Source organism: Lethenteron reissneri, chromosome 41 (genome assembly GCF_015708825.2).
Source record: "Lethenteron reissneri isolate LAM-NWPU_2019-01 chromosome 41, ASM1570882v1, whole genome shotgun sequence".
NCBI classification, from domain to species: domain Eukaryota; kingdom Metazoa; phylum Chordata; class Hyperoartia; order Petromyzontiformes; family Petromyzontidae; genus Lethenteron; species Lethenteron reissneri.
In genome coordinates this window covers 3,431,151-3,719,508 of record NC_083819.1, presented here as the reverse complement: position 1 = coordinate 3,719,508, position 288,358 = coordinate 3,431,151, and the positions used below count along the sequence as shown (strand labels likewise).

Sequence of the window (288,358 nt, the reverse complement as noted above, 5' to 3'; positions counted from 1 at the left end):
GAGCAGGTTCCTGGAGTGCCTCGGCTAGCCCCACCTGTTGCCTTTGCCCCAGATACACCTGCCTCTCTGATTGGTTGTTACTTAACCGTGCCCGTACCCGTGATTCCCCGTCCAGGCCAGCAGGTGTCATCCTGTCACTACACATACATCACGTGTCACTACCGGAGCAAGCGAGCAGCCTCGACTTCGGGGTCACGGGGGGCGGGGAGACGATTACCCACAGAATTATTCAGCCCCCCCCCCCCCCCAACTTAAAATCCCGACGTGTTTTCGAGTCGTGCCCACGTGGTTGTTCAGCACGCAATGTCCGACGTTTCGCTCTACGGGCGTATTCAGCAACTGAAGCAAGCAGAGGTCAAATTTCTCCCTCGATTCCATCGTTGATGCTGCTTCTGCTCCTACCGCTGGCGGTGGGTTTTTTCCCGTTCGTCACGCCAATTGGCTCAGCTGTCTCTCTCTCTCTCTGACATAGGTCACGGGCAGATGTTCCTTCGCTCCGACTGGGAGGAAGAATGGCGCTAGCCGGAGAAAGATAATCACCGGGCATAACATGGGGAAAGATGCCACGGTGGATAGGAGATGTTAACTTCCTCGCCTGGTATGCAGGACCCTGACGCCTGCTGCTGTATATTTGGAATTTGCGTGTCTTTCTCACCCCCCGTGGTCCTTCGGTTTTTCCCTCCCACATTTAGAATCAACATCATGCGTTTTGGAGTATTTGACTGCTGTACATTTCCACATGATAAGCCACTTCATCTGTGGCCAGTTCGCTTCTAAAAAAGAAATACATAGCTCAGTGGGTCTTATCTGGTAAAATAAAAAACTAAAGATTTATAGCATAACCCCTATAAGTCCGCTCAAGATGACGAGTTCACGAACAGGCGTGCTGCACTGTACCGAGCCCTATCCCAGCCACGAACTCGTGGCTCAGCGGGGAATGGGATATTCGCGTGATCATCCCACCAACCCGAGGAATAACACTCACAGGTTGTAAATTTTTATTTAAAGCTTTCGTGACTGCAGCGATTCATCTTCTTGGTTCTTTCGGTAAAGCCACGTAGAAAAAAAATAATAAAATAATAAAAATAAAACATAATAAAACAATTCTCACAGCGTCTTCCCGACAGACCTGCTCTCCACCTGAGGACGGCTGCTTGCGTTGTGGCCGAAACGTCGTGAGAATTATTTTATTATGTTTTATTTTTTATTCTTTTATTATTTCCCTTCTACGTGACTTTACCGAAAGAACCAATAAGAGGTTGTAGATTGCTCAACGTTGCATACACGCGGCACAACTCAGGCTGGGATTGGAACCCCGTTGTCCCCAATGCGCTTTAAAACACCAAAGTCACCTCGCAACCTGTCCCGTGCACCACAGCGCCTCCACGCGGAATATTCTTGGTGGTTCCCCCTACTTATCATTGCGCACAAGAATCATTGCAGTTATCAACATCAGACCTCTGCCCATTACCACCCTCCTCCACCTATCCTCATCCATGGCCATTTCACAACTTCACGCGTGCCCCCTCAATACCCCGCCGCCTCTTATCCACGCAGCACCCATCCGACACTCGCACTCACCATCACACTCCACCTTATGCTGCCTCGCCTACCCCTGCAGCATCAGCTCCAATTGCCAGCCCCTATCCCCTCCATCCATTCCATCACCTTCCTCGCTGATTTCATCTTAAAGCGCCCTGAAAAATGCGCCATCTAAATTGCGAAATCGAATCGAGACACCGAGTGTCAAAACTGGGCTCCAGAATTTTTGCTGCTTGTGTTGAGCCGACGCTGCGGAAAGTCACTTACTCCGCCATAGGCGCATCGGTCTTCGTGCCCACCTTCATCACAGAGACCCCCAGCCCTGTCCTGCCCTGGCCGTGTCACCTTCACGGACTGCCGGGGCAAGGCGCTTTTGGCGAGCAGCACCCACGGAGGCCTGCGCGGCACACGACGGAGCGAGGCGTGTGGCCAGCTCCACGCCCGGCCGCCTTCGTCTCGAACCGGCGCCGATGCTTACACACCGCACCGGGTGCTGATTTGAGGCCGAGTCGACCTAGGGGGAGGCCTGGGACTGGTTCAGATCATCGTCACCGGTGTTGATTACCACCGCAGCAGCAGCAGCAGCCGCTATCACTGTCAGCAGTGTCAGCGGTCGGCGACGAAAATAACAAGAGAAGCCATTTGTTTCGGTTTCGATGACAATAATAAATGTTTACAGAGCCGCAATGCACCTACATGGTGGTCCTTAATTACAAAAAAACGACGTCACGAAGCAGTGATAATTTTTAACGTTCATAAACAACATCTGCGGAGCGCCTCCGATTAGCACGGTTGGCTACGTACGGTGCGAAAGAGGTTCATCAACATACGTACACACAGAGAGCTTTGGATCCGCAGGTTTCTGGTGCCCATTGTCATGTTAATTACAGCCCACATGAGATCGTGTTTCAGTAGCTTCCTCTCTCTCTCTCACCTGAAGACGGTCGCTTGTGTTGCGATCGAAACGTCGTGATCTATTAATGTTCCACCTACGTGAATTTACCGAAAGCACCAAAGAGTATGGATTCCTGCAGTCACGAAAGCTTAAAGTCAAGATTAATTACAGCAATTAACAGCGAATCAACATCACGTCGCCACACCACGCGATGCCCGTTCGCTCGGTCGTAGCGACCCTGCTGCGACCGAGCGCCCGTTTAGCTCCCTCGATCCGGCCGAACAAAAGCTGTTGAGGCATGCGGTGGCTGGGCATGCGGGCTACATGACCCACCCAACGCAGCCTTGCCTGCCGGAGGAGCTCACCGATGGGACTTTGCCCAGATCTTTCAAGAAATGTGAGCTCCTCACACAATCCAGCCTGGTTAAACCCAGGATGGATCGTAGGCAGGCCAGCCTAAATGTTTCTAACCGGCGAAGATGCTCCATTCGGGGGGTCCACGTTTCGCAAGCGTAGAGTTTCCAATCGGCCCGTCACATCGCGACACAACGCAGTGCGGTAATCGCATCGCCTTCTGTATTTATTCACGAAAACCCCCCCTCGCTAAAAGTGTCAAGGGCCGCTCTTTTTTGTTGTTGTTGCTGTTGTTCTGTTGTTTGTTGTTGTTGTTGCTGTCGCGGGCGACCCGCGCTGGGATGTTGGGCCAATACTTCCACGAACGGGGAAGTTGGTGATGGTTTGGGGATGGAAACTCGAAGAGATCCAGAGGAAGAGAGGAAAGGCCACAACCGACGCGTTGCGCTCAAGATTCTCCGCACAGACGGATTCGGAATATCCATCGCTGTACCGCAAATGTGTGGTCTCACATCACCCACCGCCTCTGCCCCGACCCAGATTTATAGACGCATTGTGTTCCCAGGCAGTCTCTCATTTCGAGGACGAACCGTGCCGCTCAGCCCTACTCAGCTTCCCAGATTCCTAGAGATCGGGCCGCATTCAGGGAGTGATTTGGTGTTATCTTCTCATCTTAATCCAACCGTGAGTTGGATTAACTGATGGTGTGAAATAGGTTCGATACAGCCCCTTCGTCAATCCACTGCTGCGTGAAGGCGTCGTCACGCCGTGATTGTGTGGGGGGGGGTCTGTTTGACCATACTTCACCACGCCGGTTCAGTGCGGGCTTAGTTGTGACCGAGAATCAAATTTAGGTTTCAATGCGCTAACCAGTGCGCCACCGCTCCTACCACGCAACACAAAGGCTGAAAAAAACTGCCATGCAGACCACTTTGCTTCCAAGATTAACGCGCTAAATTATATTCTTGGTTCTTTCGGTAAAGTCACGTAGAAGGGTTGGACTTTACCGAAAGAACCAAGAAGATGAATCCCTGCAGTCACGAACGCTTTAAATCGAAATCTAAATTATATTGTCAACGATTTGATTCACACGAGAATCAAGATACAGACAAGAATGGGCATCCGATTAGCGCATCGCGTGTGATGATGATGTTTACTCTTTGATAATGAAGGACTGGATAATGCGATTGGAAATTAAAGATCCCAGTTTTTCTCCGTTCAATGCCCAATTGAATAAATAATCTTCAGCCCCTTGTTAATCCACTGCTGGATGAAGGCCTCCTCATGCCGTGTCGGTAATGGGGAGGGGGTTGTTTGACCATACTTCACCTCGCTAGCTCAGTACGGGTTGATGAAGTGTGAGAACGGCCCAAGACCGCTTCAGACATCAGTCAGCACAGTCCAAGAATCGAACTGATTCAGGTCGCTGGTTTCATAGCGACGCCGCCTATCAAACAGTAAAACATCACCCGTCGTGCGCTGTCCAATGGGCCACCGCTCCATGAGACAAATCTCCTTCAATCGAATGTTACAATCGGTAGAACAGCAAGTAGGTTACGTTTTTTTATTGCATTTTTGTTTCACCCCACACAAGAAGACTTCTATACATCGCAATGTGTACGTACGTAGAAGATGGGGCATTACCCCGAAACGTCACCTATGATATACTTATTTTTTTGCCGATGTGAGGCTACTCGTTACAACGTTATTGACAAAATGAATGTGTTGAACTTGTTGTGATCATTATTACGTCTGCTGACTCATAGCGCCACAACCATCGCAAGAGTATCACCCAGGAGCGATTTAACCCCTCCGATAATTAAGACCGTTCAATCGGCTGCGACTATCATTCATGAAATACTCCGCGTGTGAGAAATTGTGCAAATCGCCGGAGCAAAACGAAACGAGTCGACGAGGGCGTGAGCAGAACAGCTGTTTTTAACGTTCTAGAGACGTCAGCCCGACTCCACGTGGTCTCCGTGCGTGCTCGAGTCTCGGGAGGATGACTCTGGGTAGATGGGATGGGGTGGGGGAGTCGGTGGTGGTGGTGGGGGGGGGCGGTAGATGGGGAACTGGGGGGAGGAGAGATTCACGTCAGCTGTGCCCGTCTGTCCGAGCAGCCTCCCACCCACAAAAGACAAAGATCCCCTGTGTAGCCTGAACAGGCTGTTGGGCCAAGTGCTGTTCGCGATGAACTACGAAGGCCGGCACGACAGACGGGGGTTTGGGTGGCCAACGCTACGCACGGCCGCCTTTGTCTCCCTAGTGGCGATGCTTTTAACACACCGCACCAGGTGCACATTTGAGGCTGGGTCGATCTAGGGGAGGCCCAGGACCGGTTCAGATAATCGTCACTGGGTGTTGGCCGTGAGCGGGAATTGAACTCTGGTCTCCTGGTTCATAGAACAGCGCGCTAACCGCTACACTACCGCTCCCCGCACTATAACTACCTCGACACACGCACACACACATACCGACCCGACCGCACACACGAACACTCCTACACACACACACACACAACAGACAAAGATCCCCCGTATAGTCTAAACAGACTGTTGGGGTAAGTGCTGTTAGCGTGCACCTACGAAGGCCGGCACACCACGCCCGGCCGCCTTTGTCTCCCCACGTGGCGATGTTTATCCACCGCACCAGGTATTGTTCAAGCAATGCTTGTCAGTTTAAAATAACTGGAGGGGGTGGGTTTTAAACATCGGACAACTAACATGTTAAACCATGTTCGAGAAGTGTCATCATCATCAGCATCATGCGCAAGCCTGTGTGGATCCACCGCTGGATGAAGACCTCCCCCACACGCTGCGGTTCGTGGAGGTTATTTGACCATACTTCACCACGCTGGTCAGGACGGGTTGGTGAGGAAGGTGGTCCCAGGAGCTGTTGTTCGAATTAAGTCGTCGTGAGGCCGTGGCGCAGGAGTCGAACTCGGGTTTTTGCCGGGTCTATTGGTGCAATGCCGCTAATCTCACTGGGCCACCGCAACCGCACCTCCGTAAATAAATAATCGTTGTTATTTTTGTTTAGCCCCCTTCCAAGAGATGGCATCCCTCGTAATGCCGGGAGCAGACGGCCAAAGCACGCGGCGTGTTTATACAACGCGCGCGCATCTTCCGGGCAGATACATCTTCTGCTCGACGGACACACAACAAAACAAAGGACCCCCCTCCCCCTACCCGGTAAAGCCTCGGCAGGCTGCTGGGACAAGCGCTGTTAGCGAACGTCTTTTAAAGCCAGCGCGGCTGCCTTTGAATCAGAGGTCGCAACCGGGTACCCGATACCCGTACCCTACCCGATACCCGTACCCGGGTACGGGTACCCGTTTGCGACCCTGGTGCGGCCGGGTACGGGTACGGGTAGACCGTGAGTCACTGGTGAGTAACTGTTTGTCACTCATTTCCCAACGTCTTGTCTCTTCTCACAATTCAAGTTCCTAGAATCAACCCACCCGCGCATGCAACATGACTTCATCCCAGAGGTCGCAATCAGGTACCCGATATCCGTACCCTACCCGTACCCGGCCGGGTACGGGTAGGGTACGGGTACGGGTAGGGTACCCGTTTGCGACCCTGGTGTGACCGGGTACGGGTACGGGTAAGGAATCAAAACCCGTTTGCGACCTCTGCTTTGACTGACTGACTGAGATGACTGGCTGATGCACCACCTGTGCCCTCTACTGTGCCAACTTGCTGTGCTTTAGACACCCGGCGCTCCGCTCGTTTTTGTGAGCGTCACACATCCCCCCTCCGTTGTTGTTGGAGGGCGACTGCCTCCAACTGCCCAGTAGCGTCCTTCACGAGCCTCCTCCACAGAGGCCGATCTTGACACCGCTGGTACCAGTCATCGGCAAGTCCACTCAGCTCCACGTGCTCCTGTACCACATCACTCCATCTCTTCTCTAGCCCGTGCCGCGCCCGTTTAGCCCCCTCGATCAGGCTGAACAAAATCTGTTTAGGCATGCGGTGGTTGGGCATGCGGGCTACATGACCCATCCAACACAGCCTTGCCTGCCGGAAGAGCTCACCGATGGGACTTTGCCCAGATCTTTCAAGGATTTGTGAGCTCCTCACACAATCCAGTCTGGTTAAACCCAGGATGGATCGTAGGCAGGCCAGCCTAAATGTTTCTAACCGGCGAAGATGCTCCATTCGGGGGGTCCACGTTTCGCAAGCGTGCGGAGCGACAGACCAGGTAGCATCCACACAGCGTTACGCAACCGATGAAAAGATAATGCCGCTCGACTGATTCGGAGTGAGACCTCTGCTGTTAAACCAGAGCCGGTCTTGAGCACACTGCCCAGGTATGAGAAATTCTCCACTCTCTCCACAACTGCCCCATCACCAATTTGGAGTTGTGGGGGTGCAGTGTCCGATGGTACAAAATACCCAGGCGGGTGCTTAGTTTTGATGGGGCTGATGGTAAGGCCCCATCTCTTAGTGACACACACAGCGCATACACACAGTGCATGTACACACAATGCATATACACACAGTGCATGTACACACACAGTGCATGTACACACAGTGCATACCCAGTGCATGTACACACAGTGCATGTATACACACAGTGCATACACACACAGTACATACACAGTGCATATACACACAGTGCATGTACACACACAGTGCATACACACAGTATACATACACAGTGCATATACACACAGTGCATGTACACACACAGTGCATGTACACACACAGTTGAATACACACAGTGCATACACAGTGCATGTACACACACAGTGCATGAACACACACAGTGCATGTATACACACACAGTACATACACACAAACAGTGCATACACACAGTACATACACACAGTATATACATACATACACACAAACAGTACGTACACACAGCTCCTCCACTCCCCAACAACTCACAACAGACTGAGTGTGACGTGAGGCTCTGCAGCCCTTCGTGGTCACTTTTGGCGCAGCTGTTTGGGTCGCTTCATATGTTTTTTTTGCGGCAGTAAGTAGCAGTAGTAGTGCCAATGAATCTAGATTACGAAGTTATTTCGTCAGAACTGCCTTCCTGTGTTGATGAGCGCGGTTGGCTACGTACGGCGCCAAAGAAGTTCAACGTGCATGCGTAAAGTCACGTAGAAGGGAAATAATAAAATAATAAAAATAAAACATAATAAAATACAATTCTCACGACGTTTCGGCCGCAACGCAAGCCGAAACGTCGTGAGGATTGTATTTTATTATGATTTAGTTTTATTATTTTATTATTTCCCTTCTACGTGACTTTACCGAAAGAACCAAGAAGATGAATCCCTGCAGTCACGAAAGCTTTAAATCGAAAAATGCATGCATGCGTACATAGCAGCAGCAGCAGCAATAGCAAACAGCTCCCTGCCATAGCATATAGCGCGGTTGTCCGTAACTCATTCACGGTGCTGGGCCTCCCCTAGGTCGACTCGGCCTCACATGAGTACCTGACGCGCGTGTCTAGTGCAGCTCATCGTGTCCATCCACTGCTGGATGAATGTCTTCCCCGCGCCCTATGCGGGTCATACACAGGTAGCACCACAGCCGATCGCTGCCCGCTGCTCCCACTGTGATTACTGTTCGTGATGTCCAAGCTGCTGCTATCAAATCCTCTTGCAAAGTGGAAGCAGCCTGGGCAACGTTTGCATCTCATTTGTTGTCCTCGTTCTCTTGTCGGACCCGGCCAATTTTAATGTAACGCCCATACGCGGCTTTTGCCGTTTTACATAACTGGGCCCTGGCAGTGGATGTCACATCTGTGAGTGGGCTGCTTCCTCTCTCGCTTGGCTAGTTCCGTACATTCCTGGTGCTTCTCTCCCTCTGAGATCTCTACGCATTGCAGCTCCCTCCCCTCCGGCCCACCACCACCGCCGCCGCCCATTCTCGTATCGTTGGCAAAATGTTTGTTCTCTGCCCGGATCTGGCAGCTACTTTTTCGATGTCCGCACCACTGCCACCGCCAACCAAGTCACCAAGTGACGGTGGGCCCCCATCGCCAAACTGACCCGTCTCGACCCTTTCGTCAAGATGCCTGTCTGTGGTCCGTTGCATGAATTAAGTAATATAGCTTCCTTCCCCACACCACACCTCCCCGCCCGCCCGCCCACCCAAGATGACAATGTAAATCATTGTGACACCAATGGGAAATTTCCCTTAAGATATTCAATGCGAGTATCCGCTGTTGGCGCGGAGCAATAACGTTGGGCAACGTAGCCTTCAGTCGCTTGCGGATGTTCACGCGCGGCGACTTCGTATTTTATCAATCCACTGCTGGATTGCCATGCGGATTCGCGGTGGGGGGGGGGGGGGCGGGGGTTACTTGACCATACTACACTAACGCTCATCAGTGCGAGGTAATGAAAGCAGCGCGCACAGACGTGGAAGATTTTTTTTTTTTATTCAGAATAATCGTCTTTATTCCGACTGGAAGGAGGAATCCGATGAGCTATAAAGCTCTTTTTGACAGATGTCCAATATGGGGAGGGAGGGGGATCAACGTTTATGTGTTCGCCCTCTTGCTGCCCACCACGCGGCAACGCTGCCCCCGATACCAACCGGTTTGTGCGTAGCGGCCACTCCAGCCAAACTCTGTTCAGGCTCGAAATCATGCTTCGCTTCGCGTGATCCGACGACGCTTTGGCCGCTTTCCTTTCGCCATCGTGTCCTTGCATTGGGTTTGCTGTTGTGACGTTCTGGGCATCCGTGAAAAGGAGCTTCATAGCTTATCGGATTCCTCCAGGATAAATACACATTCTGCTTCCGAGTTGTCGTTCCGCTGACATTCCTTCCTGCTCACCGAGCTGCATTGGCTTCCGGTTTGCCGAACAAATTCGCGAAAAGGTCGCGCTCGTTACACACAAAAAAGCGCTCAACACGAATGAACCACAATACCTTGCTGAGCTCTCACGCAAACTCCGTTCGTATCCTCGCTGCAGCGGAGTTTGGCTCGCCGTGGAACGAAGACGGACACCGCATCGCGCGCGTTCGGATGCGCGTCTGCAAATCGAATAACCAGGGCGGCCTGCCGGTTTCAACCGCGAACCCTCTGCAGTTATCATGATCATGACACTACCGTGATGATGATCATGGTGACATTGCCCAGCGATAGGGGGATTTGCCGCTTGTTGATGACGACGGTGATGTTGATGGTGATTACGTTGACAATAATGATGACGAGGCCGACGACGACGATGACGATCGTGACCATAAAAAAAAAATAAACTCTCCAATGTGCGACTGTGGACATCCAGAACAAACCGTAGAACAACGCCCGATCCACGCACACGAAGGAGACGTCACAGCGATGACACTCGGGGCTACTCCAGACGCGATTGTCCGGCTTGACCACCTGAAAGTTAAAATTTAAGTTTGTTGATCAGCATCTACATCAGCCGCACGAAAATAAAAAGAAAGAAGAGAAATAAGTCTTCTTGGTTCTTTTCGGTAAAGTCACGTAGAAGGGAAATAATAAAATAATACAAATAAAACATCATAAAATAAGAAGGGAAATAATAAAATAATAAAAATAAAACATCATAAAATAAAATCATGTTTTATTATGTTTTATTTTTATTATTTTATTATTTCCCTTCTACGTGACTTTACCGAAAGAACCAAGAAGATGAATCCCTGCAGTCACGAAAGCTTTAAATCGAAAGAGGAATAAGATCATCACGATGACGAACACGCACGTGCAGTTCTATGCTGGGAAGTGTTTGCCCCCCCACCCCCCACCCCCACACTCATTCCCTCGCTCTGTGCTTCCTGGAGGGAGTCGCCATCCTCTCAGCGATATTCCCCGTCCACGTACAGAGGTAATTGAAAGCGCATGTTTGCATATGAGATCATGCGCGCGCGAGGTAAGAGCGGATTTGGGATTTGCTCTGAGAGGGAGAAACTCCCTCGCTCCGCGGGGCGCCTCTAAGAGCCCAGAGCAACTTCCATGCCGACAAGAGCGCAACGCTAATGTTATTGTTCCCTGCATCGAAGTTGCGTGCACGTTGTGTGTGTGTGTGTGTTTCCGTGAGGAGGCCACGTGGGGAGCGGCGGTGCAGCGGTTAGCATCCTACGCTGCGAACACCGCGGCCCCAGTTCGATTCCCGCTCATGGCCAACACCCAGTGACGAATATCTAAACCGGTTCTGGCCCTCCCCTAGGTCAACTCAGTCTCAAATGAGTAGCTGGTGCGATGTGTAAAATATCGCTACGAGGGAGACAAAGGCGGCCGGGCGTGGTGCTGGCCACCCACCCCCTCGTGTGTCGTGCCGACCTTCACAGGTGCTCGCTAACAGCACTTGCCCCAACAGTCTTGTAGAGGCTATAAGGGGGATCTTTTGCTCTGTGTTTCTGTACGTGTGTGTTGTGTCAATTGTTGTACTGTACGTATATACGTTCTACGCATCCACGTCTAAGTCCACCAGCCTTGACCAATTCGCCTACTGTCCAGCGTGGTGAAGTATGGTCAAACAACGCCGACGAGTCGAGCGGCGTGGGGAGGCCTTTAATCCTGTGGTGGGGATGACAACAAAGACCATCGCCTTTAGGACTCCGACATCACTGGGTTCTCGTGCGAGAAGGCGAGATGTTAACTACCTCGCCTGGTATGCAGGTGGTCGTGGGTTCAATCTCGACGCTGACGCCTGCTGTATACTTGGAGTTTGCGTGTCTCTCTCTCTCTCTCTCCTCGTGGTCGCGTAGATTTTTTAAAATCCGGGTCCTCCGGGTTTTCTCTGCACATTTATAAACACGCATTTTGAGTATTTGGCGAGAAGCCACTTCGGTGAAGCTATAATTTGTGGCAGGGCCGTAACTATAATAAACATTGGGGGGACACATCCCCCCCAATATTCAAAGATGCTCAAAATGCCCCCCCACCCCCCACAATATATTGCTATAAAATAGATTTCTGTTCATATGATTGTGGTTATGGTTGTACTTTATTAATCCCGAATCTCTGCCATTACATACAATGAAACAAGAAATGGTAAAAAAAAGTAAAAAAAACAGAGCAATGTAATACAATAACACTATTAAACATTATTGTAAAAAAATAAATCAAAAGCCCATCCCATGTGTTAGTGAATGTTTTTCATATTTTAGGCAGGAAATGGCAGGAAATTCGTTTTTAAATTTAGATTTTTTTTTCTGGGGGAGGACCCCCAGACCACCTGAAAGATTTGGTCCCCCCAATGTTGATTCCATGACTACGGCCTTTATTTGTGGCCAGGCGCCTTCTGAAAAAGAGCCGGCCAGCTCAGAGGTTCTTACCTGGTACAATAACAACTATTTGATAGTAGTTTTATATCAATATAGTTTAACATTCCCTGAGTGAGTGAGCGAGTGGCTATGTGTGCCCGGAGAAAACTCACCACGCATACCGGCTGGTAACACGCCAACGTTCCCCACAGATAGATTCACGAATCCACGCACTGCACAGACATCTGCCTGTGCCCTCTGTGATCCGGCGTTGTCGGGCGCCTTCACGGTGCTTGCGACTGCGACCGGCACGGTTCGATCCCAGGCACGGGACCGACCCCGTCACCACGATGCTGACGTCACCCGGGCTCCCCCACGAATGCCCCTCCCCCCCAACCCCCCAAACCCCCCCAACCCCCCCACTTCTCTCCGGTGATGAATTCCGGGGCTCAAAATAGGCGAGGGTGCGAAGAGAGTAAGCGTTTTTATGCGTGTGTGTGTGTCGGTGTGTGTGTCTGTGTGTGTGTCTGTGTGTGTGTGTGTGTCAGTGTGTGTGTGTCAGTGTGTGTGTCTGTGTGTCAGTGTGTGTGTCAGTGTGTGTGTCAGTGTGTGTGTCTGTGTGTGTGTCTGTGCGTGTGTCTGTGTGTGTGTGTCAGTGTGTGTGTGTCAGTGTGTGTGTGTCAGTGTGTGTGTGTCAGTGTGTGTGTCAGTGTGTGTGTCAGTGTGTGTGTCGGTGTGTGTGTCAGTGTGTGTGTCTGTGTGTGTGTGTCAGTGTGTGTGTCGGTGTGTGTGTCAGTGTGTGTGTCTGTGTGTGTGTGTCAGTGTGTGTGTGTCAGTGTGTGTGTGTCAGTGTGAGTGTCTGTGTGAGTGTGTCAGTGTGTGTGTCGGTGTGTGTGTCGGTGTGTGTGTCAGTGTGTGTGTCAGTGTGTGTGTGTCAGTGTGAGTGTCTGTGTGTGTTGATGTGTGTGTTGTTGTGTGTGTTGGTGTGTGTGTTGGTGTGTGTGTCAGTGTGTGTGTCAGTGTGTGTGTCTGTGTTTGTGTCTGTGTGTGTTGGTGTGTGTGTCTGTGTGTGTGTCTGTGTGTGTGTCTGTGTGTGTGTGTCGGTGTGTGTGTCAGTGTGTGTGTCGGTATGTGTGTCAGTGTGTGTGTCAGTGTGTGTGTCAGTGTGTGTGTCGGTGTGTGTCTGTGTGTGTGTCGGTGTGTGTGTCTGTGTGTGTGTCGGTGTGTGTGTCTGTGTTGTGTGTCGGTGTGTGTGTCGGTGTGTGTGTCAGTGTGTGTGTCTGTGTGTGTGTCTGTGTGTGTTGGTCTGTGTGTTGGTGTGTGTGTTGGTGTGTGTGTGTTGGTGTGTGTGTCGGTGTGTGTGTGTTGGTGTGTGTGTCTGTGTGAGAGTATGTGTGTGTCTGTGTGAGAGTATGTATGTGTGTCTGTGTGAGCGTATGTGTGTGTGTCTGTGTCGGTTTGTTGGTGTGTGTGTCGGTGTGTGTGTGGATCTGTGTGTCGGTGTGTGTGTCGGTGTGTTTTTGGGTTGTGTGTCTATGTGTGTCGGTGTGTGTGTGTGTGTCTGTGTGTGTCTCTGTGTGTGTGTCCGTGTGTATGGGGAGCGGTGGTGTAGCGGTTAGCGCGCTGCGCTACGAACCTGAAGACCCGGGTTCGATTCTCGCTCACGGTCAACACCAGTGACGATTATTTCAACCGGTCCCGGGCCTCCCTTAGGTCGACTCAGCCTCAAATAAGTACCTGGTGCGGTGTGTAAACAACGCCACTAGGGAGACAAGCCAGCCGGGCGTGGTGCTGGCTACCCACCCCCTCGTGTGCCGTGCCGGCCTTCATAGGTGCTCGCGAACAGCACTTGCCCCTACAGTCTGTTAAGGCTATACGGGGGGGGAGGATCTTTGTCCGTGTATGTCTCCGTGTGTGTGTGGAGCGGTAGCATAGCGGTGAACGCACCGGTAATGAAGATTATCTGCACCGGTCCTGGGACCCTCCCCTAGGTCGACTCAGCCTCAAATCAATACCTCTGGAGTCAAAGGCGGTTGGGCGTGGTTCTGGCCACTCAAGCCACCCTCTCGTGTGCCGTGCCGGACTTAATAGGTGCTCGCTAACAACACTCTCCCCTTGCCTGTGTACGCACATGGCGTGCGTCCGTGTGTTTCGTTCGTGTCGCGTGTGTGTTGCGACCTCGTGCAGATCATGCTTTTCGTGTGATTCATGTATTCAGCAACGCCTCGCTAAGTTTGAATGTTTGTATTTATCAGGAGGATCCTGCTACGTTGAAATGTACAGCGAATTCGTGTTTTGTTGTTGTTGTGCGGGACGTGATGCCACGAATGGGATAGCTTCACGAACGAACCACCTTAGTCCAACACACACACACACACCTTGCTGCCTCTGCTCAGCCACTGTGGTTTACACAGACGGCGCTCACCGAGGGTGTAAACACGTTCGTTATTCAGCTGTCGTGCGTGACTCCCTCCGATTCATCGTCACATCGCGTGCCTTGGGATGCGGCCCAACGCTCTGATTAATACCTTGAAGCGGGTTTCTTTTTTGATCGTGCGATGCTTTCATGTGTGACAAATAAATAAAGGGCGCGCGCATTATCCTTGCACACACGGGGGCGTGGAGCGGTGGCGCAGTGGTTAGCGCGCCGCGCTATGATCCCACCGCGGTTAACATCGGTGGCGAATGATAACAGAACCGGTTACTGCATCAACCAGCCTTCGACAACCCCCGTGGTGAAGTATGTTCAACCCCTCCCCCCGCATCCCCCTCCCCTCCTCACCAGAACCTCCCCTATGGCACGGGTAGACAATCTTTCGGTAAAGTCACGTAGAAGGGAAGCAATAAAATAATAAAAATAAAACACAATAAAATAATTTCCACGACGTTTCGGCCACAACGCAAGCAGCCGTCCTCAGGTGAGGCGACAGACGATGTCGCCTCGACAGACCTGGTTTCACCTGAGGACGGCTGCTTGCGTTGTGGCCGAAACGTCGTGGGAATTATTTTATTGTGTTTTATTTTTATTATTTTATTGCTTCCCTTCTACGTGACTTTACCGAAAGAACCGGGAGGATGGTTGGAATGTATTAATTAATTTAAACCTGGCGCACACAAGGTGGCATTTAGGCGCACTCCTAAGGCCTCTGTGCTGTTGGTGCGTGTCCCGGGCCACTCTGGGTTCTAAAGCTATAATTAGTTTGCGAGTTCGCGCGAGACTGGCGCTTCTTCTTCGCCGCTTTCAAATCAGACAGGACGCTCGCTCTGCGTGTCCCAGGCGTGAGTTCCCTGCACCCACAGGGGCCGTCCATAAATGACGTCACGCGATTTTGTACGATTTTTGAGCCCCCCCCCCCCCCTCGTCACACGGCGTCACAAAAAGTCAGCCCCCCCCCTAAAATATGACGTCACTACGCTCTGCCCACCCCCCCCCACCCCAAAAATGAAACATGCTTCAAATCGCTTTAAACTATTGTCATTGTAGTGCGTATTTAATGTGCCGCTGCACTCTGATGTTGTAGGAGAAAATAATTATCAAAAAAACGTGTTGTCTACATTTATTAAAAGTTGCGCATTTTGATGTGACGTCACATTTATCAACCCCCCCCCCCCTTATTCACACATTGTCACAAATGTCTGACCCCCCCCAGGTACGTGACGTCATTTATGGACGGCCCAGTAGCGGTGTTGTCATCGATTATTTAAAAACACGCGTCGCGCGCCAATAACCATTTAAGTGTAACGCGTAGTAGCAGTGGTGGAGCTTTCGCGGCCAATATTGTCGAGTAATCGAATAGGGGCTTTTGGGTTCGGTCGCGTAAATATATGAATGTGTCGTTAAACCCGCCACCACCCGACACAGCCGATTAGTAAGGATTGTCACGCAAAAAAACATTCCAATAAGTTACTAGTTCAGCACACCACTGCGTGCTGTAGAGTAAATTGTAAATTATGTGAGATTAGCAGTGGCCGGGAATCGAACTCGAGCGGTGCAACGTTCTAACTAACCACCGCGCCAGAGATGAGTTTGAGTTTTGAAGTGACTTTCTGTTGCCATCTGCTGGCCAAATGTCGTCAGTTAGCTGTTTAAAAAGAAAAAATGTTCGTGTGAGAATATGATCGCGTTAATTCGCGACGAGCACGATCGCGCTGCTCTTAGGGGCCGTCCATAAATGACGTCACGCACCTGGGGGGGGGGGTGTCTGACATTTGTGACGATGTGTGACCAGGGGGGGAGGTTTGAGAAATGTGACGTCACATCAAAATGCGCAACTTTAAATAAATATAGACAACACGTTCTACTTAATTAAATAGACTTTTTATTAAATGTTTTCTCCTACAACATCAGAGTGCAGCGGCACATTAAATACGCACTACAATGACAATAGTTTAAAGCGATTTGAAACATGTTTTATTTTTTGGGGGGGAGGGGGGGACAGAACTTTGTGACGTCATATTTGAGTGGGGGTCTGACTTTTTGTGACGCCGTGTGACGAGTGGTGGGGGTGGTCAAAAATCGTCCAAAATCGCGTGACGTCATTTATGGACGGCCCCTTACGACAACTTTATACTCACTTTGCAATGACCGACCATGCGCTCACTCCGATGGCTCACGGGATGCAGTGCAGTGAGTTAATGCCTTCTGCATAGCACGCTTGGCAAAATTCACTGTGCCCACGTAGGCTCAACTCTCCACAGCTGCAGATGCTGAAGCGTGCCAAGCCAAGGGGAGGAGGTGCAACGCTAGACGGAGTCAATGTGAAGAAAGGATGAAGGGACCTGCCATGCAATTGGAATGGATAATCATACTCATAAGGCGTCGAGATCGAATAGATTAATTAAAAAAACATGATTAAAAAAATTACAAACCAAGTAAATATTTACTACGTCATGGAACTTTAATGAATCACTAACAGAATGTACGTGTACAAGTGTATACATGTGCTTATTTTCTATGTGTAGTGGGTCACTTCCCCCAACAGTCTGTTAAGGCAAGACGGGCGGTCGTGGTCGTAGTAGACGTCCGATGCACGTCCACTACTCCTCCTTCACCAAACTCTCCTGACTTGCGATGGCCTCCTCAACCTTGGGGGTGGACTTTGCGGTTGACTCTTGCTTGGTCGAACACTCTTCAATGGCTCCACCGATCGGTGTCAGCCTGGCCTCCACGCGTGAGCCGGGCACTTGAACTGTCTGCAGTTTAATTTCCTCAATTCTTCGTCGATATTGCAGATTGACCACGAGGTCCAAGAGGAGACCCAAATCATCCTGCAGTTCCTGCCTTTCCACCTTCAATTTGTCTATGTCATTTTGTAGCCGGGAGAGCTTTCGAACGTTCTTCTCCATTTGCCGTTTATTTTTTGCAAAGCGAGAAATGAGAAAGTAACCAATGGCAAGCAGCAGCACTGCTTGCAGCACTCGCTGAACCACGATCATTGACACCGCCATGTTCTGGATGAGATGCTGCGTTCACAAACACGTCCTCACTCGAGCAGTACGAGTGCGACACTGACTCGTTAGAGGCCAAACAACCTGTATATATACATGTGAAGGATGTGACGTCATTTCCGACGTCAGATCACGTGATGTCTTTGGTTACAGCGACGTGTCAGATAACCAATATGGGCGTTACCGTCACGTGTGACGTCACAGCGTCACTTGTGACGTCACAGCGTCACTTGTGACATCACAGACTCCCTTGTGACGTCACAGCAACGTCTCAGATTCAAAGACAAAGGGGTGAGGGTTCAGTAAGAGGGGATTTGTGATATTTTATTTTCTACGTTTAAACCCTTCAACGTTGAATGCTCTCATATTTAATAATTAGCAATTTTCTTTAATTTTGTATTAAATTTTTGACCATCCTGGAAAGTTTTGCATTTTTGTCACGTCTCCTCTAGGTCATCTGCGAGACACTTTTAGTCTGCACTGCTTTTGGTCTCAGCTGCGCCTCCCTTTTCTTTTTTATATATGACAGCATCTGTAACGATTTATAGCACCCTGATTTGTTCACAGGATGCAGCACATCTATACATATTACACCCCACTTTTTACATCTAACACAGCTCTTAAGAGTTCTCACAGCTGATGACAACCTACTCAGTGGTACATGGGGTGGAATGCTGTGAGTTAATAAATCACACAGCTCTTCATAGCATCCTTGGCAATTCCCAGCAAAGACATCTGTTCATAATAAGCACAGCTATGACTGACAAATGTAAATGCCAAACGTACTAAGTTATGGAGTGGAGGAACATTGTTAACCAGACTCAATCTATACAAAATAAAGTATGACGGGACTGTGAATGCAATTGAGATTGGATAGTAATCCTAAGAAAACAACGAGATCGAATAAGTTAAGAAAAAAAATGAAAAATTAACATGCCAATTAAAATATACAACATCATGGAAGTATATTGAATGACTATATGTATACATGTAGACGTGTTTATATGTGCGTATGCGTGTCTGTGTGCGTGTAGTGGGGAGCAGTTGTTGTGGTTGGGGTGTTGCAGTTGGCCCAATGGTGCTGGATCGATTCCTTCTGACAACCAATGATGGTGGTGAATATTTGCGCCTGGTTTGAGCCTCCTCTAGGACGACTCGGCCGTAAATGAGTAATTGGTGAAGTCTGAAAACGTCAGGACTGGGGAAACAAAGGCGGCCGGGCATAGTGTTGTCCACCCACCCACGTTTGCTATATACCGTTCTTTATAGCTGTTAACTAACCATACTGGTCCCCCCAATTTGTTAAGGCTAAGAAGAGTGTGTTTGAGCGAGTGTTTGTGCTTAATGGGACGTCTGTGTCTTGTTGTTGGTTGCATGTGAGGTCTTCTGTTTGAAGGACGCTCTGAAAAAATCGAAGCGCTTCCTTTTCTTGGCTCTCTTGTCGATAAGCTCCTCCACCAAACTCTCCTGACTTGCGTTGACTTCAGCATCCTGGAGGGTGGACTTTGTGGTTGACTCTAGCTTGGTGGTAGACTCCTCAATGACTCCAATGGTCTGCCGTGTAAAGAAAGACGCTCTGAAGAAAATGAAGCGCTTCCTTTTCTTGGGTCCCTTGCCAATTGGCTCCTCCACCAAACTCTCCTGACATGCGATGACCTCCTCAACCTTGGGGGTGGACTTTGTGTATGACTCTAGCTTAGTCGTACACTCTTCAATGGCTCCACCGATTGGTGTCAGCCTGGGCTACACGCGTGAGCTGGGCACTTGAGCTGTCTGCCGTTAAATTTCCTCAATTCTTTGTCGATATTGCATATTGACCACGACATCACAGAGGAGACCCAAATCCTCCTGCAGTTTCCGCCTTTCCACCTTCAATTTGTCTATGTCATTTTGTTGCCGGGAGAGCTTTCGACCGTTCGTCTCCATTTGCCGTTTATTTTTTGCCAAGTGAGAATTGAGGAAGTAACCAAGGGCAAGCAGTAGCACTGCTTGCAGCACTCGCTGAACCACGATCATTAACACCGCCATGTTCTTGATGAGATGCTGCGTTCACAAACACGTCCTCACTCGAGCAGTGCGAGTGCGACACTGACTCGTTAGAGGCCAAACAACGCGCGTGTAGATGTGAACAGGGGGCGGTTTCTTCATTTGGGCGATTGGGCGACGCACCACCAATGTCATTCAACCACAGAGTCACGCTAGCCGTCACTGTGCCTCTGGATATAGTCCAATCAGCGTCATGTCACTTTCTGTGGAGTACTGCCTCTTTTTGGGCGATTTCACTCCGGCTGAGAATCGCCCCGAGTGGCCCCATAGACTTACATTCAAAGATGTTTTTTTTCGACCGGGGGGCGCTGAAATGCATTCTCTATGGCTTCCGGGAGGGCTCGCCCTAACGTGCTTACGTCATCATACGTGCTTACGTCATCATATGTAAGCACGTTTCATCCAACAATATAATTTGTCGCCACCTAGTGGAATCTTTAATAAAAGAAACTTGAGTGGATTGTATTAATAGTGAGTATAGAAACAAACAAGATGTATTGTAAGAGTCACTTTATTTTTCATTAATATTAAAGAAGTGAAGTTGCCTTTACATGCTTAAGCTGTTAATTTATCCATTGCATCGGTGGACCTTATCCTTATCAATCATCCAGACATTTGCCCCCCCTGAGAGATTTTGCAGGAGCCGCCACTGGATGTGAAGGATGTGACGTCATTGATAACGTCACCTCCGTTTGTGACGTCGCGTCACGTGACGCCGTTGGTGACTTCGATGTCACCGATGACCAATGTATGTGTAGATGCCAACGCTGTGACGTCACTTGTGACTGACTCTAAGAGACCGAACAGATGGTCAACCTCTGTGTAGACACCAGCGTTTGTGAGGCCAGTACTGGGGAGACAAAGGCGGCGGGGCATGGCGTTGGCCACCCATTCACTCATAGGTATTAGCTAACAGCTCTTGTGCTGACAGTCGGTTAGGACTACAGAGGGTGTCTTTAGTCACGTGCCCTACAGGTCTCTTTCGAGAGACACTTTAAGTTGCCACTGCTCACTTAACCTTTGAATACAATCGCGCCCTGAGCTCTTCATAGCGCAGTCAGCTGTTCATAATATGCACAGCTATTCATAGCAGACGCAACTTATCAAAACTAACACCGTTACTATCACCTCTTACAAGCTGTTTACAGCCCACTTAGTGGTTCATAGCATGCACTGCTGTAAGCTCATAGCTCGCACAGTCGTTCAAAGCATGCTTAGCAATTCATACCACAAAAAGCTGTTCATAGTAAATACAGCTGTCAATAGCTTACTTAGCTATTCATAGCACACACATGTTTATAGCAAGGATATCTACGCAGGGTACCAACATATTCACATAAATCACAGCTATTCATAGCACACATCCATGTTCGTCAGACACAGACATTTATAGCAGGCACAGCTGTTCATAGCTCACTCAGCTGTTCATAGCAAGCACCACTATTCATAGCTCATTCAGCTGTCCATAGCTTATGCAGAACATCGATGCGTGATATCACATGTTTTTGGTGAACGGCAAATATAAATGTCTCTGTCCTAGTCTGGGAAGTTGTGTAAATCCACGGTTCTCGATGTAGTAAACTATTAAACAGTTATTGTTTTATCAGGCAAGGAGCACTGAGTTATACAGCTCTTGTTTTAAAAGCGACCTGACCACAAATGATAGCTCAACCAAGTGGCTTATCGTGTGGAAATGTATAGCCGCCAAACACTCTAAACGCGTGATGTTGATTCTAAATGTGGGGTAGGGGGGTAATCAGAGGACCCGGAGACAAAAACCCACTCGACCACGGAGAGAGAGACATGGAAACTCCAAATATGCAACAAGCATCAGGTTCGAGGGATCGAACCCACTACCTCCTGCGTGCCAGGCGAGGTAGTTAACATTTCGCCACCGCAATGCCCAAGTTACTAGTTGCGTAGCGTGGCCCTCGTGTGCCCAGAATGATCCACTTATCATTGCCCGTGTATTCACACTGGACTCGTTACGCTCTTGAGGGGGCAAGCAAGGGGTGGGAGTGGGTGGGAGGGTGGGTGGTCGGGGGGGGGGGAGCGGGGGAAGTGGTGGGAATCGGTGGAAAAGTTTAAGAGTGGCCGAGTTCAGGTAAAGAGCGTGAGGAATGTTAATTGGATAATTGCAGCCCGGCCAGGCTCACGGAGTTCCCACGTGCTCTCTGCTCCTGCGTGCGTCGGGTGTCAGGTGAGACGTTGTTGTGTGCGTGTGTGTTCTGGAGGAGGCTCCTGAAGGACGCTACTGGTCAGTTGGAGGCAGTCGCCCTCCAATAACAACGGAGGGCAGAGGAGCGACGCTCACAACAGCGGGCGGATTAAAATAAAGCAAATTGGAACAGTAGGGGGGCATGGGTGGTGCATCTGCCAGTCATCTCAGTCAGTCAACCCATGGCACTTGGGTCTGTCCCGTGACCTTCCTGTCAGCGAGCCTTCGACACTTCACGTGACCGCAAAGTGCACCTAGCCTGGCACAGGCGCCGTGGTGACGTCACCGCCACTCAGGAGCGAACGGCGGCTGTGTTGTTGTTGTGTGTGGTGTAGCGGTCTACCGCATTGCGCTAAGAACCCGGCGACCCGAGGTCGATTCCCGCTCGTAGCCACCAATACCACTGACGATTGTTTTAACCAGTCCTGGGCCTCCCCTAGGTCGACTCAGCCTCAAATGTGTACCTGGTACAGTGTGTAAAAACATCGCCACTTGGGAAACAAAGGTCGTGGTGCTGGACACCCATCCCCTTCGTGTGCCGTTCTGGCATTCATTGGTGCTCGCAAACAACACTTGCCCCAACAGTCTGTTTATGCTATACGGGAGATCTTTGTCTTTGTTTATAGAGCGGATTCGCGCATCAAAGCGCACGTCACCGTGCCCTCTGGGTCTCGATATCCTCTCTCCCTTCTCTCGCGCGGCTCCGGCTGGAGCACGCGTACCACACACACGTCGGTGATGTGCACGTATTCTTCGAACGCTGGGGAGCCGGAAAGGCCCTTTGCACCAGCGTGGACGGCACCCTCGTGTTCACTTTCTGAAATGCTCGCTCGTCACCATGGCGTGCGCGATGACACCACAACCACGTGACTTTTTTCTTTTGTGTTGTGTGCGGTGCTTTCAGCACCACAGCACGTAGATTTGTAACGATATGTAACGTTTGTTTTCTTTCGTTTGTTGGCGACTGTTTTTCATATTGGAATCGCCTCCGGTGATTTTGCTGCTGGCGGCAATAAAAGTTGTTTAAAAGTCAAAGTCTCTCTCTACTCCACTCTCTGTCCTCTCGACTCTCTCTCTCTTTCTCTCTATGTGTCCCTCTCCGCTCTCTACACATGAACAGCCTGGTATGCAGGAGGTCGTGGGTTCGATCGCGACTCTGACGTCTGGATTTTTTCCGGCTTCTCCGGTTTTCTTCCTCCTCCTGCTTGTTGTATCCTAACCCTTCTTCCATAATTGAGATTAATAATATTTGATGATTTTTATATATTATCTTTTTACTTGTTTTTTTTAATGAGTGAAACACACCAAAGCGCACCAAACTGCAAAACACCAGGTGTTGTTAAGTAATGAACGAGAGGAGGGCTAGGATGACAGAATTGCAACCTTGCTTCAAGGCAAAGGCAGTGAAAGGAAGCAGAGGGCCTTTGTCTAAGTCATAACCACAGAAAGCCAGGAATCATCACTGATTGTGTGTTAGGGATTCCGAGCTAATTAGAACACGTGCACACAGAAAGGGAGGTAGAAGCACGCCTTGTTCTCCTGCAGCTGAGGAAACAAAGATAAACCCAAGAAGGCCTTGAACAACGGCCAGCTGGACGGCAACAACAACGGCGAGCAGAGAGAGGGTGGGGCAAAGACTGCGGGGCTATGGAATGCAACTTCGTGTCAGTAAGCTCTGACAAACAAGTTAAGTTAAAGACATCACAATACATAATATCGCATATAACATCAATGTTAACGCTATTCACCGTAAACTATATTCCGCTTATATAACCATGCAGGCACCAAGGAATACGAATTCCTAGGATCAAGAAACTTACCCCTTAACCTAAGATATCGGAAATAAATTAATAGTAATAAGTATATGCATGAAAAGACAAAGTAGAACTTATGGAAAAGCCAGGATAACGGGATGAATCACCACCAGGTCGAATATGAATACATAATAAAAAAAACGATGTTAAACCCAGGGTCGGAGAGAAAGGGAGATCCCGGCCGTCTTTGTATCCCCGCAGCGCGGGATAGGAGTGTGTATACGCTCGGGGAAACACCCCCACTTGAGTCAAGCACCACGATGGGAAACGACAGACCTTAGGTTACATACAGAATCATAACTGTGAAATAGTAAGGGACAAATGTTAACTTAAAACTTTTAACCATTTCTTTGTGCGCCGGGTCGGAGAGAGCGTTGCCCCTCCCTCCAGGTGGTGCGAACAAAGACGCCTATGACATTTGTAACGTCTGTGTTTTGGGTTCATGAAGAAGGCCAGACAAGAGATAATATTGCACCCAGACAGAGAGACGACCTCGAGGCAATTTGTAACATCTGATTGTTTGCTCGTGGGTTCATGGAGGGAGTGGGACAACGGAATACCGTGAGTAATGCACACAAGGACATACGGACGTACGGACACACACATGGACACACCTGCCTACGGACAGATCCTGACACAGCAAAAATCGGAAAGAAGCCCCGCCTTGTGGGCGGGATCCAGGGGGATTTTTCGGCATAAAATAAAGGATCCTGAGCATTGGAAATCAGTGCGACGGGAGGGTCGACTCAGGAACGAGTGCGACCAGAGTGGGTCCACTCAGGAGTGCGACCAGCGGGTCCACTCAGGAGTGCGACCAGAGGGTCGACTCAGGAGCGAGGGCGACCAGCGGGTCGACCCAGGAGCGAGCTCGACCGGGAGGGTCGACTCAGGAGCGAGCTGCGACCAGCGGGTCGGCTCGACTCATCTTCAGCTCGTCAACCTCTGCCGAACCGGGGGTCTCTGCTGCCACCGGAGTGGTGAGCATCGCTGTTCGACGACAACCCAGAGCTGCACGCTGCGAGCGAGTTGTGGGCGCCACCTACCGACCGGGTTCCGAACTGCGACAGCGTATCAACAGCCATCCGAACCAGTTCGCCACGGTGACAGGGGATCGACTGATACGTATGACGCGCACCGCCCCCTCACCACACGACCACCAGGCGTCTGTTTGACCTAAAGAATCGACTCCGAACACTGACTATTCAAGACAACTCTTACCACTCAAAAACACTCGAACCCATAAGCCATCCGTGGCTGGAAAGCATCGCAACGAGACCGAGTGATGGCCCTCCGTCGTTTATAAGAGTATTCTTAATTTTTATCTTTAATATTTAGTGGGCTGTACTCTTAATCGCATAAATTCCCAACAGATCCATCAATACGAACTGATTCTTGGCACCTCCTTCCGCCGAGCCACGCTCACGTGGGGAGTGGTGGCCCACCGGATCCTTATCAGGTGATCTGGTCCCCAATTAGTAAACTTGGTATAAGATAACGAGCTTCGGAAAAGGAGCACCGTCGCAGGCCCTTACTCCGGGCCGTTCTGTTGTCAGATAACCTGCCGATGTATCTGTTGAGATTGGTGCCTTTAAGAATAATAACTGTTTTTGATTGTGTTTTTTTTTATCGCCGTATAATCTTTCAAGTATCTTTCAGTCATAATCGCCGCACGTACTCACATCCTCTACAGAATATTCAACTGTTCCGTGACCCAAGGTGCTAACAACGTGATAAGGGTTGCGTATGATCAATAAGGAGTGCGGTACTGCGTGAACAATATTGAGTATAATCATTCATTAACGTTAAGGTTTTCTTAGCATAGTATTTGCATGTTTTAACGACTCTCTCTCTCACTAACAACCATCGCGTTATGCGGGATCCATGTGCCGTTGTCAAAGTGAAATCAGACAATCGTTGATGATACTGTATTGATGCCGTATTGACGTTCAGGGATTGAGAGTTCGCATACTATATCATAGTTAAGGTTGAATTAGTAATAAATTGATCAATACAGAAGTGGTTGTGTGATTCTTTCCTGAAATCTATGCATAAGATCTGCTTCTGCGTTGAGATTTGAACTTGGTGACCTTAATAAACACACTAATACATACTCAGTAAATGTTAAAGCGATAACGGGGTGAACCGGGGTCTGGTTATCATAACGACTTGCGTTATCATAATTACACCCACTCGCATAATTAATACGATTACCTCTCGAATTGGCATAATTAAAATGTGCGTAATTCCATAAATTAACATATTTCCGGATAATTACACATTTGGCCAAATTTCATTTAATTATTATTATTTCCACTGAATATTCATAACCCACATATACAACATAATAATTTCACCCACGCACGCATACAACATAACAAATTTTCATACCCAACATATACAACATGCTGCACATTTAGAATCAACATCACGCGTGCAGAGTATTTGTGCTGCTGGACATTTCCACGTGCTGAGCCCCACTTCGTTGAGCTGTCATTTGTGAGAGCCAGGCCGCTTCTGAAAAAACGAGCTCTATGGCCCAAGTTTTCATTTAGTAAGTGTTGCACACTCGAAATGAAGGACGTGAGCAGGCGCTCCAAATCGAGGGAAAGCACATTTATTGTGGTTAATAGCAATCTTGGGAAGAACAGCACCGTCACCCTGTAAAATGCACCAGCACGTGTCACACACAGCAATTACTCCGAGTCGCCATTAACCATGTGGCTGGTGTATCCGCGCGGTCATTCAATCACAGTTTTCTCAACTCAGTCATCACATGCTGCTGTACACACGTGCATTGACGCACTGCACAGCACATCAGGACTTTCACAGAACCACACTTTACTCCCTTGCTGCTGCACAAGGATATAATTAAAAGAGTGATCCATTCCTAATGTGCCACGTAAAGAACTAGCAGAGCTACGAGACGTTGTGCAGATGGAGGCACGAGGTGCTGCGGAATTGCGATGTGCGGTGAGGAGTGACGTGACCCCGCGTGGGGGTAGAGGATGCTTTGCCCCCCACCCCCCTAGTGGCCAAAGCTACGAGTTGGGGCTGCCCCTTGACAACCACCAAACTACGGAGCTATCGTGACTGCATTTTGCGAAAAGCCGACAGCCCCCTACGCAGCGCTAAGTGTTCGAGACCGTGAGCATCGCGATGCGATTCAGCAAGAGCAGCGGCGATGAGTAATAGCCTGGGTGCGACCACGCGAGACAAATAAAATTGTTGGTCACCCCACCCTCACCTCTCCCCCCACACAGCTGACCGGTTGCCGCATCCCACCCCCCCCCCCCCCCCTGAGCTGACGATGTCGTGACTACGCCACTGGCTGGCGAAAGGGGATCGAGAGCTCGGGATATCGGTCGTGGTATGGGGGAGCCGCGGGGGGGGGGGTGTGGGAGATAAGGGGGGCGCACGAAAGCCCGTGCTGCTCTTTACGCCGCAACTCGCTGGGTCGTAGAGCCGTGACCGAGTCACCTTTCAGACGCGGGCACTCCGCGTGGCCGCCACGGGGGGGCGCGTATCGCGAACGCCCGCGCTGAGAGAATCCCATGAGCGACGACGCCGTCTTGATCCTCGTGGTGGCGAGCGTTCGCCACGGTGAGATGAATCGGATGGGAAGCGTCAGGCCATGCATGAGGAGTGTATTCACTGGTTCTGGTGGGAGTGTGGTGGGGTGGGGGGCATCCGATGGATCGGGCTGCAGATTCCTCACGGCAATCGTGCTCCGTGGAAGCGATGGGACAAACCCGCGTCAATTCAATTGAATAGGGGAGGGAGGGGGGACGCATTGACGCGGGGTAGAGAGGAGAGAGTGTGGGAGGCTGCGCTGGTGGTCGACTCAGCCTCAAATAAGTAGCTGGTGTGCTGTGGACAAACGTCGCCACTAGGGAGACAAAGGCGGCCGGGCGTGGTGTCTGACCACCCGCTTCCTCGCGTGCCGTGCCGGCCTTCATAGGCGCCACTCGCAAACAGCACTTGCCCCAACAGTCCGTGGGGGGAGGGGGTCTTTGCCTTTGTTATGGTTGTGGTAGTCGGGCATCTCAGCCAGTGAACCCCAGGGGACACCTGGGGCAGTTCCGTGACCTCCTGCCAGCAGCGGGGCCATCGACCCCTGCGCGTGGCCTCAGTGTGACACCACCGCCACTTAGTGGTGAAGGGCGGTGGGTGTTGTTATTGTTGTGGTTGGGGAAGAACGGGCAAGGTTTAGCCAAACGTCGTTCCTCGTGAAACGCCACGGTTCTGATGTTTTAGTAAATTTTTCTTCCTCTGAGTTTACCAAAAAAAAACATCGGCATCGTGGGTCTGCGATGTGACCACCGCCGAGTGGATAGAGGCCTCCACAAGCTCGCAGCTGTCCTCCCGTGGCCTCGCGAGTCAACGGTCTGTGTTCCTCATCCTCGACCAGATGTCGCAAACGGGTTTTGATTCCTTACCCGTACCCGGCCGCACCAGGGTCGCAAACGAGTACCCGGCCGTACCCGTACCCTACCCGTACCCGACCTCTGGGATGAAGCCATGTTGCAGGCGCGGGTGGGTTGATTCTAGGAACTTGAATTGTGAGAAGAGACAAGACGTTGGGAAATGAGTGACAAACGGTTACTCACCAGTGACTCACGGTCTACCCGTACCCGGCCGCACCAGGGTCGCAAACGGGTACCCGTACCCGGCCGGGTACGGCTAACTGGGTATCGGGTAGGGTACGGGTATCGGGTACCCGGTTGCGACCTCTGTGACCTCGACACACGCCGCTCTCACCCTCCCTATTCACGAGTCGCTCGATTAGAGACGTGAGCCCTGGCCGGGAATGGACCCCGCGTCGATCGTCGGGGTGCCCAGTGCAGTTGCCCCGAAGCATCGTGTCACCGTGACCTCCCAACACAAGTCGGGGCGAGGAGAGTTCGACTCGCATTCTGTTGGTGTGCTCGTTGTTGTGTGTTGAACACCGCGCGTAGCCAATTTTGTGCTAATCGGAGGTGCGGTGGAAGGACAACAGACCGAACAGAGTTCTTCACAAATAAGTTGCTTGCACTTATGATTAGCACGGTTGGCGACGTACGGTGCGAAAGAAGTTCTACACACATGTTATAGGAATTAGGCAATAGGACGGCAGTTGACACAGACAAGTGCGAATGGAGTTTCAAAGCATAACTTGATTTGAAGCTTTCGTGACTGCAGGAATCCATACTCTTTGGTTCTTTCGGTAAAGTCACGTGGGTAGAAAATAAAATAAATCACGACGTTTTGGGCGTCGTGATTTTTTTATTCTATACCTACGTGACTTTACCGAAATAACCAATAATAACACATTCCTGCGGAGGCAGCTGATAGGAATGTTGGGTTGCTCGGTCAGGGTCAACGGCGGCGTGGTGTATTCCTCAAATATGGCCGACTGTTAGGGCGGGCACAAGCCGGCGTGAGTAGGTTAAACGTTGAGTTTTATAAGGGCACCACGGGGTGACCAGCTCCTCCCCTCCACACCCAGCCCAGCCCCTCCCCACCCTCCCCACCCAGCCCCTCCCCAACCTCCCCTCCCCACCCAGCCCCTCCCCAACCTCCCCTCCCCACCCAGCCCCTCCCCACCCTCCCCTCTCTACCCAGCCCCACCCCTCCCATTTTTGGATGCACGACGGACGGACGGACGGACACAATAATCCCCTGTGGGCTGGTATAAAGCATAACTTCTTCAACGCTGCAACGACCACAATGCTACTTGTGTCCACTAGGTGGCGACTGACGGTCACATTTCTGTGGGTGGAAGCTCTTCACTGAATGCCCCCCGCATGCACAGCGCACGGCACTGCGAACCAGGCCCCCCCCCCCCCCGCATGAGTTTGATTCCTGGGCACGGCTAACAACATCGGCGGCGAGGAGGGTTGCCACCTTTATACTTAAGCCGAACACGTACACGCTGGCGGTCGGCCTCAAGGGGGCAGCCAAAGAGCCGCATTTTTGCCGTCTACTGCCCATAACGGAAGTACCCTTATCCAGTAGAGTAGAGGATTAACAAAGCATTGGGATTTTTTAAAATATCTATAATCACTCGAATAGCCAGATGTAGAGATGACCTTTATAAAGGAACGAGGGCATCGCGAGTCTCGTTTTCAATGGAGAGCTGCGGTTGAGCAAAATAAATATCCACGTATAATAATAATAACAATCACCTAAATGATGTATTAAAATTGGAAATCATTGAATATCTACAGCCCTTTGTCAACCCACCGAAGGACTAAAAACTCCGTGGCAGACATGGGTGTGTGTTTGACCATCCTTCACCATGCGGGTCAACGTGGGTTATTGAGGGTGGGGAGGGGGGATACGCAGAGAGTAACGTGAATTATTATTCTGAAGTAAATCACCGACACACAGAAGCTCTGCATGAGAACAAAGTGGAGACTCCCGAGGATGTCCTTTTGCGGGGAAGGTGAGACTCGAGGTTCACCGTTTGGTTACAGGGGTTGGGGTTCGGATTGGGGTTAGGGGTTGGAGTTTGGGGTTGGAGTTATGGTTGGGGTTAGGGGTTGGAGTTAGTGGTAAGGGGGTTGGGTTAGGGGTTAGGGGTTGGAGTTAGGGGTAAGAAGTTGGAGTTCAGGGTAGGGGTTATGGGTTTGAATTAGGAGTCAGGGATTAGAGTTTGGAGTTAGGGGTTGGAGTTGGGGCTTAGGGGTTGAGGTTAGGAGTTTGGGTTTTTGGTTGGGGTTGGGGTTGGTGTTAGGGTTGGGGTTATGTTTGGGGTTAGGGGTTGGGGTTAAGGTTAATGATTGGGGTTTGGGTTAGGGTTGGGGTGAGGGGTTGGGTTTAAGGATTGGGGTTTGGATTAGGATTGGGGTGAGGGGTTGGGGTTCGGGGTTGGGATCGCTTCCCAGTGTGCACCACACAGCGGCAGCACAACTGCGCTCCGAGATTCGGTGACCCGAATTAGATTCCCGCCCACGACCAACATGGAATGACGAATATTTTAACCGGTGCTGAGAGCCTCCCCGTAGGTCGACTCAGCCTTAAATGAGCACCGAATGCGTTGTGTAAACATCAGCACTGCGATGACAAAGGCGACCGGGCGTGTTGGCGATTGGTCACATCCCTTCGTCCGCTATGCCAGTCGTAATAGACGCTCGCTAACATCACTTGCCACAATCATCTCAGCAGGCTATCCGGGTGTGTGTCTTTGTATCTTTGTACACAGTACAGTATTTGTGAGCAATGCATACGGGCGAACGCGTGACGGCGGTGGCAGAGTGAATCGGGCGCTGTCCTAGGAACACAGCCACCTGGGGTTCAATTTCTTCCCGCAGCTAGCGATGATGTCGAGTAAGTATCCGAACCTATCCATTGACTTTCCCTAGGTTGACTCGGCCAAAAATGAACGTAGCTTAAGGGGATTGGGGTGGGGGGAACCGTTGTCTCTGTGTGTGTGTGTAGAGGGAGTTTGGGGGATGCGTGATCCATAACAATTAATAAAACGCTATTGTTTTGTGCATCTGTTGCCATGGCAACTTGGCAAGAGGCTGCCTGTGTACAGAACACCATGGACCAATGGGAGCTCGGGTTGCCATGGTGAACTCTTATCCACCGCAATTAAAATAAAACGCGATTTGTGTTTGCGCTCCGCGCGTGGAGAGAGCAATCAACATCTTGACGTGAGTGACATTTTCATCGCCAGGCCCAAAGAGTGTTTCAGTCTGTTTCGTATCGGACGGTTCGGGATTAGATTGCCGTTAATTTTGAGCGATTGATTTTCAACATCATCGCCGTTTCTCTGGCATTCTTAACATCAACAAAACTAACATGATGGCTGAGTGGTGCACGTCCACGGGATGACAGTGAGAGCAATGGATTCTTCAATCCATCCGTGCAGAGTTTTAGTTCGTAACCCTCTTGTTTGGGTGGGTTCGCCGATTTCCTCTCGCACGAAGCCAAACGTCCATGGCTTTGGCCAAAGATCCCCAAAAGCAGAATCTTCTTAATTGAAAAAAACAAGGCATGGGGTCATTATTTTCCTTATTTTAGGATAAAGGAAATTATTATAATTGTTAAAGTTAACGTCTGTGGGAATTTTTGTACTCCATATATCTTTTTTAATTTAAAAACCCCCTACCCTCTGTCTACTCCACAACACAAAAGGGTAGTCAATCAGTAGGTGGTGAGATGTTAACTCCCTCGCCTGGTATACATGGAGGCCGTGGGTTCGATCCCGACCCTTGACGCCTGCTGCTGTATATTTGTAGTTTGCATCTCTCTCTCTCTGCCCGTGGTCGCGTGGAATTTTCTCCGGGTCCTCAGGTTTTCCCTTCACATTTAAAATCAAAATTACGCGTTCGGAGCATTTGACTACCGCTCAAAATTTCCACGCGATAAGCCACTTCGTTGAGCTATCATTCGTGGCCAGGTTGCTTCTGAAAAAGAGCTACATAGCTCAGTGGGCCTTACCTGGTAGAAAAACAAGTTTTAGTTCAGGTTGCGAGTGGTGGGGTAAGGTGAAAGAGTAGGCCGACGTACCCTCGACACAGAGAGAGAGAGAGAGGTTTAGTGTAAGGCAGCAGCAGTGTCTTCAGTGAGAAACGCATGGCTTCGCCTTTGCCTATTTTTTTAAACGTGATCTCACAGCCGGTTAACACGCGCCGATTAAACACGTGGAGTCTTTGTGGCACATCAGGTGAAGGCGCTTTGATGGATCGTAACATTTGCGAGACCGTGACGCGACGGCTTGGAGATGCCTTCATCCAGCAGTGAACTGATCATGAACGACGACGACGATGATGATTGCCATGACAGTATTAATAATTCAGCTTCATCAATGGATGAGTCACATTTGTCTACCTTCATCAACCAATTTCATCATCAGTCGCGCCGTTCATGTAACCGCATAGGGCTTTTCAACATTAAACGCTCGCATTTGAACTTGCAACGAAAATCTAAATCTGCCTACCCCCCCCGCCCTGCATACCCCAACCCCCCAATTGATTTGATTGATTTCCACTTGCCACTCCCCCGCCTTCGAGGCCTGAATTGTCCAGCAAAGTTGAAAAGAACCTCAGGGTGGGCACGACCATTCGGAACGCGCAGACACTCACCAGCTCTCGCGAGCCGCTTCCCGTCCATCTGCGCGATACGCACCTTGAACTTCCCTAGCCGCCACACGTGGTACTAATCGCAGGTGCGGGGGAAGGACAACAAGACTAAATTCTAGATTTGAAGCTTTCGTGACTGCAAGGATTCATACTCTTAGGCTTTTTCGGTAAAATCACGCAGGTAAAAAATAAAAATAAAATTAATAAAAGTTAAAATAGAAATAAAATAATAAATCACGACGTTTCGGAGGCAACACAAGTCTCCGTCATCGGGTGGGACCGTCACAGCTAGAATTACTGCATCAAGTGAGGAAAAATTCCAAAAGACCAGCCCTTAAATACTTGATGCAGTAATTGTAGCTGTGACGGTCCCACCTGATGACGGAGACTTGTGTTGCCTCCGAAACGTCATGATTTATTATTTTATTTATATTATTACTTCATTTATTTTTATTTTTTACCTACGTGACTTTACCGAAAAAGCCTAACAACACTAAACACAAAAATGCAGTTCCACCAACGAGGGCGGGCTATAAGCCTTGCAGATTTGGTCCGATCTGAGCAGAGTTGTACGACAAAGTCGTGTTTGCTATTGTGACGTGACGAGACCGCTTTGCGGGTGGCAGGTTTGTGCCATGAGAGGCTCCACGTGGGTTAAGCAGCAGCAGCAATTGACATTGACTTCATCACTTGCTGTCAAATTGACTTGGTCACGTGGACTTGGTCACGTGCTGTCACGTTGAGCTGGACGTTGGCAAGGGTGCCTTCCGCAAGCCGAGGGGCGACGATTGTTATCAGCGCTGCTGAAAGTGCTCCCGGCAACGTGATAGCTCCATTTTATATTTTTTAAAAACAGTGCCGGCTCCTGGCTCCGGATGAAGGAGACTAACAGAGTCCGCCTTGGGTCTCCCAGTCTCAGGTGATAATGCGTGGAGGTGGAATTCATTTATAACTGGAACACAAATGCAATGGTGACGATGATGCTGCACCAACCAGACCAGTTCCCCTGGGAAGCTGTGCGGGCTACGAACGCCCTGTCTGCTGGAGGAAGTGCTCATGATGAAGTCACTGCCAGCGCGTTCCAGATTGTGGGTGTCTATGCGAGTCTATGGGTGTCTATGTGAGTGTATGGGTCCCTATGTAAGTCTATGGGTCTCTCTGTGAGAAACCGCTGATGATGAAGCCACTACCAGCGCATTCCAGACGGGATAAACTGAGCTGGACTTAGTTACCTACTGCACCTGGGCAATCAGCCACCGCTCTTAGTATTATTTTGTTTGTTATTAATACGTTTGTTTACTCAGAAAAGCCTCACCGAGTCTCAATACGTGTCCCTTTTTTCAGAGGGGTCCTACCAATTCTAGATTTGAAGCTTTCGTGACTGCAAGGATTCATATTCTTAGGTTTTTGTGACTTTACCGAAAAAACCTAAGAATATGGGTCCTACCAAGTTTTAACCGTATGGGGGCGATGTTGCCTTATGCATTGTGTGACAATGTTCGTGTGCAGGCGATGAGAGGACATCGGAGAACAGGGAGGAAACCCATGCGGAGCAGGTTGGAGAACATACAAACTCCACACGGAGGCGGCAGGAATCGAACCGAGGCTCTTCTTGCTGCGAGGGACGAGATGTCACCACTGCGCCACCCTGCAAACCCCATCGATGGCTCACTCGGAGTGCACGGTAATTGGACCTCATCGCATGGTTCAGGATGAGCACCGTTAATCGAATTCTCAACGTATGCAATGCGATTTGTATTGCTTCAGTTGATCAAATCCTGAACGATTGGGATTGTGTCACATTGTATAATGATGGTACAATAACAGACACGTGCGTTAAGCTACTTTTCCTTTTATAATTTGCACTGAAATGTAATGTTGTGGGTGCCACGGTGGCGAGATGTTAACCTTCTCGCCTGGTATACAGGAGGTCGTTGGTTCGATCTCAATCCTGACGCCTGCATATTCGGAGTATGATTGTCTCTCTCCCCGTAGTAGCGTGCATTGGGCTGCAATATATTTCCACGCGATAAGCCACTTTGTTGAGCTATCATTTGCGGCCAGGTCGTTTCTGCAAAAGACATACGTGGGCTTTACCTGTAAACAACAAAAATTAGTGAATTTGTTATTCGTGTACAGGGTGGTCCAAAAGTCAGGACATTTGCGGCCTTCTTTTGGCTCTGAGTAGTCGGGGAACCTCTCTGACCCTCTGACCTCATGGGACCCACACTGCAGTAGCACAACCTGGGCCAACCGGGCAGCGCGACCTTGTTAAAGTTTGAAGGGGGGGGGGGGGGGGTGATGGGTAGGGGAGGCATACAACAACTCGGGAGGGCACATGCCACAGTCAACGTTCAACAACCTTTAAACAAAAGTTTATGGCTAAACATGTGTGTGTGTTTGTGGTTAGGGGGTGTTGGCTGAACTGGCGTGCACACGACACTTCTTGAAATTTAAAAAAATTAACCTGTAAAAACAAAGTTTTTCACTATAAATCCTTTATATGCGTAGCGGCGAGAGTCCTCTCGTTCTCTGGCTTGAGATGGCTGCCACCTATGGGGCAGATGATTGCCTGCCACCATTAAGCAATTGGTAATTAAATATAATTTATTTTTTCCTAAAAAGTGTAAAATTTAGGAGAAAAAAATTCACGAAAATAAATTGTCACGCACAACGAGTCTGTGTGCAAAATGTCAGCTCGATTGGATCACGGGAAGTGGGTTAAACAACGACCGAAAGATTTGCACGGTCGTAAGCGCGCAAGCAAGCAAGTGAACTTAATATAAAGGATTTAAAAACAAAAACCCCGCCACTACTGTTGGAATATTTAACGAAGACATTTTTTTGTTTACTTGGCTATGAACATTTCTAAGTGGTGCTGAGCCTTAAGCAGGGGGGGGGAGGTGCTCAGCCTTCCCCCCCCCACCAGGGTTGCGATTTCCGCATGGAAAATGCGGAAGGAGGGTTCAAATTTTCCCGCATTTTTGCTAAAGTCAACCGCAAACGGTGGAAAGACTACTCCTATGACCGCGCGCTTTTAACAACACGTTAATGCGTTCTATTGGAAAGGATACATGCAAGGCCCAGCATCACGTAGGGCTTTGAGTTACTGATTGGAATGAATATATGATTTCCGCATTTCCGCACAAGAACCACATACTTTATTCAAATGCGGAGCCGTGATTACGAGCACATGTACATGATGTATCCTTTCCAATAGAACGCATTAACGTGTTGTTAAAAGCGCGCGGTCATAGGAGTAGTCTTTCCACCGTTTGCGGTTGACTTTAGCAAAAATGCGGGAAAATTTGAACCCTCCTTCCGCATTTTCCATGCGGAAATCGCAACCCTGCCCCCCACCCCTTACATCCTCCTCCCAAAACGACGATGTTGACCCGGGCACCTCAAGTTGTATAAGGTAGCACTCATCTTCTTGGTTCTTTCGGTAAAGTCACGTAGAAGAGAAATAATAAAATAATAAAAATAAACATAATAAAAAAATTCTCACGACGTTTCGGACACAATGCAAGCAGCCGACAGACCTGGTCTTCACCTGTAGACGGCTGCTTGCGTTGTGGCCGAAACGTCGTGAGAATTATTTTATTATGTTTTATTTTTATTATTTTATTACTTCCCTTCTACGTGACTTTACCGAAAAAACCAAGAAGACGAACCACCTGAACGTTTGATAGCCCACACGGGCTGGCTCGGTCCAGCCTGGCGAGGTGACCCTTGCGGGAACGAGGGCGCACTCTGGCTTCCCGCCCGGCGTTCCCGATGGCCACTCGCCGATTTCGCGATGGCAATTTCCCCGCACCCCCTCCTCCTCCTCCCTCCCTCCCTCCCCACACCATCAGTGGTTGTGGTTCGCCGGCCACGTGGTCGGCAACCTGTAGCTCCGGAGCTACGTAACGTCACTCATTTGAGGGCCACCGTCCTCGGATTCACGTTGCATTGCGGCTCTTTAACTATTTTTTGGTTTTACCGAATTTTAAAATTAAAAAAATGAGTTGATGGTGATCATGGTGGCGGCAGCGGTGGTGGTGGCCAACACCGGTGGCAATTATCTGAACCAGTCCCTGCGCCTCCCCTAGGTCGAAATGACATTAAAAAACAGCGTGTTTGTAGTGTTATTAGAATGGTGAGATGTTGATATTTATTCGTATCTGAGCTCCAGCTGGTACATTGTTTGATGCAGTGATGGGTCCTCCCCCCTCCTGAAATATACACCCCTTGTGCTACTTGGGGGCGATACGCTTTTGCTTACTTTTTTCATTGCCTTGCTGCCACCACTGAACGCAGCCGGTGTCGAGCTGCTGGCATCATCGACGGCGGCGTTGCACGTGAGCGGTGTTTAATTTTAGCCCATGCTCAGGACGGTTCTGGCCAATGAATGCCCCGTCTAGGTCAGCAGCTGGGGGGGGGGGGGGTGGGGGGCTTCGTAGCTTTGTGGGCGCACAGTGAAGGCACTGTTAGGCTCGTGAAAGTAATTCACCGAATTGCTTTAGAAGCTTACATCACAGTCATATCAATATAAATGTAAGCAGCTCGCTTCTCTTTCATTCACCCTTAACCCCCCTCGGCAGGTGTGGGAGGTGGGCACAGCTGTCCCTAGGGCACACGGTGGATCGGGGGGCGACTGCCCCGGTCCCCGCACTTTGGGGGGGGGCGCTTCGATGCCACGTTGTCAGATGTAATACGTCCGTTTTTAAAATGAAGATATGTGGGGGGGGGGGCACACGGACCCCCCCCCTCCCTCTGGACGGCCCTCTAAGTTGGGCTACGTTGTAGTACTGAAAAGCAAAATACATTGTTATTGTGTCCGTGTTGTTTTGTTATCCTGTACGTCCTGTACGTTTTGAGTATTTGGCTGCTATGCATTTGCACATAGCCACTTTGTTGAGCTATGATTTTTGGCCAAGGTCACTCCTGAAAAATAACAAATACAGTATAGCTCAGTGGGCCTTACCTGCTTTAAATTCAAAAAAAACTAGTTTAGTTTTCGTGTATAGTTCTCTGCTTCCACACCTACCTCATTGTTATAAGATATATATTGAGCCATATAGGTCAGAGATTAACTTCAGCCGTGTCTGTCTAGATTGGACAACTGGAAAATATTTCCATACCCGGTAGACCACATCGAGTATGGCTCTCGCGAAAGCAGTTGCGACATGCTCACATGTGACCCAATATGGTCTATCAGCGATCAGCGATCTGGAAATAATCCGTGAGAAATTAATATCCGGGTTCGTCTAGGTTCAAAAGCAATTACATTCCAATGAGATGTGTTTAGGGGCCATCCATTTAGTACGTCCGCAAAAAATCTGTCAAAACTTGACCCCTTCCCCCCTCCCTGTACGCACGCGGACTTTTTAGAACGGCCGATATTTAATCTACGAAGACACCACCAAGGATTAATAATATTAATGTGCTTAAGCAAACAGATAGTCCACCGCCGGACTATCTAACTCATTTGAAGGCCAATGTAGACGAATTATTATAGAGGCTTAACCCCCCCCCGCCCCCCGTTTCCTATGCGTAAGGACATTGTCAGTAGACCCCCCATATGCAAGCGTACGCATTTGGATTAAACCCCCCTCCATGCGTACTAAATGGATGGCCCCTAAAGCTGTGATTTAGAATATAGTTGAAAAGCAATTGCTATTGAGCAGAATAGGGTACAGAATAGTCCAAGACCACTTACATTCATGGTAGCCAAGTGACAAATCGACATTGCACATGAAAAAAAAAACTGACGGGGAAGGGTATTTGTAAACAGCAGAGAGATGCAATGTTACGAGACAGGTTTTATATGTCTCGGTTATGTCACCCAACCCACTGCTAGATGAATGTCACTCCATGCTATGTTCGTTCTGGGGGCTGTTTGACCATACTTCACCAGACTGGTTAGTACCGGTAGATGAAGGATGGGGAGGGGGGGTAGGGCTGGTTTCAGATATCACTCATCACGAATTTTAACCATGGAGGTCACGTGAACTTAGATAGTTCATAGCGCTGCATGCTTACCACCGTGCCACCACTCCCTCCGCCAGATGGATTCATATTAAAATTGTTTAAATATGGAATTACAACCCCGGATGTACTTTGTGGAAATGTCTTAGTTAATGCCTTAAAGGCATACTTACACCAGTGCATACCTCTTGCATTCATGCTAAACTAATTATTTTTAAGCAGTGGGTGACAGTTGCTAATATTTGTACGTGTACTACCTGAGCACACGAACTCAGGACCTTTAATCAATCAATCTTTATTTTGCGTGCCAATATCGCCCTCAATGCAGTAGGCATCAGTGCACAGTACAGCAGCAAGATTGATGAACAGAGACCCGTCACGACCTCAACGGCTCACGCTGACGGAGCAGAGTGAATTGCAACCGCGCGCAAAATAAAGCGCGAACATTATTATTCATTTCGATTTAAAGCTTTCGTGACTGCAAGGGATTCATCTTCTTGGTTCTTTCGGTAAAGTCGCGTAGAATGGAAATAATAAAATAATAAAAATAAAACATAATAAAACGTCGTGAGAATTATTTTATTATGTTTTATATTTTTATTATTTCCATTCCACGTGACTTTACCGAAAGAACCAAGAAGATTATTATTCATAGTAAACGTTTTTGGGTCAGATCGCGTTATTTATAAATGTGTCGTAACCCTCCACCACCCGACACGGCCAAACAGTAAAAAATGTGTCACGTGACAAAATGTGTCACGTGACACATTTTTTTCTATTTGGCCGTGTCGGGTGGTGGAGGGTTACGACACATTGATACCCACGCGATCTAACCCAAACGCCTTTATTTGTGAGCAGAAAAATGTGTCACGTGAAACATTTTGTCACGTGACACATTTTTTTCTACTTGGCCGTGTCGGGTGGTGGAGGGTTACGACACATTGATACCCACGCGATCTAACCCAAACGCCTTTATTTGTGAGCAGGCGTGTCTAGCACAGACCGCGGAATTGAGAGACACTCGGCCAGTTTCGGATGTCCGGTGGCAGGCAGTCGGGGTGAGTGAGTTCCAGATTTTTGGAGAGCTGTGCTCGAAAAATCTTCGCCCTCCCAGGGCCGGGTGAACAATCCCGGGCTGGATGACTTGCAGGCTCATTCATTTTACATTGAGAGACAGGAAGAGCAACACGTGGATGGGAGAAGGTGCGTCACAGACATTTAAAATGAAGATCGGAATCTTTAATATTGTGTGCTGGAGGAATCCGATGAGCTATAAAGCTCTTCGTCACAGATAGTCATTTGACATGACACATCACTCGCAAGGATGATGACAAGGAAGAACATAACGACAGAGTGACAGACTGGGAAAGGAACGCGTCTATGGACTGCTTCCGTAACGTGATTCACAATGCATTGCGGCTCTTTAAATATTGATTTACCGAATTCGAAACAAAAATCTATTCATGTTATTTCGGCTGCCGACCGCTGGTCTATGAGGACACGCACAGCAGAGACGCGATGATTAAATTAGTTTGTGTGCAGGAGGAAGCATGGATATAATTACAGCGTGACGAGGCACCTAGCAGTGTGATAGTTGATGGCTTCCTATGATGCTGACGATGAAGACGACCTGAGCGTTATCGTGAACTCCTACAAGTGCTAATAATCAACGTTTTTGGGTTTAGATCGCGTTATTTATAAATGTGTCGTAACCCTCCACCACCCGACACGGCCAATCAGTAAAAAAGTGTCACGTTGACAAAAGACAAATAGTTCACTGCTTTAGCCCACCGGTGTGTTGAAGCCACAATATTTACAATTTGAGTACGACATTTCGCTGGTAATTGCATCCAGCATCATCGGGCAATTCGCCAGCGAAACGTCGTACTCAAATTGTAAATGTTGTGGCTTCAACACACCGGTGGGCTAAAGCAGTGAACTATTTGTCTTTTGTCAACGTGACACTTTTTTACTGATTGGCCGTGTCGGGTGGTGGAGGGTTACGACACATTTATAAATAACGCGATCTAAACCCAAAAACGTTGATTATGAATAACATTGGTCGCGAAAGCCTACGTGTTAAATCCTACAACTGCTGTCGATAAAATAAATCATGGTAATGGACAGGCATGCAACCTCTTACTCTTGGTGGACGAATACATCGTGTGAATCGGAAAAAATAAATATAAAATCGATTGAGAGGGTTTCAGTGAAGGGGGGAAAAAGGTGTCTGATATGAGCAGTGTAATGGAGTACAATGATGTACTGTATAACACAGACAGAAATCCCCAGTATAGCCTCAACAGACTGTTGGAGCAAGTGCTGTTAGCGAGCACCTATGAAAGCCGGAACGGCACACGAGGAGGTAGGTAGCCAGTCCCACACCCGGCCGCCTTTGTCTCTCCAGTGACGATGTTTACACACCGCACCAGCTACTCATTTGATGCTAAGTCGAGTTGGGGGGGGGGGGTCAGAAAGTCAAAACAAATAATACAAAACACGACAGGAGTGCAGAGTAAGGGAAAGGAAAGGAAATTACGTGCTTTTTTTTTATCTCACCAGGTAAAGCCCACTGAGCTCTTAGCTTCATTTTCAGAAGCGACCTGGCCACAAATGATAGCTCAACGAATTGGCTCATCACGTGGGAATTTAGAGCAGCCAAAAATATATAAATAATCTGCTCCCAGTGGGCCACGGCAGGTGCAATCCCCCTACCTGCCCCCTCGCATGTGGACAATCACAGGTTCAGAATCAGAACATTAATTTATACTGGAGGAATCCGAAGAGCTATAAAGTGATTTTTCACAGACGTACAGTAGGGGCGGGTAAGAACGTTCCAGTTTCAGTTTAATTTATTAGGTGTAGCCCTGTGAGCCATTCTGCTCTTGAATCGGGTGCAACCGCAGCAAACAAAAACATGAACAAGAAAACATCTTAAAGTGACTGTGCGCAAACAGAAAAATCCAGGAAAAAACTGCAAAGTCTTTCATAAAAAAGCTCCGTACACCAACGCTGTGCAAAAATCCCAGTGGGATGCAAGTCAAACAACAATAACAACAAGACAACTTAGATTAAAGCCATCATTCTAACTCCGCACTACAACAAACAAACATGGCCAAACCAAAAAACTTTCGAAATCACCAAAATAAATCCATAAGCAATGTAACAGTGATCATAGGAGCTGTGACCGAAATTTCACAATAAACAACAAATTACAAGAAAGGTAAACACAGATTCACCCCAAATGCAACTGCATGTCCACTGCGAGCATTCTCCCACGACACGGGTGGCATTCACTCGCTGCGCTGTGGAAGCCAGCAGCTGGGTTTCCAACCTGGATACTACACCCGTCCACCGTACAATAGTCGCTTCACAAATCATATCCATACGAAAGAGAGGGATACGCATGGAGTGGAAATACTGTAACTTTAATGTCAGCATTGTGGCGATTGATAAAGTTACTCCGTCAAAATCATACTCATCATTGTTAGCTAGGATTTACTCTCTGCTGTTGTCATGATGGCAACAACAATCCATCCCACTTCTGCAATCGAACCGAGCACATTTTGCTCCCATCTCTCCGGAAGTCACCCTTCCCCCCCCCCAGGTGCTTTCGTTTCTTTGGCTGCCATTCGGTCCAACAATCATCATGCTTGCTAGCCGTGAGGTCTCCTGCCCACGTGCGCTTACATGCCTTCATGTCACATCTGATCCCCTGTTCCACGCGTGCCACACTCTGACTCTCGGTGTCACTCAGAATTTATTCATACTGGAGGATGCATCTACCTCTCGACGCGACTCTGTGCACTGCTCAGCTTCGTCGTCCGTGTTTCTGATCCATGCCAGAGGGAGGCACAATTGGATGCCGAGTTTTAGGACCAAATTTCAGGTTTTCTAACGGCAAAGGCACTATCTTGAGTTGAGGCTTTCGTGACTGCAGGAATCCATACTCTTTGGTTCTTTCGGTAAAGTCAACACAAGCGTCCGTCATCAGGTGGGAATTGGGAAAGCATGGTCTGCTGCTGATGCAGACTGTTTTAAAAGGTTTGAAATCGGTGTAGCCCAAGGGTCATAAAGAAGTGGCCGGGGCTAGTGATGTTAATGTAATAAATTAGCGTGTAACTGTAAGATAGGAGAGCGGCCTCCTAGACGAGGGTACGGAAGTGGCTTTGTTAATGTAAGAGATTAGCATGATGTTAATGTGAGAGATTAGCATGATGTTAATGTGAGAAATTAGCATGTAACCGTAAGATAGGCAAAGGCACTCTTTATTACTCTATTTCATGATTTTGATTCCGATCCGCCTTCAGTAATTAAGTGGTGGACAGGTGGCTTGACAGCACTGAGCCGAATGCGTGTACAGTACTATCCTGTGTAGTGTGAACCTAAATATATATGCATATATTAATAGGGCACGTACATCGATGAAACTTGAAGCGATCAAATGAGTTCATGTGCAGATGCTAGGATGGATCTTTGTATTGCAAGATCCGTGAGACATGGTGGTGGGGGGGGGGGCGAATTGGAGAGGCCTTCATCGATATGCAGTGGATCGATCACGTCTGATCATCATCATTGTTCGCTTTAACCCACGTGGACTTTCGTTTCCACGTGGAGACTCCATTCTTGAAATCCACGCGCGATCCGATACGAATCGTGCCCATCGATTCGACCAGCGACGGGGAATCGTCACAGGGCGATTACATCATCACAAAGGACTGATCACGTGGTACCGACGCGCGCGCCCCCCCCCCCCGCGCATCTCCCCCCCTCCTCCTCCCACCCGCGCGCGCGCACCGGAAGTGTAATACGCACTTCCGTCCGTTGACCGGAAACGGAAACCCTCGCTCGTTTCATACCCCCCCCCTCCCCCAAATAAAAAACTCGGTCGCGCGCCCGCGCCCCCCCTCCTCTCCCCCCACAAGCCCCGCCCCCCGCCCAACCCCCCCACCCTGCGTCAACCCCCTCCCCCTCAAGCCCCCCCCCCATCCCCCTCACACAGCCGCCCCGCCCCCCGCCTCGCGCCGAGCGCGCGCGCGCGCGACGTCTCCCCACATCATTAAACAACAACAACAACATCGCCGCCACCGACACCACCGCCGTGTGTGTGTGTAACATCGTCGGCGACATCGTCAACAACAACAACCACCCACCCACCCCACCTCCGCCGTCGCCGCCTCCTCCTCCTTCACCTCCACGGCGGTCCGCCTTCAAACCAGTCGCAGTTGTTACAGCGGGCGGGCAGGCAGGCAGCGCTTCGCCTCGTGTTATCGCGAAGTTTATGAATATTTTTTTAAAATATATATTTTTTATTTTAGCCTTCTCACCCCCCCCCCACACACCACCACCCCTTGGGCTCTCTCCCTCCCCCGCCGATGCTGCTTCAAGCAATGGCGAATGGGCTTCAACGTAAATATTAAGAGTCTTGAAGGCGGTACGTGACTCCACAGACATTATTTCATGTCGTCGTTTATGCTTTCGCCTTACTGCCCGTCGCTGCCGCTGCTGTTATCATTGCTGCTGCTGCTGTTGTTGTTGCCTCTTGCTGCTGCTGTGATTGTCGTGATTATAGCCGAGGGTGCTGCCTTGCTTTGCCCAACGCCCGATCTTGACAAGAGGTGCGTTTCGGAACGCCAAAGTGGCCTCGTTCCTGTGGTCATTACAAATCTCGATCGTTCCTGTTGTGGTGGTGGTGGTGTGCTCGCTTGCTCTTGCCATGCTATTGTGGAATTCCTGCCTCAAGTATGGACACTCGGTGTGTTGATGTGTGCTCATTTTGCTCTGCCTATAGCCACATCGGTAAGTTGAGCAGTGGTTTGTAATGTACTACTTGTGCCGTGGATGGACTTGCCTTGCCATAAGAATGTGCCGTTTCCACTGCTCGGCTGAGTTATTGTCAGGAGTGTGTTAAAGCTGTTCCTTTGCCCCTGCTGCTATTACCTCTGTTGACGGCAATGGTTGTGCTCTGGTTGTACTCTGGATTGATTTGGTTTTGGCATAACATTACGATGGTATTTCTATCACAGGCTCGGTTATTATTGTCACTAACCTCAAGGTGTTTTTGCAGACATGTGTTGGTGACTGCTAGTAGGTTAGCAGTGGTTTTACTGTTTTGTAAATGGACTCGGGGTTGTCATAAGAATGTGGAAATTTGCACCACGAGCTGAGTTATCACTGTCAATGTTAAGTGTTTTAGTGATTCCACATCGCCTGTATTACCAGTGATATTGACAAAGATAGGTTGACAGTGGTTCTGCTATACTTAGAATGTCGATTATTTGGCATTGTCACGTCCAGTGTATTAGCAGTGAGGTCACGTTCCCCCGTTTCTCAAAGGTAAGTCGGCAGTGGCTGTTGCTACAGGTGGACGCATGCTCATGTGATGTGAATGTGGAATTGACATTAATGGCTCCGTAGTTTAAGGGGCACCGTTATGACTTTTGACCCTTTGCTTTGATTGACGGCTCATTAAATCGATGTGTCTTGCAAAAAACAAATCCTGTGATGAATATAAAAGCCGTGGTGTAATTCTATTTTATTTTACAGTAATGCATTGTATTGTGGCATCTATTACAATATACTATCGCGGTCCTTTATGATGATTTATTTGCTATGGAAAGCGTTATATGCATGATATGCATGCTCTGGCTTTGCTGGAGAGAGGTGTAGCGGTGGCACAGTGGTTCGCATGCCGTGCCACAAACCCATGACAAACTTAACTGGTGGGTGATACCTGAACTGGTCCTGGGCCCTTTCTTCACCGACCTGCATTTACAGCGTACGTCAAACAACAGTCTCCGTGACCAACACCGCTTGGCAGGCTGTCATCCAGCAGTGGGTGGACGTTGTACATTGTTTTTTTAATGATACGTTTTTGCGAAAGTATATGTGACATGCAGAATACGTGAACGCAAAAGCCTCCGATAACAATGTCACTGATAATTATGTATTTCATAATCTCACGATGGCTCGTCTGAAGACTTTAATTTTAACCGGTGAAGATTGGAGTGGTGACGCAGCAGAGATAGCGCACTGTGTTGTGAACCCAGTGACCTGAGTCATGGCTAGCATCAGTGGCGACTGACATCTGACCAATATGGTGAAGTATGGTCAAAATAACCCCATGACCAACACCGCATGAGCAGGACGTCATCCAGCAGCAGATTGACAAACGGTTGTGAATTGTTGCTGTACAGCGGTCATTCTTTCATACACAGAATACCAATGGAAAAGTGAATGTTGTAAAAAAACACTAATAATACTCTACTATATAATAACCTGAGGTACCCTGCTAATTGCATAGGCGTTTCTTACAACTTGCAGTACGTTGTCACAAGATTGCAATTGTTATATTGTATTGTAAATATTAACTGGTTAAACTTTGCGTTAAAGGGTGGCTGTTAATGTTGACCTGAATCCCAACCATTTCCTGTCTCTTCCCCCACAAGGCGCCTGCAGTGGCCATTGACTTAATGCAGTTCGCCAGAGCCTCTTCAGTCGGCTTGTCGGGGGCCTTGCATTGAGAGGGCTGTGACGAGGAAGTGCAAGAGAAGGAGGAAGAGAGACGTGAGAGATCTCCTGCTGCCATGGTGCTCTTCAGCGGTTCACTGCGAGTGAGGGTACGGGAGGCGGCCGAGCTGAAACCCACGCCGTGGTCACTCCGGCACTCGGCGCTGGTGCCTGGCATGAAGGTGACGTCCCGCTCGCAGTCCAGCCAGCATCAGCAGCACAGCCAGCAGCAGCAACAGCTTCAGCAGCAGCAGCAACAGCAGCAGCAGCAGAGTCAGCAAAACCAACCACAGGGCCAGCCAAACCAGCAGCAACAGCAGCAATCGGGCCAACAAAATCAACAGAATCAACTGCAGCAGAATCAGAATCAGCAACAGAATCAGCAGCGCCCACTGCTGGATCCGTACGTTGCGCTCAACGTGGACGACTTGCACGTGGGGCAGACGCAGACGAGGCAGCGCACCAGCTGCCCGCGCTGGGATGAGGAGTTTGTGACGCAGGTGTGCGAGGGGCAGCGCATGGAACTTGCCGTCTTCCACGACACGACCATCGGCTACGACGACTTTGTCGCCAACTGCACCATCTCTTTCGAAGAGCTGCTGCAGAGCGAGAGCCTGCACTTCGAGAGCTGGGTGGGTGAGCCTGTTGGCACTGGGGTGGTGGCGACGGAGGCGGTGGTAGTGATGACGATGGCGCAAGTGGGAGAATTGGCATTTTGGAAATTTTTATGGGGGTTGGCCAGTGCACTGTAGACCGGTCGTTCGATTGCATCGATCTCGCAGCGTGGCAGTTAAAACAATGATCAAGTTTCTTAAATCCCCGATTCTGTGTCCATCAACAGTAAACACCTAGGTTGCGTGTCGTAGTGTAAGATATCTGGCCATCGTGAAAGAGTAGGCAAACTACCCTCTCGAGGGGCCGTCTAGAACTGCCTCTGGTGGAGGCCCTTCCTCCAGCTGTAGTGTGAGCAAGCTCTTGTAGGGCTGCACCCTTTTTGAAACTCAATAGCAGTTCCAGCTTGAAGTACTAACCTTTCATCATTTTGCTTTATCACTAGATGCACCATGAGTATATTGATAAGCTTTTCTCTCGTATCTCTTGACGCAGAGTAAGCTGCCTATGCACATAGAATATCTTATTGTAAGTTAGGGTACTGGCCAAGCGTACTCAGTGTTTTGTATTTCCTGCACTTTCATTATCGATTTTCTACCGTTTGTTTACGGAATATTGTATTGATTCCAAAGTCATGAAATCTATAATCTTCTACTTTTTTAGTGCTTGATCAAACTGCTTGGTGCATGGGACGCATTTTTACAGACGCATGAGGCAATGTCATTGTTCAGATCATTATGGATACAATATAATAAACGTACAGCACTTGGTCAAGCCACTGCTAGATGAATGCCTAACCACGCCATGTCAGTCATTGAGCTTGTATTTGGCCATACTTCACCACTCCGGTCATTGTGGGTGTGGTGAAGATTGGTAATGTTTTATTTTAATAGGTTTTTGTGCATGCAATTATCGTAAAACCTAAAAAAATTAAATGAACATCCCTAGCTAGGCATGTGTGCATGGTGGCAATGGCTGCCTGTGGCCATGTTTACGATTCAACTGGAGCCCCCCCCCCCCACTCCCAGCACACTTTCCAGTGATTCAATTGTGATTGATTTAGTCATGATTTCATTTTTTTTATTTCATTTTTACCATCTCATTTTTTATTTATCCAGTTATTTTTGTGTAACTTTACTTTATCATCAATGCAACATTGGTAAAATGCAAATTGAGTTTTAATTAGGCTTGGGCAAGACACGTCGTGATCAAAAGGGATAATAGCAAGTGGACAGAACTTGGGATGGAATGTCAGCCAAAGGAGAGACACGCCTGAGAGAATAACCACCACAGAGGATGAAGCAATGAGATCATCTCATGCGCAGGAGCTGGGTGGATCGCAGGATCATGAGGAATGGTGACAATATTGGGGAACCTTTTCTCCCAGCAGTGGATTGAGCATGGCTGATGATGATGATGAACATTGGCATGTAATGTACATGCATCGTAAATAATCAAATCTCACGTGCATTGTTTATTTGTCAGGAGCATAATCAATTTCGGTTGATGAATATATTTTACATGCCTACTCAACGCTTTGGGTAGTTGCTAGATTTGTGGGTAAGACACGAGGTTGGCATTTATTTAAATTTAAAAGATTCTGACATGATACATACATCGTGAGTGTGAAAAAGGATTATTGACAGTATTTGAATATTATTTAAATGATACGCCAAAATATCCTTTCGGGTGATGGCATGAAATAATTTGTACGAGACTAAAAGAATTACAAAGGAGACGAAAAATAATTGGTTCATGGATCAAATCACAACCCAAGTCGCTACGGTGGCAAATTGTTAAATTCCTGAGACGCCAAATTTTCGGTATGTGAGGTGGCCATTATTAGGCAGTATAGCAAGCAGGTTGCTGACTTATTTCCGCCAATTTTATGTGTTGTATTTATGGAATATCTCTTACTAAATTACCTGGAATGTGTTCATTCCCATCAGACCTTGGAAGCTAACCAGCGTTAAATAGTGTTTGGTTGGGTGACCACCGTTCACAACACAGGTGTTGTAGTAGGTATCGTAGGCGTTTAAAGGGCAGTGCAGAAAAATCCATTGTTCTATATTCCAATTCCCTTCACAAACTCGCACTGCCCAGCGTGGAGAGAAGTATGGTCATTGTGACCCTCATTGCCTCATTCAGCAGTGGATTGACATGTGATCTGTACATGTACTGTACGTGTGCCACAGCTTTCTCCCAAATGCTTCGCCCATTGGTGCCAACATCCCAAGCTGGATTCTCCAGTTGGTCATGAAACTCAGGCTTTCAAGGGTGAATTAAATAATTACGCAATTTTAATCATTACATTCGGAGAGCGCTAGCACAGTGAGTGGTTAGCTCGACGCACTATGAAAACGGCAACTTGAGTTCCATTCCCAGTCACAGCTAACATCGCTGGCGGATGTTGTACGAGCCGATTCTAGACTCCCCCACTTTAACAGTCCACACTGACGAACATCGTGTAGTGTGGCCAGACATCTCCCACAACTGACAACCACATGGCGAGAGGCCTTCATCCTGCAGTGGATAGACAAAAGGATATAAAGCTTTTACTAATACTGGTAGGAACCTCCTGGTTACACCAGCCCACAGGGGATTATTGTGTCCATCCGTCGTGCAGGGAGGGGCTGAGTGGGGAAGGAGGGGAGGGAGGGGCTGGGTGGGGAGGGGCTGGTCACCCCGTGGTGCCCTTATAAAACTCAACGTTTAACCTACTCGCGCCGGCTTGTGCCCGCCCTCACAGTCGGGCATATTTGCGGAATACACCACGCCGCCGTTGACCCTTGCCATTGACCGAGCAACCCAACGTTCTTACCAGTTCCCTCCGCAGGAATGTGTTTTATTCTGCGTAAGAATTACATTTTTACGTAATGAAGTATGGTTAAGCAACTCCCATGACTGATATGGTATAGCAAAGCCTTCATCCAGAAGTGGATCAGCAAATTTAAATAATTTATTGAAATGTAATCATCACATATGACATTGCACTTTTTGTTTGTGCATGGATTAATATTACACATGTAACACATGCTGTGCATGTAAAATGAAACATTTCAAGAGGTGATGTCGCAATATTTCGGCTTTTTACAAAGATCAACCAATTTCCTACTCTGGCAAATCCGGGCCCTTGATATGGCTGCAGGCCTATCCCTCTGTGTCGCGTAAAAAAAAAGATTTTTAAAAAATAATTTTTTTGTTTAAATGTTGGATCTCTACGAGATATGAGCTCGCGGTGTCATTAAGCGGTAGGGGCTTGGAATATGGATGTACACTATTAATATGAGTGGTGCTTGTCGCATAATTTCACGGTACAGCGGTTGTACGGACAGCATAGGTGGTGGGTGGGAGGGAAAGAACAAAGTGCTTGGACGAAATGTGCAATTAAAACATCCCGTAGCATTAACTTTGCCGCATGCCTTGTTTGTGCTGTTCACAGTGGAATAGCAGGAGATGTATACGAATACATCCATAAGGCTCTACTTGGGTTTACTTGCTGTGGCAGGGCGATATACAACCAAGGTGCTGTAGGGCTTTCGGTGAGAAGGCAAATGCCACGGCTAATGAGGCATTCCTCATCTCGGTGCTGCATTATTAGTTTTTTCCCGCAGAGAGCTCCTGCTATGATATATGTGTGTGTCACTATCTTCCTACTGCTACGCACGTGCCACCATTGTTAACACCCATGGGTATCGGCTGAGATGGTGTTATCGTGCTGTCTTATATTGTGCGCCAAGGATTGGCGTTTTCGAAATGTAGAGGTTGCGTGACAATGATATGATTATTGTTATGAAAACTGTATATAAGCAAACTCGGGATGAGTTTCGGCCATCTGGGTCTCATCAGAGAGGTTAAGCTTTTTCAACAAAATTAGTTATTGGGCAATTGGCTGAGAATGTGTTTTGGTAAGCGTATATTTGTTAGGTGTGTAATTAAGCATTTTAGATCTATCCTTATGCTTGTGATGCACGCTATAAATGCATCGAGTCGCGTTTGTGAAAATCATACATTTGCAATTTTCTGTGCGAGAATCAATTATTTACAGTTTATGAAATGCATTTTCCAGTGTTACCATTTGGGAGATTGAGCGGGGAACAAAAAAGATGCAAATTATATAAAAACAATGCAAAGGAGATGGTCAAAAAGAGGCTGAAATTAACTCTGTTCTTTAATGGAATTGTGATCCCGAATTGTGACAGTTCATCAAATTTCTGGACAAAAGGGTACAGTGTACACGCACAATTCACTTGTCATTTCACTGCCGAATGAGGGCGACTGCATAACGTGTGGGTCGTGGGGGGGGGGTTATCTGGCCATGCTTCACCATCTTGGTCAGTGTGGGTTAGGTGTGTAGGCGGTGGCGAAGATTTGCGGTAAAAAAAATGTGTTTTTCCCAAAATTGGGCTAGTACTGGTAAGCTTGAAGCGCAAACAGTGCGGTCATGGTAATTTTACACCGATACACCCACTTTTGTTTTGAATACAGTCGTGTTCCATTTAAATTAATTCTAACCAACGCGTTGTCTAACCGCCTCGGCAACCAATTTGGCCGGTCTGAATTGAGCCGATCACATCGCCGCAGCCGCTGGGAAATGCAATCAGCCAGTGCAGTTCCCTTGCCGCCTTCCCCTTCAAGGTCGACAGGTGGAAGGTGGTTCAGTGCTATCTTCATCGTGGTTTCGTTTTTTTTTACTGCACAGGCTATTTCTTCCAAACATAACATTCATCATCATTTCATGTTCTGTCCTTGGCTTTGTCGGAGCAGGGTCTTCCAAGTTGATTACTTTTGCACGTTGCACTGTCCAGCAGTGCATCTATTTATTTTGATTGAACAGCTTGAAAAGACTCTTGAGTGTAATCTCTGAGTCAATATTGGGTTAAGAAATATATTTTGACCCATATGCAACCACATATTTTTTGAGAACATTGGTGTGTATCCATAGCCACTGAAAATAATATAAATCCTGTTCAAAGCATGGCTTTCTGCACTTACCACGGTCACTAACGTTTTTTTTTCTCTTGGATTACTGTGCTGGGTACAGTAGCTGTAAAATATTCTTCACGAACTGTTGTACAACAGGTTTAATTAAAAAAATTGTTCATATATTTTAGTGGGGTGTAGGCGCAGTGTTATGAACGAAGCCAGAAAATGCAGTCGGAATAAAATTATATCAATTATAAATCGTAGGTAAAAGTATCGGTTGTAATGTAGCATGCTGTGGAATATTGCCATTTTGTGATAATATAAATTTACATAACGTATCTTGTCAAGTGAAATCGTTAGAAAATATCAAACTAGTATACCAAAAGATGAACTTTACGCTGAAACACGCATCATGTCAAACTCGTCAAAATCAAAATACACGGCGTGAAAAGCAAAGCTTTATCAAAACTTATCTGTAAAATTGCAGCTAAGTTTATCAACAAATTCAAGCAAGGTAATCAATAAACCTAACCCATAGACGTGAGAGACGGTGCCATGCAACTCTTAGCCGCTGTAAGTGAATAGCGATTGCACGGCCAACTGCAAAATCTGTCGCTGTGCCCACAAACCCCTTCCTTTAAAGTTTTAACATTTCCCGTGATCTTTGCAGGGTCAGATTAGTTCATTGTAATGTCTAATTGGTCAGTGTGGTATTTACCGTGTTATTTTTTTCCATGGCTAGATGTAAGCTTGCCGACGAAGCGAACGTCACGTTGCTGCCGCAGTGGCGCAGTGAATTTATTATCATGAAAAAAAGCTACGTTTTAAAGTGTTCTTTGTATCCAGCATTAAGTATATCAGTCATAATGCAGTGTCCTGAAAGATTGCTGTCATTTTGAGAGACTGAAACCCCATACCATAGAGTTTAGACCGAATAAAAATCCATTGGCTGATGACTGACTGACTCGCAAATGTCATCTAATCCGCAGCACAATTGCTCTTGCCTTATCTCACACATTGGCTTGCAGAATTGTGTTGATTTCACCGCCGCCATGTGGTCGGGCGCTATCGGGCACAAGCAGGCTGGCTTACACATATCCAGTGGGAAAGTATGAATGTTTAAACACTGATACTCGGCAGCTTTGAAGGGATTTTTTGATTTGCAAAAGTTATTTTAATTACGACTCACTTTTCACGTGCGATTGCAAAGCCTTAGGCAACCGATCAGGTTCAGTTTGCAAGTGAGGCTGGTGTGTAATGACAAGAAACAATATGTACAGTGTTTTTTTTTTGCATTGTCGTGAAGTTATTATCTACAAAGCAGTAAACGAGGAACGAAGCATCCTTGTTTAACTTTGCAAATGCGAAGTTGTATTTGGGTGTGAGCTGACATTAACCACAGTTTTTGTGTTGTAATCTGCAAGCTGTAAGGATGACTTGCTTAGTTTTACTGAGATCTGTTGCTTGAATAAGTTATGTTTTGTACATGTGCACGTATAGCCGTGTTGCCAGTTCACTGTCTTGCTAAGGGACCTTCCATGCCATGTAAGTCGTGGGGCATCTTGGACCATACTTCAGCACACCGCACAGTGCTGGCTGGTGACGGAGGGGGAGCATAAACATTGGATCATAGTACAGTCCAACAACATTTTGCTGCACTGCCGCTTGTTGTCAATGCATCCCGACACTTTAATTATCAACTTAATTACGGGTAATAATTATATGTTTTAATTATAACTTTAATTATACATTAACTATTAAAACATATTTAGCATTCATTGGGAGGTAACTTCATTTCAATCATTCCAATTCCATTTCTAGTTCAGAATTTTGAGCGTGACTCACTCGTCGGCTTTTTGTTAATAAATTCCAGACCCTCGGAGGGAGCCCTCTTTATTCAACATGTCAGGAATACAAACTAGCCTGTCAGACCACGCACTGTAATACGATGCGTTAATGTTTCATACAAATGTCAACAGATTAAGCAAATGGGTATTTCCATGGCATTGGTAACATCGCATTGTTTAAGTGGTATTTGGCAGCATGTTCCGTGTGGACTTGGACTGAGCGTGCCATGCTGTACCAGAGTCGGGGATGGGTCAGATACGAAAATAACAAGAGGAGCCATTTTTTTTCCGAATTCGGTACAAAACTCGATATTTCAAGACCCGCAATGCAATGTGATTACGCACATTAAGTCACGAAGCAGTCGGTAAAGAGCCGCACGCGGCTCTGGAGCCGCGGGTTGCCGACCCCTGGTCTGGGGCGGATTGTAAGTAAGTGGGGTGCGTTTCAGCAACCCCGATGCTGGCCATGCGGTGTGTAGGGGTGTGGCAGATCTTGCCGCGCGTTGTTTCAAATGCCGATCGGCTTTCATACAGAGGTGGTGCATTTCCCCCAAAACCGACGCCCGCTGGCATTTAGTTCACCTTGCGAATGCTTTGATGTTAACATCGTTGCATGGAATTCATGGGTCACTTGTTCCAGCCAAACACATCGGTGCTGTCAGGGATATGGATTTCCAACGTAACGTTGCACCGGCGTCTTTTATGCGTTCCAGAAAGCCTCACTCGGTTTCAGTATTTTTCAAGATGGTCATGCATGTATGGCAAATTCTATTTAATGTATGTTTTTGCATGTGGGAGGGAAAATTTGCTATCTGGTGTTAAGTCACACAGGGGATAACACTCCGAGAGCATCTGATCAAATCACCCAGAGTGCTCCATATTTTGTCAGATCTAAGCAAAATTGTGACTGGGTGATACTTTTATGGGAGATGACCATGTGCAGATCATAATAGGGCTGCAGGGCTACATGGTGGATAGCAGAGAGCAGTGCAGAAGAAATATAATTTTGTACTTTACTTCTGTGTTCTAATGTCTATACCCTATGCATTCAAACAAACCTGCACTCACGAGCGTGGTGAAGTATGCTCAAATTAATTCCCATGAAATGATGAGGCCCCCTCATTCAGCGGTTGCTTGACAAAAAGGGGCTGTACATGTGCAACAGTCCACACAAATCGGTAAACGATCCCATTTGCAATGCTGCCAACTCGTCGCCACATAGCAGCGTAACGGGTTTGAGAGTTTGAAAAGTCGAGGTGACCCACGTGCCAAGTGCCGTATTCTAGTCATGTGCCACCAGTAGCTGGTGACGTGGAGCTGCCAGTTGTCTGACTCAAACCTGTGTCTCTCAGGTTTTGTTTTATTAGTTATATAATTATCATCATCCATGATTGCTGGGTGAAGGCCTCTATTTTTAGTGATTTTCTTACATGTCCTATACTTTGCACTCCTATTGTTTTTTTTGTATTGTTTGTTGTAACGTTATGACCCCCGTGCTACTACTGGACATCTGTGATAAACAGCTTCATATCTCATCGAATTCTTCCTGTCTAAAGATTATGATTCTAAACGGCATCTCTCATGATGCCACAGGTCATCTACGCATGAGCCGACTTTATTGAGGCATCTCTGATTCTACTCTCGGGCTCCCATTCCCTTCTTTGGCTTCCATTTCTTCGTGATTCACACTTCTGGACATCATCACTCAAACTGCAGTTGGTAGATGAAACAATTTGACTGGTTTCATTAATTATCGGCTCTGATGTGTATTCATGAGGCTTTTGAACTCTAAACTAAAGAAAATGTACGAACATGTTATCGTGTTATCCTGTGCTGTTGGTCAAGGTACTATTTTATTTAAAAAAAATATTACATTCATTGTATTAATGTTATATAAAAAAAAATTGTGTTCACATTACTTTTGTTCTTTTTTTATTTATAAGAATGTACTCCTGTATTTCAATTATACACAGTCAACCCGAGTTCGATTCTCAATCATGGCTAACATCAGTGACAGTGATATCTGAGCCGGTCCTCAGTGATAATACCCCCCTTCACCAACCCGGACTGGCCGGAGTGGTGAAATATAGTTAAACGAACAAAAATGACTTCCAGCGTGGGGGAAGCCTCTTTGTTTTCAAGCAGTGGATTAACGTACGACTCTAAATTGTTGCTCAAATTAACGTTTTACTTTCAGTATAAATTGCATTTGACATTTCTGGATTCGTGTGCTTTGTTTCAACAGGTGGACCTAGAGCCAGAAGGCAAGGTGTATGTCATCATTGACCTGAGTAAGTGTGGCGCATTCAAACTCCAACCACAGACAGCTGCATGTGCTCTGTTTGTGAAATTCACATGCACGTGCGCATTTTGGGGCCGCGTGCGTCTTTTTTTTGCACACCGGGCCCCGGCCCCGTCGTTTGTACCAAAACGCCCGGCCTTAATTGGGCCATAATGCAGCCTATTTTCAAGAAAAGTGATCTCACAGCTGGCTGCCATAGCTACAGGCAGCCCATGAGAATACATTAACAGCACGACAAAGGCCATAAACAGATGCATTCTTTACCAACTGCATAATTCAGAAGGCAACAGCTTTACGCTTTATTCCAGAGAATGAAAAAAATCCAACTATAACAACTGAGATAGATTTTTATCGCAGTTGGGCTAAATTGAAAAACTGCCCACATTGGCGAACATTAAGGGAGCTGGAGAGCTTCAAACTTCTTCACGTTTTTTTCAAAGCGGAAAAGGAAAATATCCTTTCGCAAAGTTGAAATTTGGAAATGCCACATAATGGAAAAATAAAACGCCACAGTGAAGTCACGTCCTTCATGAAAGGTCCATTCAAGCCAAACTATGCGGCAATACCTGCAGCAGCAGCAGCAGCAGCGCGTGCAGTTACAGTTCATCACGGGGACCTAATTTATGCATCACATTACCATGTATGACTCACTTGCACAACAAACCCTTTCCGTGGGTTAATAACGTGCTGCTCGTGAGTCTTTCAAAGGGAATTTGTTTGGGAAGCTATCCCACGGAATTGAAAGTCTGTGATTTTTAGATTATAATACTCGATGTTACGTGCGGGGAGACCAAAAATGGAAGGATGGGTGGAAAGCCTGCATCGGACGAGATTGTTTTTGAAAGGTTGCCTAGTTTAATGGCTTATTGATGGTCCCGCAAGAGAAATGCCTCGGGTTATTCAATCGGTGCATGCTCGATACATTTATAGTTCTCTTGTCTTGGCCAAGTCAATAAACCATCATTTTCTCCGCTTTACTTTCCATTATGTTTAGAGCAGGGATGGCCAGCATCCTGTAATGTTCGTCGCTGTTGTTTAAATTGTGTCCACATGAGCAGCTTTCAATGCAGCAGTCAAAAGTTACCTTGTACTGCACTTAGCTGGTATGTGCAGTTACATGCATTAAAGACAACAATAGGCCTTTTAGCTGCATGTCGCTCTAAAATACACAGAGCGTTTTATAATGCGACTGTTCCCTTTCTGTCAAATAATTGCTGCTGGACTGGAAAAAAAGGTGGCCACTATGCCGTAAACTGAATGGTAACAAACCGCCCGTGATTATTAAATGCAATAACAGCTCCAGCTTGAAGTAATCACTTTTCATCACCCTCATTTCGCACTCATAGCACCATTAGCTGATGGATCAGATTTTCTCTTTTCATATCTTTGACATAGGAGTAATTCCTCCCACTTAAACCCAGGATGTGCCCGATCTCATCAGTTCATATTTGAGCCTGTTTTGCGCTTGGATGAGTAACCGGCCTGTATAAAAACAGGTGGCGTAGGCTGCTGCAAGCCTACGTTATCAGCAGAGGGCAGTGCAGAAAAAAAAAACCATTGTAGTACTGAACTATGCTGCAACATCTTATGCTCTCCGCTTTCACCACGCATTGACTGGTGTGGTGCAGGTTGGTCTAATCACCCTCACGACCTGCCTGGTGGGCGGAGGCCCTCATCCAGCAGTGGATGGACAAAAGGGCTGTACGTGTACATAAAATATTACCGAATATCGTTGAGGTTGCGTAACCGACAGTTACTGCGCTTGCAAAGCGTACTCCATGTGCCGTTCCTGACACGTTAACGAGTGAAAACATTGTGCTCTTGCAAACCGACAGGGTATCTGCAGCGCACGGCTCTTCTGTAATTTGCCCCGAACGTAATTTGCCAAGAGCGTGCGCGCGCAATTGTTCTGCAAACCTGCAAGAGAGCGGGGTCATGGGGTTGGCGGCGGTGCAGATGCCCGCTGCCTTTTACAGCTGGAAACACGGCCCCCCCTGAGTGGACAAAAGGTCGGCCGCTAGCGGTGTAGAGTTTAAGCGGGAAGCAGACATATAATAGCCCTCTTGTTGATCGAAGTGGGGAAGATGAAGGGAGGGTGGCGCAGTGGGTGTGGGCAGAGCAGGGCAGCAGGAAGCTCGCCAGAGGGCAGCGTGCCAGCTACATCGGCGCAGGGTTTTAAGGGAACATGGCACAGAATATCCAGAAATCCTCTTTATGCAACACGTTTCGGCATACAGTGCGGCTCCGATATTAATGATGGTGTCAATGGAAGTGGGAATGCTGATGAATAGAGGCTATTTCGATGGCTGATTTCATTGCTCTGCCCTCACAGTTGTAGTACATAGGGCCTGCGTTATGGGCAGTCGAGTGCCATGCAGCTAAATCTGTCGTGCTGTTCGTCTATGTTCCTACATCTGTACTCCTTTCATCAACCTGCACTGATGGTCGTGAGTTACTAAATAACACTCTTAACCCATATGGCTTGGAGAGGCACTCATCCAGCAGTGGAAAAACAAGGAGCTGTACGTATGCACCTATATGTGGATTATCATGATCCATTTGTTCACTTGTAAGGTGAATTGCCACATAGGAATGATGTTTTTGAAAATTGACTTTTATCTTTAAGATCAAAGAGGGAAATATGTAGGCGTCATCCTTCAGAGTATAGACTCATCTAATTCGTATGTCACTGGAAATACCAAAGATCCTTGTAAAGTGCCTAAACTCCGTGGGTGACACATGCGCACATGCATGCGTACTGTAGATGTTTTTTTCCCTTCCCCTGGCGGACAGATTTTCATTCCAGCGCCTGTGGGTGATATCACGGAGCCAGCAGAGCGTGTATTAATGCGACGGTGATTCCTCTAATAGTGGCCAAGATAAATCCACTTTCTAAACTATACGCTAGCTCTGCTGGGTTGTGAACTGGTGCCAGATTCTTACGGTGACTGGTTTGACTCTCGTACCTTCACGTTCCCCTGTAAGTGCGTGGCAAGAACGCTGACATCTTAGCATCCGTGGATGTGTAAAAAGATCCCTCGACGCTCTTCATAAGAGGAGGCCATTGTGTTCCTAATTCTCAGCCCGTTTTTGGAGAATTGCCAGCAATTACTAAATTACCGTACTAAATTGGTCACTTCCTGAAAACTTGCTGGGGCTACGTGCCATTAAGCTGAGCTGGAGAGGGATTCCTTGGGACTAAAACTGCCGTAAGGCAACACATGCCGAGTGGATTATTATTATTATTATATACATACATACACACAGGGTGAAGCGGTGACCCATTGGTCAACCCCCGTGACCCGAGTTCGAGTCCTGGTCGTGGCATGGACATTTTGAACCTGTCCTGGGCCCTCCCCTGGCCCACTACACTCACCATCATGGTCAAACAAACCTCCGTCACAGACACACGCTGAGGGGGAGACCCTCATCCAGCAGTGTACTACACAGCGTAGCGTATAACGAGACATTCAGTGTCGATGTTGAATCTGTGCACGTGCGAACCCTGGAATGCCCGGTAGCTTGCTGTTTACCAAAGCTCATACACATCGGCATGCAGCTCCTCGTGTTTTATATATTCCCCAGTTGGTTATGATTTTTTTTTGGAGTGGGGGGGGGGGCGGGAAATAATAAATAAATAACCGCGGGTAAAATTGCGTGCTGTTTGAATGTAAATTATGAAGGAAAAATACCGAGCATATTTTAAAACTTATTCAGCGTTTTGAAATTTGAAATGGCACGGTTAATCCGTTGAGCTTTTTTCAATCCTTTAATGTCGGCGTAAACAAGTTGGTACATTTATAAGTACATTATAAAACACGCTTTACTGAAATAATTTGTTCGTTTTTTACTTGACTTGGATTTTTTGAGTAACATGCAAGAAATGTTACTATTTTGATTTGAAGCTTTCGTGACTGCAGGAATTCATACTCTTTGGTTCTTTTGGTAAAGTCACGTGGGTAGAAAGATTTTTTATTCGTTTTTTTTTCTATCTACGTGACTTTATCGAAAGAACCATGCATATGTTAGTATTTTATTTTAAACGATTGATGCAGAGCAGTAAATGGACACTTTTAGAGATATACGTGCTTCAAATGTAGGTGTTTAACCCTAGCTGGTATTCATGTTTTTTTTTATTGTGACCCTGCCACAAAATATTTTTTCCCGGTTGAATGAAACCCGAACAAACGTGCTACTTGCACTTTAGATTTATTGCCAGAATTTCCTGCCCTCCATCAACTCTCCAGACAAGTTTCCTATTCCGTCCTTTTTTTTGTTCAATATTGCAGCGTTACGTGCCTAAAATAGACCTTTATTTAATATCTAGGTCAAAGATAGGCGACAACAATAGGGGATATACAATAACATAATGACTTGCTCTTTTACTTGAGCGTTTTTCAATACGGCGAGGCTTGAGGGAGAACCCACGAAACATTTGTCCTCGTAAACATTTTCCACTTTATTGTGTTGCCAATGGTGCACACAACTCAATAAAATATTGTTCTACTTTTCAGTATTGGCATTTTATTTGTATTTCCAATGAAAACTGTGAATGGCTTCTTTGCCATTTCAGCCTTCCTACATTCCGTGCTCGATTGGGTCAAAGAAAGTGTTGGAATATGCATTTATAAAACATATTTGTATGGGAAGTAGTGGCTGAAGTAAAGTGGGGTTTTATAGTTGATAATCCAGTACAAAATGTTACGTTTTCAGTGAAGTCAGCCACTTGTTTTGCATGTATATGCGTATAAAACGAATACAATTTGGATTTATGTGGTCTCTAAATGTGATTGCATCTTTAGACGTTGTGCAGAAACAGTGGGTATACGTTTAGTCCAGAGAGACAGTCAGTTCAAGGCAGAGAAGAAGAAAGCCTTGAATTTTTACTTGAACAGGGGCAGAGGGTCGACAGCATGGACAGCTGGAGAGGCGTTCCAGATGATTGCGACAGCAGAGGAGAATTAACGATTATCCCACTCAACAAAGTGTGACTGAGGACTTCAATGGGAAGCCTTGATTGCTGGAGCGAAGGAGATATACATGGAGGGGAGTAGAGTGAGATGGGATGACGGATTTTGTGATCCTCATTGATAGGACTAAAGCACCCTAATCTGGCTAGATTTTGGAAGATAAGTTGAGCCTGGTTAGTATTTGAACAGAGGACTACCAGGGCTTGTCAGTTGTCGTGGGCATGGGGCTGATGGGTAGTCAGGATATGGCGGTTGTTGAATGACACCTCCCATGTGTGTGGATTTTCTCCAGATACTCTGAATTCTGCTCTCACGCAAACCCAATTATACATTCAATTGGCCAACCATCAAAAAGCAGAATCATCCTAAAAAAACATCTATTGGCTCAGTGAGGCTTTCCTTGGTAACCAATTGGGCATCATAATTAGAATCATATGCCACTCAGAACATTATGCACACATGTATTCTATTTTATTACATAGCCTGTTAGATTCCAAATGCATTTTAGATAAGCAATGTGAATTAAATTAAGTGATTATAACAAGAGGCAAAATGTAATTAATAGAGACTTTTTTTCTTAAACCAATTTAGAATTTTAAATTAGATTCTTTTTACTTCAGTCTGATATAGAACTTCTCAAAAATACATAACAAAATTTTACTGAAGAATGCGTTATAACCCTCATTAGACCTGCATCCCGCGTGGGTCCGATGAACTGAGTGCTAAATTGTGAAAGTCGACAGTTATACAGGTAGGAACAACAGTTCCTCACTGCCCACCAGGGATTATTTGTCTGTCTGTCGTGCATAGCATGTATTTAATCGGGCGCTTTGGGCAGGCTCAGCACCACGTGACGCGCGGCCCCACGCAGCTTGCGCCGTATGACACGGATCGCACGAATACGCGGTCCAACCAAGTTCCTACCTGCCCACTCCGAAGGAACGTGTTTGTACAATTAGTGGGCAGTCTGTCCTATGGATGGGGTGACATAACTGCTCAGTTCACACTCAGCTGATTCTTACCAAACATCACTCACGTGACACTACTCACCGGTCCTCAGACCATCAGTCCTCACGAGCGGATGAGCATGACCGAAGCCAACAACTCGAGTGCTGTCAAAGGTCAAGTAGATCCTGAACTGTGTCCTCGTTAGGAGAAACTACATTTACTGTATCGTGAGTTTTCAAATGATACCTCGTTAATTGACATTGGTGGAGTGGTCTCGGAGCCGTTCTCCAGAGAAACATATAAACATGCAAAGATACTTCCCGCAAAACCTTTTCGTCACTCGCAGACTTTTCTTCCACGAAATTCAGTTATTTGCAATGTTACGTTTGTACACCGCTTTAAGTTTCACGCCTTTTTTTCCCTTCGACCGTTCGCAATTTGGCAACATGGAATCGTTGCACCTGATGAGTTGAATGATGATGTCACCCTGCTGCTGCTCTATTTAAGACCGGGAGCAAGAGCAGAGCCTCACCATTTTGCCGAATTGCCCGATGATGCTGGATGCAATTACCAGCGAAACGTCGTACTCAAAAATTGTAAATGTTGTGGTTTCACGCTTCAACACACCGGTGGGCTAAAGCAGTGAACTATTTTTCTTTTGTCAACGTGACACTTTTTTGCTGATTGGCCGTGTCGGGTGGTGGAGGGTTACGACACATTTATAAATAACGCGATCTGACCCAAAAACGTTGATTATGGACATGGAATTGTGGCGGAGGAGTTGCCTGTGCGATACACGCGTGGACTGTGACCCGTGCGTGCACCCAAGCTATTGTTTCAGTCCTACCGCTATTCCAAACGCTGTGTTGCTTTTGCTGGTCTAGTGTCTGTTGCATTTTATGCTATTTTTGCATCATTTGTGGTGGGTATTTTTATTTTGATCATGGGGTCGTAAGCGTCAAGTGAATGGAAGAAGTGAGAGCAAGAGTAAAAGGCAGAAAGAGTGGTGAGTTTAGCTCAAAAAGTAATTGTTGGATCGACTTGCTCTTCATCATCATCACACTCCCATCATCATCCAAAGTACATGGAACTTCAAAATGTATAGTATATATATATTTTGTATTCATTCCATTTAATTGTATTATTTGTGTTATTTTCTGTTTGTGTTATTGTGCAATTTAATTAAGTACATGGATGCTATTTCTGTGTACAGTACAGGATTAAAGTAAAAAAAATCATTTTATCCAGTGTCTTCAGTCGGACATGGGACCCTGACCCCCTTTTTCTATATAAACAAAGTGTGTACATTCGCAAATTGTGTTTTCGCGCATATTTTCAAGAATAGAACCCTTGCGGATGTCGAGGTCTTGCTGCAGATTAGCCGGACACACGTATGTGAATATGTAGATACACTGAGCCCTGCTAGGAATGTGGAATTTCCACTACTGGCTCAGGTGGTAAACAAAAGTGCACCAACCAAACTTGAGTAACTTTTATGTATAATTGTTCCCGAATATACTACCAATATTAAAAAGTGTCTTTGTCAAGCGTAATAATGTCCCTCTTCTCCATGCAACAGGGAAGCCCACAGTCAACCTTTGCTTATTTTGTAGGTAGCCCAACACTCTTTTACTGCACCCATCGTTTTCAGAATCTGTATTTATTCTGGAGGAATCCGATGAGCTATAAAGCTCTTTTTCATAGATGTCCAGTAGTTTTTCACAGATATGTAGTCTTGAACTACCTGCCACCAGCCGTCAGGACTATTGACTCCCTGCCTCTGTTCAAGTCCAAACTCACGACCTTTATATCTTCATGTGTCTATGACTCGCTGCATCTCTCAAATACATTCTACAAGCCCACTGTTGCTTTACAGTATCTTGAGATGTGGTCACATTCGGATACTATGTAAATTCTATTGCCACTTTTTCTCTCGCGAAACCACTTGTTCCTCTTTTTTGTACGTACGTATGTTGAACATCTTTCGCACTGTGATAATACAATTTCATAATGCGCATTCCATCCAGGTACAGGAGAAGAACAACAAACTAAACACAAAAGAAGTTCTAACCATATCGTGTGCATGGCATCTCTGGCCTCCCGCGCTTGTCCCGCTCAGCACCCAAGGAGACCAAAGAGCGGCCGGTGTTCCGTGAGCGCGTGCGGCCCCGCAAGAGGCAGGGCGCCGTGCGGAGGCGCGTGCACCAGGTCAATGGACACAAGTTCATGGCCACGTACCTGCGCCAACCCACCTACTGCTCGCACTGCCGCGACTTCATCTGGTGAGTGCCGTTCACGTGCTTCAAGCCGACCCCCCCCCTACCCCCGCCACCAATGCGCCAAAACCAGTTGGGGTGGCTATTGAGTATGCAGGGTTGCGCAACTCCACCCTGGGTCGAACAGGGCAGGGGGGGCCCAGACCGCCGAACTGTTTCTGAGCTTCTCTGTCAATTGCCGTTGAAGCACCTGAGATGGTGCTGTCTCTCATATGCCCTTTGTTACATGGCAGTCAAACTTAATATGTTTTAGTCCTCGGAGCTGAAGTTGACAAATTCCTGGTATGTGAAATGCAGTATTAAATATGGTGGCGCTTTTTCGTGTAACTCATTGGTCAGCGGGCATCGACGTTCAACTTGCCGGGTTGAGTACCCAGTTTGATCTCAGTTTCCAGATTCAAACGCACAATCTTAGCATTGCCCGATGAGTTTTCTGACCTGGTAATTAGCCCACTGAGGTACCCTGTCATCTCCAACCTAAAGGGAACCTAAAGCAACTTTTCATATCTCCTGGAGCCAGTCTCTTTTGCATTGTTAGTGCGGCCTTGACTAATGTTGGTAGGTATACTCTACGTGAAAGTGTGAATTGAGTAGTCCTCCATTTTATAAAGGTTTGTGCTACCAGAAGGGATCACATTCTATTCTGTATTATCTCCCTTACAAAAGATGTAATGATTCATCCTTATCAGTTAAAATCAATTCTTAAACTGAATGGTACACCCATCCAATCGTGTGTAAACGAGCAAAACAACTATCTGGAATAATCTTTTGGAATTGCCATGGGGTGAATTGTCAGTTGCCTACTCTCTGGACTATCATCTGGCAAATGAAGGAAACTTCTATGAATATGTGCAGCGGCAGTCCAGTGGTCAGCGTACTGCGCTAAAAACTCTGCAAACCTAAGTTTGATTCTCTGCCATCGCCTCACTAACCCGCATCGACCAGCACGGTGTGATACGGTTAAACAATTCCCACGTCCGACACGGTGTAGGGAGGGGGAAGCGTTCATGCAGCAGTGAATTGACGAAGGGCTGGATGTGTAAATGTAAGACCAGGTAGAGTATATGCTTCGTGGCAGGTGTTGGCACGGACTCCATGGCAGACGTGTGATGTGACGGGAACTTAAGAATGCGATGTTGGAAGTCGGTGGAAACACAAATGGAGGTGCAATCAAGAGAGTCACTCCAAAAATAGACAATGCAGGAAGTGCTGTGCAAAAGTCAAACCCTTGGCCGCTATTGTTGGTTTACAGCAGCGAGCGTCCCTTGTGTGCACTCGTGTCGACAACAGTATTGCCGAATGTAGAGATTGCGTAAAAGTGGGACGTTAATCTTTAATAGGGCAAAAAAAAGTGTCTAATCAAGAACCATTAGCAGTAAGAAGCCTAACGAAAAAAAAATACCATTCATCAGATATTACATTACATCAGGAATTTGCGAGCCATGTTCAACGCAAGAGGATTGTTTTTTTTTTTTGGGGGGTGGGGAGGGTGGTGGAAATCGCAGCACTTCTGACCTTTTTACCTTCCTCTCTGCCGGTGACATTTAATCATTACCAGGGCCACAAGACATCTTCATAGCAAAGCACTGCATTTTTCTGAGTAAGAACTGAAAACTTTTTGTCGCAATTTTGTTGCCATAGTCGAGGTGAGAATGTTGAGCTTTGTGTTGCATTCATTTCATTAATGCCTTAAAAATGCTAACTATTTGCATACCGCGTTTACTGCGTCTCTGCGATTGCGTGCGACGCAGCCTGGTTCATCGTAAAGGTCCTCAGCCATTGTTATAGCCCTTTGAAACTTGCAAAAGAATCTATTTCCTTAAGAAACGTTACTTTGTGAAATTGACAAACATTTACTAAACAATACAAAATGTAGATACATTACATTATTTATAGCCATTAATCCATTGTTGGATGAAGAGTTCACCATGACATGTCGTTTGTGGGAATTGTTTGACCGTAAGTTTCGTGCTGATCACTGGTCAGAGCGGTTTTTAGTCCGTCACCCTTCCCCACCAGCAGCGTTTCACATCGCACCAATACTCACTACCGGCTCCCAACCAAATCCTGGGTCAATTTTAAGATCACACTGTCTTAAAGTTCCTTTATGGACTCACCCCTGCCTACCTCTACCTTCTCATCTCACTCAACTCCCCTTCACACACTACTCCAACAACAAAGGTTCCATATTGAAGTCCCCAGTCAACCTTCACTCGGTGAAATGTCACTCATTCTCATCTGCAACCGTCTGGAACGCTCTTCCTTCTGATATTCAGAAGCCACTGGAGCTATGCACTTTTAAATCTAGGTTGAAAACTTATTGGAACTGCTTTTTGTGTTTAGTTTGTCGTCCTTCCCCCGCATCTCCGATTGGCATGGTTTGCTATGTATAGTAGGAAATAAGTTCAACGTTCATCTGCTGCTCCATCATGGGACCTCCTTTGCCAGTACTAAAATATGAGAATAGGTTTTCCCCTTTTTTCTGGCAACAAAACAGGTGTTAAGATGGTCTAACACCGTTTTGAGAATAGGCTCAAAAGAAAGCTGTCTCTGGTGTGGACCAATCAGTTTCAAAGTCAATGCATATATTATTAGAGAGTGTTTTTTTTTGCATTCTGACCACAAGTATTGTGGTTAATGCAGACATGATTCCTTGTAAAAGGTTTTAGTTTGGTGTTTTAACATCTTAACACCTGTTTTGTTGCCAGAAAAAAGGGGAAAAACCTATTCTCATCTGCTGCTCCTTTAAGTAAAGTCTGAAGACCTTCCTTTTTTCCTCTGTTTATGGCTTACTGATCACTGTTTCTGCACAGTGTGCTGAAATGCAGTTTCAATTTGACACTATAAATCCAATTTTTCTTATTGTAGTATTTGTTTAAGCAGGAAGAGCCTTAACTGCATTCATTTTCATCATGAGCAAGCTGTCATCTAATAGGTTGAGCACATATTTTGCATCGAGATACAAATTTATGTCAGGCGTTACCCATTACCCTTTATAGCGGCACATAATATGTAGATGATCTTAAGTAATTCCATCAATAATTGCATTTAGTATCCATCCTCAAGTTGCCAAAACACTATACATTTGGAAAGTTTCAATTGTTTATTCGTTTTGTTGGAGCTGATACAAAAATAAAAGTGTGTCAGGAGCATGTAACTTTACCCATTTTTTTTTGCCCTGAACAAAAAGAGAATGGGTAATCCAGGAGTTGAATTGTGCCCTTGGGAACTCCAGTTTACAGTTGGCAGACTCTCTAGGTCTTCACTGCGGCCAGGAAACACACATCAGAGTCAAATTCATCTCTTGACACTTGCACAATTGATTTTTTTTGTTATATATACATTGCATGAGTGTTTCAAGGTTAACCTGCACTTTTAGATTCAGAACATTTGAAATGTAAGTGCATATTTCTCAAGACATTTGCCCTGTGATATATGTACGCATATGGCCCATCGCCCTTATGCCACAAGCATAGAATTCTTTAGGACATGTGTGAAGTGTTCACACCCTCATCACTTTTTGTCCTTCGCAGCAACATAGACAGGCCACTTTACCTTTCTGGACTCTCTTTGTGCAGCCACGCAGGGACATTGCCCGAAATATCACCGAGCATATACTTTTCCTTTTCAAGGCAGTGTTATTTTATCACCCACCAACTCGCCATTTGAAAACCTGGTATAATCATAGACGTCCGCCTGGATTCGAACCCACCATATCCACGGAGCCGTCTCAGTACTGGAACTTATGAGCCTCCTGGTCACATCCACACGACCACCGCACAGAGCTTCAGCAGTGATTTGCTATTCCGTTGTGATGATCTAGAACTACACTATGGGGACCTCATTTGCCAGTAAAAATATGATAATTGGTTCTTTACCCTTCTATCTGGCAACAAAACTGACACCTTTTTGCAAAAAGGTGTCAGTTTTGTTGCCAGATAGAAGGGTAAAGAACCAATTATCATGATCTAGAACCTTGAGCCACTGTCTTCGTGAGTAATATTCCTCGCCTAATTATATTCCAAATGAATCCTTTTTCGTTCCGAGACGTCTGCAAGTTGCAGGGTGGGGGTCCCGTTCACCGCTGAATCTCGGAACGCGCAAGCGGTTCACATTGATTTCATGAAGAGAGGCATAGTGTCGTTGTCTTTCAAAGACATCGTCCTCACCGCAGAGAACTGTAGCGACACGACCGCACTCTATGGTAGCTGGCGCTAAACTGTGCCACGCTCCCTCCCACATGGCCTTGTGGGAGCCTCGTTACATTTTCCGACCTAAAGACGGAAGAAAAACTGATGACATAAATGTGCGTCATTTAATAGACCGTTAATAAATCTTCTCTCCCATTAACGTTTGCGTTCTTTATAGTATCTTGGTTGGAAATGCAATCCAAACGTCAGCCAACTGTGTGAGCCCGCACATATACAATATTAACAGTGCATTAATTTATTGATAAATATTGATTAACACTGTAGCTTTGTAGCCTCGTAGCAGGGCTATGGAGGTGATATTACATTTAAAATAAAAAGGTAAAAAAAATACGACTGTATTGTCGGCATCAGAGGGCAGCACAGCAAAATACAACGTTGGACTGAACTGCTATATCCCAACATTTATGCTGCCCGCCTTCACCAACCCGCACTGACCAGCAGGGTGAAGTATGGTCAAATAACCCCCGAGGCCCACAATGTGTGTTGGTGCCATTAACCAGCAGTGTATTGACAAAACGGCATGAACATGTACATCGATTATAAAGTCCAAGATTCACGCGTCAAATCACGTGTAGGAAAATCAGTGATTTTCCATTCGTGTATATATGTTGCATGTAATGGGTTCACACGATCCCTACAGCCTGTGGAGGCCACTACATGTATCACCGTGTAAAAGACAAGAATCAAGTTGAACGATATTGACTGACTGATTGGATTGAATCGCGACAATTCATCTAAATCCGGGGGAGAGAGAGTGAATCGTTACACCCCTTGCTATCGTGCACGCTCACCTTCACACGTACATGTGCGCGTGCAATGCTTAAAAAGCTCTCTAGCTAATGTCGTAGACGCTACGCTAATTGCTTAGGCAAGGGTAGCTGCTGCACACCGTACGTACGCCTGTGGTTTACTGATATTGTTACCAGATTTTTCTATTTGTTCTTTTTAGTGTGTGTGTGTGTGCACACGGCAAACAGGGTTGGTAAACAAGGTAGATTTGTGCCCCATAATGTCATTAGGCTGTGGCTGTGACTGCCATAGGGGCCTGGCGGTGGGTTTAGAGATTGTATTACGACCTCATAATGTACTGACCGCTCTGAGACAGGAGATGTTGAATGCAGAGCAGGGGTTACCTGCGATACGGTGGCGAGATGTGAACTACCTCGCCTGATATACAGGTGGCTGTGGGTTCCATCCCGACCCTGACGCCTGTATAGTTTTAGTTTGAATGGTCTCCCTGTGGTTGTGTGGATCTTTATCCGGATCCTCCGGTTTTTCCTTCAACATTTAGAATCAACATCAATCGTTTAGATAATTTGGCTTCTATAAATATCCACGTGATAAGCCACTTTATTGGGCTATCATTTGTGGCCAAGTCGTTTCTGAAAAATAATTATATAGCTCAGTGGGCCTTACCTAGTAAAGTAATAATATTTTTAAAATAGATTAGAACGTTGTTCGGCTAAATATTAAATGTAACATGTGAACACAAACCTATACTTCGAAACAAAAATATGAGCCTTTACATTGATTTGTGTATGCAGCGTAGACATTTTTTTTTACCTGTTTAACACTTTGTAGATATGCCCACGATAAATCGTGCACCCTAGCAGCTGTAGTCGTTGCATAGTTTATGCTCTAGATGTCTATCGTGTTGTGATCGTGTGAATTTGCAAAGTTAAGTGGTGCAGGGCAACACCATTGTTTAACTCTATTGCCATTGTGTGCCAGACAATGTGTTTGGGTTGGAAGCTATTTGAAATGTTCACGCTGGGAAGTACTACAAATGCACTTAGCTGGGCTTTTGGTATCAGTGTTTGTGCGTTGTATAAAGTTACACTTGATAATGTGTCACGGTTCTCCTCCCTACCCAGAAATTCAATGAATGCTCATGGTTCAGGGTTGCGATTTAAATCAATAATTGTTTTTTTACGTCTTGTTTTGATGGTCTTTTACGTCTTGTTCCTCATTTTTTACTGTCATGTTTACAATTCCACGTGCTCCGTTAGCAAGAATGTTGCACAAGTGTCATGAGACAACTTCCGAGACACGACTTGTAGAGGGTTTCTTCTTTAGTTCTTAATACTTTAACTACAGGGTCACACAGTAACACAAGCGCTGACTGACTTATCGCTTAGCCATCCATACAGCGACATCAGCGACGTATAACTATATAGCTGGCTGACTATATAGTGACGGCGGCGACGAAGACTGCATAGCTGGCTGGCTATGCAGCGACGACGACGAAAAGATGGTAGAGATGGCAGCCAGGACCCAAACCCCCATGACAGCCACGAACCCCCGTTTGCCTCTCCATTATATTCACCCAGCGTGGCCAAGTCCCGCCCTTGGCCACGCCCCTCCTCTGGAACTCTCTCGCGGGTTCCAGGAGCTTCCAGTTCGAACCCCTCTTTGACCCTTGGCCGAGTTATGCCGCCCTTGTGGTCGCTTGCATGTATGGCGTTCTATACCGCATCCATACTCGTAGTTAGCACCCATGGCCACCAGACGGCATACTGTCATTACACAAGCATAATACAGTGTATGCATATAATTTGCATTGTATGTAAATAATCGGTTCTCAGCAGCACGATTTGGTGTCTATATTGTGTGAGTATAAGAACAAATTTTAATCGATGCATCTTTACATTCCTGTTTGAACTTTCCCTGTGACCACATTGTGAGGTTTCTATTGCATCTCTTCGACATTGTCCCATTGTCATCGATGAAAAATGTCATAAGAACTGCAATGTCACTTTTACTTTGGCTGTTAAGTTAATTTGCAATGTACAAAAATTCACCCCCCGCCTGGAGGCAACATAGAAAGTTCAAGTAGTTATACTTGCCCTTATTTATGAGAATCACTAACCAATTGAAGACCATGCAGCTGAAAATGTTATGCCCCAAATAGAATTTCGCTGTCAGATCACTGTCATATTCAACACAGTAAAATTGCAGTCGAGAGTCGAGTTAAACTGTGTCCCTTGGCTGTGTTTATTCAGTGTACATTACCCTCTGTGACAATTGGATCTGGCACATGTACAGTGACCAAGACAATGGAAAAACAGCATGGAGAGGAGGGGGAACCTTGGAATAGCACGGAGGAACAGGCGTAAAGGGGAACACATGGGCCAGAGAACTTGTGCACATTGGAGACATTCACTGTGAAGAAAGTCATTGGGCTTGAGCAGGACACGTTACATGATGATGATGGGTGGTCGAGACTAATGATGGAGATGCAGCCAAAGCATTGAACACGTGCAATACGGCTTGTGGAGGCCTTCAGTCAGCAGTGGATTGATCATGATTGATGATGATGAAAATTGCAGCCAGAAATATGCTTAAATCCTGGCTGTGTTTATACAGGAGAATCTTTGACATCGGCAACAATCTGTGACGCACCAAAAAATATGTTTTGTAGTGACTTGAGCTTTTAAGTTGATCCATGCTTCCATTCATTGTCTATATTGTATCCGTGTGGAAATATCCTTCGGTGGAGTCGATAAATATGCAAGTCAGCATGATTGTGCATCCAAATGATAACTCTGGGGGTGATGTTTCCTGTAATTGGTAATGATTGGTTTAGGGAAGGCCAGGGGACAGGCCGGTCCATACATTGTGACCACATAGATGCGGTCCATTCTTCCACGACCCAAGCAGTCTTCGTTCGCCCATTGACTTTGTGAATGTGATGGCAAACATCGTGTGTGCATCTGTTGGTCGGTTGGCAAAACAGAACATTCTCGATTATCCCGGGGTAATGGATGGGAGGGGGGTGGCCCAGTTTGAACACAAACACAGACAAAGCAGAGCATATGTAAACTAGGACATGAAAACCTATTTATTGCGATTTAAAGCTTTCGTGACTGCAGGGATTCATGTTCTTGGTTCTTTCGGTAAAGTCACGTAGAATGGAAATAATAAAATAATACAAATAAAACATAGAATAATTCTCACGACGTTTCGGCCACAACGCAAGCAGCCGTCCTCAGGTGAAGAACAGGTCTGTCGATAAGGCAGAGTCTGTCTTATCGACAGACCTGTTCTTCGTGACTTTACCGAAAGAACTAAGAAGACCTATTTATTGCTTTACATGTGTAGAATCGGGTGGGGGGGCGGGGTTGAAGACAGAGCATGAGATGTCTTCTGTCTTTTAGTTGTTTCGTAAAGTAATCAAGTTTACTCGTTAGGTTTGCAGTTGCGCGGGCACCGAGTCATTGGCCCTCGACAAGTTGATGGACCAGCGAAGTAAACTTGAGCGTGTGAATTTGTATTCATTTATTTATCTATTGCAAGCACAGTTAATCCACACACACAAAAAATGATACGCCCATGGATGATTGAGAGTTGACTGCATAAAGAAAGACATTTTGTCGCCAGCCTCTGAGATGCCGAGTCACCCGTGCATTATGCAACAACCACTGTCGTCCACCACTAAGTGGCGGTGACGTCACCACGGCGCCTGTGCCATGCTAGGTGAACTTTGAGGCCACGTGAATGTGTCGGAGGTCATATCCAAGTGTCCACGGATTGACTGACTAAGATGACTGGCAGATGCACCAATTGCGCCCCCCCCCCCCCCCCCCCCCACTGTGCCAACTACATTATGCACACGACAGACAACCAGCAGAGAATACATAAGCAGCAACGTGCTTCCACCTTGTGGATGATTGTGCTAAACGAGAGCCACTAGTTTGTATCTGTTACAATCCTCTCGTAGGCCACTAGGAGGCAGTGTTAAACAAGCTGTTGCCAATGACGCGCGCACAGCCGTTTTTTGAGTTAGTCGCTCGAGTACAGATATCATCAGTCTATAAGTTCGGTAGCCTCACTGTATAGGTGACTGCACGCTGACAGAGAAGGTTGATGCGTCTGTAGCGTTCTATTGACCATTTTTTTGCCATTGCCACCGTTGTGTAACGTGCCGGTCTCGCTGAAAGAAAGGACTGAAGCTAGTTGTAATTACTGGCGAAACGTCGTACTCGGATTGTAAATGTGTTGTGGCTTGGCTCTCCAACACACCGGTGTGCTGTACTAGTGACGAATTGGTATGTTCTGTTTACATGACAACCCTTACTAGTTGGCTGTGTCGGGTGGTGGCGGGGTTTAACGACACATTTATATATTAGAATAGGTTTTCCCCTTTTTTCTGGCAACAAAACAGCTCTGTTAAGATGTTAAAACACCAAACTGAAACCTTTTACAAGGAATCGTGTCTGCATTAACCACAATACTTGTGGTCAGAATGCAAACAAAAAACATACTCTGATAGTATATGCATTGTCTTTGAAACTCACACCAGAGACAGCTTCTTTGGAGGTTAGTCTCAAATGGTGTTAGATCATATTTTGGTACTGGCAAAGGAGGTCCCATGATGTAGCTGCTCACCCGAGCTCTCATTACTCTGATAGTGGCATTGTCTTTGTGCTGTACGCCTTTTGACGTCCTCTGGTCTAACGCCTTTTGAGACTCAGCTCCAAAGAAAGCTGTCTTGTGTGGACCAATCAGTTTCAAGGACAATGCATTTATTATTAGAGTGTTTTTGTTTGCATTCTGACCACAAGTGTTGTGGTTAATGCAGACATGATTCCTTGTAAAAGGTTTCAGTTTGGTGTTTTAACATCTTAACACAGCTGTTTTGTTGCCAGAAAAAAGGGGAAAACCTTTTCTCATATTTTGGTACTGGCAAAGGAGGTCCCATGACATTTATATATTTACGCGATCTAACCCAAAAAACCTCTTATGGATGATATTGGTCGTGAAAGCCTTCGTGTTAAACTGAAAGAAAAGGGCCGCGAAGGCAAAAACGCTGCGGCGATGTTGCCGCTCAACTCGTGTGCTCATTCTATTCCCCGACACCCCCACCTTTTAACCTTTAACCCATGCCCAGAGCTTTTATGCACATTGTGTCAAAGAATAACACGTACTGCTTGCTCCGATGCTGCGAGGTTCAACAATACTGTAACGTGCACTCTGGTTTTACACTGCACCTATACGCTTGTGCAGAGGTTTACAAAAAAAAACATGCATCAAGTAAATAAATAAAATTGAGACCTTGGCAAAGTGTTGGTAATGTTATCTGCATGTGCCTGATTGTTGTGCGTGCGTGGGAAAGCATTGCTGTGGCTTATGTAACTAGATTCCTGGTTGTTGTCTTGTTGCGATGTTTTTTAAAATGAAAATATTGATGAAGATCGTGTATTTGCGATGAAATACAAATTCAAAGAATCAAATGCACCTATTACACAAGAGTGTGTGTGTGTGTGCTGTTGGCATTAGTTCACTTGGTGGCATTTAGTCAGCATTTATTTTCGTGTACTTTTCCATTTAACCATGGCATCAGACATAATAGTGCCAGCCAACCATCAAGTGGGTCCTTTTAGGGGCCATCCATTAGTCCGTACGCAAAAAATCTGTCAACTTGACCCCTTCCCCCCCCCTCCCTGTACACACGCGTACTTTTTACACCCCCCCCCCCCCCCCACCTGCGTACGTACACCTGACGCACCCCCCCCCCCCGAATCCTATAGAACGAACGATATTTAATCCACGCAGAAACGATCAAGGATTAATCATATGAACGTGTTTAAGCAAACAGATAGTCCACCGCCGGACTATCTAACTCATTTGAAGGCCAATGTAGACGAATTATTATCGAGGCTTCACCCCCCCCCCATTTCCTATGCGTACATTGTCATTAGACCCCCCATTTGCAAGCGTACACATTTGGGTTAACCCCCCCTCCATGCGTACGTACTTGGATGGCCTCTTCACGGTTAAGCAACTGGGAGACTGGCTCTCAAGAATGCCTTCTTTATAAACCAGTCTTTTAAAAGGGCAAATTGTTATGTTGGAGCGATTCTTTACTTTTGAGCTGCAGATATCTCTTAAGCTCCTGTTGAGCTTCCAAATCTGAAAAATACCTCGCCATAATCCTACTTATGAAACTCTTGCACTGCGAGGTAGCAGTCACATGCCCGCTGTCCTTAGAGTAACTGCTTCACAATCTCTTCGTTGTTTTGCTTTCTGCCACCTTTTCATCAGACCCGCAGTGCCCCCACGAATGGGGTTCTAGCGTCGTTCTTCTCAACGTTAAAGTAGACAAAAGCCCGTGTGACAGGAGTGTTGTTTTGCACCGTTTATCTCAAGAGGCTTAATCGTATGGTCGGTCTCTGGACGTGGAATGCAGATGGTCACTTCAACTTCAGTGAGCCTCATCAAAGTAGTTTTAACCCCCCCCCCCTTCCCCGGGAGCTTCTGTACCTATAAATTGACAATAACCAAATTAGAAAGAAGGACAATTGCATCAACGTGTTTACCGTTTTGTTTTGAAGGTTTGCAGCATGTGGTAAAATTAAGGCCCATGTTTTAACGCAGCAAGACTGTCCATTGGTGAACCCGTTCTTTGTATGGGCAAATTTGCTTTGAGCTTATAAATTGACCATCGTGGTTTTTTTTGCGTAATGGTGATTTTTCTAGGATGGAACACAATCGCCGCTGTAGGGAAGTGTGCGCGCCTGCCAGTTGTGTGTGTGTGTGTATATTAACTGATGAATGAATGTCAAGCGGCTTCTTTATCACAAGAAACATTTCAAATTCTGACTTGCATGATTATCGGAGCAGATGTCAAAGCAGATGGAATGGTTTTAGTTGGCAGAAGAACTGGTTTGGCTGGTGGGAGGCAAGAGTGTCTCTACATTAAGGCATGAAGACTGATCGTTTGTTCTTTTTCACAAAGTCTCGTCGCCTTTTCATAAATAATGTTTGTATTTCTGAACTGTAACGCGAATTCAAGTGTAATCATCGTTTCCCCGTGTTTCTGTTTGTTCACAGGGGTGTCATAGGAAAGCAAGGATATCAATGCCAAGGTATTTTATCTTCATGGGATTTAAACATTTGATGTTGCATTTTTCCATCGCTGTACCGTTTTTTTTTATTTCAATTATTAAACATGAACACTATCTCAGGATACCCTGTACACAGAGGCTCACTTTTCAACTGCTTGTGGTTCTCCGGTTAGAATGTGATAACAGACACACATCTTTCATTACATCAGTGGTGGTATGATGCTGATTTTCAAAATTGTTTTTCTTCAGACATCAATGCATCCATTGGTGCCTCGAGTGAATAATCACAACCATCTGATCACTCCGCCAAATGCTATTGCTCACTATCCTAGTCAGGTCATGCCCTTGAAAAAGTAACAACTTTGCAAAAGGGGATTTATATATATAACGTTAATGTTAACTAAGTGTTGGTATATTGCTCATTTTTACACTGCTTTTGATTTTGGAATTTACAGTAAAATTATGGACAAACATCTTTCAATATATCAATAGTCGGGTGATTTGAGTTGTTTAAAATTGCTGCGTAAAGAACAGGGATGGCTTGTATGTGTTAGAGGAAATGTTTGATTTTTGTTTGCAGTGTGCACATGTGTCGTACACAAGAGGTGCCATGAGCTTATTATCACCAAATGCCCCGGCATGAAGAAAGAAGCCCAGGATGAAGTAAGTTTACTCCATTCACCCGATGCAGTCATACTAATTTTTATGAATATAGGAAGGGGTTACGTTGTAATTATGACTGGGACTTTTAAGAATACTAAACTAAACGTTTTATTTTACCAGGTAAGGCCCGTTGAGCAATGTAGCTCTTTTTGAAAAGCGACCTGGTCACAAATGATAGCTCAGCAAAGTGGCTTATCACGTGGAAATGTACAGCAACCAAATACTCTTAAACGCATGTTTCTAAATGCACTTGTTATAAAGCCAAAGCTTTCACACAACCGAAAATGATTTAAAATGATAATTAGGATGATTATCATCAGCCATCTTCAGCCTCGGGTGGATGAAAGCCTTCCTAAGCTGTTGCCATGCAACAATACATCCAGCGGTTGTACACGAGCTTGTACCCTCCGATTAATACGGTTGACTCCCTACGGTGCTTAAGTTCAACGAGTTTAACACGTAGGAGGCTTTCGCCACCAATATTTTGGGTTAGATCGCGTAAATATAAATGTGTCGTTAAACCCACCACCACCTGACACAGCCAATTAGTAAGGTTTGTCACGTAAACAAAAGATGGCAATTTGTTACGCGTACAGCACCCAACATTTACAATTCTAGTACAACGATCTCACTCCGTGGCTCCATTTCTACGGTGCCTCAAGCCTTGTATATTCTCAAATCTCAGTATGATTTCAAGCATCCACGCTTCTTTGTCCTGAACATAATAATGAAAAGAAACGTGCGAGTGTGCCAAAAGAACATGTTTTTAATTGCTGCATATTGCCTGTTGCGGGTGGAGCGGAGACTAAGTTGTTCACTTAGTATGCTATGAACCCGGCAAGTTTGATTTACACCTCCTCCCCCTTCAGCAACCCACACTGACTAGTGTCAGTGGGGAAGTATGGTCAAACAACTCCCATGACTGACACGGCATGCCTTCATACAGCAACGAATTGACAAGAGCTGCGTTACGTGTTAAGACGTACGAATCAAAAGCATGGACACCGACAGATTCAACATTTTTCCGTGCCAAATAATCACAGTCGACTCACTCTGCACTGTGTTCTGCGTGGCATCATTGTGGCACAAAGGTGGGAAGCCAGCGGTTCAGCGTGAACGTGCCGCACAAGTTCTCCATCCACAACTACAAAGTCCCCACGTTCTGCGATCACTGCGGCTCGCTGCTCTGGGGCCTCCTGAGGCAGGGACTGCAATGCAAAGGTTTGACCCTCCCACCTGTGCCTGTACACCACGGTCTGAAGCATGCCGCGACAACCAAGCCTTGGTGCTTTGAACGGGTGACTTAAGCTATCGAGTGTACAGGCTGACATCTTCTTCTTGGTTCTTTCGGTAAAGTCACGTAAAAGGGAAATATTAAAATAATGAAAAATAAAACATTATCAAATATTTCCCTTCTACGTGACTTTACCGAAAGAACCAAGAAGATGAATCCCTGCAGTCACGAAAGCTTTAATTCGAAATGCTGACATCTCTTCAATCTACCACTTATCCATACTCGGGGGCAGCACTTACTACATACCCACCGTGCTGCGTAGAGAAATGTCCGTAATATGATCGTCAAGCCGATATTTTTAATACCCAGAGACGACATTTTTGAAGAATTAAGTGTGAAACTGAATTTCATGTGATGGGTTTTTTTTTGTGCAGTCATTGCTGATTGGGCTGAGACCATCAACTTGACACTCACGAGAGAACCTGGTGTGGTCATGGGCGGCTACTCGGATTTGCTGCCAGATTCTCAGAGATTCCAGCTCAGATGCTCTGACATCTGAACCAACCGATCATATCATTTTCAGATTGTGTTAATTATACATTCTGGTTTATGCATTTTACACAAACCTCGTATGCATGCGTGTGTGTGATATTTAAAAGTACAGGGTGGTCCATTTTTTTTACAACCCTCATATTTTTAATGCCTCTCTTAATTTATTGAAAACAGGTGAAATAATATTATGAAAGTGATGGTTATGTTGGGCAAAGCATACTAGGAGGGTGTTTACATTATTTTTTTGCAGTGTATCGATATAGGTGGAAGGTATGTAGTGGCCTTGAATAAAAATGTTGCTTTCTTTGTAATTAATTTTATTTTATAAGAGTATTTAAACATGAATCGCCCTGTATTTTCATACAATACGTATGCACACGCAGAGTGTCAAATTAACCCGTTTTACGTTCGTGTAAGTCACCGGAACGGAATCAAAATTAAAAGGCCATGCGGGAGGGCGTGTGGCGCAGTTTGGCACCAGCGATCATAGAGTGCGGTCACGTCGTTGCATTGCTCTGCGTCGAGTACAATGCCTCTCTAAATAAAATCAACGCTCACGGCTTGCGCATTACGAGATTCAGCGTTGAACGGGACACCCACACCCTGCACCATGCACACGTCTCGGAACGGGAAATGGTTAATAAGTACGTGATTCTCTGCGTTGTTTTTAACGTTTTTTTCCCCTTTTTCCAGTCTGCAAGATGAATGTGCATCGGCGGTGCGAGCAGAACGTGGCGCCCAGCTGTGGCGTGGATGCGCGAGGAATCGCCAAAGTGCTCGCTGAGATCGGGGTCACTCCCGACAAGATACACCAGTCCACCATTAAGAAGAAGAAGGTTAGCTGCCCGTGGCTTGCTTTTTACCTATAGCCTGCAATTTACCCAAGAAACAAAACAGCTCAAATCTCGATCTCGTTAGTGCAGGGATGCGGAATCCACGGTCAGCGAGCCACATGCGACCACCGACCGACCGTCTTCGTTTCATATGGCCCCGCAGGCGATCGTTATCCATCACTTCAAGCATCTTAGCTGCGTTAATCGTGCACCAGAAGTGAATATTTTCGAGCGGCCAATGCTGTGTTTATAATTTTAGTGCGCTAAGTCGCTACTGTCACCACAATCGCCTCGCCATACTCGGTGGACACGCGCGTTATTTTTCACGTTATTTATGGACTATGCCAAGATGCGTGTTGGTGTGTACAAACGGTGAAAAACATAACAATAAATGTGAATAAGATGGTAAAAATTCGACATTCCATTCTTAAATAGAATCCTAACTCTGAATCCGAGCGATGTATCAATTATCTGATAAGTTTGACTCGTTAAATTTGTGTCTACTAGGTACCTGTGCGCAATATTTCAGCTTTCGTTTTTTTTTGCATTTTTGTTTAATGAGCCATGCTCGCAGTGGTGTTGCTATCGAGAGCACAGGCGGTGCAACTGCACCGGGACCCACAGGCCAGAGGGGCCCAGCGACGAGGCTATGGCGAGGGATGAAATTGGACAGGGAGAACCATTTCATTCCTTGCACCAAGGCCCCATGCCACTGCATGCTAAGAACAGAAAAACACATTCCTGCGGAGGGAGCTGGTAGGAACGTCGGGGTGCTCGGTCAATGGCCAGGGTCAACGGCGGCGTGGTGTATTCCGCAAATATGCCCAACTGTGAGGGCGGGCACAAGCCGGCGTGAGTAGGTTAAACGTTGAGTTTTATAAGGGCACCACGGGGTGACCAGCCCCTCACCACCCAGCCCTTCCCCACCCAGCCCCTCCCCACCCTCCCCTCTCCACCCAGCCCCACCCTTCCCATTTTTGGAATCAGGACGGACAGACAGAATAATCCCCTGTGGGCTGGTGGAACCAGGAGGTTCCTACCAGTAATATGTTTCAGATTACGGTGGATTTGTGACGACACAGTCGGATATATGATCATCTATAGGAAAGGACAGATAGATCAATTTACAAATACAGCGCTGGATTGGGCAAATAATTGGTCAAGGTGGATATGTGGCGGTTAGTTATGTGATGTACTGAATCTCAACGCTTTTCAACAGTTCCTTGTGTTATGTATGTGTGGGGAGCAGTAGTGTTGCGGTGAGCGTGTGCCGCACTATTAACCCGGCGACCTGAGTTCGATTCTCGCTCTCACAGCCAACACCGGTGACGATTATCTGATCCGGTCCTGGGCCTCCCCTAGTTGGACTCGGCCTCAAATGTGTACTTGGTACAGTGTGTAAAAACATCGGCACTGGGGAAACAAAGATGGTCGGGCATGGTGCTGGCCACCCATCCCCTTCGTGTGCCGCGACGCTAACGGCACTTGCCCCAACAGTCTGTCAAGGCTATACGGTGGATCTTTGTCTTTGTACATCTCGAGTGTGTGCTCAGCTCAGCTCATTGTGTTTCAGCTGATTACATCGTCGGACTCGCAGACGCCAAGCCCCGGGGTGGTGGCTGCTGACCCAGAGAAATCTCGGCCGATTCTGACCTCCCCCGGTGAGGAAGGTACGTTGTCCACTTAAGCCTTCCCCCCCTTTACCCACGACGCGCGTTCTGCTTTTTAACAGCGCATTTTCCCTACGAGCAGCTGTTCTGAACGCTTTTCATCTAAGGTAGGAAACGTTAATGCATTAGCTATATTCTTAGGTTTTTTCGGTAAAGTCACGTAGGTAAAAAATTTAAATTAATAAAAGTTGAGCTGAATCAAGCTGTCGGGCTGTGACGGTTCCACCTGAAGACGGAAGCTTGTGTTGCCTCCGAAACGTCGTGATTTTTATTTTTATTTTACTTTTATTAATTTAAAATTTTTTACCTACGTGACTTTACCGAAAAAACCTAAGAATATGAATCCTTGCAGTCACGAAAGCTTCAAATCTAGAATTAATGCATTAGCTCCTTACGTCTGTGGCGGAGGGTCACGGTAACTCTCTTAAAGATAATCAGATAGAGGACAACATTGACAGCAAGGGCTTGCCCAAAATTTGGAGAGCGAAAAAAAACCCAGCACTAAATGGATGAGGGTTTTCGCCCAAAGGTGATTTTAAACTTGATTCATGCACCTCTTCTTCTTTCAATGCATTAATTTTAATGCTTCCGACGACAACCTCACGTTGGGAAAGGGTTACAAAATGCATGCGTGTGCATGATTTCCCTTTATAATTTTTTGCATGTGACGAGAGGTCAACTTGAACCTTGGCTGAAGCGTGCTGCAGCTGTTTGCATTTTTTCTGGAGATTTTTGAATTGTAAAGTGATGGTTCTCGTACTTTAAAGAGTTTTTTTTTATGAATTCGATGTTAGTAATTTTCATGGTTTAACTGCTGGTTGGTGATTTTTTTAAATTATCTGAATCATCTTAGATATTTATCACACAACACACAACCTTCCACCCACCGCTGTGCACACAAGACCCCTGGACTATCTCATCAAGCTTGAGAATTCTAACACGATTACTCATCATAATGTGAAGAGTACTTGCAAATATATGCAATGTAAAACATTTCTGAAAACTCAACCAATCTGCAACCTAACACCACAGGAGAATAATGATCAAATACACACACACACACATTTTGGTGATATGATCCTTATGGCTGTACCCCGGGGTACCAAATAATACAAAATGAATTCTCAATTTGAAGCTTTCGTGACTGCAAGGTAATTTAATTTTTTACCTACGTGATTTTACCGAAAATTCTAAGAGTATAATACAAAATGGTCCAAGGCAATTCAATGTTTTATTTCTGGGACACTATTTTTTCCAGGGGTGTACTTAACTCTGCGACTGGGCTACCAATCAATCCAAAATCGGCGCTACTCCGCGATGTCAAAACGCAGCGAGGACGATTGCGCCGAAACCCTGAACGCTCGTACGCACCGTAGTGGTGCATCGTGCACAGCTCGTCGAGATGACTCGATTGCTGCATCACCGGCCATCAACAGAGACTAAAAATTACTGCATCATTAACATGATGCGAGAGCCGGGGTATTGTGGGCACCCCGGGGTACCACCACAAGGTTCATATCGCAAATATGATCAGATCTTCTTATGAAGGTTATTAAAAAACTGTATGACAGCACTATATAGATGCAATGTGTTATGCAAAGTAGTCATTGTAAGGTATAGGTGCAGAGATTAATGTCATTGAGTAAATTTAAATGTTTTTATCAGTTTGTGTCATGTTTTTTTTACAAAACACTGCAGGATGTGCTTTATCAGCACTTCACGTGCATTTGCAGAAGGCTGATTATTTCCCTATCTGATTGACATTTCACTTGGCACCATAAGTGAATGTCAACATATTTTACGTAAAATGTTCATTTTATTTATTACAATATTTCGCCGGGAAAATCCCTTGAGATGTCACATCTCAAGTTTTCAAAGAAGTCTAGAACTCTATATATATTATTTATATTTTATTATTTATGCTTTGGGGAGGCCCTTGGCAATAATTTTCAGTTTGGGGCAAAGTTGCTCTGCGTTCAGCCAAATAATTATTTAATTTACAGTTAATGTTTCAGAATTGGATGTTTGGCCAATACCAGTTACGTTGTATTTTGAGTTTTGAAGTCTAATGTGGTAATTAATGCTTCAATGTGGGTCACAATTAGCATCCTATGTCATCAGGCTGCCTGGACAGAACTTATTAGTTTCTCCCGCACAGAGATACATATATCTTTGCTTGGAGATAATATTTGTATTTGCGTTTATCGTGCCTTCATCCACAAATATAAAGGTCACATCAAACGGAAGCCCTTCGCCCCTTGTTGTGTGGAAATGCAAATAACGGGCACATGTAGTTTATTTTTTCTTTACAAAATCACGTAAGTAAAAGCTATTTTATGCAACAAACAAGAAGGGTACACAGAGTTTGTCGGGCAACAGTGGCGCATAGTGGTGGTGCACAAGAAGCAATTAGCTTGAGACACGTCAGGCAGACACCCAGTGCCAGCGCAAACTCGAGAATAATGACACGATTATTCATTTAAAAACACAGAGACACGAAATATCTTGAAAGTAGTGTCATGTCACAGCAGACCATGTTTAGGGTTTTTTAAATGCACTGGAAATTTCAAAGGCTCCAACAGCCAAACTAAAGCCAACTTGCCGGGCGATGGGAGTAACTTCTCTTCGCTGTTTTATTGCTAATGTCAGACACCGCAAATTGGATTACTTTAAGTTGCATGCAAATACATTGTTTATCATTTAAACCTCGTGCCACACCTGACATTATAGGACCCCAGAAAATCCAGTTTGATGAGCCAGTTCGTCGCCCTTCAGGGTGTTTTTCACTTCTGCCGTGTATGACATCACGATTCACATTTTAACGTGTGTTTTGCTTGACCTATTTGTGTGAGGATTATGGGCTTTGCGGTGTGCTACAAATTGTTCAGACTGTCATGCGTGAAATGTTTATATTTTTGAGGATCTGATTAAATGTAATCGCAGTCACAAATTCTCGTGAACATTCTAAGTCGATGGCACAACAGGTCACTATGAACCCAGCGACCTAAGCTCGATTCCCAGCCACTGCTAACATCAGTGGCGAGTGCTGAACCAGTTTTGTGTCGTCACCCCCCCCCCCACTAACTTGCACTGACCAGTGTGAAGTATGATCAATCAACCCCCTTAGCCGGAGGGGCTTCATCCACCAGTGGATCGACAAAGGACCACAAATTTTGACAATTGTTAAAACAACTTCTGTTATCTAATTGTGTTCGATGGTAACTCCATACGTTCAAGGGATGTGTTCCCAACTTTTATAATAATACAAAAAATCCTAAAATCGGGTTCGGAAACAAAATTTCAGATTACCTGGCATCTGCACACTGGGGTGTCCATGACGTGAGCATCCCGTGTAGTCACGTGACCACGTTTTGACGATGTGCAGCGTGATCTTAGTTTAAAGCGTTGAAACGTATATTAAATGGTTCAAATAATAATAATTGTTTATCGCTGAAACGTGATGATAAAAATAACAATCCCATGATTAATTTGTAAGACTTATAACATGGTGTAGAGACAATTAAAGTTAGCATGATTTAATACATTTAAATATGAAAATATGAAATTAATCTGAAACTGGGCCTATTTTTTATAACACCTTGAATATATGAAATCTGAAATGTATCCCCCATATGTATACATGCTCTCCAGAGGGGTGCCGTGGTGGCAATATGTGAACGGCCTCCCCTGGTTTTCGGGCGGTCGTGGGCTTGATCACGACCCTGACACCTGTATATTTGGAGTTTGCATATTTTACCCATGGTGGCGTGGATTTTTCTCCGGGTCCTCCGGTTTTTCCGTCCACATTTAGAATCAACGTCCGTTTAGAGTATTTGGTTGCCATACATTTCCACGCGACAAACCACTTAGTTGAGCTATCATCTGTAGCTAGGTTGCTTCTGAAAAAGAGCTATGTAACTCAGTGGGCCTTACCTGGTAAAAAAAAAATAGTTTTGTTTAGTGACCTTGTCACCTTGTGCTTCACAGCCTGCACCGGAGCAAAGGAGCTGGAGAGCGGAGTGAAGAAAGCCCTCTCGTTCGAGGCTCCCAGCGAAGGCAAAGCGGCAGAAAACGGTGAAGGGGCCCCTCCCACGACGAACCGCCTCTGCCGCCGCTACGGTCTCGACGACTTCTCCTTCATCAAAGTCCTCGGCAAGGGCAGCTTCGGCAAGGTGTGTGCGCGCCGGCGCCCCTGATCTTTGACCCCGTTTCGCGACGTCCGCCCATTTGAACCTCACTCTGTGGCTTCGATGGTTGGTAGAGTTGATTCAAAACAGCCACGGGCTGAGGTGGCCAGGTGGCTCAGAGGTCAGTGTTGCCACCTCCAGGGATACAATAATATTGGGATGTATCACGGGAAGAAGAACATCTCATCGTACAGGAAAGGGGGAGATCTACACGTTCGATGCATCGTCTTGAGAGGTTTGCTGTTTTGCAACTGACAAAAACTGTTCCAGGAAAACTTACAGATTTCCCAGGACAAGCTACCTGATAAGAGGACAACACCAGGACAGGTGGCAACCCTAGTCCACAGCACTGAGCTGACATCCAGGCAAACTACCTGTGATTAAACCAGGTTCTCGAGTGTAGCCAGTTGATGATCTCAGTCCGGTCACTAATGCCTGCATATAAAACCTCCATTGCATTTGGTTCTGCATTTTAACTTGTCTAAATTTCAACTGCGAAAATTTGTATGTATGGCAGAGTGGGTGCAAACGTGTGTACCGGAGGTCACCTTAAGTAATTTCAGACATACCTTAATGGTATCTGCTTCTCCGGATCCTTCTCTAACACGAAGGGTTGCACTATTTTGCAAGCGTTTTGATTGCATTATTTGCCTAGTGACATTACGGCGATAACGCAATAGGGATTAACATGTTTTTTTTTCTTTAAACCGCCAGCGGCGATTCCTGTTCCAAGAGGAAGCAAACTGGTTTATGTGAATACAAATGCATGTTACAGACTCCATATGGAATGTTGATCAAATTAAGGGGAGTAGGGCAGGACGAGTCGTGGATTAGAGGGATAATGGCCTGGAGTAGAAACCAATGGTGGATTTGCATCCAATGGAGGGAACAAAGACAAAGATCCTCCATATAGCCTGTAACAGACTGTTGGGGCAAGTGCTGTTAGCGAGAACCCATGAAGGCCATAACGGCGCACGAGGGGGAAGGTGGCTAACACCATGTCTCCCCAGTGACGATGTTTACACACATCGCACCTGGTACTAATTTGAGGCTGAGTTGACCGAGGGGAGGCCCAGGACCAGTTCAGATGATCGTCACTGCTATTGGCCGTAAGCAGGAATGGGATCTTGAGTCGCCGGGTTCGTAATGGAGGGAAGACATCATTAAGGACATGCACGGGGAAGATGGAGCAATGCGCTAGATGAATTGATACATTTTTGCAGACTGAGAGATGGCAACAACTTGGGAAGGTCTTCATTCAGCAGTGGATTGATCATGGCTGATTATAATTAGCGTTCCTCAAGTGAATGGTCACATTCACGATACGTTAATGAAATTGGTCGTGTGATAGTTGCTTATTTAACATTTATTTAAATTACGTCCAAATTACACTCCAAAAGAAATGTATGCTAAATGAGTCGACAAAACAAAAAATATTGTCAAAATCACGAACAAATTAGAATGAGGCTGTAAAAATGTGACAAAGCACAATATGTCATTGAATCTAATTGTGACCTAAAATTTTGAGAATGAAATTGTTGGGAATTAATATAGTCGCATGCTTCCTGATTATTGTACTTGATAATTTTGGTGTTTATCGTTAGCACCCTGAGAATCTTAAGAATTACTTGTGAACAGTGTGTATTGAGAAATGGGCATGTGGCAAATCTTCGGCGGTTTAATAACAAGAGAAAGATTGAGACCCTAATTTTAATGAGTTCCCCTGTAATCTGGATTTCTGCTAATCCGGATCACCTCTGCTCCCCATTAATCCAGGTTTACGTACGAGGTGTTATTGTGTGTTCGACTCTATGTGGGTGATCATCGTTATAATATATTACATGTTGCTTGGATAAAGTAGTATGGTCTACCACCTCTGTCCCCAAATATTCGCGGGGGCATCTAACCTCATGGTATATTGAAGAAGAGACTATTAAGCCAGGATTGGTGTGTAATAATCAATCCAAGTTTAATGGTAACTGTGACACGGAGCTTTGCGCGTAAATGTCAGGGGTCTTTTTACTTCCACGCAATTTAGCAGACCGTGCATTTGTTCTGTGACCGTTTGGAATTGGAACTGTTAAAACCTGAACCCTCACCATCCTAACAGCAGACACACAGAGCTGTGCGTTTTATATCATCGTTATTTATGCTTTCGAATATTTTTTACGTCTGATAGGTAAATTTAAGATTTATGGATGACTGTTGTTTTCCCCCGGGATAGGCTTATGGGGTTCAAAAGGTAATGAAAAAGCAGGATGCTCTATTTCCATGTGATTTAATCTGGCTCTTACATAAGGCCATTTCTCATGCCACACACAGGCAGGTTTATGCACTACAGTTTACATAAACTCCAAGTGACATCAAGAGTAATGACCTCCCAGCATGACAAATTACTTTCCAAACACAAACAAATCCTCGCTGTTCTTTCCACTTTGCCCCACTATTCCATTGCTACTGTTTGATATCAGATTGAAGCCTCTCTTTCCATTTCGCTCGCACAGCGGTCGGTGGCGGGGACACTCTCCCGCCGGCGTGCTCGCACGTGCCTAGGCCCACTGCCAGTCGGTGCCCTCGACAATTAGTGACCATTGGGTTGCTTTCCCGAGCTAGGAATCTCATGTGTTGTTTCCAATTTTTCTTGGAATAACTCACCGTGCCTTGATTCCGCTGCACGTATGGCCCCTCGGATGGCCGGCATTTTAATTGATGGTTATCGTTCCGTGCACGATCTTTTAAGGTGCTCTTGTTTGTTAATTGTCGGGCTTGTTTATGAAAATAACTTTATTTCGCCCTATTTATTGCTTCCCCTCTCTGATTTTTGATAACAAACTGCAAAATGTGTATGTCGACTAATTTCTGAAGAATGAATATTTGGTAACCATTAATTTTAAAAGAAATAAATAAATAGTGTGTTTCGGTATAAATGTTTTGCAGTTCAGTGAAAGGATACAAAACAAGTATTAACGTGGATTTAGAGAGGCTTAAACTAAATTGTGGAAAATAGAAATTGCAGCAAAAACACCAATTAAGCTGATTAAACATCACGCTTAACATTCCTAAATAAAATGTTAGTTTTTTTCTGAAAATATATTGCCGAAGTCTTTGCCAATGTTCGTGCAGTAGACATCTGAAAATACACACCATAGCAGCTAAACGCAATTACCAGGACAATTATTAGTAACATAATTGAATGCTAAAAAAAACAATGATTATATACGCACAAGGCGATTTTATAGACGGCAAAAGGCGCATCTATGACAGCTGGCTCGGTCTTCCCATCATGCCTTGCATGTCACATGACAACCATACATGATGCAGATAGCCTCTTGTTTGTCTTTTTGCCCTACTGCTGTCTTATACTGGTAGGGACCTGGTTACACCAGCCCACGGGATTATTGTGTCCGTCCGTCCGTCCGTCGTGCAGGGAGGGGCTGGGTGGGGAGGATGGGGAGGGGCTGGGCGGGGAGGGTGGAGGAGGGGCTGGGTGGGGAGGGTGGAGGAGGGGCTGGGTGGGAGGGGTGGGGCTGGGTGGTGAGGGGCTGGTCACCCCGTGGTGCCCTTATAAAACTCAACGTTTAACCTACTCACGCCGGCTTGTGCCCGCCCTCGCATTCGGGCATATTTGCGGAATACACCACGTCGCCGTTGACCCTGCCCAATTGACCGAGCAACCCAACGTTTCTACCAGCTCCGTCCGCAGGAATGTGTACATAATATGGCTCCAGTTTTGACTCTCTTGAGGTGGTGGAGAGGAAGGAGATGATGATGATGGTGGCGGTGGCGATGTTGCACTCCCAGGTGATGTTGGGAGAACTCAAGGGCACGGACGAGGTTTTTGCCGTCAAGGTCCTGAAGAAGGACTCGATAATCCAGGACGACGACGTGGACTGCACCATCACCGAGAAGCGTATCCTGGCCCTGGCGCGCAAGCACCCCTACCTCACCCAGCTCTTCTGCAGCTTTCAAACAAGGGTCAGCTCCAGCAGCCGCAGCAGCAAGAGCAGTCATAGCGCATAGTACCCGCGGTTGCGCCATAACGCATGCACGTTCCAAAGGGTACATTAACACTGAACGATAAGAATCCTAATGGTGCCCTCGTCTTCCTGTCAGCTTTAGGCATTCACAATGAAGCATGCAAATCTTAATTGGCTCTCTGAGCCTTGAGGATTAACACTGAACCATAAGAATCGTAACACTGCGATAGTCTGTCTGTCTGAGCCTCAGCCATTAGCACCGATGCCGAAGAATTCCTAGGAAACTTTAGTCACATGTAGTCAAAATTACTTTTTAAAACATATATTGGATAAACATCTAAATGTTATTGAAACTTGCTCAGGCTTCCTTTCCTGGGGCAAATAAGCAGCAATGTCAGTATTCATGGAATTTTTCTGAACTGTAGCATAACTTGTTGTCTATGTGCATGCTTAGCATGTCACTTAATTGTTTGTATTTATTAACTAATAAATTACACTTGAATATCTTGTTAATTGACTATAGAAATAACGTATTTATCTTTGTTAGATATATTAAAATAATATGCTAATTGGCCAATAGGATGGCTGTGTATGAGAAGAAGCAACATGGGCAACTTGTATTTTAATCAATGCAACTTTCATGGAAATACATTCCCACTCTTCAGATATAGGTGTAGAAAAATTCATGTTGGAGCAAAATATTTCAAATTTTTTTATAACAGATTAGTTCCTGCATATCCTGTAGCCACTTTAGATATTATATTCCATGATGTGAAAAAAAGATTCTTGAATTAAATTGTGACTCAGATTTCTGATAATTAATTAAATCATGTAACAATCATGATAAGCCCCTTAAGCAGATATGTTTCAATAAAAGAAGCAAGGTATTTTTTTCTAACGCTTCCGCTATTACTCGTAAACATCTCTATTTAACATTCATGATAATAATAACACCAAGCCTTTTAGTGCTGATGTAGACTTTAGACTCCCTGTCCCGTATATAACTGCAGCAATTCTTTTTGTAACGGCACAACGACTCCCCCGCAGGACCGGCTGTTCTTTGTCATGGAGTACGTGAACGGAGGAGACCTCATGTTCCAGATCCAGCGCTCCAGGAAGTTTGACGAGCCGCGCTCGCGTTTCTACGGAGCTGAGGTTACGTCAGCGCTCATGTTCCTCCACCGCCACGGCGTCATCTACAGGTACTTGTGCCCACATTTTCGCCATCGCCGGCCGATTAAATGCCAAATTCCGCGCGGCTATGGACATGTACGATTTTGGCAGTTTCAGAAATGTTTTTTGTTGCTGCAACAGAGGCCCCTTTTTGAAGCGAAACGTGCAATAATAATGATCATAATTTAGAGTACAATTTGGATTTATGTAGCGGCGGCTAAATGCATCCGACATTCAAGATGCTGTACAAAAACAGTGGGCATATGTATTTTATGAGAGGCTGGTCAATCACAGGGCATGAAAAAAATGTGAGTCTTGAGCCCGGATTTGAGCAAAGAGTTGACAGAATGGAAAGCTGGGGGGGGGGAGGGGGGCGGGAGGTTGGAATTTCAGGCAATACGGGCAGCAGAGTAAAATTTGCTTCGGAGCATGAATAGAACATTTTAGTGACTAGAATGGTGAGTGCATAGACAGGAGTGTAGGGTGTGATGAGAGAGGAAACTTAGGCAGGGACATCCATGGAGAATTGTGAAAATGGTGAGTGTGATCTTGAATATAACACTGAATTGAAATTACCCTGCGATCGAAGAAAAGAATTTGTAGCGCATTGCGCAAACTGCTACACTACGGCTCCACCCCACAATCAAGCTATGTATTGGTGCAATTTAAGAGCTCGTTGGCTCTTGTGTTGTACCATCCTTTAAAAAATGTAAGACAAGCCTGCTAATGTAGCATTATGCAACATTCATTGGCCTGCATCTGCATCTGCGGCACAAAAGGTATGTGACTCGTATTTTATTCTGTGCATTTAACTTAAATTACAGGAGCAGTTAAACCTCTGTCGGCCCCACCCCTTTACTCTTTAGGACCCATCCCCTTACCACTTAGGCCCTGCCTCTTCCTCTTTTGGCCCCGCTCTTTCCTCCAGACACAGGGTGGGGCTGGTTTAGCGAGTGGTGGGGGTTGTGGAAGGGGCGGGAGTTGTGCACGTGCAGCAGTAGGTAGTGGTGGTGGGCGTGGACAGTGGGTAGCGGTTTGGGGGCGGCTTCACAACAATAACCAAAATCCCACTTGGGGCAATATGGCAATAGATTTGGGGTGGAGTAGTGGTTTGTGCACTGCGGACCTCAATAGCGTGGCCTCCTCATCGCTTGAAGTCACGCGAAGCCCCTTTTGGACCCATTCCCTTCACCTTAAATAATGCAAATTCAACCCCGATGGAGCTTAGAAAGCTGAATGGAGTTCAGAAGAACTCGCAAGCAAACACCTTGTGAAAGATTAAACGCAGAAGATCCATGGGTTTGATCTCCCACGAAGCTGATGGTCCACCCTAAATCGCATCTGTACAAACCGTGGCAGCAGATGCGGATACCTGATGCACAAATGGAATTTTAAAAACTCTCCAGTGTGAGACTGGTCATCCAGAACAGACCATACAACGTATAACGACGCAATGCCCGATCCACAAATACGACGGAGACATCACGGCTATGACACACTCCGCTGCTCCTCATACGGTTGTCTGGCCTGACCAGCTGAATGTGAAATTGTAGTTGTTTCTCTGCGTCTACATCATCGTACGAAAGGAGAAGACTGCGCTATGAACCCCGGTTACCTGAGTGAAGTTCTTGTCTGTGGCTCGCACGAATGATGAGTATTAACCTGAAACAGATCCTGAAGAGGCCCACTTCACCAACCCGCACTGACAAGCACAATGAAGTAGGATCAGACATCACCCCAACACGACTGACAGAATGGGGGCAGTCATGGATTGACAAAGGTGCTGAAAGTTAATAAAAAATTCAAACCGCACCACCTACTTTTGCGAGCTGGCGTGGGTGAATAAGCAGTGCAGAGGCCTGCGTCCTCTCAAAAAACTCAAAACGGTTTTCAAACACGACTCGGATCGACAACGCAAAAGCCTCGCCTTTAACGGTTCAAGTGGGGTTCAGCTAATTTTAAACATACGGGAGCGGCGGGGGGGGCTGTTTTGCCAGGGACTCCAGTGTCCCAGTGCTGACCCTTCCTCTTCTCCCCTTCCCTGCCTCCTAGCCAGTTCTCCGGGAGCGTCCCGTGCGAGCACGTCAACTTCCTCGGTTTATTTGCCTTCCATTGTCCGTGGCCCTTGGCCCGTCTGGACGCGCCGCTGCCGCTGTGTTTTTTTTCCGTGACGCTGCTCTTGTTACGCGCAGCAGGGCGGCCCGTCCAGGCCTTTGTATCTCGCTGCGAGCGCCGTGGCGCTCGCTTTTTTGTGAGCTGAGTACAAGTGTGTTAGCTCACAAAAAGCGAGCGCCGCGCTCGCAGCAAGTGTGTGTTTGGTCTTTTTACGTAAATCGGGGGGGGGGGGGTTTTCACCTGCAGAGGTGCATTGCCAGTCGTGGCTAATCTGTACGGGGCATTGGGGTGGGGGTCGCAGCTGAAAATTATCTCAATGTCTATTTATTTACTATTTTTAAAACCAACTATGCAAATCAGAAACCCTGTTGAAACCTTCAAAAGTAAAACAACACGTCTAATAAGTGCTTAATTTTATTTATTTTCGTAAGTGCTTTAACATTTCAAGTCGATATGTATGAAAATAAATAATCAAAATATGGGGTGCTCGTGTTGATCCGCCCCAATGAGATGCGTAACTTTGGCATCTCACTGGCCGATTCAAACCAACAGCGGTTGGCAGAAATTTATGGTGCCACCCATTGAAGACAATAAAGCAAACAATTCGGTGTTGTCACCACTCGATCAACATTTTTGTACACCCACCCGCTGCCATTGGAGAATGCTTGAAATGACAGTGACGGACGGCAGAGGGGAACACGCATGCGTTGGAGAACTTACCAAAGTTAGAGCCATAATTTTAATTGGTGAGAAAAGTGAGTGGGTTTGGCCAGGACAAATCTTATGTGTGTGTGTGCCTGTGCTTTCCATTGATGTCGGCATTTAACATGGTGAGGTGCACGCTTGGAATTGGACAGAAAGTGGGGAAAAAAGACGTGGATTAGAGAGGCAATGTGAGTTGGAGACATAACAGTGACTGTTCAGAAAAGTAAGCGGGTTTGAGCAAGACACATTGTGAGTAGAACATGTGCGTGTCCTTTCTGTTCAGAGTAGGTAATTCATTTGGAGAGGTGCATCCCTGATATGCACTGAAAGAGCAACAATGAACTTGGGAGTATAGAACATGTGTAGGTTCGAGACGACATGGACTGGCAGACGAAAACTATTTTAGTGTTTTCGGAAAACTGAACTTACTAAAGAAAAGCAACGTATGAATGTGCTTAAATTACAAAGTATGTCATCGTTCGATGCTACCTCTAATGATATTTGAATTACTAACATGGATATTGATCAAGAATATCGAACAAAACTGAAAAGTGCACAAAGAAGCATATAGTTGCAATCTTGGAGCAACACTCGGGAGACCAAAGTGGACTGTCCCTCTCCCGCACCTCCGATCAGTGCGGTTGGCTACGTATGGTGCGAAACAAGTGCTACATACATGTTGACTTTTGAGAAAAGTGTCCTTGAAGGGATGATAACCAGTGGTCGAGGCTAATGACGGAGTGGTAGCCAAAGGGGTGAAACACACCCAAGGGAAAAAACAGATCCGAGAGGACGTCTACTGCGGAGATGGAGCAATGAAATCTACTCGCGTGCAGGAGCTGGATGGATGTTTGCGCAGTGAGAGACTTGCGGTGGTGGTGGCTTGGGGGGAGACCTTCATCCAGTGGATTGATGATGGCTCATGGTGATGACGAATGGGCCGGTGTTTAATCCCAATGCTGCCAATTATTGCTACATTCATCACAGTGTTAAATATATTTGATTGTTGAATCGGAATTCCAACGATCAATTCGTCGAATGGCTAGTGGTGGGGAGGGGATGGTGGTCGGTGAGTTATTAAACTCTATAATGTTTGTAATGATTGATCAATCAAAATTGATTGCTCGTGATACATGCGTGAAATCTTGCCTTTGAGAATTGATTATTTAATTAGTATGTAAATTGTAGGCTCGTAATACACGTAGGAAAACGGAGCAATCAACTGCAGAGATGACACCAACACAAGCGAGAATCAATGCGAGTGAGGTGGTGAAAACAAGACGAAGAAATAACGTATATTCAGTCGAACCACGACTCGTGACAATTCATCAAATGGGCTGTGTTAGCACAGTGGGGGGCGGTGGGTGGGGGAATCATTACTGACTCGTGTTTATAGTTGCGTCTTCTTTGTTGTACATACGTTTGCCTGTCCCCGCGGCTGATTTTACAGGATGTATTGGGCTGTACCGGCGACGAAAAGAGGATGTTGATTAATCGAGGGGAATGCACAACAAATAATTGATGCCAAACGTGGAAGACATTCGTTGGCTGTTCTCCGGCATGTCACTAAGGCGGGACAGAACTTTGTCCAAAGCTAAAAACTGCCACGCCAATGCACCATGTTGATAACTATGGTCACCTAAAAGCTTAACAGGATAAATAAAGCTGCTTCGTTATCAGTCGTCGTTCGTTAGCAGTATTGTAGAAACACAACAAGGCCACCACTTTCATATCACTGTTATATAACATTAAACACATTCCTGCGGAGGGAGCTGGTAGGAACGTTGGGTTGCTCGGTCAATGGCCAGAGTCAACGGCGGCGTGGTGTATTCCGCAAATATGGCCGACTGTGAGGGCGGGCACAAGCCGGCATGAGTAGGTTAAACGTTGAGTTTTATAAGGGCACCACGGGGTGACCAGCCCCTCCCCACCCAGCCCCACCCCTCCGACCCCCCATCCAGCCCCTCCCCACCCTCTGTGACCAGCCCCACCCCTCCCATTTTTTGATTCACGACAGACGGACACAATAATCCCCTGTGGGCTGGTGGAACCAGGTGGTTCCTACCAGTATAATGCTTGGTCTAGTGGCTAGCACGCTGCCCTACAAACATGGTAACCTGAGATTGATTCCTGGTCAAGGTTAATTTCATTAGTGAGTAATATCTGACTCCACTTATGGCTTGCCCCCCCTCGCCAACCAGCACTGACCAATGACAAGCAACCTCCATGACCGACACAACAGTCCTTCATCCAGCAGTGGATTGGCAAAGGAAACATTTTTTACAGTATAATTTTATATAACTAAATGCATACAAGGCTAAAGTTGACATTAATGGTCCTTCTTTACAGCAGAGAGGGAAGAAAGATGGCCTTACGTTTGGTATGAGTTAACTGGTAATGTTGCTTCAAGTTAACACATCATAAGCTACACATCGTGTTGTTTATACTCAGAATGTTTGTGCTCTTTATTTTCAAACCGCGTACATGAGTGTATTTACATACATAGGCAATGTGTACTTAGACAATACAGACGTAAATAGCCATGTCCTAATAGAGTAACCGAGCGTTTACTTTTGAACAACGTAAGCAAAAGCACACCCTTCTCTGTTGCCATCATGGACCACACCTTCGAGAAATTTGCATGATCCTCACCACATCCGTCAAAACCATCCCTATTAGTCATCTAACGATGCATCAGTCCATCATTGAATATCAATTCCTTGGCCCTCGATGAATATATAAAATCACGCGTTTAAGCGTTAACGGGTTTCAGTTTGCTTGTGTGTTGGATGGTTTCATTTGGCCCCTTTAGCAACCAGAGGGCAATGCATTCACCACAGTTTAAAATCAAGAGTTGCTCCTCGAAACGAATCGCAATCCTGAATCATGAACATTCATACCATCACAACAGGGGGCAGTGGTGGGGCAAGGAGAAGGGGAGTGGAAAATAATTTACCTCCAAATGCAAATGATGTGCTGATGATCAGGGCTTAATTTAACCTGGGTCTATCTGGATCGGCAGCCGGGATAATATCATACATGTGATTCACCCGTTTTTTTGTACAGGGAAATTTAGTTTTCAGGTCCATACGGCGTACAGCCGTTTCAATACGGGCAAAAAATAAGTTTTGTTGCATATTAGTGTTTGTCCCTTGTGATGTGACTTTATAGGATGAACATTGAGATTTATAAGGGCACGTGGTGACCAATAAGGTCTGTATTGGTCTGTAATCAGTTGGGCACTGATAAGAGCTTGACTGGTGTGTAATATTTTGGCTGCCGGGTCACGTGGCTATCTTGGTAAGAAATGAGCTCCTGCTGATGGTGCATGTTGGTAAACCGAGGAAATGAAGCAATACAAACCGGACGGTATTTACAATGCAAAATAGAAACGTGCTATTGAAATGGAATGATAAGGCCAAATTGTGACAGTTCATCAAATTACTGGGGGGGAGGGTGGTGGGTGCATAGTTTAATATCGCCTCCTTATCCCAAACCTAACCCTGGCTTCTGTCGAGTCACCAAGCCGGTTTTCCTGGGCCGCGTGGGTGGAATGATCCTTCCTCACAGACCACTGACTAGAAGATGAAAAAAATTGCCCTCAAAGTATGCATTTCAGAGGTCGTTATCTCGTACAGTTAGTTTAGCTGCCGATAAGCAGCAGATGGCTGTTTGTGGTTGATACCGCCCTTAAACATCGTTGGCCTTCACAGCTAGAAATGTAAACCGGCGACTTGCCCACAAGTTTGACCTATCTTCTTGGTTCTTTCGGTAAAGTCACGTAGAAGGGAAGTAATAAAACAATAAAAAATAAAACATAATAAAATAAAATAATTCTCACGACGTTTCGGCTACAACGCAAGCAGCCGTCTTCAGGTGAAGAATGAGACACTGCCAAGCTTCACCTGAAGACGGCTGCTTGCGTTGTAGCTGAAACGTCGTGAGAATTATTTTATTTTATTATGTTTTATTTTTATTGTTTTATTACTTCCCTTCTACGTGACTTTACCGAAAGAACCAAAAAGATGAATTCCTGCAGTCACGAAAGCTTTAAATCGAAAGTTTGACCTATTTTTATCAGTACGTGGCACACAGTCGATTCAGCCACATGTTTATCACTGCTTCTTGCACGGTAAAGAAAGATGTGTAGGTGTTGATGTGCCTGTGGAGAGCACTTAGCCTGGCACAAGCGCCGTGGTGACGTCGCCGCCACTTAGTGGCGAATGGCGTTTGTTGTTGTGGAGAGCAGTAGCATACTGCACTACAAACCTAGTGATCTGAGTTCAATGTCCCCAGCCACACTTCGCATCAGTAGAAATTATCTGAATCGGTCCTGGGCCCTTACCGTGCTCAACTCAGCTGTTAGAGTAGCTGGTGCGGTGTGTAAACATCAGCACTGGGGAGACAAAGGCAGCCAGGCATGGTGCTGGCAACACGAACCCCTCGTGAATTTGTGCCATGCTTCATAGGTGCTCACTAACAGCACTTGCTTCAACAGCCTATGTAGGTTAAACGGGAGGTCCGTGCTTTTTGTAGACTTGACTACGGTATCTGCAATGGGTAGTTGAACTTGGTCAATGCTTTCTTCGGTGGGCCCTCCGGCATGAATTTGAGTTGCAATGATGCTCTTACGATTTCAATAGAATGTGGAATCGGACGGCATTTTTGTCCAAGTATCTAATTGTACTTGGACTCTACAACCTGTGCACCCACCCCGCACATACCACTCATGACAATCATAATAATAATAGTAAAACATTTTTTTTATCATTTTGCCCTGTCTGAGAGGCGATGTGTTCATATAATAATTATTGGACTTGTTATGAAATTGAATTGATAGATTACCATTATAACCATCTAAGAGCTCGGAACCCCGATCGCCAAACTGGACTGACCTGCACGGAGAAATATAGTCAAACACTCCCTGTAATTAACACATAGTATGGGCATAGTGCTGTACTTGTGTTTGTTTAAGAGCCCATCGAGAGCTGAAATATATTTGTTCAAAGGAGGCCTGGGTTTAAATAAATACAGAAAGCAGCAAAAAAATTACCCACGTCTAAACAAAACAATATAGACATCCCAATAAGTAATAATAGTATGGGTTTTTTTGTTAACATTCAATAAACAGAAAATATCAAGATAAAGAACATTGTTTGCTTGGCTGCTTATTTATCCATCACAATTGCATACTAATTGCAGAATGTTACGCGCAAAAGTAGTTGTGGAGTAGCTTTGTACGCGGCCAGTCACGGCAAACTTTATCGTTGTAGTAATCCTGCCGTTATTTCATCTCGTGAAGACTTTTTTTTTTAAATTTAAAACTTTTTTTTTCCATCGAACAGTGCACCCACCCTGTCGTTAAATTTCCCTCCACATTTAGAAACCCTCCACACGTGGGGAGCACGCGTTGAGATGATTTATCCGCAAAAAATGTCCGCGTGATAAGTCCACTTTGTTGAGCTATCATTTGTGGCCAGATCATGAAACATGGACATCAGTGGCAAACAAAATGGGAACCAAAAAATTGAAAAGTAGCGTGGATGCATTTTTTTACTTGCATTGAGAGACAGAAAGAGGGACACATTGGACCATTGTAAGAAATTTAGCGACATATTGACTGTGAATAAAAGTTAGTGGGTTTTGGCAGGGTATTCTACTATCAGTGGGCGATCCAAACAACTGGCAGCCAAAGGAGGAAACGTCCGAGATGACATCCACCGTCGAGGTATATTGATAAAAGCAGCTTGCGTGTGTGTATGTTGTTGAACTTCTTTCGTACGGATGTATGTACGTTGAAACTCCTTTTGCGCACCGTGCTTAGCCAATCGGGCTAATCGGAGGTGCGGGGAGGCGGATTGTTACATGGTGGGAGCGTGAAGGATGGCGACAGCTTTACGAGTCCTTCATGCAGCAGTGGATTGATCATGGCTGCTCATTATCATAACGATGGTTCTTCTGCATTACAGTTCACACACATTGTGATCATGGCTATCTATTACATGTAGCGTTCGAATTCCACCCATTCCCACCTTGAGTGCAAGCAGCGGGGGTCTCCACCAAGGGCATGGTGTGACCAGGTTTTTGCTGTCTGCAGGGAGCATTCAGGCTTCCTGTTGGACACAGCCGCTCCCATTGTATCTCGGACACTGGGAGGGAGTCCAGTTCTTGGGTACCCACCCTGTTCCAAAAGAATGTGCAAGGAACATGGGCGTTTGACCCGAGAACAAAGCGAGTCCCTGCACACTGTGGCCCGGAGACTACCTGGGGTGCCGTGGCGCAGCAGCCCTCTCTGTCCAGGAGCCAACCGCGTTGAACTGACAGGGCGAGTGCCCAGGACCGGTCAAAACGTCACTCCCCACTGATATGAGTTGTGGCCGGTAGTGGAATTCATAACGCTTGGTTAATAGCGCAGTACTCAAACAACTGCAGCACTGCTTTTCCTCGCAACCATATTGCCGATGACCAAATCACCCTGAATGTACCCAATTTCAGTAGATAATCTGAAGGCATGTAACCATACATATGTTTTTTTTTATTTAAATAGAAACTCGCACTCAACATGCCCATGAGAATCGGTTATTCCGATTCGCAAAAATTGTACGGAGATGGAGTTAAGTTTTTATGTCAACTGAGAGAACAATACACTGGGAACAAGATGGATGAAAGGCATTTGTACGATTTTTTTGTAGTCTTCAACTTTATTATGACCCCAAATTTAGACGATTCATCAACTCACTCGGGGGTGGTGGGGGGGGTGAGCTCTTGGATAGGAGAGATTGCCTGGGAAAACCTGGTGTTGTAGGCCAGACAGGAACGGCAGCATAGCAATGGATTATACTGAACCTCTACAGAAAGTGCGATCGGTGGCGCAGTAGTTGCTATATTGCGCCATGAACCCCCGCTGACCCTGAGTTGAATCTTGGCGATGGCTGATATCAGTGGCGAGTATCAACCTGAACCGGTCCTGGGACCACCCCACCTTCCACCCACTTTAATCAGCGTGGTGAAGTATTGTTAAATATACCCCCTTGGCTTACACATCATTGGGAAGACCTTCATGCAACAGTTGATTGACAAGGGGCTGTAAATGATAACATGTTGTATTATCTTCGTTACATTGCTTGCTGCCTGGAGTGGAGCACTGTCGATGTTAGACAATCTGTGTCAGATGTAAAGTCGGTCTAATCCCTAGTTGTGCCTGGTCAGGGTCACGTCGGGTATTGGTAACAGATTTCTCTGGCGAGAGAGGTCCGTGTAATCGTACGCGCTGGGTTATTTTTATAGCGTGAGAATGCGGCGGTGGTGGCGGCAGTACTTCTGGGAGCAGTGGTGCTTCTCGTGGCGGTAGGGGCATTGATTATGGGTCGGTGTTAATGCCCCGAACTGCTGTTTTGTGTAAATAGCCAACAGCTGTTGAAACTGCTGCAAATTGCCTGTGCTTGTGGAGGGCACCTTACCGATCCAGGAATTGTACATATGACGGCGGTGTCATGATTAAAAGCACATGACTACTTGCACGTTGAGATCTGAGGCACGGCGACAATAAGTCGTGCTTTTCCTCCCACGTATCATTTTTGTTTTGGTCTTTAAAATTATCATAAGCAACCGCTGTCTTATCCACTGACGGATGAAGGTCTCCCCACACATGCCGCTGCGATCCATCGTGCGTGACCTGATCTTATCGCTCCATCTCATCTGTGGTCGTCCTCTTGGATGCACTCCATCCTTTGGCTGACACTCCGTCGCCAGTCTCACTCATTGGCCATCATCCCATCTTGCAATGTGTGCTGCTCAAGCCCACTCGTGTATATATACGTATTTTGGCAACAAGCATATGTAAAATATTATATTGCCTATTAGTCAGAATCATATGTTTATTTAATCATCAATTAATTATCTGTAAAAAGTGCCTTTTGACAGTATGGTTGCATGCCAAGTTCTCTCCCGCCAATGGAGCATGCTGATAAATTATTCCATAAACAGTGATGGCCAAACATTATTTCGCGGACTGTTTATTCAGAGTTTACAAATGTAATTTGAATGTTCTGAAATACGGGCAGTTCTTTGAATGCTTTAATTATGCCTTGAGATTGGGATGCATGTGAACTGGAACACTGAATCCAGAACATGTTGTAAACAAATTATGATCATTATTAGCAGCTTCCAACCTAGCTGAACCAAGTAACATGCAAATGAAACTTCGTTCGGTATGCTAATACAAAGTTGATGCTACCTATAATTGCAAAACATTTACATTTTACAGGCCTTTGTCAATCCACTGCTGAATGTAAGCATGATGAGATTTGTTTGGCTGTACTTGACGCGAGTCCGTATCAGTTGGTGAATGGGATGTCCTGTGCAAATATTGCTCGCAGAGTTCAAAGTACAGTGTGTTCACCAATGCACCCATCACTCCTCAATATACCACATATGCCTAGTGTGCATGCTTGTTTACATGTTAAAAAGGCAGTGAAATATTGGTAATGCACTGATAATGACATTGACATTTTTCAAACTAAATACTGCCGTGCTATTTTTTTTGGGTTTCTTACTGATGGAAGTGGCTGCATTTTAATATCAAAGTATTCTTTTATGCCATTATTCACGGAGAAGCATCCAAAATGTTTCGGACTCAACTTTCCGTAGCCATGGAACATCAGCCACACACATTAATAAAAAAAACAGATGATGCAAGATTTCAGGATGTTTTGACAGTGGAAGTCACACGGGGGGGGGGGGGGGGGCGGTGGGGGGAGAGTCGAGAGACAAGCACAAAGGGGAAGCAAGTTTTTAATATTTGTTATCAGTAATATGCAGCACTTTTTCAATCCACTGCTGGATGAGGGCCTCGTCATCCATGCCATGTCGGTCATGGAGATTGCTTGAGCATACCTCAACCACGCCGGTGTCAGTGCGGGTTTGTGGAAAGAAGGGAGTGCCCAGGATCGGCTCGGATATCACTCGCCACTGGTGTTAGCCCTGGCCAGGAATCACACTTGGGAAAAACTGTGTTCATAACGCAGTGCACTGATCGCTGCGACACCGCTGCGACCCACCACCACTGCCACCCCAATCGCAGAATTAGCTCGGCAAAAACATTTGCGGGGCGTCTAAAATGAGTGTTTCTGAAAATAAAATGAAACGTAGAAATTTGCAGTAATTCCTTGGTAGTCAAGTTCATTGTCATGGGCAGGAGTAGCGAGAGGTCAAGGCTTTGTTTTCAGGCTTCACATTAGGACAGGCAAGTGTGTGTTTTTTTTTTGCTCTTCACTCACCAACTGGATGCCGGAAACACCCTTTAAACATCCACTCTATATAAAAAAAAAAGGGCATCATCTGCCCAAAAGTGGGTCTTACGCGCAGCCTATGTTGGGAGTATTTTTTTCGTCGGATGATAATGTTTTTTTTTTTACTCAAAGTCACGTCCTACTCTGCCAGAATGCGTTTTTGCTTATCCTTATGTGCGTGTGTAAGAAAAACAGAGCGATACGCGCTTACTCTATTGATAGGGGGTGTGGGATCGCTGTTGTGGGCTAAGGAGTCACAGGAAGAATAATGGAGAGTTTGACGTATCATCTGAACGTTTTAACAACAATGCAGGATGGCTGCAAATCTCATCGCAACTCCTGTCGCATTGGCCTTTTAGAGAATTTATAGTCGACACAATGAAGTTATTTTGTAGCCTCGTCATGTTCCATACATGGGTCTGGAATGTGATTTCACTAACTGCATAGTCTGTCATTCTAAAAAACACATTCCTTCATGAAAAAAAATGTGTTCATCGGTTATGCATAATAGAAGTGGGTTTTTTTCGGTTAGATTGCGTAAATATAAATGTGTCGTTGAACCTGCCACCACCCAACTCAGCCAATAAGTAAAGTTCATCACGGAAACAAAACATGTCTATTAGTTATGAGTTCAGCACACCGGTGTAGTAACTAATATGCATGTTTTGCTTAATTGGCTGTATCGGGTGGTGGTGGGTTTTAGCGACACATTATATTAACGAGACCTAACTCAAAAAAATGTCTCGCCCTGTGCGCACAGGGATCTGAAGCTGGACAACATCTTGCTCGACGCAGACGGACACTGCAAGCTCGCCGACTTCGGCATGTGCAAGGAGGGCATCCTCAACGGCATCACCACCTCCACCTTCTGCGGAACGCCCGACTACATCGCCCCAGAGGTACGGTCAATCCCCGTGCCTCTTGTGTTTTTACCTTCCGTGCGCTGCTGGAGGTGACACACGGCAAGTTATGTTGCCAAACTGGCAGGATGGAGTTTGGGAAATCTTAATAATGATAATGATGTTTTATTTGCCCACAAAAAGCCTTGCTAAGTCTCAGGACACTTTATTTGTTTGTAGGTTACTGCTGCATTGAGATTTTAGGCCAACTTCATTTTGTAAGTGTTTTTCGTGAGGGAGGAAATTGAAGTACATGGAGGAAGAGCCACCACGCATAGAGAGGATAACATTCCAAGCTCAAAACAGATTGAATCAAGAACACAAGCTGCCCTGTCATATTTTGGCTACATCACAGGCCATTGGGTTTAGGAGTTCATGAATTTATATTTCATCCAGAAATCCTTTCCTCCAAAGCGCTGGTTCACAGGCGTACACGGACAATACAAATGAGGCTCAACAGAATTGCTTCTTAAACCCACTCCAATTCGTTGTGAAAAGTCATAGAAATCACAAAGGAGAGAGAGGGCGTTACATGCCTCATTATCATCATCAGCCGTGATCAATCCAATCCACTGTTGGCTAAAGGCTTCCCCAAGCCATCGCCGCCCCCAACTCCAATTATCCTACAATCCTGAAATCCAAGCCGATATCATCGCCCCAACTGCTCGGTAGATATGCCCAATGATATCATGGGACCTTTTTTGTTTGCATGTTCACCACAAGTATGTGTGGCCAATGCATACTTACTTGACTCCTTGCAAAAGGAATCTGTTTAGTGTTTGAACATCTTAACACCTCTTTTATTGCCAGAAAGCGTAAAACCTATTCTTATTTTACATGCCCAAATTATATTCTTGGTTCTTTTGGTAAAGTCACGTAGAATGGAAATAATAAAATAATAAAAATTAAACAATAAAATTCTCACGACGTTTCGATTGCAACACAAGCAATCGTCATCAGGTGTGGAAACCACAGCAAGAAAATTTGAAAAAAGTGGCGGTTTTTGCTTAAAATGCCCAAATGAGTTTCGGCGAGAGTTGAGCTGCCTAACTCTAACCCTGATAATACCTAACCGCATCAGCTGCTATATAACCCAGATGTCTGTCGTGAATTTTGCCGCGGTCCGGAGCACCTGCATGCAAACCCAACATTCGGCAAAACCGTTTCCATGCAGGTTCCGCCTGTTGGCTGCCACAAGGGAGCAAATGCGCCGCGTCATCTTTTCGCGCTGCTTTTTCACTCCACGTCGAGATTATGTTTCCCTTGACCCCTTCTCCTCTCGGAGGGCCACGACGGACGCCGGCAAATGCTCGTGAACATCCGCACGGCCGTGCGTCCTCCAGCGCCTGCGTTGGGTTAAACAGATAGCGTGACAAGGCCCTGGCCCTCTGCACGGGTGCCTTTGCACACAAAGACAAAGATCCCCCGTATAGCAACCAACAGGCAGTTGGGGCAAGTGCTGATAGCGAGAGCCTATGAAGGCCGGCACTGTGGCACACGAGGTAGGGATGGGTTGGCCAGTACCGTTGCCCGGCTGGCTTTGTCTCCCCGGTGGTGATGTTTACACGCCACATCAGGTATTAATTTGAATATACATATATTGGCAATAAGCATGTGTCAAATATTATATTACACCCAACGCCGACCCTCGCCAAATAGGTGAGCTTGCTTCGAGTAAAGGTTGGCTCCCGAGCTTGTAATTCGAAGCCCTCTCTCGTGCTGATGCATATCCACCCGCGCCGCCTCCTCCCGTTTTCTCGATCCTCGTAGCGAGATTAGGCATCGGGTACACCACGTGTCATCGTTGTGCTTTTATGCAAGCGTCGTGCGCATGTTGTGTGCCGTCTCGGATAACAACCACTGTGGATTAACCGCCCGGCAACGTGTACCCCATTTAAGGCCTCGTATCCACTTACGCCGTCGGTTAAGGTTCGAGTGGTAAGAGAAAATGTTTTGATTTTCTCATTCGTGCATTAAGTGCATTACGCACTTTTTTTTTAGAAGCGAAAAGTGCTTGTCGCAGCACGTTGTGAGATTATGTTATTGAAGATTAGTTTGTGTGCATTTGGTTGTGAGGTTAAGGAGTTCAAATTTCTAAAGTTTATAAACTGTGTAAGCAAATGTATGCCGTAAATTAGAAATGGTACACATGGCATTGATTCAGTTTGCTTACTGTCTAAAACATTTCTCAACAAATTGAAATGATTCTCTATATTCTATAGAATTAAACAACTCGTTTTTGTAATCTTAAATTGCCTGTTGCCTGTTTGTAAAAAAAAAAAATCCCTTTGATTACAACGGTGTGATTAAACCCGAATTGAAAAGTTCACTTGAGAGATTCATGCAACCAACACTAGATCGCGCTTGTCACAGTGGACCGTTAACTCTCTCGCTCACAGATCCTGCAGGAGCTGGACTATGGCCCGTCCGTGGACTGGTGGGCCCTGGGGGTGCTCATGTACGAGATGATGGCCGGGCAGCCGCCCTTCGAGGCCGACAACGAGGACGACCTCTTCGAGTCGATCCTGCACGACGATGTCCTCTACCCCGTGTGGCTCAGCAAGGAGGCCGTGTCCATCTTGCGCGACGTGCGTAACAGCCCGGCCCAGCGTCCCGTTATACCGCGTCCCGGCTTCTGTCCCGTGCGCCCCATAGTCAATCGAAGCTGCCGATCGGCACCACGAGCTCAACTCGTCGCGCACCGATGCCTCGTCGTTTTGTTTCTCGTGGTCATGCCTCGAACCCGTGTGTATAACGAATGCGTATGTTGAACTTCTTTCGCACCGTATGTAGCCAACCGTGCTAATCGGAGGTGCGGGGGAAGGACAACAAATACAAAAAGCTATTTTAAAGAAATTCGATTTCAATCCATATTTAAAAGTGAATAGCTCAACAGTTGCGTCCTAATATCGGAAGGCAGAGTGTTCCAGACGGCCTGAGAAGCACATCTGAAAGTGGTCGATGACGTGATCATCTTTGTTCGATGGCTAGCCAAATGCCGCGTTCAGGATGTTCATAGTTCGAATAAACAGAGCACTGCACGTCGGTAGTAGCACACATGGCATCACAAGATTATTATTCTGCATACGTATACGCAGAATAATAATCTCACCCGTAGAATAACTCGTATTTATCCGCATCATTGCGTACTGTGCAAAGTTTCACAGTGGCGAGTTTTCAACATCCTCTTAAATCGCGATACGTTTTCCCGGATAATCGCTGTGATCAGGGAGCAGATTCAACAGCTGCAGTCCCCTGTAGCTATCCTTAGGTTGGCAAGTGGTGGCAGCAATATGGTCGTGGCGAGCCGCCAATTGTAAATTTCACACGTGGCTTTGGGAGATGCGTCTGAGAGGCAAAAGTGTATTTTTTTCTGTTGCTTTCTTCCACGTATCTACCTTCGTGCTTGTTGAACAATGCCAGTTTTATGAGTGACTTTCTGTACATGAAATTGTTTGGAACATTTTCTTTTGGTCACGCAGGGCACGTGCATAGCCTTGCTTAAAAACACAACCCAAAACGGTGATTACACGTGCGGGTTATTGGGGGCTTTAAACATTCAACGCCTCTGCCAAAGTGGACGAGAAAATCTCGACTATATTGAATTTGTTTGCACACCGTCCCCATCTGCGCGTGCAGTTCATGACCAAGAACCCAAATAAGCGGCTGGGCTGCGTGGTGACTCAGGGGGGAGAGGAGGCCATCAAGCGCCACTCGTTCTTCCGCGAGATCGACTGGGATCTCCTTGAGCAGCGCAAGATCCGCCCGCCCTTCAAGCCCCGCATCGTACGTACACTCCACCGCACCACAACAACGCTCCCACCACACCGATAACAATGTCCCAATGCATCGACAACAACGCCCACCATACCGACAACACCGCCCACCACACCACAAGAACGCCCCATCACACAAACAACAATGACCCACCACACCAAAAACAATGCCCACCGCACCAAAAAACAATGCCCACCGCATCAACAACAACGTCCAACACACCACCAACAACAACCCACCACACCACCAACAACAACCCCCACGGCACCAACAACAACGCCCACCGGCTTTTGATGACGCGCATTGTTGTTTTTATTCAGGAACATGTTTTTTTTTTGTTATCCGGATTGCGCTTATCGGTGTCATGGCCATGAAGCTATCCATTCGTGTTTGAAAATGACACGCGGAATCTTGATATCGCAGAGCCACATCTGAGACCCCCTTTGAGTAAACTCTGGTCTACCAGAGCAGAGAGGGCAGTGCTCCCCCTCCCATAGGTAGGAGTAACGCCCGTCACGTCACGGCCCATCCGATATTTAAATTCTCAGAAGCTGGAACTTGGCACAGCTTAAGTGCGGAATCAAATTTAGCATCGTGGTTTTTCTCTGTCGCTGCCCCATTGGTCACTGGGCGGGGAGACCGTCGTATCACTTGGCGTGAAAACTCGGTCTAATCACAGGTGACTGCCCGGATTATAAGCCCTCGGGATCTCGGTGATGCGGGGCTTGGTCCTCTGACCTCCGAGCCTCCCGGCCAGCTCGTTGACGCACTCCGTTATTAAAGCGTGGCCCCGTGCTGATCTCGGCGCTTGGCAATTTCGCATGTTGGTGGTTTTCTTTGATCGGACTGTTGGGTGGGGTGCGGTCTAGAAAGGACACGCTTGGGCCTTGTTGATTAAAGCACCGGCCAGGGGTGAGAAGAGGCTAAATTAGTATCTGTGGAAGGACAAGCAGGATTATCTCACTCAAGCAGCCCCGTGTGGTGTTTTTTCGGTTTAGCAGTCTCACTTTACCTGCTCTACATCATCCGTGTTCCGCACCCCACGGATGCAAATGCGCGCGGAGTGACCAAACGAGCTGGCCTGGTGGGCGCAGCTGGTGTCATTGTTATTGATTGATGAAGAAGCAAACAAAAAATTGTTTGCGCATTTCGCATACCTACGTTTTGCGGCACGTGACGGCCGCGGCCAGCTTGGGAAATACTAATTTTACACCCGCCCAGGGGCAATGGAGAAATGAACTGGCTCTCGGTTAATCACCCTGTCCTGCAGCCTTGACAATTCCTCACGCGTCCTACCGTCCCGCCGCGGGTCACGTGCAATTAATAGTCGCTTCTCTCCTCCTGCCCTGCTCCAACCTCGAGTGGTTCTCATCCCCACCCGCCACCTCCCCCCTCTCCTGCCACCGTCTCTCTCACCGACCCACCCACCCACCCGCCTGCAGAAAACCAAGAGGGACGTGAACAACTTCGACCAGGACTTCACGCGCGAGGAGCCGCTGCTGACGCCGGTGGACAGCAGCGTCGTGAAGCAGATCAACCAGGACGAGTTCCGCGGCTTCTCCTTCTCGGAGGACGACGCCCAGTGACCGTCGACTTGCCAGCGACGTGGCGCGGAATCACTCGGTTGCCCGTCCGCTTGCTCGCTCGCTCGCTCCCTCCCTCCCCCATCGCTCAAGCGAGGTGGCGTCTGCTCACTGACAGACGTGACGGTGTTGAGATCTTATTTATTTGCAGCAAACAAAAAGTTAGCGGGAATCGCAGTGAAATTGAACCCGGGTTGTTGACGGGCAGTTAGCCGGGCGGGGCACGCGAGAGCTCTTCAAGTTGGAGGTGTGTTACTTGCTACCGGAGTCCTTAACGATTCTCGTTAAAAAAAATTATTTGCTCGCTATAAAAGTAATATTGCTGATGCAGCGACAAAAGAATACTAATTATTTATTCTTTACTCCTGTCCGTAGACCGTGTAAGCGTCTACCTTTGCACGGAAAACAAAACAAAAAACGGACGACGGCTCTGTTACTGATGTGCGCGACTCAAAACGCTCCAATGTGTTTGCGTGAAACGTTCCGAGGGGGGCGTTCTGTTTTCCCTCACAGTTATTTTAATTGTATAGTGTTAGTAGCAAGCAAACGCGCGTGCGTGTGCGTGTGTGTCTCCTCCGGTAAAATATGCGTCTCCTGGCGGTTTAAAAAAAAAAAAACAGATTGATGGGCGCAAAAGCACCGCAGAAACGCATCTCGCTGTAAAACTGACACAATTAACTATTTAAAATATTTATGCGATTTTATTTTATGACACCCCCCCCCCCCTTTTTGTAAGCAGGAAACTTGACCCTGAAGTGGAACGACGTGTGGCGGTTGCCTACCGTGATCGGTTGGGGAGGGGGAGGATGGTTACACTGTATTATAAAAAGTCTTGCCATTTTACACTCATCATTTCGTTCGTGGTGTGGCACTCCAGAGCAGTAGTGTTGTGTTACAGAGTAGATTGTAGTTAGGAAAGTAGGGGGGGGGGTAGAGGTGGGTGGTGTGGGTGGTGCGGGTGGGGGCGCTATTTTAAAATCCCACCACCCACTCCCACACCCACCCGTGCCTTTACCTCCACCCGCAACCTCCGATTAGCACGGTTGGCTATGCACGGTCCGAAAGAAGTTCAGCGTGCGTATCCGTACATTCAGTGTAGTAACTCGGCACGTAATTGCACGAATGAATTTTAATGCGTCGGCTTGGAAACGTGACGTTTTTAACAACAAAAAACACCGAGGGTGTTCCGATGAAGTGAATTGACGGCAGTATTTCTTCTCTCATCCACCGACGTTTTTGCACGCAAGTTTTTGCACGCAAGTTTGATTTTCCACCTTGAAAAAAAAAATCTTAATGAGATCTCCGCTTAAATTCCACATTAACCCCCTCCTCTGAGTGGCGTGCAGATGGTGGGAGAGTTATCGTGGTTTTTTTTTCGTAGTTTTTTACATATATATTATTTTAAATTAACGCTTACTCGTAGAGTTATTAGTCGACACTTACGTAAAAATCAAATTTCTTCGTTGCGTACGTCATTTTGTTACTCTCGAAAAGACGCGCGGCGTCGTGCCGCGCTGGTTGTCAGCCTTTGCCCGCCAGACGAAAACGGGGCTTCTGTAAGTGGCGCATGACGGTAATCGGTGGTTTCGTGGGTTATGTAACTGTGATGTAAACGTACCTGTCGCTCGCCGACAGACAGACAGGCGAAACCGTGTGGGTTTTCTGGAGAGCGTGTTTGGTATGGATGGTGTGGGCTTATTGACGTGACACTGTGGTTGTGGTTTCACCAGCTGCTTGTTTTAGGCCAGCAAACCCATGCTGTTTAGAACCCCCCCCCCCCCCCCGGAATGTGCTTGTTCCGGAATGTGTGTGTTTTAAGGGTGCTGCGTACAGTGCAAGGACCACTTAGAGAATACAGGTTCTCTTTAAAGATGAAAATTCACCAGAATGATAGTGTTCACGCATGATATTTGAAACAAGCTTTTTGATGTATTGATTTTATTTAAATTATCTGTGCATGCACAATTCACTCCACTGCTGGACTGGAGCCCTCCCCGCAACACGTGGTTCGTGGGGGGCCTATTTGTCCACACTTGATGTTGGTCAGCGAGGGTTGGCGAATGCGGGGAGCATAACCATTGGGGCATAGTGCAGTACAACAATGGAAGTTGTTGCACTGCCCTCTGCTATCCATATTGTGGCCTCACAGCAGACCCAGGATACCCGATCCATGCATGGTGATCGCCCATCCAAGCACTAACCAGATTCAAATCCTGCTTAGCTGCTAAAATCGCATGAGATCAGCTGCATTCCTAGTGATTTGGTCACCGGATTAATTGTTTTGTTGTCAGCCCCCCCCCCCGCACCTCCAATTAGCACAGGTGCGAAATAAGTTCAACATGCATCTAAATATTTGGCTTTTGCAACAACTACAACAAGATTATTCCAATAACACGCAAGCCAATATGTCAAAAGAACTCCTGTACTCGTGGAATCTTCTGTTGTTGCCGACCAACAGTTCCGCTAATGCGCACACACGTGAACTGACCGTATTATTTATTCCACCGTGAGCCAGCCGATTAAGATAACACTTTTCAAGATGAAAGGAAGGAACCCCCTCCGATTTATTAACCGTTCTGTGCAATTATGTCGTCGGTCGCTTGGCCGATAATGTCTCCCGAGTGGCGGGCGGGCGGGCGGTGGGGGCGTCGTGATGGATTTGTTGACGCTTTGACAGTTCAGCGTTTTTTGAAGGCCCCCGACCCACCTTTCGCCGGCCCCACCACCGATGAAGGTCTCTCGGACGGCGGGGGGGGGGGCACGGCGTTTGTATCAACACCACGGTTGGAGATCCGCCATTCCCTCGCCGCTTCGTCGTAACGTCGCGTCACGTCGCTGCATTGGCAAGTTGTTTAAACCGCGATCCCCGCGTGAAGTTTGCAACGTTGAGGCGGTGGCCCCTCCAATTGCCGGTCCAATCGATTCCCCCCCCGCCACCCCCCTGCGGCTGCTGTCTGTTTACGGAACTCAGCTGCCGTTACGTCTTTCTGTTTTATCATTCGGGGGGGTTTTGTTGTTTTTGAGGGTCAACGTATTTACACGGCGCACCGAGGTGGAGGAGGAAGAATAAGAAAAAATATTAATAATCGTTAATCGCGGGACGGCTTTTGGACAACGAGGCTCTTTGTTTTCCCCGTGATAATTCACGTCGCTTAGCTCGGGTCACATTGAGCGGCGAGTTGCACACAGAAGGGGTGTTTGGTGGGGGGGGGAGCAAAGAAGTCCGTTGTGTATGTGCGCGTAGATTAGACAGGTCGGCAGGTCTTATGAGAGGTCTTATCCAGGGTGCGTGATTAGTGTGCCCCGGTTGCATTTGTGTGTTTTTGTTTTGTTTTTGTTACACTCGATAACAAACACTCCTCAACGTCGGTGAATGCAATTGCATCCCGTGTGCCCGTCGCGTCCCCATCGCCGTCGTGGTGGGTATGTGTGCGCATTCGGAGTTTAATGCAGAAAACGACGACGAAAAACTATAAAATCAAGCAATCAAGCGACCTACAGAATGTTCCGTTCACTTTTGACATTATTTTTTTATTTCGTCTGTGTGTACACGGCTACACAACAAAGACACGTGTATCAACATTGAGTCGGCGTTTTATATAGCAAATGTTCAACATGTGCACATTTGTTATAGCTTATGACCCAGTCTTTATACACGCTGTATATATATAATTATGTCATTGCAGGTTGAAAATAATTGACAAACCTTGTCATTAACTCTCCCTTATAACTAACGAATGTAGCAGCGTGTCATAAGTTGCTGTATATTTTCAGTTATAAGTGTTGACTGACGCTAATAATAACAGCAGTGGTAATGGACCTCGTCTTCTGGTTACACGCCACTGGGCAGGCAGTTTCTCAAAGAAAGACTGAACCCATGAAACAAATCGCCCGTATAGCCACACACCTCGGCTGTGCATGCCTTTTGCGGTCCCACTTAACTTGACTTTTACGCTTCATTGGTGAGTTACAAAAGGCTCTAAAAGTGACTTGCGGGTGACCCAACCCTAGGTGTGTAGCTACACGACAAGAGCCCCTCGTGGTTTGTGTCTTCACTTTAACCGAGTTCTCTGCAGTGTCTGCTGCCACTTGCTCTGCACGAAATCCATGCAGAGTATTGCCTCTATAGCAGGATTTGTGAGCAGTTTAGCCCGGCGCGCTTTTGTCGTAAGAGTCTGCGTGCATGGCTGGCGTTGAGCCAATAATGCATGTGGTATATGTGCCTATATTGTGGCACGCACAAGTACGCGCGCGTGTGTGTGTATACACGTGCGTGACGCACGTACGCCGAACACAGATGCAACTCCCCCCCCCCCCAAAAAAAAACGAATCGTTCATGTAGGCGTGTGTACCGACTCTTGCCTTGCAGGAGTCTGACCACTTCATTAATAAGAAGGAAAACAATGCTCTCAAGTTTCTAGCAAGTCCATCGCCGTAGCACTTCCGTGACATCAGTGCGCGTTGATGAAGTGTCTGATGTGACGATAGCTTGCCGCAGCGACGCACATGATCGTAACTGTGTAACTCTCTCGTGCGTGAGTTATTAGAAAACAAATTCTGATGAGATGTCGGCGGTGTGAAAGTGTTCTCGTATAACTTTATAGCAGTCGGATATCCACTTGTTTCGTAGTTGTCCCCCCCCCCCCCACATTGGACACGCATTGCACAAGAGGGTTAAAGTGTTGTTTTTTTTTTTCAATAACATTTTTTCACAACGCTACGCATTCGTATCGGACGCACAGCCTAGATATTTATGTACAAGATAAGAGCCGTTTGTGGGGTTTTTATTTAGTGTTAGGTCGCAACTTTAAAGAGACTCCGTTTGTTCGTGAGAAAAGTGTCGCTTCCGTGTTGGCTCGCACGCTCAATGAATGGCTCGATTGTGGGTGCCGTAGACGGTGGCTCTTCGCCGTCTTACCTACACGGAGCTTACCTTGTCTGCCGTACATCAACAGCAGAGACGCAGAATCGCCGCCGTCTCGCCGCGCGCATCCTCTGCTATTCCGAGCATGCATTACTAAAGGAGCCTGCTGCTGCCGGCGCTGTATATTGACAATGTAACTGTTGCCTCCACTGTCAGTATTTGTGATATCTTAATGCAGTGTTCCCCTCGACATTTCTCTAGCGACCCCACATGTGCCCCCCCCTCCCTTATTCCCCCACCCCATCTTATTTCTTCCCCGAGAAAAGTATGTCCGTCGCCCCCTGTTATTAATGGTAAACAATCAATTCACGTATATAGCTGTGTATCATATAATTACATTATATATGCATAATGATACGTGTTTGAAGTCGCTGCGTCGAGTGAAATATAAATATATAAATTTAATTTCCTCCGTGTCTCTCTGGCTTAAAAAAAAAATCTAATGTTTGTTGTACAGTTCCTCCCCGTACCCCCCCCCCCCCATATTAATAAGATCGACTCCCATGCAGGTGTGTATTGAATATGTGTGAACATAAACATCGTGTGTGCCGCTGTGTAAACGTGTTCCACGTATATCTACTGTGACTGTTCAATAAATAAATGTTATTTGCAAAACGCGGGGTTTCTTCGTCTGTGTACCTGTGTGTGTGGGGGGGGGGGGGGGAGTGGTGGGGGAGTGGTTAGCGCACTGCGCTACGAACCCGGACGAGCCAATTATTATATTCCCACTCATGGCCAACAGCAGTGACGATTATCTGAATCGGTCATGGGCCTCTCCTACGTCGACTCAGCCTTAAATGAGTACCTGGTGCGGTGTGGAGTAAACATCGTTGCCGGGGAGGCGGTGGGGCGTGGTGCTGGCCACCCACCCACTCGTGTGCAGTGCCTGCCTCGGGCAGTCATACTAACAGCAGCACTTGCTCCTGCAGTCTGTTAAGGCTATGCCGGGGGCATCTTTGGAAGTTATGTCATGGGGAATGTTCTACCATATGGTAGTTTATCCAGAGGGGCATACAGTTCCGTCGTAAATGTATTTTGTTTAACCAGGTGAGAACTCGGCATAACTCACCTGGGGCATTCGTTTATCAGGAGGGGTGGGGGCGCTAATTGCTGCTACGTATGATCACAATTTAATGATTTGCGGTATCATTTTCCCATTTGGAAATGTTTGAGCCTGACGCTGCCACGGAAATGACCTCCCCTTGCGAATGGCGTCATGGGATATTTTCACGTTCACGATGCAGCAGACCCGTTGTGGTTATTGCACACCGCAGTAAAAATCGGGGCAGCCGCTGCATTCGAACCGTGAATCTCTGCAACAAGCGGTGAACACACTGCCGCCATTCGGCCACGTTACCTCCCCTCCCAAATATGGGGCCGTCCATAAATGACGTCACGCGATTTTAGACGATTTTTGACCCCCCCCCCCCGTCGTAACACGGCGTCGCAAAAAGTCAGACCCCCCCCCCTCAAATATGACGTCACAAAGCTCTGCCCCCCCCAAAAAAATATATTAAAAAATGCTTCAAATCGCTTTAAACTATTGTCATTGTAGTGCGTATTTAATGTGGCGCTGCACTCTGATGTTGTAGCAGAAAACATTTATTTAAAAGTCTAATTAAGTAGAACGTGTTTTCTATATTTATTTAAAGTTGCGCATTTTGATGTGACGTCACATTTCTCACCCCCCCCCCCTCGTCACAGATGTCTGACCCTCCCACCCCCTAGGTGCGTGACGTCATTTATGGACGGTCCCTATGACAACGGTCTTTGCAGTTGACCACAAATAGTCGAATATAAACTACAACTATAAAAAAAAGTTTGTATTTTACCAGGTGAGGCCCACTGAGCTATGGAGCATTTTTTTCAGAAACAAATTGGCCACAAATGACAGCTCAACGAAGTGGCTTATCACGTGGACATTTTTTTTTTATAGCAGCCGAATACTCTAAACGCGTGATGGTGATTCTAAATGTGGAGGGAAAGCCCGGAGCAAAATACACGGGGAGAGAGACACGCAAACTCCAAGCATAAAGCAGGCGTCAAGGGTCGGGGTTGAACCCACGACCTCCTGTACACCAGGCGAGGTAGTTCACACCTCTGTGCCAAAGAAAGAGATACGAACATCGGGATGTATTTCCATCTGGCCCTGTCTGAATCAGCGACCCAGTGAAAGCCACATGTTTGCACCCGGCACACCACATCGGGACATCATCCGTGTGTCAAATTACCACGTTGCAAGATGCACACTGCAGCAAGCACGGCTCACACCCTTACGCCGCATCCGCTGTTGCTTCTTGTTTTTTTGTCGCACCGCGACCGCTGGCTCCATTAATGCGTCCGCGAAATGGTACAGCAGCAGCAGCGACGGTTGTTGTTGTTGGAATCAATTCAGGGGCGGTCAACGGAAGCGAACATCATATTCCACAAACACCTCTCTCGTTCCCATGGCTACTACGCAAGCCACGTCGCCTCGTCCGTCCCTTTACAATAATTGGCACCGCCGCAGAAAATGAAATCCATTTGGTGGCGAGCAGCAGACGATGTCCAACACGCGCGTGCGAAATGGGGCAGCTCTGGAAAAGGGGAGGGGGTGGGGAGGGTGTTGCTTTTTCTCCATTCTGGAAGCCACAAAAACTAAAAAGCACAGACGAGCGGATGTGATGTTGCTGTAGCGGATGATGACAACGACGAGAATGCAAACCCCCGGTGTGGCCTTTACCAGACTGTTGGGGTCAAGTGCTCTTATATCGAGCACCTATGAAGACCGGAACGGCACGCCAAGGGGGTGGGTGGTCAGCACAAACAGCCCGGCTGCCTTTGTCTCCCTAGATACTCATTTAAGGCAATGTCGACATTGGGGGGGGGGGATGGAGAGTGGGGGGCATGACCGGTTCAGATATTCGATGTAGGCTATGAGCGGGAATCGAACTCTGGTCACGATGGTTCGTAGCGCAGTGCGCGAACCACCGGATTGCCGCTCTCCCATCCTGCAACAGCTGAGACTCATCAGGAACGTGGCTCGGCAATTTTCTTTCTTCCTCCAAATCGATTTTTTTTTTGTCGAGCTGCCAATTTGTCATGACAAATATGCCAAGGCCGTCATTTCGTGAGACGGAGAATCCGTCGAGAAGTATCGCTCAGCGTGTTCGACCGAGAACGCCTGACGGAACCAAACAAAACAGGGATATTTGCACAGGGTTGGTGTACGGTGATTTTTCTGCAATATTTTGCTGTCTTTTCTTGGATTTTCTGTTTGCACATAATCACTTTAAGATGTTTTCTTGTTCATGTTTTTGTTTGTTGAGGTTGCACCCGATTCAAGAGCCGAATGGCTCACATGGCTATTACCTAATAAATGAACTTTGAACTGAACTACTTCTGAGATTCCCATCAAATGTATCCATCCACTAGGGGGCCCACTATCCCACCCACAAGTGCTGTTGCTGCTGTTGTTGTTGTGCAAGTCAACCCGATAGAGTTCAGGCGCTAAGTCACCAACTCGCGTATTCGAGTCAACGCGGTATTTTTGTTCAATTGAAGAAGAATGTTTACGAAGCTCAGCGAAAAGCCGAAATGCAACGTGACGGGTGGTTGTTAATTGGTTTTTACCCTTCTATCTGGCAACAAAACTGACACCCTTATTTTACAAGGAGTCATGTTTGCATAGACCACAATACCTGCAGCCATAATACAAACACATGGGTTGGACCAGATGCGCCTTTTGGCGTCATCTGGTCCAACCCATGTGAGACTAGGCTCTAAGGAAAGCTGTCTCGGGTGTGGACCAATCAACTTCAAGGACAGTGCATATATTATCAGAGTTATGTTTGCATTATGGCTGCAGGTATTGTAGGTCTATGCAAACATGACTCCTTGTAAAAAAAAAAGGTGTCAGTTTTGTTGCCAGATAGAAGGGTAAAAAACCAATTATCATATTTTTTACTGCCAAATGAGGTACCAATGGGGTGTTGTTGTCGTTATTGGTCACCAGGGCTGAGACCGTCAAGCCGCGACACCTGAAGATCCGGTTTAGCACTCAAGCATGGCCGCAACTCCGGATTATTACCAAATCTAAATTATGACAAAATAGTTTAATTGAAACACAAAGTACGAAGAGTTGAAAGGGGATAAGCCGTTCCTCTTTGCAGGTACACACAAAGCGGACGATTGCGAGCGGTGTTTATTCACCGTGTGCCCGTAGCAGAGATCGCAACCGGGTACACGATACCCGTACCCTACCCGATACCGGCTACCCGTACCCGGCCGGGTACGGGTACCCGTTTGCGACCCTGGTGCGGCCGGGTACGGGTAGACCGTGAGTCACTGGTGAGTAACCGTTTGTCACTCATTTCCCAACGTCTTGTCTCTTCTCACAATTAAAGTTCCTAGAATCAACCCACCCGCGCCTGCAACATGGCTTCATCCCAGAGGTCGCAATCAGGTACCCGATACCCGTACCCTACCCGTACCCGGCCGGGTACGGGTAGGGTACGGGTACCCGTTTGCGACCCTGGTGCGGCCGGATACGGGTACGGGTAGGGAATCAAAACCCGTTTGCGACCTCTGGCCCGTAGGCACTTTCCACCCTTCCCCCCACGTGCGTTTGATTCGTGTCGCAGCTGACGCGGGCATTGATCGATCGACACTGCATGGCCATAAACGTAGGAGCGCGTGGGATTCGAGAGCCCGCATGCGAATTGGAGAGACCAGTCATCTTTCGATGTAAAGCTTTCGTGACTGCAGGGATTCATCTTCTTGATTCTTTCGGTAAAGTCACGTAGAAGAAAAAAAACGTAATTCAATATTTTATTACGTTTTAATTTTTATTTTTATTATTTATTATTTCCATTCTACGTGACTTTTCCGAAAGAACCAAGAAGATGAAGAGCAGTCATCATCACGACTTCGTGGGACAAAGTTAGGCTCGGGCAGCCCACGCTGGGAGTGAGACAGAACGCGGCAGAGACGTTTCAGGGAGTTACAGCAGCACGGGAGTGGAACTCGCGTGGGGGGCCGGGGGGGGGCTACCTTGGCCCCTATCTCCCCTGGTGTCCAGAGCTACGAGTTGAGGCCCACCCATCATCACGAGATATGTTTTCAACAACAGTGTAAAATAAGAAAGTAATTTAAAACGCGGTATATGTGTATTGTTTTGTTTACGGAATGGCTTTCATTACGTTCCACGTTTTTATTTAATTGAATGAGAGCCGGTCACGTTTGCGAACCGTGCGAGACAAAATCAAATATTGGAGGGGGGGCAACTGGCCGATTGCCGCACCCCCTGAAGCTGACCGTCGTTGTTGTCTACGCGCCCTGCAACAGCAGACGCGGTGTGCAGGGGCGAGATTTTGAGAATGCATTTTTGGTTTGCTACACGGGATGGTTGGGTGGGGGGGGCCGTTGAAACCAGTTGCTGCACGGCTGTTTTACACGGGGGGGGGGGGGGGTCCGTGCGTGCGCGGTGCGTGAGCACAACAGCAGCAGAAAGACAGTGGCACGGGAAAAGTCTGCATCCAGCAGTGGATAGACCACGGCTGACGGCGACGATGAAGAGCCCATTGCTTGCACAAGGCGCCCTTGTTTTAGCGGAGTCCCTTTTCTACGCAATCAAAAACGGCATCATCATCTGCCATGTTCTATCCACTGCTGGGTGAAGCTCTACCTCCCCGCCCCCCCCAACAATCCGTAGCCACCTCAGCCGCAATCTATCGAGTCCAGAGCGGCAGAGTAAACAAATGCACGGGGACTCTCCGGTGCTCGATTTAAAGCAGGTCGCGAGCACTCGACGAGAATGCCGAGTTTCAAACAGCGAAACTCCTCCAGCCAGGCGCATTTGACCTCCGTCGTCGTGGGACGCGTTGAGGATGCGACTCGGCCACGGTGACCACGCGAGCAGCAACAACGCGGGCGAGCAAAGCGCGAGGACGACGATGACTTGCGTCGTGATCCAGGTTTGCGCCGATTCCACTTTCGGTAACCGGTTATAGCGGCCACTGGTGACTGCAGAGGACACGCCAACAGCCGGTCGCGTCGGCCAACGGCGTGTGTGTACGTACGTCGCACTTGAGGTTACAGCGTGGTGGGTGCATCTACCAGTGGTCATCTCAGTCAGCACAACCCATGGCATCTGCTGGGTCTGTCCCGTGACCTCCTGCACCAAGCCTGGTACAGCAGGGGGCACACATATGGTGGGTGCATCTACCGGTCATCTCAGTTAGCACAACCCATGGCACCTGCTGGGTCTGTCCCGAGACTTCCTGCCAGCAGCGAGCCTTCCGACACTTCACGAGGCCTCAAGGTGCACATGGCCTGGCACAGGCAACCGCGGTGACGTCACCGTCGCTTAGTGGTATTAGTACGTCGGATTTCTTTCTGCCTGCCGTGCTAATCGAAGGTGCGGGGGAAGGACAGCAATGGGCAATTAAACCTGTGGCCAAATCACCTGGAACGCAGCTAATCTCATCCTTGGATGTATGTTAATGTATGCTATAAGCATACCTGATTCCAATGCATGTATCGAGAGAGTATAATCATCTGCATCGATTAATCGATGCGTTGTTAGTAAAGCACATAGGGCAAGGCTATGGGTGTGTAGTTTTATCGCCATATAAAGAAACTGTAGAGTATGCACTACTCTACGAATACAGCGACCTGAGTTTGATTCTCAGTCAGCCCCCACACCCGCGCACCAACCCCTCGCAAAATCCGCACGCACCAGCGTGGTGAAGTATGGTCAACAACCCCCCATGACCGACACGAGGTGGGAGGGGCCGGCGGGGGGAGGAGGTCTGTCTTCATCCAGCAGTCGACCTTGACAAAGCGCTCCATGTAGATGACCAAGATGAACCGATGTAAATTATAATGATGTCAATTCTGCAAGAGTTGTAAAGCTGAAATTACGCACACAATGTACACGTTTATTCTTATAACGAATACCAAGAAAAACACTTGCCCCCCCCCCCCTTACAATTACGGAGTTGGAGGTCGATTCGTGAACGCTGAACAACAACACGACAAACACAACCACTGCACTCGAGTAAGTCGCCTCTAGGGGAGAAATGACGTTGACGACGATTAAAGATGAATTCCAACTTCACCGGGTTGTTGTTGGTGTTGTTCGCAGGCCGATTGCTGCTCGATGTCGACACACGAGCGAGTGAGTGCCTTGTGTTGTGAGCGCCGCAGTGCCCGTGACCGGCAATTCTGATCAAGTCTGTAAACGTGATTTTGCTGTTGTGTGGATATCCAGGGTTCGAACCCGTACACTCGGACGGCTCCGGTCTTCCACGTGATGATGCTGTTGTTGTTATTGGCTCTCTGTCCCTCTCTCTTTCTCTCCCTCTCGCTTGTACGTGCATGTTATGATGTCATAGATTAAAAACAAGCAATATATTGGCATTTGTTTAACTGCGGGACAGAACAGTGCGTATAATTGCCCCATAGGCGGAGTTTGACTTCTATATTTGGGGGGGGGGGGGCAATGAGGTTCGCGTATCCCTTTTTAGCGCTGATTCGATTCGCGCTCACGTCTTCGGGAAGAGCGCATCTTGCACGCTAAGCGAGGTCTGCCTGTATCGGCGACGTACGGAGAGGTGTGGGCGCAGCAACTTGATAGGAGGTCAGATAGGGGGGCGGCGAGGTAGGCAGAGCGGACACGCAAACCCCTGGGTAACAAAACCAGATGCGCGCCGCGCGCTTTCAGGTGCGCCACTGCGGCCGTCTGGAACGTTCTTCCTTTGAGATATTTGGAAGCCACTGTGGAGCTTTGCACTTTTAAATCATCATCTATAGATTGACGAACTCGCGTCTTTAGAACTGCTTTTTGTGCTCAGGTTGTTGTCCTTCCCCCGCACCTCCGATGAGCACGGTCGGCTACGTACGGTGCGAAAGAAGTTCCACATACAGAGAGGGTGGGGAGGGTGTCGGGAAGGAGCGGTGTAGGAGCGGTTAGCGCTACGCTGCGCTACGAACCCAGGCGACCAGATTTCAATTCCCGCCCGCGACACCAGTGGAGATCATCTGTACCGGGTCCTGGGCCTCCCCTAGGTCGACTCAGCCTAAAATGAGTACCTTGGTGCGTTGTGTAAACATCGCCACTGGGGAGACAAAGGCGGCCGGGCGTAAGTACTGGCCACCCACCCCCTCGTGTACCACAGTTGCCGGCCTTCATAGGTGCTGCTCGCTAACCGCCACTTGCCCCAATAGCCTGTCGACGCTATACGGGGGATCTTTGTCTTTGTAGGGAGGGAGGGGGAGAGAGATGCTGTGAGTGGAGGTGGTGGCTACTGTGGGAGGAGGGACGGAGAGGGTGGGGGGGGCGACCCTGGGCCGCTGTCAACGCGGGGGGGGGTGGGAGGGGAGGAGGCGGAGTGAATGTTCGGCCTCGGCTCTGGGTAACAAAACAGCAACGCGTTGGCTGGATGCTAGTCAGTGCATTCCTCGGCAGTGTTCCTGAGATTGCTACTGAATGCTTCTCCTCTCCACGTATTGCCACATCGATGCATGCAACGTTTCGCCATCGGTTTAAATTAGTTCAGCAAGCTAAAGGAGGCGGGCAATTACTGACGAGTAGGCGCTGTAATTATAAACGTGCGCGTGCGTGCGTGAGTGCGTTCAAAGACACGCGCGCGCATCATTGACACCGTCCGTGTTGTAATTCACTGGTGCGTTGTGGGTTATAGAGTTGGTAACCAAGAGGGACGATTCGCGCTGAAGGTAATCAGATCCGCGTAGAGCTGTAGCCACTCAGGACATCACTGAGAGAGAGAGATCCCCAGTGCGAGGAGAGGCGAGGATACATCATATACCAGTGAGTGAGTGTGAGTGAGTCGAGTTGAACGAAGCGCGTCTGCGCTGCGTCGTCATCGTTTCTTCTTCGTCTTGTGGAAGTCGGAAGACGGGAGAGACATGGCCACGGTGGTTGAAAAGAAAAGGCAAGTGATTATTCATCGTCTTATATCGTGGTGGTGGTGGTGTTGACGTCTTAATATGCAGTTGAGCGGCGGGCGCAGTGATCAGTGCACGGTGTGTGTTGCTTCGAATGTGGAATCGCCGAGGTTCTGATTTCCGGCCACGGTTCAACATTCGTGATGAGTGATGCTGGCTTGACCGGTTCTGCCGCACTGACCGCATAGTGGTGAAGTATGGTCAAACAACACCCGTGACGGGCACGGGCATGGGGGAAAGCCTTCATCCAGCAGTGGATTTACAAAGGGGCTGTAAATGAGTGTTGCTGTTATTTGCATAAAGTGCTGTAATGTATTTACCCAGCAAAGCCTCACTGGGTCTCAAGGCTCGTTCTGGAAGGGTACTGCTACATGGACACATTTGGCTCATACACCTGGGTGCCTCGTACGTACAGCTCCGCACAGATGGATTCTATAATCCATCGCTGTACTACCATCTCGTGGCAAACCTCGAAGCCCATCGCCGAAATATTTCGGTATTCCTCGGCGGTCTCCAATGCAAGTGCTAACCAGGCTGACAGCGGCTTAGCTTCTGAAATCCGTCCGATTTTGTTTTAGTATCGGATCGAGCATTAACGACTGTGGAAATGGATATAGCCCACATCTGCTACTCATCATAATCATCATCATCATGTGTGAGTTGTCGGAATGCGAATGGTCGCTTTACGTTTTTGTTGTCGTGATCTCTCTCTCTACTGTAATACATACGGAACTTATTTGTTCGTAGTGGCCAGATAATGCAGAATGTTCTATCCAGTTAATTGGACGAGCGCAACGATGGAGGGTGGGTGGGGGGGGGGCAGTTGGGGGTCTCGGTCGGTATTGGTTCGTGTGACTGAAAACACGACAGCGGCCCAAGGCATCTCACCGCCCGCAGGCAATCTATCCCTAAACACGCCGAGGGAGCTCTATTGAGATGCACTGACCCCCCCCAAGGTCAGCACTGACCCCCAATGTCAGTGCTTCTTCACCTGGGGTGCATCACGCGAGATGCCCTTTCTGGGGGATGCGAGACATGGGAAGATTTTTATTTTTTTTAGAAGGTAAATCGTCAAAAAACATAAATTAAACACGGGCACATAAGTAGAGCTACTTTGTTTTAATCAAACCCTATGTGTGTATTAACATTATACATGTTTTGTTACTCGATTGAGAAGCACGCTGCTGTGAAGGTTCAGAACCACCGCCGTAGGTCGACTCATCCGACAACGGATAAGTTTGCGTTGAGGTGCAACGTCATTCCCAATGGGTACTTGTGCAAGCTGGAGCATTACTTGACTGACTAACCGACCGACGTCAGCTGGCGTCAGCTCTCGCAAGCTAAGCAGGGACTTTGCGCCTGGGCCGTGCTTGGGATGGATGCGCACAGGTGCACAGGGCAGGTGACCTACACGTCGGGTGACCCTGTTGTACTGTAAAATCTGTGCTCCCTCGCCTTCACCGGCCCGCACTGACCAGCGTGCTGGTGAAGTGTGGTCAAATACATTCGTTGGATCTTTCGGCAAAAGTCACGTAGATTGGAAAAATAAAAGTAAATAAGAAATAATAAAAACTACGACGTTTTTTTTCTTCTCCTGATGACGATCGCTTGTTTTGTGATCGAAACGTCCTAGTATTTTTTATCTACTTTATTTTTTCTATCTACAGTGACTTTACCGAAAGATCCGAAGAATATGAATTGCTGCAGTCACGAAGGTTTTAAGTCAAAATGTATGGTCAAATATCACCCACGGCCCGCAAGGTGGTTACTTCAATCAGCTGTGTGCGTGTGAAGCCGGCGTGGTGCTGCTGGTAAACCCGCTCCCTCGCGTGCTGTAAGAGCCTTCATCGGTGCTGCTACTCGCTAACAGCACTCGCCCTAACAACCTGTTAAGGTTATATGTGTGTGGGGTGGTCTATTGTCTTTTATACTCGGAACCGGCAGCCTCGTCCGCTTTCTACTGGCTTTAACGTCACACCCCACGGGAGGCGAATTACTCGGTTCACTGGTGATGAGAGTCGGTCTCCATGTGTGTTTCGCATAAGAATCAGACCAACGTAGAACTCTGATGCTGATCCCTTGCCGTGCGAGTGAAACCAAATCCAACTGGCTCGCTGTAATTTTTGTGAACTCAATTTCGAAAATGTAGTTAATCGGATTGTTTTTATTCCTCCAAGTTGTATTTAAGCTTAGTCGACTGCAGTGCATTTGTCCAAAAGTGCACCTCTTTGCCAGCCCTTGTAGAACATTAGACATCGCATCTGTCACGATAGGCGATGCGATTACAAGACGCGGTTAAATATTGTACTCGTTTGGGAGTGGGTTTTTTTTTTACAATCTGCGCGTTTTTAGGAAATACGTTATTCTGCTTCGCCATTCTAGAACACCGTGCGAACTTACCCCAGTCACATGTTCGTCGATTGTGTATTCCATGTCACGTCATAGCAATGAGCCGATTATTGTTAGTGAGCACCTATTAAGGCCAGCACGGTGCGCAGTATGTAAGTGCTGCCGGTGTGGCCAGCACAGGTTCCGAATTACTTTCTGCTCATGTGAGCGTTGAGCAGTAATCGAACCAAGGTCGCTAATTATTATTACTGCTACCACGGAAGTGCGTCAACCACTATGCCACCGCTCCCTAAAGTAAGTTCAAACCCACACAGCCAAAGCTCCCACGAGACGAGCGAGCAAGGATGTTCACAAAGCGTTGCATCACTTCGCATGCAATCGGAGATGTTGAATTCCTTGCCTGTCTGTTCACTGGAATCTTCTCGCACGTGGGTTGCGGGCGGGAGAAGATGCATACCAATGAGACGGTCGGGGTAGATCAGGGGTCAGACAGAGAGCGCTGCGCCACGGCACTGGCGAGATTCAGGGTTTGATTCTGAGCTGGGAAGCCGCCAAAATGCGACGAAATCGGATTTTCAAGTTCAGCAAGTTTGATGGTCTCAGCACGATCACTAAAAAACATTGCGCACAGCATAAACTAGACGCAATTTTTTTGTTTTGTGATTTTTTTTGTTACTTCAATTAGATACATTCCATTTCTGAGAATAAAAACTATCGGCGTGTCTGCCATGTGATGGGCATTTCTCTGCTGCAGAGCGCGTGATAAGTGTTTTGGATTAAACAAACATCACTTGAATGGATCTCATAATGATTTATCTGCTTCTGCATTTGGTTTTCTAAAATGTTTGGACGCACTGCTCTCTACAAGACCAGAATGGTCAACCAACCCCTATGACTGATTACGCTTAGGGGAGTGGAGGCCGGGGGCTTCCATCCAGCAGTGGAATCAACAAGGTCTGTAAAACACACAAAGCGTGCCTTCGAAAAGCACCGAGTAAAGGTGGAATTTACATAAGTTGCGCTTGTGTGCATGTCTTAAAAAAACGCACACCGATGACCATTGATGCACATAACTTTGAAAATCGCATCCTCTAACGGGGTTTCCCCTCCCTCCCCCCCCCAAATTGAGATGCGGCGTGTAACACGCGAGTTGATGTATCAATGGAAACGTTAGCCACGGTTGACACCAGGCGTGTGGTACCTGCACTCCGAGACCTGTCTGGCGAGTAATTTTCAGTAATTTTCCACAGTGGTCGGGGGTGGGGTGGGTGGTGGTGGTGGTGGTGGGGTGTTGACGGACTGACAGTATTAGTGGACTGTATTGCTGAACTCCTTTCGCAAGCGGTCGGAGCCCACCCGTGATGATCTGAGAAGACAAAAAAACGAAAGCGAATAACCCTGGCAGCGCTTTGCAGGGCGTGAGACCCCCCCCCCCCTATCACCGAGTCTTTTCCAGTTTCCTGGTGAGACTGACCAGTAGCCTAAGCCAATAACGAGATGGACACGGGATGCGGTGGTGTGCTGGGTGCGTACTTACTTTATTTATCTATCGTTCTGTTCGCTGATCCAGAGAAACCAGACAAGAATTGAGCCCGTTACCAATCCACTGTAAGATAGAGGAAGACCTATCGGCAATGGGGGGGGGGGGGGTTTGACCATACTTCACCACGTTGGCCGGTTCTGGGGTGGTGAAGGGGTGGGGTGGTGGCCCAGGGCCGGGTCCAATCGTGTTGGCCGTGGCCAGGACTCAGACTCACAAAGTCGGGTTCCTAATTCTAGATTTGAAGCTTTCGTGACTGCAAGGATTCATTCTCTTAGGTTTTTTCGGTAAAGTCACGTAGGTAAAAAATAACCCACCGCGCAATAAAAAGAATATAAGGCAACGTGAGTTGACCGAACAAAGCCAATTTGTAAGGTTTGTCACGTAAACAGAACGTGCCAATTCGTTACGAGTACAGCACACCTAATTGTCATGTTCTGTTTACGTGAGAAACCTTACTAATTGGCTGTGTCGGGTGGTGGCGGGTTTAACGACACATTTATATTTACGCGATCTAACCCAACAACAACAAAAACCCTATTTTATGGATGATATCGGTCGCGAAAACCTGCGTATTAAACTATAAAGATCCCCCATATAGCCTTAACAGACTGTAGGGGCAAGTGCTGTTAGCGAGCACCTATGAAGGCCGGAACGGTAGACGAGGGGGTTGGGTGGCCAGCACCACGCCCGACCGCCTTTGTCTCCCCAGTGGCGATGTTTACACACTTCACCAGCTACTCATTTTGAGGCTGAGTCGACCTAGGGGAGGCCCGGGACCGGCTCAGATAATCGTCCCTGGTGTTGGCCGTCAGCGGGAATCGAACCCGGGTCGCCAGGATCATAGCGCAGCGTAGCGCTAACCGCTGCACCACCGCTCACACACACACAGCCTACATCACGTGGCGACGAGCACGCCGTGGGAGCCGAGTCTTCAATTGGGGCTCCTCCGTCTGCCACTCTGACTCGGAGCTGCTGCTGTCGATACGATCTGGTCGCAACGCTGCCACCGGCTAAATCGCGGAAACATCTCTCGCTCGATGTTTCCTGCCTTTGAGAGGAGATTATCGGCGTAAGGCACCACCACCACCACGAAGAGCGTACCGAGGTCCACTAATATCCACGTCAGTCCGATATGGCTGCAAAGTTTGGTAGTACATGTTATGTATATCGTTTATTGTAAAATTGCAATCACAGTTCCTATGATCACTGTTACATTGCTTTTACAGCTTTATTTTGGTGATTTAGAAAACGTTTTGGTTTAGCCATATTTGTTTGTTGTAGTACAGAGTTAGTCTGATAACTTTAATCTAAATTGTTTTATGGGTGTTATTGTTTGACTTGCATACCACTGGGATTTTTGCACACAGCATTGATATACGGTGCTTTTTCTGGAAGACTTTGCTGTTTTTTCCTAGATTTTTCTGTTTGCGTGTAGTCGCTTTAAGATGTTTCTTGTTCATGTTTTTGTTTGTTGCGGTTGCACCCGAGTCAAGAGCCGAATGGCTCACAGGGCTATACCAAATAAATGAAACTGAAACTAAACTGAAAAAAATATATATTATTGTTAACATGTACCAGGGGTTGGAAACCAAAATAACAAGAAAAGCCTTTTTTTATCATATTCGGTCAAACATAAAACTCTAGATATTTCAAGAGCCGCAATGCGATGTGAATAACATCACGAAGCAGTCCTTAAAGAGCCGCGTGCGGCTCAGGAGCCACGGGTTGTCGGCCCCTGCCCTCGACTCACTCACGTAGGATGCAATCATCATCCCCACAAGAGCGCTATTAATTCACGCACGCGTGTGCGCGCGCGTGAGTGCTTCGCTCGCCGCCCGCAGTGCCGTGAGGACAAATGAAAGCGAGACATCTGGATGTGGCAAAGTGCTCAAATAACTTCAGCAGGCAGTGGGCACGATACATGGGAAGGGGGCATTGGGGGGGGGGGTGGTGTGGGGGGACTTTGGGGAGACTCACGACGGACCACGCAGGCTTCGTGCCGAGTGGCTTCACAGCTGCCGCTTGACTCGGCCCCGAGTCCCGGGAGCTCTCCTCGGTCCCCGTCGTAACCAGCAGCGACACGCGGCGGTGCTGGCCTCCTGCACAGTTTTACTGGGTCGCGACAGCTGCGGTGGCTTCTCTCTGTGTGTGTTTTGTTTGTGTGTTTGTTTGTTGTGGGGAGCGGTAGTGTAGCGGTTAGCGCGCTGCGCTATGAACCCGGCCACCTGGGTTCGATTCCCACTCACGGCCAACACTAATTGACGGTTATATGAACCGGTCCTGGGCTTCTCCTAGGTCGACTCAGCCTCAAATGAGTACCTTGTGCGGTGTGTAAACAGCATCACTGGGGAGACAAAGGCGGTCGGGCGTGGTGTTGGCCACCGCACCCTCCCTTCGTGTGCCGTTCCGGCCTTCATCGGTGCTCGCTAAAAGTATGTTGAGTCTATTTATTAGGAGGATGGGAGTGGGATTTGTTTTTCTCTCTCTCTCTCTCTCTTTGTTTGACACGTCACTTTTCGCAGCCAATATTAGCAATCACCATACACAGTAACTGCTAATTACTCTCCAGGAATTTACCGTGAGAATCTGTTCGCCGACTCGTGTTGCGACTGAGCTGAAACCAATCACGATTTGTCGAGGTTCAGCCCCTTTGCTGCTACACGTGCCATCTGGGTTCAATTCCCCCGGTCGCAGCGAACGAATAGAAATAACGTCGGTCGAAATCGCCATCTGACCCTGTGTGCTTGCCGCTGCCTCTAGGTCGACTCGGCCTAAAATGAGTACACGCTGCTGTGTGGGATTGATTTTTCTGACCACACCACCCAACATGTGCTGTGTAGGCCAAATGTTCTCAAGTTTCTAAGAGATAATTACCACGATGTCGTGCTTCTGAACTGGTTGTTGTGCACAATTCATTACTTAAGCTTTTGCACATGCCATACACATACCTGTGTGTTGTTACTTATATCAGAATTGCAATGCGATACGGGCTATTGGGGTGTGTTTGTGGGTTTGGTGTGTGTGGATCTTTGCATCCCCACATGTGCATCCGCGTGGAGTTTGTGTTTTGCGCGTGTGTGGGTTGTGTGGTGTGTAATTAAATACACTGCCATCTCACATGTGTTTGAGTCTCTATGCGTGTAGTGCATGTCGGGATTTGTGTATGTTGAACTTCTTTCGCACCCTACGTAGCCAATCGTGTTCATCGGAGGTGCGCGATGGTGTGTGTTTGTGCTTGTGTACTGATGTTTGTGCATCGTCCCCTTACACGTGCGTGTGTGTGTGTGTGATGTACTCGAGACCAGTGGAGTCGCGAGCGGTTTGCGCGCTGCGCTACGAACCCGGCCACCCGAGTTCGATTCACGCTCACAGACAAACACCAGTGACGATGATTTTAACCGGTCCTAAACCTACGCTAGGTCTACTCAGCCTCAATTGAGTACCTAGTGGCGATGTGTAAAAACACGTGGGAGACAAAGGCGGCCAGGCGTGGTGCTGGCCACCTCGTGTGCCGTTTCGGGATTCTATGCGGGGTGTCTTTGTCTTTGTGTGTAATTATACTGCCCTTTCACCTGAGTGTTTTTTTTGTTGCACTGTGTATGATGTTGACAACGCCAAGATGTACCTATTGAGAAAAAAACAGCAATTAGTTGTGTTTGTTTTCATCTCTCAACCCAAGCCTTTTGTACCCGGACACACCTACGCTTAAGACGTGAGCTTAGCAATTAAATCTCACATCCACCCCCTTACGAGCCTGCAAGGAGGCTCCCTCTCTCTCAGCGTATCGATGCGCGCCGCCTGAACACCGTGACACAAACAATGCTGCAGCACCGGCCTCGAAGCGACCGCAATTCCGAGGTGTTGAAATCGCAGGGACCCGGGTTGGAGGCTGCCGCATGCCAACATTTCAGAAGCGCGTTCGTCGTCGTCGTCGTCATCAGCCAAGTTCTATCCACTGCTGGATGAAGGTCTCCCCAAGCCAGTGCCGTCTCTCACGGTTATGAGACGCGAGACTTCACGAGAAACAAAATGTATCACGGGTTTCAGGGTGACGCAGCGGGAACACGTGTGCCTCGCAGCAGAGAACACCCGGGTTTGATTCTTGACTCGGGTGCATTTCGGCGCAGAGTTTGTACGTGCTTTCCCCTGCGTGCATTGCGTTCTTCCCCCGGTTCTCTGATGTCCTCCCATGTTTTACGGAAAACACAAACTCTAACTGGTATTGGCTAACCAACACAATTTGTATTTGGCTGATATACATGTCCACGTGAACTATCAATTGTGGCCAGGTCGCTTCTGAAAAAGAGCTCCTCTCCAGCTCAGTGGGCCTCACCTGGTAAAATAAAAATAATTACTTTAATACTTGAGTTCAATATTAATGAAATAAAAGTATCACTGAGAACGTTGTGCTGTAGGCGCGTGGCTTATGCTGAAGATTCGCAGTGGCCGAGTGCTCGTAGAGGAAACAGTAGCCGTCTCCGACAGAGCCCACGTGTTTCGATTACTCCGTATTTTGCACTTCTTTCGCACCGTACGTAGCCAACCGTGCTAATCGGAGGTGCCATACAGTCACATTGCACCAGTGACGATTATATGAACCGGTACTGGGGCCTCCCCTAGGTCGACTCAGCCTCAAATGAGTACCTGGTGCCATGTGCAATCATCGCCACTGGGGAGACAAAGACGTGCGGGCGTGGTGCTGTCCACCCACCTACTCGTGAGGTGCGCGCGACTAGAAACTTTCCCCAAAGAACTGTCTGATAAGGATACAAAGGGGGGAGAGGGTGTCTTTGTCTTTGTGACTGCTGGTGATGATCGCAGGCAATGCGCACTGATTAAAGACCCGTGTATGGGAAATCCCTGCGTGAAGGGTTTGATGATAGTGTTGATCGCTCAATGAACCCTCCACACCCCCCCCCACCACCACCCGCTGGGAGATCGCGTAAATCACGCGCACACGCGAGGCGACGGGATTAGTTTACACTCGGACGCATCCACGCGTTTCAGGTCAACTCGTCTGCTGGAGGCGGACACATGAAGCGACCCGTCTAGCAGAGCTCAGCGTCAACAGGCATCGTCGTCATCATCACCACCACCTCCTCCCAACGCACGGTGCAGCGATGAGGCCCTGCGATGAGCATGACATCCACAAACTATTTAAACTATTTAAACTATTTAAACTGAACGTGTTTTTTTTACCAGGAAAGCCCCCAGTGAGCTGTACGGATTTTTTTTCTTCCAGAAGCGACCTGGCCCCAAATGATAGCTCAACCAAGTGGCTTATCAATGTGGACATATATAGCAGCCAAATACTCTTAAATGCATGTTTCTAAATGTGGAGGGGGAAATACACGTGATGCCGGGGAGAGAGACACCGCAAACTCCAAACATACAGCAGGCGTCCGAATCGGGATCGAACCTACGACCTCCTGGATACCATCTCGCCATTGTGGCAGTGGCGAGATGTTAGGTCGACTCAGCCTCAAATGAGTAGCACAGGCAGCGAGCCACTGTGAGCAAGTTAACCACGTAGCATGGGTCCCTCCCCTAGGTCGACTCAGCCTCAAATGAGTTGCAGCAGCAGCAGCAGCCAGGAGTGTGTTGTGTTGGGATAATGTTTATTGTCACCAATTCTATCGCTACCACTGTTGTCATCGATCATCATCGAACATCACTTGGACTGCTACCATCACCAGCAGTAACAAAGACAAGACAAAGGTCCCCCTTGTAGCCTACACGAACTTGTTTGGGCAAGTGGTGTTGGCGAACACGCGAAAGGGGTGGGTGACCAGCTCCACGCCCGGACGCCTTTGTCTCTCTACACACCGCACCAGGTACTCATTTGAGGCTGAGTCGACCGAGGGCAGGGCCCGGGATCGGTTCAGATAATCGTCAGTGGCGTTGGTCGCCGTGAGCGGGAATCGAACCGGGGTCACGCCGGGTTTGGAGCGCAGCGCAGTGCGTTCATTTGGGCTTCGTTCACTTGCACACGGCGAGTAAAATTTTTGAAACTATTTTTTCCGTTCACGTTTTCGTCGACACACGTTCCAGCAACCAGCACCCGGTCACGTGGCACGTTGATTTTATTCCTGTGGTGGCTTTTGCAGTGTACGCTGTGCGATAATGACAATAATGAAACACGAACAATGAAAACAACGCCCTTTATTTACTGTGTCACACGCTCGCGATGTATTCAGTGACTTAGAATGCGGTACAGGGACACGCTGCCGTGGTGCAGCGGTGAGGACACTGAACGTGCGATGCAGTGGCCCCGCAGGTCTACTGGCAGGCCGCGTGTGGTGGTGTCGGATGATGGGACTCCCACCTCTTTCTTCCAAGACGTGCAGTCTGGAAGAGTAGGCCAAATTACCCACGAGAGGGGCTCTGGAGAGCTCCCTCCAGTTGAGGCCCTTTCACCGGCAGTAGCTTGAAGAGGCAATTGCAGGGATGCGCCTTTACCCACAATATAATTTAAATTTACCGTAAACATTGATGAGAGTTGGCATTTATGAGATACGTTTTTTGCCCGGGGGGTGGGGAAGGGGGGGGAGAACGGGAGGACACTTTCAAATCACTAATCGCTCAACAACCCAGTTTACTCTGAGCTGACTGAAACCTGGGTCCAAACTCAGGATGTCTGCGGTGCTAGGCACTTGGCACTCTAATCTCTGCGACCACCCAGCCACCATCTTTTAAGGTTACGGATCAAGGTTTTTTTTGGGGTTTTTTCGCGCGCGATTGACTCTGCCATCACAGGTCCTCGGACAATTCTGAGTGAAGGATTCGTGTGTAACTAACGAGCGAGTGTTGCTCGCAAAGGGACCATGTGCCAACGCGCGACTGCGTGTTCAAGTACTGCAGCTCTGTAATTACGCGTGAATTTAATTATCAACAGGCAGTGTTTGCACCAACACAAAATTATTCAACTGATATCACGCGCAAATGAAGCGGTTATTTATGGAATTTAACATATTTCTATTTCGCACTCGATGTACTAAACTTAACCTAGTTTGCTTCCCTCTTTTGTAACCCTGGTTCCCCCCTTGAGAAAGAGATTTCAAGTCTCAACGGGTCCTGGCCAGGCAATACATGGGGATTTATTCCAGTGATTAGGCGGGTGTCTTAATGACAACAACATTTGGCCAGATCATTACGTGGGGCCAACCCGAAAATTAACGACGAATCAAAATAAAATAAAACATTTCAGCCCATCAGCCTCTCGGCCATCTGGACCAATGTGTCACAGCCACATTTGCCTGTTTTAGGCAACTGCAATCCGTGTTATTTAAAATCTAAATGTTGTCACTTGCCATTGATAAATTACGCACGTGGCATAACGATGAGTTTTCAAAAGGTGGATCGTGTGAATATTGACCGGCGGTTGAGACTAACGATAGGAGTGGAAGCCAGAGAAATCGGCACGTGCACGGGAGGCGGGTGGATCGTTGCATTTTGGGAAAGCCTTCATCCAGCAGTGGCGAGATCATGGCCGGTGATGATGCTGCTGCTGCTGATATATTTTCATCTATAGCAATGTGTCAATATTCCTGGACTGCCGCCCGATCGTTATAACCCCCCCCCCCATCACCCATCTGGCATGGCGTTTGCTGTGACGAACACAGTAAAGGGTTCATTTGCAAGCGTTTGCGGGGAGTTTAATAATAAGCACGGAAGAAGAGAGAAAGAAAAAAAACCTGCCACCACCAAACATTATGCAGAACCTTATATGGCTCTTTGATGAACTCCCAGTGGCTGAACGACCTTTATATGGATGGAGCGTAGGCGGCTATTAAGGCTCCGGCGCTCCTTAGGGAGAGCCACAGATGTAGTGATGTAGATGGATTCCTAATCATCGCGATCGTACGGGGTCTCGTGCGCTCTCGCTGTCGTGTCACGTGCGTTTAAACAATTTGCCGCCTCCGCTAGCAGCACGCGGGCAATTTGAGACGGCCTCATCGCATCCTCGTGCCTTGCCCCTGTTGTGGGTGGGGAGCAAATTTGCCAACTGCTCTTTGATGTTTTGTCTCCGTTCACGCCGATTCTTCCCGCTGGCTTACGGCTTCGCGTAGCCGCCCCCCCCGGGGTCGGCAACAAAAATAACGAGAAGTGCATTTTTTATTCGAATTATGTGGAGGAAAAAAAAACAGCTCAATATTTCAAGAGCCGCAATGCGGCGTGGACACGAGACGGTGCAGTTCCTTAATAAGCAACGTCACGAAGCGCGGCCCTTAAAGAGCCGCGTCCACCTGTGGAGCCGTAGGTCGCAGACCCCTGGTTCAGCCTTTTCGTGAGTCCATGTGGTGAAACTCAGCATTGACGCTGAGTGGATGTTTGTGATGTCTCTTGAACCAACATCCGCAGTGTGGGTCCACGATCTGAGCTGGATTTACCACAGTCGCTTGCCCAGCGGACTGTTTCTGGTTTTGGAGCGCCACGGTGACGAGATGTTAACGACCTCGCCTGGTATACAGGAGGTCGTGGGTTCGATCCCGACCCAGACGCCTGCTGTATTTTTGGAGTTTGCGGTGTTTCTCTCCCCGTGGTCACGTGGATTTTTCTCCGGGTCCTCCGGTGTTTCTCTCCATATTTAGAAACGTGCGTTCAGAGTATTTGGCTGCTGTACATTTCCACACGATGAGCCACTTCGTTGAGCTGTCATTTGTGGCCAGGTCGCTTCTGAAAAGAGCTGCGTAGCTCAGTGGGGTTTACCTGGTGAATAAAAAATTAACCCGTAAAAACAAAGTTTTTCACTATAAATCCTTTATATGCGTGGTGGCTAGAGTCCTCTCGTCCTCTGGCTTGAGATGGCTGCCACCTATGGGTCAGATGATTGCCTGCCACCATTAAGCAATTGGTAATTAAATATAATTTATTTTTTCCTAAAAAGTGTAACATTTTGGGTTAAAAAACGACCGAAAGATTTGCACGGTCGTAAGCGCGCAAGCAAGTGAACTTAATATAAAGGATTTTTAAAAACTCGGGTTTTGCGGCACGGCTGCACCAGGTCTCCTCGCAGCATGTCAAGCTGCGCTCCCACGTCATCTGCGTGCGCACTCCTTACGTAAGATTCCTGTCACACTCTCCGGGCATGAGGCTTATATAACGCCGCCGTCATCTTCGATTTTCTTTTGAGAAGGAAGGTCTGGAGTGCGTGGTTCAGTGGCAACGATTATTGGTGGTGTCGGTGTGGGATGATGCGGTGAGTCACGCTCGTGCGTGGATTGAGCCCAATTACAAAGCTCCCACTGCTTGGTCCGCTCTCACCCCTTTTAGTATATATTATTATTATTTATTTCTTGACACTAATGCATTGACAAGAGTCACAGGGACAGCCGCCTTTCTATGGTGGTGAGATGTTAACGACCTCGCGTGGTATACAGCAGTTCGTGGGTTCGATCCCGACCGTGACGCCTGCTGTATATTTGGAGTTTGCGGTGTCTCTCTCCCGGTGGTCGCGTGGAATTTTTTTCGGGGTTCTCCGGTTTTTCCCTCCACATTTAGAATCAACGTCACGCGTTTAGAGCATTTGGCCGTGGTAAATGTCCACGCGATAAGCCACTAGGGTGAGCAGTCGCCTGTGGCCAGGTCGCGTCTGAGAAAGCGTTATACAGCTCAGTGGGGCCTACCCGGTTAAATAGAAAAATTGTTTCGTAAACATTTTTGAATTTCGATCTAAAGCTTTCGTGACTGCAGCCGTCTCATTCTTCACCTGAAGACGGCTGCTTGCGTTGTAGCCGAAACGTCGTGAGAATTATTTTATTTTATTATATTTTATTTTTATTATTTTATTACTTCCCTTCTACGTGACTTTACCGAAAGAACCAAGAAGATAAACATTTTTAGTTATTTGTTTACCTTTTTTCATATGCTGCACTCCTATCGTGCTTTCGTATTTGCTTCTTTATTGTAACTTTCTAATCCCGCCCCCTTCCTAGACATCTGTGATGAAGAGCTTTCTAGCTCATCGGATTCCTCCAGTATAAATCAAGTTTCTGATTCTGTACTCTTTGGTTCTTTCGGTAAAGTGGTGGCGGTGGTAGTGGTGTCAGTCAGGCGTGGTGGTGGTGGTGGTGGCGGTGGTAGTGGTGTCAGTCGGGCGTGGTGGTGGTAGTGGCGGTGGTGGTGGCGGTGGTGCCCGCAGTGCCGGTGTTGGTGGTGGCAGTCAGGCGTGGTGGTGGTGGTGTTAGTGGTGGTGCTGGTGATGGTGGCGGCAGTAGTGGCGGTGCTAACGACCACACCACCACCCCGTTTGTGCACCGTTGCCGCCCTTCATATCTGCTCGCCAACAGCCCTTGCCCCCCAGGGGGGACTCGTGAGGCTACACAGAGGGGGGGCACCTTTGGCTGTACACTGCACGTGTGTGTGTGATGACGGTGGCCGGCGGCCAACACGACCGCTGTAGTGGCAGCGGCCGAGGGGAGGGGAACGCGCCCGTAGGGGACGCCAACCGCGCGGAGATGGAGCGACGAAATCGGCTCCGCGAGGCGACGCGGGGGGATGGCTGCCTCCCGCGTGTGTCTGCGTGTGCACGCCTCTCGCCATCCTCCGTGTGCGCACGCCATGCACGTTGGACTTGTTTCACGCCGGAAGGACAACAAACTAATTCAAGATTTGAAGCTTTCGTGACTGCAAGGATTCATATTCTTAGGTTTTTTCGGGAAAGTCACGTTGATAAAAAATTAAAATTAATATAAGTAAAATTAAAATAAAATCACGACGTTTCGGAGGCAACACAAGCTTCCGTCTTATTTTACTTTTATTAATTAATTTTTTTTACCTACGTGACTTTACCGAAAAAACCTAAGAATATGACAACAAACTAAACACAAAGAGGCAGTGGCAGCCCAGATAGTGAGTTTTGCAATCGAGATGATTTAAAAGGAGATAGCTCCCGGTGGCTTCCCGACGTCGGAAGGAGGAACGTTCCAGACGGCCGCAGAAGCGCGTCTGAATCCGCGCGGTGCGGTGGCCACCGCCTTTGTTCGACTGCCAGCCAAAGGCCGCTTGCTGTTGCTGCTGTGGAGGAGGAGGAGGATGATGACCACCGGGGCTCGCGTGACGATGGTTTATGCTCCTTGACGAGATCGGCAAGTGGGGGTGTTTTGGGGGGGGGGGCGGGTAGCCTGCCCCCCTCTGTAAACCGCACACATCGTCCTTAGGGGCACGGAGATAAGAGACGCATCTCGCCGCTCTAACGAGACGCCGCCTATTTCGGAGTTCTGCCCCCCCCCCCCACCACCGCGTGCAATAGGGGAGATTGGGGGGAAGGGGGGCCGGGCCGCGACCCCGATTCTTTAATTAGAAGCGAAAAGTTTGACGCACGACCGCGGCTGCCTCTGCACGGTTCGGGAGAATGCTCGATGCTCGCGGGGATGAGGGATCGTGTGCGGTGATCAGCGGCAGCAGCAGCAGCGGCGGCGATGGTGGTGGTGGTGGTGGGCTCGGGTGAGCTGAGGTCAACGCGATTGTCTCCCCCTCTCTCTCCGCGCCTCGTAAATAACGTTCGCCCCCCCCCCCCCCAAAAAAAAAAAACGCAGTTTCATTTCCTCTCGTCCGCCTGGACATTGTGTGGCTGCGAGCGAGATTGGGAGACGTATTCATGCGAACGGAGGAAACTTAAAAAAAAAACTGGGGGGGGGGGGGGCAGGGGGCGGGGGGGGAGGCGGTCTCGCGAGTCGCTGCAATGAAACAAAAAAACGTGCAGTCAATCCCCGGGCCTGCGTTATTCCATCCATGCCGTGGCGGGGGAGGGGTGGGGTTGTGGGTGGTGGGGCGGGGGGTGTTGACCATACTTCACCACTCTGGTCAGTGCGCGATGTTAGCCGTGGCCGGTAAATCGAAGGTCTCGAACGCATCGCGATCGCCAAATGTGCCGCTACCAACTCCCCCTGCAAGTTATGCAAGCGCAAAGGCAAAAAGGGGGGGGGGGTCTTCCGTGTAGCCCTTAAACCGGTGGGGGGCTGTTGCGGGGCAAGTGGTGGTAGCAAAACCGCTGGCGCGCCTCCCGCTCTGAGCGAGTGAGCGACACCGGGGAGAGCTGCGTTGGACAGTCGCTCCGCTCGGTCGTCCGCGCCGAGTGAAATGCCGCGTGCGCGATCGTTTGCGAGCGTGTCAGTGAGTTGACCAAGTTGATTGTAAATTCCTCCCTGCTGGTGGGAGGAGTAGGGGGGGCGAGGGGGGGGCGGCAGATTGAGGGGGGCTCGTAGGGTTTGGCGGCTGGAAGAAGAAAAAAAAATCTGACAAAAACAAGTTTGTTTAGCCGTCGTGTGCGCGACCACTCAACGACGGGAGGTCATGTGCGGTCACCAGGGGATGGTCTCTCTGTCCACGTGCGCTGGCGAGCGGGGCGAGCGTGGAGAGAGAGCGAGCGACACACGATGAAAGAGCGCCGGGGATTCTGTATTCGTTCCGGTCGACGTCGTCGTCGTCGTAGTCGGGGACGAATTGTGCCAGTGGACGTTTTTTTATTTGAAAGAAAAATCCGAGATTGGCTGTAAATGTTTGGGGGGGGGGAGGGTAAGTTGAGGTCAAATGCAGGAAACCCCTTGTTTGTTTTCTGAGAGGTCCTATTAATGGGGAGCGGAGAGGGGTAAGTTTGGGGCCATGTCGCGGGGGTGGTGGGGGTGGTGGTGGGGTTGGTGGGGTTGGTCACCAGATTTTTCGCAGGCCAGTGTGTGAGCACTGCGGAGGGAAGGCGTTATTTAAAGTGCGAGTCTCGGGGTGGCTCGCGGGTCAAGGGGCACCGAGCTGAAGCCGCTGAGGCTCTGGGGTTGACGGTCGCGGACGTCGTTGATGACACGCACGACAAAACCCTCCGTTGTGATGTCTTGGACTTGTTAGGAAGCCGCTGTGGAGCTGTGCACTGTTAAATCATCTCGATTGATAATGCATTTTTATTTTATTTCTAACTGATATTTTCGTTAAGTTTGTTGTCCTTCCCCCGCACCTCCAACTAGCAAGGTTGGCTACGTACGGTGCGAAAGAAGTCAACATACATACATCGAATTACAATCGTCTGGTTGTTTCATATCTTATTTGACTTCATTGCAGCACTTAGGATTTGAAGTGTCAGTTCAACTGCAGTGGGACTAACGTTACACTGCGGTGAGAGAGAGTTTACCATCTGCCAGTGTGTGTGTGTGTGAATGAAAGAGATGGCTTGCAGGGACTTCAAGAAGTAGATCTGTAATTTATACTTCCACGTGCCGTTCTCTGATGTAGGGGCAATTACGTCGTGAACACCGGAGCCTTCAGTGTCATGGGAAAACTTGAATGAATATGCTTGCAAAAGGACATCAGCAGATGTCGGAGGGATGTCACGAAGACGAAAGTCGACATTTATTCCCAACTGAAATGGCCCAAGTCCGCGCACGAGGTCTGTGAACCGAACGTGTAGCGTGAGCTCGCGGCCCCGTGATTTGACGTTCACAATCCCGCGTGTGTCCTTGCGTTTCTTGTTATGGAATCGTCTGCAAGACGATAATCACTTGCTGCTGACGGCGGCCACGATGGCGAAGGTTGTTGCGTAGCGTAAATACCGCGCGGAGCTCGTGACGAGGGCAGCAACGGGCAAAATACGTTCAAGTTAACGGGAGGTAATGTCATTGGACACGAATGACCAATTCACCGTTTGGCCGTGTAGTTTAGATGGAAATGAATTCCCGTTTCACTGTCACGGTGGATCACACGGATGGACAACAACTGCCGGGTGTGGAATGTATGTTGCCGGTTACAAGTCGCAAGCTTCCTGGTTTTGTTTGTGTCGTTAAACCCACCACCACCCGACACAGCTAACTAGTAAGGGTTGTCACGTGAACAGAACGTGCCAATTCGTCACTAGTACAGCACTAACCGGTATGTTAGAGAGCCAAGCCACACATTTACAATCTGAGTACGACGTTTCGCCAGTAATTACAACTAGCTTCATCAGGCAACAGCCAGATTTGTGGAGAAGTCCACCGGTTTAACGACACATTTATATATTTACGCGATCTAACCCCCAAAAAAAAATCTGTATTATGGATGATATTGATGGCGAAAGCCTACTACGTAATATCCCGAGATTACACATTTAACGAGCTACACATCACCTCTGGACGGGGTGGGTGGGTGGCGGCGTTTATTTAAGACAGATATTCGTGGCGCCAATGTGGCGAGATGTTATCTCCCTCGCCTGGTGTGCAGGAGGTCATGGGTTCGACCCAGATCCTGACGCCTGCTGTATATTTGGAGTTTACACATCACTCTCTCTCCCCGTGGTCGCGAGGATTTTTCTCCGGTTCCTCCGGGTTTTGAGCATATTTGGCTGCCACTACAAATTTCTACGCGACGATAATCCACTTCTCGCTGAGCTATCAATCGTGGCCAGGTCGCTTCTGAAAAAAATTGCCATATGACTCAGTGGGCCTTACCCGGTCAAATAAAAACCAGTTCAGAGTTTGTTTAGTTTTTTTTATAGTTATACATCGGGGCGACGTCGCGTTTTGTGCGCGCGAGCTGGACGTGCGGGGAAGATGATGGCCTGGCGGTTCATATAGCGGCGGCGGCGGGAGTGTCCATCCGGCGATTGTACCGCGATGGGGCCCTCGGGTGCCACAGGTTACATCACCGCTCCTCGCGGTTCGGTGTTCCGGCTCGGGCACGGTTAGAAAAGTCTCGGAGATTTTTTGCGTAAAACATTTTTTCAACGCGCCTCCATCTCCGCCATTGTTTTTTTGTTCCCCGTAACGGGGCAAAGGTCGCATTGTGATTTTGCTACTTGCGTGCGTGCGTGTGCGTGCGTGTATCGGGAGCGGTAGTGTAGTGGTTAGCGCCCTGCACTACGAACCTGGCGAACCGGGTTCTATTTCCGCTCGCGGCCAAACACCAGTGACGATTATTTGAACCGGTCCTGGGCTTCCCCTAGGTCGATTCAGCCTCAAATTAGTACCTGGTATGGTGTATAAACATGGCCACTGGGGAGACCAAGGCGGCCGGGCGTGGTGCTGGTCACCCACCCCCTCGTGTGCCGCGCCGACCATCGTAGGTGCTCGCTAACAGCACTTGCCCCAACAGTCTGTTGAGGCTATACTGGAGGAGGTGGAGGGGGGGGGGGGATCTTTGCCCTGTGCCCGTGTGTGTATGTGAGCGCCGAGTTGTGACCGGGCGACCACCACGCTGTGCCACGTCAGGGTCTACTCGGAGCGGCGCAAGGAGAAGTCCCGTGACGCGGCGCGGTGCCGGCGCGGCTGGGAGACGGAGGTGTTCGCCCAGCTGGCGCGGGAGCTGCCGCTGCCACCCGCAGCCTCCGCCGCGCTGGACAAGGCGTCGGTTATGCGGCTCGCCATCAGCTACCTGCGCCTGCGCCAGCTGCTGCCGCCCAGCCGTGAGTCCGCGCGCGAGTCGAGTCCGCGCGCGAGTCGAGTCCGCGCGCGAGTCGAGTCCGCGCGCGAGTCGAGTCCGCGCGCGAGTCGAGTCCGCGCGCGAGTCGAGTCCGCGCGCGAGTCGAGTCCGCGCGCGAGTCGAGTCCGCGCGCGTGAGTCGAGTCCGCGCGCGAGTCGAGTCCGCGCGCGAGTCGAGTCCGCGCGCGAGTCGAGTCCGCGCGCGAGTCGAGTCCGCGCGCGTGAGTCGAGTCCGCGCGCGAGTCGAGTCCGCGCGCGAGTCGAGTCCGCGCGCGAGTCGAGTCCGCGCGCGAGTCGAGTCCGCGCGCGAGTCGAGTCCGCGCGCGAGTCGAGTCCGCGCGCGTGAGTCGAGTCCGCGCGCGTGAGTCGAGTCCGCGCGCGAGTCGAGTCCGCGCGCGAGTCGAGTCCGCGCGCGAGTCGAGTTCGCGCGCGAGTCGAGTCCGCGCGCGAGTCGAGTCCGCGCGCGTGAGTCGAGTCCGCGCGCGTGAGTCGAGTCCGCGCGCGTGAGTCGAGTCCGCGCGCGTGAGTCGAGTCCGCGCGCGTGAGTCCGCGCGCGCGTCGGTGTGTGGGCGAATGTAGTGGCGGTGGTGCCAGCGGTTGGCGTGTGTCGCGCTATGAGCCGAGTTTGATTCCTGCTCACGGCCGACACCAGTGACGAGTATCCGGACCGGTAATGGGCTTCACCTCGGTCGGCGCAGCCTCAAGTGATGCGGTCTGCTCGAGAGACAAGGGCGTGGTGCTGGCCACCCAACTGCCTCGTCTACCGTGCCAGCCTTCATAGATGCTCACGAAAGGGCACTTTCCCCAAAACAGTCCGTAATGGGGCTAGTAGCTCTTTGTCTTGTGTGTGTGTCTGTGTCTTTGTGTCAATTCTGGTGGGTACAATGCGGTGCGCGTACATCGCGCTTGACAGTGTATTCTCATTGGCGCGGGTCGACGCGACGCGTCAGAACCCGCGTGGGGAGGCGAACCGAGGCGGCTGTTGTTGACGAGCGTGCGAGCGAGTTCTCCTCTCTCCTGTTCAAGCAACAGGTGGGCCGCTTTTAAAATAAATTAATTCCGCGGACGCCCCCCATGACACAGGGATTACCGGCGGATCCCTCGGTGCGCAGGCAATGGAAACTGGCGCTTACAGCCGTCCGTTCGTCGAAAAATAACCGCGGCGACGTCTTCCGCCCCCCTCTCTCCCTGCCCATCGCTGCCCCCCCTCCACTCCACTCCCCCCCCCACTCCCCCCCCACTCCCTCCCCCCCACTCCCTCCCCCCCACTCCCTCCCTCCCTCCCAATGCGACCCCAGGACTGGCTTGGAAAACTGTGCGGAGGGGGCAGCCCTGATGATGAGGGTGATCTAGCGTCGGAGTGACTGTGAGGGTCGCTGAGCCCCTCCCCCCTTCCCCCACTAATGTTAGCTCACCCCCCCCCACCTACGCCCCACCTCTCCCTTCTAAATTCTCATCAAGCAATTTATGAACAACGCTCATGTTCTCCCGGTTTTCCCCTCCACATTTAGAAACACGCCTTTAAATCGTTTAGATCGTTCCGAGTGTTTGGCCGCCGCTCTAAATTTCCAACACGACGACGGGCCGCTTCGTTGAGCTGTCATTTGTGGCCAGGTCACGTCTGAAAAAAGAAGCTCAAAGTTCAGTGGGCCTGACCCGGTAGAATAACAATGGTTTATAGTTTGGTTACTTTGATAGTTTTATATCGCGCCAACATCACGTCCTGTGTAATTTGTATATTTTTAAGTGATTTGTTTATCTTCACTATGCCTGGCACCCCTGTCGTGTTTGTTGTATTGCTTGTTGTTGTACCGTTCCGACCCACCCCGACTGGACTTTTGTGAACAAAGAGCTTTGTGACTCGTAGGATTCCTCCAGTTCAAATAAATATTCCGATTCCGATTGCGAATGGCGTACCGGACCGGTATCACCGAGCGGAATATTACGTTGAAGCGAGCAAACACCCTGCACCGCTTTTGACCTTCTCGGTGTCGCGGGCAGGGTCAGGATGGTTGAAAAAAAAATGCCGCTGAATTATCCCGCGCGGTATTGCCCAGAGCACAGCACGTGGTCCCGCTCCAACGCGAAACGTTCGTGCGTCGTAAGTTCTCGCCGTCGGGGAGGTGGTGTCACGACCGGGTCGAGCGCGTTACATGTATTCCCCGCCCGGCGATCCACCGCAGCGTTCTTCTTTGCGCAGTCAAGCGTCCATGCGGCGATCACGGCGATGACGACGACATCGACGATTTACAAACCCTCTGTGGTTTTCACAATCGAGGCTTTTGGGTGTTAGATCGCGTAAGTTAAAAATATGTCGTCTCTGGTAGTTGCAAAAAAATTGTACAATTTAACCGTGGGTATTCATCACAGCCTCTCTTCACACACGCGGTGGGGGGGGGCGTGGGGGGAGGGGAGGGGGCGAGGGGGGGGGGCGGAGGGGGGGACAGAGCAGAATGGACTGCGGACGAAAGCAGATCGGATCGTTACTCATTCGGTTTCGCGCCGAGCATTCTTTTAAAGTTCATCGAATATTGCGTCGCGTCCCTGTGCCCCCCTCCTCCCTCCCCCCGACCCCCCCCCCCTCCGCCTCCATCCCCCTTCGCTGAGTTTTTATTCCCCCCCCCCCCTCCAGACCCACTGAAAAACCAAGATCGCGGGAATTAATTTTGATCGGCGATTAATTTGAGCCGTAACGGCAATCATTTGGGGCAACTCCTCAACCACCTCACCTCCTCTCGTTCCTCCACCCCAAGAGAGCGGAGTTTGGCACGTGCTGTCGTGGTTGTGACCAGGCAAGCCGCGTGACCGGTGAACGGCGAACAGATGTCCTAAAGGACGCGACTTCAGTTTGAGCCGCTATTCTACAGGAACGCACAAAGCCAGAGTGAGAAATGAAGCCCAGAATGCGCTGGTGATGTTAGGACTGGTTGTGGTGATGTTAGCCCAGGTTGTGGTGATGTTAGCCCTGGTTGTGGTGATGTTAGCACTGGTTGTGGTGATGTTAGCACTGGTTGTGGTGATGTTAGCCCAGGTTGTGGTGATGTTAGCACTGGTTGTGGTGATGTTAGCACTGGTTGTGGTGATGTTGGCACTGGTTGTGGTGATGTTAGCCCTGGTTGTGGTGATGTTAGCACTGGTTGTGGTGATGTTAGCACTGGTTGTGGTGATGTTAACCCTGGTTGTGGTGATGTTAGCCCAGGTTGTGGTGATGTTAGCACTGGTTGTGGTGATGTTAGCCCAGGTTGTGGTGATGTTAGCACTGGTTGTGGTGATGTTAGCCCAGGTTGTGGTGATGTTAGCACTGGTTGTGGTGATGTTAGCCCAGGTTGTGGTGATGTTAGCACTGGTTGTGGTGATGTTAGCCCAGGTTGTGGTGATGTTAGCACTGGTTGTGGTGATGTTAGACCAGGTTGTGGTGATGTTAGCACTGGTTGTGGTGATGTTAGCACTGGTTGTGGTGATGTTAGCACTGGTTGTGGTGATGTTAGCCCAGGTTGTGGTGATGTTAGCACTGGTTGTGGTGATGTTGGCACTGGTTGTGGTGATGTTAGCCCAGGTTGTGGTGATGTTAGCACTGGTTGTGGTGATGTTAGCACTGGTTGTGGTGATGTTGGCACTGGTTGTGGTGATGTTAGCCCAGGTTGTGGTGATGTTAGCACTGGTTGTGGTGATATTAGCACTGGTTGTGGTGATGTTAGCCCAGGTTGTGGTGATGTTAGCACTGGTTGTGGTGATGTTAGCCCAGGTTGTGGTGATGTTAGCACTGGTTGTGGTGATGTTAGCCCAGGTTGTGGTGATGTTAGCACTGGTTGTGGTGATGTTAGCCCAGGTTGTGGTGATGTTAGCACTGGTTGTGGTGATGTTAGCCCAGATTGTGGTGATGTTAGCACTGGTTGTGGTGATGTTAGCCCATGTTGTGGTGATGTTAGCACTAGTTGTGGTGATGTTAGCCCAGGTTGTGGTGATGTTAGCACTGTTTGTGGTGATGTTAGCCCAGGTTGTGGTGATGTTAGCACTGGTTGTGGTGATGTTAGCCCAGGTTGTGGTGATGTTAGCACTGGTTGTGGTGATGTTAGCCCAGGTTGTGGTGATGTTAGCACTGGTTGTGGTGATGTTAGCCCAGATCGTGGTGATGTTATCCATCCCGTCTGCCCCCCCCCCCCCCCCCCACCAGCCCTGCCACCCCACGCCTGGTGTGAGTTGAGGGCCTCTTCTGAGTATTTGGAACTGAACGCCTCCTGCCACACCTCCTCATCTCAACCCCCCCCCCCCCCACCGTGCCCCTCCCCCCTTACCCACGTGACCCCACCCATCCCCCTTTAACCCCGAGGGCAAGAATTAATTTTGCACTCGCGAGGAGGCACTGACAGTTTTTGAAATTTGACGAAGCCACCCATGCCTACGGTGGTTATTATTAGCGGCGTTTGTAGTGCGCTGCTATTGCTGCTGCTATTGCTGCTGCTGTTTAAGTTGGGATTGGTATTTAAGTGGGGATGATCATTTGCCATTCCCATAATAATGTTTAGTTCACCAGTTGATCAATTTTTTTCCATGAACATTTTACAACGGTCCCGTGCAATTGAACCTCATACTGCAGTCATCATCACTGACTGGTGATTATTATTATGATGAGCTCATTGCAATCATGATTCTCTTGCTTAAATAGAGAATCGCTCTCTCTATGCAATCAATATCATCGTCATCGTCAACCATGTTCTATCGACTGCTGGAAAAAAGGCCCCCTCCGCCGCTCCTCCCCAGGCCATCGCAATCTCTCACGGGTTGTGCGATGCCACAATCCATCCGGCCCCTTTCCACACGAGTATTTTTTTTTTACAATTATTGCGACACTGGTCTCTACCGCAGTGCAGACGAGGAATGTTTAACCCGCTGGCTCAGTGGGTGCAGTGGAGGTGAGGTTGGGTGAGTGGTTGGGTCGGTGGGTGGTTGGATGGGTGGGTGGGTGATTGAGTGGGTGGTTGGGTGGGCGGTTGGGTGGGTGGGTGGTTGGATGGTTGGTTGGGTAGGTGGTTGGGTGGGTGGGTCGTTTGGTGGGTGGTTGGGTGATTGAGTGGGTGGTTGGGTGGGCGGTTGGGTGGGTGGGTGGTTGGATGGTTGGTTGGGTGGGTAGGTGGTTAGGTGGGTGGGTCGTTTGGTGGGTGGTTGGGTGGGTGATTGAGTGGGTGGGGGATTGGGTGGGTAGTTGGGTGGGTCGGTGGGTGGTTGGGTTTGTAGGTTGGCGGTTGGGTTTGTGGGTTGGGATAGAGGGGGTGGCAAGGAGTGGACGCAGTCAATGTTCAACAAACTTTAAAACAATCTAGGAGGAGGGTGGTGCTCCCGACAGCCCCCACCCCGGCCCTCCTCCCGCTGACGCCGATGGAGCCTCGCTCCGTTCATTAAAAAAACCCACCATGGAATAATTTCTGCCGGGGTGTGTTGTTTGTGTCAGCGGCACCCCCCCTCTCCCCCCCAACGTGCAGCCCAAAAGCGGTCCCTAGGCTGCACGGCAAATCGGGGCGACCGCCCCGGGCCCCGCGCTTTGCCCCTCCCCCCCTGCTTTGACATCACGATGTCTGATGTAATACTTCTGATTTAGTTTGAAGGCGTCGGGGGGGGAGATGTTTTCCCCGGTGCCCCCGCACCCCATATAGACGGCCCCTTGCATACAACATACCTCCATACATCTAGACCTCCCTACCTCCATACCTCCCTACCTCCCACTTCAGCCGTAGCTACCAGCCACGTGGCCGCCCACTCCGGTGTACCGGCGAACCCGGCAAATATTCGGCGAAGGGACGGGGAGCGCTGGCTCGATGTAATGCGCTCACGGACGGGTGTTGTGTGACCGCCCGCTGAACGTGAAGTCATTGCGAGGTACAACTTGTTCTAAAAACATAAACAGAAGCCACCGGTTACATCGGGGTAGGCACCGACCCCCTCCCACCGCCTCCACCGCCCTGCGTCCATCACAAAGTACTCGGGCCTGTTCTTCCACGTTATTGGATTGGTGTGCGTGCGGGTGTGTGCCGCGAGCAGCGCTTGCCCCAAAAAGTCTATTCAGGCTATACGGGGGTTCTTTTTCTTGTGTGCATGTGGTATGTTCAGCAGTGTGAATTTGTGTTTATCCCTGTGTGTGTGTGTGTCTTACCGGCCTTCATAGGTGCTCACCAACAGCACTGGCCCCTTACAGTCTGGTAAGGCTATATGGGGGATCTTTGCAATTGGCCTGTGTCGATCTGAGTGTGTGTGTGTGTGACCGATGTGGCAAGTGGTGATACGGTGGTGAGCGGATTGCGCTGCAAACCCGGCGACCCAAGTTCCATTTCTGTTCACGGCCAACATCAGTGGCAAATATCTCAACCGGTTCTGAGCCTCCCCTCAAGTGAGTCCCTGCTGCGATGTGTGGACATCGCCACCCGGGAAGACAAAGGCGGCCGGGAGTGGTGCTGGCCACCCACCCCCGCGTGCGCCGTGCCGGCCTTCATAGGTGCTCGCTAACAGCAACTTGCCCCAACAGTCCGTGAAGGCTACACGGCGGTTCTTTGTCTTGAGATTTCGTGGCATTCAGATCCCATCTCAATACAATGTCTACTGTCGCGTGCCCTTCAAGACGACGCATGCACCTGGGTTGCAGTCGTCTTCATCGGCCTGAGAGAAATGTGCCCAGCGCTTGAGGATGGTATATAAGGAAAGAGCATTCCGTCTCAACGAGGGTGTCAGCTGCGTTTGTGGAACAGCAGCAATGACCCCGACTTACGTCTGCCCCTTTTACGTCGTTTTTTTTCCCCCGCAAAACTCCTCGACCGCTTTATTATTGACGCCGGGGATAATCCCCGCAGCAAGAAGACGACACCGTACGACCTGTCAGGACGTAACGTGACAGGTCAAGGAGCGTAAGCCGTCACGGGAACTCCGGTCATCCTCACAGCGACGGCTTTTGGCTGGCCATGGAACAAAGACGGTCACCGCTGTGCACGCTTTCGCATGCCCTCCTGCGGCCGTCTGGAACGCTCTTCCTTCCAATATTAGGAAGCCACTGGAGCCGTGCACTTTTAAATCGTCTAGATTGAAAACTCGCTTCGTTCAGACTGATCTTTGTGTTTAGTTTGTTGTCCTTTCCCCGCGCCTCCGATTCGTGCGTTTGGCTACCTACGATGCGAAAAGAAGTTCAACGCGCATATATACGTTACTGCTGTCTACCGCTTGCGGAGCCACCTATCTATCCCCTTGGGACCTCGTATCCCCAATGAGACTCATTATACGCGTCTATCCCCTTAGTCGCCCCCCCCCCCTTATGGATCCCCTTGTGTGCTCCCCTTTCCACCCTGGTCTCCATGATGGCTGATGGCCAAGTGTGGTGAACCCAGAGCTGCCGGGATTCATTATCGCAGCAGCAGCAACAGCAGCAGCAGTTGGTGACAAACATAAATGGGACATTAATGACGAGCCACAGCGGTGCGATTTGTTGGCCGTGGAACCCAAGCTGAGGCCCGGCGAATAAACCGCCGTGGTCTGTGTTCCTTCGATGTTGGAGGAACAGCAAAACGACACCAACTCTCTCTCTCTCTCCTGAAGACCTCTCGTGGCTAGCAGAGCTTGACATTGGCAATTGGCGGCTGCACGTGTTTCCATCACACCCAAGAAAATCAAATTGCAGTGTCTGCGAGTGCGTGTGCCGTACTTGGGTGCAGCTGGCCCACCCACCCCCGGCGTGTGCCACCGTTGCCGGCCTTCATAGGTGCCACTCGCTAGCACAGCACTTGCCCCAACAGCCTATCAAGGCTATACTGGAGGATCTTTACCTTTGTACCGTCCGTCAATTCGTGCGCGCGCGCGCGTATATATGTGTTGGGCGCGTGCCAGAGGTCGCAACCGGGTACCCGATACCCGTACCCTACCCGATACCCGGCTACCCGTACCCGGCCGGGTACGGGTACCCGTTTGCAACCCTGGTGCGGCCGGGTACGGGTATGGGTAGGCCGTGAGTCACTGGTGAGTATCTGTTTGTCACTCATTTCCCAACGTCTTGTCTCTTCTCACAATTCAAGTTCCTAGAATCAACCCACCCGCGCCTGCAACATGGCTTCATCCCAGAGGTCGCAATCAGGTACCCGATACCCGTACCCTACCCGTACCCGGCCGGGTACAGGTACCCGTTTGAGACCCTGGTGCGGCCGGGTACGGGTACGGGTAGGGAATCAAACCCCATTTGCGACCTCTGGCGCGTGCGTGAGTGTCCCACAATCGGCGTGTGTATACAGAGTAGATCGCGTGCGCGAATGCGCCTACAGCGTGCGTTCGTTTGCGCGCGCGCGCGCGTGCTCCACAAGAAGCGCGTGTATACAAACTGCCTCGAATTCCTTTGCACGAAAAGGCAAAAGAGCGCCGCAGCAGCAGCAGCAACAACAAAAAAAACCCGGGGGCCCCCAACTGATTAGCGCTTCCGGACCGAAGGCAGATCGTGGCGCCAAAGAAGAGTTCGTGGACGGCGGCCAGTCGTCTCCAGCCGCCTCTGACGACCAACCACGACGCACTGGGCGCACGCCCGCACGCCCGTCACCGCAACGTTCCCCTCGTTCCAGTTTTCTTCATCGCACGCTCGCCGCTCGCCCGCCACCATCCGCAGCTCCCCCCCCCACCCCCCACTCCCCCACTCCATCCTGCCGCCGAGCCCTGTTTGTTTAGCCTCGCTGTGTTGTTCCGTAGAAAATTCCACTTAATTGCCAAGCCAAAAAAATCACTGCTCGGCCTCCACTTAGGGTAGCCAAGTGCAAGCGGCGACAACGACAGCAGCAACAGCAGCAACAGCAGCAGCAACAACAGCAGCAGCAGCAGCAGCAGCAGCAACAGCAGCAGCAGCAGCAACAACAGCAGCAGCAGCAACAGCAGCAACAACAGCAACAGCAGCAACAACAGCAACAACATCAACACCAACAATACCACCAACAACAACAACAGCACCAACAACAGCAACAGCACCACCAACAACAACACCAACAACAACAACACAAACAACTACACCAACAACGACAACACCAACAACGACAACACCAACAACACCACCAACGACAACACCAACAACACCACCAACAACAACACCAACAACAGCAACAACACCACCAACAACAACACCAACAACACCAACAACAGCAACAACAACAACACCAACAGCAACAACAGCAACACCGTCACCACAGTGACTTGCCAATGACCACATTTACCCAGAATTCACCTGATCCTCATAGTTCTCCAAAAGCCCATCAAGGGCTTGAGCCTGGATAGTGCTTGGATTGGCAAAACCAGCACCATGCAGGCAGTTTGACCACCTACGGTGCGAAAGAGAGCTCATAACTATAGAGCCGTTTTGCCAGTATTGAGACGATTACACCTTTGTGCCAGTGAGTTCAACGTACACGCGCTGAATGAACGTCAGGTTGTTTGCTAATATACCGGAGTCTCCGGGTTAGACGACTGAAATGAAGACGCACCCCAAACTTGTGCCCAGGGCCAGCAAAGTTATTCAAATCTGGTTTCACACACAAGGCAAAAGACAAAGATCCCCTGTATAGCCTTAACGGACTGCTGGAGCAAGTGCTGTTAGCGAGCGTCTATGGAGGCCGGAACGGTACATGAGGGGGTGCATAGATAGCATCACGCCCGGCCGCCTTTGTCTCCCCAATGGCGATGCTTACACACCACACCAGGTACTCAACTGAGCCTGAGTTGACCTAGGGGAGGCCCAGAACCGGTTCAGATAATCGTCACTGGAGTTGGCCGTGAACGGGAATTGAACTCGGGTTGCCGAGTTCGTAGCGGAGTAGCGCGCTAAACGCTACACTACCACTCCCCACGGCATCGCACACACACGCACGCAATTGCCTACCGGATTATACGTCGCATTCCCCAACTGTTGCGTTCTAATACATGGGGTGAAAGTGCGTCTGATGACCCAGGGAATATGGTCTGTCGTGGGCTACGGAGGGCAGCTCTGGAATAATAGATGGCGGTTGCGAATTGAACTCGAGTAGCCGATTTTCTAGCGAGTGCATTAAAAACTCCACCACCGCTTTTACAAAGTAGTGTCATACGGGTAAAAAAATTAATGAACAAGAATAATATAGACCCTTTATCACTCCACTGCTGGATGGAGGCTTCCCCATGTGCACGTTGCTTGTTGTGGTTGATTGGACTGAGTGAGCCTGCGGACTGCTTTATCGTTAAAAGTTAAAGATCCCGTTGACGTCAATCCAGCATCACGGTCCAAATCGGCGATATGGCCCGCGTCCGTCTGTCGCTTCCCATCGCACAGGTGATTTAATTTGCCGAAGCCACATATTTCAACCTCGCCTGCCCGCCTCTCGTGTGAAACCACTGCCGACGATAACCCCGTCATGTGAAACGCAGCACCTTCGCAAACAAACAAACAAAAACGGCCCTTGCGCTACGTGAATGGCGCTGCGGATATATCCGACGGGCGCTCGAGGTTTGACTCGATCTGAGCCTGCACGAAGCGAAGGAGAAGCGTCACGGCAGCGCGGATGGCCAGAGGAAGGGAGATTCCAGATGCACGGTTTACGGGTAGGAGGGAGGAGGGGGAGAGGCAGGGGGCATCTCTGTTTTAGTTCCCCCCCCTCCACCTTCCACCGGATAACCGAACGTTGACCGGACGTTCACAACCCTCGTCGTCTGCGTGTTTCTCCCAAACAGGGCTGTCCCGGTGCGACGCGGCGGCTGCTGCAGCGGCGGTGGAGGAGGAGGAGGAGGACCACGCTGGCGGATCCGGCAGCTCCCTGGACGCCCTCACCCTGAGGGCCCTCGAGGGCTTTGTGATGGTCCTGTCGAGCGAAGGCGACATGACCTACCTGTCCGACAACGTCGGCAAGCACCTGGGACTGCCGCAGGTGAGCGTCGGCGTGCCTGCGCGTTGCGCCGTGACGTGCGGCCCTACACGGCCCCGGGCGAAGGTTGCGCCAGGCCAACGATCTGCAGTCCGTTTCTCCTGTAACGCGACGGGGGTTTGTTGCGTTCACGAAGAACACCGCGTTGTGGGGTAAATTCGTGGTTGTAATAGATTATTTGTATTATAGAGGGGTAAAGCACAGTCCACGATAGCACGTGAGATGCGTAACGCATGCCGGATAAAGACCGAGGAACCGTGGGTGGCATCTAGAAGCATCCAGCAGCATCCCACTGCCTTGTGCGACGCTACGCCGAGGCAGCCGTACGACCGCTTATTCCTACTCGCGCTGCGACGTCGTTCCGTTCACTCAATCGCGTTATATCCAATTCACATCCGCTTGATGAAAAAAATGTGTCCCCAAAAACGGTCATCGTGCTCTATCTAATTCGCGTTATGAGAACTACACGCGGCGTTATAGGAGAGCGGACTGTAGTTGCATGGTCGCGTTTAGTGTTTGGGGGACTTTGTTCGAATTCATTCCGAGGGAGCTCGAAAGCGCGAACACGATGCGTGTTGCCTCTCCAGTGTCCGTCTGTCGCTTTGTAGCGGCGGTCGCAGAACTTTTCACGAAGTTCATCCGTACATTGTAGAGATGTATTACCAATATACATATTCGGCATTGATTCAAGCGAGCCTGATGAGGCGCTTCGTATCGAAATCGAGAAATATTGAGTTTTCTTGCGCGGATTTAATGCCGCTGATAACGTGCACTCCCAGAAGGCCGTGGGGCCGATGAGTGGTGTAAGAATTTAAAAAAATGTATGGTTGAGAGGCAGACACAGGAAGGAGACATTTTGTCTGCCCGTCTATACTTTGTACATCACAAAGTTGTGCGCAAGGCAGCGAGGGAGCCTGCCGTGGTGTGACGGGTTCACTCACTGGACCTGCCGTCCAGAGGTCACCGATTCAACTTGACCTCCCGGAAGCGGCAGTACGTACGTTGAACTTCTCTCGCACCGTACGTAGCCAACCACGCCGATCGGAGGTGCGGGGGAAGGACAACAAATTAAACACAAAAAGCTGTTCGCAAGAAATGAGTTTGCAATCGAGTATGGCGCTGTAGTGTATAGCGGTGCAGTGAGTGATCGAGAGTGACCGCTCCGAGGGTGATCATGCCAGGTTTGTCCGTGCCGCACGCAGGTGGAGATGACCGGGAACAGCATCTTTGAGTTCATCCACCCGTGTGACCAGGAGGAGCTCAGGGAGGTTCTCGCGCAGAAACGTGGTAAGTCCCCGTCACGCTAACCCTCCACTCGGCACCACGTTCAAAGGGTATCCTTAGGTTTTTTCGGTAAAGTCACGTAGGTAAAAAATTAAAATTAATAAAAGTAAAATAAAAATAAAATAAAAATCACGACGTTTCGGAGGCAACACAAGCTTCCGTCTTCAGGTGGAACCGTCACAGCACGACTGCTGCATCAAGTAAGATGCATCAAGTAAGATGCAGCAGTCGTGCTATGACGGTTCCACCTGAAGACGGAAGCTTGTGTTGCCTCCGAAACGTCGTGATTATTATTTTATTTTACTTTTATTAATTTTAATTTAAATGTTTTACCTACATGACTTTACCTAAAAAACCTAAGAATATGAATCCTTGCAGTCACGAAAGCTTCAAATCTAGCTCAAAGGGTAACCACCCGAAGCTCGGCATGGATAGTTTCAAGAATCCAATGTTTGGTGAGCCACGTCTCACATTGAAAGAAGGGATTGTGAATTTCTGCTTTACACTTCGCCGACCGCAGGGATGAATAACGACCGTCGAATTTAATAAGTTGCCGGAATGCCCTGTTAAACCGAATCTGGTGACCGTGTCGCCGAAAAGACACCGCTGATGGAGGCTGCACCTCGTTCATTAGCCATGTCTCAAGAACCCTGGTAGGGAGCCGTGGTGCTCAGAGGTGACGGTGGATGAGTGGGAGTCGGACGGATCGAGGGGACTCGAGCAATGGACCTGCCATTGCCTTTGAGAGAAAGACAGAATCGAAGGAAGCCAAATTAATTCTCAAGCACATGTTCTCCAATCAGCCCGACGGCTCAAAAGGTGATTTTATCCACAAAACCAACGCAGCCTTCGGCGAGCATCACAGCACTATTTGCGGTAAGTGAAATTAATCCGCGCAAGATCGTCGCCGGATGGTGATGATGCCTCTAAAAGCGACGGCGCGTACAATTATATTTTATTTTATATCTTGCGCAATTCCTTTAGCCCGTGACGAACAGAAGCTCAGCACTCTCCCTGCAACGAAAATTAATGTGTGAGCACAAATACAAAGACCCCCCGCATAGCCTTAATAGACTGTAGGGGCAAGTGCTGTTAGCGAGCACCTATAAAGGCCGGAGTGGCACACGAGGGGGTGGGTGGCCAACACCACGCCCGGCCGCCTTTGTCTCCCTTTTGGCGATGTTTACACATCGCACCAGCTACTCATTTGAGGCTGAGTCGACCTAGGGGAGGCCCAGTACCGGTTCAGATAATCGTCACTGCTGTTTGTCCGTCAGCGGGATTCGAACCCGGGTTTGCCGGGTTCGTAGCGCAGCGTAGCGCTCACCGCTCTACTACTGTGTGAGCAAACACACTCACACGCGTTTTTGTGTGTGTGTGCGTGTGAGCGCACGCTCACGCGCGCGTGCGTGTGAGGGTGTGTGTGAGTGTGTGTGAGTCCACGCACACTCACGTGCGTGCGTGTGAGCGCACACAAAGATAGACAAAGATCCCCCATATAGCCTTAACAGACTAGGGGCAAGTGCTGTTAGAGAGCACCTATGAAGGCCGGAACGTTACACGAGGGGGTGGGTGGCCAGCACCACGCCCGGCCGCCTTTGTCTCCATAGTGGCGATGTTTACACACCGCACCAGGTACTCATTTGAGGCTGAGTCGACCTAGGGGAGGCCCGGGACCGGTTTTTGTGTGAGTGTGCGTGAGCGCACACACACTCACACACATGCGCGAGGACACTCACACACGCGCGTGTGACCCTATGACCCTTGGGGTCTGATTGTCAGGGGCGATGCAAACAGGAGGCTCCTCGCAAGGACGCGTCGACGTTCAAGAGACAACCGCTAAAGCTCGGCCGTGTGCTTCACTCGCTTGGGTTTCACGACTTAAGATCCGTGCGTTGTTATATTTGTGTGTGTGTGAGTGTGTGTGAGTGCGTGTGAGTGTGTGTGTGCGTGTGAGTGAGTGTGTGTGAGAGTGTGTGTGAGTGTGTGTGTGTAAGTGTGTGTCTGTGTGTAAGTGTGTGAGTGTGTAAGTGTGAGTGTGTGTGTTTGTGAGAGTGTGTGTGAGAGTGTGTGTGTGAGTGTGTGAGTGAGTGTGTGTGAGAGTGTGAGTGTGTGTGTGAGAGTGTGTGTGTGTAAGTGTGTGAGTGTGTGTGTGTGAGTGTGTAAGTGTGTGAGTGTGTGTGTAAGTGTGTGAGTGTGTAAGTGTGTGTGAGTGTGTGTGAGTGTGTGTGAGTGTGTGTGTGAGAGTGTGAGTGTGTGAGTGTGTGTGTGAGAGTGTGTGTGTGTAAGTGTGTGAGTGTGTGTGTAAGTGTGTGAGTGTGTAAGTGTGTGTGAGTGTGTGTGAGTGTGTGTGAGTGTGTGTGTGCGAGTGTGTGAGTGTGTGTGAGTGTGTGTGTGTGTGTGTGTGAGTGTGTGTGTAAGTGTGAGTGTGTAAGTGTGTGTGTGTGAGTGTGTGAGTGAGTGTGTGAGTGAGTGTGTGTGAGTGTGTGTGTGAGTGAGTGTGTGAGTGTGTGTGTGAGTGTGTGTGAGAGTGTGTGTAAGTGAGTGTGTGTGTGTGAGTGTGTAAGTGTGTGAGTGTGTGTGTGAGTGAGTGTGTGAGTGTGTGAGTATATGAGTGTGTGAGTGAGTGTGTAAGTGTGTGAGTGTGTGTGTAAGTAAGTGTAAGTGTGTGTGCGTGTGAGAGTGAGTGTGTAAGTGTGTGTGAGTGAGTGTGTGAGTGTGTGTGTGAGTGTGTGTGAGAGTGTGTGTGAGTGTGTGTGAGTGAGTGTGTAAGTGAGTGTGTGTGTGTAAGTGTGTGAGTGTGTGTGTAAGTAAGTGTAAGTGTGTGTGTGAGTGTGTAAGTGTGTGTCCCACACGTTCGAACGAGCCGACGACCACTTCACTGTGGCCCTGTGACGTGGTCACGGTAATTGACGCGGTTGCCTGGCGACGGAACGGAGATTTTTTGACGTTGTCAAGGTGACGGCGGTGTTGCCATGGCGACGCGACAAACCTGTTGATGGAGCATTGAAAAAAACACACGTGAGGCTTGTTTACCTTAGCGGGGGTTATTTTAACATGTGCCGTTTCTGTGCCGTCTCCTCCGGCAATTAAATTGCGTCGAATGTTAACGCCACCGAGGACCGGTTTGTTATTTTACACCGTATTGATTTTTTATATCCGCGCCGCGTGCGTTGTTGACCCTGGTGTACGAAACGTGACTTGTTTTTAATGAACATCATCATCATCGTCGTCGTCGTCTTCATCATCATCATCGGCAACAGCAGTGAGCAGCAGCCTCGTCAGCGTCGTCATCGGAAGTCGCAGCAGCGAGACGGCTAACTTTGTTTTATTTTACATTTTTTTATTTTATTTCTCCCCTCAAATCTCGAACAATAAAAGTTCCCTGTAATGCGGTCCTTCTGTGTAACATCTTGCACACCGGGCCACCGTTGACGACATTTTTTTTTACGCTGTTTATCGTTTTGTTTCCTCACCGCTGTCACAACGACGACGATGACAACGGTCGATGGGGGCATAGCGGGGAGGATTTAGCACCGCCCCCCACCCTGTCCCCCTCCACCCCCACCCCCTCCGCCCCCTCCACCCCCTTGCCCCCCCCCCACCCCCCTGCCCCCCTCCACCCCCCTGCCCCCCTTCACCCCCACCCCCTCGCCCCCTCCACCCCCACCCCCTTGCCCCCCCCACCCCCCTGCCCCCCTCCACCCCCCTGCCCCCCTTCACCCCCACCCCCTGCCCCCCTCCGCCCCCCTGCCCCCTCATGCCCCCCTCCACCCCCACCCCCTCCACCCCCACCCCCTTGCCCCCCCCCACCCCCCTGCCCCCCTCCACCCCCCTGCCCCCCTCCACCCCCACCCCCTGGCCCCCTCCACCCCGGCCCCCCTCCACCCTGTCCCCCTCTACCCCCACCCCCTGCTCCCCTCCACCCTCATGCCCCCCTCCACCTCCACCCCCCGGCCCCCTCCACCCCCCCTTCCCCATCCACCCGCCCCCCTGCCACCCCCACCCCCCCTGCACCCCTCCACCCCCTCCCCCCCTCTACCCCAACCCCCATGCCCCCCTCCACCCCACCCCCTTGCCCCCCTCCACCCCCACCCCCCTGCCCCCCTCCACCCCCGGCCCCCCACCTCCCACCCCCCTGCCCCCCTCCACCTTGTATCCGCTGGGCTGCTCGCCAACCAATTCGGAATCAGGATCAGAATCTCGATTTTTCCAGAAGAAATCCGATGAGCTATGAAGCTCTTTATCACAGATGGTCCAGCGAGGGGTGGGTCAAGAAGTCACAGCAGCAAACAGTAGAACAACAAAAACAACAACAACAACAACACGATAGGCGTGTGCACAGTAAAGGAAATGTAAACAAATCACTGAAACTACTTTTTTTACTTTACCACGTAAGGCCCACTGAGCTATGCAGCTCATTTCATTACACGCTTTTATTTAACTCACTCAGTCTGTTGTTGTTGTATCTTCAAATCTTGTAGCTCAATTTTAACCCACTTCCCAATGTGGTATCGACTGCAAACTTGGTATACTTACGTCATACTGATGACAATACTATATTCTATCATTAAAAAAATATATATTTTTGAACATTATTTTTTATATCTTTTCGGCTTGGGTCTTAGTGTCCACGGTAAACTGACGTTGGCTGTAATTGGCCACGGTCCCTTACGTTATGGCAAGCTTCGGGGCCACTTCCAGGAGTCGTGGAGTTCTTCCATTACCAGTACATTTCATAAAAGCGTGTTTAAAAAAAAAGTTATTCTAAATATTCCTTATTCAGAAGCGACCTGGCCATCACGACCGATAGCTCAATAAAGTGGACATTCTACAGCGGCCAAATAATCTGATCGCGCGTTCTCTAAATAATAAACTCGTAACAGACCAATAGGTAAGTAAGAACCACAGTGGATGAATGTACGTTTAGAGGAGGCCTCCATCCAGCCGTGGATTGACAAAGGGCTGATATATATATGGTCTCACATCCAGAGGTGAATGGAGGTGATGTATTACTGCCCTTTATTCAATAATAATATATATAAACAATGACATTCAAAGAATGACACTGCATACATATAACCCAACACCCCGGGCTAAGATGACATAGCCTTGATTTATTTAGACAGTTTCACCCTTTTTACACTATGAGACCTCCTTTACCAGTGGCAAAATATAGTAGTAGGGTTTTACCCTTTAAACTGGTACCAAACTGACACCTTTATACAAGGCATCATGTTTGCAATAACCGCAACACAAGCAGTCAAAATGCAAACAAAAAGAAACAACTCTGATAATGGTAATGATATGCACTGTCCTTGAAGTTGATTGGTCCACACCCGAGACAGCTTTCCTTAGAGCCTAGTCTCCCTTGGTGTTGGACCAGATGACGCCAAAAAGGCGTACAACTGTGGACCAATCAACTTCAAGGACAGTGCATATCATTACCATTATCAGAGTTGTTTCTTTTTGTTTGCATTTTGACTGCTTGTGTTGTGGTTATTGCAAACATGATGCCTTGTATAAAGGTGTCAGTTTTGTACCAGTTTAAAGGGTAAAAACCTACTACTTCACCCTTTTTGTTAAGATCTTTGCTTCCCACTCCCCTTACCCCCCAATTACATTCCAGTTATGCCGTGAGCATCGTGCAACGAGATGATGCAACGTTAATGCAGACATCTGCAGCCAGCAGTGGATCACCTTGTGTCAGAGATGGCATCAGCAGGACTACCTCTGAAATCGATTTTAAGGACCGCGCCCCACAGAGAGTTCACGTGCCAAACAAACTCGGTTTTCTCAATTTTTTTCTTTCATTTTTCATACGGATGGTTCCACCTTATGTGTGTGCTTGCATATATATAATAGCAGCTAGAGGCATAACGAGGTGCGTAGGTAGCTGCTCACAGCACAGGGGACATTAGCGTCGACAAAGGAACCGGAACAAAAGATGAAAAGTGTGAGCCCTGAGAGGCGCGCGCTTGGGATTTCATTCGAAGAGGAGCACACGTTGATTCACAAAACAGCGACATCTCATCGACCGTTGAGAGGCTTGTGCCGGACTCGTCATGGCTACGAGGGGAGATGGCGGTGGTCCTTGGCCCAGGCTGGTGACGGAATTGAGTTAGATCGTGTAAATATAAATGCGTCGTCATTATACCTGCCAACACCCAACACAGCTAATTAGCAAGCTTTGTGACGTAAACAAAACGTGTCCATTAGTTACTAGTTCAGCACACTGGTGTGTCGGAGAGTAATCCCACAACATTTACAATTAGAGTACTGTGACGCTTCGCCGGTGATTACAAGCAGCCTCATCAGGCCATTTGCCAGAATTGCCGACGACTCCTTCGTCAACGAACACTGCCGGTGTCCAAGTGTGTCCGGAAGCACGCACGCCCGGCCTGTCCCCTCCACCGCCGCGCTGAACCTGATCCACAGCGACACACGCCAGAATCTTTTCGCCGAGTCGGCCTACGCGAGGGCCTGGGGCAGCTGCGACGTGGCCGCGAAGGGCGTTGAAAATCGTCGAGAGGGCACGTTCGGTCGAGGATCAGAACAGCGAGGAGTCGTCGTCGTCGGAGCGAACGTGAAACGGAACCCCCCACCCGCCCCCCCCCCCCCCCCCGGTTGTGTTCCGCGTCGACCGTTTGCCATCCCCGCAGGCGCTGCCAGGAAGGGTGCGGACGCTGGCACGGAGAGGGACTTCTTCGTCCGGATGAAGTGCACCATCACCAGCCGCGGCAAAACCGTCAACCTCAAGTCGGCCACGTGGAAGGTACGGACGGCCCAGACGCCCCCCACTCCGCCCCCTCGTGCGTCACCGCGCCACCGCTCAGCCCCACCGGGCACTGCCGCGGGGTAACGGTGAACCCGCCGCACGGGCGGGCATCCGGAGGTCGCGACGTCGGGGCGGCTGAAACAACGGTGCACACTTCTTAAAGCCCCCCCCTCACCTGCCCCCCCCCCTCGCAGCCCCCGCAGCCCCATTTCATTCCTTCCACCAAGGTCCATGCCAACCGCACAAACACCACTGGTATGAAGGTCCCTGTTCATCCACGGTAGGCTCCCGCCTAGCGAAGGAAATAAGCGGCAGTGAATTACGATGAAATGTAATTGAATTGTCTTCATGAAGGTATCGTGCGTGCGCGGTGGCTGGAAACTCAATCAGTGGTTGCTATCGGGGGGGCCTCGGGTAGCCCATCAGCTGTTTCCCATTGGTACTGGGGCAGCAATGAAGTGAGGGTTAGGGTGTGGTTAGAGTTATGGCTGGGATTAGGGTAGGGTTAGGAGCTAGAGTTGGGCTTGGGGTTAGGGATAAAGTTAAGGTTGGGGCTGGGTTTAGCATTCGGGTTGAGTGGCAGCGTTAGGGTTGGAGATAGGGCCAGTGTTAGGCGTTAGATTATACGTTGCGTCAGGTTTAGGAACACGGAGTTGTGGTTAGGGATGAGTTTAGGGTTAATGCAATGATTTAGCATCGAGTTAAAGTTTAGGGCCAGTCTTGGGTTTAGGGTTTTGTTACAGTTGGCTTTAAGGTTTGGCCTTTAGTCGGTGGTTAACAGTTGCATTTAGAGTTAGGGGTCAGGGTAGGGTTATCAGTGGGTTTCGGGGTGAACATTTAGGGCTCGCATTCGGGTTGATGCACAGCGGCAGGTGCCGGAGTGCGAGCCGCGCCAATTGAGCACGGTCCCGGGGTGCTGGCATCAAAGTTTCAAGGTGAGACTTGGGTTTGGGTCTCGGGTTAAAGTTGCCGTTGATGTTGAGCGTCCAGCGAGCAGGTGTGTCCGTGCGAGCCGCGCTAATTGAGCGCGGTCTGGGGGGCCCTAATGAGATTCCGTCCGGGGTGGCGCGCTGCGCTGCAGACGCCAGACCCTCACTAACGCAGGCCTGGCTTAGATTAGCGGCGTTCCCCCGCCCTCCCAGCGTCGTCTCCCCCCCCTCCTCCTCCTCCATCGCGAGTGGCGATTCTTCTTCTTTGGTGGCGAGACGTTAACTACCTCGCCTGTTATGTAGGCAGGCGTGGGTTCGATCCTCGCCCTGACGCCTGTTGTATATTCGGAGGTGTGCGTGTCTCTCTTCTCGTGGTCGCGTGGACTTTTCTATGGGTCCTCTTACGACGACGCTAACGGTTATCTTTCGACGTCGTGAGAGGACCCCCGAGAAGGGTCTGTGCCTCTAAGCATCGCGCAGTTGGTTTCGGCAAGCCTGGTTGCTGATGAGACACTGCATGTCGAAACCCGTCCAGAGTTTTCGAGCGTTAAACCAATGCTTGCTGAAGAGGTGCATGCCCAGAAGGCCGTGCGGTTAATGGGATGTGTAAAAAATAAATACTTTGACACGTAAACAAAAACATTTACATGCAAGTATTTGGAGTGGCAGATATGGGGGAACGTGTGGGCGTTACGGCTGGTTATTTATTTTTAGCGAAATTGTGTTTAGTTTTTTTCCCCCCCTCCTCCCCCCGGCACCTTCAATGAGCACGGTTGGCTACGTGCGATGCGAAAGAAGTTCAACGTATGTACGTACATACAACGGGGAGCAACGAGAAAATCTGGTAGATTCATTCATTAATTCGTCTGCGTGCGTGCACCACCACGCAGGTCCTGCACTGCACGGGTCACATGCGCGTGTGCGGTGACCCCTCGGGGTCATTCCCGGACGGGATGGAGCAGCAACAACAACAGAGGCAGCAGCATCAACAACACCAACAGCAGCAGCAGCAGCTTCATCATCAGCAGCAGCAGCAGCAGCAACAGGCATCGCCTCGCGCATTTCTCGGAGCGCCGTCGGTGCCCAGGGCGTCGTCCATCCCGGCCGCCAGCTGCCTGGTGCTGCTCTGCTCGCCGATCCCGCACCCGGCCAGCATCGAGACGCCGCTCGACAGCCGCACCTTCCTGACGCGCCACGCCATGGACATGAAGTTCACCTACTGCGACGAGAGGTGGGCCCGCTGTGTGGGAGGGTGGTTCACGCCTGGTGCGCGCGTGGTGGTCGTGCAGCGGTTGGCGTGCCGCGCGCACGACGAGCCCGCCTGCCCGAGTTCGATTCACACTCGCGGCCACCGACGCCGGTGATGATTATCTGCGCCGGTGCTGAGGCCCCTCCCCTTGATCGGCTCAGCCTCACGTGAGTGCCTGGCGCGGTTTGTAAACATTAGCACTGGGGGAGACAAAGGCGGTCCGGCGTAGTGCTGGCCACCCAGTTCTAAAGAAAATAAATGTTCGAACTCCTGTGCGTGCATCATCACTGTGATCATCGTCATCCCTGATCTTTCCACTGCTGGATGAGGGCCTCCACCAACCGCTCGACTGTGGCCATCTCTCTTGGTCTCACGATGCGCCAGTCCATGTAGCCGCCATGGTCGGGACCGGCGCATCTCCCGATCCCCTCTCCGGCGGTGGTGGCGGTGGCGGTGGTGGTGGACGAGCCTTGCCACCGTAGTTTGTGCCGTTGCTGGTCGCAAGTTTGTCGAGCGACAACGGCGGCGTGGGGTCCACCCGGCTTTTTAGTCTCTGTCCCAGCGTTTGTTGATTCATTTTAGCGTCACGTCGCCAAACGCTCCCCATTCATCCGGACAACACGCGGGGGTGCGGCGAATGACCGGGAGGTCGCGGTCAAATATATAGAGGGGTGTAAGGGTGCGTCGATTAATCATTTAATATCGATCCCTCGCTCTGCAGGTGTCAAATCGCTTGTGTAAGGATTATTATTTCCCTTCTACGTGACTTTACCAAAAAAACCAAGAATGTGAATCCCTGCAGTCACGAAAGCTTTAAATCAAAACTTGCTCCCATCCGTTTGGGTCGTGTGTTAAATGGGCTCACACGACCTCTCCGCAGCTGCAAGTGGCCGCCAGCGCCGCTGCCGCGTGGCCACAGCAACGGCGTTCAGAAACCAGTCAGAGATTTATTTTTAGTTTTTAACTGAATTGCCACCCTGAATTGTGGCAATTTGTCAGGGCGGAGAAGTGGGGGTGGGGTAAGGGCACGGCTAACATCAGTGGTGGGTAATTACCAAAATCTATTTTGAGCTTCCCCCCCCCCTTACCCCCCCCCTCCTCTTTACGAGCCAGCGCTGACCAGCGTAGGGAAGTATGGTCATATAGCCCCGATGTTCGACGCGGTGTGTGCAGAGCCCTTCATCTAGCGGTGGATTGATGGAGGGCTGAAGAAATGAAATCGATTGTGCAAGGAATGGTGAGGCTAGCTGGTGCTGGGTGGATCACTACATCACAGAGATCTTGAGAGGTGGCGACGGCTTGGGGAGGGGGCCTTCATCCAGCAGTGGATTGATCATGGCTGACCATGATGATGACGACGACGATGACGTTGAGATGCAAACAAAGTTTGAATGATATTTTCATCCAGTAGTGGATTGATCATGGCTGACGATGATGATGACGACGATGACGTTGAGATGCAAACAAAGATTGAATGATATTTTCATCCAGCAGTGGATTAATCATGGCTGACCATGATGATGACGACGAGATGATGTTGAGATGCAAACAAAGTTTGAATGATATTTTCATCCAGGAGTGGATTGATCATGGCTGACGATGATGATGACGACGACGATGATGTTGAGATGCAAACAAAGTTTGAATGATATTTTCATCCAGCAGTGGATTAATCATGGCTGACCATGATGATGACGACGACGATGACGTTGAGATGCAAACAAAGATTGAATGATATTTTCATCCAGGAGTGGATTGATCATGGCTGACGATAATGATGACGACGACGACGATGACGTTGAGATGCAAGCAGAGATTTAATGACATCTTAATGAAAAGGACGTTTGAAAATTATTCTCAGATGACTCTGTGATGTGTCTTTTTTTTTCTTTCCAATACAGCTTCAGCCACTGTCCTGTCTCAATGACAAAGGCGCAGGTCATGCCTCTGTGTTTTTTAATTTACTTTCAGAAACCGATCCGAACATCAAATATGCATTTGAAAGGTCTATTCACAATGCAAACACAAAATAAAAACCATCCGTGACTAAAATTTGCTAAGTGTATTACAAAGCTGCAGTCACCATGGAAAGCCTCTCCCCCGGGCTATGCCTAACACCGTCAGCAGCAGCAGCGGCCATGATCTATCCACAGCTGGACAGAGGCCTTCCCCAAGCCGCCGCCGCCGTCTCTCGCCGTCCCACGACGCAGCGGTCCACCCGGCAGCGTAGGCGCGAGCCGATTTCGTGGCTCCGTCTCCTGGGGGCGCGTCCACCGTGGAGATGGAGCCACGTCCATCTCCACGGTGACCGCTCCGTCGTCGCTCTCGGCCGTTACACCTGCCCCCCCCACTTCCCGCCCCCCCTTTCTAATATTTTCTTTGGAGTGCCACGATGGCTCGGAGATGTTATCTCTCTTGCCTGGCATGAAAGAAGTTCAACGTACTGACTTACAACGGAGAGCAACAGGAAAATCTCTCAGATTCATTCATTCATTCGTCTGTGCGCGTGCACCACCGCGCTTGGAGTTTCCGTGTTCTCCCCATTTTTGCTGTCCTGCACCTCCCGATTAGCACGGTTGGCTCCGTACGGTGTGTGAAAGCAGTTCATCATGCATACGTGGTGGTCGTGCGGATTTTTCGCTGTGTCCTCCGGGTTTTCCCCTCCACATTTGGAATCAACGTGCGTTTCAGAGTATTCGGCTGCTAGAAATTTCCACGCGATAAGCCACGTAGCTGAGCTATCATTTGTGGCCAGGTCGCTAGTGAAAAAGAGCTGTGTATCTCATTGCGCCTTACCTGGTCAAATAAAAATAATTCTTTAGTAGTTTAGCGGTCAATTCGATGTCTGTCGCTCGCACACGGTTCAACTTAAACAGAACACGAATCCTCGCAACTCGCGCCGCGCCACGCAATTCTCACATCGTTTGACGGGAGCAAATATCCGGTGCGGGTTTCCCTCGCTGTACGCGGGTTCGCTCGGTGCGTTTCCGCGTGCCGCGTACCCCGAAAATCGCCATGTTATGCGCTTTTAATTCATCCAGATGCGGCTATGCGGTCGGACGTGGGACAACGTTTGTGTACTGTGTGTGCCGTACGCACTGCTCGGCAGGCAGCTGTCTCTCGTGCGGTGCATTGTGGGTCGGGTGATCGTGCGGTCCATGCTACGCTTTGTGCGCCCCGTTTTTTGGAATGCATCTACTACCGCGTAGAGTGGGTTGTCCCGTGCCTTGACCAGGCCGCACTGTGTCTTGAATTCACAACCGGAACCGCATTCAGCTCCTCAAGAAGCTCAAAAAGTTTATTCTGCTGCAAGAACACGCCGGCTATACGTGGCATGCAGCAGAGGGCTGTGCAGCACTATTCGCTGTCGTGCGGTGCTTTTATGCCCCCATCTCGATGCGCCTATGGCACACGGGGTGTCCTGATGCAGTTGTAGAAGCGTGGAGCTAAACATTGGAATAGTCACAGCCACTCGTGTGTACGTGTGTGTGTGTGTATACGTGTGTATGTGTCTGTATGTGTGTGTGTCTGTGCATGTGTGTGTGTCTGTGCATGTGTGCATGCGTGGTGTGGGGAGCGGTAGTGTAGCAGTTAGCGAACCCGGCGGTCCGAGTTCGATTCCTGCTCACGGCTAATAACTAGTGATGATTATCTGTACCAGTCCTGGGCCTCCCCTAGAACGACTCAGCCTCAGAGGAGTATTTGGTGCAGTTTGTAAAAACAACGCCACTGGGGAGACAAAGGCGGCCGGGCATGGTTCTGGCTACCCACCCCCCTCGTGCGCCGTGCCGGCCTTCATAGGCGCTGCTCGCTAACAGCACTTGCCCCAACAGTCTGTTAAGGCTACACGTGGGGGATATTTGTCTTTGTGTGTGTACGTGTGCACGTAGGATAACCGACCTGATTGGGTATCACCCGAAGGAGCTGCTCGGCCGCTCGGTGTACGAGTACTACCACGCGCTCGACGCGGAGCGCGTCACCAAGTCCCACCACCACCGTAAGCGCCGCCGCGTCCGCACGGCCACCCGACGGCCGGGCGCGGCACGACCCCGGCACGACCCCGGCTGTGTGTGCGCTCGCGACGGTACCTTCTCGCAAATCCACTGCTGGATGAGGGCCTCGCCCACGCCATGCTCGTCACGACAACTATTTAAAACTGTGAACTAGACTATTTTTTTCGAGCAGCTAAAGGCCCACTGAGCTATTAGCTTCTTATTCAGAAGCGACCTGGCCACAAATGATAGCTCGGCGAAGTGGCTTATCATCACGTGGACATTTATAGCAGCCAAATGCTCTTGAACGCGTGATGTTGATTCTAAATGTGGAGGGAAAAACCAGAGGACCCCAGAGAAAAAATCCACGTCACCACGGGGAGAGAGAGACGTGGAAACTCCAAATATACAGCAGGCGTCAAGGTCGGGGTTGAACCCACGACCTCCTGTATACCAGGCGAGGTAGTCAACGTCTCGCTACCGTGATCCCCCCGATTCCTTGGTAGCGCGGTGCCTTCGCGGCCGCCACCTGTGCCAACCGCACGGGCACTTTTGGTGGTCGCCCATCCCAGCGTTGTCCGGGCTCAACCCTGCTTGGCTTCCCCGATGTCACGAGGTCGGTGCGGCGAGATCCCATTTGATTTGGTCGCCGGCAAAATTTTTTTTTTAAGTGTCTTGAACAAAACAAACCCGATGCAGGCACGAGGAACACGCTGCCACTGCCTTGGCGCGGCGATCGAGTCGCGTTTCACTTGCTGTGGAGTGCGCGGAGTCGGCCTACGTGATGCATTCTTCCCTGTGGCGAGTTTCCTGTCGAGTACAGGAATTCCCACAGTCGGGAGAGACGTGGGGTGCAGTGGGGTTGGGGGTGGAGGGGGGCAGAGCTATTGTTTTGGGGTTTAGTGTGGGGGGCACCCCCCCCCCCCTATCCCCCGTGTGTGCAGGTTTCCTGTGCGAAGTTTTACGTCCCGCTAGGCTCTGCCGTTACCGCTGCGCAATATTTGACGGTGCCGTCACCGTGCGTTTAAACCGTACCCGGTTAGAGGCTCCACTCGGGAGACAAAGGCGGCCCGGCGTGGTGTTGGTCACCCACCCCCTCGTGTGCCGTGCCGGCCTTCATAGGTTCTGGTGAACAGCACTTGCCCCAACAGTCTGTTATAGGCTATACGGGGGATATTTGTCTTTGGAACGAGTGAGTGTCGAGTGTGGTATCATTAGGCGGATGAGTAGGATGATTGAATAAGTGAGGTGCAGGTGAGTTTAGTGAGTGGAGAATGTGCTGCTATGCTGTGAGATGTTAACTACCTCGCCTGGTATACAGAAGGTCATGGGTTCGATCCCTCCCCCCCCCCCCCCGTGGGGTCGCTCTCAAGAGACCAGGATATAGTCTCAGTTGCAAGATCGGCCGAAATGAAATCAGAAAAGTCGTATGGGTTCGTCTCGGAGTCCTGTGCCCGCAGCGTTGCGTACATAAGGGGCCCGCTTTAAATTGGGCTGGAAAATGTTTTCTCGCTTGCAACCATGTTCAGGGAGAGAGCGAAGTAGCAGCTCGCAATAAGCCCTCTAAGGAGACCCAAATCCAGCTTACTGCAAAGCTGGGGAGCTGTATTTCAATTACACAGGATTACGGGTCATTACTCTCATCTGCTAACAAGTGCAGGAATAGAGAATCCTTCCCCCCGTGTTTTTTGTTATTGCGTTTGGGCGATGAAGATCTTTGCGGTGGGTGGTGGTGGTGGTGGGAGAGAGCGACAAGGGAAGATAGGTTTCTCAGACGTATTTAGCTGTTTCATATCTGCTGCCTTAATTGTCTGTTATCTCACGCAGTAAGTAAAATGTATATTTTAAAATGCAGTGCATTCATCCGTGGCTTAACAATTTAATATGTTAAAATGAGAATGTGCTGTATCAGGAAACCGGTGACCCGAGTTCAGTTCCTGGCCACAGCTCTCAACATCATTGGTAATGTATGAGCTGGATCTGGGTAATCCCTCAACCAGCACTTGCTTAACCGACCTGGAGGAATATGGAGAGGCCTTACATTCCGTGGTGAATTGGCAAAGGGCTGTAAATGTTTACATCGCGACACGGTGCACACCTGAATTATAAGAAATTGAATTTGTCCATCGGTGAGTGAGTGTGCAGTCAACAGAGCTGGAGTTCTTGTTGGCCAGAAGGCAGCAGACATGTGTGGTGGCGATGAGCTCTGTACGGTCTATGTCCTTTGGCCTATGCCAATAATATGAATGTTCACGTCTTCTTGGTTCTTTCGGTAAAGTCACGTAGAATGGAAATAATAAAATAAACAAAATAAAACATAATAAAATAATTCTCACGACGTTTCGGCCACAACGCAAGTAGCCGTCCTCAGGTGTTAATGTTACAGTTTAAAAAAACACATTTCCAAACTCTCTTCTCGTTCCTTCAATGCTTTTTTGTGGTTGCAGTTTTTGAGAGTTTAGAATGGATTTTTGTAAAATGAAGTAAAATCTGAGTAATGTGGGCAGGGACTCTAATCGATAAACTTTGCACGATTGTTTTGAGTGTGTGCGTGTGTGGAGCGCATTGCGCTACAAACCCTACCACCCGAGTTCGATTCCCGCTCACGGCCCCACACCAGCGACGATTATCCGAATCGGTCCTGGGCCTCCCCTAGGTCGACTCAGCCTCAAATGAGTACCTGGTGCGGTGTGTAAACATCGCCACGAGTGAGACAAAGGCGGCCAGGCGTGGCGCTGGCTACTCACCCCCTCATGTGCCGTGCCGGCCTTCATAGGTGCTCGCTAATAGCACTTGCCCCAACAGTTTGTTAAGGCTATACGGGGGATCTTTGTCTTTTTTATTGCTCGCTCATATCGCTGTTGGGGGGAGCCCCTCCAAAAACAAGCTCTGCTCAAGAGGCCTTCAAGAGGATATTTGGCCTCCTATTTCCATGCTGACCAGACGTCTTCTAAAGAGATATAGTTTAACTGTTTCAGCAGGAAGGGCCCTACAAGCTGTTAGGCTCCATTTAATTGGCGTACTGCGATGGCCCAGATACACGATGCGGATATCAGTGATAATCACAGTTGCACAGGCCGCGATACAAACAGCGAGTATCGGTGCATGTGCTTTACATGGACGAGGTGGGAGTATCCACGCTTTACCCCAGTCCAACAAACCTGCTGATTGCCTAACTGTGGTGTACGCATACTGATGGGCTCCATGGTGGCGAGATGTTAACGACCTCGCCTGGTGAGCAGGAGAGCGTGGGTTCGATCTCGACCCTGACGCCTGCTGCATATTTGTAGTTTGCATGTTTTTTTGTGTGTTTGGTTTGTTGTCCTTTCTCCGCACCGCCGATTTGTACGGTTGGCTACATGTGGTGCGAAAGAAGTTCAACATATATACATACATGTTCTCCCCGTGGTCACGTGGATTTTTCTCCGGGTCCTCCAGTTTTTCCCTCCACATTTGGAATCTACACGCGTTCAGAGCATTTGGCTGCTAGAAATGTCCACGTGATAAGTCACTTCGTTAAACTATCATTTGTGGCCTGGTCGCTTAAAAAAAAGAGCTATATAACGCAGTTGCCATTGCCTGGGGAAGATTTTTATTAGTTCGATGGGTGAACAGAGGCGGGAGGATTTGAAGAAACTTGCACCATCGTTTCAACTGCCGTGCCAGGAGATCGAAGCGAAAGTGAGGGAGTTTAACACGTAGGCTTTCGCGAATTGCCCGATGATGCTGGTTGCAATTACCAGCGAAACGTCGTACTCAAATTGTAAATGTTGTTGCTTCAACACACCGGTGGGCTAAAGCAGTGAACTATTTGTCTTTGTCAACGTGACACATTTTTACTGATTGGCCGTGTCGGGTGGTGGAGGGTTACGACACATTTATAAATAAACGCGATCTAAACCCAAAAATCGTTGATTATGAAAGTGAGGGATTTGCTCTGCGGCTGCGTTGGCAACATTTCTACTCCCACCTCTTCCAAGACGTCTGGTCAGCACGAAAGAGTAGGCCCAAACCAATATCCTGTCGAGGTGCGTTCCTATTTACAGTACGCTGAACTTCTTTCGCACCGTACGTAGCCAACCGTGCTTATCGGAGGTGCTGATCGAAGGACAACAAACGAAATACAACAAAAAAGCAGTTCTAAAAAAATACGTTTTCTGTTTCTCACGCTAGTAGAGGTTTCCTCTTCCACCAGCAGTGGCGTTGAGAGAGCAATTGCAGGGCTGCACCTTCACATTTTACTTTAGCTGAGAGAGAAGAAAAAGGAAAACTAAAAAGGCAAATTGGATGTCAAGTGGTGCCTTCCATCTGTGCGCGGCTTCACATTATAAATAAAGACGGCGAGTAGAATGTTGGAACTCTGTCAAGAATAAGCGTGGCCCACTTTTGGGCCTCTTCTTGCGAAGAATTAACATCGCTTGGTTTATTCCCCAACGTTTTAATAGCCGAGGAACATCCCGTGACCGCACTCCGAAGAAGATGATCCTGTTATTTGCAACATGGAAAAATCTAAAAATGAACATCTTTTAAGCTGAAGCTCACAGTAATGAGCATTTTCTGCCAAATAAATGCTGAATTAAGTCCACATTTAGTTCAGGTTGGGAAGCTGCCGTGGTGCAATGGTTGGAAGCGTGCTGGAATTGCAACCCAGAAGGTCATGGATTAAATTTCTTGGCACAGCAGTGGAAACAATGGGGCAAGCTAAACAACAAAAATCTTCCCAGCCTTTGTCTCCACCCAGCAAAACAAAAATGGGTTCATTGAAAAAAAGTATATTTAAAATTATTTCATTAAATAATGTTATTGATTTTATTTTAAATAATTTTATTGGGAAAATAACAAAATGAAACCAATTTAAATGGCAAATCGTACGTGTGGTTCGTGTTTTGCACCAGTTTTCACTACAAGCTAACCAATCTTGAGTGAGATTCTCAGTCATGCTCATCAGTTTCAACTGGTATTTATACCTGCCCTGTCTTGTGTGTGTGTGTGCAAGTGGTTGGTAGGTGAATGGAGCTGGAAATATATCTCATCCTCACCAGAACCACGACCACCACCATCGTCATTATCCTCACAGATGACATCATCATTCAAGAGCCGCATGGCTCACAGGGCTATACCTAGTAAATGAAACTGAAATCTGCAGCATAATGTTCAACAGACATGACTATTGTCATCATCATTTACATCATCATCATCATCATATCTGTCTTATCGTCGTCATCATCATCACAGACATAGTTATAATCATGATTTTTTGCATCATCGTCATCACCATCACATTGCTTCACCATTGTCATCTGCAGGTGCAGCAGCATTCGAATCAGACTTAACGCTCATCATGAAAGCATCTGCAGAAGCATCATCCACATCAGCCACAAAATAGACATCATCATCAGCAGCAGTCTTAAATAATAAATTGTATCACCATTTGCATCATCATTATAATTATGATAATCATCACCACTGGACACATTTTCTTGTGTGAACATCATAGTTACCTAACACTGAGACCGTTTTACACATCATACATTTACTCAGCCGAAAATGCTAACAACACGTACGTGTTTGGCATCTCTACGATAGGTTGTGACAACAACAAATAAAATTTGCCTTCACATATTGCAGCCGCTTTGAAGGTTGCGCGCAACGGAGCATTAACAAACTCGAGAAAATGATGTCTTGCAGTCAGGGCATTTTGCATGCGCGTTACGTTACGTTACGCGGCTGCAGAACAAACCCAGTGCGCAACAGGTCACGTTCCGGTGAGTTGCTATCGAACATCTTGACATTTCAGAGTAAATACGTTCCACTCTAACCCACAACCCCCCCCCCGCCCTCGTCAAAGAAAGGAGTCAGTCCAGTGGCATTTGTTTTGAGTTCTCTGGGGCACGAGGTGAAGGCGCAGCCCCTGAAAGTGCCCGAATCTGCCGCTGCAGGCGCAAGCAACATCCTCAACTGTAGGGATCTCTCCGGAAAGCCCTCTCTTGGAGGGTATTTTTTTCCATCTCTTCCACACTGGCCAATTATGCAGGAGGTGGCCGTACCGACACCTTACCCCACCGCGCGTGACCTGCCCCTTCTATAATTGTGGTGAAGCCATTGATATTAAACTGCTGGGTGGACACGCGTTGGCTATGGGGGGGGGGGGGGTGTGGATCGGCCAGTCATCTCAGTCAACCCATGGCACCTGGGTCTGTCCCGTGACCTCCTGCCAGTGGGCGTTTGACACTTCTAGTGGTCTTAAACTGCACCTAGCCTGGCACAAGCGCTGTGGCGACGTCACCGGCACTTAGTCGCGAATGGCGGTTGTTGTTGTTGTTGTTGGGGTATTTAAGAACCTTTCTCTGGCAGCAGGACCCGCACCTCCGATTAGCATAGTTAGCCACGGACGGTGCGAAATAAGTTCAACATACATAGAAACATGCTTACATACAGAATCCAAATGCTGTCGTGGTCACGTGGACTCCAGGCTATCCTACCATCGACGGCAGGACCGATTTTAGGGGCAAAAGGTCATCGAGGTCGTAACAAGGTACAAGACAATTGTATTGCTTTAAGTGCCCTTCTGGCCATAAACGAATGCACCGTTCTTTTGCCATTATTCCCCGCTGTCTGTCTCCCTGCGGCAAAAAAAGAAAAAACGATTGTGCACTACTACCCGAGTGACCTCTTGTCCAATCGATGACCTCACTCGTGAACACGCACTCGTACGTTCGAGGGTTCTCTTTTTTTTGTTTCTCTCGATCAGCTGCTGGATTATGGCCTCCCCCACGCATCGCCGGGCATGAGAGCAGGGCATGGGGGAGGTTCTCCATCCACGCTTTTGAGATATTTCAATCGTACTTCGTCACGTTGATGAAGGCGTGAAGTGTAGACCGGAGCAGGGCACAGGTACGGCCCGGTTTGTGACTCCACCACTAAATGGGCGCTTCCCCACGTGTTGCAGGCCATGATGGATATTTGACCATATTTCACCACGATGGTAAGTGTGGGTTGGTGAAGGTGAGGGGTGCGGGGGCGGGGGGGAAGTGGATTTTCACTGCATTGTCCTCGACTGTCTTTTGCACATCATTGCGGTGGTCACCTGTGCAAGCGCTATCCAGGCTGCAGCCTGCTTGGCTTACGACGTGTGACGAGATCGGGGACATTCCGCGTGATCTGGCCACGGGCACTCTCATTAGCGGCCGAATGTGCCACTTCGCCCGGCCGCTAGGAATGCCATTCCCTGGTGACGACGATTTGCCTCGCGATCACGTTTCTGCAAAACTCGCACTCGAGAAATCTTCGCCACTTTCTTTCAGGGTTATGTAATTTCCAGTAATTTTAACTCGAAAGCTGTCCGTGTTCACTTCGAGTGCAATCTGTTAATGGGGGAATTGGGGGGGGGGGGAGCTTGTCCTCTCAACCCTTAATAAGGAACAAAGATGATGTTAAACAAAAATAGATAACCGCTTCGGCTGATTTTTTTCTTAAGCCTGTTGCTCGTTATCTGATTTGGCCTTTGCCCACGGCACCGAGACTTGTGGTCTCAGGACAAAGAATCCAGCAGTGTTGCTGTGTCTGCGCTCAAAAAAAAAATTCTCTCCCGTATGTTTCTTGAGATATTATCGTGTGCCTCGTCTGATGTGGCGCCCAGATTACTGTGGACCCAAAAAAAAGAAGGGGGGGGGGGGGCCTGATTTGGAGGAAGCAAAAAAAAATTGTTTGGTACCGGCCCACCGCTGTGTTTGTCAAACCGCGCGGCCCCATTTCACGTTCGTACGACCTCAAGGCTCAATCTTAATTTTGGAGCTTTCGTGACTGCAGGAATTATTCTTTGGTTCTTTCGGTAAAGTCACGTATAAAGATAAAATAATAAATTAAATAATAGCATACGACGTTTCGATTGCAACACAAGCAATCATCATCAGGTATAAATGAAATAGCAACAAAACATCTAACCAGAAATCTGCGCGGGTTCAGCGGCGCCGGAGGAAAATAACAGCAAATGACCGAAAATTTTCTGAGAGATGCGAAACGGCGAACATGGGGTTCGTAAAGTGCACGTTCACAGTTGAATTGAACTTGGCGTTAAGGCCACACGCGGCATTCGCGTCATCCTTATACCACGAAGCAATCGAATAGGCGCTCGTGTTTCACAGAGAGCGGGGGGGGGGGGGTGATTGTGCCATGTGGTTGAGCCCAATTAAGTAATTTGCCGGTCACTTTTTAACGACCGCTTTGAAGGCACAAAGTCTTTTATGGTCAATCCACTGGCAGTGTTTAGAATGAATAGTTATACTGGAGGAGTAATCCGATGAGCTATAAAGCTCTTTTCCACAGACATCCAGTAGGGGCAGGTCAGAACGTTACAACAATAAACAATATAAAAACATGATAGGAATGAAAATTATAGGAAAGGTAAACAAATCACGGTAAAAATATACAAATAAAACGAAACGTTGTTTTAATATCTTACCTCGGTGAAGCCCACTGAGATATGTAACTTCTTTTTCAAAAGCGACCTCGCCACAAATTGATACCCCAACGAGGCGAGCTCATCACGTGGAAATTGTCAGGCGGAAAAGTAAAATAAAAATTTAAAAAAATCACCCGGGTGTGACCACGGGGTTCGAACCGCGAACCTTTGCAGCAGGCGACCAAAAAACACGGCTCAATCTCTCGGCCAGGTCACCGCTCATTTCTCCCAGGAAATCATCGCCACGTTTCATTTTCATATGATTGGTTTTTTTTGCCTTCATCTGGGGGCGGTTGGGTGGGAGGAAAGAAAAAAAACTCCCAGAGAGAGAGATAAAAAAAACCTGCATACGAGGAGGGTAACACAGAATTCGCCCACACGGATTCAGCCCACGGTTTTACCGCCATCTCCTGGCAATTTCCCAGATTTGTGCGCATCTCCGGGTATCAAAGAAGATGACGTAAAAGGACAGACACGTGTAACAATTTTTTTTTACAATTATATCTATTTTTTTCCCTCTGGTTAGAAAGTGTTCTTTTTTGTTCCTGGGCAGTAAGTAGTAAGTGAGTACTAAGTGTTATTTCGTAATTGCTTATGCCTCAAAAGTACAGATAATGGTTATTATTTCCCACATACTTTAGTTTTGTGACTAGGACAGTGATAGTTTGAAATTGACCTATTTTCAATGAGAAAACGTGGTGAGCATTTGTGTCATTCCTTCACAAAAAGTCCTGGTCACAAAAGCAAAGTTTGTAGGGAATAATAGCAATTTTCTATACTTTTTAGGCATAAGCAATTAAGAAATAACACAGGAACAAAAATTGTGTTACATAGTGAATTGTCAACACCATTCTTCTGTTAACATTTCTTGTAACATTTTCTCAAACTGTGGGTTACGCTCATGCGTTGAACACCGAAATCTGGTTCCAAAATTTATACTAATAATAATAATAAAGGACTTCCAATCGTTTTATTCTGTTCTGTATAAATCGCAACAAATGCCGGCGTTCGTTTCTGCAGTAACTTCCATTACACGGGTTCTGTGTGACGCCGCCAGCGCTAAGTGGTTTGGCTGGGGGGAAAAGGGGGCCTTTGTTTGCATCCACAGGATTTTGCTTGCCATTCGATTTTCACGTTTGAGTCTCGTTATCCATCAGCCCTTAACGAGGCTGCGCTTTCTGCTTTGAAGCAGCAGCCCAGAAATTATGGAACGTGGCGACGATTTGGGAACAGTCCCTTGTATGAACAGGCGAGTGCGGTATGTTTTGGATGCCAAAAAAATGTTTTACCCAGGTCACGATTCACAACCACCACTCGGCTATCAGGGTGAAAATCGCTCGTCTGTACGACTGTGCAGCGATGGTGTTTGTGTGTATGTATGTGGGGAGGGGGAGTGAATGGGAGCAGTGGTTCGTGCACTCCGCTTAGAAACCAGCGGACCCAAGTATCGACTCCAAGCCACAGCTAATATCAGGAGCGAGTGATTTCTGAACCGCTCGTGGGCCTCCGGTAGTTCAACTGAAGTCTTAAGTGAGCCCCTGCCGCGGTGTCTAAAGACATCAACACGGAGGAGGGAAAGGCGGCCAGAAGTGTGGTACTGGCCGCAACCACCGCCTCTTGCGCGCCTTACTGGGCATTTATACATTTTCACAGCGCTTGCCCAACAGTCTAGCAAGGCTGTCGGCGTTGGGTGACCATACTCCACCACCAGGGAGGAGGCCCACCGATGCTCTAGATATCTCTGAACGTTCGAGCCGTGCATGGGAATTGAACTCGGGTCGCCGGGTTTATGGCGTGTGACGGTACAATCCACGTCTTGGTTGTTGATGTTGTTTTTGAGCGGTGTTTGGCAAGAACGGGCGGGCATGGTGCTGGCCACCCCACCCGCCTTGCGTGCCGTGCCGGCCTTCACATGTGCTTCTCGCTAACAGCACTTGCCCCAACAGTCTGCTAAGGCTACACGGGGTGGGGGGGGGATCTTTGTTGTGTTTGAGCAGTGTTTGGCAAGGGTCAGGCGACGACTGGCCACTACCGGATGCTGGCGAAGCGCGGCGGCTTCGTGTGGGTGGAGACACAGGCCACGGTCATCTACAGCCCGCGCAACGCTCAGCCGCAGTGCGTGGTGTGCGTCAACTACGTGCTCAGGTAGCCACCCCCCCCCCCCACTGCCCCACGCGCGGCGATGAATTAAAACATTTTCGGGGGACAGGGAACGTTGCGATGGTCGCTCGTTTTTTGTCGGGAAGCAAAGCGGATTGCTCGTCACGTTACGCTTACAGGGCATTGTGTCACGTGTACAGATACTCAAGGGAAGAGTCGTGCTTCGTTACGCATTTATTTATTCGTCCGAAAATGTTATATTGTTCAAAAATCGTTGCTGATCCACAACGGGCCGGCTAAACATTTCACCGGGGGGGGGGGGGTGCATCATTTGCACGGTGGCTCACGCGCCTGGCTGCCTCGCTTGAGCTACAAATCCGGCAGCACGTGTTTGTGACTCCCTGCCACGGCTGATGCGAGCGACATCCGCCGCGGGTCCCCGGTGCTGCGCGTTCCGACGTGACCCTTCGTGCCGTCCGCGCGACCGTCTCTTCTCCCCTTGCGCAGCGGCGTGGAGGAGACCGGCACGGTGCTGTCGCTGGAGCAAACGGAGCGGCTGCTGAAGCCTCGCCCCGGCGATTCGTCGCCGCCGTCGTCACCGTGCGCCAACCCCGGCGGCATCGTTGGCGCCGCGACGATGGGCGAGTCGCTCTTCATGAAGCTCAAGGAGGAGCCGGACGAGCTGGCGCTCATCGCCCCCACGGCCGGCGACGAGGTCATCAGCCTGAACTTCGGACTCGGCCGTGAGTCGCCCCGTCCCAGGCACCGTCCAGGCTACCGACCGAGAGCTCCGCTTGGCTTACCGAGCCCCGGTGGGAAAACTACCGAACTCTTCGTAGAAATAAGAATCCGTCGTCCGTTACATGATCATCGTACGTAGGACTCCTCTCGCACCGTACGTAGCCAGCCACGTGCAAAACGCGGTAAACTAATTGCAAGTGGACACTTTGAGCGGGCGGTACCGGTGCACGGCCGAGCCGAGCCGACGCGAAAGGGGAACGCACACGGCCCAGCCCATGTTTCGGTTCCCACACGTTTGGCAAAAACACCTGCTGCAAATACATAAAGTCGAGTTCATTCTCCCGGCAAGGCAATAACCCCCCCTCCCTCGCCTCCCTGCCTCCCACTTGTGAGCACTCGGCAGCATAAATGGGTACGAAACAGTGAGCTGATTGGCATGTCCTGTGTGGCAGGCTTTTCTGGGTATACAAACAAAATAATAATAAAATATCCTTATCAAAAACCCATGGGAGAAACGTCTCAATCCATGCTGCACAGCTCCCTTGTTTAATCCTCATGGACGGATCTTTTTTGCCATGAAGTGAAGAGCCGTATTTTAGTGTGATGCATTGTGTGCCATCACTCGGGTCCAGGATTAGACTCACCAACGCCCTGCACTTGACAAGCCAGTTTAATCACGGGGAGGCGACACCCAGATTCAAACCCAGGATCTCAGCTGTGCCAGCTTAGCGTCTCTTGACCCCTGGGCCACGCAGCCAAACTCTGGGGCTTTAAATTTAGCCGTGATGGGTGTGGACGTGTGGCGTGGTTGTAGATCCGTATCTAGCTTGTGGCACGGACAGGATCCTGAGAACAGAGAGGGCACGGTCGGGCTGTCTTAGGCGTAGGTCAACTTTTGTTTTTTCCCCCCTCGCGTCGATTGAAGTTGCATAAGACCAGGGACACTAATCAAGCACAACTACAAGCATACGCTCTTGGGGATTATCTCATTGTCCCATCTGGAGTTGATTTGACCGAGTGACTATCCCACGGCAGACTTCCGTGCGCGCCATTCCTCTCGAGCTACCGTGGTGCGCCTCGCCATGTTCACCGAACGTCGCATCATCACCCTCGTCATTATCCATGGCTAATCCGCTGCTGCTGTTGCTGCTGCTGGATGAAGGGCTCCAAAAGCCGCCGACGTTTCTGACGATCTTACGATGATAATGATCCACACAGCGCCTTGGACGTGAGACGATTTCACAGCTGCATCTTCTCGGTGGATGTCCCACCAGACACGGTTCCATCTCCTGGCCACCGCTCCGTCATTATTCTGGGCCATCGTGCCTTCCAGTGACACGTCCTGCCCAGGCCGCACTCTCTCTTTTACCAAACGACCTCCACATTTGGAATCAGCGTCACGCGTTTCGAGTATTTGGCTGCTCGAAATGTGCACGCGATGAGCCACTTCGTTGCGCTATCATTTGTGGCCAGGTCGCTTCTGAAAAAAAAATCTAAATAACTCAGCGGGCCTTACCTGGCTAAAATAAAAACTTTTAGTAGCTAAACAGTTTGTGGGCTGCATGAACGTGAACCCCCACAGATCGCTGCGGCGGTGGCGGTGGCCTGCAGCATCCGCCGTTGTACTCGGACCTCTCTCTCTACGACGACGTGGCACTGCCCAGCCCCGAGCGGGGGGACCGTGAGCCTCCGCTGGGGTTGCCCCTCACTCCGCCGATGGCCGCCCCGCGGGATCCGCGACCGCCCCGCGACTCGGCCTCCGCCGCCTTCTTCTGCGACGCGCGAGTGCCGCAGCCCTCTGCCAACCGGCGCCAGGACGGTGCTGGCAACACGGTGATGATGATGATGCAACAATGATGTTGATATGATGACGAGGGTAGATGATGCAATTGCTTCAGGGTTGTGCCACGCGTTGTTCGCCATCATCTCCAAAGTTTTTGCTCCAAGGTCCTGGGGCTCATATAGTAGTAGGTTTTTACGCTTTCAACTGGCACAAAAACTGACACCTTTATACAAGGTGATCATGTTTGCACTAACCACAACACAAGCAGTCAAAATGCAAACAAAAAGAAACAACACTGATGATAATAATGATATGCATTGTCCTTGAAGTTGATTGGTCCACACCCGAGACAGCTTATCTTAGAGCCTAGTCTCCATTGGTGTTGGACCAGATGACGCCTTTTGGTAAAGGATCTCTCATAGTGTCCTGGGGCTCATTTTGATTCGAGGTGTGTCGTGTTGATTATTGGTTTATTAGTTTTATTTCAACCCACGCCCTCGTCTAACAGCATCTCTCCACTTGAGCAACCGCGTTTTGTCAATAATTGTCAGTCAATTTCATTCTCAGCGAGACTTCAGAGAATATGTATGTAGAACTTCTTTCGCGCTGAACGTAACCAACCATGCTATTGGGTGGAAGAGCTACCGGGACTGGTGGAAGGGGCCCTGGTTCACGCGCTGCGCCCCAAACCCCAACGATTTTGATTTCGATTCCCGGTCATGGCAATCGAAGTGAGTGTGGCTAGCGATGTCTGAACCAGTCTTGATGGTCCCACCTTTGTCAACCCCCCTCTTCTGACCTGGCGTGGGATAGAGGCCTTCGGCATTAGGTTGACGGAAGGGCTCTGAGTTACATGTACCAATGTGGAACTTCCTTCGCGCCGTACGTAGCCAACCGTGTGAATCGGAGGCGAGGCATTCTACTGCCCAATTCAGGCTCGCTTGCGGGTTCTCTCCTCATTCCGAGAACGACACTACCCCTCCCCTCCCCCCTTAGAGGATAATCAGAGCCCCTGCGCCTCGCATTTCTCAGACGAGGTGTTGCGCGGCCTCAGGCACGCCCGGAAAATTAGCGTCCCGCGTCTTTTATTTTAGGAACGAGAGAGGAGAGCGGCGAGTTCTTTGCCGCATCGTGATCGATGCGAGCGAACGTGGCCGTTGTTTTTTTGTCGCCACCGTGGATCGGAACCCTTGCCCTCCCCCCCCCTACATCCCCCGTACCCCCACACCCCCCCCCCAAAACCCCTCACACGTGGAGGGGACCTCCGTGCTTCAGTGTTAGCGATCAGGGATTAACCCAAAAGAGCCGTACATGGGACGGAATGATTGGATTAACGGGACGACGTTCATCCTCCTACTTTATTGTGTTTTATTTTATCAGCTGCCCCGTTGCGTGCTGGCAGTTGACGCGATGGGCGAGGATTATTTTGTTTGTTTTTTATTCCCCTTGCCTCGGTCCACCCAGCAGCAGTAAAAATAGTGGACAACGTAGTAGATCGGCAGGTTACGTGCGGTGGGGTAAAGTGCGGGCACTGCAGCCGCTTGCAAGACATCTGACGAGGCTTCCAACAGTCGGCCAAAACACATTCGAGTGGGGCTGAAGATCTCTCGCGAGTGGAGGCTTCTTTCAACCGACAGTGGCTTGAGCAGAGACATTGCAGGGCTGCGCCTTCACGAATACGATTAACAATTTACAACCCGTACGTTAATCAACTGGTGGATGACGATCCGGTCAAGAATAACTGCATACAAACCCACCACGTTCATTAAATGAGATTCTCTACTTAATTTCGATAATTTCCGGCTTTGAGAATTAAAAAATAATGGATTCAGTTTATCATGCATTGAACATTTTTCCCTTGTAGGGCGGGTGGGAAAGTGATACCCACTAGTGTGTGAATCGGAGATCACTTGAAGGGATCCCAGACGTGACAAGCCGCCAATAGTACAGCAACTAAACATCGGGCTGTGAATGAATATTTTCTTCGTTGCAAATTTCCCCCCATCGCAGCATCCACGTCATGTGACACAGCACCCATTCGCATCTCTCGCAGAACAATTCATCCCTTCGATTCGAACCCAGGATCTCGAGCTGCCAGCTCAGCTACTCTCTGACCCTCCGAGCCACCCTGGTTAAATCATGTTTATTTTAAACGCCAAGAGAGAGAGAGAGAGAAATGCAATGTTCGTTCTGCATCGAGTCGACGCTCCCTGTAACGACGGTCGCCCGACATTTGCCGTTGCAGCGCTCCACCTCCGAGGAATCCTTCTCGCCCCTGGGTGGAGACCTCCGAATCGACACCATCGAGAAGCTGTTCAGTGTGGCTCCGGAAACGAAGGCCCCAGCGCCCACACAGGTCCTCACAGCATCCCCAGAGCATTCACTCCCAAAGGCAGGTCCACGGCTCGAGCCCGCCTCCATCCCACGTGATCCTTCTCCCTCCCACCCTCTCTCTCTCTTGACCTCGCAACAACATTGCACTCTCCACACGAGGGTTCTTCAACTATTGTAAGGAAAATGATTTGGTGACGCCTCCGCTGCTGCTCCTGCCGCGTTGGCGGTGGTGCAAAGCAAAAAAAAAACTCAACACGTTCGTCAATAACACCGTGTGGCATTAAAAGGAAACATATACGATAGGGTGACGTTTCGGGGAATGGCCCTTCTTCATGGCAAGCGATACACCCAAGAGCAGCAATACATCAGCCCCATCCGCAAGTCGCAATGCGACAGATATCAAGTGTTATTTCCAGAGGGTGCACGTTTGGACAACGTGAAGAAAGCGAGAATCAGGATTGCACTCTTCGTCCGTCTATTGCGACGAACGGAACGACAGCAGCGGTAGCGAGACGGTGACGAAGGCTCCTCCGAAGCCAGCCCATTGAGAATTTAATGACTGCGCGTTTCGAATTTATGAAAAGCGTTTTTGCGTATATGAGGAAGTTTAAATTTGGCTCGCGGTATTTATGTTCTGTTTCTCTTGGCTTGCCGGCAGGAATTTGGCAGCGATCTGGACCTTGAGACGGTGGCTCCGTACATCCCCATGGACGGCGAGGACTTCCTCCTCTGCATTCCGGAGTCCGCTCCGGGTTTTTACTCCGACTCCCCACTCCCCAAGAGCCCCCCAGGGGCCACGGGCCCACCCGGAACTCCGGCTACACCTCGCCACCTGCACTCCGGCATCTTTCAGCCCCCCGAGGTAACGCATCCTGGGAATGCCGCGATGCGGGCCGATACCTACGATTCGTATTGTACACCACAAAGTCACCGATAAATCACGTGATCGTTTGTATTTTTTAAATACCATTGTGCAGCGATTACCATGGTTCGTGTTGTTTGTTTTTTCACGTTTTATTTATTAACGGAATATTTCCGAGCGAACAAGAGCACAGTTGTTAAAGTTTAAAATAAATAGCAGGAGTACGCCACGCCCGCCGGCGTCACGCTCCCAAGCTTCGGCCAAATTTGAAAATTGCCCGCAAATTGCTGAAATCATGAATAGCTACGTGAGCAGCGTTGTCGCCTCCTCCTGTGAAAACTTACAGCAGACAATAGTGGTCTGTGAAACAAGCCGTGTGCTGTGACGAATGGCACAAACACAAACGTGCACACGATTGCAATTGATGATTTCAGCCTTTAGCCGTTTAATGGGCGCTTTGCGATAAATGATGCGATGTGGGGGTTAGTTGACCGCGACGTTCTCCTAATTCGTCTGACTATTTAATTATCTCCTGCGTTGCGGAGAGCCTGTTTGTTGTGAGCACTAAAGGTTGTAATGATTATAAAGACTTATAGCGGGAGTGTAGCGGTTAGCGCGCACTGCCGCTCATGGCCAGTAACGGTGACGGTTATCTGAAACAGTCCTGGGCCTTCCCTAGGTGGACTCAGACTCAAAATGAGTACCTAGTGCATTGTGTAAACATAGCTACTGGGGAGACAAAGGCGGTGCCATTCCGGCCTTCATAGGTGCTCGCTCACAGCAATGGTCTGTTAAGGCAATATGGGGAGGGGGGTCCCTTTGTATCTTTGTTTTGTTATCCACTAAGGGGTATTGACAGTGCTGTTCCACCCTCGGTAACGAATAGGTTCCTCACCCCTGCTGTAGAGGGGCGTGCACTGTGACCGCTGTTCTCACGGATTGTCACGAATACAATTCGTACGCGCGAGGTTCGATGGCTGGTTCTTTTTAATACTGACGGTGATGCCTTGAGTGTGGGCCATTCAACCAGCACGGATCCTCATGTCTCCCCCACCTCCTTCTCATACCTCCCCACTCCCTCTTCTCCTTCTTTTCCCCCCTCTCGACAATCTATTGGGTTGTTATCTGATACGGGGGTTGTTATCTGATATGGGAGTTATTATCTGACATGTTACCATGTTTTGCTACTCTTTCCGGGCGCGACTCTGCGAATATTACAGTGGGAGTGAAGATGCGAGTTTTCAATCAACGTTTAAAATATAAACCTCTTCATTGTGTTTGTAATCCGAGTGCTCGACGCACTTTTTATTTTGATGTTTCGCGAAAACATGTATTTATTATGATTCAACGTGTGCGTGCGTGCGTGCGTGCGCGGCCGCTTTACTCCGCGCAGTTCCAGCAACCGCTTCGGACCCTGGCCGCCCCCTCTCCAATTTCCCAGCATGCACCGCTGCCCGAGATCAGCTTCCGCCTGGACGAGTTCGGGGTGTTCGGCCTCAACCGCCTGGAGGAGACGCGGCACGGCAAGAGCCCTCCTTCCCCCGCCACGGCGGCCGGCGCCGCCGCCAGCGCTCCGAGCGCGTGGGTCCCGTCGACACTCACGGCCAAGAGACCCAAGTTGGACTCCCCCTGCGAGGCCGTGCCTCCCCGCGTGGGAGCGAACGCCCCGTCGCGGATGCTGCCCCTGGCCTACCCAGCGCCGCACCAGCAGCAGCACCAGCAGCAGCAGGCGTACGCTCCGAGGTGAAGCGGCGATTTGCGCTTTCGTGAGGATGTTGGTCACGGGAGTGGTTTGCTCCGGTGCCGGAAAGGATTCAACGATGCATATCAACAAAACGCCTAGGTTTTTGCGGGAAATATTACGATTTTTGGGGTTAGGCCATGTAATGAGCTGGCCCAATTTTGTGTCGTAAGACCCTCCCAACATCTGACATTTTATTCTGTATTACCTGCAGATGCTTTGGTGCAGCCACTTGATTTTTGTGCCTGCGCTCAGCAACCGTGTTAACAAACAAAAAAACACACGCACCACATCTCTGTCTGTGCATGCAGGCCGAGTGACGGTGCCCACTACGTGGAGATGCCAGGGTCCCTGGCTCGGTTCTCCGGCCCCTTCATGGCCCACGTCGCGGCCACCGCCGCCTCGTGCCGCAAGCGTCGGCTGAGCAACGAGGGAGCCGCGTCGCCCATGAACCTCGCCGCCTACGCCCAGCAGCCCGGCCTCGTGCGTGTGCCGCCGCACTGCTCCGATCTTTAGCGTAATCTCCTGCGCAGGCTTGCGCAGTTGCGCCTGCGCAGCTCCCACCCGATGTGCTTCCGGGTCGTGCCACGTGTGGTATGCGCGTAGAATTTCTTCCGCGCCGTACGTAGCCAAACCGTGCTCGTCGGAGGTACGTTGTGCCACGTGTTGTTCGATGTGGGACGGTTTGCTTCACGCGATTGAGCAATGCGTGGTACAATCCCGAAAACACAGCGGGTGTAGAAAAACGAATTCTGATTCATTTAGACTGGAGGAATACGATGAGCTACGAGGCTCATTTTAACAGATGTCGCCGGGTCGTCTGTGCTACCGACTCGGCCCGATCATGGCCAACGTCGGTAGCTAGGCAAGTTTTGCCAGAATGTGTCCCTGGCCTCTCCTAGATTGACCAAGCCTTAAATAAGTTCCTGGTGTGATGGGATAAATCATTATTACGGGATCTGGCCACAACACCCCATCGTTGCACCATGTCGACCTTAATAGGTGCTCAGCTAACAGCATTTGCCCCTAGCGGTAGGTTCTGCAGGGATCGTCGGCATTCACAACGATTTGAAATTGTGCTCCTGTGATTCAGACAATGCTATGGTCTCGGCGATATGCATCCATTCCCTAGCCATGCCCAATGCTCTGGGTGCCCCTCGATAGATTGAAGACTCATTTCTTTAGAACTGCTTTTTGTGTTTAGTTTGTCGTCATCGTCCCCCCGCACCTCCGATTAGCACGGTTGCCTACTTTACGGTGCCAAAGAAGTTCAACGTACTTACGTACCTACGTACGTACGTAGCTAATAACCACGGCAACCGGTATCCGAATTGCTCCCCCAATGCCGAGACTTCCCTTCCTCCGCCCCTCTGCGTCTCCACAGGGCGCTTCGCTCGCCGTGCAGCCCGAGCCGTACGCCGGGAGGGCGTGCGGACTCCCCGCCCACGGGGACTCGCGCTGGAGCGGCGGGGACTGCGCCACCGACAAACTCGCCGGCCCTGGCAGGGGCCGCCAGACCCTCTGCCGTAAACCCGCCACAGGTTCGGCAGCCTCCCTCCTTCCCTCCTTTTTTTTTTTTACGATCAGACGAGAAAGATGCTCGGTCTTTCGGCACTTTACTTCGTTCATCATGTCGTTTTCTTTTTTGCTTATGTGATCCCTTTTTTGATCAAAGATATAACGCGGGTTTCCCGTGTAACATTAGTCCCATTGTGTGTTACTGTGTTCATAGACACCAACAAGAAAACAAATCACCCTCAAAAACCCATCACCAGATACCCTGCTGCTGCTCTACCAGCACCATAGCGGCGAAGTCACCTGCCTGACCTCCCTCCCCTCCCTCCCCTCTCTCCCTCCCCCCCCCCCCCACTCTCCCTCCCGATGATTGCACACAAGGAGAGGGGGGAACGGTTAGGAGTAGGAGAGATTAAGAGCGCAGCGGGCGGGAGGGCAGCGAGGTACGGTGGGGCAAGGCCGCGGAGAGATGTAAATACCAGCGTATCATCGCGGATCCTTGCGGCCGATCCTTCGACGAGAGGCGCGACCGTGTTGACGCGTGACGATCACCGCGCTTTCCCCGCGCGCAGACGTGGCGAGCCGGCTGCTGGCCGGCGGGAGCTCGCTGCCCGAGCTGACGCGCTACGACTGCGAGGTGAACGCCCCCGTCGTCGACTGCCGCCGCCTGCTGCAGGGAGTCGAGCTTCCTGCGGGCCCTGGACCAGACGACGTAAACGCGCGGGGGACGAGCAGAACGACGACGACGACGTCGACCGCCGTCGGAGCGCTCCTCAGCCTTCTCTGCCTTCCCCCCCCCCACCTCGCCCCGCCCCCACCACCCCAGTCCCCGGTGTCACTTGGGCGGTCGGCCGAGATGACCGCGGCTCGATGTCCCGTAGATCGTTCTCCCCGCACGCGGCTCAGCCTGGCCTCCGTGCCCGGCCATGCGTTACAAGAAGGGGTGGTGTGGCCGGAGGCTCGCGCACGGCCGGCGCTATGCGCGACCAGTCTGTGCGGTTATCGGGGCACGTCGTGATCTCGAATTTGAAGTTGGGCGTGCTGCGCTTGGGTATGTCACGAACTTGGCTGAAAGTTGAGAGCGCCGCACACAGAGGTTGAGATTGAACGGCAGACGGGGGCAGCACGCTAATAGAGCCTCTTTGGTTTCATTGGTGGCTTCTACTTTCTCAGATACGCTCTCTCTCTCTATATATATATTTGTATACGTACGTGTACGTGTGTGTGTGCCTGCAGTGGCAGTTTTGTTGTTCGCGCGGAACCTTTAAAGACCAGCATTGTGCACGAGGGTGTGGTGTGGTCATCACCAAGCCCGACCAGAACGTGCCTCAACAGTCTTGTACGGCTACGGGGGAGAACTTTGTCTTTGTAGCGGCATGTCACTATTTAGCCCTCCCTATTTTGCGACCGTTCTTATCCGGAGGTCTGCTGCTGGGATCTCGTGAACAGCTCCGAGATGCCTGCAGCCAGGCACACATCTGCAGTGGCGCGCGAGTCAAGAAGATGCCTGCCTCTGCAATTGTTTATTCCAGCCGCGTATATAATTTTTTGGAGTCGCGTTTTAAGATGAATGGACGGGAAGCTGGGAGCCACTCTCGCGTTGTCCTCTCAACGATTCGTTATTTCAGAGGGGCTCGCAGCGCCGAATTTAGGCACACGGCTCACAATGAAGTGGATGCCACCAAGATTAGATGCACGTGGGGACCGTATTTTGTAAACGAAAAGGGCGATTGGCTCACGGGGCTAAGGTTGGTTTTGTGACCGCTATTTAGTTTAGCGGGCAGAGCATCGGATCGTGCGCTATAATTCACTGACGATGAGCGGCTGCTCTCCATTTATTGCCATAGCGAAGCATCCAAAACGATGTGTTGTGTTTGAATTCTGGCGGTGTTGTCCATTCGTGATGTTCCCTACAAAAGTGAACTGCATGAACGAGTTGCGCAGCGATTGACATGTGGTGAACGTTTTATGGAGATTAATTTTTTAAATGTTAAAGAAGAGGGCAGTTTTGGTAACTTAGCACAGTATCTGAATACGTTAGGACAAAAGAAAAAATATATAAATTTGATAAGAACACAAAATTAACCCGTTTTTGTTGTTGCAATGTATTGAGGAATACAAACGGCAGCAATAGCACAGTTGCATTGACCTTGCTTCCATCAGACATTTAGTGCAATTGAGAAAAAGAAATATCCTTACTCCCACGTATTTATCTTGTTTTGTGTTTGTCTCGTAAATATCGCTACATCGTCCATGTATTTGTAAAAAAAAAAAAGAGAGAAAACGAACGATAGGAGAATACATTTTGACTTAAAACTTTCGTGACTGCAGGAATTCATATGCTTGGTTCTTTCGGTAAAGTCGCGTAAATAGAAAACCAAAAATAAAAAAAATGTGAAATAAAATAACATTTATTAAATTAAATATAAATTATAAAATAAAACTAAATTGAAAATAAATAAAAATGATTAAAGAATTTTTTTTAAATAATAAAAGCAAACAACCCACAACGTTTCGATCGCAACACAAGCAGTCTTCATTTGATGGAGACCGCTTGTGTTGCGATCGAAACGTCGTGGGTTTTTTGCTTTAATTATTATTTTAAAAAAATCTTTAATCATTTTTATTTTATTAAAACAAATATTTTGTTTTCTATTTACGTGACTTTACCGAAAGAACCAAGTATATGGATAGGAGAATAATAATAAGAAGAATACCACTGATGATAAATATAAATGTTTAAATTCAGCGGTTCAAGCACCATGCATACTTGTGAATACTTTAACGAACTGAAAAAGTTAACTTTAGAATGTACATTGTTTAATCCCTAACATTTTCAGGAAAAAAAATACAATATTTGTAATGCACCTTCGATGGAAGTTTCCACTCCACGTTGAACACAAAGATTTATAAAAAAAAATACAAAACGTGGAAATTTATTTTTAGCACAAAAAATATATAATCGTAGAGGTTAATCCCAGATTATTTGCACATAACCTTGGTGCTTTTGGCGAATTACATATTTCGTGTTCTTCAGGAATAACGTTGTTCCAATACACACAACATATTTTGTACAATGAGGCATAAACACAATAGCTATTGCAAAATACTGCAAGGCAACTTGTTGTGTGCCTTGTGTCTGATTGTGGTAAAAACATTACTTTAAAAATAATTAGCTTTCCAGGAATCAGTGTTTCATTGTTTCAGCAGCACATTCAAAGAGATCCATAGAAATGGTATCTTGATGCATGATGGTGATAAATTCCCTTCAAAGTACATTTTATTTCTACATTAGCGATTATAAAACAAAGACCCCACGATGAAACTACAATGGATCTATAATGGCGAGAAATATTTTTGATAAATTTCTTCACACAAACCGAAGTTGTACCAAGTGCCTGAAAACACGCATCTCTTTCCGTGCAGAATGAATACCCTGCACCTGATTGTAACAGCTAACGTGCCAATGCAACTCCACGTCCTCAGTGGGATGGAAAAAGAAATTCCATTCTGGGTTTTCTAACGTGACCGTGCAGCCTATGTGCAGGCCCCAAAATATGTAGCGGTCTTTTGTTTAACCCCCTTTTCCATTGGCACACCTGAGTCGCGTTGGTTCACCGTGTCCCGCCGACAACAGGACCGGCATTGGCATCCGCACGCACACGCGCATACACAGCAGGAATTTCATCAACAGTGGCCTTTGAACCTGCCTTGCCTTAAGGGTTCACCGAGAAAATTGCCACGGCTCCAGATCCGGTTGAGCACCGATCTCCGCTTCAGGTTTTTTCAGCCCAAGAATCAAGGCAGCTTCCTCGGAGGACAGATCTGGCAAGAGCTCAGCAAATTCCATTGGGCGTATTGAGCATTATACTTCTGCTTTCCTATCGTACCCGATTGATCAGCTGTTCTTGTCGACTGTGATTGTAAAAATAAAATACTGGGGTGGAGCTTTCTAGAACTGTAGCCACGGCAGATCCCTGGGTAAACTGTGACGACTATACTAGAGAGACACTGGGTACATGTCTGCGGATTATTCTTATTTTGACATTTTCCGAGTGCAGGCTCGTGCCACTGGCCAAGGATGGTGGGTGGATTCAATGCCCTGATCAGCCACGATCTGCTAACTGTTGACGAACGCCTCCCAGAGTCGTCGTCACCTCTCACGGTCTTGCAAAGCAACAATCCCTCGAGCTGTTGCACACCGACTGATTTCATTGTTCCATCGCCGCAGTCGCCGTCCCCTTCGGCGTGTTGTTGTAGCCGAAAGGCACTTTCGCTCTGATGCAGTGTAGGAGTAGAAATTCAACTGATGTAACTTCAATAAATTATATGCGATAAATAACAGTCTAAGGGATAAACCAAATACAAACATGTTGTGGCAGTTTGAGTAAAAGTAGATTGTAATGTTTCAGCCGAACGATCGTCAGTATGAATAGCATTAATAGAATGCATTGGTAAACTTAGAATGACTTACTGGACAGCTTTATAGGAGGGCAGTCTACCATGTTTGAAAAACCTTCAGCTATAGTTGGACCTGCCACAACATGAGAACACTATTGTACAGCCATGACTGGACACACACTACATGTTGGTGTTAGGGTTAATCTGATGAACCCAAATCACCCTCGAAATCCCACAATCTCATCAGATCTGATAAGCTAATAGGGCTTCAGCGTGGCTAGTGCTTGGATGGGTGACCACCAGGGCTTGCCAGGGGTTGTAGTCGTGACGTTGATGGGTGAACACGAGAGAGGAGTGTGGGTTTGTCTGTGGGCAATTCAGTTTCTTCACACATAAAGCAAACCACTTAATTTTTGGAATTTATCAAACATCCCAATGCAGGATGCTTCTGAATACGAATTTTGAGACAGAGTGAGGCTTTCCTGGGAAATAATTGTTAATTAGATTGATTGTTAAAAGCTGAGAATCACTGCTGCCAGGTGTTTCAACGGCACTCGCCACTCACGGCAAGACATTTCAAAAGAAGTGCACCAACGTGGGTCTGTTGTAGAGTACATTTGATGTGGTCACGTTAAGGTTGAATTTCGATTCGTACAATGCTTTGATCGAATGTCTACAGAAGCCTTTTAACGAATGTGTGAAGTCAGGTGGTCTGTGAATTTGTGCTACTGTTTTAGTTTTTTTTTTTAATGTTGAACTTTACTCTGCCTCTAACCACTGTCCCACAGAGGCTCTGCTAACTCGCACAATAGTTTGTTTTGAATGAATACATGCGTACCTTATATAAAAAAACTGTTGCAATTAAAAGAAAGTATCTTTATATACACATATATATTACGAAAACACACTATTTTAGAAAGTAGACTTAGATATGCAGGGTATTTTCTACTACGTCTTGTATTCATTTTATTTTTATTTAAGCTCACCACTTTATTATCGGGTGACCTTGCATCGCAAAGCCAAAGGAATGTGATGTAGACTCACATGTTCCCGCACACACCTGTAGGCTGGTTATAATGTGGTTGTTGTAATTTCACAAGAGACGCGTTACAATGGGGGCCTAATCAAAGTTGTCGGGTGCACAAGCAACCTTACAACTCGAATGGGTCAGTTGGAAAAGATAGGCTTTATAAAATGTTTTCTTTGGTGTATTTTTTTTCTTTTCATGAACGTCTATCGGAGCTTATTAACATGCGACTTGTAGTAACGTTAATGGGTGCGTCCAAAGTCAAAATTCAGAATGCCCATTCTCAAAATAGTGTCGAATCATTCCCAACCAAACTGCTAAAACCCTGAACCGGTGTTGGAATCCCGCGTATGATGTGCATGGCAAGGACTATAGGGGCCACATTAATATCTCGAGGACATGGCTCATTAAAAAAAAATTCCTTCTAGACTTGAAGCTTTCGTGACTGCAAGGATTCATATTCTTAGGTTTTGTCGGTAAAGTCACGTACGTAAACTTTACCTACGTGACTTTACCGAAAAAACTTAAGAATATAAGAATTCCTTCATTGTTGGTAATGGACACATCAGAATATTTCCACGACAAATATATCAATAATAATTTACATTCGTAAGGCGCATTTCATCAAGGATCCCAATGCGCCATGTATGGAAAGCAGGGAAATATGACCTTTCAGGGCAGATTTAAATAGCTAGAAAGATCTTGATTGTCTCATTATCAGAGGCAACGCGTTCCATAGTCTTGAAGCTGCACTGGCAAAATCCCGATTACCCCCAGGAACAGAGCCTTGACCTCGGAATATTAAGAAGATCAGAATATATCAAGGACCTTATTAGTGTATAATATGACTAACATTCATTAATAGGAGAATGTGGCCCTAGGTATGATGAGCCATGTTCCCCACTGATTGTCATAATTTGGGGTTACAATTCAATTAAAGAATAAACTTCGTGGGGTTTTTTTTTCTGAACCGTCTTTCGAAGCTTTTAAAATGTGATTGTAGTAATTTTAGTTCATGCGATTAAAGTCAAGAGCCCCCATTCTCAAAATTGGCACTGTTGGTGTCGATTAGTTCCATCCATTCCAGAAGCCTGAGCCAGTAATGTTTTGTAGAAGTTGAGGGGACTGAGGGGTCATTTTCACATCCTTAGCTGACAAACATCACTCTTATGACTGACCCATCGTCTGTAGTAATGGTCGCATTGGCGCTTTTTATGCAAATCTGATAAAAGTGAACTTGCGTCGGGATGAGAATCTGGTCCAAGGCATGTGATGGTTGATGCCCTCGGCGATTCCATGAATTGTCACGATGCGGAGACGCAACTCATTTCCACAGCAGATCATTTAAATAATCGATGTGTCTAATGTATGAAATTATTATGGTCACGAGAGGTGCACTGCTTTGTGAGCATACAACCGATTTGTCATGACTTTGATAAATGATATGCTAACGATTTGCTGATGGTACATTTAGGCGAATGGAGTGAAGAATACTACAAGCAAAGAGGTGAATATGAGAAACTATACAAAAGAGTTGGAAATAAGAGACGAAAGGATCCATCCTTGAATTGAACTGCAAAGCCTAATCATGACAGTTGATCAAATTGCTGTGCAAGTACATCGTTACAAGTTTACTGAATACATGTTTCAGTCATAAGGCAGTGTTTGTCCTGGGGTAATCTTAATGGGATCTCACCTTGTTTAGAATAAAGCACACGGATTAAATGAATGTATATTAATAACGTTGGTGGAAAAAGTGTTTTAAACCTGTGATTCTTGCCTATTAATGGATTTAATGATGCTCATTTGTGAGTTGATGGTAGATATACTTTGTTACTGCTGATGATAGTTAATCACCCATTAAAATGAATGTGCAAGTAAATTTTTACAGCCCTTTGTCAATCCACTCTTGCATGTAGACCTGATGTGTCCGTCCGTTATGGAGGTTTTTTTGCCCATACTTCACCACACTGGTCAGTATGTATCGGTGACGAGGGATGGCCAAGATCAGTTCAGAGGTCACTCGCCACTAATGTTAACCATGGCCAGGAATCCAAGAGTGCAGAGCACTAACAACTGTGCCACAACTCCATCCCCCTAATCTCAAAATAATCCAGAATTTATAATAGTTGCACATGTGTCAAAGTGTTATGTAAATCATTATTCACAATTATATTAACTTTATATATATGTAAGTCTTGCATCAGATCAGGAGGTGAAAAAAAAACCCCACTAAGGATGCCCTGCATTCTCGCTCGTGCAGGGCTGGTACACTTACTGTCTGGTCAAAGTGCCAGATTATGGCCTGTGACATTTTCATACAAGCCCGTGGCCACATGAGGCCTACCACTCCAAAATGGCCCACGAAACACCATCCATGCATTTTCTTCGATTTAAAGCTTTCAGTGACTGCAGGGATTCATCTTCTTGGTTCTTTCGGTAAAGTCACGTAGAAGGGAAATAATAACATAATATTTATTATTTTTATTATTTTATTATTTCCATTCTACGTGACTTTACCGAAAGAACCAAGAAGACTATCCATGCACTCCTTGTTGTACGGCTGCTGATGTGGACGCAGAGCAAAAATTACAATTTCACATTCAAGTGGTCAAGCCAGACAAGCGCGTCAGGAGCAGCGGAGTGTATCATCGCTGCGATGTCTCCTTTCATAGTTGTTGATCAGGCATTGTGTCGCTATGTGTTGCATGGTCTGTTCTGGGTGACCACAGTTTCCGTTTGTGCATCGGGTATCTGCATCTGGCATAGTTTGCTCGGATGCGGTTTCGGGTGGAGCCTCGGGTGGCACTCCTTTGTCGAGGATCCCGGGGTGAGCTGGATTTGTCGCTCATGTAGATACACAGTCGCTTCTTGCTCAGCATCTTCCATATCAGGCGTATTGTTTTGAGGCAAGGAATGGCCCTTGCGAGATTCAACATCAAGCCCTTCAACGTCAACTTCCTTGACTTTTACCGTTGTAATTTCCTGCATCATTTGATTTTAAATCTCGTGTTTGCTTTTTTTCGTCCCAATCAAAATGAATAAAAAATAAATATATGCTGACTTAGCAACTCAATTTACAATGGCTGAGTTAACAATGGGTGTATCTCAAGGGGAATCGAATGTGATCGCTTTGAGCGAAATGTCCCGAAAAGGGAGCTAACGGATTGCCCATTAGCAACATTCACAGAGCCTTGCTATCGACCATGCAACGTGATAATTTAATCCTGATGAAAATATATGTGTTCGTGCATGCATATATATAGAACATATGTTAAGCGCTTTTGTTTTAATCCATCACAACACATTAAGTCAAGTTGAAACGTGTTTTGTAAAATTCTACGTGGTTATTTCAAATGTTTCGTCCCGTTCTGGTGTTGAAGGGTTCTGTAACCCTACAGTAGGAGGGACACGAGGTGAATGACCTGTAACCTTACTACCGTACCTTTAATAACCGCAAGGCAAACAAAAAAACGTGAGGCTTTGCTGCCTAGGTGTTGGGGGGAGCATGGACGTCAGGTGCTACCTTTTTACTTTTCAATTTTAACCAAACGCTTTGGCGGCAACATTACCGTACTTACGTGTTAGCAGTAGTGAATGTACCTGTTATTACATCAGTTAAAAAAAGCCAAATAAAAGTTATTCTATATCACCATTGCTGTGGAGTGCTCACCTTTGTTCTACTGCTGCCAACAACGACAACGGGGGTTGAATGATGCGGTACGTGTGTAGGGTTTGAAAAAAATTATAGAGAATTTTATTTGTATGCGAGTTTCATGACAACCATACAGATATTAGACCAGGGGTCGGGAACCTTTTTGACTGGGAGAACCATAAAAGCCAAATTTTTCTAAATATATTTCATTGAGAGCCATGTAGTATTTTTAACGTATAATAAATTAAATATGTCTTACTTTTAACACGACTTCTGGTGCTGCATGGTTTTGCTGATGGCCTTGTAGTCTGGTTTATACGTGGTGAGGTTGAGCTTCGTGCAGGCGTGACCCGTGAAATATATCTTCAAAACTAATTTCTGTTTACTTTAAAATGACACAGTATTATTAAGCAATATCACAAGTATTTTAAAATCAGTTCCAAACTGATTTTTATTTATTTTTTCAACTCAAAATTGCCTGGGAGCCATATGCCGTCACTGGAAGAGCCATATATGGCTCGCGAGCCATAGGTTCCCGACCGCTGTATTAGAGGCTGCTACATTTATGACAATGTCAAAAAATTGATATATTTCGCCCTGAATCTGAACAATGCATTAATCGAATCACCTGAGGTGACTGGATACGGATTAAATAATTACACCCTTAATGTGTGTGTGCATTTGTATCCATATTAACATATTATTGGGACCTGCAATACCACATTTGAGTTAAGTTTGTCGTTACATTTCATTTATGAATCAAAAATGTATTTCACATTTCAAATATAATGTATGATTTATGAATCTCCCATGGGTTTTGTTTTAAATACAGTCAAGGTAAATAGTCACATCCCATTAGTATGCAGTCACGAAAGCTTTAAATCGAAATTCAATGCTAATAAGTTTAGGCGATAGAGTGGTGCAGTGGTAAGCTCACTGCGCGATGAGCCAGACCACCTGAGTTCTATTCCCAGCCATGACTAACAGCAGCACGTGGGAAGTGATACTGGTAGGAACCCACTGGTTCCACCAGCCCACAGGGGATTATTGTGTCCGTCCGTCGTGCAGGGAGGAGCTGGGTGGGGAGTGAGGGGCTGGGCGGGGAGGGGAGGGTGGGGAGGGACTGGGTGGGGCTGGGTGGGAGGGGTGGGGCTTGGTGGGGAGGGGCTGGTCACCCCGTGGTGCCCTTATAAAACTCAACGTTTAACCTACTCACGCCGGCTTGTGCCCGCTCTCACAGTTGGCCATATTTGCGGAATACACCACGCCGCCATTGACCCTACAGGCCATTGGCCGAGCAACCCGACGTTCCTACCAGCTCCCTCCGCAGGACAATGTGTTATCTGAACTGGTCTTGGGCTGCCCTCTCATCAAAACGCACTGACTATCCATCATGGTTAAGTATGATCAAACAAGCCTCATGACTGACGTGGCATGGGATGCCTTCATTAAGCAATAGATTTATTGAAAAAAATTGCAATTTATCATTATCATTAATGGCTATGCTCAAAAGTACAATGTCTTTTTTTAACGGACTTTTTTGTGACAAGCAGGCCTCGACAATGGCATTTAGCTTCTGAACATATTGCCATACGCAAGAATAGAATAGTGTACGTTTGATATCGAATGGAATTTTTGTCATTTTGGAATTTATATTCTAGGGTTTCATAATAGGCCTCCAGAGACTTTTAAAATCCCTTTCCCTCCGTTGGTCAAACATTTATTTCTTATCCTGCAGAATAATTTCATAATCCTTAAACATCTCAACAAGGCACACTTGTAAAGCACGTTTCTCGATCCATGGCCACCAAGGAATATTAAAACATTTCTCACATTCTTAACTTAAAATCAACATTCTTGTTTTATTGCAAGCATTGCAGCCTCTCCCCCTAGCACGCTCCCCACCCACACAGCTTCATCCAGAGCAGATTCTGTGGTTATTTTCGAGCAGTTTGCTGTATATTAGTTTAGAGACAAGAGTGCATACAAAGGAAGCGTTTGCCCCTGTTTGAATTACACGTTCTGATGCAGTAATTTCCTGACAGCTTTCTGCTTGTAACACATTCTCTTTGGCATTGTTAAACAAAACAAACTTGAATGTGTTTTGAAGGACAAGTTCGGAAGAAAAGAAACCTACATGCATACCCATTGATTACATATCACTTTCCAGCTCGCGTTTGTTTTCGGAAGTATTGAATTAGAATAGTAGCTGACGAAGAGCTATCAGGGCCAAATTGTTTGCACATTTGATAACAATTATTTTTGCCGCCCAATTACCGATGGACGTATCTAATGCATGAACCATTTTAACTTTATTTGGAAAGCGTGATTCTGTTAATGTGTTGCACATGCTTTATGAGAGGCATCATTGACTGTTAAAATATAGTAGGTTTCAGCAGGACACTCAACCAGAAGAGTTGATGGCCAGTGGTCGAGACTAACAATGGACTAGCAGCCAAAGGAAAAATGTGCTAAAGGTCACTCTTGCAATTTAGACTATCCTGGTCCCTCAAGTTTTCGTCTAGTTCAACAAATAACTAAACTTTACTTCATTTGGACATCATCCTATCCTTTGGCAATCCCTCATGGAGTGTTTGCTGACACTAAGTTGTCGATTCAGTCTACGGCACGCTGTTTATTTGGACATCCGCCGCATTGAGCAATCGATTCAGCTCGTGTGCACGAGCTACATGGATATGTTGCCATCACAAGATCGTGAGAGGTGGCAGTGGTTTGGGGAAGAATTCATACAGAATCGGCTAGATCGTGGCTAAACCGTGAATCAGAATATTTATTTATACTGGAGGAGTTTACTGAATCGATGCCAGTTACAGTGTTCCATGAGTATGGGGCCGTCCATAAATGACGTCACGTGATTTTGGACGATTTGTGACCCTCCTCGTCAAACGGCGTCACAAAAAGTCAGACCCCCCCCCCTCAAAAATGACGTCACAAAGCTCTGCCCCCCCCTAAAAAAAACATGCTTCAAATCGCTATAAACTATTGTCATTGTAGTGCGTATTTAATGTGCCGCTGCACTCTAATGTTGTAGGAGAGAACATTCATTAAAAAGTCTATTTAATTAAGTAGAACGTGTTGTCTATATTTATTTAAAGTTGCACATTTTGATGTGACGTCACAGTTCTCACCCCCCCCCCCCTCGTCACACATCGTCACAAATGTCTGACCCCCCCCCCCCCCAGGTGCGTGACGTCATTTATGGACGGCTCCTATGTTGGCTTTCACAACCTGCTCCACTCCTGTTCTTCAGGTCACGTGACACAATACATGGTATGCAAGATTTTCTTGCACCTCCGATTAGCACGGTTGGCTACGTACGGTGCGAAAGAAGTTCAACGTAAAAAACGCAGAGGAGCGAATAATCCAGTGGTTACCTCCATCCAAACACCCCTGGATAGCGCCCCCTTGCCGTACGTGGACTTAAGAGCAACTCTGGAGGCAAGAGTGAGCATATGGGAAGAGGGTTCCCTCTGGAGGAAAGTGTAGGGAGTAAAACCAGTTTCAAATGCTGGTTAATGAGGTCGACCTGAAAATGGGAGGTTCTATTCCACATTTCCCAGGTTAATAATATGCTGTAGTAGTAATAATGTAAAAACAGGAGCACAAAAATGATCCTTCTGGTCGTGAGACGAGTTCGGGAAGATTCATCCCACTCCTCGTCGCTGAGTTCGGAGTGGCTGGAGGTGCTGACTGACTGAGCAGTGGGAAAAGCGCTCTGGTTGATCTGACCCCATACTCTTAGGTTTTTTCCAGTAAAGTCACGGAGGTAAAAAATAAAATTAATAAAAGTAATAATAGAAATAATTATTTTATTTTATTTCTATTATTACTTTTATTAATTTTAATTTTATTTTTTACCTACGTGACTTTATCGAAAAAAATCTAAGAGTATGAATCCTTGCAGTCACGAAAGCTTCAAATCTGATCTGACCCTCTGCATCGCCTGGCCTGATTTTCAAGGAGACTCTGAATGATACGCACTTGAGATTTTGACATAAATTAATAACTCATTGATTTTTCCCTAAAGCCAAAATTAATAATCTAAAAACAGTTATACATCGTTATTCTTGGAAATGTTGATTGCAAGCCGCGTGTTTAAACCAAATATGTGCTCCGGTTAATCCGAAATCCAATTGAGATCACTCCTACAGTACAGTAGTTGCACATACTCTTTAGTTCTTTCGGTAAAGTCACGTAGGTAAAAAATGAAATAAAAATGAATAAAAATAAAATAATAAAATAATAAATTTTTTTTATTTTATTTCATTTTTTACCTACGTGACTTTACCGAAAGAACTAAGAGTACGAATCCTTGCAGTCACGAAAGCTTCAAATCTAGAAGTAGTTGCATATCTTTGCAACAGTGAGCAATGTTTGATTGGCGTGGCTCTGTAATACAACAGGATCAATACATTCCTGACTACACATTTTTGTTTGTTCATTAACAAACAACATTTTCTTAACTTGAACATAATTTATACCTATATTAGTGGTTTTTCGCATTGACATCCGCGTACAAATGGATATTTAAGGATTATCCAGGATTTTGAATTATCCGAAGTCTGTCTTACCCGTAACTATCGCGGATAATTGAGTCAACTCTATATCAGGTTCCACCAGCTGCAACCCCAAGGCCTCTGCCCAACGCCCGGATATTTAGTCTTAGCTACATCAAGCTATGTCTAGCAATAGCCACCACAGTGGCGAGATGTTAACTACCTCGCCTGGTATACAGGAGGTCTACGGTTCGATCCCAACCCTGACGCCTGCTGCTGTATATTTGGAGTTCGCATGTCTCTCTCTCTCCCCGTGGTGGCGTGGATTTTTCTCCGTGTCCTCCGGTTTCCCCCTCCCACACACATTTAGAATCAACATCACGCGTTTAGAGTATTTGGCTGCTATAAATGTCCACGTGATAAGGCACTTCGTTGAGCTATCATTTGTGGCCAGGTCACTTCTGTAAAAGAGCTACATAGCTCAATGGGCCTTATCTGGAAAAATAAAAAACGTATTTTTAAAGATGTAAATCTCATCACCTCACCAGGTGTACAGATTTTGGAGGATACCCTCGTCCCACCCCAGGAGAGGTAACATTGCAGGCGTTTACACGCTGCAATACAGTGCCCGGTTAAGCTAGTGCGGGACCTGTAGCATTATGTTATAAAGGGGCCCTAAATAAAAATAAAAACATACATATTAAAATAAAAATGTTTTACTTGCATATTAAAGTAATTACATGTTTTTATTTGCTATACAGCTGGTGGGGGGGATGTGGGGTGAGGGGGGGGATGTAGGGTGGGGGGGATGTAGGGTGGGGGGGATGTGGGGTGAGGGGGGGGGATGTGGGGTGGGGGGGATGTGGGGTGAGGGGGGGGGATGTGGGGTGAGGGGGGGGGATGTGGGGTGGGGGGGATGTGGGATGGGGGGGGGATGAGGGATGTGGGGTGGGGGGGGGATGTGGGGTGGGGGGGGTGTAGGGTGGGGGGATGTAGGGTGGGGGGGGATGTAGGGTGGGGGGGGATGTGGGGTGGGAGGGATGTAGGGTGGGGGGATGTGGGGTGGGGGGGATGTGGGGTGGGGGGGATGTGGGGTGGAGGGATGTGGGGTGGGGGGTGTAGGGTGGGTGGGGGGATGTAGGGTGGGGGGGATGTAGGGGTGGGGGGGATGTGGGGTGGGGGGTAAGGGGGCGATGTGGGGTGGGGGTGCAGAGTCACGTGGTCGTTCCGGCCAAGCAACGGTCGGCGCTCGTCTCAGCCAATCGACGTCGCGCACCGGGTTCGGCGACGCCTTCTGATTGGACGGCGGCGAGGTCACGTGGCCCGCGTCGGTCGATTTGAAATTGAACGTCTCGGGAAAGAACCGCGGCCCTCTGTGGACGATCCTCGCCTCATCGAATTGATGCGAAAATTGAACGGCAAAAGTCGTAAGTCGTCTCACGTTTAGTCGTAAGACGTCTGCTGCCTCCCGTTTCGTCTCGTCCGGTACGTTATAATGACGTTGGGAGCCACAGTGATTTCGGGTTGGCGTCACGGGACATCCTTTGGCTTCTTAAGCATTGCGGTGTTGCGAGTTTTTGGGCAATAACTTGAGGGGTTTGGGCCGATCGTGACCTCGCTGGGAATTGAATTAAGTTTGCGACTGTTTACCAAGTTGTGTATGCAATGCTGTGTGTTAAGCCTGGGAAGTAGTTGGGTAAGTGCAGTACATGAACTTGATACTACGACTGATGCTCCTGCTGTTGTGGAGTGACTCATGCAGCCAGCTATGGCTACAGGGTTTGGTGGTGGTACATGTTGTTTATGACGTTTATTGTGAAAATTCGGTCACAGTTCCTATGATCACTGTTACATTGCTTTTATGGCTTTATTTCGGTGATTTCGAAAAGTTTACTGGTTTGGCCATGTTTGTTTGTTGTAGTACAGAGTTAGACTGATGGCCTTAATCTAAGTTGTCTTGTGGTTGTTGTTGTTGTTTGACTTGCATCCCACTGGGATTTTTGTACACAGCGTTGGTGTACGGTGCTTTTTCTGCAATATTTTGCTGTCTTTTCTTGGATTTTCTGTTTGCACTTAGTCACATATTCACTTTAAGATGTTTTCTTGTTCGTGTTTTTGTTTGTTGCGGTTGCACCCGATTCAAGAGCCGAATGGCTCACAGGGCTATATACCAAATAAATGAACTTGAACTTGATGTACATGTGTCATTAGCCACGAAATATTTACTTGATATAAACAATCAGGAAGGTGGCCAACACGAGGATATTTGGTCAATACTCGATACCATGAATGATTGTTTTTATGTAAGAACCAGAACTCACCACGCATATGACGGTAACAGCACTGTTACAGACGCCGTCCAGATATATTACTCCGATGACTACGATCCTGAGTTTGTATTCTCATTTTCCCTCTCTATTCATTCATTGCGGTAGTCATTTAAGCTGGTGATGCATCTCCTGAACCTGGTTTTTCTGGTTTGAAACGTAACAAAAACAATCTGCATTCACGGAATGTCTGTAATGTTTAAATGTGGAAAAGCCTCGCCGAGTGAGGGTCCTGCATTCATATCTTTGGTACATTCTATTTCTAAGGAGTTCTAATGCGTCTAACGTTACACGTGTGACTCTGTGAATGTGATATTGTACGCAGGTAACTTCAAGAGGCTGCAGCCATGGATGTGGTTATGACATTCCCCATTTGCAAGGCCGAGGACATAGTGACCATGATGAGAACCCACATTCTCTCTGAGGCTGAGGGAAAGAGCATCTCAGAAAGTGACATACTCCAACCAAAGGTATGGGTTTTTTTACTTAAAATAATTAACACTCCGAGGCTACTGGAAAAATACAAGTTACCCGGGGTAGAGCAGCAACAATTGTTGTTTCGTGTTGCCAAGGGTTTGCTGCTAACCTTCACCAACCCACACTGACTAGCCTAGTTGATTCAATATTTGGTCATTTTGAGAGGAGATTGGAGATGATCTGCACTGCCCATTCTGATATAATGGCTGCAAGATAATCACATGGAAGTAAAATTCGAGTTCTGTCTTTGTAGAAAACAATGTCTTGTCGCATTTTATCTCATTAACTGTTTAGTAACACATCTTGGTTATTCCGGTAAAGTCACGTAGAAGGGAAATAATAATGAGAATTGTATTTTATTATGTTTTATTTTTATAATTTTATTATTTCCCTTCTATGTGACTTTACCGAAAGAACCAAGAAGATGAATCCCTGCAGTCACGAAAGCTTTAAATCGAATAATGTTTAGTAATAGATTTCCGTCTAAATTTTTTACCCATACTATCCTGGTAGCGAGTTTACTTGGCAAACGCCACGAGCCCCTCGGCTCCCTTGTTTCCCCCGTGCTGACGTTCACACATCGAACCAAGTACTCCTTTACGCAGTACCAGTTAAAATATCACTTGGCAATATTGTCAGAAGTGGCTGGCAATTGAACTTGGGTTGTCAGGTTTCGAAATGCTCTGCGCTCACCACCGCTCACAGCATTAACACAGACTCCAAAAGGTTTATATTTAATCAACGCTTATGGTTTCAACAAAGGTTTTACATATGCTTTAGAGTAAACTGTACGTGCAATTCTGTAGCTGCTACATTGTTTACATAAAGTTCGACAAAAATGGAATGAAATCGATAGTTTAAGATATTTGTGGTTTACTCTGCTGCATTTGAAACCAGCATTTAGCTCACTTGAGGTTTTGTTTCAGCACCAATGCCAAATGAGTTAATTTGATGTTTATTTTGCCGGCTAATTTTTTGTCGTCCTTTGCCTTGTGTCCTTGTAGGCTGAAATGATGCAGCACTTGTACATGAGACTGCTGCAGTCATTGTTACCCCTAAGGAATGAGAACTTTTTCCTGGTAAAGTAACACTTGTTTTCTTTTAACATTGGTGTCTTGTAAAGCAGACTGCATTTTTTTTAACCTGAATGGTTTTCCTAGAAAACGGTACAAGACTAGTCAAAGTGTAAAATGATTAAAATGTGTACAATGCTATGGGTTTTAATATACAGACTTTTAAGCATCACTGTGTTATGTAACTATCATTTTCAGAGCCCTTTCACGGAAAATGTCTACGAATTTATGGAAGGGACCATTTTTCAAGTCAACTTATTTGCCTACATGTAAGCATAAAGTTAATTGTCGAAATGCTTTTTTGCAAACAAATGTTGTTATGTCATTTGTAAAATGGTAAATATATTTCTAGGAATGGTAATGATATTATGTTTTAAAATGGATAGTGAAACTTAAGCTATGAAGTTTGAAGTAAGCACGCGACTAAAGGCTTCGCAACCCCAACTTACGTAAGAGTAAATCTCATCCATTGCTTTTCAAATGTAAGAAAGAAATAGAATGTAAACAGTGAATGCCACTAAACCACATTTGTAAAACTTATCTGAAGTTATGTTTAGCTCGTGGGTACATGGTTAATTCAGCGTGACAATTGTACACGATACTTCAGACCTTTTCTATAATTTATATTGCTCGGTAACTAGGAACTTAAAAAAAACATTCTCTGCCTTTTAGCGATGAAAATATGGACAGAGGTTGTGGTGTCTAATGAGTTAATTGACTAAATGTTTTTTTTTTTCCAGGGAGAAATTCATGCCCCGTTGCAAGGTTTATGACTTTAAGAGGAAAGATCTTAATTGTCCCAGTATGTTTCTTCCTGCACGCATTTCGATCACCTGTGCATCACAGTTGTGTTTGCTACATACCAGTTATTTGTGTCTTTGGAGTGTGCTCGAGAAAAGTATGCCGTGTTTTTAAAATCTTAATGTTTCTAAAATGTCTTCTTTTCCCATCAGCTCCAAGGCGGACTCTGCGATTCTGGAGTGCTGTGAACAATTTTTTAAATTTCAAATCAAGTAGCAGTGAAAACTTTCGGAAGCAAGCAGAAAGTCTGGTATGGGATCTTGAATACGAAAGCAGTTTGTTGGCCTACCAAAATTATGCTTGCAATTTATAGTGTGCTAATTGTATCTTAAAAAAATAATGCCAGATTTGCTAAGAATTATATAAAATTGTACAGCTGCATGTTAAAGTATCCCACTTTCATTTTTGATCGGTGCAAAATGTTTGTAATTCTAAGTAACTAACGTAGAGCGCTTTCAAACAGAGAGAGGAAGTGCAGCATATTCAGAACTTAAAGAAAAGAAATGAAGAATTGAAAATCAGAATTGACAAGATTAAGTAAGTACCTTTTTTATTTTAAAAGTTATCAACAACTAAAACAGTACTTTATTTCTAAAGTAAATATTTTCTTGCCATATACCAAATACATATGTCGCAGTATTCCAAAAGCATATGTATAAAGTTGCCTGTGTTGTAGGTCCTGTACATCTGCATTGCAGACATCAAATATGTAAAAAAAAAAAACTTTTGCAAATATAAAGGGAATATCGTTAATTTTAATATAACATTCCACTTCATTACTTGGGCCGATTATCATATGACAGTCTGATAAACTTGGTCTACAAACATTTTCCGAGATCATTGGCTAATCGTGTGGTGTGGTTTTTATTTATTTGTAGGATGGTGCCAGCCCAGTTGGAAGCCGAGATTGCCCCCCTAGCAGCGGAGGTTGCCAGCCTACAAGAAACTGTCGACCAGGACCTAAAGAAGACAGTGGTACAGTACTGCTCTGTCAATCGCATATCCGCCATGACTAATTCACCGCTCGCACACAGTGCGGTTTTTATGCATGGTGTCTGTCATTTTATATAGATCATATATCCAATCTTTTCACTTAACTACTTTTTCCTCAGTCCCCAGCAACTTGGATATGTGCACAATGTGCTGTAGAAAATCCTTGTTTCAGATTTAAAAAAGCTCTTTTAAATTTAAATAAGTGAATTCTGATCATATACAATAAAACCTTGGATTGCGAGTAACTTGGTCTGCGAGTGTTTTGCAAGACGAGCAAAATTTTTAAATAAATATTAATTGATAAACGAGCGAGGTCTTGCAATACGAGTAGTACGCGTATACGCCTTGTCTGCCGAGCGTCACGTGATCACAACTGATATACGAGTGCTTTGGATTACAAACACGTTTCCGGAACTAATTATGCTCGCAATCCAAGGTTTTACTGTACTGATACATATTTACGTCTGATCAACAGCCACAACTGATATCAAGGTATTTGATCAATCCAGTCCCAATCATAAATAATTCGGTGGAATCTGTCATGTGCAGCATAAGCATATTTTAGCTTGATACTTATGCAATCCGTTCTAAATTTACTTAAAATGAAATGGAAGTGTATCCTGTTGCCGAGTAGGATTTATTTGAAGGACGCATACATTTTTTTCATCAATCTTGAATTAAACAATTAGACTAAAACATGAAGAGCACACTGGGTACACAGAACATATATGTGTGAATAAAAATGATTGCTTGTTGTTTAAGATTTTTGAAGTTGCAGTTATGTATGTCCCCTCATAAAATGTTTGATTTATCTTTGCAGACCAAACTTGGAGAGGAGTGCGCCAACAAAAAGTGCGAATTGGCAGAGAAGACAAAATTACTGGTATAAAAAAAAAGTTGACCATTAGTCAGCATATATTGCACAAACTTTGGAGTAATACATGATAAAAGTCGACACTCGCACTAAAGAGTCCTCGCCCAAAATCATGTTCCTGACCATAATAACTGGACACTGATAAATGTTTTAACTTTCTTCACCTCGTTGAAATTCTCAGAACGATATCAAGGTGGACTTGGCCACAGCCAAAGAGAACCAGGCCCTGCTTCGCTCGCAGATCGTGGAGTGTCCCGAGCAGCTGAAGGAGGAACTTCGCCGGCTCAAAGACGGTGTCTTGAAATTGAAATGCCAGAAGGTGACGATTTTTGTTTTCATTCAAAACGGTGGCTTTTTGTAATGAAGGCTTCCTCAATTATATTTCCCTCACAGTGCTACAGTTGTTGAAGAACCATGAATTTATATTATATTGTGCAGAACATTTTACACATTACTCTAAACGCGATAACCATTGCAGACCGCTTATAGAGACTGCTTTGAACATCAGACCTTTGCCACAGTGTCAGTGGTGGACTATCATCGAGCTTCTTTGCAGGACCTTTGTTTGGAAAGCATGTACGTTTGCATAATTGCTGTGCTTATCCTTCAGGCTGAAAAGAATAAGAGGTTTTGCGAGCTGTCGCTGCGCGTGAAGGCAATGCAAGACATGCTTGAGTCCTTGGAAGTGTGCCTCAAGTTGATGGAGGGATGTGAGCGGTACTTGGAGGAGCAGAAAGTCGTCTTTAAACACGTGAGCTGGATTTGTCATTCCTGAACCTCTAGAAACACCAAGTAGCTTAAACTACTTTTGATAATTCGGTGCCTTAAAGCTTTTTGTTGTAATTATCTGCCAAAATAAACCACGGTTAATTAGAAAGTGCCTTTTAGGTAACTTGATTCTCCTGAAGATATCTCTTAAGTTAAGGGTAGTTCTGAAATGTTGTCTTGATTAAAATTTGATTGTTTTCATGTTTATTGGCATATTAAAAGCACCTGTATTGGGATTAGACCATAACAATTCTGATGAAAGCTTTGTTTTTTTATCTATTGAAAGTCACACCTGCACAGTCTTTGGAAACTCGCTTAATTTAATTAGTATTTTGAATGCAGTGTACAAATTATTGGGACATTAAAATATGATCCATATATTCATATCTTGTAACATGCCCTGATAGCATCACCGCCGTGAAGATGGAGTAATTGAGCTCACATTCTTGCGTAGAAGTGAAATGGATTATGGTATCACAGGTGGCAACAGTTTATGGAGGCCGTCACTCGGCAGTGGATGTATGGTGAACTTCTTTTGCACCATACGTAGCCAACTGCTAATCAGAGGTGCTGGGATGGGTGGCCCATGGCTGATGATGATCTATATAAGTGAGAGAGTAAATACTGTAATGAGTCACTTAGTGCTGTCAAATTTGAGAATGAAGTGTGAAATGCATACCACTGCAGTGTGCCCGTGTGAGCATTGTTTACTTGCGTGGTTGCTTGACAGTTGGAAAAACTGGGGGGTGAGGTGGACATGAACGTGGAGAAATTGAGGACCTTGACTGCGAAAGAGGACCACCTGAAACAAGCGCAAGCCACACGTCAGGACCAGCGGTCAACGATTCAACTCAAGTCCGAGAAGCGCAAGCAAGAAAATGAGAAGGAATTGCTGAACTGGCTTGGGTATGTCAATTCAAGTCTTCTGGATAGTGTGTTATGGACTGCATTTCTATTCTCTTATATATAAGATATACACCGTACAATGGGAGAGTAATTAACACTATTTAAGGGTCTGGATTTGTGTAAAATATACGGTCGCGTTTAATGAAGACGACTGGTGTAATTTTTAATATAGAAAATAACTGATTATACACAAGGAGTGGTGGCGTAGCAGTTAGCTCATTACACTATGAACCCGATCTGAGGTTTGATTCCTCACCTCGGGCATAATTAACATCCGTGATGAGTGATTGTCACGCAAACTCTGGTCATCCTCGCAGCGGCTTTTGGCTAACCATTGAACAAAGATGGTCACTGCATGTCATACTTTCAGATGTGCTTCTGTGGCCATCGGGAACCCTCTTTCTTCCAATATTAGGAAGCCACTGGAGATATACACTTTTAAATCTAAATTGAAAACTAATTTAGAACTGCTTTTTGTGTTTTGCTTCTTGTCCATTCTCCACACCTCCGATTTAGCTAGTTCGGTGCAAAATAATTTCAACAACATACATTAAATATCTGATCTGGTTGTGCCCCCCCCCCACTTCCAACCTGCTCTGACCAGCTTGGTGAATATTGTCACGATTGATATTTTATGGCGAAGCCTTCATCCAGCAGCAGATTGATGAAGACCCTGAATTATTATACACTTTAAATGCATGTATTGTGGTAAATTATTTAAATTGGTTCATCGTTACATGCCTAACCATTAAGTCACCAGGTCTACGTATGACTAAATCTTTAATTTCACCATGAGTTCTGAAACGGACAAACTCGTTTTAAGAAGCAGTTCACCAATTCCATCTGGCAACTAAAGGTTTCAACAAATATAAAATTTGTTAGTGTATCCCTTAATCCGAATATTCACCTAAGTCACTTCTGTCACTGGAAGGATCCTATCCAGTGACAGAGGTGTGTGTTAATCTTTTGGTCGGCAAAATCTATTTCCAAGTATTGATGGGCCCTTAATAAGGAAAAGGTTTCCACATCCCTACATATTGCATTCATAGCTAGGACAAATACTTTTACATAAATAATGGGAGTCAGGGAAAGCTCGGATGCTTCTCAGTTTCAAAATAGTTTCTATTAATGGAATAAGTTTCAACATGGACAATTTGAACCACGAAATAAAACAAACCTTGGATTATTAAGTCTCTGTTTTGAAAGACCTTCCTAAATTGGTCTTAAGAGGAAACGCCTCGCAGATACTATCCTAACTCTTCAGTTATATGCTTGCCTCTCCCATACACTTCACTCTTCCTTAAATCACACAGTGCTGTGCTCCAACAATCATTTTCAAATTGTGTGCCCGATCTCCCCTCCCCATCTTTTCCTCCCCCTCCCCTCCCTAGTCTTTTGTCGATAATATAATCACCACTTGTCATTTACCACTTGTCTTATTGGTTCTTTCGGTAAAGTCACGTAGAAGGGAAGTAATAAAATAAAAAAATAAAAATAAAAGGTCCGTCGAGGACCTGGTTTTCACCTGAGGACGGCTGCTTGCGTTGTGGCCGAAACGTCGTGAGAATTGTTTTATTATGTTTTATTTTTATTATTTTATTACTTCCCTTCTACGTGACTTTACCGAAAGAACCAAGAAGATGAATCCCTGCAGTCACGAAAGCTTTAAATCGAAATTTACCACTTGGTTACACTCAAACGTTACCACGGTTCCTAAGATAGTTATCAGTCGTGTGTGTTGCATTGTTAGTAGCTTGTCTGCTCTGCAGATGGAACTAATAATTAATTGAAAGCCATGTGATTGTTCGGATTTTTTTTTTACAGGGTGATGGAAAGGCTAGAGGAAAAACGAAAAGCAAATATTGCACAAATCGACATTCTGCACAATAAAAAACATCAATTGGAAGAACAAGCAGCGGACGAACTGCGTTTTACGCAAAACGACAAAAGAAAGGTTAATGTAAGTTGGATAAAAATGGTAACAGCATTATTATCATTAATTGAACAGAAGTGCACCGTTCATTGACCAAAATAATAATTAGTTTTCCATGAACTGATGTATTGTTATCAACTCAAGTGCATTGTATTTATGAGGTATGACTTTCCTTCCCCACAATTCATTTATTGCGATTCCATTTACCTATCTATTACTTGTCGTCTTGTGCATTCTATCCCATTATTTTATCATTCTGTATAATTTGTTCTGTCTCATTTACTTAACCTCAATGTATTGTTTGGATATAATTTGCACAAAATGCAAACATATGTCATGTGTACAATTTGATGCACAAGCATGAATATATATTTAATGTAAAATGATGAGTATCATTTTGTTATTGGTACATGACCAGTATTCCATCTTTTTACCTGTGAATTTGAACCTTCAAGCTGAAAAAGTCTGAAATACGATAAATGTACTTTACAACATATTCAATCTCCATTGTTGGCGCCATGTTATGCTGATTCGTTCAGCAATATAAATATCAACTTGTAAACAGTTGTTTCCCCCCCCCCCTCCCGTTTGTTTGGGCTGTACCTTGTTTGCCACGATATCTGACATTTTGCTCCACACGTTTCGAGCATCTTCAGGAACATTACGGTACCTGAAGCTCAAAACCTTTCAGTTGCCAAAAGCTATAAGCACGTGTGAGCGGAACATCACGTCAAATAACAACCAAAGACACATTGGAGAGCTCCCCAGCACAACTGTAAAACCCCACGCTGTACTAAACAGCTGATTTTTGTTCCACCAGGAGAAGTTCAATGGAATGCTTCAAGCAATGAATGAATTCCACGCAGGAATCTTCACGCAACTGGAGAAGCACAAACTGGACCAAGCTGTGATCTGGGAAAAGAGAAATAAATTGGTGGAGAGCTTAGGAAAAATCCTTTCCACAGACTGATTTTCTGATATATTGTCTGCATATAAATGTCATTGTGTACAGTCTATTGTTGAATGTGTTAGGTGTGTACAACTTAGTTTTGCTTTATTGAAGTATTAACAAATTCACGTGAACATGTGTTTTTTTATTTGTCATTCATGTATGTCCATAATAAAGCGTAACTATTCTCTTTCTATTTCTAAATGTATTTAATTGTATTTCTGTAATTTAGTATTTGTTCTCATTTACCCCCTGAGAGAGCGATTCAGAGCTGTGGAAACTACAAACTAGCGGGAAGGCAGCCAGAATGGCAAAGCAATTGGTCCTGTGTTGGGATAAGATCTCTCCAAAAAATTAAAGTATTCTTGAGACAACCGATGACCTGGCATTTAATGATCTTAGTCCCATTGATTCAATAAAAGAGAACTCATCGCTCTATCTCTGCTGTGATCATACTCTGGTGTGTTCCCTCCTTTTGGGTAGTACTGTCATCGCTTTGTTACATGATGTATCTGCAACAAAACGTTGATAGTCCATTGGCACATCTATGCGCGTATTTACAAATCCTCACTGAGCAGTGTCGTGAAGTATGATCACAAAACACCTACATTGCGTTGGAAAAACATCGTCCAGCCGTTGATTGATAAAAGGGCTGCACATGCACCAGTTGCTATTGGTAAGCGTTACATTTTCACAAATCTGGCGAAGTGCGATCATTGTATCATAAATCTACATAACTGCATTCATGATTGCTAATGTAGTTGAATGTGTAATGGACCTTCACTATAGCTATGTGTAGGGTTCAACCCTTGATAGACCAAACCCGGACATTCTTCAACCAGGCTCGGTCGATCAAAACTGCAGAATAAATTACGGTACCAAATCAATTCCTGGCCAGTTGGTAACCCACAGCGACCCGATGCATACGCATAATTTCACGTGCAATAAGGCTTTTCAGATGAGTTTCAGTTCGTGGTTTTGGGGTGCAAGGTTCATAAATTAGCATGCCATTTTAGTCGCAGATGAGAGCCACGGATGTGAACATTTTTTTAAAGTCTAGATTTGAAGCTTTCGTGACTGCAAAGATTCATATTCTTAGGTTTTTTCGGTTAAGTCACGTAAGTAAAACATCAAAAAATATATATAAAAAAAAACGTGAATTTTTATTTTGATGTTTTACTTACGTGACTTAACCGAAAAAACCTAAGAATATTTTTTTAAAGTGACAACCCATTCCGCTGGCTCTGGGCTCATAATAGTGCATTCCAGGCTGTTGACTCAACGCAGTGACGTCATCTCAACAGCTGTAAACCGTTGCCGTGGCAACAACAGTCTTCGCCCCCCCCCTTCAATGTAATTTCCCAGTGTGGATGGGGGCAGGGGTGGAATGTTTATCGGCCGTGTGTGTGATTGGCTGAGCCCCTATTGTCCGCGTGGGGGAGATGAAAATCCGCACTTTCTATTGGCTGGTGGCTCTGCGCTTAGTTGAAGGTGTCCCTGACTCCTCTTCAGACCATTAGGGAGGGGTTTGTTACCCAGGAAGGAACAGTGTTATGTGCGGTCATAAATATAGTGGAGCCGTGTTTAACTTCTTGGTCGCATTTCAAAGGGTTTTTACCTCCCAAGATTCCAACGCTATCGCATTCCCCCCCCCCTCCCCCTCCAACGTTTTACATAACCTTATGTAAAACTAGACTTGAATTATATTATTGGTTCTTTCGGTAAAGTCACGTAGAAGGGAAATAATACAAATATAAAAAAATTCTCACGCCGTTTCCGATTGCAACACAAGCAAGCAATCATCATCAGGTGTGAAAACCACAAAGAAAATTTGAAGGAAAAAAACGCCACTTTTTTCAAATTTTATTGCTGTGGTTTTCACACCTGATGATGACGATTGCTTGTATTGCAATTCGAAACGTGGGAATTTTATTTTATTTTTTATTGGTTCCCTACTACGTGACTTTACCGAAAGAACCAATAATATGAATCCCTGCAGTCACGAAAGCTTTAAATCAAAATTTAGACTTGAATTGTCAACGGCTTCCCACTGAGGTCATGTAATCCGTAATAATCACGGCCGGGTCAATCAGGGGTCACCAGAGTGTTGATTGAGCTACTGAGCAGTTGTAGAGGCAGTCGCCCTCCAGCAACAACGGAGGGCAGAGGAGTGACGCTCACAACAACGAGCGGAGCGCCTGGCGGATAAAATGCAGCAAACTGCCACAGTAACTGTGCCCTAGGGCCTACGAAAACTATAGGGCCTACTAAAAATAACATTTTACCATTGACCATGTTTTGATTTAAAGCTTTTGTGACTGCAGGGATTTATATTCTTGGTTCTTTCGGTAAAGTCACGTAGAAGGGAAACAATAAAATAAAAATATATATAAACAATAAAATTCTCACGACGTTTCGATTGCAACACAAGCATTCATCATCATCAGATGTGATGCCTGATGATGATTGCTTGTGTTGCAATCGAAACGTCGTAATATGCTATTATTTTAATTTATTATTTTATCTTTAGACGTGACTTAACCGAAAGAAACAAAGAATAATTCCTGCAGTCACGAAAGCTCCAAAATCAAGATTCATCAGATGTGACTTTACCGAAAGAACCAAGAACGTTGACCATGTGTTTTTGTTTATATGATGAAAAAATGTAACCAATATATCTTCTTGAATAAATATGTTTAAAAAGCAAGGGTAGGCACAGTGTATATACAAAGAGGCAGAGTAATGTCAATGATTTTTCATAAGGTGGAAGAGATTAACACTGAAGATTAACTTTTCAAGATTTTTTCAATGCTAAATTAGAAATGACATCTTCAAATAGTGTGTTTTGCACAATATCATTCTGTAAAGACAGTATTGCAAGGGTCGTAACAATGGGCAGCAGAACCATACAAAGTTATCACTGAAGGCCTATGTAACAGAAGTCCCTAGAGCCTACAAGAACCTTAATCTGGCCCTGTCAGGTATCCAAATCTTAATCATGGGCGTGTGCATCTTGTAGACTTCTACCAGCGCTAGTGATTGTGGAGTGGTTAAAAGTTACTGCGTTACGAATCTCGCCACCTGAGTTCGGTTCCCTGCCATGGCTGACATCATCTGGACCGGTCCTGGTCTCATTCATTCACCAGGGTGGTGAAGTATGGTCAATCATTCGCCATGACCGACATGCCGTGGGGAAGACTTCTTTCAGCAGTAGATTTATATTTACCTCTGCCACCGAATGCGAATCAGCGATTGTATTCGCATACATTTTGTGGTAAAATATGCGATGAAAATGGCCCATTTCCTAAAACGTGCCATAGCTATAAGGTACTCTGTGTTTACTGATAAGACTGTTGTTGAAAGATGTGTTGAGGTTTTGTTGGTGTTGTTATTTGCGCTTATGCGTCGTAGGCAGTCCCTCGAGTTGGAGGGTGACGTCCATCAGGTTTAGTGGTGGCCCTTGAGGTGGCTGAGGAGTCTAATTCTGGATCCGCAGATCTTTGGGCATCGAGGGCACGCTGGTCCGCAGGTGGAAGTGGAATCCGCAAGTGCCGGGTTGGTTTTCCTTTTAATTTATTTTTTTGGCGTCGATCCACTTCGGCATCGAGACGTTGTTCGGTCTCGAAGTGGGCCACGTCCTGGTGGATGCAGTGCCGCCACCCCTAGGCAGTGGGCAGCTTGCTGCTCCTCTCAGTCTTGAAGGGTGATTTTCCACGATTCCGGGAGGACCTGAAGGTTAACCTTGAACCGCACTTCCTTTGCCACCTTCCCTCGTCCGCTGACCATTGGAGAATTGGGAGAAAAGGATGTGGTGGGGAAGGCGTTTCTCAGGCATCTGGATGCAGTGGCCTGACCACCGGAGTTGTTTTCTTTTATAAGTATGCCCCACTGCCAACGCAGTAGGACCAAATCATTATATATTTTTGATGAAAATAGATTTTGGCGACGAAAAATCAACCGCATCAGTGTTTTATTGTTGTTGCCTCATTTCAGATTCGTCAAGCATCCGGCTTCCTTAGGCATTCGGCTTCCTTAGGCATTCCAATGGAAAGGGCCAGGTGGGGGCATTACACGGCACCACCACGTCGTGCTCAAGCCAGTAAATATTGGTACAGGGTGCCGCAAGTGGCGAGATGTTATCTCCCTCACCCTGGTATGCAGGAGGTCGTGGTTTCGACCCTGACACCTGCTGTATATTTGGAGTTTGCATGCCTCTCTCTCTCTCCCATGGTCGCGTGTATTTTTCTCCGGGTAATCCGGTTTTTCCTCCACGTTTAGAATGAATATTACGTGTTTAGAATATTTGGCTGCAATACATTTACACACAAGCCACTTCTTTGAGCTATCATTTGTGATAGCTCAAAAAGGTGGCTTCTGAAAAAGAGCTACACAACTCAGTGGGCCTTACCTGGTTAAAAACAAAGTGTGATCGTCATGACTCGAGTCTGACTCGAGTCCAAGTCACATGACTCGAGTTCACACCTCAGAGGTGGGACAAAGTCATTGTTATGCAAGTCCAAGTCGAGTCTGAAGTCATCAAATTCATGACTCGAGTCTGACTCGAGTCCAAGTCACATGACTCGAGTCCACACCTCTGGCGAACACTACCTTGCTGTGACGTTTGGTCCAGAAATACCATGGCCGTTAACTAAACTTGTACGGTACCTATATGAATAGAACTGAAAAAAGTGCGAAAAAATCATGGACAGAAGAATGCTTGAAATTACATTTGAGAGAGAGAAAGAGGAACACGTGGATTACGGTAGAGATCATACGCGGGTTAAGGCCATCACCCGATCTATTAAGAAGGGGAATTTGACATGGGACGAGACGCGACACGGCCACAAGGAGGGATGGACGATTTGTCAAGGAATAGTAACGGCGGAGTTCACAGCCAAGGAATTGGTACGTGTCAGAGAGTCCATCCGCCAAAGGAGATGGAGCCATGAGATCACTTCGCTTGCAGACGGATCGTTATAGTTGGCGGCGGCTTGGGTGACGCTTTCATCTAGCAGTTGATTCATCATTGATTGTGATGAAAAGCGAATTAAGTTCAACATACAAGGAATCCTCTACTTACGAACTTTAAGAGATACGAACTAACATGCCCGTATGTTCAGTTGCCTGTTCGGAACGAAAGTCGTAGGTTCAATCGCCCCGCAATAGATGGCTGTGGTGGCATCTACATCTGCAGAACGTGAAGAACCAGTGGCATCTACAGCTACAGGAGATTATATAACCTTTAGTTTATATATTCTTGTTTATTTCGGTAAAGTCACGTAGAAGGGAAATAATAAAATTATTATTTTATTTTTGTAAAGTCACGTAGAATATGAATCCCTGCAGTCACGAAAGCTTTAAATCAAAACCTTTAGTTTGCATGCCGTACCACATGGTTGGAATCAACAGGAGTTAAGTTGGACTTACGAACAAATCGACTTACGAACAGACCTATGGAGCCGAACTCGTTCGTAAGTGGAGGAGTCCTCGTCCAAAGACAAAGATCCACCGTATAGCCTTTACATAATGTTGGGGCAAGTGCTGTTAGCGAGCAGCTATGAAAGGCCGAGGGGGTGGGTGGCCAGAACCACTCCCAGCCGCCTTTGTCTCCCCAACTGGCGATGTTTACTCCACACCGCACCAGGTACACTGGTATTTTTGCACACAGCGTTGGTTATACGGTGTTTTTCTGCAATATTTCGCTGTCTTTTCTTGGATTCTCTGTTTGCACTTAGTAACATATTCACTTTAAGATGTTTTATTATTCATGTTTTAGTTTTTTGTTTGTTGCGGTTGCACCCGATTCAAGAGCCGAATGGGCTCACAGGGCTATGAACTTGAACTTGCGGCTGAGTCGACCTAGGGGGAGGCCCAGGTCACCACCAACCCCAAGGTTTTAACCTCCGACATCTGGCAACGGCGTTCGTCATCTGCACCCCCCACCCACCCACGCCTCTTGACTCACCTCGCCCACACCTCAACCCAGTGGGAGGGGGAGGGTGGGAGGGGGGGGAGGGTGGGGAGGGTGGGAGGGTGGAAGGGAGGGGGCGGGAGGGTGGGAGGGGGGTGGGAGGGTGGGAGGGGGGGGAGGGTGGGAGGGGGGGGTGGGAGGGACGGTGGGAGGGGGGGTGGGAGGGGGTGGGAGGGGGGTGGGAGGGGGTGGGAGGGGGGGGTGGGAGGGGGGGGGAGGGTGGGAGGGGGGGGAGGGTGGGAGGGGGGGGGAGGGTGGGAGGGGGGGGGAGGGTGGGAGGGGGGGGAGGGTGGGAGGGGGGGGGGAGGGTGGGAGGGGGGGGGAGGGTGGGAGGGGGGGGAGGGTGGGAGGGGGGGGAGGGTGGGAGGGGGGGGAGGGTGGGAGGGGGGGGGAGAGGGTGGGAGGGGGTGGGAGGGGGTGGGAGGGGGGAGGGGGGGTAGGAGGGGGTGCCTCGTCCGCCTTCATTCCACACTTTCGTTGCGGCCGAAGGGTCCCCTCCCGGTGCCATTACGCATCTTTTTTTAAAAAATATATATCTTTTTAGTAAAGCACTTTGTTTAAAAATACAAATTAGTATTTGGGTTGTCGCGTCTTAGTTTTAAGCGGGCGGGGACGTGGATGTTAAGCCAGAGGGCGTTGTGTTTGGATCATGCAGCTGTGTCTTAGAGCGACGGACCTGCTGTTAATACGCGTACCAACATTCTTCGCCTTTTAGTCGAGGTAAGACTGCACACGCAACATCGGTGTTTCGTTGAGTAGGCGTACGACGATATTGTGGCAGTGCGATTTTTTTCGTTTTTATAAACGAATACGTTTAAATTCATTTAACGATTTGTTTGTTTCGAGGCCCGAATGCTTGACCGGCTCTCGGATAGAAGCTCCTGCCGGGGGCCTCGCTCCCTCGTCGGTAGGACGGTAGCACCAGCACGGTGGGCAAGCGCGTAGGCCGCTTATTTTCATTTTTATTTAATCTTTAACATTAAGTCTGAGTAAAACAAAACATCGCCTGGAATGTGTACGGCTTCGTCACGTCTCGGAAGCTAAGTAGGGTTGAGCTCGGCCCGTACCTTTGATGATGGGAGACCGATAATTCCAGGTGTTGTGGTCTTACAGTGAGGGATTATTACATCGATCTGTGCGGCGCTTTGAGTGTTATAACCTTGTACACGTGGTGGGGTTTCTCCGGTTTCTTTCCACAAGCCCAAACACCAATGGAATTGGCCAAACATCTCTATATAGCAGAACACTCAAATAGTATTTGAAACCTAGGCTTCCCCGGTTTAAATAAAGAACAGCGTTATTAATGCGTTTTCTCGTTTTTACGTGTTTGCAGGTTAAACAAGATTGTCTTTCTAATTAAGCTTGAATCGAAGATCAGGGAGAAGATTCATACGCTGCGCTCAACATGATGCCTGTGAGTATATTTCATATATATACATCTTCACGTTATCTAGGTGAGAACAGCCGTGTCGTCTCGTTTATAAAGCAAGCTTGGACCACGTTGCATACAACACTGTTGTAAATACCCTCATAGTTTTAATTGTAAATCTAAGCTTGGTCATAATGTCACTTGAGGTGTTTCTATTAACTTATGCAATCGGCCGCAAATTAATTCGGCTCTGTGGTTTGTTGCTTAAACCTGTTTTTAATGCGACGTTTCCATTTTGTAAAGCAAAATAGTAATTATGACGAACTAAGGAGAGATGTATTGGTGACTCGGGAGTCGTGATAACTTTTAGCTTAACTTTGGTGCATCTCATCTGGGGTATGCAATTTATAAATACACTGCAATACAGTATATCGAATGACTGACTAATGGCCAAAGCGTTCTTTTAGAATGCGAATGAGCACAGATTTGCGTTGGTAAACAGTTTCACATTGAAGTGACTACAAAAACACGTGTAGTTGTTTGCATCCTGATCCCATCTAATGGGTATGAAGTTGCAGGTGTGACATTTATTAACGAAATGACTCTTGCCATTTTTCTCCCGGTCCTCATCGCTAATTTTTTCTCTCCTTGGGCCATCATTAAAACCAGAAGCTCCCTCGTTCTGACATGAATGTGAAATTGTAGTTGTTTCTCTGCATCCTACACCAGCCATACGAAAGAAGAATTTTAAAAACTCCATATTCACAATAAATCCTTCACATTCTGGTTCACCACTTTGAACCATCTCCTTGAAGGGTTCCCCCTCTGCCCTGGTGCTGCCCATGTTAATGAATCGCTTTTTCCCTAATGAGATTTTCCCCTTTTCTTCAGACAAGTAAAAGCCACGTGTGAGTGTGCTTATTTCCCCCCTTGTCTGAGTGAGGTACCACTATTGCCTTCTCCATTGTCTCTTCATTTCTGATCCTGTCCAATATTGTGATCCCTGAGATCATCTCACCATTGTGCTCCCCCTGGACTTTAGAGGCCATTCTACAGAAAAAAAGACAAAGATCCCCTGTATACAGTAGCCTTAACAGAATGTAGGGGCAAATGCTGTTAGCGAGCACCTGTAAAGGCTGGCACGGCACACGAGGGGGTGGGTGGCCAACACCACGCCCGAACGCCTTTGTCTCCCTGGCGATGTTTACACATCGCACCAGGTACTCATTTGAGGCTGAGTTAACCTAGGGGAGGCCCAGGACCGGTTCAGATAATCGTCACCGGTGTTCACCGTGAGTGGGAATCGAACCTGGGTTGCAAGGTTCGTAGCGCGCTAACCACTACACTACCGCTCCCCACTCTACAGCACATGATGTCACTTGCATAATTTGAATATCATATGTTATTGGCCTCGGTTGAAGTGATACTAAATATGTTAAACGCATCCAGTCCTTAAATGACATGTACAAGGCAGCATTGGATGTTGTGTAAATATTTACCTCGAGGGTAACACAATATGACCGAGGCGGCAACATTAGATCATTGCTGTGGCTTTACAAAGGATTCTCCTGGCATAATTATAATATAATTCGCAGCCCTTTGTCAATTCACCGCTGGATGAAGGCTTTCTCACAACTGTCGGCTATTGCGGTCATTTGACCATACTTCACCATGCTAGTCGGCAAAGGTTGGTGGGAGGGAAGGCAAGGCAGGATGGTTCAGAGATGACTCGCCACTGATGGTAGCCATGGCTGGGAATCAAACTCGGTTTGTTGGCATCATGGAGTAGTGCACGGACTAGTATGTTACTGCTCCACCCATCTGATTGGCATTCTACAATGCAAATTGGTGCTTTACGTCTTTGTGCTCATTTTTCGACGTAATGATTTCCCCTGCATTGAGACACTTTAGGGAACTCACACAGTTATAGACAGTGAGTCAGATGTCACACATGAGTCTTTAGCAGTGCTATTTTTGTCGATGTAACATGCGCTCGGGAGTGACCGACCTTTATAAATATGTCCAGTACTTTACTCGGTACAGTTGCTCACAGAACGTGGGTATCGTGCATCGTAACAACCGCAGGATTGTTTAAACATTGTAATGGGCCCGAGTTCACAAACAAATAAGGTCAGTGTCCCAGGTTTATTAAGATATACCGTACATGTATAAATGCTACTTTTGATATTTGTTACTGCATTATTCATGAAAAAATAATGGGATATACCCTCATTTAGATTGTTGTTTATACATCTGATACTTATCAATATACTCTTTGGTTTTTTCGGTAAAGTCACGTAGATAAAAAAAGAAAATAAATGAAATCACGACGTTTCGAAAAAGAAAATAAATTTGATCACGACGTTTCGAAACGTCGTGAATTTTTATTTTTTTACCGACGTGACTACTGAAAAAACAAATGAGTATGGACCCTTGCAGTCACGAAAACTTCAAATCTAGAATTATCAATATGTTATGCTTAAAACTCAAGTATTGATTGCTTTAGTGTAAGTACGACATATACGTGGCATTTTAAAAGTAAAATCCCCTTGCACGAGGTACGATAGCCAAATTCAGAATCACACTTGTTTTTAAGCGATTGTTGTTGTGGGCATAATTATTATTGTGATCTGTGCAGACGATAGCGCGTGTGTGTGTGTGTGCTTATTGTAGTGGAGAAGAATGTGTACAGTCGTGGAACATGAACCTTTGTAACTCTGGGAGATAGGTGATAAGGAAATTCTGTGCTCTGCTGACTTTATCTTTGAGCCGTGCCTGTGACTCTTCACTTGTGCTACGTTTATTCATTCAAGCATTCAAACTTGTGCGCGACTTGTTGCCGTATCTTGGCATCATTCCACCTTGTCGTTTATGTTTATGCACTAAAATGTGTAAAATGTAAGGTGTACTCATCAGTCATGTGTTATGAATGTGGGTTTGTGTTTGTTGTCTTGTTTGGCATGCTTGTTTGCAACAAGATAATAGTGTCCTTCTGGTCTTGTGGGGCACACAAACAAAATGATTGTGCGTTTAAATCACAGAACCTCTCAAGATTTGAACCACGAGATGGCTTGCTGTTTAAAACCAAGCTTTGGAGCCCGTAAAGCAGTCAGGTTTGACACGTGGAGTACTTTTTCAGGTTTTTTTTTCGTGATGGATTGGCAGTGTTTGTGGTAGGCACAGCCCAGAGATTTGGGTAAGAGGGAAGATAGCGTAAACACATTCCTGCACTTTATAAAAATGCATCTTGATAAAGTGTCATTATATTGTTATCAGGCCTTTCAAAGCTAATTCCGTAGGCACGCATATACAGTACAATGTGGTGTGTGGAAGAGATTGTTCTATTTTCTTAAGAACAGGCCTCTACCATTTGATGCACAAAGTGCAGATAAGTACATAGTTTGACCTATAGCTTGCTGACGATATGCGTTGACCATATTTCTTTAGAAATTGTATTTATCCACAATTTTATCCCATCTGCTCTATTGGCGTCATGGCACGAGATGAAGTATCCATTCGAATCTCTCGCATAGTAGTGCAACACTTTCGTGGTATAAAATGTCCCATGGAAGTAGATATAAACGATAAACTAAACTATTATTTTACCAGGTAAGGCCCACTGAACTATATAGCTCTTTTTCAGAAGCGACCTGGCCACAAATAATAGCTCAACGAAATGGCTTATGTGGAAATTTATAGCGGCCAAATACTCCTAAACACGTGATGTTGATTCTAAATGTGGAGGGAAAAACCAGAGGACCCGGATAAAAATCCACGTGTCCACAGGGAGAACATGCAAACTCCAAATATATAAGTGTCTGGTCGGGATCGAACCCACGACCTCCTGTTTACCAGGCGAGGTAGTAAACATCTGACCACTGTGGCGCCTCATTGAGTTAGTACTACATTTGAGATCCCCCTTCCAGAGACCTGTTCCACACAGTAGAGGGCAGAATTTTTCCACCCGTTCTGCCATATGAGAGAAATGTTCGCTCCACGACAGGCAAACCTCTCGTTGAATTATTAAAGCTGTTATTTAGCTAAATTAATTGTAGAACGAAACTGCATTGAACGTGAAGGGCTTTTTATGCAGTCATTCGTAACTGGGTTGAGACATCTATCCCAGTTAAATCACAGACGGCCGCCTGAATTCGAACCCAGAATCTCAGCAGTGCCAGCTCCGTGCCCTAACCTCTGAGCCGTTTGACCACTTCTCGTTAACTATGCCTATATGATAAACCACATTCCTTCATGTGTTTTTATATTATGAACGGTGAATAAGGGTATTTGGTAACATTAAATTGTAAAAGAGTAAGCCGGGTACAAGGCCTGACTATGGAACCTTGTGAAGTTGATATGGAATGAAATGTATTTATTATTATTTTATTATTTCCCTTCTACGTGACTTTACCGAAAGATCCAATAATTTGATATGGAATATTATAACAATGTTAGGTATGTCACTGTGGGACATTCACTCTTGAGGTAATGTCAGTACTGGTGACTTGCCTGTGATTCATCCCACCCACATAGCAGTAAAGGTCTACACAAGTCTACAATTACATTATATATCATGTCGATTGTCTTGTTGGTATCATGCTTTTAAACAAATTTGGTTGAAGAGCATGAAAAATATAAAAGTTGGAAATTATTACGCATACACAGGACAATGTTTACTCATTTTATTGGCATCCATTTGCTTTTGCCTTCGCAGAGCGTAAAGTAAAATGTCCTGTTTGGCAACATAATTGAAGGAGGGAAAAACTCCGAAACAGGCAGTTGCCACATTTACTGTCGCTAACACCAGTGCACCTCATAATGCTTTCAAAAGCAACCATCACTTTAAAACGTAATACATCAGGAATTCATTTAGCTGTTTTACATAGCATCAATAGGTTGCACAAAAAATACAAATCTGGATAAAAATTGTACAATTCTGATCTCAAATTATTAACGGAGTTGTCTCTAGCGACATTTCCGAAAGCTCTTGTTGACGGGCAATATTTTGCCCTTGTTTATCTGTTATTTCAGAGACAAGTCCATGGTGCTGGGGTGCTGAACTGTTGGTCTTTATCCTTCACGCTCGGGGTCTAATCCTGTGGTCATTAAAATGCGGCTCGTGGAATTTGTTCTTGCTCCTCTGCCCTGTTATCTCTCTGATTGGCATAATTGCCGCTGACGGCCGTGGCATGCCATGCGCCAGTGTGAAATCCCTTTGACGTGACGTGAAGTTTTGACACCTGTCGCACGCTACTAGCTGTTCTTGATTGTCCTTTAGTAATGCCGTGGCTTCAACAAACCCTCTGGAATGTGACACCATATTATCTGATAGCGGGCGCCAGGCACACACTCACTACAAAAATGCTGGGGTATGAATACTTCCAACCGGTAGTGTAAATCAAAATATGCAGGCAGACACCGGGCTTGAAGTGTTAACCCGTGGCTCTAAATAGTGAGTCTTTGTTAGACTTAAGAAACCAATGAAATCGTTCACTCGTTGCATAATGTAGGACATTGTTTGACTTGAACTGGTTATTCACTGAAGTATTTTAATCCTAAGATCAATTTGACAATGTGAGGAATGTACATTCTTTTTTGTCTCTTGGACTCTTGGTTTAACAGTTACTTTTAGTCGCACACTGTACATACAATGTCTAACATGTGCTTTGACACACATGCAGTTTCCACAAGCCCTTCCCGTGCACAAGCTCAAAGCGTGTTTTTTGAAAAACAAGTTTTTTTTTACCCCTTAAGCAAAATTTCCAGGCACTGTGGTAACAGTGCAACTTGAAACTTCTCTGTGGGTGTGGTATGAGATATAGTGGTGGTCATGCCTTTGAAAATATTGTGACTTTTTAAATGCATTGTTGTACGTTTTCTGTTCCATACAAGATCGATTGATGGATCATGTTTTCTTAAATTAGTGTGGCCCAAAACGACCTATCGGTTCTTTTATTTAAGCAACTGTGGCAGTTGTACAAATCAAAACTCTTCACTGTACATAACCTGCAATGTCCTAACTATGGTCGCGTGCCTGTCACAGCATCTGTTGTGACTCAACTCATGCTCGAATGATGAATGCGACAGTCAGCTGCTATTCAACCACTTTTTAATGTTTTAATATTAAGCGGCATCGTTTTGAGCTCATATATATATTTTGGACAGCCTTGCTGCAATCCGCACGATGTCCACATTTGAGTAACATCGCTTGTTTGCCGCCGGTGTTCAGGTGATCCTGACGGTGCTGCTGAGCGAGGGAGACCAGCAGGGTATCGAGGTGCCGGTCACGCCGGAGACCTGCTGCAGGGATGTCGTGGACTTCTGCAAGGAGCCCGGAGAACTGCACTGCCACCTAGCGCAGCTGTGGCGAGGAGATGGTGCGGAAATTAAACGTGATGTGTATTTAAAAAAAAACGTTCAGGAAATCATGTACTGCTGTCCAAGACGGGTTTGTCATTGGAAGTATATCAGTTTTCGGTCTGGAAACCGACAGTAGCTCTAAGAGGAAACACCTATACATACACGAGTTTTCCAGAAAGCTTATCCTATTCGCAAAGAGGATAAAAATGTGTACAGCCTTAATTGTTTCTCTCAAATGAATGCATATAGGATGGAGTGAATACGTACCCAATTGAAACAAGCTGCAAGTGACAAATTCTATTCAATTATAGGCCTTTCTAATCCGAACACTACTTTAAATTCGCATTACAGCACATGACGTTATTTTATTTTGGAAAATGGAAAGTTATGTAACTTAAAGGAATACATTTTCATACCAATAAGCAGTTATTTCTTCTCATCAATGTGAACCCAGTAACATTCTTAGACATGTATAGATACAAAATGTGTTATTGCAATTGTTTCATTCATTTTGTGTGAGCAGCAATTTTTTTTATATATTTATAAAGTATTCCTTTGAAATGTATTATTAACATCTGCATCTTCTTTTCACTATCACAGATAATGCTGGCAACATGGGCTTTTATCTAAAAGCTATTGAAATACGTCATATTGGATATTTATGTACAAATATTATATCAGCAATACATTTGTATGGAAGAAGATTTTCTAAATTTCTGAAAATACGAAACAAGGCAATAGTTACTTTAAAGAAAATATCGTATAAAAAAATAATGGGAAGAACTGTGCGTAGGTTTTTGCGGTCGTGCTGTGTAGCCCTCCGATGTTTTTTTCTCCGGTTGGACCATGTGTTGTTTGGCTTCTTCAGTTCCTGAAGATGCTCCCAGTATGTAGATCGAAACGTCGGACAACACACAGTACGACCCAAAACCACATCGGACAGCAATAAACCAAATGTACCTTAGGCCGGAAGATTACATAATTTCTCTCCAATAACCTAATAAACACCTTTCTTATCTAAATAACGATTTTTACGATGCACCGTATAATGCATACGCATGTGATGCAATCTAATTCCATGCGTAAATAATGGATGTTCACACGCGCATTTGTTTTTGTGTGCTTGTGTGTAAAATCACAGAGCGTTCCCTGCCAGCACAGGATATGATTTATGATATCCTGCAGCAGTGGGGGGCCCGCCGGGACGAGGTTAAATTCTACTTGCGGCACGATGACCCACCCACCGTCGACAGAGACCCAGGTGAGTGTCCAGGCGGTCGCCACCGGTGGTGTACGTTTGTGCCCGTGGGCAATCCCCGGTGTGTTATCTCGTACACGCTAGCCCGCCCACCAACCCACCCACCCGGCTATCCGATGATGGGCGTGCGTGCGTATGTGCGTGCTTGCGTGCGTGTGGGATGTGCTACGGCATGCCGTCAGTCGTGGAATGCTGTCGAGTGGGCCAAGGCAAGTCCCAGCCTGACGTGCAGCACAACAGCGAGGAATATTGAATGCGTGCATGCGGTTTGCGAAGTTTGCATGGAGCGAGTGATGATTTTTTGTTTTAGTAATGGTATTATTAATCACCTGTAACCAAATCGCCCAGAATGCACCCGATCTAGACAGGTCTCGGAAGCTAAAGCACGGTTTAGCCTGCATTGTGCTTGGAACGGTGGTCGCCCATCCGAGTATGTACAGGAATGCTGAAAATGTGTTAGGTTGGAAGAATAACCATTGAAGACAGTGTTACAAAGAGCAAAGCGAAGTTGTGAACTTGTAAAGGTTATGGTGATAACGAAGGAAACTTTTTGGAACGTGAGACGAGAGCTTGGCGAATAAGTTGCATTATCTTCTTGGTTCTTTCGGTAAAGTCACGTAGAAGGGAAGTAATAAAATAATACAAATTAAACATAATACAATAATTTTCACGACGTTTCGGCCACAACGCAAGCAGCCGTCCTCAGGTGAAGAATGAAACACCAAGCTACGTGACTTTACCGAAAGAACCACGAAGATGAATCCCTGCAGTCACGAAAGCTTTAAATCGAAATTTAAGTTGCATTATCTGTCAGACTGAAGGTCGAGATCAAAGGAAGACAGAAAAGTGAGTAATCAACATTGAAGTGGTTTTGTTTACAAGGGCAGGAAGAGTGTGGCGTGTTACAAGGGACAGAAAAAGACGGGGATCAATCACTGTCGACCACCAGATTTGGGGGTGACACGTGACTATAACGATTCGTCCTTCGATTCATCAGCGAAGCGTCAATGAGTCTCAAGACTGTTTTTCAGTTGTGTTTTGCACAGACCCAGGAATCTATTACAATTGTGGTTTTTGATGTGCATCATGAAATGTAACCACAATGTAATTGCAATTTCAGCTACCAATCCTATCATGTCTGTAATTATGTATGGCACCAGGTTTATTTTCCTTTGGGTTCTTGGCCAATTCCTTATTCAGCAAATTAAAATATGAATAATTAAACGAAGGGTTCCTACTGCATTTCCTTAAAATCGTTTTAGTCGCTATTAACATGAATACATTCGACATAACAGTTGGTTTACGGATTCATTTTCATAGCGTTTTTACACTTCATTATGCTGCATTAAGAATGTCTGCTATTATGCTAAGTTTAAGCACATTTTAGTGTGGACAATTGTATATATATTTTTTTCAAATCCACAGAGTAATGTTAACGATAACCTTACTTGTCGATTCAAATATTTTTAAACCAAATATGCATTCATCAAATCGTTTATGTAAGATTCCATAATTAATGATTTATGCAAATCGTATAGAAATGTTAATATGTAGGCTCGAAAATGAACCAACATGATAAGATAGTACAAATGAAATAGTACAAATGAGGCAAACAATACCACGAAGGCACAAAACATCTATTCTTGATAACACAACAATGCTTGATAACGCAACAGCTTAACGTCTTGAAGGTAATGGCTGAATTTAGAGAAGGTGAATTAGTTGGATGAAGAAAGGGGAGCGTAATGGGGAAAATGTGGATTGTCAAGCGTTTGAAACCAGCTTTGGTCTAATGTCGGTCATGGACCTCCCATTTTGATTCTAGATTTGAAGCTTTCGTGACTGCAAGGATTCATATTCTTAGGTTTTTTCGGTAAAGTCACGTAGGTAAAAAACATTAAAAAGTAAAATAAAATAAAAATCACGACGTTTCGGAAGCTTGTGTTGCCTCCGAAACGTCGTGATTTTTATTTTATTTTACTTCTTAATGTTTTTTACCTACGTGACTCCCATTTTGAGTGTGCACCTCCTCACCTCGAGCATCGTATGTATGCGGGGAGAGCTTCTTTCGCACCGTACGTAGCCAACTGTGCATGTCATTATGGAGTTGGGATTTGTTTGGAGCTTTTGTTCGCCAGTAAATGAAATCTGTAATTATGAGAGAACCCATTGCTCCTGAAAACATAATGCAGACTGGAAAACAAATAGGCTTGGCAACGCACAAAGATGTGTGGATTGCGTGTAAAATAGCCGAGCCTTGTTTTGCCTGTTAAGATGTACACATTTTCTAAATGACAAAATGACTACACATTTCAGTCTTTTTGAGTTTGTGGTCTGAATAACTTCTAGGTGTGTTGTGAAATCTAATATTTTTCGTTATCTTCCCACATCTCAAATGTGAAAAACCTCAAACCGTCCACTTGAGCAAATATCTCTCACATCCGTAAAGTCGTTACCCTAGCTGCTGCTGACACCCTCATCTATACTTTAATCATATTCTGACTCGACGATTGCATATCTCTCCCAAATCCCTCATCACCAAACTCCAGATGATCCAAAATATCACCGCCAAACTCCTGACCCACACCCGTATCTACCCGTAAACAAGACATCACCCCAATGCTCCAATCATTCCACTGGCATTCAATCTGAGATCAATTTCACGATCACCATCTTCAAGATCCTCTCGACTGGAACCCTGCCTTCCTTTTCACCCTCATCTAACTCTTCCCTCCTCCACGCGCGGTTTGTTACAGCAAAAAAATGCAAAGCCTCCCAGTCCAACATTCGCTCGGTGGGAGATCGCCAATTCTGCTTTGCTGCCCCACTGGTCTGGAACTTCCTTCCTCCGGCCTTCCTTGATGTTGACTCTGCCCCTGTTGAACTCCAGGCTCAAGGCTGTCCTTTTCACCCCGGCCTGTGACTGTCTGCCTGTATAACATATATATGCGCACTGTCGCCGTACAGCATGTCGAGGAGAGATTGCATTTATATTCCATATAGATACACTTCGTATAGTAATTGTATTGTGTCATTTATATGTGGGGTTTCAAGTTTTTCCAGGGCCAGGGGCTGGGTGGCCACTGGGGGTGGGGTGGTTTTAGGAGGAGAGATGAATCTGTACATGTTCACAATCAGACACTCATGGTACCAGTTTATTGTTCTTTGTTGGAAGATATTTAATCAAACGGCAATGGTCACGTCAAAATTGACAGGAGACAGCGGGGATGGCCTTACATGGCTTGGCTGTAGTGGGCACCTCTGCATGCGGTTTCACCATGAGCGTCTGCCTTGTAATATTTGGTTGGGGCTGAACACTATGCTGCATTGTGGGGAGATGAGGCTGCCGTCTGAGAATGTAAAACTTCTGACATTGGCCATTCATCCGAAGAGAGTTAAACAAATCCTATCACACATTTGTGGGTTTTCTATAGCCCACGGTGAAGTTTCATTATGTTTATATATTACTCTTGAGTTTGTGAGTGATATATATACACACTCAGTGTGTGGTGTCGGTCTTAATGGCAGTCTGCTCGAAAATAACCGGGCTGAATTTTCAGCGCACAAAATAAAGATACGTGGTAAAAGCTGCCTCTTCAGTGGTGCATTTGTACAGTTTTGTTTTGTGACCAAGTAGCCAATGGATATACACCTTGTAGGGACATCTCTTTGTTTTTGGAAACTGGAGTATCTTTGAGCTTGCTTGGCTTGACTGTATCGTAACATCTAGTACTGGGCGTGGTGAATAACAACAGTGTTTGAGAGGAGGAAGCGGGCTATAGAAGCCGACTTCATATGCGTGCCATCGTTCTGCATCACGCATTTTTACACCTATGTTTATGTCCGGGCTACTGTGAAAGATGGATAACAAGTTGGCATGCATGGATTATGTATTTTTTACTTTCAAAGGGTGTATGTTCATTAAGAACTATGCATTTGATGCGATACATTATATGTGGTACGATGCATCAATTCAACGTTGAATATAGATATTTTTTAAACTCGCGATGCTTCCTTGCATCAAGACGCGCGTGTGTAAGAATCGATGTTATACATTTCGTATGCAGTTGCATGTAATGTGTTCGCGTTACCTCTGCAGCCACTTGGCACAATCATTTTACCCCTGTTAACAAAAAATCGAATCGCGATAGATATAATTAATCACATCTCCAGGCACTGATTCATTCCACTCCTATGTATGCACGTATGTTGAACATCTTTCGCACCGTACGTAGATAGCCGTACCAATCCTGAGGTGCGGGATTACAATTAATAATGCTCCGTGAATATATTACAAGTTAGACTTGGCTTTTAAATTTAACACAACACTCGAATTTTATTTATTGGAAATTACAATAGAACAGCGAGCTAATGCATAACTTGTGCCATGCGTTGTACCATTCATGCCTGCGTCGGCCAGCAAAAACACTTACGAAGAAGTTAGGCTGCAGCTCGCAATAGCTTGTGCCGGTTTAGGTAGCCAGAGGGCCTCCAGCTAGTAGTGTACTCTCGTACACGTGCTGTGGCTGTACTGTACCCATGTGTTGACCCTATCTTCAAGCGCACGCAACCTAGCTCATGTTTGCACAAGCGGTCTGGCAAGCCGAAGCGCACAGCTTATAAGCTATAGTAATAATAATTACTCTAAGGGGGGGGGTGGGGATGTAAGAGAATATTTTATATTTTTTGACAATGCTATATGTTGGAGTATCTAGCACAAATCACAAGAATGTTTTAATCTGGATCCTGAATACGTTTGTCATTTTCTATATTTACAAGAACTCTGCAGGCGGTGGTTTGGGAGTTCAGTCTTAGGTTGTGTAAGTCACTGCCAAGCACCGCTTTGTCAGTGGAATTATACATTCGACAGGAATGCTTTACGGAATGAGCCTTTCGCAAGCATTGAGGCTGTGTGGTTCATAGGGAATGGCACACAGGACACTGATTACAAGATACGCAAAGTAAAACGTGATCAATTGGCAATACAGTACAGAATAAGATGGATATGGGCACATCTAACCTAAGCACAGTTCTGATATAACAAACACATCTCTACATTATACTGGTGGGGGGTAGTCAAAGGGCAACTTCTGATACAATCGCACTAATAAAATAAGCGCACCTTGCCTTGATCCCAGGGGTGTGTTTACATGTATCTTCTATTGTATTATTGAAATTGAGTATGCACCCATATTGTGCAGCTTTGGTGGTTAAGTGCATTTCACACAATCTGCCCAGTATATTAATCGTCTGCTCCGCCACTGCAGTGAGCCGGCCTTCATATTTCATGGTATGTGTCAGGGGTGTGCAAAACAGATACTGTGTTATGGATTGTGCAGAGTGCTATTCCATCATTCGGTTTAATGTATAGCACAACTGAGATTACGTGCGACCTTAAGAAATGCCAAGCCATTTTATTTTGCCACACGTGAACTTGAATTTTGAGTCTTGCAGTTTGGTTGTCAAGGTATGCCTGTGTTCGGAAGGTAGGCGGCGCACGAGAATGCATATTTACTGTTTGTGTTTGAGATGTGCGGATTTTCACGGGAGGGTCTCGAGGCAAGCAGCAGACCGAAGAGAAATTCCTCTTGTGGGAGACAAAGTGATTTTAATTTCAAGTCTTGTTGTGCATTCGAAGGACGATTTGTTGCAATGCTGAGTATTTGAAATTCAGCCTCTTTTTTTTTTCATTTTACATGCTGTTCAGTTTGTATCTGCGAAATGTAACCTTTGCTTAAAATTTGTTTAAAAAGCCATCTAAAAATTATGCAACGGTAACAATGTTTTCTTGCAACACGACCAGTCTGCGGTTTTTATAAGCATACTAAAAGATTGTGTGCAAGACAAAATTGAACGAATAAAGCTGTTTTAAGGCTTTAATGTGGGCATTTGGATAATTGCTGCCTTGCTTCTGTTGCTGGCATGGAGCGGGCCAGAAATCTGTAAAGGCATGTGCTGGCCTACGCACAGGATATGTGTGTGTGGGTTGTGTTTAAATGGGCCCAGCTCCATGAAAATGAACAACAAAAAAGTGTCGGGGATTTTTTTTTTTAAATCAAGTAACCGCGCAAGAGCGAGGTGGCTGACGCTCTCTCCCCTTTGAACCCAGGTGGACACGGAGGCCGGGGCACGATGCTGAGACGTGGCATTGGTGGTGGCCCTCCTGACAATCGGGTGAGACATTGCATATTGCCAACTACACACAAGAATGCCTGAGCTTTACTCTTTTGGCCACGATAACAAATGTTGGTATGCGGAATGGAATTTTACAGTAGCTCGGCCAATTAAATGGAAAACACGTTGGCATTCGCACACAGCAAGGCCGCTGCAAGTTAGTTTCCTTTGTGTTTTTTTTCTTCTTCGTTGGGCTCCCCATCTTTTGTGGGAGCATTTGAAAAACCATGGTGCTCTATTGTTAACTCAAATGGCACGATGCTGGCATAAGGTATGCGCCGTAGCTGTTCTTGTGCCCGTAACTTTTCTTGTGCCCGAACGCGCAGCAACATTCCACCAGGCCAAAGGGGCTGGAGTGGTGTGGTGGAAGAGTGACCTCACCTCGAACGCTTTCCTACCCCGCCTCCTCCCCCCTTATGTAAAAGGCGCGCCCCGTCCACAGCATGTGCGACAGTGCAGGTGCATATTTGATCTGCGCTTGGCACAAATTGTTTCAAGAGCGTAATCTGGGAAAGCCATGCGTGAAATTAAGAAATATGCTGCACCCTCTCACTGTTGCCATCGAAAACAGTGCACTCCATGTGTCTGCTGTGCAGTTGCTTAATATCAAAGCCCACCTGTTATGCGTTATTCCTTGTTTACCACATGCGCTGCTGCGTCCTTGGCCATCTGTTACAATTTAGTAACAGCAGGCATGCATTTTAGCGTGTGCTCTTCTCAAAGTAGTTTTTTAGTTTATGCGTTTCTCTTCATCTTGCCAACCACTAAGTACCAGTGGGGTATCTAAGGATAATTAAATGAGAGGTTGGACGTGGGGGCAAGCAAGAATGTTGCCACCATGGGCGATGTGGGCCGTCGAAGCAGGAGAACCATAATAACATAGCTCGTATTTGATGAAAAGGGGGGGTACCTGCATGGGTGACTCGATAAAACAGTTCCTGCATGCGAATATGCAATAAATATTGCCGGGTGAGCAATGTGCGTTCAACCCCTCGGCCTTGTGGCGTTATATTTTTTGTTGTTGTTGACCGACCACAGATGGGGACTCACTTGGCTGACCAGTTTAATAAATGGGTGCGCGCTGAAGCCTGGCTGTTTACCCGGTATCAGCTTTCCTCCTGCGCAGAGAGAGAGAGAGAGCGAGCCACAGTAACGTTCGATAACATCGCTGTGTACGTGTGGATAGTGCGCAACAACAGCAGCAACTTTGGGCGTGTTGACCGTGACGGCATTTAAATCGCGTAAATCTAATTAGTTTTGTGATGGTAGTGGTGGTACACAAGCCAATATCACCAGTGGTCTTTTTTTTTTTACCAGCAAGCCCGTGACCTTTTTGTGTTATTCTGGGCTGTGTGGCGGATAGCTTTCAGGATGGACACCTGCAGCGTGATGTGTGTGGTGGATTTAGTCGGCTTGGCGAGCGCCTGTTCTGGTTTCGCAGGGTAGGTGACCTGTGAAAAACTCGCCTGCCAGCAGCTTTAACCTGCTTATCACGTGCATTGGCTTAAAGCTTTTCCACTCCACGTCTGGGACACTGTGTGCTCTCGTGTTGTGCGCTTCACGGGTGCAAGAGACGTTGTCAATGGCCCCTCTATAGCGCTGATTACTAGGTTTTAAATTGTGCTCGCACGTTTTGAGTGTTTTTAATACAATGTTTGGGGACGACCTTGTTAAATTTGCTTTCATCCGTCCGTTAGTTCTTGTTTAAAAAATATAAAGCACAAAATAATAGAAATAAAAATAAATTGTATTGAGAATCCACCTGACGTTTTTTAGTTAACAGGGTAAATGGCACAAACTGAAAAATCCTGCCACATCTCATGATGTGCTGGCAGTCCGCTTGTACCGTCATGGCAATATTTATTCTCTTTGATTAAACTACAATTGGAAGATAATTCTTTGAAAATGAATACTGACATCATCAGTACCATGATGTCACATGCTGTGGGATTTAAAACCTTAGTCTGACGAGAGTGAGGTCATCTGGACGCTTGGCAGTTGATGTACATTTTGCAGACCGTTCTAGCAGCGTTTGTTTCCCCAATTATGTGGTCACTTATGGAGGCCTGTTTTGCAAGTCATTAACTGTCACTTACGCTGTTCAAATACCAACTGAAACCTTCTTGCTTCTGTGTTTTGGAGTAGAATCCAGCCTCTAATGCTTACTTGTTAATTGGTTATAGTCGTTTTGCGTATGTTTGGTCATGTTAAGGATTGCGGTATTATTTGTGTGTAGCATTGCAGTGGTAAAGATATTAAATGGAAGCATTCCTAACTGCGGAACAGCTTGAGCAAGATTTTCCGGGCGGTGGACATGGATTTATTTATTTTATTCCGTGTTACGCAAGTTAAACCCTGCATTTGGTTGCTCCAATGTAAGTCACCTTCGAAAAAGATGTTCTCAAAAAAATGTGGAAAAACTTCCTGCATTTTACAAGTTCATAAAAGAGCAACTTATTGCTGTGAATGCATAAGAATATTTCAGTCACTGCAGCTTATGTGGCATATTCTTCAGTAGACGAAACGTTACTTTGAAGAGTCTGGTGAATTCCTGAGTTGGGGAAAAATCAGCTTTTGTGTTATAAACACTTGGCCTTGAGTCTATTCAGCCCCATTTTTTCCCAGCACTCCCCGAGACAACAAAGAGTTGTTTTATTTTGACTTTATCATTCCTGCAAGTTTTGGCAGGCTCTGTATTTTGGGCAACTACATGTAACAACATGAAAAAATATATATCTATTTATTGCATTTGCATTATGTTTGCATGTGTTCTGTGTACCTACTGTACGTATACATGTATAATTTTTTACATGTTATATATGGTCAATGACTCACTAAATTGCCGACCTTGTCAGACCTCGGTAGCTAAGTTGGGTTGAGTCTCTGCATAGGACTTGAACAGGTGACCACCATGTTGTATCTCCACAGGGAATGTCACGTGGTGGGCAGTGCAGCAAAATCAACTGTTGTACGATGCTTCTATGCTCCCACATTTATGCTTCCCGCATTCCCCAACTTGATCCTCATTCAGCAGTGGACTTATACATTAAATATACGTGCTTCAAGTATTTTATGTTTGTGTCTAAGTGTTTGTTCTACACGCTGTCTTGCCAATGCTTTAAAATATATGCCCACGTTTCGTAAGACCAAGCACCTGGAGTTGCGTATAAGTGCTTGGCGAGTGGCTACGTTTATTTCTGTGCAGGATCGTCTGGCTTATCTTCCGTTCCTCCATCCAGTGTTTACCAATGTGAGCCACATAGCTTTTCCATCCTGACGGGGCAAGACACACGCCAGGGCAGGCGGCACCCTCCATGTAGGGGAGTGATTTGTTTAGCGGGGCTCGGGCGTGGTGCATCTATGACGCATTGGGAGGGGGGGCGGGCAGGGGCAGACCCTGCCCCTCTGCAAGTGTCTACTCGCGACAAAGTGTTCCGCTCTTTTGCCAAGTTTCACATCTGCCCACAAGGAACGCTCGCCCATCGTCGGGTCGGATCGCTTGGGCGTCGAGTTGTGAGTTCTGGTCACTCGCCGTCGGTTTGACAGCCCTCGGACCCACCTGGCCACGTCCTGGACGTTTATTGCTGCCTACGCAGCGTGAAGCGCTAGGTTTATGTGGCGACGAAAATAGTTGTGCAAGCCTTGCGGCGGCTCCGACCGTGATGCGCGCAATGGATAATGCGTCCGATTCCGATTTGAAGGTAATTCCTCCACTGTCTTTCGAAGGGTATGTTGAGCACGACGTATCGATAAGTCTGACCTATAAAGTGTGAACATGCGCTGTGACTTACACGATTTATTGCACTGATTTTTGTTATGTATTAAGTTTTAAACTAAAAAAAAAATTGGCCATGTGGGCTTGTTACTATGCCAGACCTCCTGTTAAGTACCGTACAATACATGTGTAAAAAAAAAAGTAAAACTCTGTTGGGCGGGGGCTGGCTTTTGTAAACCCGATCGTTTGTCCAAGAAAGTGTGAACAAGTTACCTTGATGTTGTTCAGATATTTTCCAGTGATTCTTTTCCACTGGAAAATATCTGAATGTGTACACACAGATGCCTGAAGCGGCAACATACAAGTGTGTTTGTTCACCACATTAGCTCGGCCATTACTGCCCTGTAGCCTGGAGACACCCGCTGCCCCCCCCCCCCCGCTCGACGCTATTGAGCTGCCCGTATGGTGGGGAGAGAGAGAGTAAGAGAGTGCAAGCCAGGGTGTGCGGATTGATCGGTGCCGCGGGCATGGTCTGACATTCTGTGCAGAGAAAGGGTTGTTTGTGGCATATAAACAATTGGTGCAAACCCTCCTAACTTAATTTCCAGCCCCCTCGCCAGAAGTTCGGTTGGGGGGGGGGGGATGCAGTTCTACGAGGCCACCAATCCATGCCGGTGCCGTGCTCAATTGAGATACCGCGTTGATGCTTTCTCTCTTAGCAAAATTTTGCCGTGCGCCCATATCTGCTTTTGCTTGAGGCCTACTTACCACCCATCTCTGAAGTATATGTTAAGTGCTTTTCCCCTTATATTGCGTCCTTTTTTTGATTATTGCACTTTTTTTCACCCCAATCCACAAGTGGAACAGCCAGAAATGTTGCCTTAATCGATCCCTTGGCTCTTGGCCACTTGGCCTGCCATGGCCCCGCTTGAGGCCAGAAATTCCACAGGGCAGAGCGTGCGTTTATGTTGCCGGGATAAAAGCGAGGCGCCATAGGGTGTGCGATGTAGAGGGCACTGCCAGCTGTGGCACACGATGCGGTGTGCTGAGGAGCGGCGGCTGATGGTGCACGACTGTGAGCAGGGAACTCTAGTTTACTGGCTTTCCATCGACATTACTCGTCAGCAGGTAACTTGCATCCAAACCTGCTCACCCCTCGCCTCCCAGTGACTAAAATGTATGGAGATGTATGCTTTCTTTCAATGTGTAGCTGACCAGTGTTTAACGTAGACTGTCATGTAACCAGATGTACAACATGATACCAAGGCATGTATCTGTGGTGTTCTGTTTTATGATAATGCTGGGATTTTTTAAACATTCTCATAAGCCTGTGGTTTAGCGCACAGCGCAATGAACCCAACGACCCGAGTTTGTTTCCCAGCCACTCCTAACTTTGGTGGTGATATCTGAACCGGTCCTGGCCCCCACCCCCTTTACCAACCCGAATTGAAAAGTATGCTAAAGTATGGTGAAACGTCTCATGACAGACATGGAATGGGGAGGAATTCAGCAGTGGGTTGACAAAAGATGTCAAATGAAGGTGTGTGATGGAAAAAAAGTGTGGAAAATAGCATGGTCCACTCTAAAACATGCGACTGCACTGTCAAAGTGTATTTTGTTGGCAGACTTGAACGTTTTTAGGCCTACTCGTTTATTTTAATCCTATTATTTTAGCATTTAGGACAATCGGCTGTCATTTCATGCGGGCTTAGGAACTCAAAGCTCCTAACGGGGTCCCTGCCCAGGCGTGTTTTGTTTTAAATGCTGCCATTTGCCCACTGACTACACAATTCTGGTGAAAGATTAGGGTTCGGGGGTTTGAATTGGTCTTTGGAAACATTGCTCTTTGGTTCTTTCGGTAAAGTCACGTATAAAGATAAAGTAATAAATTAAATACTAGCATACGACGTTTCGATTGCAACACAAGCAATCATCATCAGGTATAAATGAAATAGAAACACAAATCTAGTATACTTAGAAATGTAATTTAATAGAACAGAGTCGGATAACATAACAGTCAACACCCTACCTGGTTGATTACGTTCTTCCTGAGAATGCAAAATTTGAGAGAGAGATAAAACACAGAACCAGCGACATGTAGACAGACATATAAGCAGACAGATATCACAGAGATACATAGAGAGAGAGAACAAACATAGGCACACAGAGAAACCACGCCTCCGTGTCGTGACTTTACCGAAAGAACCAAAGAGTAATTCCTGCAGTCACGAAAGCTCCAAATTCAGTTTGGAAACATTGCCTTGCATAGCCTTCTCTGCCCGTCTCCAGGGGACCGTCGAAGGATTGTAGCAGCTGTATGTATGTTGAACTTCTTCCGCACAGTACATAACCAACGTAACGAGTTCCTGGTGCAGTGTGTAAACATCAGCACTGGGGAGATAAAGGCGGCTGGATGTGGCGTTGGCCGCCCACCCACCCTCATGGTGCTGGGGTTACCTTCATAGGTGCTTGCTGACAGCACTTTTCTCAGCTATCTGTTAAAAGCTAAGCGGGAGTCTTTGTTAGACCAGTATCTGAATAGCTTTATTGACACCGGACAAAAGTTTGGGGTGCGTGTTACTTCCCGGAGCGTCTTATGATCCGGCGAATATGGTAAAAGTATGTGGTTATAGGTCGCAATGGCAATTGAGTCAACTCTTTGTAGTGTGATGTATTTCTCGCTCTCTTTAATGCAGATTTTCTATTCTTAACTGTAATGAGAAAATACAGCAACGCCTTTGTGCATGTGTGTGCAATAATTGTAATGGTGAAAAAGGCAGGACTGTCGCCTGACCTCATATAGCAGATCTGCTTTAATAACCTCATTATACTCTGATGTAACCATTTGCCTTTGCTCCAGTTTCAGATACGTTTTAATTCTATTTAAAAAGAAAACCTAATTTTCCCCACCTATGTGTGTGTTTTCAAATAATTTCCCAGCTCAATTTATTCATTAAAAAAAACGAGGCAAACTGATAATGTAATGTTCAACAGTGGGTTTCCAGGTTGTTATTGGTTTGAATGTTTTATCTCCAAAGTGAAATTGAAATTAGCTTCATAGCTTCTGGATTCTATTGGTTTTGAATTTCGTCACGTGAAATATAATGTGACTGAATATTTGTCAAAAAACTGCTTCCAGGCAGTTTTACATTTTTTTTGTGGATAAATTCTTATGCAAAATTTAAGTCAAATGATGATTGGAACAAGTTTGTAATGGATTAAGAAGATTTATTTCTACTCAAATATGTGTATTTATATGTAAATAAACAAAAAGTAAACTAGTGCAATGTAAATGTTATTTTTTCAAATAATTTACCCGTGGTTTCAACATCACTTGAAGTGTGTTTAAAATTTCGATTCAAAAAGACCCGTTTCATCTACAAACAGGAACACGTTGATTAAACAATGCAGTCCTTTACATCATGTGGCCAATGTTCCTGGCCAGTGAGATAAGGCTGGAAGGAGGATTGCGGCTCAGTGTGCTGTCATTGTCAGCTCCATAAAGACAATTGTTGGTGTCGGGACAATGGAAATCATTATTATAAAACAAACGGTTGTTCCCCCCCCCCACTTCACTATGAACCCGGTGCCCAAAGTTTGATTCTTAGCCACGGGTTGTATTTGAACCTTAACCAGCCAACACTGACCAGCGTGGCAATCGACCGACACAACATGGCGGGGGGTAGGGGTCGTCCTTCATCCAGCAGTGGATTAACCAAAGCGGTCCCCCCCCATATCTGGTGCGATTGCAGGAGCAGCGTGTGCAGCACATGAGGCAGCAGCAGGGGCAGCAGGCAGGCCTCGGTGAAGCGGAGAAGCTGCAACGTCTGCGCGAGCGCGTCGAGAGCCAGGAGGCCAAGATCAGGAAGATCCGTGCCATGAGAGGCCAGGTGGACCAGCCCAAGCTGCTCAACAATAATCTCTGTGAGTTGTGCTTTTTCATTAAGCCTCATCATGTATGCATCAAGTTGGAAAACTATTTGCTTTTTAAATCCTTTATATTAAGTTCACTTGCTTGCTTGCTTACCGTGCAAATCTTTCGGTCGTTTTTTAACCCACTTCCCGTGATCCAATCGAGCTGACATTTTGCACACAGACTCGTTGTGCGTGACAATGTATTTTCGTGGAAACAAATTTCCATAACTTTAGACTTTTTAGGAAAAAAAAATATATTTAATTACCAATTGCTTAATGGTGGCAGGCAATCATCTGACCCATAGGTGGCAGCCATCTCAAGCCAGAGGACGAGAGGACTCTAGCCGCCACGCATATAAAGGATTTATAGTGAAAAACTTTGTTTTTACGGGTTAATTTTTTTGTGTTTTGTTTCATCTTCCACACCTCCTGATTTAAGTACGGTTGGCTACGGATGGTGCGAAAGAATCTGAACATCCATACATATATACATGGTCTTCATATAAGTTAAATAGAGATGCATAATGTTCATTTATATTCTGGTTAGAACCCGATGACCAAATCGGAAATGCTCTGATTCACCAGAAATGCTCTGATTTCATCAGATCTCAGAAGCTAACCATGGTTGATTTCAGATAGTGCTTGTGGATGAGTGATCTCCGTGCATAAAACAGGTGTCTTATGCTACATGGAGGGCAGCAGAGGGCAGTGCAACAACATCTATTCTGCTAAGTACAGCAAAACTTCGGATTCTAACGTGTGATCAATAAAAGTGCAGAAAACATCATTTGAAAAATGAATACTACGTTTTTCCATATGAAATAATGTAATTCTCAAAGTATTAAACACAATAACACTTTTATGTGTTGGCAGTATAATGTCATGTGCCATGTTGGTTTGTTGACAACATTTATTTTTCCTTTAAAGTAAAAGAAAAACTGATTTGAGAATAGTATATTAACACAAACTCACCACCCCCTTCGCTCTCATAACATTGCTTTATAGCATAAAGGTATTTAATAGTCTGTTTTTGGGTAGTTGTCCACCTATCATAGTCGAAAAACTACAAAAAATATTGACCGACTTGCATTTTGCACGATATTCATCTACAAACTAGTCAGTCATTCTGACAAAGGTGGCAAGTTGACATCATCACGTTTGCACAGCACCATTCATCAATACGCGAGTCAACTCCATCTTGCTATCAACTCCCACGTCTCCCCCTTCACCATCGTCCCTTCTTCTCCCACCCGCGCGTCCCCTGTGTCGCCCCCGTGCCTCTGCCCCAGCAGTGTCGGAGCTGACGGTGATGAACAGCTTCCTGACGGAGAAGCAGCGGGAGCTGTCGGTGGCGGTGACGCGCGTGGAGGAGCTCACGCAGCAGCTGGAGGACTTGCGCAAGGGCAAGTCCAACGGCTTCTGCCACGCGAACCTCGGCAAGCAGCTGGCCTCGGCGGTGCTTGACCTTGACCGTCTCTACCGCGAGCTGCAGGTGGGGCGAGCCTTCTCGTGCCTCCGCCTTTACATTCGGCTTTGATGGCCATTTTTACTTCATTTTTACTTTATTTTTCTTTCCTTTATATGTCATTCCTTTTCATCTTTCTGTCTTCTTTTCATTCCCTTCTTTTTTAGCTATGATTTCCTTCCTTACCTTCTTTCCTCCTCCTTTCTTGCTTTCCTTCTAAGCCAAAAGTCTCACTGTATGCTTGGGGTCAACTGCTCGGAAATGTCTGCGTTCATGCGCTTCTGGTCTGTTCTTCTTTTCTCGTCACGTCCACCATCCCGCTTTTCTCGTTCAACCTTATCTTTCTAGCTCGCCCTCAGTCTCCCTCTACTCTTTGTGCATTGTTTCTCTCCAAATTGCATCTTATCTTCACGACACATGTTGAAACTATCTAAGGCTACCCTCACTTGCCTTCCCGTGAATATTCGCAATCCGAGGCTAAAACTGTTTCAATCTGCATCCTTTCCCTCGTAGAGAAAACACAAACTCCATATCGTCCAAGTAGTTTTTTCGTGTTCAACCTTCATTCACGGCTTCATGCAATTTGTGCTGTCAGCGTCCATGTCATGAAACGGTGTCCATTTGGAGCTCTCGCAGAGCAGGGCAATACCCTGTGTCACAGAATTGCCTGCTATGGAGAATTATTCCTCGAATGGCAGCCCAACTGGTGTTTTACATTTTCAGAGCTGGAATTTTGACCAATAAAATTGGGGGTGCAGGGGGGGTTTACAGAGATTTTCAAACCAGGCTGAGATCTTTAACTTGCAACACTTGAAAACTCGGTTAAATCTTGGGTGGATGCCCTTATTCCAACCCAGCATCGTAGTGGTGCTGGCTCATTGCTCTAACGCCAGGGCCACTGTAGCACACGGATATTAAATATTGAGATCAATCTTTTTTTTTTTTACAGCTGCGAGAGTATGTTAAGTTGATGCACGTCTAGGACAATAGTGTACAAGTGATAGTGAATACTTGGTTCTGTGTATTATATGCATTCATTTCGTATGATGCTTTAATTGTATTATGTGATTGTCACGTGACATTTGTGATATTTAACATACATTCATAATTCAAGGATGATGTACAGAAGGTGATATGTACATGTAGGCAATTATAGGAGGTAAAATAAGTGCGTTGATTGTTAAAATTTAACTTTTAACAAAGGAGGGTTACAAGCATCGGGGGGGGGGGGGGGGGGGAATGGGTTATCCAGAGAATAGAGATTGATGTCCTAATTAGAGGGAAGTCAGTTATTGATGAAGCCAAGAATGGTTTTAAGAGATGAGGCCGGAGGTGGGAATGGTGGACTATGGCTTGAACGACCACTGGGGCAAAACCAATGAAGGTTGCTTTGTACAAGTTGATCCGCTGGTGATCTGGGAGACCGTTGAGTGATCTGGGGATTTGGGTATCGTTATGTCATAACCACTAAATAACTGCTTGAGCACCAAGCTATTTTGAAAGAAATCCTACATTATAGGATAGTCTGTACTCCGTTTTGAGGAAGTAGCTATTAATATAGTTGTCTGACCGACAACGATGCAGCAATAATGAAATCCTTGCAATATAACCAATTGGACACTTATTTTGTAATCATCATTTGATAACAGCAGCCACAATTTCCCAAAAACTTGTTAATACTGGAGCTGGATTAACATGGTGCATTGTCACCAATAAAGTTTTTGTTCTATCTCTGAAGACAATGTTCAGTCGAAAATTGTTGATGTTGTTTTACAAAGAGTGTGGTTTGGCTGATGGAACCGTCTGTCCCTTGAGCATGTGTACACGAGCCCAACACACTCTTGGCAAGAATGGGACATTTTGTGCAGCTGTCAACCAAAATAACTCCCCACACAAACTATGTAGTCTTCTCTCAAACAAGACAGGGCCTCCTTTTAAGCAAGCTGTGTTCGTCTTAATGAGGCTATGCTGTTTTGAGGATCTACATTTGAAGTGTGGAAATGAAGGGGGTAGGGGGCCCCCTTGTGTGTACATAATTGGTTCTTTACTTCCTGTGCCATGCGGTGGAAATTGTAACTTGCTTGGCAAGCCGTGTTGATTTCCTGAATGTATACGTAAAGGATCATTATGTGGTCCTAATAATGCGGACACATTTTATTCTCCGTTTCCCGTAAATTATATTGTATATCTTAACATGTTGGTGGATGATTACCTGTTTTTTATTATAAGAGCTATCCTAATACGTAAACATGTCATTTCGCTTGGCCAAGGCAGTTCACACTGGTATCTACGTAAAAGAAAACATTGGAATTATATTTTCATTCAGCCCCCTGTGCAATTCTCATTACAATTCTTGAATGTTGCATATAGAAGTTTCGGTTAATAGGAAGTCGCCACAGTTTCCGAACTGCAGGTGCAGTGCACCGTGGCTTTGCTAAGGTGCGTCACCCTTTGTCCTGCAGACGAGGAACCGTCTACAGCAGGAGCAGAACCAGAGGCAGCAGCACCGGCGCAATGGTGCAACGGCCGAGATGGAGCGACGGATCAACGAGCTTCGGGAGCAGATGTTGAAGAAGAAGCTGGGCACCGGGGGCACGGTGAGCTCCCAGGTCTCCCTTGCAAGTGTTAAAATGTGTGTGTGTGTGCGAGTTGGACTTATTTCGCGTCGTACGTAGCCAACCGTGCTAATCGGAGGTGCGATTGTTCACTTTCAGCTTGCACGTACCATCCATCGGTATCAAATTCTGTAGCGGAGATCGACGACTAACGTGTGTTTGTGTGCCAGCACTTCCTCTCGGCGCGAGCTCTCATGATGTTCCTTCCCATGCTGGGCTGGGCTCACACCTCGATATCATCGCATCATGTTAACTGCGTTAAACGGCAATGAATTGATGTAGTTCATTGTTTTTACTGCTGGTAGAGCAATGATCGTGTTTTTCACATCGAGCTGTTCACTTGCGTTATGAGTGGTCTGACTGAAAATGGTCTGGTGGCACCTGGAAGTTGATCAATTTTTATCTTTGTGGTGGCGCTTGTACGGTACATTGACGTTGTTTAAACGCTCGTGAATAATCTTCACAATGCAGTAAATCATAAATTTTTCCCCCGCTCACTTTTATAGCTGTGGATCGGTGTGTGTAAGGGCAGGGAAGTGGAGCTTTCATTTTGCATGCCCTTCGTAAGTTTGTAAATGTCGGATTGACCGAGCAGCTCCACTGTGGCGGTGTTCATCACAACCAACGTGAACCCGCCGTACTTCCTGCTCGCTTGTGAAAATAAACGATCGCTCGGCAATCTTGGCAGCAGTAAACCTCTTGTGCGCTGTTGTCGTGACCAAATCACATGCGCACGATAAAGAACCATGACTGCTTTTAATGAGGGCCAGCTTGTAAAAAGAAGCTATTTGCACATTGATGAAGGCAACGTGTTGTATTGTTTTTTTTACATTGTGTTAAAGCACATTAATACAAATGTTGGGTGTGTGAACCTTCGCACGTAATAATATATTGTTTGTGAAGAAAGTTTAGTGTATTTTACGTCCGCACAGTTTTACTTGCTTTCACATCTTATCAAAAAGGCATGCAGAAAAAAAACACGTTAAAATTGGAACTTGTGGAAGGTTGTGGATTGATTTCATACAGGGTTGGGCCGAATTAGTTTTTTGGCTGATCAATCCCAGAATCAATTCAAGGCCTAAGCGTGAACATAACCATATATTGGAATCAATTGCACCCATCACTGCTTGAAACGATCGAATATCCATGTGGTTTTGCATCGGTCTCCGTTTATTGTGGCAATAAAGCACAACCTATTGGCATCTTGTCAAATAGCGTTGCCTGTGTTGAGCCCTCACGTGTGTAACATCAAGCGAGATTGTTTTCACTGTTATTACTTTGATCGTTTATGACTGTAGGATTCTATCGCACCATCTCCGGAACGGAGCAGAATCCCCAATGCCGTGTCCGGCCGCGTGGCGGCAGTAGGGCCCTTCATTACAAACCTGGGCCCCCCCGATGGCACCACGGCCTTCAGGACCCCCGGGAGCGAGGCTTACGGCCTCCCCACAACTGCCGCGCGAGAGGGTGAGTGACAGGGTTTGCCCGCGCTGCAATCGCACGGCCCAGCTGGTCTTGTTATTACGTGTGAGTTGGTGGTGAAGAGTGGGGGGACCGTTCAGGCTAACATTATTGCCCACAAACATTTTCAGGACGGGTGAGCAGTGTGATTGAGTTTAGCTTCAGAGTAACACGCACAGCTAACAGCTGTGACGGATTCATGCCTATGTCAGACTGCTCTACACAGATTGACGCGGTTTGTTACAATCAGATCTGTACACTCTGAAATTATATTTTGTTATTTGCAATGTTATTCTTTCTACATGTAACTGCCACCCATTAAATGCCACGCTCCTCACGTAGACGAGCAATCATCTACAGTAACATATGTTCGTATGATATAATCACATATGATATGCTGACACCAGCAATTCTTACTTATTTGGATATACAGCAATCAACAATGATAGGCAACATCAGTAATACATAAGCAGCACACAATACATTCCACAAACAATATATTTGTGAATATACCGGTCTTGCCGCTACGTACAGTGCAAAGTAATTGGTGAAACAGGTGGTAGCGTTGCATTTATGTTGTTCGTACGCGCAAAGAGGATGGAGACTGACTTTATTAGCACACTGCAGTATTATAATGTTGAGCAGTACTGAGTGCGTAAGCCTGTATGTGGTTCTGCCCTTGCACAGGGGTCACACGTTATGATTTAAAGCCTAAAGGATTTTGGGCCGAATCGGACCTGGATTTTGCGAACATGAGTACAAAGCAAGGCCAACCACTTTTTGGGGCCACAGAGAGTATGTTTTATCCTTCATAGAAATTCTGCGATGCTTTCCTTTGCCTTGTTTTCCCAAAATAATTCTGCACGTAAAAAAAAATTGCAGGAATAGTTAAAGCATGATCATATTCCTTAGAAATTTTCTTTCTTGATTGATTCATGATGATTTCTGTCATTAACATATTTCTATTAATATTGGCTGTAAACTTTTGCCTAGCTGGCTGCTAATATATCAATCATTAGAACATTGATCTTGCATGTTTGCATTCCTGTATATGAAAATTACACTCTACAATCTGCAGCTGGGCATTTGCATTATATCTTGCATTTTGAGCTTCCTATATACTGCTGCTTTTTCTAGAAGTAGATTTTTTTTTTAACTGCATAGTTGTTTGCATTTCAAATTGCTTGTAACAATATAATTAGCATCATTGTTCCTGATCCCCCCCCCAACTGCACTCTCACCTCTTCCTGTCATGAGATGCTTTGGAATAAGACGAAATGCAGTTTGATTGCTTCACAGTATTCATTTGATTTGTGTAATGCAAGCAGTGGAAATCAAGGGAATTTATCAAAGATTCGTAAGTGATAAAAAAACAAAGTCAGCCGGTATTAAAAAAACATGCCAGCACAGAGTCGTTTTTAACACGTTGGTTTATTTATGTAGTTCACTGAGTTATGATAGCTTTTTGTAGATTAAAAGAATCCTTTTTTACACATTTGGGATATGCCGGTTTTCATTGTGGAGTACAATTCATTTATTTACTTTAATGTTTTTACATGAAAGCTTTGGCATTTTATGTTAGATTTAGAACACAATTACAAAATATCAGTGGTCAAATAACACAAACCTCTATTTTAGGTTCCTACTATTTCTACCTAACAATCTAATTCATCACCCATGACCGCTTGCTGTTTACCAATGCAATCCGGGAGACATAGCATCCACCTCCCCCTTCCCTCCTCTGCACCCCTTACCACCCCCCCCCCCCAGCGTAGCGGGTGATAATAATTACAGATGACCCTTCACATGGTTGCGTGCACTCGTGCATCATCGTGCGCTCTCTTGTGTTGCGCAGCGAGCGAGGGGGCCCGGCTGGGTGGCAGCCAAACCCAGTCCTCCACGCTGAGCCGCGCGACGCTCAGCTCCGCCGACTGGAAGGAGTCGAGTCTCGACGTCCCGCTCGCAAACCAAGGCAGGGCAACGTCTCCCGGCAGCCACGGTGAACCACGCGGCACCGTGCCGCCAGACGCATAGCGGGCACGGTGGTGTACGTCGCGTCTGCAATGCCGAGATGCATAGTTGAGGCTAAGACGTAACGATACATCGATTCAAATTGATTGTTACGCTCGATAAGTGCATTGAGTCATGCGGATGCGAACTACTAATTTGTAATTAGTATCTGTAGTTGTGTGTGAAGACCGATCTTCAACTTTCTTTTTGATGCTTTCATGCTCCCATTGCTTGCTGTGATGATAACTGATGATGATGATGTTGTTTCTGGGAGTGGCGTGGCAGTAGTTGGTGCACTGCGCTATGAGCACCTCAACCCAGTTATATTATTGCTGGTTATGGTTAACACTAGTGACGAGTGATATCTTAAGCAATCCTGCCTGCCCCCACCACTTCACCAACCCACCCTGACCAGTTTGGGAAAGTATGGTGTACTATGCTAATCGGAGATGCGGGGGAAGGACAGCAAACTTAACACAAACAGCAGTTCGAAAGAAATTAGTTTTCTCTATTTTAGGGCAGGCCTCTATAGTCTTGCACCTTCCATTGTTGGAATCTTGAGCCATAACTTTGACTCCCTTGCCAGTGTTTTTATAAGTGACGCCATTAACTGCTGAAGTTTAATGTCATGCATACGACAAATTATAACGTAACTGGCAGTATAGAAAAATTAGGCGTGATATTGACTTGCGGCAGGGAGGGAAGATTTAAATTAGGTCAAGGTTGGGAAACGTATAATGTTGTTGGGGGTGTGGAAAACGATGTGGTGGGTGTTGATTGACTGCAAGTGCCAAGATTGTTATTAGTCGTCGCGCCATAAGCGCGTGAGGTACGCTGCTGTGTTTCTTCGGATGGGGAAAGTATTCAGAGCTGAACCCAATAGGCCATTGCACAAAAAGAGTTTCAGGTGTTCTTTGGTGGAATGTCGTGGCTTTTCCAGGTTCCGCTGACACTTGCAGTCTTATTTTTTTCCCCCCTTAATTCGTCATGTTTCACCGCATCCCTTGCCTAAAAGCGTGCAGCAACATGCAAATTCATGAGCCCACAAATACACAGAAGTGTCGCCTTTCACATGTTACCATCGCACGCTGAACACGCACCGTTCAATCCGTTTTACATTGACTTGGATGATGTTAGGTCGCGGAATACGTTAGTTATTTCTGTATCCCTTAATGTAGAAATACTTGTCGACACCGTACAGTGTCGTGCTGCTTAGAAATTTGACATTAATGGCAACATGTGGAGCTGACGGTGGATGTAGTCAAACCTTATGGCCTCGCATTGGATGTCACACTTGTTTATGTGACACCCCGGGTGTGACAGCAAAGCGCGCTTTGGTTGACCCATTTATCACAAGTGTCAAAAATAACTTACATTTCTTTTAAATACCTGCCATGTTCTTTATTGCACAAGGGTGGAAGTGACTGCACAAGCGATAGACATTTAACACGGCAAATTTCTGTTTTTAATCAGTGCATATTACCTGCTCTGATGTATGATTTAGAAACATTGATGTTCACGAATGAATTTAACAAAAGCTAAAAGGTGCAGATGCCTGGAGAGGTGTATGCTTGGAATCGCATTGAGAGACATAAAGAAGAACATGTGAATTAGAAAAAACACACACATCGGGTTACAACATCAGTTTAAATTTCGATTTAAAGCTTTTGTGACTGCAGGGATTCATCTTATTGGTTCTTTAGGTTAAAGTCACGTAGAAGGGAAATAATAAAATAATAAAAATTAAACATAATAAAATAATTCTCACGACGTTTCGGCCACAACGCAAGCAGCCGTCCTCAGGTGAAGAACAGGTCTGTCTTTCCGACAGACCTGTTCTTCACCTGAGGACAGCTGTCTTTCCGACAGACCTGTTCTTCACCTGAGGACGGCTGCTTGCGTTGTGGCCGAAACGTCGTGAGAATTATTTAATTATGTTTTATTTGTATTATTTTATTATTTCCCTTCTACGTGACTTTACCGAAACATCAGTTTAACTGCAATCCCAGGGCCCATCACGACAAGAGATCGTGGCCGGTTGTCGAGAATATCAATGGAGTGGCAGCCAAGGCTGCCAGGGAATGCACCTGAAACTACGTCCGCCTTAGAGATGGAGCGATGAATTCAGATCGTGTATGGGGGACTCGTTGGATTGTTACAAGTCCATGAGAGACGGCAACAACTTGGGGAGGCCTTCATTCAACAGTGCATTGATTGTGGCTGCCGATGATTAAGAAAACACTTTATGAGAGTTATGTCTGCATCGCCTGCAGAGTTTGGATATGTAAATCCATGTTTACATATACAAATCCAACGCACACATCTGGTGGTACCCAAATGCAGCCGAGTGACTTGAGGGCAGGTTTGGTTGGCGCGTCACACAGACATGGAATCGGAGAGGGAGTTTGACAAGTAGTTTCCTGACATTTGTGCACGTAATATTGAATGTTTACTCAAAGTTTTTGGCCAAACACCCCACAGCACGACCCCCATGCCTCGAGCTGTTCCATATACCCACCGTGTTTTCAAATGTACCTCCAAATGAAATTGTGCTTAAAATAAGATCTTTAAAAAAAAATCGTTTCTTTTTATGTCTTATACGTATATCTGAATCCGTCTTGTTCTGTAGATGCCAGCACTCTTTCTATGCTCAGGACAGAATTCATTGACAGCTCTCAGCCTCCGTCCAGCATTAGACAGGTAAGCGAGAAACATTGTTGATGTGTACAAAGCGTACATGCACTTTTCCTAAACGTGCTTCAGAGTTAACCATGCGTTGAGAATTTTTTGCAATTAAACTTAATTATCGGCATTCAACTGCTCGCTTCGAAACACAAAGCGAGGTGTGGGTGTGGATAATTAAAGCTAATTATACACTTTTATTAATCGCACACTTCAAGAATTTGACCTTTGGGTAATTTGCAAATGCTAATTATGAATTTGAAATGCGGGTACAAGAAAAAGAAGCTAAATGGTTGCGCTTTTCACCCTAGACGTGAAAATCTATTGTGCGATTGACAATCTATAATCTAATCAGTTTAAACAGCGCGGAGACATCCGGTATTGTCGAAAGACTTCACGATGAAGATTGCTGATGATTATTTCTCGTGTCCTCCACACCGTATTTAATTATACAAGAGCCTCCCGCTGCGAAACGCGCACCGTTCTTCGTTTTTTCTCACAGAGTTGGGCTGGGGTGAGCGGGCAAGGTCAAGTACGGCCCAGGCAGCCAGGACCTCAGGAGTATGCCTTGCCGATGGGCGGAACTCTGGACCGGAGACCCAACGGTGGCACGCTGGGGGAACGTTCGGTGGGCCCCGCCATGACTGGCAATGGAACTTGGCCTGGGCAGCCGGCGAAGCAGTTCTCCCAAGACCAGCCACGTACTTCACGACAGGTGAACAGAGAATCGTACTTGGCATGTGATGATTACCCAAGGCCGCCCCCCCCCCCCCTCTAGCCGTCCCACCGCCCACCACCCTTGCCTCACAATTTATGGAAATGTCACACTTTGGGGGGGGTTCATGATTCCATTAAAGAAACGTTCAAATGAACGGTTGGACGTTGAATGTTGAATCTCTAGTTGCTGTAGGGTTTACGTGAATTTATTTTTACGCGTGAACACATCTTTTATATTTAACTCTTTCAAGCAAGATTCGTTGCTAGTTTTGTGAGCCTAACAATGTATCTTTTTCTGCTGAATCGATCTATTATTGCATGCCTACATTTTACTTTAAGCAGGCATTTGCTGTTTATTTATCAATGGCATTTGTTAATTAATTATTTAAACATAGTACTAGTTGTAAATGATTCGATTCTGAGTTTTACACGATAAATGATCGATATTTTTAAAGTAATTTATGCTGATGCTTCACAATTGTAATAGCCATAACTGGCTCATGAAAATTATTAAGAATCTGTACATTGGCCTAGGATGATTTAATTTCAGACATTCTTACAAATGAGGTATGTTACTTCAATAGAACTGTCAGGTTTAACATTCTTAAGAAGGGGTTAAACATATGTTACCAGTGCATACTTAATGGCATCGTGCATTTTCTACTCGCACTAAGAAATCTACGAGAGCTCATAAGAGGGCTGTTTGGAACATGGCGTGCCAAGGAGTCGTATAAATGATAGCAGATTTATAACACGTTAAATTGATTTTGTTTTAAAAATAATATTCACACCATGTACTAGTCGTAATGTGCATGGGTCTGAACCTTTTGTATTGCTTGCATCTCACTTCAATTATCAACTTTATTTGCCAAGTTATATCATTCAGAGTTTAATGACATTACATGAAAGTGGTGTTTGAATAACGAGTCACATGAAGTTGAAATTTTTTACCGAGTTATGTTGGATAAAGGTAGCGCCGACGTGCGTTGTTCGCGTGCTTACCAGTAATGACCTGGGTTCGTGTTCCCGCTGGCATTGTTCCCTAGATCCAGCAGCGGATCGTGGTACCCCCCAGCGGGCTGGCTCCCCAGACGCAGCTGCCACCGCGCCCAGCTTCCCCTGCCCTGTCCACTGGCTCCTCGTCGTCCTCCTCATCCCTCCAGCAGCCCTATCACCCCCCAATGCAGCCGCCATCGAGCACGCTCTTCGCCCAGTCAAAGTCAGGAGTGAGCAGCCCTTACCTGCAGCAGCAGCAGCAGGGTGTCGGCAGCAGTATCCCGTACACGCAGTCGCAAGTGTACCCGCCATCCCTCGTCAGTGGCGGCAGCGGCCCAAGACCTCAATACCAGTTGGGGTCTGGAAGTCCTCTGTCGCAGCAGCAGGCGTCCAGTAGTTGCGGCAGCATCAGCGGTGGCGGCGGCAGCGGCTACCCTCAAGCGGGCGAAGCGAGGTCGTACCTGCAGCCCGGACCGCAGGGGATCACCTCCGGCAGCCCGAGACCTTCGTTGCAGTCCGGGGGCGGCGGCAGCAGCGGCCCTTACCTGGAGGCGCGGGCGGACGTCGCCCCCCCGCCGGGCGTCCTGGTGGCCGCCGCTAGGCCCTCGCCCAGCCCGACCGACAGCCTGCAGAGGTCGCAGTCGCCGCGCAAGCAGGCGCCACCGCCCACGCTCGACTCCAGCTCGATTTACTCGATGTACACGCAGCACGCGGGCCCCTCCCGCCAGCTGCAGCACGCCATGCTGTCCGCGCTCGGCAAGAATCAGGGCCGGCAGCTGCCAGGGGCTGCCCCGGCAGGTGAGAGAGCGGGTGGATGCTTGCGGTAATAATGACAATTGCTTTGGCGCTGCGAACGTGGAAAGCCATCACAATGGTGCTTGCCACAGGCTAGGAATCAAACTCGGATCACCGGGTTCATAGCGCAGTGTGTTAACTACCCACCACTAGTTGTATAAAATACCTGCACGTAAATTTATCGCCGACATAAAACCAGCAGCTTCTGATGATCGAGTTGGTGTCATCTGTTGAAGTTTTGCAAAGGATACCTCAGTTGCCACTTTTACTGGCATTCATCTGTGAAATTATGTTGAGCATTATGCAACTATAAATATAAACACATTTTTTCGTGCATGTATAACACAACAAGCCGGTTGTAGAGGTTATTTCCCCATACTTCACCATGCTGGTCAATGCACGTTGGTGAAGGAGGGAAGAATTAATATAGGCGCACAGAAATCCACGTGACAATGGATTTTGCTGCACTGGCCTTTTGCGATCACCATTTCAGTTTCATGTATTAAGTATAGCCCTATGAGCCATGCGCCTCTTGACTCGGGTGCAACCGCAACAAAAAAAAACATGAACAAGAAACATCTTAAAGTGACTACACGCAACAGACAAAAATCCTGGAAAAAACAGCAAAGTCTTCCAGAAAAAACACCGTATTTCAATGCTGTGGCACAGTCCCGCAGCTACCTATAGCAACTTATTGTGCATGGTGGCCACCTTTCCAACACTGTCCAGGCTCAAGCCGACTGAACCTCCAACATTCGGAGTATAATACATTACCATGTGATACGCTACTAAGTTGAGCTATCATTTGTACTGGACATCTGTGAAATACAGGACAAGTATGAAAAAGAGCTTCTCCAGGATAAATAAAGATTCCGATTCTGATTGTGGCCAGGTTGCTTCTGAAAAGGAGCGATATCGCTCAGTGGGGCTTCCCTTGTAAAATAAAAATAGTTTAGTATATGACATCGGGTGCATTCTGGATGTTTTGCTCAGAGGCACTCAATTATATTGTAGCATAAATCAAGAAGATATATTTTCACTGCAATGAGTGTGTGTGTGTGTGTGGATGTGTGTGCGGCTGTGTGTTTGCAATGATCGGAAGTGCAGCGGTTGGCGTGTTGCACTGCGAACCCGGCAGCCCGAGCTTGATTCCCATTCACGGCCAACAAGTGACGATTATCTGAATTGGTCCCGGGCTTCCCCTAGGTCGACTGAGCCTCAAATTAGTACCTGGTACAGTGTGTTAACACCTCCATTGGGGAGACAAAAGGAGTCGGGCGTGATGCTGACCACCCACCCCTTCGTGCACCGTGCCGGCCTTCATAGGTGCTCGCTTAACAGCACTTGCCCTAAAAGTCTGTTCAGGCTGAGGGAGATCTTTGTCTTTGCAATGATTCAACGGACATATCGTAATATATATCTGTCTTGTTGTGCATCTGCCTCCAACTGTTTAAAGGGTATGGGAAGCCAGCTGGCAGCATCCAAAAGCCGCCGGTGAAACCTTTACCAGCGTACGACCCCGCACGGCCCCCTTACAGTCCACCACTGCCATACGGACTGCCGATTCCACGGACTCTGCAAGAGGACAGGGAGTTGGAAATGGAAGGATTAAGTTCAAGCATAGTCCCAGGTATTATACACACACACAAACAGTATTGATTTATCTTATGAACTAAGTAGCAGCTATTTTGTTTATGAACTGAAAATGTGTCTGCATTGCACTTCTTGTGCAATCGGACCCAAGCATCAACTATGAAACGTATTATTGGTCGCAAAAACATACGTGTTAATGAATATACATCACCATGAGGAAGAAAAAAACCCACCTTATCCTACCTTCTCTCACCACCTTGAGACATCGGGTCACTACTTTTTGTGAAATGTACTGTTCATATTCTTGGTTCTTTCGGTAAAGTCACGTAGAAGGGAAATAATACAATAATACAAATAAAACATAATAACATTCTCACGACGTTTCGGCCACAACACAAGCAGCCGTCCTCAGGTGAAGAAACAGAGCGGTCGGAAAGACAGCGTCCCAACAACTTTACCGAAAGAACCAAGAATATGAATCCCTGCAGTCACGAAAGCTTTAAATCGAAAAATGTACTGTTGCTGAGATTGCCATGCAAAGGAGAGTGAAATAATTCACCTTTTATTTTATTTATGTGATATTGTGGGCTCATGTGATCTCTGCAAGCAGTAGAGATTCACCATTCACCTCTTGTTTAAGTTTTAAAATGTATTCTCGAATGGAATCATGAATGCCGCGTGACGACAATTCATAGACATCGTTAGGGGACAGTGGATGAATCGTTACACCTTTACACCTCAACGCTTCCCCCTTCGCTTCGATACCCATCACAGCCTTGGGCACAGACGCCGACCCTCCCCGGCCACTGAGCCCCACCAAGCTGATGCCGATCAGCATGTCCCCGCTCCGCGGCCAGAGCGACGCCGACCTGGAGGCGCTGCGGCGCAAGCTCCAGCACGCCCCACGGCCCCTCAAGAAACGCGGCTCCATCGCCGAGCCAGAGACATCCGGCACGGGGTTCGGGGGCAGCCTGGGAGGGTTGGGTGGTGGCGGCGGCGGAGGCGGCGGAGGCGTCGGTGGAGGGGTCGCCGCCTCGTTGTTGCATCATCAGACCAGCCCGGGACACCTTCTGCAGAAGTTGCAGTACCAGCGCTTGACGCTGTCCGTACTGGAGGAGGGTGCGGCACGCGACTTCGGGCAGATCGCACCGCCTCTGCCCACGTATGCGCCGTATGACGTAAGTTCGGCGAATTGTTTTCCAAGCAGAGAGAAGGGCTTGCCATTGCACGCTTACCTGCCTGAAACATGATGATGACGACGATGATGATCGGGGTGTTTGGTTTGTGCCGGGCATGGTACAGCATGCCTTTAATCCGGCACTTTTGGAGGCAAGGGTTGGCAAATCATGGAGATAATGTGAGACTCCCAAACAAGCTGAGCTTCACGGTATTTTGTAAATTCAAAACAAATACAAAGCGATTTTGATTTCTATAGCATCCAAATGCGACCTCATCTCAAGATGCTTATATAGCAATGGCTATAATATTTCATGGCTGTTGTTGGCCTGAGTTGGGAGGTGGGAGTAGAGTGATGGATCTTGTATCCACCTGTGCAGACCTTTAAATATTATACCTTCCTATGCATTGGTTTGTAATTAGAAAAACACCCCAAAGCAGGAACCTCCTGAAAAATGCTCTTCTGGCACAGTGATGCTTGTTTAAAAATATGCTTCCATAAACTAAATTGCATTAAAAATAACTCGTTGGTTTTAATATGCACGGAAATTAATGTTTTTTTCTGCTAGATGCTGTATGAATTTCAATTACTGTAATTTTTTTTTATTTGGAGCAGAAGAAAATTAATTATTGAAGGTGTTTCCTTGCGTGCGCATTTTGCTCTCGTGTTGATAAATGTCCCGAGTCTACAGTTTTTCAAAACGCATCTCATAGTTCACAACCCATTGTTGTTGTGCGCGTGCCGCATTGATCGCAGTACGGGCAGCAGAATTCGAGCACGGCTTTTTTGAGCCAGGACTCGGACGGCAGTGAGTACATACCTGGTGAGCTTGACCCAGCGCCTCAGCAACCACCACCTCCTCCTGCCTCCATCCCCCTCGCACCGCCTGGAACGCCACCGGGGGACCTCAATGATAACGCTCTCCCCAGCAGCCCTGGCAGGTATGCAGAGAGCCCATCAGGAATTTATATGAGTAATGGTAAGAATAAAAAAAATATATTAAAGAGAACAAGTCTGCGCAATAAACCCTTTCTGTTTTGGTAATGCAGCAGCCAGCCAACGGGCCGTAACATGCCCCTATCTTTGTACATCGTATTGTTGCATTATCGGACCCTTGCACGGCTGCAGAATTGTTATTGATCCAATGAGTTACTCTGAAACAATACAGCGGGAGTGTTGGGATGATGCGATGGCTCGGTGTGGAGCTCACACACTATTAAATTTCTCTGCTATAAAAAGGAGTTCATTGCAACTCATTGTCCACAAGTTTGCTGGTTCAATGCGAGCACTATTGGAGGATAATAGTTCATTATGTGCAGAGAATTGCACATGTTTAATGCATAAACTTCAAACTTTACGTGATTTGCAGAAGAATTTATTGATTTTCTTTGTTGCCTATCAGCAGGTTAATTGAACTAGATTCCAATTTTGAACGTAAATAATTTAGTTTTTTTTTCTCCCGAAAATGCCTACGTTAATTGTGCTCTGTAGTCGTCAAACAAAAAATGCACAGCTCTTGTATAATTGCCAAAACAAACAAGTATCCTTATAATGAGGAAAAACTGAAAAAAGTGGTCAAGGATGATTGCAAATCATTCCATAATTTGTATTATTGCTCTGTCATGTTAATTATTTCATTCACTTTATTACAACAACTGATTTTTAAAATGTTGTAGTTATAGCAAACTTTTATATCGCCAGAAAAAAATGTCATATTTGTAAAATTGTACATTTCATCTGAAAATAATTCTGGTAAAACACAGCCTCAGCAACACGTGTCTGAACAACACATACAAGCAACGAAGATGAAATTTGACGTTAAATTCGGACTAAATAGGAATCGGAATAATATGTCTTGTAGTTGAACACGTAGGCTTTCGTGGCCAATATCATCCATAATATAGTTTTTTTTGGGTTAGATTGCGGAATTATAAATTTCGTACTCAGATTGTAAATGTTGTGGCTTTGCTCTCCAACACCGGTGTGCTGTTCTAGTAACGAATTGTCACGTTCTGTTTACGTGACAACCCTTATTTTTGCTGTGACGGATATTTTGCTGTGACGATTTCACCTGAAGACGGAAGCTTGTGTTGCCTCCGAAACGTCGTGATTTTTATTGTTTTATTAATTTTAATTTCATTTTTTTACCTACGTGACTTTACCGAAAGAACTAAGAGTATGTGACAACCCTTACCAGTTGGCTGCGTCGGGTGGTGGTGGGATTAATGATGCATTAATATATTTATGCGATCTAGCCCCCCCCAAAAAAAACCTGTATGAACAGTTATTTCTTCGTTTTTGTCAGTGGTACTAGCGTGGCAGCAACGACGCCATCATCCACGGAGGAGGAGCAGGCTGATGGGACCAGCTCCCAAGGAGAAGAGGAGCCAAACAACAACGACTCGGCGGAAGAGGATGTGACAACGCCCAGTGACATTGGGGCGGAAGACTCGATCGAGGACCATCTGACGCTGCCCTCCCACTACTTATTTGAGGATCCGGAGCAGGAGTTCGACCCGGAAGACCTGAAGCCTCCCATCGTCTTCCCGCCTACCCTGCCACCTGTAAGCACGGCTGTTCAGGCAGTGCATTTTGAAAAATATTTTGTAGCCTGGTTTTCACGGGTATCTTCGACCGAATAGCCAAGATTGGTACGGCATTATTAAGATCTCGGGGTCTATGGACGGTTCAGCCTGATTGGAACTTGGATGCGCGACTGGCTGAGATAGTCAGGAGTTTTAGGCGTGGGCTTTAAAATGGCGAGGTGATCACAGTTCAGCAATGGATTCTTGCATCAATTTGTTGGGCAGATTTCAACGCTACCCCCTCATATACGTGCATATTTACCTCGCACAAGCCAATCATTCTCGGGAGTGAAAAGATCATAATGCACGAACCCTCTTGAAAAAGTATTGTGACTTGGTGTAGCTTTCTTGGGTAAATAAACATAATGGTAATTATTACGATTATATGCGCATATACATGGCGTGGAACGGTGGCACTGTAGTTGTCACGCTGCGCTATGAGCCTGGTGACTTGAGATATGGCCATGGCTAAAATCAGTGGCGAGTGATATTTGACCTGGTCCAGCACGGTGAAATATAGTCACACAAACCCCCCTTGACTGAAAGGCATGCAGAGGCCTTCATCTGTAAATGGATTGACAAAGCGCTGTTTGATTAATTATACAAAATATAAACGTATATACCCTGTATCGTGAAATCTGAGAATAATTTCCACGGCCATAACCAATCGATGAAGGATAACAATGTTACTTTTCACAAGTACGCAACAAGATGGACATTCTTTAAAATTCATTTTTTTGCTTGCTTTGTTGTCCTACCCCCGCACCTCCGATTGGCTACGTGCGGTGCGAAAGAAGTTCAAAATACGTACATAAATTCCATAAAACCCTCAACTTACGGCGCGTGTGCAGAACAAGCGGACAAACCTGAAGAAGCCGGGCTCGGAGCGCACGGGCACGGGCGATCGTGTCAAGTTCAACCCGCTGGCCCTGCTGCTGGACGCTTCCCTCGAGGGGGAGTTTGACCTGGTGCAGCGCGTCATCTACGAGGTCAGCGCCGCCGACGCCGCCGCCGACATTGCGTCTGCCGAGTTGCCGATTCGCTTGCCCGCCACACCGTCCGTGGTTTTTTGTATCGTGTCGTCCGTTCTGTCACGCTTCCTCGTGCGGCCAACCCGCAGGGTTATATATATATATATATTTTTTTTTATCACGCAATAATAGCAAAATAAATAAACATTACAAGCTGTAAATGGGCTAAACTGCATGTTCACAGAAGTAGCGAAGTTTTGTTTGTGTATATGTATCCCAGGGCACCCCGAATTTATGCCAGTTTTTCAAGATCACATTGCGGATTGTTGGCCCTGTCTGTGCAGAATTTTAGTGTCTGTTCATATTTATAGGTTTTATATGAATGCACTGGTTTACTCCCATATGTAAAATATAATACGTGGACCTGGCCAAGCATTCCAAAGCTGGACCATCCAGAAAATGTTTATCCGGACATAGTTAGTTTAGGACACCGTGGAATATAATTTTAATGGTAAGAGGATTCACGATAAGTAAAAAAAAGAAGTTATAATGAAATTAGCCATAGCAATGCATCATGTTTAATGTGGTTGAATTGTGGTTAAAGGCTGAACTGGAACGCTTTCAAGGTAGTAAATTAGGAAAATAAATAACGTCAGTAAATGATACTAGTGCAATTACAGAAACAAATACAAATGTCTACAAGAAAATCATCCTATTACAGATAAGGTGTAAAAACAGAGGTAGGGACTGAATAAGGTTAGGGGTTGTACTATCTAATTTAAACTTCGGATAAACATCTAAATTGCTTGCCTGAAATGTCACAGGTACATTAGAGGAATTAAAACTGACGAGTGGCCGTGAGTTGATGAATATCATTTTTGGGGAGTAAAATACCCCGAGATTCAAAGGACCTTTGTAAAAAACACCCCTTGAATCCTACAAAATCCACATCGATGGTACATTCCTCAGTATTGGAATCCTCAACAATTTAATTAGATATTTTAAAATTACTTTCGCCAAGCTGCACAGTTAAGAGGTGGCAGCATCTCATTTGCCGTGTTTGTCTTGGTGGTACAAGCTTGACACGTAATTTCGCTTGATTTTATTTCACGTTCTTGACCACCGCATGCTGCCGAGATGCAGCGTTTTCATTAAGATCGCGGCAAAGTAAGTGGTTGCACTCCACTGCAGATTGGATGGACAGTACGTAATTCAAGTGTTCCATAATCGTAACACGGACACCAAATAACTTGTAACTTTAAATTACTTGAACCAGAAGCACATGGCTACATACACTTCAGGTCATTATTTTTTTTAAATCACTTTAACTAGGCCCTGACCTGTTTATAATATAGACTTTGAAGATGATATGTAAAAATTTACATTTTGGCCAACCCACACATTTGGTGAAACTGCCTTTGCTACAAAAATTACCTAAATGAACAGATTCTGCAATATTTTAAAGGAGGCCCAATGATAATGTTACTGCACCTAAATGAAGTGTCCATTATGGAAATTTGCCAAGACATCATATGCCAGGATGTCTATGCTCAGTGTAAAAAAACTACGCCTTTATTGCTGTTCATTTTTGCGACATTAACCATGACGATGATACAAATGCGATTTAAGTTGCGATCGCCCTTGATTGCATATCAAATGCTTCAACCGAATGACCTTGGCTGCAACCCAGTGTATTGCAGCAGCGGTCATCTGCTGCATTGGGTTTTGTCAGTAATAACCCATTTCCACCATCACCTTCTAGCCAATCTAATGCTGGGCCGTCAGTCATGGTACGGGTGGTTTTCCACTGGCTATTTGCTATGCTGAGCTGGAACCAAACCGTGATGCAGTGTCCTCACGAGACAACGGAATCTTGCTTGAGGCCAAGCAGGGCCAGGGACTGAGGCTAATGACTCCTTCATTGAGTTTGATGTCAGTTCGTACACTGTGAGTACACAGCGTCATCTACACTGCACGTTAGTCGGTACATACGCTGTGAGGACAGAGCGTCATCGAGTAACCTCCGTAGACATCTCGACTTGTTCATTTCCCTTGACGTTAGTGGCAACGGCTTTGCTTCTACGGTGGAAAAAACCTCACTGGTGCTTACTGAGCCACACTGGGGCTGGCTTCGTGCGGCCTCAGAACGCACCTGGCACGGCCCCGGCATGGCCCCAGTACGGCTCGATCTGTATGGTGGAAAGTTGTTACGAGCGAGCGGCTTTTTGTCCGCAGGCGGAGGACCCCAGCCGGCCCAACGACGAGGGCATCACGGCGCTGCACAACGCGGTGTGCGCTGGGCACATGAACATCGTTCGCTTCCTCGTGCAGTTCGGCGTCAACGTCAACGCCGGCGACAGTGACGGATGGTGTGTGTCTGTGTGTGTGCGCGTGTCCATTTCTCACCCACAAACTACATGAGATGGGGGGGGGGGGGTGGTGGCTGGCATTGTGAGCGCATGCGGATACGAGATGAGATGACCTGGTCCTCAAACGTGTCAAGTGTCCAGAAACAAACGGCACCTGTGAAGTTGTAGTAGTAAAAGCTGATGTGATTCTTGCATTGAGCAAGGTTGTAAAGAGTTTGGGAAATTAAATGATGGGAGGGAATTCCGAAGTCTAGCAGTGTTAGGGAAGCAGCGGATAAATACGTGTCTTGACCCACAGAGTGGGGGCGCGGGGAGGTTGAAGAGAGTATGGATAAGATCATGATAGTGGTGGTGACAAGGTCATAGATTACCGTTGCGTCATGGTGGCGAGATATTACATACCTCGCCTGGTATACAGGACGTTGTGGGTTCGACCTCGACCCTGAAGCCTCCTGTATATTTGGAGTTTGCATGTTCTCCCCGTGGTCGCGTGGATTTTTCTCCGGGTCCTCCGGTTTTTCTCTCCACAATTAGAAACCGCGTGCATTTTGGAGTGTTTTGCTGCACTACATTTCCACGCGATAAGCCCACTTCGTTGAGCTCTCATTTTGTGATGGCCAGGTCACTTCTGAAAAAGAGCTTCACAGCTCAGCGGGGCCTTACCTGGTACAATAACAATAGTTTAGTTTCTAGTTTAGTCCAGGGTTCGACACCAAATATAACAAGAATAGCCATTTCTTTCTTCAATATTTCAAGGGCCGCAATGCGTGTGGTGAATGCGAGATGGTGGTCCTTAATAAATAACGTCACGAAGCAGTCCTCAACGAGCCGCGTTACGGCTCCGGAGGGCCGCAGGTCGCCGGCCCCTGGTTTAGTCTCACCGTGAGCGTCTTGCGGCCGCTTCGTGCCAGGACCCCGCTGCACTGCGCCGCGTCGTGCAACAGCACGCAGCTGTGCCGCTTCCTGGTGGAGACGGGCGCCGCCGTGTTCGCCGCCACGCAGAGCGACATGGAGACGGCGGCCGAGAAGTGCGACGAGATGGAGGAGGGCTACGAGCAGTGCTACCAGTTCCTCTATGGTGGGTGATCCTGCACGTGCTCATGATTATCATTGTCGCCGTCGGCCACGATCAATCCACTGCTGGACGAAGGCCTTCCCACGCCGTTATTGTCCCTTGCGTCCGGTGCTGCTGCCGCCCACCGCAGCCACGCACGTGAACTGCACTTAACAGCTCCATTTCCAGTTTTCTGTGTTGCATTCAGCAGTGTATACGGCAGAGGTCTCAACCGGGTACCCGATACCCGTACCCTACCCGATACCCGGCTACCCGTACCCGGCCGGGTATGGGTACCCGTTTGCGACCGGCTGCGGCCGGGTACGGGTACGGGTAGGCCGTGAGTCACTGGTGAGTAGCCGTTTGTCACTCATTTCCCAACGTCTTGTCTCTTCTCACAATTCAAATTCATAGAATCAACCCACCCGCGCCTGCAACATGGCTTCATCCCAGAGGTCGCAATCGGGTACCCGATACCCGTACCCGGCTGGGTACGGGTAGGGTACGGGTATCGGGTACGGGTAGGGTACGGCCGGGTACGGGTACGGGTATCCGTTTGCGTCCCTGGTGCGGCCGGGTACGGGTAAGGAATCAAAACCCGTTTGCGATCCCTGGTATACGGGGTCATCGTCACCATCTCTTACGGTCTCGCGTATATGTACGCATGTTGAACGTCTTTCGCACCGTACGTAGCCAACAATTCATCGCGCTCATGCACACAAACTGATCTCACAGTTCCATCTCCGCTGTGGACGTACTCTCAGGGCGCGTTCCCTCCTTGGCTTCCATTCCATCGCCAGTCTCGTCCATCTGCCGCAGTCTAGTCTCGCGTTGTTCCCCGTTCATGCCCATTTCCTCTACTTAATTGTCATAAGGATGTCTCTCTGATTTGTACTGGACCCTGATTTACGCATTTCTATTTCGGTGTCGGTGTAATTGTGAGCGCACACCTCTCCATAGCGCGTCTCAATTACCACGGCACCTCTTCCGTCCCTGGGCTCCCACTACAACGGCGGCGACTATTTTTGACAAAAGGCACTTGAACACTGGCAAGTGGACAGCGTAACACTCCAGGCCACCGGGGGTTGATATTTTCTAAGTGTGCTTCAGAGAATTGACGTTGTGGAGTGAACTATGCCCGCTGATATGAAGTCAAAGCCATGTCCAAACTGTTGCGAAAGAGTAAAGCAATAACTGTCAAGGGCAAGTTTGGATGGTCCCATTTTTAAACAACACACTAACCCTGAACCTCACCCCGAGGGATTGTGTTTGCGTGCCAGTCGCCATTGTGCTCTTCCAGTGTATAGCTTGTCTGCAATACTATGGAGTAACAGTGTTCAATAGAGCATAACAAATGTTTTCTTTTCAATAATGTCTAAGCACATTTGTGAATCACCTCCTGAATAGAGGCCCTCCGTGATCTTGAGTGTTGTTTCGGCATACTTGACCTTGCGAAGCAGTGCGTGCAGGTAAGTTGGAGTGGAGGGAGATCCCAAGACTGGTTCAGAAGTGATTTGCCACCGATGTTAGCCATGGCCAGGAGTAAAATCTAGATCACCAGATTCACAGTTCGAAGTTCAACGGAAGCAAGCATCGAATCGTGTGATCAAGCGACCTTGATAACTGAGTTACAGATGTGTGACACGTCACTTGGGTAAAACAACAACCGCTCGCGTGTTGTGCGTGTGTGCGCGCGTGTGTTTACATGGCCATTTGGGAGTGGGACCGGTAATATGGTGGTTAGCGCACCGTGCTACAAAGCCGGCAACCTGAGTTGCAATTCCCAACCATGGCTAACATCAGTGACAGATATCTGAACTATTCGAGGACTTCCCCGAGGTCTACTGGGCCTCAAATGAGTACCTGATGCGGCGTATAATCATCAGCACTGGGGAGACAAAGGCTGCCGGGCATGGTGCGAGCCTCACGCGCTGTGTCAGCCTTCACACGTGCTCGCTGACGGCGCTTGCCCCCGACAACTCGTACGCCTACATTGGGGGCTGATCGTTGTCGTTTGTGTGTGTGGGTGTGTGCGCACGTGGCGTTGTTGCTCGCAGGCGTGCAAGAGAAGATGGGCGTGATGAACAAGGGGGTGGTGTACGCGCTCTGGGACTTGGAGGCGGAGAGCGAGGACGAGCTGACGGTGCGGGAGGGCGACGCGCTGACCGCGCTGCGACGAGGGGACGACGAGGAGACGGAGTGGTGGTGGGTGCGCTTGGACGAGCGGGAGGGATACGTGCCGCGCAACCTGCTCGGGGTGAGGAGGAGTGAGAGGAGGATGAGATGCTGGATCACATTCGGGGAGCCGGGGGCTAACATGCCACGTGCGTTCACGTGATCGATATATTAAAGGGACGGTCAGTTGTATGTATGTACGTTTAACTTCTTTCGCATCGTACGTAGCCAACGGTGCTAATCGGAGGTGCGGGGAAAGGACAACAAAGTAAACACAAGAAGCAGTTTTTAATAAATGAGTTATCAAACTAGCACTTGAAAACAAAGACCGTCACTGCAATCGCGCGCTTTCAGATGCGCTTCTGCGGCCGTCTGGAACGCTCTTCCGATATTAGGAAGCCACTTTAGCTACGCTCTTTTAAATCTAAACGGCCTAATTTATTTCAAAATAATGGTAAGGAACACTTTGTAGGTGTTTCCGGTCGTGCTGCACTCTGCGTGTGATTGAGGGCTGTACCACGTGCTCCGTGCTCCTTTGGCACGATGTCCAGTGTTTCACTCCGTGTCCTAAAACTTTCTTCGCTCCACGTGCTGGGAACTTTTTCTCGGGAGAACGAACCTGGAGCTAAATGTCAGACTTCGTGCCGAACAACACGCGGGACAACCATATTACGCGTCAAAGGGCAATAGTGAGGAATTATAGAGTGCTCCAATTGTTATTTCAAATTGTCTGTCTCCCACCAATCTCGATACATTTTTTGCGTTTTCTCACACTCCCCTCTTCGATTTGGAGCTGATGCTTTCACAATATTCAAACAGCTGTTGAGAAGAATGCATCACTGTGTGGTGAACGGTAGTTTAGCGTTTAGCGCGCTGTGCTACGAACCCGGCAACCGGAGTTCGATTCCCGCTCACGGCCAACCGTGACAATTATCTGAACTGGTCCTGGGCCTCCCCTAGGTCGACTCAGCCTCAAATGAGTACCTGGTGCATCATGTAAACATCGCCACTGGGGTGACAAAGGCGGTTGGGCGTGGTGCTGGCCAATCCACCCTTTCGTCTCCCGTGCCGGCCTTCATAGATTCTCGCTAACAGCACTTGCCCCAACAGTCTGTTAAGGCTGTATGGGGATCTTTGTTTGTTGTTTGTATATATACACACACGTGCGATTATTTGTGGATTTTTGGTTTTATTCTAAAGTTTGACGAGCAGCCTGCACTTCCTTTGGACGTGACCATCTGTCCGTTCCTCCCTCTCGGCAGGCAGGCAGGCAACCAACCAGCCAGCAAAACTTTTAAAAATAACAGCTTGAAAGTACCTGTCATTAAACGACCTTCCTCCCCACCCCTGGGTGTCCCCCTCCCTCCCACGAGTAACAACACGCACCCCTCCCCGCCTAGCCCCCCCCCCACCGCGCGCGTGCCCCCACCCGTTTGCAGGCCACCTGCGTAGAGAGCGAGCCAGCAAAACTTTTTTGTGAAATATAAATTCGCGTGATATTCCATTTGCACGGTCACTGTTATGCCGCTAGATGCAGGCAGTTCATTTTGAACTCTGGCAGAAAGTGTTGAAGATGACAGCAGAACTTAGATTGAGGTCCCTTGATTTGCTTTCTACACTGCACGGGATGGTGCACCTTCTCGCAAATGCAGTCTGTTGAGATATGGGTTGAGTGGCGGATACATACACATTTTATTTGTAAAGTGTAAAAGCAATTGAATTGGTTTTATTTGCCACGGTCGTTTTGAATGGTGCCGAGACTGTCAACTGGCTATACAATTAAGAACCTTCATTAATTATGGTTGAAACGTGGGATCTCTGTAGTGATGGTTTATTGCCAACGCGGCATTAGCCCCCCTATACTTAGATAATACATATTGAGTTTATGTTGCATTGCACATGATTGGATATAATACTTTCTATTAAAACCTGTCACTTTGCACACACAAACAAAATTGCATATTAACATGCACTTGCAAGCATTGCACAATGTAAACAATTGCACACTATAGGTCACCACGTTACATGATTTATAGCCATATAACTAAAGGTAATATAAATAGGTATATCTTTTTTTTTACACATTTCTTGGGAGTAGTTTATTGTTTGTATTTTCACATCATTTCGGGTTGGTCGTAAATCACGTGCGTTTGTATGTTGGATGTGTGGGCGCCTGCATTTGTAGATGCACGGGAGACTGTTTAACAATGTTGTGCGTCTCTCGACAGCTCTACCCGCGGATCAAACCACGGCAGCGGAGTCTGGCCTGAAGGACGCAGGGGGACTGTAGCCTCATCCTGAAACCTGGCGACTCGTCTTCAATGAAGCGTCCTCGCGGAAGCTCTCCGCGTACTTGGCATCGGGCACCAAATGAAGCGAAATTATATGCCCCATGTGAAAGCCGGAGACCGTCTGGCCTTTGTGATATTTTCATGACAACGCAAATGATTTATCATTCAGTAGCCTTTGTGATGTTGGCAGTAATACCGTGTTTTATTTATGTGAATTGCATTTGTGTTAATGTCTGTGCTCCGATGCTTGATGTGTGCGCACGTGGTGCTTGGCTGGTGGCCACACTGTGCCATGAATGCCGGACTCTTCGTTACAGTTTTAACCGGGTCGCAATCATTTCCTGCGTGCGGATGGACTAAGCCAAGTGGACATTTTGGCAAACGAATGTGTGGTTTTTACAATACCCGTTGTACGACGTGTGGCTGTCTGCAGGAGTGATGATTCCCCTTGACAATCTTTAATTTAAACGTTAACCACAAAAAAGCAGACATCTGTTCGGCCCCACCTCTTAAATAAGTTAGCCCATTGAGTGTTGGTTTTACAAAGAGCTTGTTAGTTTTATCCACGATATGAGCTGTATACCAAGCCAACAATTTTGGGATAACGATTTATAAATATGCTTAAATTTAGTACAATTTCAAGTTAAGTTTATAAAACCCCTTTGCCGGTTTTTGCGTACTCATTAAATATGCTCACGGACATTTTTGCCTGTACTAATTTTTTTTAATAACTGCTGTTTTCACTTTAATTTAGCAAAACATATAAATATAATGTAAGGTGGTGCAGGAGAGGTTACAAGCTACTTTACCGTACGGTTATCAAATATAACCGTGTCCTTTTTTTTAAAGTACTTGCCACTCTTAATGCGTGGACCTTTATTTTATTCTACACTTTACCTGCCGGGACTGGAAAGTGTGCATTTTGTTTTTAGCACACGTGTAATTATGAATGGAATGAATTGGAAGTAAATTATCCTTACTGTTGTTTTATGATTGCAGTGAAAAATGTACATGCACATTAAATGTCTGTACAGCTGTCGTTTAATACTGCGCATGAACTGTAATACAGTATTAAATGTACTCTTTGCTTTGTTACGTTACGAATTTATGGTATTTGTTATTGGTCTGTCATGTTTTAACATGTGGTGGTGGGGTGGGGGGGTTGCTCTACAGCTATAGTGTAATGCGTTTGTAAAATTGTTGTCATTTGGAAGGGATAAACCAAATGAAAAAACATCTCGCTTTGGTTTCAACTGCCCTATGGTTTGTACGTTATTCCCTGTCGCAGAGTAGTTGCTTCAAAAGTTACAATAAACAATTTCTACGCCATGTGCGAGAGACGTGTGTTGCCAATGTCACAATGACGCTACAACTCTGACGCGTCACGTTCGCGGATCGCACTGCCGTCCTACACCATGACCACTCCACTGCTTAGATGATGGAGGCAGTGGTGTTAACCATGATCATGGTATTAACCATGATATTGATCATGATCACTACTACTTAGATGATGAAGGCAGTGGCGTTAACCATGATCATTCTATTAACCATCATCACTACTGCTTAGATGATGAAGGCAGTGGTGTTAACCATGATCATTGTATTAACCATGATATTGACCATGATCACTACTACTTAGATGATGGAGGCAGTGGTGTTAACCATGATCATGGTATTAACCATGATATTGACCATGATCACTACTACTTAGATGATGAAGGCAGTGGCTTTAACCATGATCATGGTATTAACCATATTGACCATGATCACTACTACTTAGATGATGAAGGCAGTGGTGTTAACCATATTCACCACGATCACTCCACTGCTACGATGATGAAGGCAGTGGTATTAACCATGATCATGGTATTAACCATGATATTGACTATGATCACTCTACTGCTTAGATGCTGAAGTCGGTGAGTGGTATTAACCATGATCATGGTATTAACCGCGATTGCTCCGATGCTTAGATGAAGGCAGTGGTATTGACGACATCTGGCGGGTGATAATAAAAAAATTATTCACACGACGTTTCGGCCACAACGCAAGCAGCCGTCCTCAGGTGAAGAACAGGTCTGTCGGAAAGTCAGCGTCTGAATGGGCACCACCAGGCTTGGCAGCGTATATTTCAGCTGGGTTGGAGGGGGGAAGGGGCGCCTTGACAAAGGAATTTGCGTATCAAGAGATAATTATTTAATTATGTTTTTTTTTTACGTGACTTTACCGAAAGAACCAAGAAGATGAATCCCTGCAGTCACGAAAGCTTTAAATCGAAATCCCAGTGTGTATTGCTTTCTGCTACATGCTTGAGACGAACGACAGATTGGCAACCAAAGGAGAGAACACCGTGGAGATGGAGTGATGATAATTGTTTGGAGTATGTGCAGGAACTAGATGATGACAATGGCTTCGTCATTATGTTGATGAAAGTAGCGCTGTTGAGGATTTTCTAGGTGCTTTTCGTGTGTGCCTGTTTTACTACCGCCCACGCAGCCCCTACAGCTTTTCAATCGTTAGCTCCGGTCATTCTACTGCTGGATGAAGCCTTACCCAAGCCATTGCCATTTCTCGTGCCATCAAATTAACTTAATTTCGTAATAGGGTTCTGTAAGTTCTTCATGACTTGGTAAATGGAGTGCACGAAAGAGATGAGATTAGTTAATTAACATGTGCACGTGTTTTTATTGCTGTTGCCCATTACAATTTCGTTTTCTTGTAACTGCAGAAGGGTAGTCTCGATCCCTGAGGCTCGTTCCTCATCATTCACCATCTCGCACGTGGCTTAAACGCATCCAAATGGCCTCCGCTGAGCGACAAACGCGCGCATCGTTCGAAAAATAGAATCCTTTTAAATGCTTGTCTCACCCCGTTAGCCGCCGGCAGCTAACGATCCCACCCACATCTTTGTTTTAATGATGCAGAGCAGATTGCACGTGCGTTCCCTCGCCAGCGCAGAAGGCTCCCGAGATTGACAGCTTCTTTTAGGGAGCGTATTTAAACCCGCGTCATGAATCATTGAACAAAACTGCGACGAGCGGGGCGCGTTGCCCGTTCCGCCACGTAGTTGATATGTACCAAGACCGCTTCCCCGTCACCAGCCACCCTCTCTCGTTTGTGCCGGGTGATGTACGCCTTGCAATTATCGGTCATGTCACCGCCGGAAGGCGAGCATCGCCGGTTTTTTGACGGCAGACGACACGGAACAGATATATTAGAATTCATTTACTGGAGAGCCACACTTGAGCCGTAAGACTTTTTTCACGAGGGTCCTGCATGGTGTTTTTTTTCTTATTCTTTTAAGATGTTTTTTTTTAAACTCTCCAGCCAATGAATGAGATTCTCGTACGCGCGCGAGAAACCACACGCCTTGCGCGAGGGGACAACGCTCTATCCCCGTACGGATGGACACGCGGCGATTAGCACACTTGCTGTACAGCCGCCTCCTGGCGAGCCGGAGTTATTGCACCACGATGCCTACGGGAAGGGAGTTTAGCAACGTTTGTGTGACCCACCAACCCTCGCTGCCTTCCACAGTGCTGGATTACATGTCACGTGCATAGCCAACACCGCCCGTTGCGATCGGGGAATTGTGAATTGTCGTTTAATGCCGAGGGTGAGTGTAGACCTCCATATCAAGGCTGCAAAGTTTATGCAAAAGATTTATTTCGGGTGGCACGCAAAAAACCTCCGCTCGTTATTTTCAAGGTCGCGCCTCCGGGGCTGCGATTAACTTGCCTCGTCAACTGAAGCCCCCTCGATATTGGCTGCGTTATTCAACGGAGTCGAGAGATGCACATTTGCAGAGACGAGAGGGAGAGTCCCCGGCGACCTGTAAACGTGAACGGATGACAACGAGCTGCTGTTGACTTTTACACCCCGAAGTGACAAATCGAGAGGAGGGCGTGATCTCAGGACGCACGCAACTCACAACTCTTCCACACGCGCACACGTGTTCAGGAGCTATTCGGCTGCTCTAAATGTACGCGTGATCAGCCACTCCGTTGAGCTGTCTTTGATGGGCAGATCGCTTCTGAAAAAGAAAAGAGCTATGTAGCCCAATGTGTGCATAAACTGGTAAAATAAAAATACAAAAACATTTAAGTGGCAGCCTAATATTTATACATACATGTCCAGTATGTCCATGTATCGTGTGCGTCTGTGTTTAGTATAAGTATGTCCCTGTGTGCGGTATATGTGTTTGTGTGTGGAGTATTTGATGTACGTGTGTTCTTAACATGCGTGTAATACACGTATATGAATCGTATATGCCCTTGTATGTATGTATGTTATATAAGTGTGTACGTGTGTGCTGAGAATTGTTTTTCCTAATGGAAATACTTTCGTATAATTTGTTTTTGCGTTTAAAGCAATATTTTTAATGACTAATTTCAACGTGAATTTCGTAACGAAGATAACATTTTAATTGCTCATATTAGAAACCGCTGCTGCAACGCCACGGTCTGATTTGTGATGCTTCGGGATGGCTGTGGAGATGTCCTCCGAGTGAGAGATTTCCTTTCGCTCATTGCGATCAGCTTCTAGCGTTCTACCCATGCCGTTTGAGACCCAAATCAGGGCGGTGATAGTCGACCACCCGAAGACAGATCGCCAATTTCCCGGACGGGTGGCAACCTCCCAGTGTTCGCCAACAGCACTTGCCCCAACGACGGCGCGTAAGGCTATACGGGGCACCTTTGTCTTTCTCCCCCCTCGATCTTGCCGCATTGCAACACGAATCGCGTGCGGTAGGTGTCGCATGACGAACTGACTGCAATCTCTCCCTCCTTTGCTCTCATTCGTAGCGGCGTTTGCAGACAGGGAGAGAGGTCCCACGGCATTCTCTCCGTGAGAGTGGAGCATAGGCCACCGTTGCTGCACCAACCTCTCGCCTGTCCGTGCCTGTGGTCTTCTGTCTGCCTGTCCCCTCTCTTCTGTCTGTCCGCCTGCCTGTCTGTCTGTCTGTCCTATCTGCCTCTCTGTCCCGGGCGTGCAAAACCACAAGCAGAGGCCATGGACATGGAGCGTAAGTTTCGTGAGAGAACATCGGCTGCGCCTTACCCACCTCACTCACCGGCCGACAGACACCGCCTGCTCTTACCGGCGCTGCAAAGCTGTTGGGGGGTTAGAGGAATGCCCCATGCATTGGCTTGGCAATGTCGCGTCGTATTTGTTTTATGTTATTTGTGTTCTCATCATCGTCGTCGTCGGCATCATTATTTGTTTTTATTCGTGCGCATCGCAATGCTGCATCTCGCTTGCTCGCAAGCAAGATACAAATCGTCCAAACGAAGGCAGGGCGTTGTCCGATTGTGGTTGGATTTTCATTCGAATTCCTTGGACTTTCACCCCTCTCCCCCCCAAACATGCTTCGCTCTCTCGCTCCTGCAGGGGGAGGAAGGTGATTATCTTCGCTCGAATTCATCTGGAAGCTGTAATTGGCGTGCAAATGGAAACGGCGATTTTTTTTGAGAAAAAAGATAAAGATTTGCAAATATTTTTAAATGCATACTGTATACAATCGCTGTAAGGACCCCTCCCATACGTTGTGTTGCATTGGTCTCAGTTGCACGCAATTGCGCAGTGCAGGGCAGGGATTTAAGTGATTGCTGTGCACAAGGAAAGCACATGTACAGCTCTTTTGTCAATCCACTGCTGGATGGGAGCTGTGCTGACTCTTGGAGAGGCGTTATTTAGCCATATTTCACCACGATGGTCAGTGCGGGTTGCCCGAAGGCCGGTAGCATCGATGTGGGGGCATCTTAGTACCATGAATTCGTTTTGTTGCACTGCCCACCACCACCACAATGTTGCCCCGCGGTGTGGCTGCTCTATATGTCCACGTGATAAGCCACTTCGTTGAGCTGTCGTTTATGGATTTCCACGCGATAAGCCACTTCGTTGAGTTGTCATTTGTGGCCAGGTCGCTTCTGAAAAAGAAGCTCATAGCTCAGTCGTCTTTTTTTGGTAAAGCCCACTGAGCTATATTTCATCGTGATTTCCTTACCTCTCCTATACTGTGCACTCCTATCGTGTTTTTTTGGTATTGTTTGTTGTAACTTTCTGACCCGCCCCTACTGGACATCTGATAAAAAGAGCTTCATAGTTCATCGGATTTCTCCTCCAGTATAAATAAAGATTTGATTCCGTTTGTGCATGGTGGTCGCTCAGAATTCCCCCAGACTTACTTGCCTTCCCAGATCTGACGAGCTGGGTTGCATTGCAGACGATTTGGTGGGAGAGTTACAGGGCAGTGTAGTTGGTGATATTCAGTGACGGAAGCCAATACTGGGTTCCCTTGATAATGACAAGCGTGGATGTATTCACCTATTATTGGTGACTGCGGGTATGAAACGTATGAGTCTCCAGTTTACCACGTAGGCTTTCGCGACCAATATTATTCATAATAAAGGTTTTTGGGTTAGATCGCGTAAGTATAAATGTGTCGTAACCCTCCACACACCCGACACAGCCAGTAAGGTTTGTCACGTAAACAACGCGCCCATTAGTTACTACTTCAGCCGACCGTTGTGTTGGAGAGTAAATCCACAACATTTATAATTTGAACCCAAAAACCTTTATTACGAGTATGAGTCTCCATTGAGATGGGCGTATTCGGATGGGACACCAGGGAGCGGCAGTTGAAAGGATGGCCAAATGTCACACCTCCCCCTCCTCTGTCCAGCCAGGAGTATAATGAGCTATTAGCTATGAGTCTGAATGCAGCATTGAGATGCTCACGGATAACAACAACAATAATAATCGGCCTCTGTGGAGGAGGCTCCCGCAGGATCCTCCTAGGCAATTGAGTACAACCTCCTAAGCAATTGAGTACAACCACGGTCGATCTGTGGTGGGGTAAAGTGTGGACACTGCCACCTCTTCCAAGATTTCTGGCCAGCGTGGAGGAGTAGGCCGAAATAGCCTCCGGAGGGGCTCTCAAGAGCTGCCTCGTGTGGACGCCCTACCACCATCAGTGGTGTGAGCGAGACGTTGCAGGGCTGCGCCTGTATCTTTTTATCCACATTTTAAATGTGGGTTATGTCGTACGTTTGGCCCAACCCTTGTTTGACCATGACTTAGCAACCCAATTGTAATGACGAAACTCAAGTATAGTATTTTTTTATCTCTGTAATGTTGTGACTACACATATTAGAATCCTGCTACAGTATAAGCACGGCATGCACGAGGATGTTGGAGGATAGGTGTGGGTTAACGTGCCAATTATTGGGTCTTTGATGAAATACCCATGCCAAAGGTCACATCTGGAAAATGTCTTTAAATAAGACGACCGTGGTAGTCAATTAATTGGGTGAAGGCAATATATATTCCAAAACACTAATGAGCTATTTGTCAATTCAACAGCAAATGAACTAGATTTTAGTATGCAAAGTAATATTTGCACGGTTGTGTATGTGTGCTGCGTGCATAATAGTGTCTCCCTAACTATAAATGTTAGCATCATGCAGAAGCCTGTGTATGTGGTGGATGTGTATTCCTTGAATTGAAATTGACAGAGTTCCCACCAATGAGCTTCTCCGCCATTTGAGGTTGCGTTGGCTGGGTCATGTAGCCCGCATGCCCAGCCACCGCATGCCCAGCCACTGCATGCCCCAGCCACCGAATGCCCAGCCACCGCATGCCCAGCCACCGAATGCCCAGCCACCGCATGCCCCAGCCACCGCATGCCCCAGCAACCGCATGCCCCAGCCACCGCATGCCCCAGCATGCGGCCCCAGCCACCGCTTGCCCAGCCACCGCATGCCCAGCCACCGCATGCCCAGCCACCGCATGCCCCAGCCACCGCATACCCCAGCCACCGCATGCCCAGCCACCGCATGCCCCAGCCACCGCATACCCCAGCCACCGCATGCCCAGCCACCGCATGCCCCAGCCACCGCATGTTCTGTTGACTCAGGAGGATTTTGAGCTGAGTTGGCTGGTACTGGCAGTCTCAAGATCGGCCTCTATGGAGGAGGCTTTAGGAATGATGCTACTGGGCAGTTGGAGACAGTTGCCCTCAAACAACAAAGGAGGATGGGACAGCGACGCTCACAACAACGAGCGAACTGCCGGGCGGCTATAACGTAAATGAGGTGGCGTGGTGGAGAGCACAGGTGGTGCATGTGCCCGTCATGGGTCTGTCCCAGAGGCGGATCTATAAACTTCCCAAGGGGGTTGGTACGGGTACGTGATCCTGAATGGCATGGTATTAAAACAAGGCCCTACATAAAAACAGACTGCCAGCAAGTCTGACACTTGAAGTTGCCTCCGAGTGCACCTAGTCTGGTACATGCATTGTGATGACACCACCATCATTCAGTCGAGGATTGTGGGTATTGTCAGGGTTGCCATGGTGGCGAGATGTTAACTCCCTCGCCTGGTATGCAAGAGGTCACGGGTTCGATCCTGACACTGATGCCTGTATATTTGGAGTTGGTCTGTTCTCCCCGTGATCGCATTGATTTTCTCCGGGTCCTCTGTTTCCCCCCCCCCCCCCCCCACATTAGAAAAACATGCATTTATAGTATTTGGCTGCTGTACATTTGTGATAACCACTTCGTTGGGCTATCATTTGTGGCCAGGTCGCTTCCAACAAAATAGTTATTTGTTCTCTGTGGACCTTACTTAGTAAATAAAATAAAAATTAGTTTATCGTTTTTGGAGGCCCCAGCAAAACGCCAACTGAGGGCTCCTCTGAGCCTCCCTCGGCACCTTCTGAAGCCGCCATTGAGGCCTAGGTCGGAACTGTTCTCTGCAGGCCTGGTTGTTGTTGTTGATGAATTCATTATTCCAGAGAAGAGCCCTTCTAAAACTGCTCAGCCACACCGTCACTCCAAGCTGAACATCTGTTTTGGGTGGTACCTGCAGGTGGCCCACCTTACTAATTGTCAAGTTTCTCACGCGGGCTGTTAGATGGAGTGGTGAAGGGAGTCCTTTTGTACTTCTCTGCATATCATTACATATTTAAATTCACGATGTTTGTTTTCCTACACTTATTGAACAACAACAAAAACGGCACAAAATGTTTGCGGTGTAATTAAACATTAATTAAAAAAGACAATTTCACTCAACAAGCATTGGGTAAATTTTCTCAAGCCATTAAAAACACCTCTCCCTTTTCAATGGTTGTAAATTGACTCATAATTGCAGTCGACAAATTGCCGGTGATTAAAAGTAAAAGTACATCAAATGCAATTCCAGGTGCACACGCAACGCAAGTTTACGTTTCACGTGCTCCTGCGCCTTCCATTCGCATGTTCACAGAGGTTGCTCAACATTCCCTTTCATTCAATAAATTATAACTCCATCGAGTACACGTGGACACGGATGGGTTCATTCGGCGCGATTACATTCAGCGCTGTATACAGGTCATCATCATACTGGGCCAGGATCTATCCACTCATGGATCAGGGCTTTTTCAAGCCGTCGCCGCCTTAGCACAAATGCAAACACCCATCTGGTCACTTCATCCCCTGCTCAGGACGATACGCTCACACTCGGCTGAATCTCGAATTGAAAGACCACCACTCTGCCCTCTGACCTCGGACCCACATACGCCAGCGCACACGGTGACACCGCGAACTCCGCGAATTCTCCCGTGCTTGCAGTGACGCCTCAAGCCATCGTGCTGCTGTCCGTGTCCAGCGGGGTCCTCCTGCTCCTCATTCTCCTCGTGCTCTTCCTCGACAAGAGGCTGTGCTTCTCCTCCGTGGGCGGCCCGCCCTGCCTCAAGGATCGCGAGCCACGTGCGCAGAAGCGACTGCTGTCCCAGGCAGGCGGGGACGGACACAGCCTGGGTGAGGCTCGGCCGCTGACTCGCTCCCTGGCTCGGCCGCTGACTCGCTCCCTGGCTCAGCTGCTAACTCACCACCCTGGCTCGGCCATTGACTCGCTGACTCGCTCCCTGGCTCAGCTGCTAACTCACTGCCTGGCTCGGCTGCTGACTCGCTGACTCACTCCCTGGCTCGGCCGCTGACTCGCTCCCTGGCTCGGCCACTGACTCGCTGACTCACTCCCTGGCTCGGCTGCTGACTCACTCCCTGGCTCGGCTGCTGACTCGCTGACTCACTCCCTGGCTCGGCTGCTGACTCGCTGACTCACTACCTGGCTCGGCCGCTGACTCGCTCCCTGGCTCGGCCACTGACTCGCTGACTCACTCCCTGGCTCGGCTGCTGACTCGCTAACTCACTCCCTGGCTCGGCCACTGACTCGCTGACTCACTCCCTGGCTCGGCCACTGACTCGCTCACTCACTCCCTGGCTCGGCCGCTGACTCCCTGACTCACTCCCTGGCTCGGCTGCTGACTCGCTGACTCACTCCCTGGCTCGGCCACTGACTCGCTAACTCACTCCCTGGCTCGGCCGCTGACTCCCTGACTCACTCCCTGGCTCGGCTGCTGACTCGCTGACTCACTCCCTGGCTCGGCCACTGACTCGCTGACTCACTCCCTGGCTCGGCTGCTAACTCACTCCCTGGCTCGGCCGCTGACTCCCTGACTCACTCCCTGGCTCGGCTGCTGACTCGCTGACTCGCTCCCTGGCTCAGCTGCTAACTCACTCCCTGGCTCGGCCGCGGACTCGCTGACTCACTCCCTGGCTCGGCCGCTGACTCGCTCCCTGGCTCAGCTGCTAACTCACTCCCTGGCTCGGCTGCTGACTCGCTGACTCACTCCCTGGCTCGGTCACTGGGTCCCTTGCTCATTCACTCAATGGCTCGTTCTTTGGCTCGATTGGTCACCCGCTCAGATGCTTGTTCGGCCCGAATCGATCGCTTGCCTTCTGATTGGCTTGCTCATTCGCTCATTCACTCACTTGCTCATCCGTCCGCTTGCTCGCTACCTTCCATAGTCACTGGACATCTTGCTAGCTTCTTCTCTCGTTCACTCGTGCTCTCACTCGCTCGCACGCGATTGCATCCATTGACATTGTGAGTCAGGGCTCTGTTGCGTTGACGTGTTGTGCCCTGTGTGTCTCTCGGGCTGCAAGCCGCTCGAGCGAGCACTGCCGTAAGGACGCATGGCCACGCTCTATTTGTCAGCTCTACAGAGGTGGGCAGTTGTAGTGCCAGAAACCTGTGTGTTGCTGATGCCCACCTGCATTTTCGGTCATTTCCCCAACATTTTTATTTATTCATAATAGAGGTTTTTTTTTGGGGGGGGGGTTAGATCGCGTAAATATATAAATGTGTCGTTAAACCCGCCACCACCCATACACGATCAAACCCAAAAAAAAACATGTATTATGGCTAATATTGATCGCGAAAGCCTACGTGTTAAACATTTTTACTGACCTTTGACCTGCTCAGTCACAATGCATGCCTACCTTGTAACGCAGCGCCTCGGGTGTAGGGTTGGCTGATCACGGTGGAATTTACAGTCCTAGCGAGAGCCGCCATCGCTTGCTGCCTCACATCGTGCCACCTTTACGCATTTTGGGCAATCTTCACATTGGCAGATACTCCACAAATGTCTGTGCCTCTGCCTTTCAATGGCTGTCTATCCCTGTGTATTTTTCTATCCGTGACACTCTTGTGTGTCCCTCCATGTATGTCTTTCCCCGAGTGTCTCCGACTCTGTCCGTCTCTCCACGTCTCTCCGCCTCTCTGTGTACGTTTCTATTTGTGTCTGTCTCCATATCTGTCTCCAGGACCATCTGCCATCTTGCACTGTGTGGGAAGGAGTGGGCAGGGGGTGGGCACCACTTAACATTGAGGGGGGCATCCATATACACACCCTCGTTGTCAAACTCAACGAGTTGGGTGAGGCTGTAAGAACAGACCTTGAAGGTCAGATATGTTGACTTGAAAGGTCAGGTCTAGTCTCAACGACCTTCATTTTATCCTCTGGCTATGACTGTCTTTCTCAAAAAAAAAATGCCAACTGTTCTACACAGTGGCTTGAAATGCAGTCGTATTTAGACGCGATATAAATCCAGGCGGCACTGCTTCGCCACTGCGTGACGACCTCTACCACTTGAGCGTTGAGTGCATCCCCAGCCCACCACAGCCATCCCAGCCACAGCCAAGAAGCTGCCTCTGAGTCAGGGGCCACGCAAGAGGCTACCGCTGTTCATCATCAGAGAAAAACTTGGGCACCGGTGTTCAAAATCTCCGGGTCCTCTGGTTTCCCCCTCCACATTTAGACGCATGCATTGGGATTATTTAGATTGTTGTTGTGCTATAAATGCCCGAACGATGGGCCACTTTGTTAAGCGATAATTTGTGGCCAGGTCGCTTTTGAAAATAAGTTAATGCCTCGGTGGACTTTTCCTGGTAGGATACAGATAGTGTAGTTGTATTTGTATGTGTTTGGGTGATTTGTTTTCCTTTCTGTACTTTGCACGACTATCATGTTTTTGTACTGTTGCTGTAACGTTCCTACCCGCCCCGACTGGACCAATGTGAAAACGAGTATTATAGCTCATCGGATTCCTCCGGCATAAATACACATTCTGATTCTGATCTATCAGACACGGAGTCAATTACAATCACGAAAGCAATGTTAACTCAAACAATTACAATCACGTTCTGATTTGCAATTCATTCCGATTGACACAATTGTAATTGACCCCAGGCTCTGGTATCTGGGTATCCCAGAGGTGGCCGGGGTGACTCAGAGGTCAGAGGTCAGAGGGCTCAGCTGGCACGGCTGAAATCCCGGGTTTGAATCCAGGATTTAGCCCACGCCGATTGGACCAAGTAATCAAGTGTCATCAGTTCATGGTCTGTTTAATCCAAGTCACCGATGACTGCAGACAAAAATAAACATTTGGTTCTCTACTTCATTTGCCTACATTCCAGTTCTGAGAGTTTACAACACCGGTTTTGTTTATCATTCGACAAACAATACTCTCAAGCGGCAGGGTGGGTGGGAAAGCGTTTCTCTCTGCTGTATGGACCAGAAGTCACTTTAAAGGATCTCGGAAGCAGTTCTGTGATATCAGCTTCCGCGGACCATTCTCGAACATGAAGGGTTTCACTTCCATGAGAGAGGCTCCAGACGGAATCTTCGATAGCAATATCGGGATAATGCTGAGCGTCTGTCTCCCCCCACCCACTGTCACTTCAGTCTCTACTCAGGCAGATTCTTCAGACAGCGAGACTGAGGGCGCTGGCGCATCGAGCACTGCTGCCATTGGTCCTGGAGTGAGCGAGGAGGACAAAGACTTGGAGAGCGAGAAGCCGGCTAGACCCAATGCCTTGTAGCGCCGTGTGCGGAGCGCGTGTCTGCAGCCTGGGGGGAGGTGTGTGCGCTGCGGGTAGGGGGGCTGGTATTTGCGGTGCACTTTTGATTAATTTCGCTTCTTTTGAAGCACTGCGGAGTCCCGGTTTATCCGTGGGGGCGACTCGTACAGGTTTGCGGGAGATAGTTGTGCCAGAAGCGGCGTGTCGTTCGTAAACAAAAAAGGAGGAATACAAATCGTGCACATGCACGGGTTTGGTATCGCTGTCCTACGTGCGCTCGTACTCGGAAAGATTTCATTAGCAGTCGGCGGGTAACTGTCAGGGGGGAAAAAATGCAATTGCATATTTGCTATCATATCCCTCTTTTGCTCTGAATTGTGTCTGATAGACTTGGACAACTACTTTAATTTGGCGGGTCGTCAATTGGCTAAGTCCCGAATAGCAACTTTACATTAAAGTTGGCTCAATATATCGTCTTCCCCCCCCCCATCACCCCCTGCAGATAGGGAAAATACGGTCAGGAAATATGGGACGGAGCGAGCGCAGATGGAACTGGGAAATACAATTACGTTGACTCCAGGCTCCATCCCCTGTGTACTCCATGCCGTACCACGTTGTCAGTGAGGTTCGCTGCAACGCATGGCATGGAGCGCTCACGAGTGGAATCTGGAGTCAGTACCGAGGACAGCGCGTGGATTGTATAAGGTCTGTACGTATGTATCATGTTGAACCTCTTGCGCACCGTACGTGGTCAAACGTGGTAATCGGAGGTGCGGGAAATATCCTACTGGTAAGTATCCTACTGGTAAATACTCTACTGGTAAATATCCTACTGGTAAGTATCCTACTGGTAAATATCCTACTGGTACGTGGCATGCACTGCACGGCACCTCGCATTGTGTGGTAAGATGTTTAAACACCAAACTGAAACCTTTTGCAAGGAATCATGTCTGCATCAACCACAATACTTGTGGTCAGAATGCAAAAAAAATAAACATACATATATGCATTGTCTTTGAAACTGATTGGTCCACACCAGAGACAGCTTTCTTTTGAGCCTAGTCTCAAACGGTGTTAGACCAGAAGATGCCAAAAGGCGTAGAAAAATGGGGGAAAACCTATTCTCATATTTTGGTACTGGCAAAGGAGGTCCCATGATCTATGGTAAACTGTTACATACGCTCGTGGGCAGATTGTCAGTGCCGTGGTGAGGCCACGGCACTCCGTTGCACGTTTTGAATTCCACACCCGTGCAGGTAGCGGGGCAACTATGGGATCTGCGTGGCAGCGTTATATGATGCATAGGGGCCTCATTAGGCTACAAGGAAGTCCTGAAGCAACAGATGAAAAAAAACTGCGTTATTATATTATACTCGCTGGGCTAATAATAATTCAATCTGGAGATTCTGAATCGGATATTACTGAAGAGTCAAATCGTAATGAATGGGTATCGACTAGATGAAGATTAAACGTTACCCCCGTAAGCGCTGTGCATTTGGGCGTGTTAAATAAAAAATAATGTAAATAAATTACCAATTAAAACTTACCTGCGGTCTTCCATGGACCAAGCCCGATGATTAACGCATTTCTGTCTATCGTATCAGCAGAGCAGTGTAACGGTGCACGATCCACTCCCCTTTGAGGAAGTCCGAGACACACATGGCCGGCATGAAAGCAAGGCGCACGCTATAATTTAATTGTGATTATTGTTACAGTTAAATATTTGTTTCTATTATGAATAATACTCTCACCGTGAGACTGTCTTCCTCTACACCCAATAACGCGGTGCAACTAATATAATATATGTAGTTAACATATTATTGTATACGGGGTTAAAAACATCCGTAGCTATTTCAGTAAAAGTGAGTCGGGAGAAAGGAGGGGGGGCACAGTGGCATCTTGCATAGCCCCCCCCCCCACCCCCGTTGAAATTTGGAGTCGTGCCCCCTGCGTGCAGGTTTATGCGCTGCATTGTAGGGCCCACTCGTATCTTCATCCGTGTTTTCTCTCATCTACGGCCAGACGCAAACTACCACTGAATCAACGAGCTTCCGCTGTACTGGACTGCTAAATGGTCACAATACCAACATGGGGCGATGTTGCATTGGCAGGCTGGAAGGGTGCAAGTCATACATCTGCCGCTGCACAAATGGCGCATGCAGTCAACACGCTCTTGTGAATGATGCGGTTAGCTAAAAGTATGCAGCCTTGCATTGTGACTCTTTTCTGATGTTAACATGTTGCAACATCACCTGTTTGTCTACCTGCTGCATTTTCACCCCATGCACGCACGTAAGTTGCTACTTTATTCCTACGACTCGCAATTGCCTGGGGTAACGCACGTGATGGGAGGGATAATCATTATACTTTCATTTTATATAGCGTCATTCATGCCAACAGTATCCAAAACAAATTGCAGACAATGCAATAGCTTATGTTAATGAGGATATGCACTTTATTTATTGTTTATCTCCATAGAGGGGGTTAAGATGTGGAGTGCACCCACTGACGCTATCGTTTCTCCGTGCAATTGGTTGCCGGCTGCATGTAGCTGTCGTTGTTTTTGTGCCGATTTCTATTCTTCATCACCGAACTCTGCTTTCTCTTTGTCGTTTTGGTGGCCCAGCGTCACGCTCGCAAACGAAAACTCAGACAGACTATCCTGGTCTCTTTCAGTTCTTGCCTTGTTAAACAAAATACATTTGAAAGCTAAAACTGTAGTAGTAAGAGGCGTGGACGGGAGGTTAGTATGATATTTTATTAACATTTTTATCCCTTTACTCACAAGCACGTTTGACCAAGAAGCGAGGTAATCTACACATAAACGATCAAGACTGGTCCAGGAGATCCCACAAGGCTGATGGATCAGACCCCTATTTTATTCGCATGCAATGAGGAAGACCACATTCAGTTGATCTATTTCTTTTATTAGCTATTAAACGAGCCTGATATCAGGTCAGCAAAACGCTTAAAATGTCTCATTCTCGAAACTTGTTCTATCGTCCTAGTAAGCCACGTAAATATATGCTAAGACACCTCGGCACGATTAGTCGGAAAATTTAAGGTGCAGGGCATTCATTAAATTTTTACTTTGAAAGTAAAACAAATTTGGAACGTTTTAAACCGGAGAATTGAGTTAACTTTGAAAATTTACGAGATCTTAAATGGCTCTGTCCGTTCTGAATAATTTAGTTGGATTACCGTGGCTATTTTAAGGAATCCACTGCACGCCCAGTGGCAGTGCCATGCGTAAGCAAAACAAACACGTGCTTTGGGCCTTAAGGAGCTCAAGGGCGCCTGGTTTCATTAAAACAATCATAGTCCATCAACCATCGGCTCAAATTCAAATCCTACCAAGCACAACAAGCCAATTTATACGAGAAGTCCGATTAATCTCATCTCGAGCTTGTCTGCATCTCTCTTACGTCACTGCATGTTACATTTTTGTCTCATATAACTGCGTCTACATTTTGAGGGATTTCTAAATTTTAAAGCGAGGCAACCCAAAATTTAGATTTTGTGCTTAGAACCCCAAACGGGCCAACAGCACCACTAGGCACAGCGATGGTGCATCCATCAGAATCAGAATGTGTATTTATACTGGAGGAATCCGATGAGCTATGAAGCTCTTTTTCACATATGTCCAATCGTGGGTCACTACCAGCAGCCTGAAGATGTGCTGGCAATGTAACTGTTTTGGAATTAAATGCCGGTCATAGGGAAGAAAACACTAACCTTCTATAGTGTATCCATTAGCTAATATTAAAATTAAACATGACAACTAAATTTTGTCACATTAGTTGTATTATTTTGTACGTAAAAGTGAGATGTTTTATTTTCAGCTGTGGGATTGTGGTAATTTCTCCACTGCCGCTTTGGGCCTACATAGGCACGGAACCCATGAAGGGGAAGAGAGTGTAGAGTGGGGAATCATGTATACAACACTAATTTCCAATCCGAGCCATGAATAGCATAATCCAGACGCAGGGTCTGCACATGCGTGTGCGAATTGGCATTTGCAATTCATGTATGTTGAACTTCTTTTGCACCGTACGTAGCCAACCGTGCTAATCGGAGGTGCGGGGGAAGGACAACAAACTAAACACAAAAAGCAGTTAGTAAGAAATTAGTTTTCAATGCAGAAATGGGTTTTTAATCGAATAAACCTAGTCTGAGAGTACACCTAGCTTGGCACAATCGTTGTGACGACCTCACCGTCACTTAGCGGCGACACAGGAGATGTTAACTACCTCGCCTGGTATACAGGAGGTCCTGTGTTCGATCCTGACCCTGACGCCTGTACGTTTGGAATTTGCATGTGTCTCCCCGTAGTCATGTTGATTTTTCTCCGGGTCCTCCGGTTTTTCCCTCCACGGTTATAATCAACATCACCACGTGTTTAGAGTCTTTGGCCGCGAAAAATGTCCACGTGATAAGCCGCTTCGTTGAGCTGTCATTGCTGATAGCCAGATCGCTTCTGAAAAAGAGCCACACAGCTCAGTGGAGCCTTACCTGGTAAAACAAGAATAGTTTAATCTTATACTTTAGTTTCACCCCTCGCACCTACTCGCGGTACGCCTACGTGGTGCTGCGGAATTGTCGGTTTCATGACAATGGCTCTTGGGCGAAATATCGAGATTAAAGAGGTTGGCGTGCCCCAGATTATTGCCAAGACTTTCCACGTCGCCAGCCGTGCCGCGTGTGTCATATTAACATATCCACGCGTGGCAGCGCACCGTTAAAAATCCATGAGCGATGGGGACAAGGGGACCCGATTGAAAATCATTGCACCCTGTTTCGAAATGTCATTACAGTATTATTATTACCACTGCACTGCCGCCACGCAGTACATGCATTGCGAATACGATAGGTCATACACCCAATAAACTAATACATGTTACTCCACGGGAAGTATATTGACCTATGGGAACATGCAATATAGCATTTATGAAAAGAATCGTACTTTTCGCAAAACACCTCTCATTCAGATTTCAAATGTGTTTCAGGGACTGTTTAACCTGCCATTACTTGTTCCCTGACACGCCTTCCATTTTTATATTTTTAGGGAAGAAGTGGTAATTCTGGTAAACATTCAAAATACGTGTTCCCGTAACGCTTGCGTTTTGTCTGTCAGATCGTGCGATGATGTTCAGGTGCAAGGCAAGCGAATTCAGTCATTTTTGTTGTTGTAATTGGCTTGATTGTTGTTCTAATTCCTTATGTCTTTCGGTAAAGTCACGTAGAACACATGTTTTTTTTTTTACAAAAAAACTACGATGTTTCGATCGCAACACAAGCAATCGTCATCAGGAGAAAAAAGAGGGGGAAAGCTGCTGAAGCAGGCTGTTTTAAAGGTTTGAAATGGGTGTAGCCCAAGGGTCATAAACGAAGTGGGTGGAGCTAGTGATGTTGAGAAATTTGCATGTCAATGTAAGATCGGAGAGCCACCGCCAGATCGAGGACACGACCGACGGTGGCTGTGTTAGTGTGAGACATTTAACCTGGTCTTGTGAAACCAGAGAGTCAAAAATAACTACTAACATCGGAAGGTAGGATGGAAACATCACAGCCAGTTATGACTTAAACTGGTTAATAACGTCCTTCCAATGATTGCTCAGTTTCTACCCATCATCTCGGTTGAAATTTGTGTCTGTGTTTATATATCTGGATGGCTTCATGTAAACATTTTTTTGTTCTACGTGGCTTTACCGAAAGACCCAAATAATATGAATTCCTGCAGTCACGAAAGCTTGAAGTCAAGATTTGTTCTAATTGTCATTGATTGTGAAAGTTTCTGCCATCACGCTAACTCACATGTACGAGGACGTGAACAGGTGCGCGGCGGTTTCTGTTTTGTACTCCGGCTCTTACAATTGGGGGCACAACAATAACGGGGAAATCGCGGTAATTTCTCAGAGCACTTGAGTTGCGACAGGTAAAGCGGAGCGACACAACTGACGGTGCCCCACACACACAAAAAAAACTAAAACACAGTTGCCGATTTCTTGTTTTTGTTGTTGTGCCAAACGCTTGCTCTTACATGTGCATGGCACACGCGCATCGATTTTTGCCAAGGATTGCACGCAAACATACATGTGTATAGCCCATAATGATGTGATGTTCAATTACCCAAGTCGGCTGAATTATATTGATCGTTCTGTTCAGAAATAAAACCTCCTGTACCGCTTCGGGTCCACGCCAGCCCTCGCCACCCACCGTTCCACGCCATTCCACGTTCACCAATCCCCGCCCCGTTTAATTGCTAATTGAGTAGGCAAGGAACGATTCGTCGATGCGTCTTACGGAATTAACTGTTATCTTCGCGATGCCGTGCATCGAATCGCGCGTGCAAATCGGCTGTTTTCAACTGGTAAATAGGATGCACTTCCAAAGGTTTGTGCGTTCCATGGTAGCCACCGTCCACACGATTTCAACACATTTGTAACAGTGTGGTCTTGAAAAGAAAGATATATTTGGCGACATTTCGGGGGCAGTGGTCCTTTTGACGAATGAATTGAGTTTTTTGGTTTGTTAATATCTCTTTGGACGTTAGCAGATTGCATGGCAAGCAGGTTCAGGCTTACTGTGATGGGCCGTGAAATATGGAGTTAATTCAACGTCTGGCTTAAAGACGAATTGACGAAATAAAACCACAGGTATCACGGGATATGAACTACAGCCTAAATTATACAACGCTCATCCCCTTTCATTGTCGGATGGAAGCATGCATACGTATGCCAAGTGTCAGCGCATGCTACAGATGTTTACAGCTAAGCTACATGGAACATGAAGGCCTGCCATTGTTTCTTCTCCATGTGGAGTCCTATGCGAAGCAGACAACAACACACGCACTTTGCCTCACACGTTGATCACAATAAACATTCCCAAACGCCGTGTCTCGTCTCGTGTGTGCGTGGTGGTGGAGCGGTGGCGCAGTGGTTAGCACCCCGCACCAATGAATGCGGCCGAGCTGAGAGGCGGTCTCGCCTCCTGAGCTCGCTGTTCAGCGTGGTGAAGTATGATCAAATAGCCTCCACGACCAACAGAGCATGTGAGGAGGCCTTCATCCAGCAGTGGATTGACAAGGGATACAATTCGTGTTTGATTGTCACCTAATTCTTTATTATTTACAGTCAAAGCATCATTATATTTCGATTGTCTTTAAAATGTTCTAATTGCCCTCTGAGAGATGTTTTTTTTTAAAATCGGCTTATCATAATGTATTGTTGCTCATAATTGCAATTAGGTTGTTAAGCGGGTGAAGTAAAGGCACCCATACGTGCAGTATTCACTTTGATAACTAACGAGGCATTTCTATTGTAATTGCAGCTTGTCTCTGCAAGGCACATTGTTCATCAATGCAGGCTTGCTGGCTGTGACATGGGCCTTGCGTTCGCCGCGCATTAACAGGTTCCCGGTTCGAATCCGGCGGCCGTCCTGGTTAATACTGGCAGGTGTAATGGCCACAATAACACCGCCGTCCAATTCACAGGGGACGTTACGGATCCACAGAGTAAGCCGGCGTGTGCCTGCGTCAGGGTCTATTTTGTTTTCAAATCCGTTAATTGCTTGCAAATTAATCAGTGTGGATTTGTACACACAGTCGCAATAACCCCCCCCCCCCTCCCCTCCTATTGGCAGACTGTTGCCCCAGGTCACTCTTCTCACCTGGTCAGACAAAATAAACTTGAGCTTGCTGGAGCACGTTGGTAAGGTTAATTCGTAATGATTACAATTGTACTTTGCCCAAGTGTGGAGCACGTTTAGATTCATAGCCTGCAATGCAAGGAAGGGGCTTGCTAGCGTGTATTGTTATTGTTGAACGTTCTCATCACTTCCCCACAATTGCATCCCAAGTGTGCTATCGTTGCCATATCACGAGACAAAGAATCAACTCCGGTCTCCCGCAGGGCTGTGCAAACTTCATATCAAGGGAATGGCTCACGTGACCTTTCGGTCTACACAGTGGAGGGTAGCAGTTTTTTTTTCACCGGCTCTGTATAACAATGTGACCGCTATTCTCTGAGAACTGGACTTGATCCAAATTAAGTGTAAAATTTGAATTTTTACGTGATGTTTTTTTTTTCGTGTGTGCATTCATTGGTGACCTAGCTGAGACCATTATTAACTCGCTACACTTTGAGAAGCCAGTTTCATCACAACTTAGTTTCGACATATTTGAGTCTGAGTCTCCGTGCGAGTCTATGTGTCTCTATGTCAGTCATTGATGACCGGGCTGAAACCATCAACACGCTGCCCTCGAGAGAGGAGAACC

General features: G+C 47.2%; 4 protein-coding genes across 13 annotated transcripts; all 4 read left to right on the top strand.

The window, feature by feature from the left end:
* The first annotated feature begins 34,139 nt into the window (after nt 1-34,139).
* LOC133352798 (protein kinase C epsilon type-like) lies at nt 34,140-114,195 on the top strand. Of its 3 annotated transcripts, none has more exons than XM_061568704.1 (16): nt 34,140-34,272; nt 46,010-46,702; nt 55,701-55,746; nt 63,795-63,957; nt 75,996-76,030; nt 76,590-76,672; nt 77,764-77,893; nt 79,152-79,294; nt 80,865-80,961; nt 84,949-85,133; nt 88,950-89,123; nt 90,173-90,327; nt 103,169-103,307; nt 105,707-105,895; nt 106,947-107,093; nt 108,527-114,194. In XM_061568704.1, the coding sequence occupies exons 2-16, from the start codon at nt 46,148-46,150 to the stop codon at nt 108,668-108,670; spliced, it is 2,385 nt and encodes a 794-aa protein (XP_061424688.1). In that variant the 5' UTR covers nt 34,140-34,272; nt 46,010-46,147; the 3' UTR covers nt 108,671-114,194. The 3 variants fall into 3 exon arrangements, with proteins under 3 accessions (XP_061424688.1, XP_061424690.1, XP_061424687.1); XM_061568706.1 differs by lacking the exon at nt 34,140-34,272 and adding an exon at nt 43,579-43,995 and having other exon boundaries at nt 80,865-80,952; nt 108,527-114,195; XM_061568703.1 differs by lacking the exon at nt 34,140-34,272 and adding an exon at nt 43,580-43,995.
* Nucleotides 114,196-122,004: 7,809 nt separating this feature from the next.
* On the top strand, nt 122,005-187,343 carry LOC133352620 (hypoxia-inducible factor 1-alpha-like). The gene is given in 17 exon segments (XM_061568376.1): nt 122,005-122,527; nt 141,603-141,796; nt 152,520-152,713; nt 153,913-153,997; nt 160,657-160,769; nt 162,592-162,932; nt 166,841-166,947; nt 177,401-177,548; nt 178,011-178,246; nt 179,827-180,077; nt 182,273-182,383; nt 183,020-183,223; nt 184,617-184,966; nt 185,276-185,447; nt 186,349-186,505; nt 187,052-187,167; nt 187,169-187,343. Coding segments are annotated over 17 exon segments (2,832 nt in total). The 5' UTR covers nt 122,005-122,501; the 3' UTR covers nt 187,196-187,343.
* Nucleotides 187,344-201,409: 14,066 nt separating this feature from the next.
* Nucleotides 201,410-211,618, top strand: NUF2 (NUF2 component of NDC80 kinetochore complex). 3 transcript variants are annotated; one of them, XM_061568543.1, is made up of 14 exons: nt 201,410-201,564; nt 202,732-202,876; nt 203,888-203,962; nt 204,155-204,225; nt 204,697-204,758; nt 204,910-205,007; nt 205,221-205,294; nt 205,636-205,732; nt 206,571-206,633; nt 206,806-206,943; nt 207,235-207,375; nt 208,123-208,298; nt 210,123-210,258; nt 211,052-211,618. In XM_061568543.1, the coding sequence occupies exons 2-14, from the start codon at nt 202,754-202,756 to the stop codon at nt 211,199-211,201; spliced, it is 1,404 nt and encodes a 467-aa protein (XP_061424527.1). In that variant the 5' UTR covers nt 201,410-201,564; nt 202,732-202,753; the 3' UTR covers nt 211,202-211,618. The 3 variants fall into 3 exon arrangements, with proteins under 3 accessions (XP_061424527.1, XP_061424528.1, XP_061424529.1); XM_061568544.1 differs by having other exon boundaries at nt 201,416-201,506; XM_061568545.1 differs by lacking the exon at nt 201,410-201,564 and adding an exon at nt 201,623-201,775.
* Nucleotides 211,619-217,604: 5,986 nt separating this feature from the next.
* LOC133352794 (apoptosis-stimulating of p53 protein 2-like) lies at nt 217,605-267,993 on the top strand. Of its 6 annotated transcripts, none has more exons than XM_061568693.1 (23): nt 217,605-217,871; nt 218,485-218,565; nt 224,750-224,897; nt 226,022-226,141; nt 232,248-232,312; nt 239,780-239,951; nt 241,235-241,434; nt 243,870-244,004; nt 245,321-245,489; nt 246,171-246,278; nt 247,339-247,455; nt 250,123-250,193; nt 250,678-250,890; nt 251,939-252,686; nt 254,140-254,313; nt 255,051-255,454; nt 256,210-256,394; nt 257,759-258,017; nt 258,890-259,027; nt 261,245-261,378; nt 262,290-262,456; nt 264,490-264,689; nt 266,836-267,993. In XM_061568693.1, the coding sequence occupies exons 2-23, from the start codon at nt 218,557-218,559 to the stop codon at nt 266,875-266,877; spliced, it is 3,978 nt and encodes a 1,325-aa protein (XP_061424677.1). In that variant the 5' UTR covers nt 217,605-217,871; nt 218,485-218,556; the 3' UTR covers nt 266,878-267,993. The 6 variants fall into 6 exon arrangements, with proteins under 6 accessions (XP_061424677.1, XP_061424676.1, XP_061424679.1 ...); XM_061568692.1 differs by having other exon boundaries at nt 247,339-247,482; XM_061568695.1 differs by lacking the exon at nt 246,171-246,278.
* Nucleotides 267,994-288,358: the final 20,365 nt, after the last annotated feature.

Bases quoted from the DNA above. Each gene is read 5' to 3' on its own strand.
- LOC133352798 (XM_061568704.1), top strand. From the start codon at position 46,148: ATGGTGCTCTTCAGCGGTTCACTGCGAGTGAGGGTACGGGAGGCGGCC. The intron at 85,134-88,949 runs GTGTGTGCGCGC...TTGCACTCCCAG, and splicing joins GCAAGGGCAGCTTCGGCAAG to GTGATGTTGGGAGAACTCAA. The intron at 89,124-90,172 runs GTCAGCTCCAGC...ACTCCCCCGCAG, and splicing joins TCTGCAGCTTTCAAACAAGG to GACCGGCTGTTCTTTGTCAT.
- LOC133352794 (XM_061568692.1), top strand. The intron at 226,142-232,247 runs GTGAGTGTCCAG...CTTTGAACCCAG, and splicing joins CACCGTCGACAGAGACCCAG to GTGGACACGGAGGCCGGGGC. The intron at 261,379-262,289 runs GTGTGTGTCTGT...GCTTCGTGCCAG, and splicing joins GCCGGCGACAGTGACGGATG to GACCCCGCTGCACTGCGCCG.
- NUF2 (XM_061568543.1), top strand. From the start codon at position 202,754: ATGGATGTGGTTATGACATTCCCCATTTGCAAGGCCGAGGACATAGTG. The intron at 203,963-204,154 runs GTAAAGTAACAC...TATCATTTTCAG, and splicing joins GGAATGAGAACTTTTTCCTG to AGCCCTTTCACGGAAAATGT. The intron at 205,733-206,570 runs GTACAGTACTGC...TTATCTTTGCAG, and splicing joins AGGACCTAAAGAAGACAGTG to ACCAAACTTGGAGAGGAGTG.